At 44.7% G+C, this 288358-nt stretch overlaps 1 protein-coding gene across 1 annotated transcript; it reads right to left on the reverse strand.

The window, feature by feature from the left end:
- Nucleotides 1-40263: 40263 nt before the first annotated feature.
- Nucleotides 40264-227039, reverse strand: LOC139377191 (AT-rich interactive domain-containing protein 4B-like). The gene is made up of 24 exons (XM_071120192.1): nt 226839-227039; nt 215917-215970; nt 194343-194453; nt 187793-187858; nt 185521-185611; nt 182869-182948; nt 169384-169475; nt 159126-159279; nt 154212-154291; nt 147875-147951; nt 145148-145299; nt 133076-133148; nt 130622-130716; nt 129441-129538; nt 120313-120544; nt 113532-113752; nt 99515-99724; nt 95123-95207; nt 91571-91742; nt 83489-85609; nt 71756-71866; nt 61754-61999; nt 60636-60782; nt 40264-41135 (listed from the first exon to the last, which is right to left on the reverse strand). The coding sequence occupies exons 2-24, from the start codon at nt 215920-215922 to the stop codon at nt 40987-40989; spliced, it is 4869 nt and encodes a 1622-aa protein (XP_070976293.1). The 5' UTR covers nt 215923-215970; nt 226839-227039; the 3' UTR covers nt 40264-40986.
- Between the last annotated feature and the right edge of the window lie 61319 nt (nt 227040-288358).

The raw sequence follows: 288358 nt of genomic DNA on the forward strand, positions 1-288358 counted from the left end.
CTCCTCCTCCAATAGGCCCTGTCTATGATTTAGACCTCCTCCTCCTCCAATAGACCCTGTCTATGAATTAGACCTCCTCCTCCTCCTCCTCCAATAGACCCTGTCTATGAATTAGACCTCCTCCTCCTCCTCCTCCTCCAAAAGACCCTGTCTATGTATTAGACCTCCTCCTCCACCTCCTCCAATAGGCCCTGTCTATGAATTAGACCTCCTCCTCCTCCTCCTCCTCCAATAGACCCTGTCTATGAATTAGACCTCCTCCTCCTCCTCCTCCTCCAATAGGCCCTGTCTATGATTTAGACCTCCTCCTCCTCCAATAGACCCTGTCTATGAATTAGACCTCCTCCTCCTCCTCCTCCAATAGACCCTGTCTATGAATTAGACCTCCTCCTCCTCCTCCTCCTCCAAAAGACCCTGTCTATGTATTAGACCTCCTCCTCCACCTCCTCCAATAGGCCCTGTCTATGAATTAGACCTCCTCCTCCTCCTCCTCCTCCAATATACCCTGTCTATGTATTAGACCACCTCCTCCTCCAATAGACCCTGTCTATGTATTAGAGCTCCTCCTCCTCCAATAGACCCTGTCTATGTATTAGACCTCCTCCTCCTCCAATAGACCCTGTCTATGAATTAGACCTCCTCCTCCACCTCCTCCAATAGACCCTGTCTATGTATTAGACATCCTCCTCCTCCAATAGGCCCTGTCTATGAATTAGACCTCCTCCTCTTCCTCCTCCAATAGGCCCTGTCAATGAATTAGACCTCCTCCTCCTCCTCCAATAGGCCCTGTCAATTAATTAGACCTCCTCCTCCTCCTCCACCTCCTCCAATAGGCCCTGTCTATGTATTAGACCTCCTCCCCCTCCTCCTCCAGTAGGCCCTGTCTATGAATTAGACCTCCTCATCCTCCAATAGAACCTGTCTATGAATTAGACGTCCTCCTCCTCCAATAGGCCCTGTCTATGAATTAGACCTCCTCCTCCTCCAATAGAACCTGTCTATGAATTAGACCTCCTCCTCCTCCTCCAATAGGCCCTGTCTATGAATTAGACCTCCTCCTCCAATAGGTCCTGTCTATGAATTAGACCTCCTCCTCCTCCTCCAATAGGTCCTGTCTATGAATTAGACCTCCTCCTCCTCCAATAGACCCTGTCTATGAATTAAACCTCCTCCTCCTCCTCTTCCAATAGACCCTGTCTATGAATTAGACCTCCTCCAATAGACCCTGTCTATGATTTAGACCTCCTCCTCCTCCTCCTCCACCTTCTCCTCCAATAGGCCCTGTCTATGAATTAGACCTCCTCCTCCTCCTCCAATAGGTCCTGTCTATGAATTAGACCTCCTCCTCCTCCAATAGACCCTGTCTATGAATTAGACCACCTCCTCCTCCTCCAATAGGCCCTGTCTATGAATTAGACCTCCTCCTCCTCCAATAGGCCCCGTCTATGAATTAGACCTCCTCCTCCTCCAATAGGCCCTGTCTATGAATTAGACCTCCTCCTCCTCCAATAGGCCCTGTCTTTGAATTAGACCTCCTCCTCCTCCTCCAATAGGCCCTGTCTATGAATTAGACCTCCTCCTCCTCCAATAGACCCTGTCTATGAATTAGACCTCCTCCTCCTCCAATAGACCCTGTCTATGAATTAGACCTCCTCCAATAGACCCTGTCTATGATTTAGACCTCCTCCTCCTCCAATAGACCCTGTCTATGAATTAGACCTCGTCCTCCTCCTCCTCCAATAGGCCCTGTCTATGAATTAGACCTCCTCCTCCTCCTCTTCCAATAGACCCTGTCAATGAATTAGACCTCCTCCAATTGACCCTGTCTATGATTTAGACCTCCTCCTCCTCCTCCAATAGACCCTGTCTATGATTTAGACCTCGTCCTCCTCCTCCTCCAATAGGCCCTGTCTATGAATTAGACCTCCTCCTCCTCCAATAGACCCTGTCTATGAATTAGACCTCCTCCTCCTCCTCCAATAGGCCCTGTCTATGAATTAGACCTCCTCCTCCTCCAATAGGCCCTGTGTATGAATTAGACCTCCTCCTCCTCCTCCAATAGGCCCTGTCTATGATTTAGACCTCCTCCTCCTCCAATAGGCCCTGTCTATGAATTAGACCTCCTCCTCCTCCAATAGGCCCTGTCTATGAATTAGACCTCCTCCTCCTCCAATAGAGCCTGTCTATGAATTAGACCTCCTCCTCCTCCAATAGGCCCTGTCTATGATTTAGACCTCCTCCTCCTCCAAAAGACCCTGTCTATGAATTAGACCTCCTCCTCCTCCTCCTCCAATAGACACTGTCTATGAATTAGACCTCCTCCTCCTCCAATAGGCCCTGTCTATGAATTAGACCTTCTCCTCCTCCAATAGGCCCTGTCTATGATTTAGACCTCCTCCTCCTCCAATAGACCCTGTCTATGAATTAGACCTCCTCCTCCTCCAATAGACCCTGACTATGAATTAGACCTCCTCCAATAGACCCTGTCTATGATTTAGACCTCCTCCTCCTCCTCCAATAGACCCTGTCTATGAATTAGACCTCGTCCACCTCCTCCTCCAATAGGCCCTGTCTATGAATTAGACCTCCTCCTCCTCCTCCAATAGGCCCTTTCTATGATTTAGACCTCCTCCTCCTCCAATAGACCCTGTTTTTGAATTAGACCTCCTCCTCCTCCTCCTCCAATAGACCCTGTCTATGAATTAGACCTCCTCCTCCTCCAATAGACCCTGTCTATGAATTAGACCTCCTCCTCCTCCTCCTCCAATAGACCCTGTCTATGAATTAGACCTCCTCCTCCTCCAAAAGACCCTGTCTATGAATTAGACCTCCTCCTCCTCCTCCTCCAATAGACCCTGTCTGTGAATTAGACCTCCTCCTCCTCATCCAATAGGCCCTGCCTATGAATTAGACCTCCTCCTCCTCCTCCAATAGGCCCTGTCTATGTATTAGACCTCCTCCTCCTCCAATAGGCCCTGTCTATGAATTAGACCTCCTCCTCCTCCAATAGGCCCTGTCTATGATTTAGACCTCCTCCTCCTCCTCCAATAGACCCTGTCTATGAATTAGACCTCCTCCTCCTCCTCCTCCAATAGGCCCTGTCTATGATTTAGACCTCCTCCTCCTCCAATAGACCCTGTCTATAGTTTAGACCTCGTCCTCCTCCTAATATAGGCCCTGTCTATGTATTAGACCTCCTCCTCCTCCTCCTCCTCCTCCAAAAGACCCTGTCTATGTATTAGACCTCCTCCTCCACCTCCTCCAATAGGCCCTGTCTATGAATTAGACCTCCTCCTCCTCCTCCTCCAATAGTCCCTGTCTATGAATTAGACCTCCTCCTCCTCCTCCTCCAATAGACCCTGTCTGTGAATTAGACCTCCTCCTCCTCATCCAATAGGCCCTCCATATGAATTAGACCTCCTCCTCCTCCAATAGGCCCTGTCTATGTATTAGACCTCCTCCTCCTCCTCCAATAGGCCCTGTCTATGAATTAGACCTCCTCCTCCTCCTCCTCCTCCTCCAATATACCCTGTCTATGTATTAGACCTCCTCCTCCTCCTCCTCCTCCAATATACCCTGTCTATGTATTAGACCTCCTCCTCCTCCAATAGACCCTGTCTATGTATTAGACCTCCTCCTCCTCCAATAGACCCTGTCTATGTATTAGACCTCCTCCTCCTCCAATAGACCCTGTCTATGAATTAGACCTCCTCCTCCTCCTCTTCCAATAGACCCTGTCTATGATTTAGACCTCCTCCTCCTCCAATAGACCCTGTCTATGAATTAGACCTCCTCCTCCTCCTCTTCCAATAGACCCTGTCTATGTATTAGACCTCCTCCTCCTCCAATAGACCCTGTCTATGAATTAGACCTCCTCCTCCTCCTCTTCCAATAGACCCTGTCTATGATTTAGACCTCCTCCTCCTCCAATACACCCTGTCTATGATTTAGACCTCCTCCTCCTCCAATAGACCCTGTCTATGAATTAGACCTCCTCCTCCTCCTCTTCCAATAGACCCTGTCTATGAATTAGACCTCCTCCAATAGACCCTGTCTATGATTTAGACCTCCTCCTCCTCCAATAGACCCTGTCTATGATTTAGACCTCGTCCTCCTCCTCCTCCAATAGGCCCTGTCTATGAATTAGACCTCCTCCTCCTCCAATAGACCCTGTCTATGAATTAGACCTCCTCCTCCTCCAATAGGCCCTGTGTATGAATTAGACCTCCTCCTCCTCCTCCTCCAATAGGCCCTGTCTATGATTTAGACCTCCTCCTCCTCCAATAGGCCCTGTCTATGAATTAGACCTCCTCCTCCTCAAATAGGCCCTGTCTATGATTTAGACCTCCTCCTCCTCAAATAGGCCCTGTCTATGATTTAGACCTCCTCCTCCTCCAAAAGACCCTGTCTATGAATTAGACCTCCTCCTCCTCCTCCTCCAATAGACCCTGTCTATGAATTAGACCTTCTCCTCCTCCAATAGGCCCTGTCTATGATTTAGACCTCCTCCTCCTCCAATAGACCCTGTCTATGAATTAGACCTCCTCCTCCTCCAATAGACCCTGACTATGAATTAGACCTCCTCCAATAGACCCTGTCTATGATTTAGACCTCCTCCTCCTCCTCCAATAGACCCTGTCTATGAATTAGACCTCGTCCACCTCCTCCTCCAATAGGCCCTGTCTATGAATTAGACCTCCTCCTCCTCCTCCAATAGGCCCTTTCTATGATTTAGACCTCCTCCTCCTCCAATAGACCCTGTTTATGAATTAGACCTCCTCCTCCTCCTCCTCCAATAGACCCTGTCTATGAATTAGACCTCCTCCTCCTCCAATAGACCCTGTCTATGAATTAGACCTCCTCCTCCTCCTCCTCCTCCTCCAATAGACCCTGTCTATGAATTAGACCTCCTCCTCCTCCAATAGGCCCTGTCTATGAATTAGACCTTCTCCTCCTCCAATAGGCCCTGTCTATGATTTAGACCTCCTCCTCCTCCAATAGACCCTGTCTATGAATTAGACCTCCTCCTCCTCCAATAGACCCTGACTATGAATTAGACCTCCTCCAATAGACCCTGTCTATGAATTAGACCTCCTCCTCCTCCAATAGGCCCTGTCTATGAATTAGACCTCCTCCTCCTCCTCCAATAGGCCCTTTCTATGATTTAGACCTCCTCCTCCTCCAATAGACCCTGTTTATGAATTAGACCTCCTCCTCCTCCTCCTCCAATAGACCCTGTCTATGAATTAGACCTCTTCCTCCTCCAATAGACCCTGTCTATGAATTAGACCTCCTCCTCCAATAGACCCTGTCTATAATTTAGACCTCGTCCTCCTCCTAATATAGGCCCTGTCTATGTATTAGACCTCCTCCTCCTCCTCCTCCTCCTCTAAAAGACCCTGTCTATGTATTAGACCTACTCCTCCACCTCCTCCAATAGGCCCTGTCTATGAATTAGACCTCCTCCTCCTCCTCCTCCTCCAAACGACCCTGTCTATGAATTAGACCTCCTCCTCCTCCTCCTCCTCCTCTAATAGACCCTGTCTGTGAATTAGACCTCCTCCTCCTCATCCAAAAGGCCCTGCCTATGAATTAGACCTCCTCCTCCTCCTCCAATAGGCCCTGCCTAAGAATTAGACCTCCTCCTCCAACAGGCCCTGTCTATGAATTAGACCTCCTCCTCCTCCTCCAATAGGCCCTGTCTATGAATTAGACCTCCTCCTCATCCAATAGGCCCTGCCTATGAATTAGACCTCCTCCTCCAACAGGCCCTGTCTATGAATTAGACCTCCTCCTCCTCCTCCAATAGGCCCTGTCTATGAATTAGACCTCCTCCTCCTCCTCCAATAGACCCTGTCTATGAATTAGACCTCCTCCTCCAATAGACCCTGACTATGAATTAGACCTCCTCCTCCAATAGACCCTGTCTATGAATTAGACCTCCTCCTCCTCCTCCAATAGGCCCTGTCTATGAATTAGACCTCCTCCTCCTCCTCCAATAGACCCTGTCTATGAATTAGACCTCCTCCTCCAATAGACCCTGTCTATAATTTAGACCTCGTCCTCCTCCTCCAATTGGCCCTGTCTATGAATTAGACCTCCTCCTCCACCTCCTCCAAAAGACCCCGTCTATGTATTAGACCTCCTCCTCCACCTCCTCCAATAGGCCCTGTCTATGAATTAGACCTCCTCCTCCTCCTCCTCCAATAGACCCTGTCTGTGAATTAGACCTCCTCCTCCTCATCCAATAGGCCCTTCCTATGAATTAGACCTCCTCCTCCTCCTCCTCCAATAGGCCCTGTCTATGAATTAGACCTCCTCCTCCTCCAATAGGCCCTGTCTATGATTTAGACCTCCTCCTCCTCCTCCAATAGACCCTGTCTATGAATTAGACCTCCTCCTCCTCCAATAGACCCTGACTATGAATTAGACCTCCTCCAATAGACCCTGTCTATGATTTAGACCTCCTCCTCCTCCTCCAATAGACCCTGTCTATGAATTAGACCTCGTCCACCTCCTCCTCCAATAGGCCCTGTCTATGAATTAGACCTCGTCCACCTCCTCCTCCAATAGGCCCTGTCTATGTATTAGACCTCCTCCTCCTCCAGTAGGCCCTGTCTATGTATTAGACCTCCTCCTCCTCCAATAGGCCCTGTCTATGAATTAGACCTCCTCCTCCTCCTCCTCCTCCAATAGGCCCTGTCTATGATTTAGACCTCCTCCTCCTCCAATAGACCCTGTCTATGAATTAGACCTCCTCCTCCTCCTCCTCCAATAGACCCTGTCTATGAATTAGACCTCCTCCTCCTCCTCCTCCTCCAAAAGACCCTGTCTATGTATTAGACCTCCTCCTCCACCTCCTCCAATAGGCCCTGTCTATGAATTAGACCTCCTCCTCCTCCTCCTCCTCCAATAGACCCTGTCTATGAATTAGACCTCCTCCTCCTCCTCCTCCAATAGACCCTGTCTGTGAATTAGACCTCCTCCTCCTCATCCAATAGGCCCTGCCTATGAATTAGACCTCCTCCTCCTCCAATAGGCCCTGCCTATGAATTAGACCTCCTCCTCCAACAGGCCCTGTCTATGAATTAGACCTCCTCCTCCTCCTCCTGCAATAGGCCCTGTCTATGAATTAGACCTCCTCCTCCTCCTCCAATAGGCCCTGTCTATGAATTAGACCTCCTCCTCATCCAATAGGCCCTGCCTATGAATTAGACCTCCTCCTCCAACAGGCCCTGTCTATGAATTAGACCTCCTCCTCCTCCTCCAATAGGCCCTGTCTATGTATTAGACCTCCTCCTCCTCCTCCTCCTCCAATAGGCCCTGTCTATGTATTAGACCTCCTCCTCCTCCAATACACCCTGTTTATGTATTAGACCTCCTCCTCCTCCAATAGGCCCTGTCTATGAATTAGACCTCCTCCTCCTCCTCCTGCAATAGGCCCTGTCTATGAATTAGACCTCCTCCTCCTCCTCCAATAGGCCCTGTCTATGTATTAGACCTCCTCCTCCTCCTCCTCCTCCAATAGGCCCTGTCTATGTATTAGACCTCCTCCTCCTCCAAAAGACCCCGTCTATGTATTAGACCTCCTCCTCCTAAAATAGACCCTGTTTATGTATTAGACCTCCTCCTCCTCCAATAGGCCCTGTCTATGAATTAGACCTCCTCCTCCTCCTCCTCCAATAGACCCTGTCTATGAATTAGACCTCCTCCTCCTCCTCCTCCAATAGACCCTGTCTGTGAATTAGACCTCCCCCTCCTCATCCAATAGGCCCTGCCTATGAATTAGACCTCCTCCTCCTCCTCCTCCTCCAATAGGCCCTGCCTATGAATTAGACCTCCTCCTCCAACAGGCCCTGTCTATGAATTAGACCTCCTCCTCCTCCTCCAATAGGCCCTGTCTATGAATTAGACCTCCTCCTCCTCCAATAGGCCCTGTCTATGAATTAGACCTCCTCCTCCTCCTCCAATAGGCCCTGTCAATTAATTAGACCTCCTCCTCCTCCTCCAATAGGCCCCTAACAGCAAAATGTCTCCAACAGCAGAATGTCTCCAACAGCAGAATGTCCCCAACAGCAGAATGTCTACAACAGCAGAATGTCTCCAACAGCAGAATGTCCCCAACAGCAGAATGTCTCCAACAGCAGAATGCCTCTAACAGTAGAATGTCTCCAACAGACTCCCACTACATGAGAATTATTTTTGTTCTGTTAGTGTGTTGATAGTTGGCCATCTAAATATACCATTTATTTTCTATTCTCCCTCAGGGAGGTGGGTAGGATTAGACATAAATAATGGATGCTGGAAGGTAGAGAGAGAGAAGAGAGGGAGGAGAGGAAGGACGTGAGCTGGAAGCAGAGAGGAGAGGGTTTGAGGGGGTAGGCAGAAGAACTGAGGAAAGAGGGGTGTAAAGGAGAGGAGAGGGGATAGGGACTAGGGATGCGCCTCGTTCAATATTGAATCAATTGATCCCTCGGCGGGTGGGCGGATAAAGGATGGATCAGGTTGCCATGACAACAGTTACAGAGCTCTGCTACCCAAGACAGGAAGACAGATTGAATAAGCATGTCAGGCAGCTAGAGTGGGAATGTGTCAATCATCAAGGGATAAGGACAGTGTTGTCAGGTTTAGGGAGACTTTCTGATCAACAACAACATGTCATACCATTACATTATGACAGGATTGTATCACATTGACCTTTTTTCCTGACTGTAAATTAATACATCTGTTTATAATGTACTGAACACAACAGGGTTATATTGAGGATGTAGAAACATTAAACACAACAGGGTTATATTGAGGATGTAGAAACATTGAACACAACCGGGTTATATTGAGGATGTAGAAACATTGAACACAACAGGTTATATTGAGGATGTAGAAACATTGAACACAACAGGGTTATATTGAGGATGTAGAAACATTGAACACAACGGGGTTATATTGAGGATGTAGAAACATTGAACACAACGGGGTTATATTGAGGATGTAGAAACATTGAACACAACAGGGTTATATTGAGGATGTAGAAACATTGAACACAGCAAGGTTATATTGAGGATGTAGAAACATTGAACACAACAGGATATATTGAGGATGTAGAAACATTGAACACAACAGGGTTATATTGAGGATGTAGAAACATTGAACACAACAGGGTTATATTGAGGATGTTGAAACATTGAACACAACAGGGTTATATTGAGGATGTAGAAACATTGAACACAACGGGGTTATATTGAGGATGTAGAAACATTGAACACAGCAAGGTTATATTGAGGATGTAGAAACATTGAACACAACAGGATATATTGAGGATGTAGAAACATTGAACACAACAGGGTTATATTGAGGATGTAGAAACATTGAACACAACAGGGTTATATTGAGGATGTTGAAACATTGAGCACAACAGGGTTATATTGAGGATGTAGAAACATTGAACACAACAGGTTATATTGAGGATGTAGAAACATTGGAACACAACAGGGTTATATTGAGGATGTAGAAACATTGAACACAACAGGGTTATATTGAGGATGTAGAAACGTTGAACACAACAGGTTATATTGAGGATGTAGAAACATTGAACACAACAGGGTTATATTGAGGATGTAGAAACATTGAACACAACAGGGTTATATTGAGGATGTAGAAACATTGAACACAACAGGTTATATTGAGGATGTAGAAACATTGAACACAACAGGGTTATATTGAGGATGTAGAAACGTTGAACACAACAGGTTATATTGAGTTTGTCCCTGATCATGGATGAAGCTGACTTTAACAAGAGAATAGCCTACAGGTCTGCTGCTTCCTAGAGAAAAACTAAGACATGTACACTATGTATACATACAGTTGAAGTCGGAGGTTTACATACACCTTGGCAAAATGCATTTCAACTCAGTTTTTCACAATTCCTGACATTTAATCCTAGTAAAAATTCCCTGTCTCAGGTCAGTTAGGATCACCATTTTATTTTAAGAATGTGAAATGCCAGAATAATAGTAGAGAGAATTATTTATTTCAGCTTTTATTTCTTTCATCACATTCCCAGTGGGTCAGAAGTTTACATACACTCAATTAGTATTTGGTAGTATTTCCTTTCAATTGTTTAACTTGGGTCAAATGTTTCAGGTAGCCTTCCACAAGCTTCCCACAATAAGTCGGGTGAATTTTGGCCCATTCCTCCTGACAGAACTGGTGTAACTGAGTCAGATTTGTAGGCCACCTTGCTCGCACACACTTTTTCAGTTCTGCCCACAACATTTCTATGGGATTGAGGTCAGGGCTTTGTGATGGCCACTCCAATACCTTGATTTTGTTGTCCTTTAGCCATTTTTCTACAACTTTGGAAGTATGCTTGGGGTCATTGTCCATTTGGCAGACCCATTTGTGACCAAGCTTTAACTTCCTGACTGATGTCTTGAGATGTTGCTTCAATATATCCACATCATTTTCCATCCTCATGATGCCATCTATCTTGTGAAGTGCACCAGTCACCCCTGCAGCAAACCACCCCCACAGCATGATGCTGCCACCCCCATGCTTCACGGTTGGGATGGTGTTCTTCGGCTTGCAAACCTCCCCCTTTTCCATCCAAACATAACGATGGTCATTATGGCCAAATAGTTATATTTTTGTTTCATCAGACCAGAGGACATTTCTCTAAAAAGTACAATCTTTGTCCCCATGTGCAGTTGCAAACCGTAGTCTGGCTTTTTTATGGCGGTTTTTGAGCAGTGGCTTCTTCCTTGCTGAGCGGCCTTTCAGGTTATATCGATATAGGACTTGTTTTACTGTGGATATAGATACTTTTGTACCTGTTCCCTCCAGAATCTTCACAAGGTCCTTTGCTGTTGTTCTGGGATTGATTTGCACTTTTCGCACCAAAGTATGTTCATCTCTAGGACACAGAACGCGTCTCTTCCTGAGCGGTATGACGGCTGCGTGGTCCCATGGTGTTTATACCTGCGTACTATTGTTTGTACAGATGAGCGTGGTACCTTCAGGTGTTTGGAAATTGCTCCCAAGGATGAACCAGACTTGTGGAGATCAGCAATTTTTTTTCTGAGGTCTTGGCTGATTTCTTTTGATTTCCCATGATGTCAAGCAAAGAGGCACTGAGTTTGAAGGTAGGCCTTGAAATACATCCACAGGTACACCTCCAATTGATTCAAATTATGTCAATTAGCCTATCAGAAGCTTCTAAAGCCATGACATCATTTTCTGGAATTTTCCAAGCTGTTTAAATGCACAGTCAACTTAGTTTATGAAAACTCCTGACCCACTGGAATTGCTATACAGTGAATTATAAGTGAAATAAACTGTCTGTAAACAATCGTTGGAAAAATTACTTGTGTCATGCACAAAGTAGATGTCCTAACCGACTTGCCAAAACTATAGTTTGTTAACAAGAAATTTGCTGAGTGGTTGAAAAACTAGTTTTAATGACTCCAACCTAAGTGTCTGTAAACTTCCGACTTCAACTGTATTTCTTGCTGTGTTCTTTTCTGTGTGTTGTGTTGCCTTAGTAACGACCAGCTGTTGCCAAGTAACAGCTGAGTTCTGAAAAGAAGAGAGGAATGCGGGAGTGAGGGATTGGAGAGAGGGGACAGAGGGATGAAGAGAGGGGAGACAGGGATGGATAGAGGGGACAGAGTGATGGAGAGTGCGGACAGAGGGGTGGAGAGAGAGGAGAGAGGGATGGAGAGAGGGGACAGAGGGATGGAGAGAGGGGAGAGAGGGGACAGAGGGATGGAGAGAGGGGACAGAGGGATGGAGAGAGATGACAGAGGGATGGAGAGAGGGGAGAGAGGGGAGAGAGGGATGGAGAGAGAGCGGTGGAGAGAGGGGAGTGGGATGAGAGAGAGGGGAGAGAGGGATGGAGAGTCAGGAGAGAGGGATGGAGAGTCAGGAGAGAGGGGAGATAACTGTATGGATATAAGTTATTGCAGTATAAAAGGTTGGAAATGCTATAGGACAAACATATCCTATGCAGGTCGAAAATAAATAAGTGAGCCTCGGCTCTGAAGGCAGAAAGTCAGACAAACAACAGTAGTCCAACAACATCATGACTACTGCTGAGCGCTTTACATCGCAGATAATTCCCCTGGATGAAAAGACAATTTGAGTAACGAGTGCAGCGATCTGTGTATCTGTCTGTCTTCAGCTACAGCCCAGCTCTACAACCTATCATCAACACGAGGGGCATTTAGCCACAGCCTCTTCCTATAATAATACCCAGACCGGCTGAGAGCTACAGGAAACAGCCTCTTCCTATAATAATACCCAGACAGGCTGAGAGCTACAGGACACAGCCTCTTCCTATAATAATACCCAGACAGGCTGAGAGCTACAGGACACAGCCTCTTCCTATAATAATATCCAGACAGGCTGAGAGCTACAGGACACAGCCTCTTCCTATAATAATACCCAGACAGGCTGAGAGCTACAGGACACAGCCTCTTCCTATAATAATACCCAGACAGGCTGAGAGCTACAGGCCTCTTCTCCTTGTGTTATCTTTACTAGAGAAGGTTAAACCCACTATATATTAACATAAGGACAGTGGGGTAAAGCTCGCCGCCATTGGAGCAGTGGAAATGTGTTTCCTGGAGTGATGAATTACGCTTTTACCATCTGGCTGTCCAATGGACAAATCTGGATTTGACTTATGCCACAAGAACGCTACCTGCCCGAAAGCATAGTGCCAACTGTAAAGTTTGGTGGATGAGGAATTATGGTCTTGTACTGTTTTTCATGGTTTGGCTCCTTTGTTCCAGTGAAGGGAACTTAATACTACAGCATACAATGACATTGAAGATGAATCTGTGCTTCCACCTTTGTGGCAACAGTTTGTGGAAGGCCCTTTCCTGCTTCAGCATGACGATGCCCTCGTGCACAAGGCGAGGTCCATACAGAAATGGTTTGTCGAGATCTGTGTGGAAGAACTTGACTGGCCTGCACAGAGCCCTGACCTCAACCCGATCAAACACCTTTGGGATGAATTGGAACGCCGACCGCGAGCCAGGCGTAATCGCCCAACATCAGTGCCTGACCTCAACCCCATCAAACACCTTTGGGGTGAATTGGAACGCCGACTGAAAGCCAGGCGTAATCGCCCAACATCAGTGCCTGACCTTACTAATGCTCTTGAGGCTGAACGGAAGCAAGTCCCCGCAGCAATTTTTTTATTTTATTTGACCTTTCTTTAACTAGGTAGGCTAGTTGAGAACAAGTTCTCATTTGCAACCGCGACCTGGCCAAGATAAAAGCAAAGCAGTTCGACACAAATAACAACACAGAGTTACACATGGAATAAACAAACATACAATCAATAATACAGTGCCATAAGCCAATCCTGACCATCCCCACGGCTTCAGGTGCTTCAAGATGCAGATACAAACACATTGGCCTACATTTCAGACAATTCTGGCATGCATTGCTACTGCCATCTAGTGGCCATGCAGACTAATCTTCATGCATTGCTACTGCCATCTAGTGGCCATGCAGACTAATCTTCATGCATTGCTACTGCCATCTAGTGGCCATGCAGACTACAGAAACAAACAATGAATACAACATTTCTCACATTTAATTCCATGACCTGGAGGAAACAGGATGATTTCAGAAATGTAGGATTGAAATACAAAGGAACCTTCCACAGACATTTTAGAAAACAATCAACACAGTAAAGAGAGTCCACTCCACCTCAGTGAACATGTGTATGTACAGTGCCTTGCGAAAGTATTCGGCCCCCTTGAACTTTGCGACCTTTTGTCACATTTCAGGCTTCAAACATAAAGATATAAAACTGTATTTTTTTGAGAAGAATCAACAACAAGTGGGACACAATCATGAAGTGGAACGACATTTATTGGATATTTCAAACTTTTTTAACAAATCAAAAACTGAAAAATTGGGCGTGCAAAAACAATGTAATACATTTTAGAATGTAACAAAATGTGGAAAAAGTCAAGGAGTCTGAATACTTTCCGAATGCACCCCTTTTTAAGGCTCAATAGTGTTTCATTCATTTACAGTTGGTTGTGATATTAGAACAGAATCTGAGATGTGTTACATTAGAAGGAACACGGCTACTGCATAGTGAATTTATTTACTCAACTTTTTGCTGGACAAAAACCTTTAGAAATGCACCATCTCGTTTTCAAGAGTGTCCAAATGAAGAAATCCTAAACAAACTTAGTAACAAGACTAATATGGCAACTCCCGTTTATAAAAATAATAATCATAGTAAAAAAATATATATTCAGAAATGGCATAAAAAAGTTGCACAACTACTGAAAAACTACTGCTACAAGTACCGATAATATATACACGTACATATTTACAAATATCTTCACATTAGTTAAAAACACAAACAGTTAACATTTTCAAAAGAGCTTTCATAAATTCATGGAGTGATTTTAATGCACTCATTTCTGTAGGTATAGGATTCCAGTCAGTTGGGCCTTCGTATATGAAAGATCTCCAATGCCATGATGTACCCCTCTATTGAATGACACGGTCATTTAGGATGATTAGCTGAATAGGTAAATTATTAATTATGGAGTTTAAAAAATATATATTTTTAAGACTATCCATATAGAAGGAGGCTTTTGCATTTCTAGTTTGTGGAATGTGTTACAGTAGACTGAAGAGGGGAGAATGACAGCAAAGTGCTTCTTTTAGGGCACTGAGGCACAATCATCCGATGTCCTGGTTGATGATGACAGCAAAGTGCTTCTTTTAGGGCACTGAGGCACCATCATCCGATGTCCTGGTTGATGAGGAAGAGATCCAATGGCAGCCATCTCGACTAGGCCAGACACACACACACACAAACACACACACATACAGAAAGTATTCAGACCCCTTCCCCTTTTCCACAAATCAATTTTAGGTTTGTGGCGGTAAATAGAAGACTACGAATAATATAGATGAGAAGGGGGGGAACCTTGAGACCTTAAAGCGGGGCCTTCCAAGCAGATAACATATAAACACGTCATAAAGATAACTGTGCGATTTGACTTGGGGATTTACGTTTGGCTGCATTGACGTCTCCAGCCACTAGGAGTGGCTAGTGGTCTGGATGAGGATTTTCTTGTTTGCTTATGGCTTTATAGAGTTGGTTGAGTGCTGTCTTAGTGCCAGCATCGGTCTGTGGTGGTAAATAGACAGCTACGAATAATACAGATGAGAACTCTCTAGGTAGATAGTGTGGTCTACAGCTTATCATGACGTAGCTGCTCTGTCCTACCGATGCACGGAGAACCCAGCCAGCTCTATATTATCCATGTCGTCGTTCAGCCGCGTCTCGGTGAAACATAAGAAATTACAGTTTTTAAATGTCTCGTTGGTAGGATAGTTTTAATCGTAGATCGTTCAGTTTGTTTTCCAATGATTGCACGTTGGCCAATAATATGGAGGGTAGTGTTGGTTTACCTACTCATCGGTTTATTCTTACACCCCGCCCTCCTACCCCTTTTCTTCACGCGGATGACGGGGATTTGGGCCTTGCGTCGGACTCATTAAAGAAATAAATGTCATCCAGTTCGAGGTGAGTAATCGCTGTTCTGATATCCAGAAGCTAATTTCGGTCATAAGAGACTGTGGAAGCAACATTATGTACAAAATAAGTTACAAATAACGTCAAAGCACATTACACAATAGCACAGTTGGTTAGGAGTTGGTTAGGAGCCTGTAAAAGGGCAGCCGTCCCCTCCAGCGCCAATCCTTTCTCATCCTTCAAGAAAAAACAGACAATTATGTCCTAGAGCTGAAATAACCAAGAGCCACTGACACAGGGCTCCTAGCTTTGGATCTCTAGTTTGATCTAGCATCCTTCCTTGTTCCAGAAGCTAACGTTAGTAACCAGGAGATTTACGAGAATACACAGTTCAACACTGGACCAAACTAGAGTAGAAGCTATTCCAGAAGGGGTCAGACTGAGTTCAAGTGATCATCCTGTTTTTCAGGACCAGATATTTAGTTATAGTCTCTTAGTAGTGTTGAAAACAGGAAAAGGCCTTCACCAAATGGTTGCCATAAAGTTGGATGCACATGATCATCTAGAATGTCACTGTATGCTGTAGCATTAAGATTTCCCTTCCCTGGAACTAAGGGGCCTAGACCGAACCATGAAAAAACTGCCCCACCATTATTCCTCCTCCACCAAACTTTACAACTGGCACTATGCATTGAGGCAGGTAGCGTTCTCCTGGCATCCGCCAAACCCAGATTCATCTGTCAGACTGCCAGATGGTAAAGCGTGAATCATCACACCAGAGAAAGCTTTTCCACTGCTCCAGAGTTAAATGACAGAGAGCTTTACACCAGTCCAGCTGACGCTTGTGTGCAGCTGCTCGGCCATGGAAACTCATTTCATGAAGCCCCCGACAAACAGTTATTATGCTGACGTTGATTCCAAAGGCAGTTTTTGAACTCAATAGTGAGCGTTGCAACGGAGGACATATTATTTTTTACACGCTACAGCATTCAGCAGTCCCGTTCTGTTAGCTTGTGTGGCCTACCATTTCGTGGCTGATCCGTTGTTGCTCCTGGATGTTTCCACTTCACAATAACAGCACCTACAGTTGACTGGGGAAGCTCTAGCAGGGCAGAAATTTGACAAACTTACCTTTTGGAAAGGTGGCAGCCTAGTCACTGAGCTCTTCAGTTAGGCCATTCTACTACAAATGTTTGTCTATGGAGATTACATGGCTGTGTGTTCAATTTTTTACACCTTTCAGCAACGGGTGTGGCTGAAATAGCCGAATCCACTAAATTGAAGGGGTGTACACATACTTCTGGCAATGTAGTATATCTAACGTTAGCTGGATATCTTAGCTAGCTCAAGGGCTAAGCAGATATAGTGGCACTTCACTAAGTATTTAGCTATTTCCTAACTAACTAACAATAACATACCAAATACATTATTTAATGTATGCTTGTAATGCAGTTATCACGCTTGGTTGTTAGCCAATATTTTTAAGCAAGGCACAAAAAAACACTAGCTAACGTTAGCTACCAAACAAGTTAACTTGCAGCCTTTTTCTTGAAGTTCGGATCACATCGTTTTCTGTCGAAATAAATGCAGTATCCAATGACCATGGCTCCGGCCACACAGCCATGGTGCTGGTTTTACCACCCATCATCTCCGGGGAGCAGAGACGCACCGCTGAATAGTCCTGGCCCTGCCCTGCCCTGCCCTGCCCTGCCCTAACCTGCCCTGCCCTACCCTACCCTGCCCTAACCTAACCTAACCTGCCCTGCCCTGCCCTACCCTACCCTACCCTGCCCTGCCCTGCCCTGCCCTAACCTAACCTAACCTAACCTAACCTGCCCTGCCCTGCCCTGCCCTGCCCTAACCTAACCTAACCTGCCCTGCCCTGCCCTGCCCTGCCCTGCCCTAACCTGCCCTAACCTGCCCTACCCTGCCCTAACCTGCCCTAACCTGCCCTGCCCTGCCCTGCCCTGCCCTAACCTGCCCTGCCCTAACCTAACCTAACCTGCCCTGCCCTGCCCTGCCCTGCCCTGCCCTAACCTAACCTGCCCTGACCTGCCCTGCCCTGCCCTGCCCTAACCTGCCCTGCCCTGCCCTAACCTGCCCTAACCTGCCCTACCCTGCCCTAACCTGCCCTAACCTGCCCTAACCTGCCCTAACCTGCCCTAACCTGCCCTGCCCTAACCTGCCCTACCCTGCCCTAACCTGCCCTGCCCTAACCTGCCCTGCCCTAACCTGCCCTGCCCTAACCTGCCCTACCCTGCCCTAACCTGACCTGCCCTAACCTGCCCTGCCCTAACCTAACCTGCCCTACCCTGCCCTGACCTGCCCTGCCCTGCCCTGCCCTGCCCTGCCCTGCCCTGACCTGCCCTGCCCTAACCTGCCCTAACCTGCCCTGCCCTAACCTAACCTGCCCTACCCTGCCCTAACCTGCCCTGACCTGCCCTACCCTGCCCTGCCCTGCCCTGACCTGCCCTACCCTGCCCTAACCTGCCCTGCCCTAACCTAACCTGCCCTACCCTAACCTGCCCTAACCTGCCCTAACCTGCCCTGCCCTAACCTGCCCTGCCCTAACCTGCCCTACCCTGCCCTAACCTGCCCTAACCTGCCCTGCCCTAACCTGCCCTGCCCTAACCTAACCTGCACTACCCTGCCCTAACCTGCCCTGCCCTGCCCTGACCTGCCCTACCCTGCCCTGCCCTGCCCTGACCTGCCCTACCCTGCCCTAACCTGCCCTGCCCTAACCTAACCTGCCCTACCCTGCCCTAACCTGCCCTAACCTGCCCTACCCTGCCCTGCCCTAACCTAACCTGCCCTAACCTGCCCTAACCTGCCCTAACCTGCCCTGCCCTAACCTGCCCTGCCCTAACCTAACCTGCCCTAACCTGCCCTGCCCTAACCTGCCCTGCCCTAACCTAACCTGCCCTACCCTGCCCTAACCTGCCCTGCCCTGACCTGCCCTAACCTGCCCTACCCTGCCCTGACCTGCCCTAACCTGCCCTGCCCTAACCTAACCTGCCCTACCCTGCCCTAACCTGCCCTGCCCTAACCCGCCTTGCCCTAACCTAACCTGCACTACCCTGCCCTAACCCGCCCTGCCCTAACCTGCCCTGCCCTAACCTGCCCTAACCTGCCCTGCCCTAACCTAACCTGCCCTACCCTGCCCTAACCCGCCCTGCCCTAACCTGCCTTGCCCTAACCTAACCTAACCTGCCCTGCCCTAACCTGCCCTGCCCTAACCTAACCTGCCCTACCCTGCCCTAACCCGCCTTGCCCTAACCTAACCTGCCCTACCCTGCCCTAACCTAACCTGCCCTGCCCTAACCTAACCTAACCTGCCCTCCCCTCCCCTCCCCTCCCCTCCCCTCCCCTCCCCTAACCTAACCTAACCTGCCCTCCCCTCCCCTCCCCTAACCTGCCCTCCCCTCCCCTCCCCTCCCCTAACCTGCCCTCCCCTCCCCTCCCCTAACCTCCCCTAACCTCCCCTCCTCTCCCCTAACTTGCCCTCCCCTCCCCTAACCTAACCTGCCCTCCCCTCCCCTCCCCTAACCTCCCCTCCTCTCCCCTAACCTGCCCTTCCCTCCCCTCCCCTAACCTACCCTAACCTGCCCTACCCTAACCTAACCTAACCTAACCTGCCCTCCCCTCCCCTGCCCTCCCCTAACCTGCCCTCCCCGTCCCTCCCCTAACCTGCCCTCCCCCCAAGCCATAAGTCTCCTGAACAGGTAATTTTTTTAAAATGTATTTTTATTTCACCTTTATTTAACCAGGGAGGTTAGTTGAGAACAAGTTCCCTTTATTTAACCAGGGAGGTTAGTTGAGAACAAGTTCTCATTTACAACTGCGACCTGGCCAAGATAAAGCATAGCAGTGCGACAGAAACAACAGAGTTACGCATGGAATAAACAAAACATTGTCAATAATACAGTAGAACAAAATAAAATAAAAAGTCTGTTTACAGTGAGTGAAATGAGGTAAGATAAGGGAGTTAAGGCAATAAATAGGCCATGGTGGCGAAGTAATTACAATATAGCAAATAAACACTGGCATGGTAGATGTGCAGAAGATGAATGTGCAAGTAGAGATACAGGGGTGCAAAGGAGCAAGATAAATAAATAAATACAGTATGGGGATGAGGCGGTTGGATGGGCTATTTACAGATGGGCTATGTACAGGTTCAGTGATCTGTCGCTACCCGGACTATTTGCATTGTGTCCCCCCCAATCCCTCTTTTTACACTGCTGCTACTCTCTGTTCATCATATATGGATAGTCACTTTAACCTACATGTACATACTACCTCAATCAGCCTGACTAACCGGTGTCTGTATGTAGCCTCGCTACTTTTATAGCCTCGCTACTGTATATAACCTGTCATTTTACTGTTGTTTTATTTCTTTACCTACCTATTGTTCACGTAATACTTTTTTTTTTATTATTGGTTAGAGCCTGTAAGCATTTCACTGTTATATTCGGTGCACCTGACAAATACACTTTGATTTGATTTGAAACACAAGCATTTCGCTGCACCCGCAATAACATCTGCTAAACACATCTGCTAAACACAATAACATGTGATTTGGAGTATAACTCCCTTAATTTATTTCTTTATTATCTCAAAAAACAAATACCCTACCATCTAACACTACACTCACAAATAATAAGAAATACCCTACTCCACTATTTACATCTATTCAGGTCAACAGCCTGAAAGGATTGGACACCACCACTTAACACACCCTGTAACTCTTCTGATGTCCAATCTCACACACCCACATTTCCTCTCTGCAGCTGCCACCACAACCTATATTTTCTGTGCCTTATGTTCCATCCCTGCATCCCTGTGTTTCTGGTGGAAAGCAGACTGAACCGGATTTCCTTCTAGGATTTTACCTGTGCTTAGCTCCATTCCGTTTTATTTATCCTGAAAGACTCTCCAGTCCTTAACGATAACAAGCATACCCAGAACATGATGCAGCCACCACTATGGTTGAACATATGGAGAGTGGTACTCAGTAATGTGTTTTATTGTATTTGCCCCAAACATAACATTTTGTATTCAGGACCAAAATAAAATGCTTTGCTACATTTTCATTGCAGTATTTATTTGGTGCTTGTTGCAAACAGATTTTGAATATTTGTATTCTGTAAAGGCTTCCTTCTTTTCACTCTGTCAATTAGGTTACTATTGTTGAGTACCATGTCATGGAAATTGCAAGATTATATTATAATGCTTGTATTGCATTACAATGGTTGTTTTATTCGACAGAATAGAGTATTCTGTTAACTATTGTGTGTGTGTTCTACTGAGGAGGGTCTCTATGAGACAGTGGAGGTGACAGAGGAGATTTACGAGATTTTCTTTGGGTGATAAAACCTAAAGAGCATTCCAGAGAATGAGGTAATGTTTCTGTTCTATACCGTAGCAGGAAGAGTAGCTGCTGCTGAGCATTCCAGAGAATGAGGTAATGTTTCTGTTCTATACCGTAGCAGAAAGAGTAGCTGCTTCCTTGGCAGGAACTAATGGGGATCCATAATAAACCCCAGGAAGAGTAGCTACTGCCTTGGCAGGAACTAATGGGGATCCATAATAAACCCCAGGAAGGTAAGCTGCTGCTGAGCATTCCAGAGAATGAGGTAATGTTTCTGTTCTATACCGTAGCAGGGTGAGATGGTTCCAGTTTGGAGTCAGAGGACCAGACACTGGTCTACACAATGAAAACTGTTGACACAGCAGATGCTGTCTGCTATGTATTATAGATACCTTTCATACAAATCTTAACCTTGTGACCATTCTATATATCTGTTGTTCATCATGTAGGTTGAAAGGGGTGTATCTTGGTTATAAAAGATCTCAGTAGCCATTGTGTTGTCACTCTCAACGGTTCTTTAGAAATAGGGAATTATTGAAAGTCTTTGCAATTGCAAAGCTCTTATTATTAAAGATGTAGTTTAAGTATAACTCTGACTGGTGTGTGAAGTTTGTCTCTCTCCTCATTTGGTGAATACAGAAATGAACCACCACAACCTACAATGTTGTTGACACATCCAGTGTTCTCCTATCACAGCCATTAAACTCTGTTTTAAAGTCACCATTGACCTCATTGTAAAATCCCTGAGCAGTTTTCTTCCTCTCCGGCAACTGAGTTAGTGAGGACGCCTGTATTTTTGTTGTGACTGGATGTATTGATTCACCATTCAAAGTTTAATTAATAACTTCACCATGGTCAAGGGGATGTCCAATGTCTTCTTTAACATGTTTTACACATCTACCAATAGGGGCTCTTCTTTGTGAGGCATTGGAAAACCTCCCTGTCTTTGTGGTTGAATCGGTGCTTGAAATCCTTACTTTATTGAAGGACCTTACAGATCATTGTTTGTGTGAGGTACTGAGATGAGGTAGTCATTTAAAAAAGTATCTTAATCATTATTATTGAACACAGAATGAGTCCATGCAACTTATTATGTGACATGCTATGCAAATGTGTAGAACTAAACTTATTTAGGCTTGCCTTTCTTAGGGATAGGCCCCTTTTTCCTGCCATTTCCTGCCTGTAGCTCAGGCCCAGAAGTATAATTGATACCATTGGAAAGAAAACACTTTGAAGTTTGTAGAAAGATATGGTAGGAGAAAATCAAAAGAAAAGCAATCCAATATTTTTTTGGGAGAGGCCATCCTCTTAGAAATGCAAGAGAAAGGTCATATTGTAAATTAGCTCCCTGGGTGCAATTTCTATGGCTTCCACAGGGTGTCAGCAGTCTATGTTCAAGGTTTCAGGCTTGTAACTTCAAAAACAAATAAGAAATAACAGTTTTAGTAGAAGGACACAGTCTTGGAAATTCGTGTTTGCGCGTGCCATGAAGAAATTACGCACCTGCTAAAATTGGTTTCCTATTGAACATACTTCTTTACGAAATAAATATAATAGTTTGATTACATTTTAGGGTATCTGAGGAGTACATAGAAACGTATTTGACTTGTTGAAACAAAGTTTAAGGGTACATTTTCAGATTCCATTCTCTGCAAGTTAAACGAGTGGATTACTCAAATCGATGGCGCCAACTAAACAGACTTTTTGGGATATAAAGACAAATTTTATCTAACAAAATAACACTACCTGTTATAGTTGGGACCCTTTGGATGACAAATCTGAGGAAGATTTTAAAAAAGTAAGTGAATATTTAATTGTCATATGTGAATGTATGAAACCTGTGCCGGTGGAAAAACATTTTGATGTGGAGCAAACAATCACATGGCATGTTTTCGCTGTAAATCGCAGTTAGATTAAGACGAATTGAAGCTTTCAGCTGATATAAGACACCTAAATGTTTAAAATCCATAATATTTCAGATTATTTATTTGAATTACGCGCCCTCCAGTTTCACCGGAAGTTGACCCGCTAGTGGGACACCGATCCTTAAGGGGTTTTTAATACTTATTGACTCAAGACATTTCAGCTTTTATTTTTTTTTTTAAATTTCAAGGGAGTGTGAATGCTTTTTGAAGGCACTTCAATTACTTTGTGGGGAGTCGTTGAATTCCCGGAAATGTCAAGGAAATTTGTGATTTAGTTTATGACATTTGCATCGTTCTGGGGAGCAGAACTAATTCTACATTGGTAGAGCAGAGCCTTGTCCATGTGAATATTCAAACAGGAAAGTGAACCATTGTAACGTTCTGAGTGTAGTGGGTGAGAAGTCAGGCGCAGGAAGCAGAGAGTTCAGGGTAGTGCTACTTTAATGCACAAAACGGCGAACATAAGCCAACCCCACGAAAACACAGGGCGTATAACAAAACAAACGCCCCAAACAGGGGGACTTAAACTGTCCAGCAAAACCCACGAAATGGGAAAACACGTAACCCACAGACGTGCACACAAGTTACACAAAACAGAAGGTCACAATAATTAATCCCGCACAAAGAACCAGGCGGGCCGGCTGACTAATAAAGCCTCACTAATTATCACCAACTCAAAACAGGTGTACTCAATAAACACATAAGGAGGGGGAGGAAAGAATCAGTGGCAGCTAGTAGGTCGGCGACGACGACAGCCGAGCGCCACCCGAACGGGAAGGGGAGCCACCGTCGGTCGGAGTTGTGACAACCAATCAATTAAATTGAGGGCCGATCCCAATTTACGAATTTATGACTTTCTCACGCACTTCTCAGTCTTTGGTATGAAACTTCCTCACTAGCTCTTGTCACGAACACGTATTATTTAATTGCCCTCTTAAATTGTTTAGTTCGTTCATGTTTCCCCATATATCTAGTAATTAATTTCTCCTAAATGTATATACTGTTGTTCTTCTGCCAGTATCATGGGTATTTACTGTGCACAAGGTTAATTATGTGTCATGGAAATGTTTGGTCAAGTTGCATTGTGACACATTTAGATGTCACGTTTAAATTAGGGACAAATGGACAATGAAGTGATAATGCCCGAGAAGCCAGTGTTTGGAGGATATATTGCCACGGGTGTTGTTAAGCCCGAGACCAAGTCAAGTCGTGTCCGCGCGAGTGTTTCATTCATGGAAAGTATTCCCACTTTGAGGATAAGACAGGAATGTCTATTTTGATGTTTATTTTGACGGAATATGTAAATGTGGTATAATAAAGATGTCTGTCACATGATTTACTCTGCCATATTTGGGTAAAGAGTTCCATGGTTAATGTAAGGGAACACGCCCCTGAAATGGACAAAAATGAATGGGAAGTCCTTGGCACTGGAAAAACCATGTACAGGGTGTCCAATACCACTCAATTCGGCGTCATTTCATTCAAAGTTGATTGCAAATGCCATATGGCAAATGCCAGGTGTAACACTTTAAAAATCCAACAGGTGGCGAGTGCGCTCCACCGTGGTTTTTCATATTGCAAATGTAACACAAGTCAACATCCAAAAGTACAATTTTGAAAAAACTTATCACCCCCTTAATAAAAAAGTGCTTTCTGGACCGTTTTTCGAAATTCATTTGCAATATGATTTCATAGGAAGTCAAAAGTCAACAATAGCAAAAATGTTGAAAAAACTTTAGAGGAGCAGGCAATGTATTCCTATGGTGAGAGATGTCATTGTAATCTGTGAGATCAAAAAACCCTGATTAACTGTTAAGGGTTAATGCCACACGGTCAAGGTTAGGCTTGCACAGATCGACCTAAGGTCAAATTGTGCTTCTCACCCTAACTGTTCTTTCACTCACCCAAAAGCAAATGACATTTAGGGCCAGGCTTAATTTTGGGCCTACTTTTTTCATGGTCGCTGCACTCAGAGCGAGCTATGGTCAAGCGGGGCATCTTGTTGAACTCGGCACGGCCTAGAGAATCTGGAAATGCCATTGCAGGCTCTGTGTGTCTTTAAGCACCGCACTTTGTCACTCCATCCTTGCTGTACGTGTGTGTGTGTGTGTGTGTGTGTGTGTGTGTGTGTGTGTGTGTGTGTGTGTGTGTGTGTGTGTGAGGGATAGCTTTTCTTTGACATCTGTTGGGAGAAATGACTGACTTACAGTTCATGGGGGTTGCCTAATCACACATATGAAGTTTTGAAAAGATCTGACCTTTTTAACCCTTCGAAACAGCACCTATGACACCATTTTATGGCATTTCCGGTTTACACAAGAAGCTGAAAGTGAACACATATCCTCCTTGGGGTAGGCAATTATAGAATTTTGAGATTTAAGTCTTTACGTTAAGCAATTTTTGCAAAAGCAAACGTTAAGAACTGACTTATTTACGGAGGGTTTAGTGAGTGTGTGTTATTTCAGAAAATCACAGAAATCTCGCAGAGCTCCGAAGCACACGTTAAAAAGATTTGTACGAACACGCTGCAACTGGATCTGTAACTGTTTAAAAAAAAACACACCTATTTTTGAACATCACCAATTTGACATTGTACGATTTCTCTTAAATGACGATAGATGAATGTCTGGTTCTTTTTTTATTGACCTCGGAGGTTCCTTTACTTTGACGTGAAGCGGAAAAATTATTATCCCAGAAAAATGGCCATAACTCAAAAACCGTTGACGCCTTCTTGTTCGGGGCCAACTGCCCATTATGCCAAACCTATGCTCACCAAGTTTCGGCCTTGAAATATTTTCCGTTTAGGAGATAAGGCCAAGTCGTGATGTTTTGTACATTTGCAATATGATTCCATTCGCCCTCTTGTGGGATTTACCGGGACAGCGGAAAAATGACCAAAATTTGATTATTTTATAAAACGGAAGCCTGATTGAGGAGGCTGTCCATAGCCTGGTATACCCAACCTGCTATAGCTGGTTTGGCAGGGTAGGCCTGATTGAGGAGGCTGTTCGTAGCCTGGTATACCCAACCTGCTATAGCTGGTTTGGCAGGGTAGGCCTGATTGAGGCTTAGGATTTGATTTATATCCCAACATGTTTTGAGAGTCTGTTCATTTTGAAAATACCTTTTGTAGATGATGAAAATATTCATTGGATTTTGTCGTTCACCTGGAACCACTGTTAATAAACTGGACCGTATGTAGCACCTGCTGCTTCCTGCTAATGCCTGCTGCTTCCTGCTACTGCCTGCTACTTCCTGCCATTAAGGATGTTCCAACATCCTTCCTACCATAGGTTTTCAGACTTGCCTTATTCAGTCGTGTAATGTGCTCTGCAGGTGTGGCTACCTTGCTCACTCTGAATACATTTCTTTCAACCTCTGAAAAACATCCCACTTGCTGGCCAACAGATTTTCTTGTGGAGTTTTCATTCAATAGGGTACATTTTCAGTACACTTATCTTATTATATTCCCCCTCAAGCTGATACCACGACGGCCCTCATAGAACTTCACTGGACTTTATGCAAACTGGAAACCATATGTTATGAGGCTGCATTTATTGTACCTGGGTATTTTAACAAAGCAACTTTGAGGAAACCGCTACCGAAGTTCTACCAACACATTGACTGTAGTACATGCTCTGGAAAAACATTAGACCACTGCTACTCAGCTTTTCGAAATACCTACAAGGCCCTCCCCCGCCCTTCCTTCGGCAAATCTGATCAAGACTCCATTTTGCTCCTCCCCTCCTATAGGCAGAAACTCAAACAGGAAGTACGCGTGCTAAGGACTATTCAACACTGTTCTGACCAATCGGAGTAGCCGCTAAGAGTAGCCGCTAACCGAGTAGCCGCTAAGAATAATATAGGCGAATACAGTGACTGAGTTCATCAGGAAGTGTATAGGAGATGTTGTACCCACTGTGACTTTTAAAACTTACCGTAACCAGAAACCGTGGATAGATGGCGGCATTCACACAAAACTGAAAGCGCAAACCACCACATTTAACCTTGGCAAGATGACTGGGAATATGGCTGAATATAAACAGTGTAGTTATTCCCCTCTGCAAGGCAATCAAACAGGCAAAACATCAGTACAGAGACAAAGTGGAGTCACATTTCAAAGACTCGGCTAAACACACTGTCTCCTCTTGGCCTTAACAAGGAGTTTGACTTGAGACCGTTTGTGTATTGCAGCGTCTGTGGATCTGTTGGGGAGGTATGCAAATTGGATTGGGTCTAGGGTTTCTGGGATGATGGTGTTGATGTGAGCCATGACCAGCCTTTCAAAGCACTTCATGGCTACAGATATGAGTGCTACGGGTCAGTAGTCATTTCGGCAGGTTAGTCTTCTTGGGCCCAGGGACTATGGTGGTTTGCTATCACAATTCCAGTGGGTCAGAAGTTTACATACACTAAGTTGACTGTGCCTTTAAACAGGTTGGAAAATTCCATTGCACTTTTTGCACCAAAGTATGTTAATCTCTAGGAGACAGAACGCTTCTCCTTCCTGAGCGGTATGACGGCTGCGTGGTCCCATGGTTTTTATACTTGGGTACTATTGTTTGTACAGATGAACGTGGTACCTTCAGACGTTCGGAAATTGCTCCCAAGGATGAACCAGACTTGTGGAGGTCTACAATTTTATTCTGAGGTCTTGGCTGATTTCTTTTGATTTTCCCATGATGTCAAGCAAAGAGCCACTGAGTTTGAAGGTAGGCCTTGAAATACATCCACAGGTACACCTCCAATTGCCTCAAATTTTTGTTAGATATAAGAAGAATAACATTTTTTGTTGCACCGTATCCCTGGATCTCATTGAATGTTTTGGCCGTTTGGAAACCTTGAGTGTGGACTGTATGCGTACCAAACAACCCCGCTTCAGGCTTGGGCAGTGGCTATGGTCAAGAGGAAAGGAAGCCACTACAGGAATGTTCCCAGTAGAAACTCTAGCGTTTGTTGCAAAATGTTTTCATTTAGGAGTAAATGGCTTCTGTTGCAACATAATCAGTGTAATGAATACACCCCAGCATTCAAGGGTTTGCTTTAATTTAGTGAAGTGGATTTGCCATTTCTTTTGAGTTACTAAAATCAAACTTTTTTTTATTAAATACTGTAGTCCAAGTACACTACTACTGTACCAAGTACAGTCATCAAATCCATTAATCTTCTCAACGTTTGAGTTAACCAGCTGGACTTGAAGACATTTAGGTCATCCAGCTTTAGCAGACTGTTCTCGAAAGCATTTAAATAAGGTAGGTAAGGAAACCACATTACAGTGATTACAACTACAGCTGTGAGTGTTGACCAGATAACACACCTACAGCTGTGAGTGTTGACCAGATAACACAACTACACCTGTGAGTGTTGACCAGATAACGACTACAGCTGTGAGGGTTGACCAGATAACACACCTACAGCTGTGAGTGTTGACCAGATAACACAACTACAGCTGTGAGTGTTGACCAGATAACACACCTACAGCTGTGAGTGTTGACCAGATAACACACCTACAGCTGTGAGTGTTGACCAGATAACACAACTACAGCTGTGAGTGTTGACCAGATAACACAACTACAGCTGTGAACACAACTACAGCTGTGAGTGTTGACCAGATAACACAACTACAGCTGTGAGTGTTGACCAGATAACACAACTACAGCTGTGAGTGTTGACCAGATAACACAACTACAGCTGTGAGTGTTGACCAGATAACACACCTACAGCTGTGAGTGTTGACCAGATAACACACCTACAGCTGTGAGTGTTGACCAGATAACGACTACAGCTGTGAGTGTTGACCAGATAACACAACTACAGCTGTGAGTGTTGACCAGATAACACAACTACAGTTGTGAGTGTTGACCAGATAACACAACTACAGCTGTGAGTGTTGACCAGATAACACAACTACTGCTGTGAGTGTTGACCAGATAACACAACTACAGCTGTGAGTGTTGACCAGATAACACAACTACACCTGTGAGTGTTGACCAGATAACACAACTACAGCTGTGAGTGTTGACCAGATAACACAACTACAGCTGTGAGTGTTGACCAGATAACACAACTACAGCTGTGAGTGTTGACCAGATAACACGACTACAGCTGTGAGTGTTGACCAGATAACACAACTACACCTGTGAGTGTTGACCAGATAACACAACTACAGCTGTGAGTGTTGGCCAGATAACACAACTACACCTGTGAGTGTTGACCAGATAACGACTACAGCTGTGAGTGTTGACCAGATAACACAACTACAGCTGTGAGTGTTGGCCAGATAACACGACTACAGCTGTGAGTGTTGACCAGATAACACAACTACACCTGTGAGTGTTGACCAGATAACACAACTACAGCTGTGAGTGTTGACCAGATAACACAACTACAGCTGTGAGTGTTGACCAGATAACACAACTACAGCTGTGAGTGTTGACCAGATAACACGACTACAGCTGTGAGTGTTGACCAGATAACACAACTACACCTGTGAGTGTTGACCAGATAACACAACTACAGCTGTGAGTGTTGACCAGATAACACAACTACAGCTGTGAGTGTTGACCAGATAACACAACTACACCTGTGAGTGTTGACCAGATAACACAACTACAGCTGTGAGTGTTGACCAGATAACATGGCAGGTGTGATTTCCACCAGACCAAAGACAATACAATGAAGTTCACAAACTATGGCATTTATTTGAAACAGAGGCTTATTTTTTGCTTACATTTGTACAATAAATGAATTACAAATGAATGACCATCCTGTAATGTGCCGTATAAATAAATACAGTACTTTGTTTATGCTTTACCACATTCCCTCGCTGTCCCAGACCGTTCCATAGCGGAAAACATGGACAGGTTGGAAAACATATTTTCAGAAGCATCCCCAGAGAGCCAAATTGTTTGAAAAAACATAATCAAAAATATGTATGTTCAAAGTCTTGTGCTCATAGGGGATGCTTCTCAAAGCTAGCGGAAAAACGAAACAAAAACGAGCAAATAAGCCAAGGCAAAGAAAACAAACAAACAGTCTAGATAAAACAACAAAACTAATGAAACCAAATTAACCTAAACATCCCAAATGGTAAACTATTCCCTATATAGTGCACTTCTTTTAACCAGGTCCCATTGGGCACAACATAGGGAATAGGGTGACATTTGGGATGCCGCCCTTGTCCTCCAATGAGGACCAGAAAGAGATTTAAAGGGAAAACAAAATACATACTTTGACCCTCCTCACTATGTACACTGATGAAACTACAAGTTGAAACAGTCTGACTGCCTGTACAGAAAAGTACAGCTTTTATAGCTTGACTCAAAATACTCTTCTTCTCAATATACAAATGTATAACAAAGGCATACAATTACATACAAGTGCCAAACAAACATCCCTTCAGGGTATAATACTGTAGGGATCTATCAGGGTAGAACCCTCCTGTAAAATACCCTGATAGACTCCTCCTGTATTATATCAGGGTATACTACAGGAGGGTTGTATCAGGGTATAATACAGGAGGGTACTATCAGGGTACACTACAGGAGGGTTCTATCAGGGTATAATACAGGAGGGTTCTATCAGGGTATAATAGAGGATAGTTCTATCAGGGTATATACTACAGGAGGGTTCTATCAGGGTACAATACAGGAGGGTTCTATCAGGGTATACTACAGGAGGGTTCTATCAGGGTATACTACAGGAGGGGTCCATCAGGGTATACTACAGGAGGGTTCTATCAGGGTATACTACAGGAGGGATCTATCAGGGTATAATACAGGAGGGATCTATCAGGGTATACTACAGGAGGGATCTATCAGGGTATACTACAGGAGGGTTCTATTAGGGTATACTACAGGAGGGTTCTATCAGGGTATACTACAGTAGGGATCTATCAGGGTATACTACAGGAGGGTTCTATCAGGGTATACTACAGGAGGGATCTATCAGGGTATAATACAGGAGGGTTCTATCAGGGTATACTACAGGAGGGATCTATCAGGGTATACTACAGGAGGGTTCTATTAGGGTATAATACAGGAGGGATCTATACAAATGGCAACCTAAATATTTATTTTCCACCATAATTTGCAAATAAATGTATTAAAAATCCTACAATGTGATTTTCTGGATTTTCTTTCTCATTTTGTCTGTCGTAGTTGAAGTGTACCTATGATGAAAATTACAGGCCTCTCTCATCTTTTTAAGTGGGAGAACTTGCACAATTGGTGGCTGACTAAATACTTTTTTGCCCCACTGTATCCGATATTGGCAGAAAGCTTAAATTCTTGTTAATCTAACTGCACTGTCCAATTTTCAGTAGCTATTACAGTGAAATAATACCATGCTTGAGGAGAGTGCACCATTTTGAATATGAAAAGTTACTCATAAACAAATTAGTCACATTTGATCAGTCTTGATACAATTTTCATTTTATTTTACCCCTTTTTCTCCCTAATTTCGTGGTATCCAATTGTTAGTAGTCACTATCTTGTCTCATTGCTACAACTCCCGTACGGGCTCTGGAGAGATGGAGGTCAAGAGCGTCCTCCGAAACACAACCCAACCAAGCCGCACTGCTTCTTAACACAGCGTGCATCCAACTCGGGAAGCCAGCCGCACCAATGTGTTGGAGGAAACACCGTACACCTGGCAACCTTGGTTAGCTTGCACTGCGCCCGGCCCGCAACAGGAGTCGCTGGTGCGCGATGAGACAAGGACTCCCTTGTCCCTAACCCGGACGACGCTAGGCCAATTATGCGTCGCCCCACGGACCTCCCGGTCGCGGCCGGCTGCGACAGAGCCTGGGCGTGAACCCAGAGTCTCTGGTGGCACAGCTAGCGCTGCGATGCAGTGCCCTAGAACACTGCGCCACCTGGGAGGCCTCGATACAACATTTTGAACAGAAATTCAATGGTTCATTGGACCAATATCTAAATTGCACCTGGGCTGGAATAATACATTAAGGCCTTTCTCTTGCATTTCAAACATGGTATAAAAAAATACAAAAGAGCAATTGGTTTTTTCTTCGTATTATCTTTTACCAGATCTATTGTGTTATATTCTCCTACATTCCTTTCACATTTACACAAACTTCAAAGTGTTTCCTTTCAAATGGTACCAAGAATATGCATATCCTTAATGCAGGTCCTGAGCTACAGGCAGTTAGTTTTGGGTATGTTAATTTAGGCAAAAAAATAAAAAAAGGGGGCGGATCATTTAGATGTTTAAAACAACATGATTATCTGTTGGTGGTAGGGGTGAGAGGGTGAAGAGTAGATTAAAACATGACAATGACTGGCTTTGTCCACCTTGTGGACTGGCTGTGTCACTATGGAGAGGGGGGCTGCTCCACCTTGTGGACTGGCTGTGTCACTATGAAGAGGGGGGCTGCTCCACCTTGTGGACTGGCTGTGTCACTATGAAGAGGGGGGCTGCTCCACCTTGTGGACTGGCTGTGTCACTATGAAGAGGGGGGCTGCTCCACCTTGTGGACTGGCTGTGTCACTAAGAAGAGGGGGGCTGCTCCACCGTGTGGACTGGCTGTGTCAATATGAAGAGGGGGGCTGCTCTACCTTGTGGACTGGCTGTGTCACTATGAAGAGGGGGGCTGCTCCACCTTGTGGACTGGCTGTGTCACTAAGAAGAGGGGGGCTGCTCCACCTTGTGGACTGGCTGTGTCAATATGAAGAGGGGGGCTGCTCTACCTTGTGGACTGGCTGTGTCACTATGAAGAGGGGGGCTGCTCTACCTTGTGGACTGGCTGTGTCACTATGAAGACGGGGGCTGCTCCACCTTGTGGACTGGCTGTGTCACTATGAAGAGGGGGGCTGCTCCACCTTGTGGACTGGCTGTGTCACTAAGAAGAGGGGGGCTGCTCCACCTTGTGGACTGGCTGTGTCACTAAGAAGAGGGGGCTGCTCCACCTTGTGGACTGGCTGTGTCAATATGAAGAGGGGGGCTGCTCCACCTTGTGGACTGGCTGTGTCAATATGAAGAGGGGGGCTGCTCCAACTTGTGGACTGGCTGTGTCAATATGAAGAGGGGGGCTGCTCTACCTTGTGGACTGGCTGTGTCACTATGAAGAGGGGGGCTGCTCTACCTTGTGGACTGGCTGTGTCACTATGAAGAGGGGGGCTGCTCCACCTTGTGGACTGGCTGTGTCACTATGAAGAGGGGGGCTGCTCCACCTTGTGGACTGGCTGTGTCACTATGAAGAGGGGGGCTGCTCCACCTTGTGGACTGGCTGTGTCACTATGAAGAGGGGGGCTGCTCCACCTTGTGGACTGGCTGTGTCACTATGAAGAGGGGGGCTGCTCCACCTTGTGGACTGGCTGTGTCACTAAGAAGAGGGGGGCTGCTCCACCGTGTGGACTGGCTGTGTCAATATGAAGAGGGGGGCTGCTCTACCTTGTGGACTGGCTGTGTCACTATGAAGAGGGGGGCTGCTCCAACTTGTGGACTGGCTGTGTCACTAAGAAGAGGGGGGCTGCTCCACCTTGTGGACTGGCTGTGTCAATATGAAGAGGGGGGCTGCTCTACCTTGTGGACTGGCTGTGTCACTATGAAGAGGGGGGCTGCTCTACCTTGTGGACTGGCTGTGTCACTATGAAGAGGGGGGCTGCTCCACCTTGTGGACTGGCTGTGTCACTATGAAGAGGGGGGCTGCTCCACCTTGTGGACTGGCTGTGTCACTAAGAAGAGGGGGGCTGCTCCACCTTGTGGACTGGCTGTGTCACTAAGAAGAGGGGGGCTGCTCCACCTTGTGGACTGGCTGTGTCAATATGAAGAGGGGGGCTGCTCCACCTTGTGGACTGGCTGTGTCAATATGAAGAGGGGGGCTGCTCCAACTTGTGGACTGGCTGTGTCAATATGAAGAGGGGGGCTGCTCTACCTTGTGGACTGGCTGTGTCACTATGAAGAGGGGGGCTGCTCTACCTTGTGGACTGGCTGTGTCACTATGAAGAGGGGGGCTGCTCCACCTTGTGGACTGGCTGTGTCACTATGAAGAGGGGGGCTGCTCCACCTTGTGGACTGGCTGTGTCACTATGAAGAGGGGGGCTGCTCCACCTTGTGGACTGGCTGTGTCACTATGAAGAGGGGGGCTGCTCCACCTTGTGGACTGGCTGTGTCACTATGAAGAGGGGGGCTGCTCCACCTTGTGGACTGGCTGTGTCACTAAGAAGAGGGGGGCTGCTCCACCGTGTGGACTGGCTGTGTCAATATGAAGAGGGGGGCTGCTCTACCTTGTGGACTGGCTGTGTCACTATGAAGAGGGGGGCTGCTCCACCTTGTGGACTGGCTGTGTCACTAAGAAGAGGGGGGCTGCTCCACCTTGTGGACTGGCTGTGTCAATATGAAGAGGGGGGCTGCTCTACCTTGTGGACTGGCTGTGTCACTATGAAGAGGGGGGCTGCTCTACCTTGTGGACTGGCTGTGTCACTATGAAGAGGGGGGCTGCTCCACCTTGTGGACTGGCTGTGTCACTATGAAGAGGGGGGCTGCTCCACCTTGTGGACTGGCTGTGTCACTAAGAAGAGGGGGGCTGCTCCACCTTGTGGACTGGCTGTGTCACTAAGAAGAGGGGGGCTGGTCCACCTTGTGGACTGGCTGTGTCAATATGAAGAGGGGGGCTGCTCCACCTTGTGGACTGGCTGTGTCAATATGAAGAGGGGGGCTGCTCCAACTTGTGGACTGGCTGTGTCAATATGAAGAGGGGGGCTGCTCTACCTTGTGGACTGGCTGTGTCACTATGAAGAGGGGGGCTGCTCTACCTTGTGGACTGGCTGTGTCACTATGAAGAGGGGGGCTGCTCCACCTTGTGGACTGGCTGTGTCACTATGAAGAGGGGGGCTGCTCCACCTTGTGGACTGGCTGTGTCACTATGAAGAGGGGGGCTGCTCCACCTTGTGGACTGGCTGTGTCACTATGAAGAGGGGGGCTGCTCCACCTTGTGGACTGGCTGTGTCACTATGAAGAGGGGGGCTGCTCCACCTTGTGGACTGGCTGTGTCACTAAGAAGAGGGGGGCTGCTCCACCGTGTGGACTGGCTGTGTCAATATGAAGAGGGGGGCTGCTCTACCTTGTGGACTGGCTGTGTCACTATGAAGAGGGGGGCTGCTCCACCTTGTGGACTGGCTGTGTCACTAAGAAGAGGGGGGCTGCTCCACCTTGTGGACTGGCTGTGTCAATATGAAGAGGGGGGCTGCTCTACCTTGTGGACTGGCTGTGTCACTATGAAGAGGGGGGCTGCTCTACCTTGTGGACTGGCTGTGTCACTATGAAGAGGGGGGCTGCTCCACCTTGTGGACTGGCTGTGTCACTATGAAGAGGGGGGCTGCTCCACCTTGTGGACTGGCTGTGTCACTAAGAAGAGGGGGGCTGCTCCACCTTGTGGACTGGCTGTGTCACTAAGAAGAGGGGGGCTGCTCCACCTTGTGGACTGGCTGTGTCAATATGAAGAGGGGGGCTGCTCCACCTTGTGGACTGGCTGTGTCAATATGAAGAGGGGGGCTGCTCCAACTTGTGGACTGGCTGTGTCAATATGAAGAGGGGGGCTGCTCTACCTTGTGGACTGGCTGTGTCACTATGAAGAGGGGGGCTGCTCTACCTTGTGGACTGGCTGTGTCACTATGAAGAGGGGGGCTGCTCCACCTTGTGGACTGGCTGTGTCAATATGAAGAGGGGGGCTGCTCCACCTTGTGGACTGGCTGTGTCAATATGAAGAGGGGGGCTGCTCCACCTTGTGGACTGGCTGTGTCACTATGAAGAGGGGGGCTGCTCCACCTTGTGGACTGGCTGTGTCAATATGAAGAGGGGGGCTGCTCCACCTTGTGGACTGGCTGTGTCAATATGAAGAGGGGGGCTGCTCTACCTTGTGGACTGGCCGTGTCAATATGAAGAGGGGGGCTGCTCCACCTTGTGGACTGGCTGTGTCACTATGAAGAGGGGGGCTGCTCCACCTTGTGGACTGGCTGTGTCACTATGAAGAGGGGGGCTGCTCCACCTTGTGGACTGGCTGTGTCACTATGAAGAGGGGGGCTGCTCCACCTTGTGGACTGGCTGTGTCACTAAGAAGAGGGGGGCTGCTCCACCGTGTGGACTGGCTGTGTCAATATGAAGAGGGGGGCTGCTCTACCTTGTGGACTGGCTGTGTCACTATGAAGAGGGGGGCTGCTCCAACTTGTGGACTGGCTGTGTCACTAAGAAGAGGGGGGCTGCTCCACCTTGTGGACTGGCTGTGTCAATATGAAGAGGGGGGCTGCTCTACCTTGTGGACTGGCTGTGTCACTATGAAGAGGGGGGCTGCTCTACCTTGTGGACTGGCTGTGTCACTATGAAGAGGGGGGCTGCTCCACCTTGTGGACTGGCTGTGTCACTATGAAGAGGGGGGCTGCTCCACCTTGTGGACTGGCTGTGTCACTAAGAAGAGGGGGGCTGCTCCACCTTGTGGACTGGCTGTGTCACTAAGAAGAGGGGGGCTGCTCCACCTTGTGGACTGGCTGTGTCAATATGAAGAGGGGGGCTGCTCCACCTTGTGGACTGGCTGTGTCAATATGAAGAGGGGGGCTGCTCCAACTTGTGGACTGGCTGTGTCAATATGAAGAGGGGGGCTGCTCTACCTTGTGGACTGGCTGTGTCACTATGAAGAGGGGGGCTGCTCTACCTTGTGGACTGGCTGTGTCACTATGAAGAGGGGGGCTGCTCCACCTTGTGGACTGGCTGTGTCACTATGAAGAGGGGGGCTGCTCCACCTTGTGGACTGGCTGTGTCACTATGAAGAGGGGGGCTGCTCCACCTTGTGGACTGGCTGTGTCACTATGAAGAGGGGGGCTGCTCCACCTTGTGGACTGGCTGTGTCACTATGAAGAGGGGGGCTGCTCCACCTTGTGGACTGGCTGTGTCACTAAGAAGAGGGGGGCTGCTCCACCGTGTGGACTGGCTGTGTCAATATGAAGAGGGGGGCTGCTCTACCTTGTGGACTGGCTGTGTCACTATGAAGAGGGGGGCTGCTCCACCTTGTGGACTGGCTGTGTCACTAAGAAGAGGGGGGCTGCTCCACCTTGTGGACTGGCTGTGTCAATATGAAGAGGGGGGCTGCTCTACCTTGTGGACTGGCTGTGTCACTATGAAGAGGGGGGCTGCTCTACCTTGTGGACTGGCTGTGTCACTATGAAGAGGGGGGCTGCTCCACCTTGTGGACTGGCTGTGTCACTATGAAGAGGGGGGCTGCTCCACCTTGTGGACTGGCTGTGTCACTAAGAAGAGGGGGGCTGCTCCACCTTGTGGACTGGCTGTGTCACTAAGAAGAGGGGGGCTGGTCCACCTTGTGGACTGGCTGTGTCAATATGAAGAGGGGGGCTGCTCCACCTTGTGGACTGGCTGTGTCAATATGAAGAGGGGGGCTGCTCCAACTTGTGGACTGGCTGTGTCAATATGAAGAGGGGGGCTGCTCTACCTTGTGGACTGGCTGTGTCACTATGAAGAGGGGGGCTGCTCTACCTTGTGGACTGGCTGTGTCACTATGAAGAGGGGGGCTGCTCCACCTTGTGGACTGGCTGTGTCACTATGAAGAGGGGGGCTGCTCCACCTTGTGGACTGGCTGTGTCACTATGAAGAGGGGGGCTGCTCCACCTTGTGGACTGGCTGTGTCACTATGAAGAGGGGGGCTGCTCCACCTTGTGGACTGGCTGTGTCACTATGAAGAGGGGGGCTGCTCCACCTTGTGGACTGGCTGTGTCACTAAGAAGAGGGGGGCTGCTCCACCGTGTGGACTGGCTGTGTCAATATGAAGAGGGGGGCTGCTCTACCTTGTGGACTGGCTGTGTCACTATGAAGAGGGGGGCTGCTCCACCTTGTGGACTGGCTGTGTCACTAAGAAGAGGGGGGCTGCTCCACCTTGTGGACTGGCTGTGTCAATATGAAGAGGGGGGCTGCTCTACCTTGTGGACTGGCTGTGTCACTATGAAGAGGGGGGCTGCTCTACCTTGTGGACTGGCTGTGTCACTATGAAGAGGGGGGCTGCTCCACCTTGTGGACTGGCTGTGTCACTATGAAGAGGGGGGCTGCTCCACCTTGTGGACTGGCTGTGTCACTAAGAAGAGGGGGGCTGCTCCACCTTGTGGACTGGCTGTGTCACTAAGAAGAGGGGGGCTGCTCCACCTTGTGGACTGGCTGTGTCAATATGAAGAGGGGGGCTGCTCCACCTTGTGGACTGGCTGTGTCAATATGAAGAGGGGGGCTGCTCCAACTTGTGGACTGGCTGTGTCAATATGAAGAGGGGGGCTGCTCTACCTTGTGGACTGGCTGTGTCACTATGAAGAGGGGGGCTGCTCTACCTTGTGGACTGGCTGTGTCACTATGAAGAGGGGGGCTGCTCCACCTTGTGGACTGGCTGTGTCAATATGAAGAGGGGGGCTGCTCCACCTTGTGGACTGGCTGTGTCAATATGAAGAGGGGGGCTGCTCCACCTTGTGGACTGGCTGTGTCACTATGAAGAGGGGGGCTGCTCCACCTTGTGGACTGGCTGTGTCAATATGAAGAGGGGGGCTGCTCCACCTTGTGGACTGGCTGTGTCAATATGAAGAGGGGGGCTGCTCTACCTTGTGGACTGGCCGTGTCAATATGAAGAGGGGGGCTGCTCCACCTTGTGGACTGGCTGTGTCACTATGAAGAGGGGGGCTGCTCCACCTTGTGGACTGGCTGTGTCACTATGAAGAGGGGGGCTGCTCCACCTTGTGGACTGGCTGTGTCACTATGAAGAGGGGGGCTGCTCCACCTTGTGGACTGGCTGTGTCCATATGAACAAAAATATCAATAAAAAGTAAGTGCCTTCAGAAACTATTCACACCCCTTGACTTTGTCTTACAGCCGGAATTTAAAATGGATTTAACTGGCCTACACACAATACACCATCATGTCCAAGTGGAATTTTGAAAAGCTGAAATGTCTTGAGTTAATAAGTATTCAACCCCTTTGTCATGTCCAGCCTAAATAAGTTCAGGAGTAAAAATGTTGTTGAACATGATTTTTGAATAAATACCTCATCTCTATATCACACATAAAATTATCAGTATGATCCCACAGTCGAGCTGTGAATTTCAAACACAGAATCAAACACAAAAACCAGAGTTTTTTCCAATGCCTCTCAAAGAAGGGCACATATTGGTAGATGGGTAAAATAAAAAGCAGACATTGAACATCCCTTTGAGCATGTTGAAGTTATTAATTACACTTTGGATGGTGAATCAACACACCCAGTCACTACAATGATGCAGGCGTCATTCCTAATTCAGTTGCCGGAGAAGAAGGATACCACTCATAGATTTCACCATTCCCAGACTCACAGCTGTAATCACTCTTAGAGAATAACCCAGAAAGACTCACAGCTGTAATCACTCTTAGAGAATTACCCAGAAAGACTCACAGCTGTAATCACTCTTAGAGAATTACCCAGAAAGACTCACAGCTGTAATCACTCTTAGAGACTTACCCAGAAAGACTCACAACTGTAAATCACTGTGAAAGGTGATTATAACATGTATTGACATACTTATGTAAATGGCATGTTTCTGTATTTTATTTTCAATACATTTGATAAAAAAATCTAAATCACTTTGTCATTCTGGGGTATTGTGTGTATATGTGTGAGAACAATAATCTGTTGAATCCATTTTGAAAAGGCTGTAAGAACAAAATGTGGACTAAGTCAAGGGGTGTGATACTTTCTGAAGGTCCTGTATACATTTTTTGCACTTATAATTTAAGGCAATTTTGTTGCTCTAGATTGCAGGAAATTAAAGTTACAGGTGTTAAAAAAATGCCAAAATCCAAGTCCAAAGGAGGGCGCTGCCCCATTTCTGCTCAGCACCACCTTGTTAAAAACCCCTGGGGAGAACACTGCTTCTCTCCAAATCAACCTCTACAATCACTATGTTTAGACAAACACACATATCTGTCATGTACATAACCTCTCTCATTCATACTCTGACCTACAGTCTAATGATATAAATCTTCGGGATCAAGAGAGTGAGAGGAGGGGGACCGAGAGCGGAGGGGGACAGAGAGCGGAGGGGGACAGAGCGGAGGGGGACAGAGCGGAGGGGGACAGAGCGGAGGGGGACAGAGCGGAGGGGGACAGAGCGCGGAGGGGGACAGAGCGGAGGGATACAGAGAGCGGAGGGGGACAGAGAGCGGAGGGGGACAGAGAGCGGAGGGGGACAGAGAGCGGAGGGGGACAGAGCGGAGGGGGACAGAGCGGAGGGGGACAGAGCGGAGGGGGACAGAGAGCGGAGGGGGACAGTGCGGAGGGGGACAGAGAGCGGAGGGGGACAGAGCGGAGGGGGACAGAGAGCAGAGGGGGACAGAGAGCGGAGGGGGACAGAGAGCGGAATGGGACAGAGAGCGGAGGGGGACAGAGCGGAGGGGGACAGAGAGCAGAGGGGGACAGAGAGCGGAGGGGGACAGAGAGCGGAGGGGGACAGAGACCGGAGGGGGACAGAGAGCAGAGGGGGACAGAGAAAACAAGTGGCAAAGTTACTTTGAGTACACACAACATGCCAATGTGGCATTGACATTCTGTATAGGCTACAACAGAGGACATAATATAATTATAGCTTTTAGAAAACAACTCTTATAAATGTCTATCAATTTAAGGAAAAACACGTTTGTCGTTTTGTTGTCATTGTATTCTTCCACCCAATCATCATAAGAGTGCACTTGAGTGCAATTAGCTTGCCAAAGAAACAGCTGTGGACATAAAATGGTGCTTTTCGTCTTGTTTGTTTCTCTGTCGTCTCTTGTCCCTGCTGTAGTTACAGTGTGGAAGTTGGTGTGGAGGGGCCTGGGTGGGTTGTCAGTTCTGTTGGAAGGGTGTTGGTGTGGAGGGGCCTGGGTGGGTTGTCAGTTCTGTTGGAAGGGTGTTGGTGTGGAGGGGCCTGGGTGGGTTGTCAGTTGGGCTTGGGAGTGGTGGAGATGAGGGTGATGGTGCCTGGTTGGGGGCTGTTCTGTTGGGTCAGGGTGAATATAGGGTATAGGTGGAGGTTATGGGGGCCTGGGGAAACGTTGTGTGTCTTGGGTGGATGCTGACGGGGCCTGGGTGTTGGACCAGGGTGGTGCTGGTTAGGTGCTCAGTGCTGTGTCCTGGGCCTCAGAAGGTTGGGAGGGTGAGGGGTGTCCTGTCACCTACACTCTACAGACACCACAGAGTTCTGAGAGGAGGAAGAGGACGACACAGGAGTGTCGGCTAGCGTCAACATCACCGCTGCTGTTAGAGAGCTGGAGGACGGGGACGAGGAAGAGGAGGAGGAGGAAGATGCAGCCACTGTACCTGGGGAGAAAAAACAACATGGTGTTCAGATGGAGAGAAACAACATGGTGGTCAGATGGAGCAGGAACAACATGGTGGTCAGAAACAACATGGTGGTCAGAAACAACATGGTGGTCAGAAACAACATGGTGGTCAGAAACAACATGGTGGTCAGATGGAGCAGAAACAACATGGTGGTCAGATGGAGCAGAAACAACATGGTGGTCAGATGGAGCAGAAACAACATGGTGGTCAGATGGAGCAGAGACAACATGGTGATCAGATGGAGCAGAAACAACATGGTGGTCAGATGGAGCAGAAACAACATGGTGGTCAGAAACAACATGGTGGTCAGATGGAGCAGAAACAACATGGTGGTCAGATGGAGCAGAAACAACATGGTGGTCAGAAACAACATGGTGGTCAGAAACAACATGGTGGTCAGAAACAACATGGTGGTCAGATGGAGCAGAAACAACATGGTGGTCAGATGGAGCAGAAACAACATGGTGGTCAGAAACAACATGGTGGTCAGATGGAGACGAAACAACATGGTGGTCAGAAACAACATGGTGGTCAGATGGAGCAGAAACAACATGGTGGTCAGATGGAGCAGAAACAACATGGTGGTCAGAAACAACATGGTGGTCAGATGGAGAAGAAACAACATGATGGTCAGAAACAACATGGTGGTCAGATGGAGCAGAAACAACATGGTGGTCAGATGGAGAAGAAACAACATAGTGGTCAGATGGAGAAGAAACAACATGGTGGTCAGAAACAACATGGTGGTCAGATGGAGCAGAAACAACATGGTGGTCAGATGGAGAAGAAACAACATGGTGGTCAGAAACAACATGGTGGTCAGAAACAACATGGTGGTCAGATGGAGAAGAAACAACATGGTGGTCAGAAACAACATGGTGGTCAGAAACAACATGGTGGTCAGATGGAGCAGAAACAACATGATGGTCAGATGGAGAAGAAACAACATGGTGGTCAGAAACAACATGGTGGTCAGATGGAGCAGAAACAACATGATGGTCAGAAACAACATGGTGGTCAGATGGAGCAGAAACAACATGGTGGTCAGATGGAGAAGAAACAACATGGTGGTCAGAAGAAGCAGAAACAACATGGTGGTCAGAAGAAGCAGAAACAACATGGTGGTCAGAAACAACATGGTGGTCAGATGGAGCAGAAACAACATGATGGTCAGAAACAACATGGTGGTCAGATGGAGCAGAAACAACATGGTGGTCAGATGGAGCAGAAACAACATGGTGGTCAGATGGAGAAGAAACAACATGGTGGTCAGAAGAAGCAGAAACAACATGGTGGTCAGAAGAAGCAGAAACAACATGGTGGTCAGAAACAACATGGTGGTCAGATGGAGCAGAAACAACATGATGTTCAGAAACAACATGGTGGTCAGATGGAGCAGAAACAACATGGTGGTCAGATGGAGACGAAACAACATGGTGCTCAGATGGAGCAGAAACAACATGGTGGTCAGATGGAGCAGAAACAACAAGGTGGTAAGAAACAACAAGGTGGTCAGATGGAGCAGAAACAACATGGTGGTCAGATGGAGCAGAAACAACATGGTGGTCAGATGGAGAAGAGACAACATGGTGGTCAGATGGAGAAGAGACAACATGGTGGTCAGATGGAGAAGAAACAACATGGTGGTCAGAAACAACATGGTGATCAGATGGAGAGAAACAACATGGTGGTCAGAAACAACATGGTGGTCAGATGGAGCAGAAACAACATGGTGGTCAGATGGAGCAGAAACAACATGATGGTCAGATGGAGCAGAAACAACATGGTGGTCAGAAACAACATGGTGGTCAGATGGAGCAGAAACAACATGGTGGTCAGATGGAGCAGAAACAACATGGTGGTCAGAAACAACATGATGGTCAGATGGAGAAGAAACAACATGGTGGTCAGATGGAGCAGAAACAACATGGTGGTCAGATGGAGAAGAAACAACATGGTGGTCAGATGGAGAAGAAACAACATGGTGGTCAGAAGAAGCAGAAACAACAAGGTGGTCAGAAGAATCAGAAACAACATGGTGGTCAGATGGAGCAGAAACAACATGGTGGTCAGATGGAGAAGAAACAACATGGTGGTCAGATGGAGCAGAAACAACATGGTGGTCAGATGGAGCAGAAACAACATGGTGGTCAGATGGAGCAGAAACAACATGGTGGTCAGATGGAGCAGAAACAACATGGTGGTCAGAAACAACATGGTGGTCAGATGGAGACGAAACAACATGGTGGTCAGAAACAACATGGTGGTCAGATGGAGCAGAAACAACATGGTGGTCAGATGGAGCAGAAACAACATGGTGGTCAGAAACAACATGGTGGTCAGATGGAGAAGAAACAACATAGTGGTCAGATGGAGAAGAAACAACATGGTGGTCAGAAACAACATGGTGGTCAGAAACAACATGGTGGTCAGATGGAGCAGAAACAACATGGTGGTCAGATGGAGCAGAAACAACATGGTGGTCAGAAACAACATGGTGGTCAGATGGAGAAGAAACAACATAGTGGTCAGATGGAGAAGAAACAACATGGTGGTCAGAAACAACATGGTGGTCAGAAACAACATGGTGGTCAGATGGAGAAGAAACAACATGGTGGTCAGAAACAACATGGTGGTCAGAAACAACATGGTGGTCAGATGGAGCAGAAACAACATGATGGTCAGATGAAGAAGAAACAACATGGTGGTCAGAAACAACATGGTGGTCAGATGGAGCAGAAACAACATGATGGTCAGAAACAACATGGTGGTCAGATGGAGCAGAAACAACATGGTGGTCAGATGGAGAAGAAACAACATGGTGGTCAGAAGAAGCAGAAACAACATGGTGGTCAGACGAAGCAGAAACAACATGGTGGTCAGAAACAACATGGTGGTCAGATGGAGCAGAAACAACATGATGGTCAGAAACAACATGGTGGTCAGATGGAGCAGAAACAACATGGTGGTCAGATGGAGCAGAAACAACATGGTGGTCAGATGGAGAAGAAACAACATGGTGGTCAGAAGAAGCAGAAACAACATGGTGGTCAGAAGAAGCAGAAACAACATGGTGGTCAGAAACAACATGGTGGTCAGATGGAGCAGAAACAACATGATGGTCAGAAACAACATGGTGGTCAGATGGAGCAGAAACAACATGGTGGTCAGATGGAGACGAAACAACATGGTGGTCAGATGGAGCAGAAACAACATGGTGGTCAGATGGAGAAGAAACAACATAGTGGTCAGATGGAGAAGAAACAACATGGTGGTCAGAAACAACATGGTGGTCAGATGGAGCAGAAACAACATGGTGGTCAGATGGAGAAGAAACAACATGGTGGTCAGAAACAACATGGTGGTCAGAAACAACATGGTGGTCAGATGGAGAAGAAACAACATGGTGGTCAGAAACAACATGGTGGTCAGAAACAACATGGTGGTCAGATGGAGCAGAAACAACATGATAATCAGATGGAGAAGAAACAACATGGTGGTCAGAAACAACATGGTGGTCAGATGGAGCAGAAACAACATGATGGTCAGAAACAACATGGTGGTCAGATGGAGCAGAAACAACATGGTGGTCAGATGGAGAAGAAACAACATGGTGGTCAGAAGAAGCAGAAACAACATGGTGGTCAGAAGAAGCAGAAACAACATGGTGGTCAGAAACAACATGGTGGTCAGATGGAGCAGAAACAACATGATGGTCAGAAACAACATGGTGGTCAGATGGAGCAGAAACAACATGGTGGTCAGATGGAGCAGAAACAACATGGTGGTCAGATGGAGAAGAAACAACATGGTGGTCAGAAGAAGCAGAAACAACATGGTGGTCAGAAGAAGCAGAAACAACATGGTGGTCAGAAACAACATGGTGGTCAGATGGAGCAGAAACAACATGATGTTCAGAAACAACATGGTGGTCAGATGGAGCAGAAACAACATGGTGGTCAGATGGAGACGAAACAACATGGTGCTCAGATGGAGCAGAAACAACATGGTGGTCAGATGGAGCAGAAACAACAAGGTGGTAAGAAACAACAAGGTGGTCAGATGGAGCAGAAACAACATGGTGGTCAGATGGAGCAGAAACAACATGGTGGTCAGATGGAGAAGAGACAACATGGTGGTCAGATGGAGAAGAGACAACATGGTGGTCAGATGGAGAAGAAACAACATGGTGGTCAGAAACAACATGGTGATCAGATGGAGAGAAACAACATGGTGGTCAGAAACAACATGGTGGTCAGATGGAGCAGAAACAACATGGTGGTCAGATGGAGCAGAAACAACATGATGGTCAGATGGAGCAGAAACAACATGGTGGTCAGAAACAACATGGTGGTCAGATGGAGCAGAAACAACATGGTGGTCAGATGGAGCAGAAACAACATGGTGGTCAGAAACAACATGATGGTCAGATGGAGAAGAAACAACATGGTGGTCAGATGGAGCAGAAACAACATGGTGGTCAGATGGAGAAGAAACAACATGGTGGTCAGATGGAGAAGAAACAACATGGTGGTCAGAAGAAGCAGAAACAACAAGGTGGTCAGAAGAATCAGAAACAACATGGTGGTCAGATGGAGCAGAAACAACATGGTGGTCAGATGGAGAAGAAACAACATGGTGGTCAGATGGAGCAGAAACAACATGGTGGTCAGATGGAGCAGAAACAACATGGTGGTCAGATGGAGCAGAAACAACATGGTGGTCAGATGGAGCAGAAACAACATGGTGGTCAGAAACAACATGGTGGTCAGATGGAGACGAAACAACATGGTGGTCAGAAACAACATGGTGGTCAGATGGAGCAGAAACAACATGGTGGTCAGATGGAGCAGAAACAACATGGTGGTCAGAAACAACATGGTGGTCAGATGGAGAAGAAACAACATAGTGGTCAGATGGAGAAGAAACAACATGGTGGTCAGAAACAACATGGTGGTCAGAAACAACATGGTGGTCAGATGGAGAAGAAACAACATGGTGGTCAGAAACAACATGGTGGTCAGAAACAACATGGTGGTCAGATGGAGCAGAAACAACATGATGGTCAGATGAAGAAGAAACAACATGGTGGTCAGAAACAACATGGTGGTCAGATGGAGCAGAAACAACATGATGGTCAGAAACAACATGGTGGTCAGATGGAGCAGAAACAACATGGTGGTCAGATGGAGAAGAAACAACATGGTGGTCAGAAGAAGCAGAAACAACATGGTGGTCAGACGAAGCAGAAACAACATGGTGGTCAGAAACAACATGGTGGTCAGATGGAGCAGAAACAACATGATGGTCAGAAACAACATGGTGGTCAGATGGAGCAGAAACAACATGGTGGTCAGATGGAGCAGAAACAACATGGTGGTCAGATGGAGAAGAAACAACATGGTGGTCAGAAGAAGCAGAAACAACATGGTGGTCAGAAGAAGCAGAAACAACATGGTGGTCAGAAACAACATGGTGGTCAGATGGAGCAGAAACAACATGATGGTCAGAAACAACATGGTGGTCAGATAGAGCAGAAACAACATGGTGGTCAGATGGAGACGAAACAACATGGTGGTCAGATGGAGCAGAAACAACATGGTGGTCAGATGGAGCAGAAACAACATGGTGGTCAGATGGAGCAGAAACAACATGGTGGTCAGATGGAGAAGAGACAACATGGTGGTCAGATGGAGAAGAGACAACATGGTGGTCAGATGGAGACGAAACAACATGGTGCTCAGATGGAGCAGAAACAACATGGTGGTCAGATGGAGCAGAAACAACAAGGTGGTAAGAAACAACAAGGTGGTCAGATGGAGCAGAAACAACATGGTGGTCAGATGGAGCAGAAACAACATGGTGGTCAGATGGAGAAGAGACAACATGGTGGTCAGATGGAGAAGAGACAACATGGTGGTCAGATGGAGAAGAAACAACATGGTGGTCAGAAACAACATGGTGATCAGATGGAGAGAAACAACATGGTGGTCAGAAACAACATGGTGGTCAGATGGAGCAGAAACAACATGGTGGTCAGATGGAGCAGAAACAACATGATGGTCAGATGGAGCAGAAACAACATGGTGGTCAGAAACAACATGGTGGTCAGATGGAGCAGAAACAACATGGTGGTCAGATGGAGCAGAAACAACATGGTGGTCAGAAACAACATGATGGTCAGATGGAGAAGAAACAACATGGTGGTCAGATGGAGCAGAAACAACATGGTGGTCAGATGGAGAAGAAACAACATGGTGGTCAGATGGAGAAGAAACAACATGGTGGTCAGAAGAAGCAGAAACAACATGGTGGTCAGAAGAATCAGAAACAACATGGTGGTCAGATGGAGCAGAAACAACATGGTGGTCAGATGGAGAAGAAACAACATGGTGGTCAGATGGAGCAGAAACAACATGGTGGTCAGATGGAGCAGAAACAACATGGTGGTCAGATGGAGCAGAAACAACATGGTGGTCAGATGGAGCAGAAACAACATGGTGGTCAGAAACAACATGGTGGTCAGATGGAGACGAAACAACATGGTGGTCAGAAACAACATGGTGGTCAGATGGAGCAGAAACAACATGGTGGTCAGATGGAGCAGAAACAACATGGTGGTCAGAAACAACATGGTGGTCAGAAACAACATGGTGGTCAGATGGAGAAGAAACAACATAGTGGTCAGATGGAGAAGAAACAACATGGTGGTCAGAAACAACATGGTGGTCAGATGGAGCAGAAACAACATGGTGGTCAGATGGAGAAGAAACAACATGGTGGTCAGAAACAACATGGTGGTCAGAAACAACATGGTGGTCAGATGGAGAAGAAACAACATGGTGGTCAGAAACAACATGGTGGTCAGAAACAACATGGTGGTCAGATGGAGCAGAAACAACATGATGGTCAGATGAAGAAGAAACAACATGGTGGTCAGAAACAACATGGTGGTCAGATGGAGCAGAAACAACATGATGGTCAGAAACAACATGGTGGTCAGATGGAGCAGAAACAACATGGTGGTCAGATGGAGAAGAAACAACATGGTGGTCAGAAGAAGCAGAAACAACATGGTGGTCAGAAGAAGCAGAAACAACATGGTGGTCAGAAACAACATGGTGGTCAGATGGAGCAGAAACAACATGATGGTCAGAAACAACATGGTGGTCAGATGGAGCAGAAACAACATGGTGGTCAGATGGAGCAGAAACAACATGGTGGTCAGATGGAGAAGAAACAACATGGTGGTCAGAAGAAGCAGAAACAACATGGTGGTCAGAAGAAGCAGAAACAACATGGTGGTCAGAAACAACATGGTGGTCAGATGGAGCAGAAACAACATGATGGTCAGAAACAACATGGTGGTCAGATGGAGCAGAAACAACATGGTGGTCAGATGGAGACGAAACAACATGGTGGTCAGATGGAGAAGAGACAACATGGTGGTCAGATGGAGAAGAGACAACATGGTGGTCAGATGGAGAAGAGACAACATGGTGGTCAGATGGAGAAGAGACAACATGGTGGTCAGATGGAGAAGAAACAACATGGTGGTCAGAAACAACATGGTGATCAGATGGAGAGAAACAACATGGTGGTCAGAAACAACATGGTGGTCAGATGGAGCAGAAACAACATGGTGGTCAGATGGAGCAGAAACAACATGATGGTCAGATGGAGCAGAAACAACATGGTGGTCAGAAACAACATGGTGGTCAGATGGAGCAGAAACAACATGGTGGTCAGATGGAGCAGAAACAACATGGTGGTCAGAAACAACATGATGGTCAGATGGAGAAGAAACAACATGGTGGTCAGATGGAGCAGAAACAACATGGTGGTCAGATGGAGAAGAAACAACATGGTGGTCAGATGGAGAAGAAACAACATGGTGGTCAGATGGAGAAGAAACAACATGGTGGTCAGAAGAAGCAGAAACAACATGGTGGTCAGAAGAATCAGAAACAACATGGTGGTCAGATGGAGCAGAAACAACATGGTGGTCAGATGGAGCAGAAACAACATGATGGTCAGAAACAACATGGTGGTCAGATGGAGCAGAAACAACATGGTGGTCAGATGGAGAAGAAACAACATGGTGGTCAGATGGAGAAGAAACAACATGGTGGTCAGATGGAGAAGAAACAACATGGTGGTCAGATGGAGAAGAAACAACATGGTGGTCAGATGGAGCAGAAACAACATGGTGGTCAGATGGAGCAGAAACAACATGGTGGTCAGGTGGAGCAGAAACAACATGGTGGTCAGATGGAGCAGAAACAACATGGTGGTCAGAAACAACATGGTGGTCAGGTGGAGCAGAAACAACATGGTGGTCAGATGGAGCAGAAACAACATGGTGGTCAGATGGAGCAGAAACAACATGGTGGTCAGATGGAGCAGAAACAACATGGTGATCAGAAACAACATGGTGGTCAGAAACAACATGGTGGTCAGATGGAGCAGAAACAACATGGTGGTCAGATGGAGAAGAAACAACATGATGGTCAGATGGAGCAGAAACAACATGGTGGTCAGAAACAACATGGTGGTCAGATGGAGCAGAAACAACATGGTGGTCAGATGGAGCAGAAACAACATGGTGGTCAGAAGAATCAGAAACAACAAGGTGGTCAGATGGAGCAGAAACAACATGGTGGTCAGAAACAACATGGTGGTCAGATGGAGAAGAAACAACATGGTGGTCAGAAACAACATGGTGGTCAGATGGAGACGAAACAACATGGTGGTCAGATGGAGAAGAAACAACATGGTGGTCAGATGGAGCAGAAACAACAAGGTGGTCAGAAACAACAAGGTGGTCAGATGAAGCAGAAACAACATGGTGGTCAGATGGAGCAGAAACAACATGGTGGTCAGATGGAGCAGAAACAACAAGGTGATCAGAAACAACATGGTGGTCAGATGGAGAAGAAACAACATGGTGGTCAGAAACAACATGGTCAGATGGAGCAGAGACAACATGATGGTCAGATGGAGCAGAAACAACATGGTGGTCAGATGGAAAAGAGACAACATGGTGGTCAGATGGAAAAGAGACAACATGGTGGTCAGATGGAGAAGAGACAACATGGTGGTCAGATGGAGAAGAGACAACATGGTGGTCAGATGGAGAAGAGACAACATGGTGGTCAGATGGAGCAGAAACAACAAGGTGGTCAGAAACAACAAGGTGGTCAGATGGAGCAGAAAGAACATGATGGTCAGATGGAGCAGAAACAACATGGTGGTCAGAAACAACATGGTGGTCAGATGGAGAAGAAACAACATGGTGGTCAGAAACAACATGGTGGTCAGATGGAGCAGAAACAACATGATGGTCAGAAGAAACAGAAACAACATGGTGGTCAGAAGAAGCAGAAACAACATGGTGGTCAGAAACAACATGGTGGTCAGATGGAGCAGAAAAAACATGATGGTCAGAAACAACATGGTGGTCAGATGGAGCAGAAACAACATGGTGGTCAGATGGAGACGAAACAACATGGTGGTCAGATGGAGCAGAAACAACATGGTGGTCAGATGGAGCAGAAACAACATGGTGGTCAGGTGGAGACGAAACAACATGGTGGTCAGATGGAGCAGAAACAACAAGGTGGTCAGAAACAACATGGTGGTCAGATGGAGCAGAAACAACATGGTGGTCAGATGGAGAAGAGACAACATGGTGGTCAGATGGAGAAGAGACAACATGGTGGTGAGATGGAGAAGAGACAACATGGTGGTCAGATGGAGAAGAGACAACATGGTGGTCAGAAACAACATGGTGATCAGATGGAGAGAAACAACATGGTGGTCAGAAACAACATGGTGGTCAGATGGAGCAGAAACAACATGGTGGTCAGAAACAACATGGTGGTCAGATGGAGCAGAAACAACATGGTGGTCAGATGGAGCAGAAACAACATGGTGGTCAGAAACAACATGATGGTCAGATGGAGAAGAAACAACATGGTGGTCAGATGGAGAAGAAACAACATGGTGGCCAGATGGAGAAGAAACAACATGGTGGTCAGAAGAAGCAGAAACAACATGGTGGTCAGAAGAAGCAGAAACAACATGTTGGTCAGATGGAGAAGAAACAACATGATGGTCAGAAACAACATGGTGGTCAGATGGAGCAGAAACAACATGGTGGTCAGAAGAAGCAGAAACAACATGGTGGTCAGAAGAAGCAGAAACAACATGGTCTGTAGCTTAGAAGTCTGTAGCTTAGAAGTCTGTGGCTTAGAAGTCTGTGGCTTAGAAGTCTGTAGCTTAGAAGTCTGTATTTTAGAAGTCTGTAGCTTAGAAGTCTGTAGTTTAGAAGTCTGTAGTTTAGAAGTCTGTAGTTTAGAAGTCTGTAGCTTAGAAGTCTGTAGCTTAGAAGTCTGTAGTTTAGAAGTATGTAGCTTAGAAGTCTGTAGCTTAGAAGTCTGTAGCTTAGAAGTCTGTAGCTTAGAAGTCTGTAGCTTAGAAGTCTGTAGCTTAGAAGTCTGCAGCTTAGAAGTCTGCAGCTTAGAAGTCTGTGGTTCAGAAGTCTGTGGTTTAGAAGTCTGTAGCTTAGAAGTCTGCAGCTTAGAAGTCTGTAGCTTAGAAGTCTGTGGCTTAGAAGTCTGTGGTTTAGAAGTCTGTAGCTTAGAAGTCTGTAGCTTAGAAGTCTGTAGCTTAGAAGTCTGTAGCTTAGCAGTCTGTGGTTTAGAAGTCTGTAGCTTAGAAGTCTGTAGCTTAGAAGTCTGTAGCTTAGAAGTCTGTAGCTTAGAAGTCTGTAGCTTAGAAGTCTGTAGTTTAGCAGTCTGTAGCTTAGAAGTCTGTAGCTTAGAAGTCTGTAGCTTAGAAGTCTGTAGCTTAGAAGTATGTGGTTTAGAAATCTGTGGCTTAGAAGTCTGTAGTTTAGTAGTTTGTAGCTTAGCAGTCTGTAGCTTAGAAGTCTGTAGCTTAGAAGTCTGTAGTTTAGAAGTCTGTAGCTTAGAAGTCTGTAATTTAGAAGTCTGTGGTTTAGAAGTCTGTAGCTTAGAAGTCTGTAGCTTAGAAGTCTGTAGCTTAGAAGTATGTAGTTTAGAAGTATGTAGCTTAGAAGTCTGTAGCTTAGAAGTCTGTAGTTTAGAAGTCTGTAGCTTAGAAGTCTGTAGCTTAGAGGTCTGTAGCTTAGAGGTCTGTAGCTTAGAAGTCTGTAGCTTAGAAGTCTGTAGCTTAGAAGTCTGTGGTTTAGAAGTCTGTGGTTTAGAAGTCTGTAGCTTAGAAGTCTGTAGCTTAGAAGTCTGTAGCTTAGAAGTCTGTGGCTTAGAAGTCTGTGGCTTAGAAGTCTGTGGTTTAGAAGTCTGTAGCTTAGAAGTCTGTAGCTTAGAAGTCTGTAGCTTAGAAGTCTGTAGCTTAGAAGTCTGTGGTTTAGAAGTCTGCGGTTTAGAAGTCTGTAGCTTAGCAGTCTGTGGTTTAGAAGTCTGTAGCTTAGAAGTCTGTAGCTTAGAAGTCTGTAGCTTAGAAGTCTGTAGCTTAGAAGTCTGTAGTTTAGCAGTCTGTAGCTTAGAAGTCTGTAGCTTAGAAGTCTGTAGCTTAGAAGTCTGTGGCTTAGAAGTATGTGGTTTAGAAATCTGTGGCTTAGAAGTCTGTAGTTTAGTAGTTTGTAGCTTAGCAGTCTGTAGCTTAGCAGTCTGTAGCTTAGAAGTCTGTAGCTTAGAAGTCTGTAGCTTAGCAGTCTGTGGTTTAGCAGTCTGTAGCTTAGAAGTCTGTAGTTTAGAAGTCTGTAGCTTAGAAGTCTGTAGCTTAGAAGTCTGTAGCTTAGAAGTATGTAGTTTAGAAGTATGTAGCTTAGAAGTCTGTAGCTTAGAAGTCTGTAGTTTAGAAGTCTGTAGCTTAGAAGTCTGTAGCTTAGAGGTCTGTAGCTTAGAAGTCTGTAGCTTAGAAGTCTGTAGCTTAGAAGTCTGTAGCTTAGAAGTCTGTGGTTTAGAAGTCTGTGGTTTAGAAGTCTGTAGCTTAGAAGTCTGTAGCTTAGAAGTCTGTAGCTTAGAAGTCTGTAGCTTAGAAGTCTGTGGCTTAGAAGTCTGTGGTTTAGAAGTCTGTAGCTTAGAAGTCTGTAGCTTAGAAGTCTGTAGCTTAGAAGTCTGTAGCTTAGAAGTCTGTGGTTTAGAAGTCTGCGGTTTAGAAGTCTGTAGCTTAGCAGTCTGTGGTTTAGAAGTCTGTAGCTTAGAAGTCTGTAGTTTAGAAGTCTGTAGCTTAGAAGTCTGTAGCTTAGAAGTCTGTAGCTTAGAAGTCTGTAGCTTAGAAGTCTGTAGCTTAGCAGTCTGTAGCTTAGAAGTCTGTAGCTTAGAAGTCTGTAGCTTAGAAGTCTGTGGCTTAGAAGTATGTGGTTTAGAAATCTGTGGCTTAGAAGTCTGTAGTTTAGTAGTTTGTAGCTTAGCAGTCTGTAGCTTAGCAGTCTGTAGCTTAGAAGTCTGTAGCTTAGAAGTCTGTAGCTTAGCAGTCTGTGGTTTAGCAGTCTGTAGCTTAGAAGTCTGTAGTTTAGAAGTCTGTAGCTTAGAAGTCTGTAGCTTAGAAGTCTGTAGCTTAGAAGTCTGTAGCTTAGAAGTCTGTAGCTTAGAAGTCTGTAGCTTAGAAGTCTGTAGTTTAGCAGTCTGTAGCTTAGAAGTCTGTAGCTTAGAAGTCTGTAGCTTAGAAGTATGTGGTTTAGAAATCTGTGGCTTAGAAGTCTGTAGTTTAGTAGTTTGTAGCTTAGCAGTCTGTAGCTTAGCAGTCTGTAGCTTAGAAGTCTGTAGCTTAGAAGTCCTCGTGTCCATTCAGACCCATTCCGATCCAAGAGTGTAAAGAGAGAAAAAGCCTCCGACTGGTCGCTGCCAGCACCATCAATAAACAAGCCATATTGGCCAAATGATCCACAGTTTCGAGTCCTTAAAAACGGTCTAGAACAGATTACTAAAGCCCAATTTGTTGTGTTTCAATGTGTAGCACATTCAAAACTTCATAGTCTATTGTTTTATTGGTTTGTACTTTCCTAAAACAGTAATTGTCCACCTCACAGTTCAGCTGTAGGAGATTTGAGCACTAAATGCATCAGGACAATGCATGTATAGACCTTAAGGGCTGAGGTGTCCACTGTATGATATTAACATAATATAATAAAATATATATTAAGGAAGAGAAGCTTAGGCCCTAGAAAGACCAGAGAGATAAAGATATGCTGGCGCCATATGTGTACAGAAGGAGGCTAATTCGTTAACTTTTCTATAAAGATATCAAATCTAATTTTATTAGTCACATGCGCTGAATACAACAGGTGAAGAAGACCTTACAATGCTTTACTTACGAGCCACTAACCAACAATACTGTTTCAAAAAAACAGATAAGAATAAGAAATAAAAGTAACAAGTAATTAATGAGCAGCAGTAAAATAACAATAGCAAGACTATATACAGGGGGGTACCGGTACAGAGTCAATGTGCTGGTTAGTTGAGGTAATATGTACATGTAGGTAGAGTTAAAGTGACTATGCATATATGATAACAATAGAGAGTATCAGCGGTGTAAAAGAGGTGGAGGGGGGGTGGGAGAGCAATGCAAATAGTCTGGGTAGCCCTTTGATTAGATGTTCAGGAGTCTTATGGCTTGGGGGGTAGAAGCTGTTTAGAAGCCTCTTGGACCTAGACTTGGTGCTCCGGTACCGCTTGCCGTGCGATAGCAGAGAGAAGAGTCTATGACTAGGGTGGCTGGAGTATTTGACCATTTTGAGGGCCTTCCTCTGACACCGCCTGGTATAGAGGTCTGAGACCGAGCAGCTGCCATACCAGGCAGTGATGCAACCAGTCAGGATGATCTCGATGGTGCAGCTGTAAAACCGTTTCAGGATCTCAGGACCCATGCCAAATCTTGTCAGTCTCCTGAGGGGGAATAGGTTTTGTCGTGCCCTCTTCACGACTGTCTTGGTGTGTTTGGACCATGTTAGTTTGTTGGGGATGTGGACGCCAAGGAACTTGAAGCTCTCAACCTGCTCCACTGCAGCCCAGTCGATGAGAATGGGGGCGTGCTCGACCTCTTTTTCCTGTAGTCCACAATCATCTCCTTTGTCTTGATCACATTGAGGGAGAGGTTCTTGTCCTGGCAACACACGACCAGGTCTCTGACCTCCTGCCTATAGGCTGTGTCTTCGTTGTTGGTGTTCAGGCCTACCACTGTTGTGTTGTCAGCAAACTTAATGACGGTGTTGGAGTCGTGCCTGGCCGTGCAGTCATGAGTGAACAGGGAGTACAGGAGGGGACTAAGCATGCACCCCAGGATTCAGTTGCAAAGGGAGGTGTTTCGTCCCAGGGTCCTTAGCTTAGTGATGAGCTTTGAGGGCACTATGGTGTTAAAAGCTGAGCTTTAGTCAATGAACAGCCTTCTAACATAGGTGTTCCTTTTGTCCAGGTGAGAAAGGGCAGTGTAGAGTGCAATAGAGATTGCAGCGTCTGTGGATCTGTTGGGGTGGTATGCAAATTGGATTGGGTCTAGGGTTTCTGGGATAATGGTGTTGATGTGAGCCATGACCAGCCTTTCAAAGGTCTTACTCACATCGGCTGTGGAGAACATGATCACACAATCTTCCGGAACAGCTGGTGCTTTCTTGCATGTTTCAGTTTATTTGCCTCAAAGCGAGCATAGAAGTAGTTTAGCTCATCTAGTAGGCTTGTGTCACTGGGCAGCGCTCGGCTGTGCTTCCCTTTGTAGTCTGTAACAGTTTGTTAGCCCTGCCACATCCGACGAGCGTCAGAGCCGATGTATTACGATTTGATCTTAGTCCTGTATTGACGCTTTTCCTGTTGGATGGTTCGTCAGAGGGCATAGCGGGATTTCTTATAAGCTTCCGGGTTAGGGTCCCGCTCCTTGAAAGCGGCAGCTCTATCCTTGAGCTCAGTGTGGATGATGCCTGTAATCCATGGCTTCTGGTTGGGTTATGTACGTACGGTCACTGTGGGGACGATGACGCCAATTGGTGCATTCAACATGTCAATACCTCTCACAAAAACAAGAAGTGATTAAGTCAATCTCTCCTCCACTTTGAGCCAGGAGAGATTGACATGCATATTATTAATGAATGCACATCCAAGGGCCAGCCGTGCTGCCCTGTTGTGAGCCAATTACAATTTTCCTAACTCCCTCTTTGTGTCATCTGACCACACGACTGAACAGTAGTCGAGGTGTGACTAAACTAGGGCCTGTAGGACCTGCCTTGATGATAGTGTTGTTAAGAAGGCAGAGCAGCGCTTTATTATGGACAGACTTCTCCCCATCTTAGCCAACGTCATGACACTACTGTTGTATCAATATGTTTTGACCATGACAGTTTTACAATCCTGGGTTACGCCAAGCAGTTTAGTCACCTCCACTTGCTCTATTTGCACATTATTTAGTGCAGGATTTATTTCAGGTTTAAGGTTTAGTGAATGATTTGTATAAAAAAACTATGCTTTATTCAAATATTTAGGATTAATTTATTCCTTGCCACCCATTCTGAAACTAACTGCAGCTCTTTGTTAAGTGTTGCAGTCATTTCAGACTCTGCAGTAGCTGGTCTGGGAGACTAGGTCTATTCAACATACACTAGAGCATTATCAATCAATCTACAGTCCTCAGACAGGATACAGCATGACAGGGATTGTCTTGGTCTCCAGCTACAGTACTACAGGGATTGTCTCGGTCTCCAGCTACAGTACTACAGTACTACAGGGATTGTCTCGGTCTCCAGCTACAGTACTACAGTACTAAGGGATTGTCTCGGTCTCCAGCTACAGTACTACAGGGATGGTCTCGGTCTCCAGCTACAGTACTACAGGGATTGTCTCGGTCTCCAGCTACAGTACTACAGTACTACAGGGATTGTCTTGGTCTCCAGCTACAGTACTACAGTACTACAGTACTACAGGGATGGTCTTGGTCTCCAGCTACAGTACTACAGTACTACAGGGATTGTCTCGGTCTCCAGCTACAGTACTACAGTACTACAGGGATGGTCTTGGTCTCCAGCTACAGTACTACAGTAATACAGGGATTGTCTTGATTGTCTTGGTCTCAAGCTACGGTACTACAGGGATGGTCTTGGTCTCCAGCTACAGTACTACAGAACTACAGGGATTGTCTTGATTGTCTCGGTCTCCAGCTACAGTACTACAGGGATTGTCTTGATTGTCTCGGTCTCCAGCTACAGTACTACAAGGATTGTCTTGGTCTCCAGCTACAGTACTACAGGGATCGTCTCGGTCTCCAGCTACAGTACTACAGTACTACAGGGATTGTCTCGGTCTCCAGCTACAGTACTACAGTACTACAGGGATTGTCTCGGTCTCCAGCTACAGTACTACAGTACTACAGGGATTGTCTCGGCCTCCAGCTACAGTACTACAGTACTACAGGGATTGTCTCGGTCTCCAGCTACAGTACTACAGTACTACGGTACTACAGGGATGGTCTCGGGTCTCCAGCTACAGTACTACAGTACTACAGGGATTGTCTTGGTCTCCAGCTACAGTACTACAGTGATTGTCTTGGTCTCCAGCTACAGTACTACAGTACTACAGGGATTGTCTCGGTCTCCAGCTACAGTACTACAGGGATTGTCTCGGTCTCCAGCTACAGTACTACAGGGATTGTCTTGGTCTCCAGCTACAGTACTACAGGGATGGTCTTGGTCTCCAGCTACAGTACTACAGTACTACAGGGATGGTCTTGGTATCCAGCTACAGTACTACAGGGATTGTCTTGGTCTCCAGCTACAGTATTACAGTACTACAGGGATTGTCTTGGTCTCCAGCTACGGTACTACAGGGATGGTCTTGGTCTCCAGCTACAGTACTACAGGGATTGTCTTGATTGTCTCGGTCTCCAGCTACAGTACTACAGGGATTGTCTTGGTCTACAGCTACAGTACTACAGTACTACAGGGAAGGTCTCGGTCTCCAGCTACAGTACTACAGTACTACAGGGATTGTCTCGGTCTCCAGCTACATTACTACAGGGATTGTCTCGGTCTCGAGCTACAGTACTACAGTACTACAGGGATTGTCTCGGTCTCCAGCTACAGTACTACAGTACTACAGGGATTGTCTCGTCTCCAGCTACAGTACTACGGTACTACAGGGATTGTCTCGGTCTCCAGCTACAGTACTACAGTACTACAGTACTACAGGGATTGTCTCGGTCTCCAGCTACAGTACTACAGTACTACAGGGATGGTCTTGGTCTCCAACTACAGTACTACAGTACTACAGGGATGGTCTTGGTCTCCAACTACAGTACTACAGGGATGGTCTCGGTCTCCAGCTACAGTACTACAGTACTACAGGGATTGTCTCGGTCTCGAGCTACAGTACTACAGTACTACAGGGATTGTCTCGGTCTCCAGCTACAGTACTACAGTACTACAGGGATTGTCTCGGTCTCCAGCTACAGTACTACAGTACTACAGGGATTGTCTCGGTCTCCAGCTACAGTACTACAGTACTACAGGGATGGTCTTGGTCTCCAACTACAGTACTACAGTACTACAGGGATTGTCTCGGTCTCCAACTACAGTACTACAGGGATGGTCTCGGTCTCCAGCTACAGTACTACAGTACTACAGTACTACAGGGATGGTCTCGGTCTCCAGCTACAGTACTACAGTACTACAGTACTACAGGGATGGTCTCGGTCTCCAGCTACAGTACTACAGTACTACAGGGATTGTCTCGGTCTCCAACTACAGTACTACAGTACTACAGGGATGGTCTTGGTCTCCAACTACAGTACTACAGTACTACAGGGTTGGTCTTGGTCTCCAACTACAGTACTACAGGGATGGTCTCGGTCTCCAGCTACAGTACTACAGTACTACAGGGATTGTCTCGGTCTCGAGCTACAGTACTACAGTACTACAGGGATTGTCTCGGTCTCCAGCTACAGTACTACAGTACTACAGGGATTGTCTCGGTCTCCAGCTACAGTACTACAGTACTACAGTACTACAGGGATTGTCTCGGTCTCCAGCTACAGTACTACAGTACTACAGGGATGGTCTTAGTCTCCAACTACAGTACTACAGTACTACAGGGATTGTCTCGGACTCCAACTACAGTACTACAGGGATGGTCTCGGTCTCCAGCTACAGTACTACAGTACTACAGCACTACAGGGATGGTCTCGGTCTCCAGCTACAGTACTACAGTACTACAGTACTACAGGGATTGTCTCGGTCTCCAGCTACAGTACTACAGTACTACAGTACTACAGGGATGGTCTCGGTCTCCAGCTACAGTACTACAGTACTACAGTACTACAGGGATTGTCTCGGTCTCCAGCTACAGTACTACAGTACTACAGGGATGGTCTTGGTCTCCAACTACAGTACTACAGTACTACAGGGATGGTCTCGGTCTCCAACTACAGTACTACAGTACTACAGGGATGGTCTTGGTCTCCAGCTACAGTACTACAGTACTACAGGGATTGTCTCGGTCTCCAGCTACAGTATTACAGTACTACAGTACTACAGTACTACAGGGATGGTCTCGGTCTCCAACTACAGTACTACAGGGATGGTCTCGGTCTCCAACTACAGTACTACAGGGATGGTCTTGGTCTCCAGCTACAGTACTACAGTACTACAGTACTACAGGGATGGTCTCGGTCTCCAGCTACAGTACTACAGTACTACAGGGATTGTCTCGGTCTCCAGCTACCTCCAGCTACAGTACTACGGGGATGGTCTCGGTCTCCAGCTACAGTACTACAGTACTACAGTACTACAGGGATTGTCTCGGTCTCCAGCTACAGTACTACGGGGATGGTCTCGGTCTCCAGCTACAGTACTACAGTACTACAGGGATTGTCTCGGTCTCCAACTACAGTACTACAGTACTACGGGGATGGTCTCGGTCTCCAGCTACAGTACTACAGTACTACAGTACTACATGGATTGTCTCGGTCTCCAGCTACAGTACTACGGGGATGGTCTCGGTCTCCAGCTACAGTACTACAGTACTACAGGGATTGTCTCGGTCTCCAACTACAGTACTACAGTACTACAGGGATGGTCTTGGTCTCCAGCTACAGTACTACAGTACTACAGTACTACAGGGATGGTCTCGGTCTCCAGCTACAGTACTACAGTACTACAGTACTACAGGGATGGTCTCGGTCTCCAGCTACAGTACTACAGTACTACAGGGATGGTCTTGGTCTCCAGCTACAGTACTACAGTACTACAGGGATGGTCTCGGTCTCCAACTACAGTACTACAGTACTACAGGGATTGTCTCGGTCTCCAGCTACAGTACTACAGTACTACAGGGATGGTCTCGGTCTCCAACTACAGTACTACAGTACTACAGGGATTGTCTCGGTCTCCAGCTACAGTACTACAGTACTACAGTACTACAGGGTTAGAAACTACATTTCTTCCTCTCTCTTTTGATTGTGTTTACCATAACAGCTCTGGTAGCAAATAAACTGTCAATTATGATGACTCACTCTCTCTCTCTTTCTTCTTGATGCGTTTGCGTCGTCTGTCGATGGATGCCACCTCAGACCTGAGAGACAGGTAGTGGTTCCTGATGTCCTGCAGCTTCTCCTGGAGGAAGGAGATCCTCTCCAGACTACACATCTTCTCCAGGTCCGCTAGGGGAGGAGAGGAACAACATTGAAAGGAGAGGACTCAGTGGGATGTTTCAGAGTAGAAACATTGAACGGAGAGGACTCAGTGGGATGTCACACTGACAGGAGAGGAATCAGTGAGGTGTTTCAGAGTAGAAACATTGAAAGGAGATGTGAGGGCTCCTCCCTGCTCTGTCTACTGAGTTTTGCTGTGCTTACTTCCTGCAGGAGATTGGTGGGAAGAGTAGGAGAGGTGGGCGGAGCTGGGAGGGTAGTCAGTGCTGATGGGGCACACCTGTGAAAGCTCAGCTGTGGCAAAAAGCCACTGTTTCCCCATTCAGCAAGAGATTCCTCTCTCCGTGCATACATTTGCTTGTTTTGTTGTGGCTTTGGCAGTTGACACCTAATTTACTGACCTTCATGCCTCATCTGATTATTGTTGTGAGTTTACTTTATTTAGGGAATACATTCATATTGTTATTCCTTTACTCAGTGTGTGGTTTCCTATTGTTACAATCTTGAGCCAGGTTGTAACAGAGAGAACTCTGTGGGGTGTTTCAGATTATAAACATTGAAAGGAGAGGAATCAGTGGGTTGTTTCAGAGTAGAAAGCTAAACCAAACAGTATAAAACTAGTCTGTTCTATGTCCATTGCCCTCTGTGTGATCACAAAGGATTCTGTCTGACAAATCTACTTGTACAGTAACAGACAATCTGGTGGGACGTAGATGAGAATTCCTGTCGCTAGCATCAATCTGAGGTCTTGAGGCTCTGTGAAATACAGCCAGGGTTGGTTGAGGCTCTGTGAAAGACAGCCAGGGTTGGTTGAGGCTCTGTGAAAGACAGCCAGGGTTGGTTGAGGCTCTGTAAAAGACAGTCAGGGTTGGTTGAGGCTCTGTGAAAGACAGCCAGGGTTGGCTGAGGCTCTGTGAAAGACAGCCAGGGTTGGTTGAGGCTCTGTGAAAGACAGTCAGGGTTGGTTGAGGCACACTTACACATCTGGACGCTCCACTTGTAGACGGATGGTGTTCTGCCATTGTGCGCTCTGTGGTCAGGGTACCCATGCTGATGCTCCTTGTGGTACTTCTGGCTGGATGGAGGGGTGTGTCCCTCAACCTGTCCCTGGCTGAGACACTTGGGGGAGATGGACCCCTTCATGTCTGCTGCACCATGGGTCTTGGAGGCTGAAGACTTAGCCATACTCTCACCCACTAACTGGTCTTCACTGTCACTGCTGTGGGCTGTAGGGGGAGGGGATGGCAGGACAGGAAGGAGAAGATATTAATTAGCTACAAACTTATTTTTCATTGTAACAACTTTTACAAGTAGATAAATTCCTTCGTTGGTAATTGCTCGTGCTTGGAGAGTTGTTAGAATGAACATTTGAAGACATTCTACAGCCAGATTCACCAGCCCTAGCGGAGGGCCAGATTCACCAGCCCTAGCGGAGGGCCAGATTCACCAGCCCTAGCGGAGGGCCAGATTCACCAGCCCTAGCGGAGGGCCAGATTCACCAGCCCTAGCGGAGGGCCAGATTCACCAGCCCTAGCGGAGGGCCAGATTCACCAGCCCTAGCGGAGGGCCAGATTCACCAGCCCTTAGCGGAGGGCCAGATTCACCAGCCCTAGCGGAGGGCCAGATTCACCAGCCCTAGCGAAGGGCCAGATTCACCAACCCTAGCGGAGGACAGACACGCCCCCTCAGAGAGAGGGAGACACAGCTTAATGTGAGCGCTCACATTTTTCAACAAAAAAAAGATAGAGTTAGATCGACAGCCTTGGTTTCTCAAATGATTGCCTCGACTGGTTTACCAACTACTTCTCTGATAGAGTTCAGTGTGTCAAATCGGAGGGTCTGTTGTCCGGACCTCTGACAGTCTCTATGGGTGTGCCACAGGGTTCAATTCTCGGGCCGACTCTCTTTTCTGTATACATCAATGATGTTGCTCTTGCTGCTGGTGATTCTCTGATCCACCTCTATGCAGACGACACCATTCTGTATATCTGGCCCCTTCTTGGACACTGTGTTAACTAACCTCCAGACGGGCTTCAATGCCATACAACACTCCTTCCGTGGCCTCCAACTGCTCTTAAACGCAAGTAAAACTAAATACATGCTATTCAATCGATCACTGCCCGCACCTGCTCGCACGTCCAGCATCACTACTCTGGACGGCTCTGACTTAGAATATGTGGACAACTACAAATACCTTGGTGTCTGTTTAGACTGTAAACTCTCCTTCCAGACTCACATTACATCACCAATCCAAAATTAAATCTAGAATCGGCTTCCTAAATCGCAACAAAGCATCCTTCACTCGTGCTGCCAAACATACCCTCGTAAAACTGACCATCCTACCGATCCTCGACTTCGGTGATGTCATCTATAAAATAGCCTCCAACACTCTACTCAACAAACTGGATGCAGTCTATCAGTGCCATCCGTTTTGTCACCAAAGCCCCATACACTACCCACCATTGCGACCTGTACGCTCTCGTTGGTTGGCCCTCGCTTCATACTCGTCGCCAAACCCACTGGCTATAGGTTATCTACAAGTCTCTGCTAGGTAAAGCCCCGCCTTATCTCAACTCACTGGACACCATAGCAGCACCCACTCGTAGCACGCGCTCCAGTAGGTATATCTCACTGGTCACCCCCAAAGCCAATTCCTCCTTTGGTTGTCTTTCCTTCCAGTTCTCTGCTGCCCATGACTGGAACGAATTGCAAAAATCTCTGAAGCTGGAGACTCACATCTCCCTCACTGGCTTTAAGCAGCAGCTGTCAGAGCAGCTTACAGATCACTGCACCTGTACATAGATCGGCTGTTTACAGATGGGCTATCTACCTACCTCATCCCCATACTGGTATTTATTTATTTATTTATTTTGCTCCTTTGCACCCCAGTATCTCTACCTGCACATTCATCTTCTGCTGATCTACCATTCCAGTGTTTAATTGCTATATTGTAATTACTTCACCACCATGGCCTATTTATTGCCTTAACTCCCTTATCTTACCTCATTTGCACTCACTGTATATAGACTTTTTGTTTTCTTTTGTTCTACTGTATTATTGACTGTATGTTTTGTTTATTCCATGTGTAACTATGTGTTGTTGTATGTGTCGAATTGCTACACTTTATCTTGGCCAGGTCGCAGATGTAAATGAGAACATGTTCTCAACTGGCCTACCTGGTTAAATAAAGGTGAAATAAAATAAAGATAAACTTGGATTTTTCGGCAGGTACATATGCAGGATGCTACCCTCCACAGGATGGCCTTGACTACAGATCAAAACTCCAAACCTACAACCTAATTTTGACCAAAATGAACCAGAGAGATTACTGCTTCCAAGGTATTATTTTTCCAAGCTATACGGAGGGTGCTCTAGCCAACAAACAGCAGAGACCTGAGGACACCATTCCAACCTGAACTGAGCAAATTCAATTAGCACTAAGGTGTGAAGTAAAAAGGCCTTCGGGCCCAACAAGTGGCAGGAGTCTTTGACGCGCCCTTTGAAGCGCCCTCCTGTTTAAGACAATTCACTCCCCCCTCTCTCCCTGGTCTGTCTCCCCCTGTCTGGTACAGGTACCTCCAACACACTCACTCCTCTCTCCCTGGTCTGTCTCCCCCTGTCTGGTACAGGTACCTCCACCACACTCACCCCTCTCTCCCTGGCCTGTCTCCCCCTGTCTGGTACAGGTACCCCCACCACACTCACCCCTCTCTCCCTGGCCTGTCTGGTACAGGTACCTCCAACACACTCACCCCTCTCTCCCTGGTCTGTCTCCCCCTGTCTGGTACAGGTACCTCCACCACACTCCCCCCTCTCTCCCTGGTCTGTCTCCCCCTGTCTGGTACAGGTACCTCCACTACACTCCCCCCTCTCTCCCTGGTCTGTCTCCCCCTGTCTGGTACAGGTACCTCCACCACACTCCCCCCTCTCTCCCTGGTCTGTCTCCCCCTGTCTGGTACAGGTTCCCCCACCACACTCACCCCTCTCTCCCTGGCCTGTCTGGTACAGGTACCTCCACCACACTCCCCCCTCTCTCCCTGGTCTGTCTCCCCCTGTCTGGTACAGGTACCCCCACTACACTCACCCCTCTCTCCCTGGCCTGTCTCCCCCTGTCTGGTACAGGTACCTCCACTACACTCCCCCCTCTCTCCCTGGTCTGTCTCCCCCTGTCTGGTACAGGTACCTCCACCACACTCCCCCCTCTCTCCCTGGTCTGTCTCCCCCTGTCTGGTACAGGTTCCCCCACCACACTCACCCCTCTCTCCCTGGCCTGTCTGGTACAGGTACCTCCACCACACTCCCCCCTCTCTCCCTGGTCTGTCTCCCCCTGTCTGGTACAGGTACCCCCACTACACTCACCCCTCTCTCCCTGGCCTGTCTCCCCCTGTCTGGTACAGGTACCTCCACTACACTCCCCCCTCTCTCCCTGGTCTGTCTCCCCCTGTCTGGTACAGGTACGTCCACCACACTCACCCCTCTCTGCCTGGTCTGTCTCCCCCTGTCTGGTACAGGTACCCCCACCACACTCACCCCTCTCTCCCTGGTCTGTCTCCCCCTGTCTGGTACAGGTACCTCCAACACACTCACTCGTCTCTCCCTGGTCTGTCTCCCCCTGTCTGGTACAGGTACGTCCACCACACTCACCCCTCTCTGCCTGGTCTGTCTCCCCCTGTCTGGTACAGGTACCCCCACCACACTCACCCCTCTCTCCCTGGTCTGTCTCCCCCTGTCTGGTACAGGTACCTCCACCACACTCACCCCTCTCAGCCTGGTCTGTCTCCCCCTGTCTGGTACAGGTACCTCCACCACACTCACCCCTCTCTCCCTGGTCTGTCTCCCCTGTCTGGTACAGGTACCTCCAACACACTCACTCCTCTCTCCCTGGTCTGTCTCCCCCTGTCTGGTACAGGTACCTCCACCACACTCACCCCTCTCTCCCTGGTCTGTCTCCCCCTGTCTGGTACAGGTACCTCCAACACACTCACTCCTCTCTCCCTGGTCTGTCTCCCCCTGTCTGGTACAGGTACCTCCACTACACTCCCCCCTCTCTCCCTGGTCTGTCTCCCCCTGTCTGGTACAGGTACCTCCACCACACTTCCCCCCTCTCTCCCTGGTCTGTCTCCCCCTGTCTGGTACAGGTACCCCCACCACACTCACACCTCTCTCCCTGGCCTGTCTGGTACAGGAACCTCCAACACACTCACTCCTCTCTCCCTGGTCTGTCTCCCCCTGTCTGGTAAAGGTACCTCCACCACACTCACCCCTCTCTGCCTGGTCTGTCTCCCCCTGTCTGGTACAGGTACCCCCACCACACTCACCACTCTCTCCCTGGTCTGTCTCCCCCTGTCTGGTACAGGTACCTCCACCACACTCACCCCTCTCTGCCTGGTCTGTCTCCCCCTGTCTGGTACAGGTACCCCCACCACACTCACACCTCTCTGCCTGGTCTGTCTCCCCGTGTCTGGTACAGGTACCCCCACCACACTCACCCCTCTCTCCCTGGTCTGTCTCCCCCTGTCTGGTACAGGTACCTCCACCACACTCCCCCCTCTCTCCCTGGTCTGTCTCCCCCTGTCTGGTACAGGTAACCCCACCACACTCCCCCCCTCTCTCCCTGGTCTGTCTCCCCCTGTCTGGTACAGGTACCTCCAACACACTCACTCCTCTCTGCCTGGTCTGTCTCCCCCTGTCTGGTACAGGTACCTCCACCACACTCCCCCATCTCTCCCTGGTCTGTCTCCCCCTGTCTGGTACAGGTACCCCCACCACACTCACCCCTCTCTCCCTGGTCTGTCTCCCCCTGTCTGGTACAGGTACCCCCACCACACTCACCCCTCTCTCCCTGGTCTGTCTCCCCCTGTCTGGTACAGGTACCTCCAACACACTCACTCCTCTCTCCCTGGTCTGTCTCCCCCTGTCTGGTACAGGTAACTTCACCACACTCCCCCCCTCTCTCCCTGGTCTGTCTCTCCCTGTCTGGTACAGGTACCCCCACCACACTCACCCCTCTCTCCCTGGCCTGTCTGGTACAGGCACCTCCAACACACTCCCTCCTCTCTCCCAAGCTTTCGCTCACCTCCAGCACACAGGCACTGTTGGGGTGAGTAACTCTGAACTTAAAATGGCCCCGTTATATATAATTTTTTTTTCTTGTGCATTTTGCTATTTGCCTCATGACTACTGCATGCTTTGTTGACTATTAACTTTCTTGTTTACCCGACCGTGGGACAGTGTTTGTTCCCACACTCGGGACTCTGACTCTCTATTGGTTACACAGACTTTTGGCCTCCCATCCTATTCTAACCACCTCTCGCCGGCTTTGTATTCACGTTACCTGATGAAATTGCAGTATAATATGATCTTGTTGCCATCTGATGCACATTCAGATGTCATAAATCAGCACTGCAGAGCTCTCCCTGTCCTCTGCCGAGCCTTGATTGTATTACTGTTGATATCTGGAAATGTGCTTGTACACCCTGGCCCATCTACTGTTGCTAGCTCCAATTCTGACTTGTGCTCTTATATCTGCTTCACTGAGTTCTGCTCTCGTAAAAGTCTGGGTTTTCTGCACTTTAACACTAGAAGCGTATTACCTAAAAAGGATCAATTGAAAGTGTGGGTTCACAGCTCCAATCCAGATGTGTTGGTCATTACTGAGAAGTAAGGAAGTGTTTTGAATACCGATGTTAACCTTTCTGGTTATAACGTTTTTTTTGTCAAGACAGACCTTCCAAAGGTGGGGGATCACCTTCAGTGCTCGGGTGTCTCCACCAAGTCTGTCCCCAAACAACTTGATTATCTGGTTTTCAGCATTAAACTTTAGGGTTAGGGTTTCAAATTAACTCAGCAAAAAAAAAAAACCGTCCTCTCACCTCCAACTGCGTCTATTTTCAGTAAACTTAACATGTGTAAATATTTGTATGAACATAAAATTCAACAACTGAGTCATAAATTGAACAACTTCCACAGACATGGAATAATGTGTCCCTGAACAAAGGGAGGGAGGGAGGTGGGGGGGGTCAAAAGTAACAGTCAGTATCTGGTGTGGCCACCAGCTGCATTAAGTACTGCAGTGCATCTCCTCATGGACTGCACCAGATTTTCCAGTTCTTGCTGTGAGATGTTACCCCACTCTTCCACCAAGGCACCTGCACGTTTCTGGGGTGAATGGCCCTAGCCCTCACCCTCCGATCCAACAGGTCTCAGACGTGCTCAATGGGATTGAGATCCGGGCTCTTTGCTGGCCATGGCAGAACACTGACATTCCTGTCTTGCAGGAGATCACGCAAAGGACGAGCAGTATGGCTGGTGGCATTGTCATGCTGGAAGGTCATGTCAGGATGAGCCTGCAGGAATGGTACCACATGAGGGAGGAGGATGTCTTCCCTGTAACACACAGCGTTGAGATTGCCTGCAATGACAACAAGCTAAGTCCGATGATGCTGTGACACACCGCCCCAGACCATGACAGACCCTCCACCTTCAAATCGATCCTGCTCCAGAGTACAGGCCTCAGTGTAATGCTCATTCCTTCGACAATAAACGCGAATCCGACCATCACCCCCGGTGAACAAAAGCGCGACTCGTCAGTGAAGGGCACTTTTTTGCCAGTCCTGTCTAGTCCAGCGACGGTGGGTTTGTGCCCATAGGCAACGATGTTGCCAGTGATGTCTGGTGAGGACCTGTCTTACAACAGGCCTACAAGCCCTCAGTCCAGCCTCTCTCAGCCTATTGCAGACAGTCTGAGCACTAATGGAGGGATTGTGCATTCCTGGTGTAAGTCGGGCAGTTGTTGTTGCCATCCTGTACCTGTCCCGCAGGTGTGATGTTCGGATGTACCGATCCTGTGCATGTGATGTTACACGTGGTCTGCCACTGCGAGGACGATCAGCTGTCCGTCCCGTCTCCCTGTAGCGCTGTCTTAGGCGTCTCAAAGAAGGACATGGCAATTTATTGCCCTGGACATATCTGCAGTCTTCATGCCTCCTTGCAGCATGCTTAAGGCACGTTCACGCAAATGAGCAGGGACCCATTCTTTTGGTGTTTTTCCAGAGTCAGTAGAAAGGCCTCTTTAGTGTCCTAAGTTTTCATAACTGACCTTAATTGCCTACCGTCTGTAAGCTGTTAGTGTCTTAACGACTGTTCATTAATTGTTTATGGTTCATTGAACACGCATGGGAAACAGTGTTTAAACCCTTTACAATGAAGATCTGTGACGTTACTTGGATGTTTACTAATTATCTTTGAAAGACAGTGTCCTGAAAAAGGGATATTTATTTTTTGCTGAGTTTTGCTCTTTGTTGAATGTTGCTGGATACTATCGTCCTCAATCAGCACCGGCCTGTATCCTACCTGCCCTAAGCCCTCTCCTGGCCCCTTACACTAAGTCTGAATTTGTCCTGCTAGGTGACCTAAACTGGGACATGCTTACACCACCTGACCAAGTCCTAAAGCCACGGGACTCCCTAAATATTTCTCAGATTATTACTAATCCCACAAGGTATGACTCAACACCCAGAAAACGCTACTCTTCTCGACGTGATCCTCACAAATGATCCTGATAGGTATCAGTTCTGGTGTTTTCTGTAATGACCTTGGGGATTACTGTTTTACAGCCTGTGTTCGTAATGGCTGCTCAGTGAAACAAGTTGTCCTGATTTGTCATAGACGCTTGCTAAAAAACTTTGAGCAAGCCTTCCTTCATGAACTGGCCTCTGTACAATGGTATAGAATCAGATCCCCTCTGTCGAAGACACTTGGACCTTCTTTTTTTATATTTTCAGTGGTATTGTTAACAAACACACCCCCATAAAGAAAATGAGAATTAAACTGTTTCAGCCCCTGGTTCGACCGCGATGTGGCAGAGTTACTCCACCTCAAGAATTGCATTTGACGACAGGCTCGGCACAAGTATACTCAGGCTGACTGGCTCTCATTCAGGCAAATGAGAAATAAGTGCACTCAGGCTATCCGGATGGCCAAAGTTAGTTACTTTAAGGAGCAGTTCTCTCTCTGTGGGTCTATCTCCAAGAAGTTCTGGAAAACGGCTAAAGACCTGGAGAATAAACCCTCCTCCTCACAGCTGCCATTGTCTCTTAATGTTGATGTGGTTGTTACTGACCGGAAGCACATGGCTGAGTTCTAATCACCATTTCATTAAGTCAGGATTCCAATTTGACTCAGCCATGCCTCCTTCCAGTCCAACATTTTCTCTTCTCCCACCCATTCTAAAGCGACTATCCCCGACGCTTCTCCCTCTTTTTTTCCCCCTGCCCCGCAACAAAGTTTCTCCCTGTAGGTGGTCACTGAGTCCGAGGTGCTAAAGGAGCTCCTTAAACTTGACCCCAAAAAACATCTTGGTCAGATGGCTTAGACCCTTTAGGCTTGGCGACGATAGGGACAGCAAACTAATCTCCAACCTTTTTCTCCTCTCTAGAGAGGTTCCCATTGCTTTGAAGACAGTCACAGTTTGTTCTTTATTTAAAGGGGAGATCAAGCTGATCCTAACTGTTATAGGCCTATTTCTCTTTTGCCCTGTTTATCAAAAGTGTTGGAGAAACTTATCAACGGACTGGTTTTCTTGATGTCTATAGTGTTCTCTCTGGTATGCAATCTGGTTATGGATGTCACTGCAACCTTAGGTCCTCAATGATGTCACCATTGCCCTTGATTCTAAGCGATGTTGTGCTGCTATTTTTATTGACTTGGCCAAAGCTGTTTGTGTTAGACCATTCCATTCTTGTGGACTAGCTAAGGAGTACTGGTGTCTCTGAGGGGTCTTTGGCCTGGTTTGCTAATTACATCTCTGAGTGCAGTGTATAAAGTCAGCCACTGCTTGTCACCAAGGGAGTACCCCAAGGCTCGATCCTAGGCCCCACGCTCTTCTCAATTTACAGCAACATAGCTCAGGCAGTAGGAAGCTCTCTCATCCATTTATATGCAGATGATACAGTCTAAAACTCAGCTGGCCCCTCCCTGGATATTGTGTTAAATGCTCTACAACTTTCTTAGTGTCCAACAAGCTTTCTCTACCCTTAACCTTGTTCTGAACACCTCCAAAACAAAGGTTGTGTGGTTTGGTAGGAAGAATGCCCTTCTCCCTACAGGTGTGATTACTACCTCTGAGGGTTAAGAGCTTGAGGTAGTCACCTCATACAAGTACTTGGGAGTATGGCTAGATGGTGCACTGTCCTTCTCTCAGCACATATCAAAGCTGCAGGCTAAAGTTAAATCTAGATTTGGTTTTCTCTATCGTAATCGCTCCTCTTTCACCCCAGCTGCCAAACTAACCTTGATTCAGATGACCATCCTACCCATGCTAGATTACAGAGATATAATTTCTAGATTGGCAGGTAAGGGTGCTCTCGAGTGGATAGATGTTCTTTACCATTCTGCCATCAGATTTGCCACCAATGCTACCTACTGCAGCCCTCATCCTCCACATACAACACCCGTTCTGCTAGTCACTTCCCCAAAGCACACACATCCCTTGGTCGCTCACTTCATTCAAAGACTCAATTATGGACACTCTTACTGACAGTTGTGGCTGCTTTGCGTGATGTATCGTTGTCTCTACCTTCTTGCCCTTTGTGCTGTTGTCTGGGCCCAATAATGTTTGTACCATGTTTTGTGTTGCTACCATGCTGTGTTGCTACCATGTTGTTATGTTGTGTTGCTACCATGTTGTTATGTTGTGTTGATACCATGTTGTTGTGTTGATACCATGTTGTTATGTTGTGTTACTGGTCACTTTTTGTGGTGTTGTCTCTTGTTGTGATGTGTGTTTTGTCCTATATTTATATTGTTTTCATTTTGTAATCCCAGGCTCCTGTCCCCACAGAAGGCCTTTTGGTAAAAGTATTCCCCAATTGTAATTAACTGACTTGCCTAGCTAGAAAAAAAGGGCCAGATGCCCTAGAGGGACAGATTCCTCAGTACCTAGTGGGTGCTGTCAAAGACAGGGATATCATACTCGTCCTTACCAGTTTTCCTGTTGTTCTTCTTGGGAGGCACTGAGCTCTTTCTGTTTGGCCTGGGTTTCTTTGCTGCTCCACCTGCCTGCTGTTCCTTCTGACGCTTGTGACTGGCAGACACTGGAAGGTGAAGACAGGAAGGACACGGAGACTGAGTGAAAGTGTATAAACAAAGCCTGTCAAACATCTCCAAACTAAAATGGAAAGAGGAACAAGAGTACTCGATGTCTGCTCAGCTTTCTCTCACTTTAACTGTGAACTTTTAATCAACATTTCGATCCTTAACGTTAAGAAAAATTCAAAACAGAAAAACAATGTTTTTGTTTTTTCACATTAAAATCACAAAACATATTTTCTGTGTTGTAGCCTAACTAGATAACAGGCTATAAAGGCCTGGGGAAAGTTGTCATTTAAATAATACCAAAGGAAGAGGAACTTTAGGCTAACTGGTGAATTTGCAAGACAGATGACCAAGACATATGCGTACGGTTCTGCCTGCCCCCTCTCTCTCCCTCGTGCTGGGTCGCCTGGGGCGTATTCATTACGCCGATTTTTGTTGCAAAACTTTTCTTAAACGGAACGAAACGGGAAGTAACATGTAACTCTTTTAAACTGTTGCATTTTATTTTTACAAATACACTACATGACCAAAAGGTTGTGGGCACCTGCTTGTTGAACATCTCATTCCAAAATCATGGGCATTAATATGGAGTTGGTCCCCCCTTTTGCTGCTATTACAGCCAGGCTCGCAGTCAGCGTTCAAATTCATCCCAAGGGTGTTTGATGGGGTTGAGATCAGGGCTCTGTGCAGACCAGTCAAGTTCTTCCACATTGATCTAGACAAATCACTTCTGTATGGACCTCGCTTTGTGCACAGGGGCATTTGTGCTTTGTGCACGGGGGCATTGTCATGCTGAAACCGGAAAGGGCCTTCACCAAACTATTGCCACAAAGGTGGAAGCACAGAATCGTCTAGAATGTAATTGTATGCGGCAGCATTAAGATTTCCCTTCACTGGAACTAAGGGGCCCGAACCATGAAAAACTGCCCCACCATTATTCCTCCTCCACCAAACTTTACAGTTGCCACTATGCATTGGGGCAGGTAGCGTTCTCCTGGCATCTGACAAACCCAGATTTGTCTGTCGGACTGCCAGATAGTGAAGCGTGACTCATTTCCACTGCTCCAGAGTCCAAAGGCGGTGAGCTTTACAGCTGACGCTTGGCATTGCGCATGCTGATCTTAGGCTTGTGTGTGGCTGCTTGGCCACGGAAACCAATTTCATGAAGCTCCCGACGAACAGTTCTTGTGGCGACGTCCAGGGGCAGTTTGGAACTATGTAGTGAGTGTTGTACACACTTCAGCACTCGTCGTTCCCGTTCTGTGACCTTGTGTGGCCTACCACTTCGCAGCTGAGTGGTTGATGCTCCTACACTTTCACTTAATAACAGCACTTATAGTTGACCGGGGCAACTCTAGCAGGGCCAAGATTTGACATACTGACTTGTGGCATCCTATGATGGTGCCACATTTTAAAGACACTGGGCTCTTCAGTAAGGCCATTTTACAGCCAATGTTTGTCTATGGAGATTGCATGGCTGTGTGCTCGATTTTATACACCTGTCAGTAACGGGTGTGGCTGAAATTGCCGAATTGACTAATTTGAAGGTAGGTGTGTGTGCATCTGGAAAGTATTCAGCCCCCTGGACTTTTCCCACATTTTGTAACAGTAGCCTTATTCTAAAATGGATTAAATTTATTTAAAAAACTATCTACACACACTACCCCATAATGACAAAGCGAAAACAAATGTATTAATAATAAAATGTTCGATTGGGTTCAAGTCCAGGCTCTGGCTGGGCCACTCAAGGACACTCATAGACTTGACCCGAAGCCACTTCTTGGCTGTGTGCTTAGGGTCATCGTCCTGTTGGATGGTGAACCTTTGCCCCAGTCTGAGGTCCTGAGCGCTCTGGAGCAGATTTTCATCAAGGATCTCTCTGTACTTTGCTCCGTTCATCTTTCCCTCGATCCTGACCAGTCTCCCTGCTGCTAAAAAACATCTCCACAGCATGATGCTGTCACCACCACGCTTCACTGTAGGGATGGTGTCAGGTCTCCTCTAGATGTGATGCTTGGTATTCAGGCCAATGAGTTCAATCTTGGTTTCATCAGAGAAGAGAATCTTGTTTCTCATGGTCTGAGTCCTCTAGGTGCCTTTTGGTAAACTCCAAGCAGGCTGTAATGAGCCTTTTACTGAGGGGTTGCTTCCGTCTGGCCACTCCACGATAAAGGCTTGATTGGTGGAGTACTGCAGAGATGGTTATCCTTCTGGAAGGTTCTCCCATCTACACAGAGGAACTCTGGAGCTCTGTCTGAGCGACCATCGGGTTCTTGGTCACCTCCCTGACCAAGGCCCTTCTCCCCTGATTGCTCAGTTTGGCCGGGCAGCCAGCTCTAGGAAGAGTCTTGGTGGTTCCAAACTTCTTACATTTTTAAGAATGATGGAGACCACTATGTCCTTGGGAACCTTCAATGCTGCATATATATTTTTGGTACCCTCCCCAGATCTTTGCCTCGACACAATCCTGTCTTCGACCTCATGGCTTGGTTTATCTGTTCTGACATGCACTGTCAACTGTGGGACCTTTTTATAGACAGATGTTTGCCTTCCTAAATCATGTCCAATCAATTGAATTTACCACAGGTGGACTCCTATCAAGTTGTAGAAACATCTCAAGGAAGATCAATGGAAACAGGATGCACCTGAGCTCAATGTTTAGTCTTATAGCAAAGGGTCTGAAAACTTATGAAAAAAATGTATTGTTAATTTGCAAAGAATTTGAAAATCCTGTTATCGCTTTAATTGCAGATGGAGGATTTTATTTGTATTTAATCCATTTTAGCAACAAAATGTGGAAAAGGGAAAAGGTCTGAATATACAACACTAGTCAAATTTCACCTACTCATTACAGGTTTTTATTTCATTTTTACAGTTTTCTACTTTGTAGAATAATAGTGAAGACATCAACTATGAAATAACTATGAAATAACACATGGAATCATGTAGTATAATATGAGATTCTTCAAAATTCTATTTATTTTATTTCACCTTTATTTAACCAGGTAAGCTAGTTGAGAACAAGTTCTCATTTACAACTGCGACCTGGCCAAGATAAAGCAAAGCAGTTCGACACAAACAACAACACAGAGTTACACGTGGAATAAACAAACATACAGTAGAAAAAATCTATATACAGTGAGTGCAAATGTGGTAGGATAAGAGAGGTAAGGCAATACATAAGCCATAGTGGCGAAATAATTACAATTTAGCAATTAAACACTGGAGTGATAGATGTGCAGAATATGAGTTTGCAAGTAGAGATACTTGGGGTGCAAAGGAGCAAAATAAATAACATTATGGGGATGAGATAGTTGGATGGGATATTTACAGATGGGCTATGTACAGGGGCAGTGAGCTGCTCTGACAGCTGGTGCTTAAAGCTGGGAATCAACAGTGGTAAATAGCTCCCAACATTTTCCGGCGGCCTTGGCTCCCTTGGGAATGTTATATTAACTATTATAGTTGATGGTTATTACTGGTTTCTTAATATGTTTGAGCCAATCAGTTGTTGTGACATGGTAGGGGTGGTATACAGAAGATAGCCCTATTTGGTAAAACACCAAGTCCATATTATTGCAAGAACAGCTCAAATAAGCAAAGAGAAACAACAGTCCATCATTACTTTAAGACATGAAGGTCAGTCAATATGTACAATTTCATATCTGAGATCATATTGTGTGTGTGCAAATTGCATGGAATTGTTGTGCAATTTTAAATGTTTAAATATGAAACTATTTGTGAAAAGATTAAATGTAATTTTAGCTTCTTAAATGAGAGAACGGTTTGTCATAGAGAAACTCTGCTCACTCAGAGGCCCCACCCAAGTGAACAGACATTGGTTGTAAACTATGAAACTTAGCCCTTCTTTCACCACTATATAAACACGTTGACGAAAATGCAACTTCCTGTTCCGAGGACATGAGGACGACGACGCTAAAAGGGCTCAGATAATAAACTAACGAAATTAGTGTTCAATGTGAAGATGACGATCAACACGCCGAAAGGATGAATTTCGACTATACCAGACAGAATATAGCACGAGCTTAAAAGTATGGCAACTTGGTATAAACTTTGAACTCTTATTCACTTCAGAAGTGATACCTCCTAGCCTTTTAGTTAGCAGAAGCAGCTGCTGTAAACATGAGCTAGGAAAGCTGAAGAGTTCCATCAGCCACTCCTGGGCTACAATCACCTATCCGGACCCGTTTTACTGCCGACGCGGAGCCCCACCGGGCCTTCACGACTGGACTACCGATGTTATCTGCCCGAGGGAGTTATCCAACTGGCCCCTCCGTCGCGACGTTACCTGAACGCCCATCTGCGGCCCGCTAATCGTTAGCTGTCTTATCGGCTGCTATCTGAATAGGTCTATCGGACAATTTTTCTTGGGTCACTATAACTATATCGCCAATTGGATTGATCCCCTCTACTAGTCCCTAACTGTTTTATGGGCCTGCTGTAAGCGGTCTGTATGCAGCCAAATGATGGTCAGAGACCAAGAGCAGCACTGCCCCCTCAAGATTCTGAGCCTGCTTGGCAGGGTTGGTCCTGCAAAGCCAAAGCCCCCTAAAGGGAGAGCATACTACACATGTAAATTCTCAAAGCTGCTAATGAGAACCTTGATGACCTTGTACCTAGCCGGTGGGAATTCCGGTGGGGTGCCCGCACCCAGGCAGTGGCAGTGCTGGCAACACTAGCTGCAGTAACCCATGGGGAGGGGGTTACACTTGGACATTCAGAGAGGGGGTATATTATGTGACCCTAGTGGCACAGAATCAAAGTCGGACTGCATGGAGATGCTTGGGAATATGGTCAATACGGGTGACTGTATTGTAGGGGTTTCAGGGTAGAGGTGTACATTTGACCTCCATCATCTAGGATGTGACAATGGTAAATAAAATCTCTTAATTTTTGCCTATTTTTTTGTGTGGTCTTCTCGTGCAGCTGCAACTGCAAGTACATTTGTAAATCAAGACCTATCTTGAGTTGGGCTCTGGGGTGGTGCAATTGTTGAGTAAGTGAGCTTATGGTTGTGTGGGGGTATGGGTTGAGTGTGTGTGGGTGTATGTGTGTATCCCACAACTGTTGCGAAGAAGTAAAAGATGTTAGGGACAATAGAGGATGATCCACAGCTATATATAATACAAATCGAGGTGAGGGCGATGGAAATGCATTTGGCAGTTAATCTACTTCAATTCGGTAAATGGCACTGTGTGCTCTTTTCAAAGGATGGATCCCAGTCGGTTAAGGGTTATGGGATACAGGGGGTTGAGGGTGGTCTGCCAGGCATTGGGATGACAAACCAACTCGGGATGAGGAGGACTTTTAGCGGGTGGAATAGTAGGGACCAATTGGAGGTTTACTTAGTAGAAATGCAAAGATCAAGGTACAGCTATATAGACACTCAATCATCATGTTACTGTTTAATGGTACGTTTACAAACATATATTTTGATAAATATAATTGAAAGTTGTGTCTCATTATGATAGGTGGTGAAATAAGTATAGCCAGTTACAATTGTAATGGCCTAGCAGATAATAAGAAAAGACAGTATTTACCTGGCTCAAAGAGAAGGAATATAATACATATTGTTTACAGGAAACTCATTCAACAATTTTAGATGAAGTTTTGTGGAAAAAGAACTGGGTGATGGTTTTAAAAACCAATAATTTTGATCCAAATGTGCAAATTGTCCAAACAGATTCTCAAGGTAGATGGATTATTTTAAATATGTTATTGGATAATACAGAATTTATTGGACAATACAGAATTTCCACGTGGGTGAGGATATTGGACATTTAATCAAAGCCTACTAGATGATAAATTGTTTAGAACCAGGACAGAAGAATTTATAACTGACTTTTCCAGACATAACATAGGTACAGCAGATCCCCTTATTGTATGGGACACTTTTAAATGTGCCTTTAGAGGCAATGCAATTCAGTACTCATCTATAAAACAAAAGCAATTTAGATCAAAAGAGTCCATATTAACAAAGGAAATTGAAGGACTAACAGTACAGTTAGATAGCAATAAAAACTGTACCATAGAGGCTCAGAATAAGTTAGAGGAAAAACAAAAAGAAATGGAGGAACTTATTCAATAAAGATCCCGTGTAATATATTATAAAAATAAAGCCAACTGGATGGAATATGGGGGAAAATGCACCAAATTCTTTTTCAATCTTCAATGTATAAATGCTGCCAAAAAAAATGTATTAAAACTTGATCCCCTCTACCACACGGAACCCCACTAATCTACCGACGAAAACGCACGAGGTGGCTAAAAACAGACCTCCATCCTATGCTAGCTTGCTACCGATGGCCCGGCTAGCTGTCTGAATCGCCGTGACGCCAACCAACCTCACTACTCACTGGACCCTTATGATCACTCGGCTAAGCATGCCTCTCCTTAATGTCAATATGCCTGGTCCATTACTATTCTGGTTCGTGTTTATTGGCTTATTTCACTGTAGAGCCTCTAGCCCTGCTCACTATACCTTATCCAACCTTTCAGATCCACCACCCACGCGATGACATCACCTGGATTCAATGATGTTTCTAGAGACAATATCTCTCTCATCATCACTCAATACCTAGGTTTACCTCCACTGTATTCACATCCTACCATACCTTTGTCTGTACATTTATACCTTGAAGCTATTTTATCGCCCACAGAAACCTCCTTTTACTCTCTGTTCCGGATGTTCTAGACGACCAATTCTCATAGCTTTTAGCCGTACCCTTATCCTACTCCTCCTCTGTTCCTCTGGTGATGTGGAGGTTAATCCAGGCCCTGCAGTGCCTAGCTCCACTCCTATTCCCCAGGCGCTCTCATTTGATGACTTCTGTAACCGTAATAGCCTTGGTTTCATGCATGTTAACATTAGAAGCCTCCTCTCTAAGTTTGTTTTATTCACTGCTTTTGCACACTCTGCCAACCCGGATGTTCTAGCCGAGTCTGAATCCTGGCTTAGGAAGACCACCAAAAATTCTGAAATCGCCATCCCTAACTACAACATTTTCAGACAAGATAGAACAGCCAAAGGGGGCGGTGTTGTGATCTACTGCAAAGATAGCCTGCAGAGTTCTGTCTTAGTATCCAGGTATGTACCCAAACAATTTGAACTTCTACTTTTAAAAATCCACCTCTCTAAAAACAAGTCTCTCACCGTTGCCGCCTCCTATAGACCACCGTCTGCCCCCAGCTGTGCTTTGGATATAAATATGCACATTATCGAACAAAACATACATGTATTGTGTAACATGATGTCCTATGAGTGTCATCTGATGAAGATCGCCAAAGGTTAGTGATTAATTTTATCTATATTTCTGCTTTTTGTGACTCCTCTCTTTGGCTGGAAAATGGCTGTGTTTTTGTTTTGCTGTAAATCATTTTTGAAATCGGACATGATGGGTAGATTAACAATATGTTTATCTTTAATTTGCTCTATTGGACTTGTTAATGTGTGAAAGTTACATATTTATAAAAAGTATTTTTGAATTTTGCACGCTGCCTTTTCAGCGCAATGTTGAGGTGGGGTTCCGCTAGCGGAACGCTTGGCCTAGACAGATTTTAACCTGTTTAGTGTAGGGGGCAGTACCCAAATGAAACTGCCTATTTCTCAGGCCCAGAGTCTAGATTATGCATATAATTGGCAGATTAGGATAGAAAACACTCTAAAGTTTCCAAAACTGTCAAAAATATTGTCTGTGGGTATAACAGAACTGATATTGCAGGCGAAAACCTGAGGAAAATCCAACAAGGAAGTACCTAAGAGAAACGAATCCCCCTGTTCCATTGCATGCCTTCCCTCCATTTAAAGGGATATCAACCAGTTTCCTTTCCCTATGGCTTCCACATGGTGTGAACAGTCTTTAGACATAGTTTCAGGCTTTTATTCTGAAAAATGAGCGATAACGATTACATCGCGTCAGTGCATGGCTGGGTGCCAGCAGAGTTTTCATGCGCAACAGCTTGGAGCAGACATCTCTCTCTCTCTCCTATTGAAGAAGCTACAGTCCGGTTGGAATATTATCGATTATTTATTGTAAAAACAGGATTGATTATAAAAAACCGTTTGACATGTTTCTACAAACTTTACGGATACTATTTGGAATTTTCGTCTGCCGTTCATGACCTGCACAAGCCTGTGGATTTCTGAACAAAACGCACCAACAAAATCGAGGTTTTTGGATATAAAAATAATCTTCATCGAACTATATTGCACTTGTGATTTCATGAAAATTAAATATTTTTAGTAATTTAATTTGAATTTGGCGCTCTGCAATTCAGCGGATGTTGACGAGAATGATCCCGCTAACGGGATGGGTGCGCCAAGAAGTTAACTTCTTGACCATACTTGAGACGCAGACGTCTCAAGTATGCCCCTGGAAATGCAAATGCGCTACGCTAAATGCTAAATGTACTCGTTACAACTCAATCTTTGATCAAAATTCACAAGCAGGGTATTGAATTAAAGCTACACTCGTTGTGAACCTAGCCAGCAAGTCAGATTTTTAAAATGCTTTTCGGCGAAAGCATGAGAAGCTATTATCTGATAGCATGCACCCCCCAAAATGCCAGCTCGACACGTAAACAACAGATTTTGCGATAGCCGGCGCTACCCAAAACGCAGAAATAAAATATAAAACATTCATTACCTTTGACGAGCTTCTTTCTTGGCACTCCTATATGCCCCATAAACATCACTATTGGGTCTTTTTTTCGTTTAAATCGGTCCATATATACCCCAAATAGCTTTGTATGGGATCTGTGTCATTCAGAAAAAAACATCGTTTTTAAACGCTGCGTAATTTTTTAAAATTAAAAAAGTCGACGATAAACTTTCACAAAACACTTCGAAATCCTTTTGTAATCCAACTTTAGGTATTAGTAAACGTTTATAATCTATCAAAATGATTACAGGGCGATGTCTTTTCAATAGGTCTTCACTTGCAAAAACAATGCCATCTGATATCTCCCTCAACTGCATCCGGGTGAAGACTGGGAAAATGGAGGTCAGATAAAAGGATTTTCCAACAATTAATTCAATTGAAAATTAGGACAATGGCGCCATCGTGCGGAATTTGTATGAATTGCAGGTAGATCGCCATTAAATTCTGTTCTCTTTTAATAACTGGTGGAAGTGACTTATGGAAATTATTTTTAGCTTTCAGAGAGCAGTTTTTCTTGCGTTTTTCAATGAAACACACGATCTGTTATAGTCACAGCCGTGATTTAACCAGTTTTATAAACTTCAGAGTGTTTTCTATCCACACATACTAATCATATGCATATACTATATTCCTGGCATGAGTAGCAGGACGCTGAAAAGTTGCGCGATTTTTAACAGAATTTTCAAAAAAGGAGGGGGTAGAAGTAAGAGGTTTTAACCAACACAAAAACATCTTACGATGTTCTGCATTAGCATCGAACAGCCCCCATGATATGCAACTTTTCAGGGAAGCTAGAAACCAATATACACAGGCAGTTAGAAAAGCCAAGGCTAGCTTTTTCAAGCAGAAATTTGCTTCCTGCAACACAAACTCAAAAAAGTTCTGGGACTGTGTAAAGTCCATGGAGAATAAGAACACCTTCCCCCACATGGTGTTGCTCCTGGTCTGAACAAGGCTTTACTCTGGGAGGAGGGGGATCCTTCCCCCACATGGTGTTGCTCCTGGTCTGAACAAGGCTTTACTCTGGGAGGAAGGGGGATCCTTCCCCCACATGGTGTTGCTCCTGGTCTGAACAAGGCTTTACTCTGGGAGGAGGGGGATCCTTCCCCCACATGGTGTTGCTCCTGGGCTGAACAAGAAGCCTTTACTGATCCATATGAGACGGAAATTGGTCTTCTGTACAATGTCCCTCCGATATATATTTACACACACACATTTCCTTGGAGATGTTAGTGCAGGTCGGACATGGGATTCGAACCGGCAACCATCCAGTTGCTGGCCTGCTTCTCTAACCACTAGGCATCTCAAATTCAAATCTATACCTCAAGCCAGTTCCACTGCTGGTTTTCACTCTTCCCCTCTAATCAGGGACTAATAGACTTGGTACACCAGGTGGGTACAAATAATGACTAGGTAGAACAGTGGAGCAGTAGTAGTACATACCTCTTCACATTGATCTACATATGAGTGTGTGCTTGGCAATAGAGTTTCTGGAGAAGGGGACACCTTTCGGTAACATGACATGGGTCCATGCATTTCTTGACTTTCAAATAGCAACGTGATCGAGAATTTCCTGTTGTTGTATCCTATTTGTATCCTATTTGAGGTAGGCAAAGATGTATCACGTTGAAAAGATCACCACTGTAAACTAATTTGAAAGAAAACCAATTGCATATTTAATTTGTTTGGCCTACATGTAATGAAAGTTTAGGTTTGATTTACATGACCGTGTTTTGTGTCTGCCAGTTGGCTGTTTGTTGGTCCACCAGCAGCTTGCTAGCTAGCTGACTAAAAACGGCAAGCTAGCCTTTTTAGCTTCCCACATCTCTCCCATGTGAAATAATACGATTTATAAATAATTTGCCATGGCAAATATTCTTAGCCTACTTGCCAGTGTAACCTACAACATTATCCCAGTTTAATATGCTGCTTCAATGTATTCACTCCCATAACAGCTAAAATAGAGAAAAGGCTACCAGCTGTTTTTAACTGTGTAGCGGTAGTTATTACTACAAACAAATACCCTTTGGGGGGAATTCTAATCAGGCTAAAATGTTGTTTGGTGCTACACCACACCCAAGTCTCCGAAGTCGGAGCGTGTTAGGAGCCACCCCCAAGTCTCCGCGATGTCGGAGCGTGTTAGGAGCCACCCCCACGTCTCCGTGAGGAACGAAACGGTTTCGGAGCGTGTTAGGAGCCACCCCCACGTCTCCAAGACGAACGAAACGGTGTCGGAGCGTGTTAGGAGCCACCCCCACGTCTCCGCGAGGAACGAAACGGTGCCGGAGCGTATTAGGAGCCACCCCCACGTCTCCGTGAGGAACGAAACGGTGTCGGAGCGTGTTAGGAGCCACCCCCACGTCTCTGTGAGGAACGAAACGGTGTCGGAGCGTGTTAGGAGCCACCCCCACGTCTCCAAGAGGAACGAAACGGTGCCGGAGCGTGTTAGGAGCCACCCCCACGTCTCCGCGAGGAACGAAACGGTGCCGGAGCGTGTTAGGAACCACCCCCACGTCTCCGCGAGGAACGAAACGGTGCCGGAGCGTGTTAGGAACCACCCCCACGTCTCCGCGAGGAACGAAACGGTGCCGGAGCATGTTAGGAGCCACCCCCACGTCTCCAAGAGGAACGAAACGGTGTCGGAGCGTGTTAGGAACCACCCCCACGTCTCCGCGAGGAACGAAACGGTGTCGGAGCGTGTTAGGAGCCACCCTCACATCTCCGCGAGGAACGAAACGGTGCCGGAGCGTGTTAGGAACCACCCTCGCGTTTCCGTGAGGTGCCTTTTTTATTGTTTTCCCTTTTTGTGAGGAAAACAATGTGCTCCACTGTATATCTACAGTCTCCATAGTGTAGACCCCTGAACTAGGCAACCTGCCACCCCACCCCCTTACCTGGAGGTAAGTCCTGGTCCTGCAGCTCCCCTCCCAGACTGCTTACCTGGGGGTAAGTCCTGGTCCAGACTCTCCACCTCCACCGTACTGCTTTCTGTCTCACTGTGACCCGGAAGGGGGTTGGGGTGTCCTGGGGTCAGGGGGTTGGGGTGTCCTGGGGTCAGGGGGTTGGGGTGTCCTGGAGTCAGGGGGTTGGGGTGTCCTGGAGTCAGGGGGTTGGGGTGTCCTGGGGTCAGAGGGTTGGGGTGTCCTGGGGTCAACCCCATAGTCAGGGGGTTGGGGTGTCCTGGAGTCAGGGGGTTGGCGTGTCCTGGAGTCAGGGGGTTGGGGTGTCCTGGGGTCAGGGGGTTGGGGTGTCCTGGAGTCAGGGGGTTGGGGTGTCCTGGGGTCAGGGGGTTGGGGTGTCCTGGGGTCAGGGGGTTGGGGTATCCTGGGGTCAGGGGGTTGGGGTGTCCTGGAGTTACGGTGTTGGGGTGTCCTGGGGTCAGGGGGTTGGTGTGTCCTGGAGTCAACCCCAGAGTCAGGGGGTTGGGGTGTCCTGGTGTCAGGGGATTGGGGTGTCCTGGTGTCAGGGGATTGGGGTGTCCTGGGGTCAGGGGGTTGGGGTGTCCTGGGGTCAACCCCAGATTCAGGGGGTTGGGGTGTCCTGGAGTCCGGGGGTTGGGGTATCCTGGAGTCAGGGGGTCAGAGGAGGGGGTTTTACACAGTGCAGGGGTCCCTGTGGAGGGGGGAGGAGAGGAGGGCTGAGTCCAGTTTGAACCAGTCCCAGAGCTTTGCGCAATGGCCCCACTACTAATACCTTCCATGGAGGGGGACTCTGGGGTTGTAGGAGGGGTGTTGAGGACTGAGTTAGAGCCGCTGGGGGGGAACTCCTCCTGCTCACTCCTCCTATCCTTCTCCTTGTTCTCCTCTGAGGTCCCAGGGTCCTCCCTCTCCGGGCCTCTTCCTGCCTCGTCTCCATCCCCGTTCCGCTCCCCCTTGCTCTCCCTCTCCTCCAGGCCTGATGAGAAGGACTGGGCCGTTCCAGGGGGAGGAGGGGAGTTAGCAGCCTCTGTGTCGGAGTCAGAGAACAGCTCCTTCAGGGTCTTCTTGGGCCACTGGGCCTGAATACTGGACCACACATCCTTCTGGCCCTTGGTGCGCCCCCCACCCACCTGCCTCTCCCTCTCATCCGCTGTAGCAGCCATCTTGGCCCTCTTCTCAGGAATATCCCAGAATCCCGCAGGGCGGGCGCCACTGCCACTCCCGCCTCCTTTGTCGGTCTTGTCCTTCATGCCGTTGTACTTTTTGGAGGGGGAAGGTTTGGATTTTGGACAGGAACTGGGTTGCTCTCTCTCTCGGTCGGTCTCTGATTGGTTGGGATCAGTGGGAGGTGGTGCTCCTCCCTCATCGTCTGAGCTGCTACCAGAAGAGCCTCCTCCTGCTGGTCCGCCTCTCTCTTCCCCTGGCCCTCCTCTTCCTCCTCTCTCCTCCCCTGGCCCTCCTCCTCCTCTCTCCTCCCCTGGCCCTCCTCCTTCTCCTCCTCCTCTCTCCTCCCCTGGCCCTCCTCCTTCTCCTCCTCCTCTCTCCTCCCCTCCTCCTCCTTCTCTCTCCTCCCCTCCTCCTCTCTCCCTGGCCTTCCTGGGGTCTCTCGACAGCCAGTCAGCGTTCCTGATGCTCCGGGTGGGGAGCTTGGTTTTGGACAGGGGTCCTTTAGGGGTGCGTTCCGACCGCTCCCGGGTTGCTCCCTCTGACTTCCTCTTCCTCGAGGCAGAGCTACCCGGCCCCTCCCTCTCACCCTCAAACACTGGTTGGCTTCGCCATTTCACCGCCTCCGGGGTATCTTTGTTGATTGGTTCTTGGCCATTTCCTGCAATCAATGGGGTTTTGAGGACATCGGTAAAGGTGGCACCCTCCCAGTGGTCTAAGGCGTGAGGTGGTTCAGGCGGAACCCCCTTTCTGAGATGTTCTGGGTTACCCCCCTTTCTGAGATGTTCTGGGGTACCCCCGTTTCTGAGATGTTCTGGGGTACCCCCCTTTCTGAGATGTTCTGAGGTACCCCCCTTTCTGACATGTTCTGGGGTACACCCCTTTCTGAGACCGCAGCGCCCCCCTGGACAGTCATCTTCGTCTTCACAATCACCCTCCTCATCCTGGTGATCAATGTCATCTGTTGAACTATCTGAGGCTGAAAGGAAACAACAACATGGTTTTCATATCACATACTATACTAGCAGTCAGTCTAGGAGACTTGAAAAAGAGTTGTTTGGAATTAAATACATTCCTAATCTATTAATGGCTTAAGACTCTTTTTCATTACAAACAACTCTTTTTCATTCCAAACAACTCTTTCATTCCAAACAACTATTTTTCATTCCAAACAACTATTTTTCATTCCAAAGGCATTGGAGTCACTACACTTGAACAAGAAAAATACCCTTGCCCTCAAAGTACCCTTAAACAAGTAAGGGTTCAAATACATTTAGATGGATGGAATTTCATGAGTTTTCCATGACTTCTCAATTACTTTTAACAGAATTTCCATGACCAACAATTGGAGGCGTCTATGTATGTACTGTGCTTTCGGAAAGTATTCTGACCCCTTCACTTTTTCCAGTTTTTGTTACGTTACAGCCTTATTCTAAAATGGATTACATCGTTTTTTCCCTCATCAATCTACACACAATATCCCATAATGACGAAGCAAAAACTGTTTTTTAGAAATCAAATGTATTTAAAAAAAAATAAAAAACATCAGAAAGTATTCAAACCCTTTACTCAGTACTTTGCTAAAGCATCTTTTTGGCAGTGATTACAGCCTCATGTCTTTTTGGGTATGAAGCTACTGTTGGGGAATAATCAGAATTGGTTGGGTAACATAGATAAGATGTTCTATTTTCATGATATGCTTATGAGTTATTTCTCATAAAAATGTATTTTGTTGTACTATAGTGGTGGCCATGGGCAGTTATCTGTTCTATGTCAAGACTAAGTTGCATGGGCCGCAGAGAGGGGAGAGGTCAAGGTGTCATCATGTGTAAACATATATTTTGCTCCACTGTGTCTGTGCCAGTCACTCCCTACTTTTCCCATCGGGGAGAGGAGGATGGCAGTGTCTGGAATCATTCTATGCTCCCTCTTTTGTTGCTCCTATCTTGACCTATAGCCCCACTCTCCTCTCCGTGAGCTTGTTCAGGATTGGTTGTATTTAGAATTGGTTGTATCTAAACGACAATTTGATATATATCATAGGGTGGGGGTAATGTCTTGGTACCATTTTGTACCAAGGACGAGATAAGAGCTTTGTTTAGGAGACCAAACTGAACGATCATTTATAGCCAACTCTGTCTGACTAGGGGATATTCCTCTGAAGTAAAATCTTTCTTTGTGTAAGTTCCTAAGACCTGTGTTTTGTCATGTCGTCTTGAGAGGGGGTGGATCTTTGCTATAAAGGAACCCATTTGCCATTATGTTGAGCACTCAACTTTTCATTAGAGATACTGAACTGTTGAAAGTCAAAATGCTATTGCAAAAGCTTAATTATTATTAAAGGTGAAGATTAAGCATAACTCTGACTCGTGTGTGTGATTTGCTCTCTCATCATTTGGTAATTAAGGAAATTTCCACGACACTACAAGCTTGGCACACCTGTATTTGAAGAGTTTCTCCCATTCTTCTCTGCACATCCTCTCAAGCTCTGTCAAGTTGAATGGGGAGTGTCGCTGCCCAGCTTTTTTCAGGTCTCTCCAGAGACGTTCGATCGGGTTTAAGTCTGGGCTCTAGCTGGGTCACTCAAGGACATTCAGAGACTTGTCCTGAAGCCACTCCTGCATTGTCTTGTCTGTGTGCTTAAGGTTCTTGTCCTGTTGGAAGGTGAACCTTTGCCCCAGTCAGGTCCAGAGCGCTCTGGAGCAGGTTTCATCAAGGATCTCTCTGTACTTTGCTCCGTTCATCTTTCCATCTATCCTGAAAAGTCTTCCAGTACCTGCTGCTGAAAAAAATCCCCACAGCATGATGCTGCCACCACCATGCTTCACCGTAGGGATGCTGCCACCACCATGCTTCACCGTAGGGATGCTGCCACCACCATGCTTCACCGTAGGAATGGTCCAAGGTTTCTTCCAGATGTGACGCTTGGCCTTCAGGCCAAAGAGTTCAATCTTGGTTTCATCAGAGAAGAGAATCTTGTTTCTCATGATCTGAGAGTCATTTTTGTGCCTTTTGGCAAACTCCAAGCGGGCTGTCATGTGCCTTTTACTGAGAAGTGTCTTCCATCTGGCCACTCTACCATAAAGGCCTGATTGGTGGAGTGCTACAGAGATGGTTGTCCTTCTGGAAGGTTCTCCCATCTCCACAGAGGAACTCTGGAGCTCTGTCACAGTGATCATCAGGTTCTTGGTCACCTCCCTGACTAAGGCCCTTCTCCCCCAATTGCTCAGTTTGGCTGGGCGGCCAGCTCTAGGAAGAGTCTTGGTGGCTCCAAACTTCTTCCATTTAAGAATGATGGAGGTCACTGTGTTTACTGGGGACCTTCAATGCTGCAGAAATTTTTTGGTACCCTCCCCAGATCTGTGCCTCAACTCAATTCTGTCTCAGAGCTCTACAGACAATTCATTTGACCTCATGGCTTGATTTCTGCTCTGACATGCACTGACTACTGTGAGACCTTTTTATAGACAGGTGTGTGCCTTTCCAAATCATGTCCAATCAATTGAATTTACCACAGGTGGACTCCAATCACATTGTAGAAACATCTCAAGGATGGTCAATGGAAGCAGGATGCACCTGAGCTTCATTTTGACTCTCAAATCAAAGGGTCTGAATGTTATTTCTGTTTTTATTTTTTAATGATGTGCAAACATTTCTAAAAACCTGTTTTTGCTTCGTCATTATTGGTATTGTGTGTAGATTGAGGAAAACAATTAATTTAATATATTTTAGAGTAAAGCAGTAATGAAATAAACTGTGGAAAAAAGGAATACTTTCTGATTGAACCGTATAAAAGTGTAATGTGGAAAACTGTTCTCTAATCCCCCTGTACTCATGTCTGTCATTGAACAAAGTAGAATACCTGTTAGGCTACTGTATAAAAGTAGGGATGCACCGATATAACAAAGTAGAATACCTGTTAGGCTACTGTATAAAAGTAGGGATGCACCGATATATCGGTGAACATATCGGAATCGGACGACAGTAGCTAAAAATGCAAACATCGTTATGGGCCAACGTCTAGTTTAACGGCGACGTGCAAAGCTGACGTGTATACCTATAAAACATATATAATGTATATATCTATATAATAATATATAAAACCTATATAATATATATATCTATATAATAATATATAAAACCTATATAATGTATATATCTATATAATAATATATAAAACCTATATAATGTATATATCTATATAATAATATATAAAACCTATATAATGTATATATCTATATAATAATATATAAAACATATATAATGTATATATCAAATCAAATCTATTTATATAGCCCTTCGTACATCAGCTGATATCTCAAAGTGCTGTACAGAAACCCATCCTAAAACCCCAAACAGCAAGCAATAATATATAAAACCTATATAATGTATATATCTATATAATAATATATAAAACCTATATAATGTATATATCTATATAATAATATATAAAACCTATATAATGTATATATCTATATAATAATATATAAAACCTATATAATGTATATATCTATATAATAATATATAAAACCTATATAATGTATATATCTATATAATAATATATAAAACCTATATAATGTAGGTACATGACGTAAAATATAGCGCTACATGTGCAGCACAGCATTCGGGATTGGGATATTATTTTTGATGATATATTATATCATTTTTGCGCTAGTTGGCTGTACCTTTCCTTCATAGCTTGTTCTCCATTTTCTTTTAAAATAGGGAGCCAATTAGTTTTCAGCGCTTTTCTTTCCATGACTGATCAAACTTGCTTTCTCGTCACTCTCTTGTCCTTCCGCAGCAAAATGCCAATATTTGGCTAACGATTATGCCCCAGGAGAGTTTAACTTGATGGAGAAACTTGTTTCCCAAACCTACGATGGTGCTGCTGTAATGAAATGTATCTGCTATTTGTATTTACAGCTAAATCCCCTCCTGTTCCCTAAGAGGTGATGACCACTTCAGCTAAATCCCCTCCTGTTCCCTAAGAGGTGATGACCACTTCAGGTAAATCCCCTCCGTTTCCCTAAGAGGTGATGACCACTTCAGCCAAGTCCCCTCCTGTTCCCTAAGAGGTGATGACCACTTCAGCCAAGTCCCCTCCTGTTCCCTAAGAGGTGATGACCACTTCAGCTAAATCCCCTCCTGTTCCCTAAGAGGTGATGACCACTTCAGGTAAGTCCCCTCCTGTTCCCTAAGAGGTGATGACCACTTCAGCCAAGTCCCCCCCTGTTCCCTAAGAGGTGATGACCACTTCAGCCAAGTCCCCTCCTGTTCCCTAAGAGGTGATGACCACTTCAGGTAAATCCCCTCCGTTTCCCTAAGAGGTGATGACCACTTCAGCCAAGTCCCCTCCTGTTCCCTAAGAGGTGATGACCACTTCAGGTAAGTCCCCTCCTGTTCCCTAAGAGGTGATGACCACTTCAGCTAAATCCCCTCCTGTTCCCTAAGAGGTGATGACCACTTCAGGTAAGTCCCCTCCTGTTCCCTAAGAGGTGATGACCACTTCAGCCAAGTCCCCCCCTGTTCCCTAAGAGGTGATGACCACTTCAGCCAAGTCCCCTCCTGTTCCCTAAGAGGTGATGACCACTTCAGGTAAGTCCCCTCCTGTTCCCTAAGAGGTGATGACCACTTCAGCTAAATCCCCTCCTGTTCCCTAAGAGGTGATGACCACTTCAGGTAAGTCCCCTCCTGTTCCCTAAGAGGTGATGACCACTTCAGCCAAGTCCCCCCCTGTTCCCTAAGAGGTGATGACCACTTCAGCCAAGTCCCCTCCTGTTCCCTAAGAGGTGATGACCACTTCAGGTAAATCCCCTCCGTTTCCCTAAGAGGTGATGACCACTTCAGCCAAGTCCCCTCCTGTTCCCTAAGAGGTGATGACCACTTCAGGTAAGTCCCCTCCTGTTCCCTAAGAGGTGATGACCACTTCAGCTAAATCCCCTCCTGTTCCCTAAGAGGTGATGACCACTTCAGCCAAGTCCCCCCCTGTTCCCTAAGAGGTGATGACCACTTCAGCCAAGTCCCCTCCTGTTCCCTAAGAGGTGATGACCACTTCAGGTAAATCTCCTCCTGTTCCCTAAGAGGTGATGACCACTTCAGGTAAGTCACCTCCTGTTCCCTAAGAGGTGATGACCACTTCAGGTAAGTCCCCTCCTGTTCCCTAAGAGGTGATGACCACTTCAGCCAAGTCCCCTCCTGTTCTCTAAGAGGTTATGACCACTTCAGCTAAGTCCCCTCCTGTTCTCTAAGAGGTGATGACCACTTCAGGTAAGTCCCCTCCTGTTCCCTAAGAGGTGATGACCACTTCAGCCAAGTCCCCTCCTGTTCCCTAAGAGGTGATGACCACTTCAGCCAAGTCCCCTCCTGTTCCCTAAGAGGTGATGACCACTCCACTACCAGTGTCAACTCTCTCCTGATATGAACTGAAGCCATGTCTCATGGACCCTCTCATCCATTGGATGTTTGAGCACTGAGCAGCCCTGTCCATTTTCTGTCATTACTGTATGTGGTGTCAATCACATTACACAACAATTTGATTATAAGCCTTGCTTGGACCAACTCATTCTTAGCTCTTTTGTCTATCTCTGTCGTGTTACTGTTTCTTGTCTTCCCAGTCCTGTCCTGTCGTCAGTGGAAGAGTTCAGCTCGTCTCCAACTCCATCCATCCATGATGAGCCTGTCCTGCACTGATGCCACAACCCATCATGGACTTAAGCCTCAACTCATGCTTCATTCAATCACTGCTGCGTAGCCCTCTCATTCCCATTTCCCATAATATTGTATTATAAATGTCTTTATTAAATATTTTAGGTTAAAACAATGTCTTTGACAATTTCTCCCCACAAAAAAATGTTTCTCCATTAACCAGCCTCCAATGCTTGCAGGCCATTGAGTATAGAAGTGATTTCAAAAGAATGCATAGTCCGTTGGTTCTCACCGTCCTCCATCTTGGAGAAGACATGGAGCTCGTGGGCCAAGCCGGGACATGAGCCATAGCCAGGGCCGAGGAGTTTGGAGGAGGGGCGGGGGACACGTAGGTTGTTGGGGGACGGACTCCCCAGGTCCTGGTTCAGTCGTTCCAGGCGGTTGCGCTCTCTCTCCGCTTTGTTCTGGGAGGGCAGGAAGACCATGTTAAGGGCTCCAGAGTAATGTTCTGTATCTTGTGGTAACCTCATGTCATCTTCATAGACAGAAACACAACTGTTTCTTCAGTAAATTCATTTGAAATGGCTACAGTTAAAGTTTACATACAGTGGGGCAAAAAAGTATTTAGTCAGCCACCAATTGTGCAAGTTCTCCCACTTAAAAAGATGAGAGGCCTGTAATTTTCATCATAGGTACACTTCAACTTTGACAGACAAAATGAGGGGAAAAAAATCCAGAAAATCACATTGCAGGAATTTTTATGAATTTATTTTTTATGGTGGAAAATAAGTATTTGGTCAATAACAAAAGTTTATCTCAATACTATGTTATATACCCTTTGTTGGCAATGAAAGAGGTCAAACGTTTTCTGTAAACCTTCACAAGGTTTTCACACACTGTTGCTGGTATTTTGGCCCATTCCTCCATGCAGATCTCCTCTAGAGCAATGATGTTTTGGGGCTGTTGCTGGGCAACACGGACTTTCAACTCCCTCCAAAGATTTTCTATGGGGTTGAGATCTGGAGACTGGCTGGGCCACTCCAGGACCTTGAAATGCTTCATACGAAGCCACTCCTTCGTTGCCCGGGCGGTGTGTTTGGGATCATTGTCATGCTGAAAGACCCAGCCACGTTTCATCTTCAATGCCCTTGCTGATGGAAGGAGGTTTTCACTCAAAATCTCACGATACATGGCCCCATTCATTCTTTCCTTTACACGGATCAGTTGTCCTGGTCCCTTTGCAGAAAAACAGCCCCAAAGCATGATGTTTCCACCCCCATGCTTCACAGTAGGTATGGTGTTCTTTGGATGCAACTCCGCATTCTTTGTCCTCCAAACACGACGAGTTTAGTTTTTACCAAAAAGTTATATTTTGGTTTCATCTGACCATATGACATTCTCCCAATTTTCTTCTGGATCATCCAAATGCTCTCTAGCAAACTTCAGACGGGCCTGGACATTTACTGGCTTAAGCAGGGCGACACTTCTGGCACTGCAGGATTTGAGTCCCTGGCGGTGTAGTGTGTTACTGATGGTAGGCTTTGTTACTTTCGTCCCAGCTCTCTGCAGGTCATTCACTAACCCCCGTGTGGTTCTGGGATTTTTGCTCATCGTTCTTGTGATCATTTTGGCCCCACGGGGTGAGATTTTGCGTGGAGCCCCAGATCGAGGGAGATTATCAGTGGTCTTGTATGTCTTCCATTTCCTAATAATTGCTCCCACAGTTGATTTCTTCAAACCAAGCTGCTTACCTATTGCAGATTCAGTCTTCCCAACCTGGTGCAGGTCTACAATTTTGTTTCTGGTGTCCTTTGACAGCTCTTTGGTCTTGGCCTATAGTGGAGTTTGGAGTGTGACTGTTTGAGGTTGTGGACAGGTGTATTTTATACTGATAACAAGTTCAAACAGGTGCCATTAATATAGGTAACAAGTGGAGGACAGAGGAGCCTCTTAAATAAGAAGTTACAGGTCTGTGAGAGCCAGAAATCTTGCTTGTTTGTAGGTGACCAAATACTTATTTTCCACCATAATTTGCAAAAAAATTCATTAAAAATCCTACAATGTGATTTTCTGGATTTTTTTTCACATTTTGTCTGTCATAGTTTAAGTGTACCTATGATGGAAATTACAGGCCTCTCTCATCCTTTTAAGTGGGAGAACTTGCACAATTGGTGGCTGACTAAATACTTTTTTGCCTCACTGTATACCTAAGCCAACTACATTTAAACTCAGTTTTTCACAATTCCTGACATTTAATCCTAGTAAAAATTCCCTGTCTTAGGTCAGTTAGGATCACACTTTATTTTAAGAATGTGAAATTTCAGAATAATAGAAGAGAGAATTATTTATTTCAGCTTTTAATTCTTTCATCACATTCCCAGTGGGTCAGAAGTTTACATACACTCAATTAGTATTTGGTAGCATTGCTTTTAAATTGGTTAACTTGGATCAAACGTTTTGGGTAGCCTTCCACAAGCTTCCCACAATAAGTTGGGTGAATTTTGGCCCATTCCTCCAGACAGAGCTGGTGTAACTGAGTCAGGTTTCTAGGCCTTCTTGCTCACACACTTTTTCAGGTCTGCCCACACATTTCCTATAGGATTGAGGTCAGGGCTTTATAATGGCCACTCCAATACCTTGACATTGCTGTCCTTAAGCCATTTTGCCACAACTTTGGAAGTATGCTTGGGGTCATTGTCCATTTGGAAGACCCATTTGCAACCAAGCTTTAACTTCCTGACTGATGTCTTGAGATGTTGCTTCAATATATCCACATAATTTTCTATCCTCATGATGCTATCTATTTTGAGAAGTGCACCAGTCCCTCCTGCAGCAAAGCACCCCCAGAACATGATGCTGCCACCCCCGTGCTTCATGGTTGGGATGGTGTTCTTCGGCTTGCAAGCTTCCCCCTTTTTCTTCCAAACATAACAATGGTCATTATGGCCAAACAGTTATTTTTTTTGTTTCATCAGACCAGAGGACATTTCTCCAAAAAGTACGATCTTTGTCCCCATGTGCAGTTGCAAACTGTAGTCTTGCTTTTTTATGGCGGTTTTGGAGCAGTGGCTTCTTCCTTGCTGAGTGGCCTTTCAGGATATGTTGATACAGGACTCGTTTTACTGTGGATACAGATACTTTTGTACCTGTTTCCTCCAGCATCTTCATAAGGTCCTGTGCTGTTGTTCTGGGATTGATTTGCACTTTTAACACCAAAGTACGTTCATCTCTAGGAGACAGAACACGTCTCCTTCCTGAGCGGTATGACGGCTGCGTGGTCTCATGGTGTTTATACTTGCATACTATTGTTTGTACAGATCAACGTGGTACCTTCAGGCGTTTGGAAGTTGCTCCCAAGGATGAACCAGACCTTTGGAGGTCTACAATTTTGTTTCTGAGGTCTTGGCTGATTTATTTTGATTTTCCCATGACATCAAGCAAAGAGCCACTGAGTTTGAAGGTAGGCCTTGAAATACATCCACAGGTACACCTCCAATTGACTCGAATGATGTCAATTAGCCCATCAGAAGCTTCTAAAGCCATGACATAATTTTCTGGAATTGTCCAAGCTGTTTAAAGGCACAGTCAACTTAGTGTATGTAAACTTCTGACCCACTGGAATTGTGAAAAAATCTGTCTAAACAATTGTTGGAAAAATTACTTGTGTCATGCACAAAGTATATGTCCTTACCAACTTGCCAAAACTATAGTTTGTTAACAAGACATTTGTAGAGTGGTTGAAAAACTAGTTTTAATGACTTCAACCTAAGTGTATGTAAACTTCTGACTGCAACTGTATATGCAAAAGAGTATTACATTTTTTTTTTATTAATATTTATCCTACCTTTATTTTCTTGCGATGCTTGATCTTCTGAACATTCTTATTGGCCGGACGGACAATCTTGTCGGCTTTGACCCACTCATCATATCTAACGGGAGAGATGGACACAAAGGGTCAATCACAGGTCAAAAGTAACGTGTATATAGCTCATATCCCAAATGGCACCCTATTCCCTATATAGTGCACTACTTTTGACAAACACTCTATGGGATTCCCTATAGGCCCTGGTCAAAAGTGGTGCACTACATAGGGAGCCTAACAAGTATTATCACAGAGACATTCAGCCCTCTATCATCTGCCTGACAAACCAACACCCCACTGACCACACAGACATTCAACCCTCTATCGTCTGCCTGACAAACCAACACCTCACTGACCACACAGACATTCAATCCTCTATCGTCTGTCTGACAAACCAACACCCCACTGACCACACAGACATTCAACCCTCTATCGTCTGCCTGACAAACCAACACCCCACTGACCACACAGACATTCAACCCTCTATCGTCTGCCTGACAAACCAACACCTCACTGACCACACAGACATTCAACCCTCTATCGTCTGTCTGACAAACCAACACCCCACTGACCACACAGACATTCAACCCTCTATCGTCTGCCTGACAAACCAACACCTCACTGACCACACAGACATTCAACCCTCTATCGTCTGTCTGACAAACCAACACCCCACTGACCACACAGACATTCAACCCTCTATCGTCTGTCTGACAAACCAACACCCCACTGACCACACAGACATTCAACCCTCTATCGTCTGTCTGACAAACCAACACCCCACTGACCACACAGACATTCAACCCTCTATCGTCTGACAAACCAACACCCCACTGACCACACAGACATTCAACCCTCTATCGTCTGCCTGACAAACCAACACCCCACTGACCACACAGACATTCAACCCTCTATCGTCTGCCTGACAAACCAACACCCCACTGACCACACAGACATTCAACCCTCTATCGTCTGCCTGACAAACCAACACCTCACTGACCACACAGACATTCAACCCTCTATCGTCTGTCTGACAAACCAACACCCCACTGACCACACAGACATTCAACCCTCTATCGTCTGCCTGACAAACCAACACCTCACTGACCACACAGACATTCAATCCTCTATCGTCTGACAAACCAACACCCCACTGACCACACAGACATTCAACCCTCTATCGTCTGCCTGACAAACCAACACCCCACTGACCACACAGACATTCAACCCTCTATCGTCTGTCTGACAAACCAACACCCCACTGACCACACAGACATTCAACCCTCTATCGTCTGCCTGACAAACCAACACCTCACTGACCACACAGACATTCAACCCTCTATCGTCTGTCTGACAAACCAACACCCCACTGACCACACAGACATTCAACCCTCTATCGTCTGCCTGACAAACCAACACCTCACTGACCACACAGACATTCAATCCTCTATCGTCTGCCTGACAAACCAACACCCCACTGACCACACAGACATTCAACCCTCTATCGTCTGTCTGACAAACCAACACCCCACTGACCACACAGACATTCAACCCTCTATCGTCTGTCTGACAATCCAACACCCCACTGACCACACAGACATTCAACCCTCTATCGTCTGCCTGACAAACCAACACCCCACTGACCACACAGACATTCAACCCTCTATCGTCTGACAAACCAACACCCCACTGACCACACAGACATTCAACCCTCTATCGTCTGTCTGACAAACCAACACCCCACTGACCACACAGACATTCAACCCTCTATCGTCTGACAAACCAACACCCCACTGACCACACAGACATTCAACCCTCTATCGTCTGCCTGACAAACCAACACACCACTGACCACACAGACATTCAACCCTCTATCGTCTGTCTGACCCCCACTTTAGTCAAACAGGATCCAGATCTAACAGAAAGAGACCCAAAATGATATCATGAAATAAGGTTTTCTTAATGAAGATAAACCCACATTATATTATGGAATAACAGAAGATTAATGCAGATAAACCCACATTATATTATGGAATAACAGAAGATTAATGCAGATAAACCCACATTACATTATGGAATAACAGAACATTAATGCAGATAAACCCACATTACATTATGGAATAACAGAACATTAATGCAGATAAACCCACATTACATTATGGAATAACAGAACATTAATGAAGATAAATCCACATTATTTTATGGAAGAAGACAACATTAATGAAGATAAATCCACATTAGGATAAAATACCAACCACAGAAATGAATTCAAAAGAACCTACTTATCTTGGGTCTACAGACCGATACTACCCAGAGATACTACTTCAGTCTACAGACCGTTACTACCCAGAGATACTACTTAACGTCAGTCTACAGACTGTTACTACCCAGAGATACTACTTAACTTCAGTCTACAGACCGATACTACCCAGAGATAATACTTAACTTCAGTCTACAGACCGATACTACCCAGAGATACTACTTCAGTCTACAGATCGTTACTACCCAGAGATACTACTTAACTTCAGTCTACAGACCGTTACTACCCAGAGATACTACTTAACTTCAGTCTACAGACCGTTACTACCCAGAGATACTACTTAACTTCAGTCTACAGACCGATACTACCCAGAGATAATACTTAACTTCAGTCTACAGACCGATACTACCCAGAGATACTACTTCAGTCTACAGACCGTTACTACCCAGAGATACTACTTAACGTCAGTCTACAGACCGATACTACTCAGAGATACTACTTAACTTCAGTCTACAGAACGATACTATCCAGGGATACTACTTAACTTCAGTCTACAGACCGATACTACCCAGAGATACTACTTAACGTCAGTCTACAGAACGATACTATCCGGAGGTACTACTTAACGTCAGTCTACAGACCGATACTACCCAGAGATACTACTTAACGTCAGTCTACAGACCAATACTACTTAACGTCAGTCTACAGACCGCTACTACTCAGAGATACTACTTAACGTCAGTCTACAGACCGATACTACTTAACGTCAGTCTACAGACCGATACTACCCAGAGATACTACTTAACTTCAGTCTACAGAACGATACTATCCAGGGATACTACTTAACGTCAGTCTACAGACCGTTACTACCCAGAGATACTACTTAACGTCAGTCTACAGACCGATGCTACTTAACGTCAGTCTACAGACCGATACTACCCAGAGATACTACTTAACGTCCATCTACAGACCGATACTACCCAGAGATACTACTTAAGTACCTACAGAAAGGAATGAAAGTCTTCCAACCTCACACCAGAAGACAACGTAACGCAGAGAGAAGAGCTTCTGCTCAACCAGTTTTGGAACTCAGCCACAAAACGGCAGTAAGACAATGACATCACTACATCCGTCTCACTGTGAAAAGCTCCCATCTGCTGTGTGTGTCTCATAATCCCCTTAGGTATGCCAACTCTACTTCTATATAGTAACACTGTACTACCCTGTCTCTGGCCCAGGGGGGAGAGGTGAGTATAGCAACACTTTAATACCACATTCAAACTATAGGGCCCGCCCTGGGGCGGCAGGGTAGCCTAGTGGTTAGCGCGTTGCATAGTAACCGGAAGGAGGAGTTACTTAGTGGTAGTGGCTAGTTAAATAAAGGTCAAATAACATTTAAATTAAATAAATAAAAAAAACAAATCATATCCAGTGCGATTCCAGCAACTATGGTGGATGGGTAACCAGGCCAGCCCAGTTCATCCCAGGCTCGGTTTGGCCATATAGTAGGAACCAGGCTGGCCTTTCAGAGTGACTGAGGTATACATATAAACGTTGTATTATTCTAAGGCTCTGTGACAAGGCTTACGGCCATCCACAGTACACTGAGAAACTTTCATATGGTTACATCTGTCCTGTCGAGAGACTACTTAGACAAACAGTGGGGGGACAGGCAGACGGACCAGCAAGGGACAGAAACTTTAGAATGTCAACCGTGTTATTATCATGTTACTGATTGACCCAATTCTCGATTTCGGCCAGTAGATGGCGACAGTGTAAAAAGACATTAGTCCTGATAAAGAGGGACTGTGTTCGATTAGATGGATAATAATCAGAGTATCTACTGTATTATTACTATGAGGAACATACCCATTTAAATAGTCATCCAATCAAAGCCAAATTATCTATTTGTTTTAGAAGAGGATAGATAGGCTGTAAAATAATGGTTGTTAGGTGAAAGTTCATATTCCCCAGGGCTGTGTGTCCTGCTAGTCTTACCTGACGTTCCAGCCACACCTCTCCACTAATATATATTAAACTAGTAGTGGTCAGGTGATAAATATATTGAGGTGAAAGGTCATATTCCCCAAGGCTGTGTGTCCTGCTAATCTTACCTGACGTTCCAGCCACAGTAGTGAACCAGGTAGAGCACCTCTCCCCCCTCCACGTCAGCCTCTTTCACAGTGGCCTGGTACGTCTTCAGGCTGCGACCGCACCCATACCTCACCTGCACCTTCATCCCCGGGGGGTAACACTCAAACTCCTCCCCTTCCTCCCCCAGATCCTCATCACCACCATCGCCCTCCCGACTGCAGCTCTCATCCCTGAAACCAATGAAACACATTTCAGCTTCCTGTTCACTTCCTGGACCTAGGCTTCCCATAATGCACAACAACCACAACCCCCACACCCACTTTCACAACCTGGCAGTAGGTGGAACAACAACAATCCCCTGGCCCTTGGACTGTGTTAACCCAAAACCTCCAAGACACTACCACTAAAAAACCTACCTAGCCTCCACAACCTCCAAGACACTACTAATAAATAACCCTCCTATTCTCATCAACCACCAAGCCACTACTACTAAATTACCCCCGAAGACTCCAAGCCACTAATACTAACTAAGCCCACCAAACCACTACTACTACATAACCCCCAAGCCTCCTCAACCTCCAAGCCACTACTTCTAAAATCACCCCCTAGACTCCAAGCCATTACTACTAAATAACCCCAAGCCTCCTCAACCTCCAAGCCACTACTACTAAATAACCCCCCTAGCCTCCAAGTCACTAATACTAACTAACCCCCCCCAAGCCACTACTACTAAATAACCCTGTAGCCTCCAAGCCACTACTACTAAATAACCCACCTAGCCTCCAAGCCACTAATACTAACTAACCCCCCCAAGCCACGACTACTAAATAACCCTGTAGCCTCCGAGCCACTACTACTAAATAACCCCCCTAGTCTCCAAGCCACGACTACTAAATAACCCTGTAGCTTCCAAGCCACGACTACTAAATAACCCCCCTAGCCTCCAAGCCACTACTACTAAATTACCCCCCCCAAGCCACTACTACTAAATAACCCCCGCCAGCCTCCAAGCCACTACTACTAAATACCCCCCCTAACCTCCAAGCCACTACTACTAAATAACCCCCTAGCCTCCAAGCCACTACTACTAAATAACCCCCCTAGCCTCCAAGCCACTACTACTAAATAACCCCCATAGCCTCCAAGCCACAACTACGAAATAACCCCCATAGCCTCCAAGCCACTACTACTAAATAACACCCACAAGCCACTACTACTAAATAACCCTGTAGCCACCAAGCCACTACTACGAAATAACCGCCATAGCCCCCAAGCCACTACTAATAAATAACCCCGCCCAGCCTCCAAGCCACTACTACTAAATGACCCCCCCCCCAAGCCACTACTACTAAATAACCCCACCAGCCTCCAAGCCACTAGAACTAAATAACCCCCCTAATCTCCAAGTCACTACTACTAAATAACCCCCTAGCCTCCAAGCCACTACTACTAAATAACCCCCTAGCCTCCAAGCCACTACTACTAAATAACCCCCTAGCCTCCAAGCCACTACTACTAAATAACCCCCCTAGCCTCCAAGCCACTACTACTAAATAACCCCCTAGCCTCCAAGCCACTACTACTAAATGACCCCCCCAAGCCACGACTACTAAATAACCCCCTTAGCCTCCAAGCCACTACTACTAAATAACCCCCCCCCAGTCTCCAAGCCACTACTACTAAATAACCCTGTAGCCTCCAAGCCAATACTACTAAATATCCATGTAGCCTCCAAGCCACTACTACTAAATAACCTCCGTAGCCTCCAAGCCACTACTACTAAATAACCTCCGTAGCCTCCAAGCCACTACTACTAAATAACCCTGTAGCCTCCAAGCCATGACTACTAAATAACCCCCCTAGCCTCCAAGCCACTACTACTAAATAACCCTGTAGCCTCCAAGCCACGACTACTAAATAACCCCCCTAGCCTCCAAGCCACTACTACTAAATAACCCTGTAGCCTCCAAGCCACTACTACTAAATAACCCTGTAGCCTCCAAGCCACTACTACTAAATAACCCTGTAGCCTCCAAGCCACGACTACTAAATAACCCCCCTAGCCTCCAAGCCACTACTACTAAATAACCCTGTAGCCTCCAAGCCACTACTACTAAATAACCCTGTAGCCTCCAAGCCCATACTACTAAATAACCCCCCTAGCCTCCAAGCCACTACTACTAAATAACCCCCCCCAGTCTCCAAGCCACTACTACTAAATAACCCTGTAGCCTCCAAGCCACTACTACTAAATATCCATGTAGCCTCCAAGCCACTACTACTAAATAACCTCCGTAGCCTCCAAGCCACTACTACTAAATAACCTCCCTAGCCTCCAAGCCACTACTACTAAATAACCCTGTAGCCTCCAAGCCACCACTACTAAATAACCCTGTAGCCTCCAAGCCACTACTACTAAATAACCCTGTAGCCTCCAAACCACGACTACTAAATAACCCCCCTAGCCTCCAAGCCACTACTACTAAATAACCCTGTAGCCTCCAAGCCACTACTACTAAATAACCCTGTAGCCTACAACCCACTACTACTAAATAACCCCCCTAGCCTCCAAGCCACTACTACTAAATAACACCCCCTAGCCTCCAAGCCACTACTACTAAATGACCCCAACAAGCCAATACTACTAAAAACCCCCCTAGCCTCCAAGCCACGACTACTAAATAACCCCCCTAGCTTCCAAGCCACTACTACAAAATAACCCCCCTAGCCTCCAAGCCACTACTACTAAATAACCCTGTAGCCACAAAGCCACTACTACTAAATAACCCTGTAGCCACCAAGCCACGACTCCTAAAAAACCCTGTATCCACCAAGCCACTACTACTAAATAACCTCCCTAGACTCCAAACCACTACTACTAAATAACCCCCCTAGCTTCCAAGCCACTACTACTAAATAACCCCCCTAGCCACGACTACTAAATAACCCTGTAGCCTCCAAGCCACGACTACTAAATAACCCTGTAGCCACCAAGCCACTACTACTAAATAACCCTGTAGCCACCAAGCCACTACTACAAAAGAACCCCCCTAGCCTCCAAGCCACTACTACTAAATAACCCTGTAGCCACCAAGCCACGACTACTAAATAACCCCCCTAGCCACTACTACTAAATAACCCTGTAGCCTCCAAGCCACAACTACTACATAACCCCCCTAGCCTCCAAGCCACAACTACTAAATAACAACCCCTAGCCTCCAAGCCACTACTACTAAATAACCCCCCTAGCCTCCAAGCCACTACTACTAAATGACCCCCCCAAGCCACTACTACTAAACCCCCCCCTAAGCCTCCGCGCCACGACTACTAAATAACCCCCATAGCCTCCAAGCCACTACTACTAAATAACCCCCCTAGCCTCCAAGCCACTACTACTAAATAACCCTGTAGCCACCAAGCCACGACTACTAAATAACCCCCCTAGCTTCCAAGCCACTACTACTAAATTACCCCCCCAAGCCACTACTACTAAAAACCCCCCCTAGCCTCCAAGCCACGACTACTAAATAACCCCCCTAGCCTCTAAGCCACTACTACTAAACCCCCCCCCCCTTAGCCTCCAAGCCACTACTACAAAATAACCCCCCTAGCCTCCAAGCCACTACTACTAAATAACCCTGTAGCCTACAAGCCATGACTACTAAATAACCTCCCTAGCCTCCAAGCCACTACTACTAAATAACCCTGTAGCCACCAAGCCACGACTACAAAATAACCCCCCTAGCCTACAAGCCACTACTACTAAATAACCCTGTAGCCACCAAGCCACTACTACTAAAAAAAAACCTAGCCTCCAAGCCACTACTACTAAATAACCCTGTTATCTCCGAGCCACTACTACTAAATAACCCTGTAGCCACCAAGCCACGACTACAAAATAACCCCCCTAGCCTACAAGCCACTACTACTAAATAACCCTGTAGCCACCAAGCCACTACTACTAAAAAAAAACCTAGCCTCCAAGCCACTACTACTACATAACCCTGTAGCCACCGAGCCACGACTACTAAATAACCCCCATAGCCTCCAAGCCACTACTACTAAATAACCCTGTAGCCTCCAAGCCACTACTACTAAATAACCCTGTAGCCGCCAAGCCACCACTACTAAATAACCCTGCAGCCTCCAAGCCACCATTACTAAATAACCCTGTAGCCTCCAAGCCACTACTACTAAATAACCCTGCAGACTCCAAGCCACTACTACTAAATAACCCTGCAGCCTCCAAGCCACTACTACTAAATAACCCTGTAGCCACCAAGCCACGACTACTAAATAATCCCCCTAGCCTCCAAGCCACTACTACTAAATAACCCTGTAGCCTCCAAGCCACTACTACTAAAAAACAAAACTAGCCTCCAAGCCACTACTACTAAATAACCCTGCAGCCTCCAAGCCACCACTACTAAATAACCCCCCTAGCCTCCAAGCCACTACTACTAAATAACCCTGTAGCCGCCAAGCCACCACTACTAAATAACCCTGCAGCCTCCAAGCCACCACTACTAAATAACCCTGTAGCCTCCAAGCCACTACTACTAAATAACCCTGCAGACTCCAAGCCACTACTACTAAATAACCCTGCAGCCTCCAAGCCACTACTACTAAATAACCCTGCAGCCTCCAAGCCACTACTACTAAATACCCCCCATAGCCTCCAAGCCACTACTACTAATTAACCCTGTAGCCACCAAGCCACTACTACTAAATAACCCCCCTAGTCTCCAAGCCACTACTACTAAATAACCCTGTAGCCACCAAGCCACTACTACTAAATAACCCCCCTAGTCTCCAAGCCACTACTACTAAATACCCCCCATAGCCTCCAAGCCACTACTACTAAATAACCCTGTAGCCACCAAGCCACTACTACTAAATAACCCCCCTAGTCTCCAAGCCACTACTACTAAATAACCCCCATAGCCTCCAAGCCACTACTACTAAATAACCCCCCTAGCCTCCAAGCCACTACTACTAAATAACCCTGTAGCCACCAAGCCACGACTACTAAATAACCCCCCTAGCTTCCAAGCCACTACTACTAAATTACCCCCCCAAGCCACTACTACTAAAAACCCCCCCTAGCCTCCAAGCCACGACTACTAAATAACCCCCTAGCCTCTAAGCCACTACTACTAAACCCCCCCCCCTTAGCCTCCAAGCCACTACTACAAAATAACCCCCCTAGCCTCCAAGCCACTACTACTAAATAACCCTGTAGCCTACAAGCCATGACTACTAAATAACCTCCCTAGCCTCCAAGCCACTACTACTAAATAACCCTGTAGCCACCAAGCCACGACTACAAAATAACCCCCCTAGCCTACAAGCCACTACTACTAAATAACCCTGTAGCCACCAAGCCACTACTACTAAAAAAAAACCTAGCCTCCAAGCCACTACTACTAAATAACCCTGTTATCTCCGAGCCACTACTACTAAATAACCCTGTAGCCACCAAGCCACGACTACAAAATAACCCCCCTAGCCTACAAGCCACTACTACTAAATAACCCTGTAGCCACCAAGCCACTACTACTAAAAAAAAACCTAGCCTCCAAGCCACTACTACTACATAACCCTGTAGCCACCGAGCCACGACTACTAAATAACCCCCATAGCCTCCAAGCCACTACTACTAAATAACCCTGTAGCCTCCAAGCCACTACTACTAAATAACCCTGTAGCCGCCAAGCCACCACTACTAAATAACCCTGCAGCCTCCAAGCCACCACTACTAAATAACCCTGTAGCCTCCAAGCCACTACTACTAAATAACCCTGCAGACTCCAAGCCACTACTACTAAATAACCCTGCAGCCTCCAAGCCACTACTACTAAATAACCCTGTAGCCACCAAGCCACGACTACTAAATAATCCCCCTAGCCTCCAAGCCACTACTACTAAATAACCCTGTAGCCTCCAAGCCACTACTACTAAAAAACAAAACTAGCCTCCAAGCCACTACTACTAAATAACCCTGCAGCCTCCAAGCCACCACTACTAAATAACCCCCCTAGCCTCCAAGCCACTACTACTAAATAACCCTGTAGCCGCCAAGCCACCACTACTAAATAACCCTGCAGCCTCCAAGCCACCACTACTAAATAACCCTGTAGCCTCCAAGCCACTACTACTAAATAACCCTGCAGACTCCAAGCCACTACTACTAAATAACCCTGCAGCCTCCAAGCCACTACTACTAAATAACCCTGCAGCCTCCAAGCCACTACTACTAAATACCCCCCATAGCCTCCAAGCCACTACTACTAATTAACCCTGTAGCCACCAAGCCACTACTACTAAATAACCCCCCTAGTCTCCAAGCCACTACTACTAAATAACCCTGTAGCCACCAAGCCACTACTACTAAATAACCCCCCTAGTCTCCAAGCCACTACTACTAAATACCCCCCATAGCCTCCAAGCCACTACTACTAAATAACCCTGTAGCCACCAAGCCACTACTACTAAATAACCCCCCTAGTCTCCAAGCCACTACTACTAAATAACCCCCCTAGTCTCCAAGCCACTACTACTAAATAACCCTGTAGCCTCCTGAATTTCTTACAGAAAATTTCAGAGATCATAATGGCGACAGTATTGAGCATTAAATAAATACTACTATCCCACAAACACTTCCTCATGAAAACTATATATAATCTAGCCTTGTTCTGGTCCTCTGTGGACTTCCACGACATCTCGGCCACTGAACCCTTCATCCACACCACATAAACATCACTCATTGACCTGAGGTTTTAGTTGAGTTGTAGTAGGTAGGACAGCCACAAGGGGGTGGTATAGTACAAAGTAAGTGCTGGAGAGAGGGGAGGGGTGGTGGGAAGGGTTTCAGGACACTGAGGCAGATTATGCAGGTTGGCACAGCAATGCACAGCTAAGCGGCACAGCAATTTGAGGCTGTTGCAGAGTGCAGACACAGTAGTAACGTGAGACAGGAAGTACAAACAAGATATCCAAATCCAGGTTAGCTCACACAACCTCACCAGCCTGGTCCCAGATCTGTTGTCTCCTTCTATAGCCTGGTCCCAGATCTGTGGTCTCGTTCTATAGCCTGGTCCCAGATCTGTGGTCTCCTAATATAGCCTGGTCCCAGATCTGTGGTCTCGTTCTATAGCCTGGTCCCAGATCTGTGGTCTCGTTCTATAGCCTGGTCCCAGATCTGTGGTCTCATTCTATAGCCCTAGCTCTAGAGTCAGATGAAAGCATGGATACCATTGCTGTGTCAGTTTGCAGTTTGAATGAAGTTGCAAACCTAGCAGCAAACAAAACTACTGCCACTCTATTGCCCTGGCTGAGCTCTACTCTACTATTCTACTGCCCCTCTACCCTCTATTGCCCTGGCTGAGTTCTACTCTACTGCCCCTCTACCCACTATTGCCCTGGCTGAGCTCTACTCTACTGCCCCTCTACCCTCTATTGCCCTGGCTGAGCTCTACTCTACTGCCACTCTACTGCCCTGGCTGAGCTCTACTCTACTATTCTACTGCCCCTCTACCCTCTATTGCCCTGGCTGAGCTCTACTCTACTGCCCCTCTCCTCTATTGCCCTGGCTGAGCTCTACTCTACTGCCTCTCTACCCTCTATTGCCCTGGCTGAGCTCTACTCTACTGCCCCTCTACCCTCTATTGCCCTGGCTGAGTAATTTTCTACTGCCCCTCTATTGCCCTGGCTGAGTTCTTTTCTACTGCCCCTCTATTGCCCTGGCTGAGTTCTTTTCTACTGCCCCTCTACCCTCTATTGCCCTGGCTGAGTTATTTTCTACTGCCCCTCTACCCTCTATTGCCCTGGCTGAGTTCTTTTCTACTGCCCCTCTACCTTCTATTGCCCTGGCTGAGTTCTTTTCTACTGCCCCTCTATTGCCATGGCTAAGTTCTTTTCTACTGCCCCTCTATTGCCCTGGCTGAGTTCTTTTCTACTGCCCCTCTACCCTCTATTGCCCTGGCTGAGTTCTTTTCTACTGCCCCTCTACCCTCTATTGCCCTGGCTGAGTTCTTTTCTACTGCCCCTCTACCTTCTATTGCCCTGGCTGAGTTATTTTCTACTGCCCCTCTATTGCCCTGGCTGAGTTCTTTTCTACTGCCCCTCTACCTTCTATTGCCCTGGCTGAGTTATTTTCTACTGCCCCTCTATTGCCCTGGCTGAGTTCTTTTCTACTGCCCCTCTACCCTCTATTGCCCTGGCTGAGTTATTTTCTACTGCCCCTCTACCCTCTATTGCCCTGGCTGAGTTATTTTCTACTGCCCCTCTACCCTCTATTGCCCTGGCTGAGTTCTTTTCTACTGCCCCTCTACCCTCTATTGCCCTGGCTGAGTTATTTTCTACTGCCCCTCTATTGCCCTGGCTGAGTTCTTTTCTACTGCCCCTCTACCCTCTATTGCCCTGGCTGAGTTCTTTTCTACTGCCCCTCTACCCTCTATTGCCCTGGCTGAGTTCTATTCTACTGCCTCTCTACCCTCTATTGCCCTGGCTGAGCTCTACTCTGCCACTCTATTGCCCTGGCTGAGCTCTACTCTACTATTCTACTGCCCCTCTACCCTCTATTGCTCTGGCTGATCTCTACTCTACTACTCTACTGCCCCTCTACCCTCTATTGCCCTGGCTGAGCTCTACTCTACTATTCTACTGCCCCTCTACCCTCTATTTCCCTGGCTGAGCTCTACTCTACTGGCCCTCTACCCGCTGTGCCGTTACTGTGCCCCTCTAGTGATGTCACTGTGCCCCTCTAGTGATGTCACTGTGCCCCTCTAGTGATGTCACTGTGCCCCTCTAGTGATGTCACTGTGCCCCTCTAGTGATGTCACTGTGCCCCTCTAGTGATGTCACTGTGCCCCTCTAGTGATGTCACTGTGCTCTAGTGCCTCTACCCTTTTTGATGCTGTGCTGTATCTGGTTCTCACTCTCTGTGTCCAGGGCTGTTTAGTCAGACACATGGCTTTGGCTGCTCAGTCAGCTAGCTAGTCAGTCAGCTAGCTAGTCAGTCAGTCAGCTAGCTAGTCAGCTAGCTAGTCAGCTAGCTAGTCAGTCAGCTTGCTAGTCAGTCAGCTTGCTAGTCAGTCAGCTTGCTAGTCAGTCAGCTTGCTAGTCAGTCAGCTAGCTAGTCAGTCAGCTAGCTAGCTAGTCAGTCAGCTAGCTAGTCAGTCAGCTAGCTAGTCAGTCAGTCAGCTAGTCAGCTAGCTAGTCAGTCAGCTAGCTAGTCAGTCAATCAGCTAGCTAGTCAGCCAGTCAGCTAGCTAGTCAGTCAGTCAGCTAGCTAGTCAGTCAGTCAGCTAGCTAGTCAGTCAGCTAACTAGTCAGTCAGTCAGTCAGCTAGCTAGTCAGTCAGCTAGCTAGTCAGTCAGCTAACTAGTCAGTCAGTCAGTCAGCTAGCTAGTCAGTCAGTCAGTCAGCTAGCTAGTCAGTCAGCTATCTAGTCAGTCAGTCAACTAGCTAGTCAGTCAACTAGCTAGTCAGTCAACTAGCTAGTCAGTCAGTCAGCTAGCTAGTCAGTCAGTCAGCTAGCTAGTCAGTCAGTCAGTCAGCTAGCTAGTCAATCAGTCAGCTAGCTAGTCAGTCAGTCAGCTAGCTAGTCAGTCAGTCAGTCAGCTAGTCAATCAGTCAGCTAGCTAGTCAGTCAGCTAGCTAATCAGTCAGCTAGCTAGTCAGTCAGCTAGGTAGTCAGTCAGCTAGGTAGTCAGTCAGCTAGGTAGTCAAATCAAATCAAATTTATTTTATATAGCCCTTCGTACATCAGCTGATATCTCAAAGTGCTGTACAGAAACCCAGCCTAAAACCCCAAACCGCAAGCAATGCAGGTGTAGAAGCACGGTAGTGTAGTCAGTCAGCTAGGTAGTCAGTCAGCTAGGTAGTCAGTCAGCTAGGTAGTCAGTCAGCTAGGTAGTCAGTCAGCTGTTAGGGTTGCGTCAATTCGAATCTGGTATCAGGATAAATATGACAATGAGTCACCTGACAAAATTATTATAATATACTCTGACAGAGGTAATTCCTGCTTCTGAGCCGGGCTGTCACAGAGTAGAGAGTGGGCGTGGTTTAGACTCACCCAGCCTATCGTTGATTGTTGTCGTACGAGCTGGTACCAGCCCCCGGGCGCTCCAGTTGATAGATGTAACTGTTGCTGTGTAGAGTATCTATGCGCTCATTCCCTAGATACCGTTATCACATATCTGGTTTCTGTTATTGTTAAGTTTGAGTTCTAACAAAAAACAGTCTGTGGTTTGCTACACTACGTTCTGTATGTGTCCGTTTTTATGTTATTCTGTATTCCATCATGAGAAAGGCCCATGGCCCTGAAACTGTTAACAATGTCTCAAGTCAGCTATGTTGCATAACACATACACAAGCCAACAGCAAATAATATTCAATCACATATGATATGGTAACGGGCTATAGTGCATAACACAGAACCTCACACAGCTAGCTAGTCAGTCAGTCAGCTAGCTAGTCAGTTAGCTAGCCAGTCAGTCAGCTAGCTAGTCAGTTAGCTAGTCAGTCAGTCAGCTAGCTAGTCAGTTAGCTAGCCAGTCAGCTAGCTAGCCAGTCAGCTAGCTAGTCAGTCAGCTAGCTAGTCAGTCAGTCAGCTAGCTAGTCAGTCAGTCGGCTAGCCAGCTAGTCAGTCAGTCAGTCAGCTAGCTAGTCAGTCAGTCAGCTAGCTAGTCAGTCAGCTAGCTAGTCAGTCAGCTAGCTAGTCAGTCAGTCAGCTAGTCAGTCAGTCAGCTAGTCAGTCAGTCAGCTAGTCAGTCAGTCAGCTAGTCAGTCAGTCAGCTAGTCAGTCAGCTAGCTAGTCAGTCAGCTAGCTAGTCAATCAGTCAGTCAGCTAGTCAATCAGTCAGTCAGCTAGCTAGTCAGTCAGCTAGCTAGTCAGTCAGCTAGCTAGTCAATCAGTCAGTCAGCTAGTCAATCAATCAGTCAGCTAGTCAGTCAGTCAGCTAGCTAGTCAATCAATCAGTCAGCTAGCCAGTCAGTTAGCTAGCTAGCTAGTCAGTCAGCATTGACATTTGGTCTGAGACCTAAAATGTACTGAGTATAGTTGACTAGGCTGTGACGGGACAGACCCACCTGTGTGTGATGGACTGTTGACTAGGCTGTTGACTAGGCTGTGATGGGGACAGACTGTTGACTAGGCTGTGAAGGGACAGACTGTTGACTAGGCTGTGATGGGGACAGACTGTTGACTAGGCTGTGATGGGGACAGACTGTTGACTAGGCTGTGAAGGGACAGACTGTTGACTAGGCTGTGATGGGGACAGAATGTTGACTAGGTTGTGAAGGGACAGACTGTTGACTAGGCTGTGAAGGGACAGACGGGGCAATAGAGGGTAGAGGGGCAGTAGAATAGTAGAGTAGAGCTCAACCAGGGCAATAGAGGGTAGAGGGGCAGTAGAGTAGAGCTCAGCCAGGGCAATAGAGGGGCAGTAGAGTAGAGCTCAGCTAGGGTAATAGAGGGGCAGTAGAGTAGAGCTCAGCCAGGGCAATAGAGGGGCAGTAGAGTAGAGCTCAGCCAGGGTAATAGAGGGGCAGTAGAGCAGAGCTCAGCCAGGGTAATAGAGGGGCAGTAGAGCAGAGCTCAGCCAGGGTAATAGAGGGGCAGTAGAGCAGAGCTCAGCCAGGGTAATAGAGGGGCAGTAGAGCAGAGCTCAGCCAGGGTAATAGAGGGGCAGTAGAGTAGAGCTCAGCCAGGGTAATAGAGGGGCAGTAGAGCAGAGCTCAGCCAGGGTAATAGAGGGGCAGTAGAGTAGAGCTCAGCCAGGGTAATAGAGGGGCAGTAGAGCAGAGCTCAGCCAGGGCAATAGAGGGGCAGTAGAGCAGAGCTCAGCCAGGGTAATAGAGGGGCAGTAGAGCAGAGCTCAGCCAGGGCAATAGAGGGCAGAGAGGGAGTAGAATAGTAGAGTAGAGCTCAGTCAGGGTAATAGAGGGGCAGTAGAGCAGAGCTCGGCCAGGGCAATAGAGGGGCAGTAGAGCAGAGCTCAGCCAGGGTAATAGAGGGGCAGTAGAGTAGAGCTCAGCCAGGGCAATAGAGGGTAGAGAGGCAGTAGAATAGTAGAGTAGAGCTCAGTCAGGGTAATAGAGGGGCAGTAGAGCAGAGCTCGGCCAGGGTAATATAGGGGCAGTAGAGCAGAGCTCAGCCAGGGTCCAGGAGGGAAGCTGCCTGTCTACAGCAGGTTAACAGTGGTTAAAGACGGTCAACCACCCAATGAAGCCAGCTTGCAGACTCAGACACAACTCTTTAGCTGACAGGGATTGCCTAAGGTATTATGCCATTAACTTAAGGCTACATAAGTATCAAGGGTGAATTTTTTAATATTTGAACATTTCAATGTAAAGTGCTATTTTTTTGCATAGATACTGAGTACGGACACATTATTTGTGTGTACCACGTGTACCATTATTTGGTCAAATTAAAATCAGGTGTTCATCAGTGCTCAGTTCTAGGACCTCTCAATTATTATTGTCAATGTACTACAATCATTGGACGTTTAGTTTATGAATCCAGTACTGAATGATATGAGATGGGCCTATTATTGGAACACATTGGGCATCATTCCCCATCAGCTGAAGAGTTCCACAAATAGAGAAATCCTTACGATATCATCACTAGGGTTCCAGAAACATGCCCGAAATCCCCAGGTTTATCAAGAAATCCTGGTCGGGGGATTCTCCAACCAGGATTTACAGAAAAGTCAGGAATTTGAGGATAGTTTCCAGAATTGTGCAACGCTCAAGCGTACTGCCTGATACCCCAGCCATAGAGAGAGAACCACCTACCCAGAGATGTCCTCCTCCTTCCCATCCCCAGGGAGAGAGAACCACCTACCCAGAGATGTCCTCCTCCTTCCCATCCCCAGGGAGAGAGAACCACCTACCCAGAGATGTCCTCCTCCTTCCCAGCCCCAGGGAAAGAGAACCACCTACCCAGAGCCAGAGATGTCCTCCTCCTTCCCAGCCCCAGGGAGAGAGAACCATCTACCCAGAGATGTCCTCCTCCTTCCCAGCCCCAGGGAGAGAGAACCATCTACCCAGAGATGTCCTCCTCCTTCCCAGCCCCAGGGAGAGAGAACCACCTTCCCAGAGATGTCCTCCTCCTTGCCAGCCCCAGAGAGAGAACCACCTACCCAGAGATGTCCTCCTCCTTCCCAGCCCCAGGGAGAGAGAACCATCTACCCAGAGATGTCCTCCTCCTACCCAGCCCCAGGGGAGAGAACCACCTACCCAGAGATGCACTCCTCCTTCCCAGCCCCAGGGAGAGAGAACCACCTACCCAGAGATGCCCTCCTCCTACCCAGCCCCAGGGGAGAGAACCACCTACCCAGAGATGCCCTCCTCCTTCCCAGCCCCAGGGAGAGAGAACCACCTACCCAGAGATGCCCTCCTCCTTCCCAGCCCCAGGGAGAGAGAACCACCTACCCAGAGATGTCCTCCTCTTTCCCAGCCCCAGGGAGAGAGAACCACCTACCCAGAGATGTCCTCTTCCTTCCCAGCCCCAGGGAGAGAGAACCACCTACCCAGAGATGTCCTCCTCCTTCCCAGCCCCAGGGATAGAGAAACACCTACCCAGAGCCAGAGAGGTCCTCCTCTTTCCCAGCCCCAGGAAGAGAGAACCACCTACCCAGAGATGTCCTCCTCCTTCCCAGCCCCAGGGAGAGAGAACCACCTACCCAGAGATGTCCTCTTCCTTCCCAGCCCCAGGGAGAGAGAACCACCTACCCAGAGATGCCCTCCTCCTTCCCAGCCCCAGGGAGAGAACCACCTACCCAGATCCAGAGATGTCCTCCTCCTTCCCAGCCCCAGGGAGAAAGAACCACCCACCCAGAGATGCCCTCCTCCTTCCCAGACCCACGGAGAGAGAACCACCTACCCAGAGATGTCCTCCTCCTTCCCAGCCCCAGAGAGAGAGAACCACCTACCCAGAGATGTCCTCCTCCTTCTCAGCCCCAGGGAGAGAGACCACCTACCCAGAGATGTCCTCCTCCTTCCCAGCCCCAGGGAGAGAGAACCACCTACCCAGAGATGTCCTCCTCCTTCCCTTCCTCCTGCTCCTCATCGTAAGGTTCCAGCTTCACTCTGAGGCGAGCAAATGAAGGCCAGTCTTCATCATCAGACTCATGCTTGTGATAATCATCTTCTTCCTCATTGTCATCATCACCTTCCCTTTCAGCCATCTGCTGCACAGGCTTCAAAGGTTCTGTCTCAGGTTTGTCCTTGGTCAGCTCAGTCTTCTCCTCCTGTGGGGGGTGACATGGTGCTGTTACTACATATTCTGTTTATCAATCATCTTATTACATCATAGCCTGTTTATAAATAATCATATTACATCATATCCTGTTTAACAATCATCTTATTACATCATATCCAGTTTATAAATCATCTTATTGCATAATATCCTGTTTATCAATCATCTTATTACATCATATCCTGTTTATAAATAATCGTATTACATCATATCCTGTTTAACAATCATCTTATTACATAATATCCTGTTTATAAATCATCTTATTGCATCATATCCTGTTTAACAATCATCCCGTAACAAATGTTACACATATAAGCCCATCTGAAGTGAAAAACATACATGGTCATCTAACTAAGGTTAAAACACCATAAATGGTATGTAAAGAATGTGTTTTGGCAACTGACAATAAGGGTATGTCTGGTCTATGAACTTAATGTTTATTATTTTCATTGAATGCTCTGTCAAATGCTGTATCTTTAAATAATGTGGGCTGATTGGGAGAAAAGGGGTGTCTGTTCGCACGAGGGGGAGAGTAATGCCGCTCTTGGGGGGTCTGTGACCTAGGTTCGCCAGGTTCATTTCTGGAGAATTTCATCTGTAAAGTGTTTGTTTAGGTGGCTGGAATACGCGTAATGAATTCCCGTTCTGGCACGCCTCTTCAAACAGTGGATTATACTTCCAAACGGAGTTGAACAATTTAAAGATTTAAAGTCCTGCTAGTTAGCTAGTAAATGTTAACTTGCAGGCTCGCTAGCTAACGTTACGTATATGATCTGTGTAGTAATATTATTCAAATCAGAAAACCATTTGCATTGCTAGTTATAACCTAATGTTAGCTAGCTACCTGCAGAGTCATACTACAGCTATGGCAATGTTTGTGTTGGTAGTAGTACGAGTTGGTATTATGGTTCATTATTTAGCTAGCTAGCTGCATGTCTAAACAAAATACTCCACTTCGTCAAATAATTCCATGACCCATCAAGTTAGCCAGGTGTATTTGGAGGTGATTACCATCATCGATTATGCCTAGACAAAAGAGACCCATCCACCTAGCTAGATGTGGCTGGTGGGAGGGGGGGGGGGGGGGGGTTATGGCCATCTATAGTATTTCATGAACATGTGTACATGTCTAGACAATAGTGACCCATCCATCTAGCTAGATGTGGCTGGTGGGGGGGGGGGGTTATGGCCATCTATAGTATTTCATGAACATGTGTACATGTCTAGACAAAAGAGACCCATCCACCTAGCTAGATGTGGCTGGTGGGGGGGGGGGTATGGCCATCTATAGTATTTCATGAACATGTGTACATGTCTAGACAAAAGAGACCCATCCACCTAGCTAGATGTGGCTGGTGGGGGGGGGGGGTATGGCCATCTATAGTATTTCATGAACATGTGTACATGTCTAGACAAAAGAGACCCATCCAATGATACAAATAATGTATCTGGACACTTTCTGTTTTTGATATTGCTGCTATGTTAGTAACCATTTCACTGTACCGTTTACACCTTCTGTATCCTGTGAGTGTGACAAATAAACCTAGATGTTATTTGATATAGTGAATGTTTAGCACATGGCCTCACATGTGACTCCTTAAAGAGATGGGTGGGGCTAAAGCTTAAGAGGGTGGGAACGATGCTGAATGGGTGTAGACAAAGAAGAGCTCTTCACTAGGTACCAAAACATTCAAGTGCCGTTTTCTCAAAAGTGAGGTTACAAGTTTATTAACTTTCAAAGCATAATTACTTTCCCAATGCTCCTCAACTGTAGTGTATGACATACAGACATAACATTTTCTAGCTCTGAGTATTTACTTTTATCCAATTTAAAAAACACTATTTCAAATTTAGCGCCATAAGACCAAATCGAGGCGGTCAGTCACATATTTGGATAAAAAACAAAAAGGCACACTATCAGATGAAGCCCAAATTACTAAAGGATACATTCATTTTATGTCTTTGGACATGTGTGCATCCTATCAAAGTAAGTGCCTTATTAAGTTATCATCATAGTTTCTGTATACCGTGTTGTTGTTTCTACTTTAGTGTTTACGGACATATTCAATCTCTCCCTATCCCAGTCTACTGTCCCCCACATGCTTCAAGATGGCCACCATTGTTCCTGTTCCCAAGAAGGCAAAGATAACTGAACTAAATGACCCCGTAGCACTCACTTCTGTCATCATGAAGTGATTTGAAAGGCTAGTTAAGGATCATATCACCTCTACCTTACCTGACCCCCTAGACTCACTTCAATTTGCATACCGTCCCATTATTTTACTTTTAGGTTGTGTGTACTGTTGTGGATTGTTAGATACTACTGCACTGTTGGACATAGGAATACAAGTATTTCGCTAAACCCACAATTACATCTGCTAAATATGTGTATTTGATGTTTTAGGAGCTAGTAGCAGAGCTTCCATGTCTGTCGTGTCTTAGGAGATAGAAGCAGAGCTTTCTTGTCTGTCGTGTCTTAGGAGATAGAAGCAGAGCTTCCATGTCTGTCGTGTCATAGGAGATAGAAGCAGAGCTTCCATGTCTGTCGTGTCTTAGGAGATAGAAGCAGAGCTTCCATGTCTGTCGTGTCTTAGGAGATAGAAGCAGAGCTTCCATGTCTGTCGTGTCTTAGGAGATAGAAGCAGAGCTTCCATGTCTGTCGTGTCTTAGGAGATAGAAGCAGAGCTTCCATGTCTGTCGTGTCTTAGGAGATAGAAGCAGAGCTTCCATGTCTGTCGTGTCTTAGGAGATAGAAGCAGAGCTTCCATGTCTGTCGTGTCTTAGGAGATAGAAGCAGAGCTTCCATGTCTGTCGTGTCTTAGGAGATAGAAGCAGAGCTTCCATGAGTGTTAGTGCCATCTTACTTTGACACCCCCTCTATAGACACCCCCTCTGTGTTTTAATAAAATCAACTATACGCATTGCGTTTGTCAGATGCTTTAAGCACACTGTTTGATGAAATAAGACAAACATGAAATCAAGAAGAAAATAAAAATAAACTGTACCCCCACCAGACCTTCCACTGCGAATGCCTTTACAGATTCTGCCGTTATGCTCACAAAGCTTGCCGGTAATAGACTACACCAAGGGTCTGCACCATGTTTCTTGTCAAGTGACAATGTATCTTAACATCTACTGTTCTGGTTTTCATTTATAATAACATCTTTGCATCTCAAAATCATTTGTCATGTCATCTATTGCCACTGCCAACTATGTAAAAATAGCCTACATAAAGACAACAAATAAAAACATTGCAGTCTGCAGGTAGAAAATATCCTGATAAAAATAAATATTCTATAAATCACATTGGCTACATTTGGTCTTTCTGCAAGAAACTTAAAACATTGTATAAAATATTCTGGGCCCTAAGAGTTTCCTGCACCAGTGAGCTCCAGACAGACACAGCTGTCATACACTAAATGTTAGCTATGGAGCCAGCCAGCTACCGTCAGCTAGCTAACAATACACTTTAGCTTGAAATTAAACTTCTGTCAAAATTAGAAACGTGTCATATCTGAAAATGTAGCTAGCTATCTTACATGGTGGGTGCGTCTCCCTGTCACGGATGCCCTAAGTTTGAAGATGTATTCCGGAGACAGGTGTTTTCTCTTTACTCTAATTCTCCATCTCTTTAGCTCTAATTCTCCATCTCTTTAGCTCTAATTCTCCATCTCTTTAGCTCCATCTCTTTAGCTCTAATTCTTCATCTCTTTAGCCATCTTTACTCTAATTACACTGGTTTCAAAACTCGATCCTCCAGAAAGTGGAGATCAACACTTATGCAGCTCCACTACATTATACATGTTTTAAAAATCAGTTTTCGACAGGATTACCAACAGACTGACCAGCTCAAATAGACAGAAGCCCTCTATATGGCAGGCCAATCTGAACTCCTCTTTCGGCATGTCCAGCCCACTCATTATCTCAGGAAATCATGGCTAGTGGGAAGGTTGCTGACTTTTTCTGTGGCTTAACCAACTAGGATCATAATTTAACAAATGTATTCATATTTACAGATGGTATACACGTTTGTCATTAAGGCACATGAAAGTAATTTTTTTTATTTTTTTAAATGGCTCTCCTGTGACTTGTGACACATGCCTGGTTTCCTGAAATGGGTCACAAATTTGCTTAACAAGTCACATAATAAGTTGCTTAATGTTTAACATGATTATTGTAATGACTACCTCATCACTGAATTTCAAACAGATTCAACAACAGACACCGGGGAGGTTTTCCAATGCCTCACAAAGAAAGGCACCTATTAGTAGATGGGTAAAAAAAAAAGCAGACGTTGAACATCCCTTTGATCATGGTGAAGTTATTAATTACACTTTGGACGGAGAATCATTACACCCAGTCACTACAAAGATACAGGCGTCCTTACTAACTCAGTTTCCGGAGAGGAAGGAAACCGCTCATTAACCCAGTCCAGGGTTTCCATCCGCCTTCTAGATGATAGCGGGGTGAAATGCTGTGGCTCGAGTGGCCGAGGTCCCCACATGCTGCCACCACCATACTTCACCGCCGTAGGGATCGTGCCAGGTTTCCTCCATACGTACCACTTGGCATTCAGGCCAAAGAGTTCAATATTGGTTTCATCTGACCAGATAATCTTGATTCTCATAGTCTGAGAGTCCTTTAGGTGCTTTTTGGCAAACTCCAAGTGGGCTGTCATGTGCCTTTTACTGAGGAGTGGCTTCCGTCTGCCAACTACCATTAAGGCCTGATTGGTGGAGTGCTACAGAGATGGTTGTCCTTCTGGAAGGTTGTCCCATCTCCACAGAGGAACTCTGGAGCTCTGTCAGAGTGACCATTGGATTCTTGGTCACCTCCCTGACCAAGGCACTTCTCCCCCGATTGCTCAGTTTGGCCAGGCTGGCCAGCTTTGGGAAGAGTGTTAGTGGTTCCGAACTTCTTCCATTTAAGAATGATGGAGGTCACTGTGTTCTTGGGGACCTTCAATGCTGCAGAAATGTTTTGGTACCCTTCCCCAGATCTGTGCAAACAGAATCCTGTCTCGGTGCTCTACGGACAATTCCTTCGACCTCATGGCTTGGTTTTTGCTCTGACATGCACTGACTACTGTGAGACCTTTATATAGACAGGAGTGTGCCTTTCCAAATCATGTCCAATCAATTGAATTTACCACAGGTGGACGTCAATCAAGTTGTAGAAACATCTCAACGATGATCAATGGAAACAGGATGCACCCGAGCTCAATTTCGAGTCTCATAGCAACGGGTTTGAATATGTATGTAAATAAGGTATCCGTTTTTTATTTTAAATACATTTGGTAAACTTTCTAAAGCCCTGTTTTCGCTTTGTCATTATGGGGTATAGTGATGTCATTATGGGGTACTGTGATGTCATTATGGGGTATAGTGATGTCATTATGGGGTACTGTGATGTCATTATGGGGTATTGTGATGTCATTATGGGGTATTGTGATGTCATTATGGGGTACTGTGATGTCATCATGGGGTATTGTGATGTCAATATGGGGTACTGTGATGTCATTATGGGGTATTGTGATGTCATTATGGGGTACTGTGATGTCATTATGGGGTACTGTGATGTCATTATGGGGTACTGTGATGTCATTATGGGGTACTGTGATGTCATTATGGGGTGTAGTGATGTCATTATGGGGTGTAGTGATGTCATTATGGGGTATTGTGATGTCATTATGGGGTATTGTGATGTCATTATGGGGTACTGTGATGTCATTATGGGGTATAGTGATGTCATTATGGGGTATTGTGATGTCATTATGGGGTATAGTGTGTAGATTGATGAGGATCTTTTTTATTGAATCCATTTTAGAATAAGGCTGTAACGCAACAAAATGTAGAACAAGTCAAGGGGTCTGAATACTTTCCAAAGGCACTGTATATACACAATCCATGTCTCAATTGTCTCAAGATTTAAAAATCCTTCTTTAACCTGACTCCTCCCCTTCATCTATACTGATTGATGTTGATTTAACAAGTGACATCAACAAGGGATCATAGATTTCACCTGGATTTACCTGGTCAGTATGTCAAAAGAGCAGGTATTCCTAATGTTTTGTCCACTCAGTGTATAGCCAATATTATAAAATGTGAAAAGTCTCTATTCTTTTGAAATTTCTGTGTAACACTGTTAATTTCTGATAATAAACAAAAACTAAAATAAATGATCTATTTCACTTTGTAAACATATGTTTACTTTTTAATTTATCTTTATTTATTAAGGCAAGAAAATGTTTATAATATATTTGACCTTTATTTAACTTAGCAAGTCATTAAGAACAAATTCTTATTAACAATGACAGCTAATCCTGGCCAAACCTGGACGTCATTGGGCCAATTGTGCGATGCCCTATGGGACTCCCAATCACGGGCAGTTGTGACACAGCCTGGAATCGAACCAGGGTCTGTAGTAACACCACTAGCACTGAGATGCAGTGCCTTAGACTGCTGCGCCACTCAGGAGTTTCCCATTCCAAAAAAAAACTACCTTTGAATTGATTTGAGACAGAGAGAGTGAGAGCGTGAGAGAGACAGAGACCTTGTAGATGTCAGGCTGAGCACTGCTGGTCTCTGAGCTCGCTGAGGATTTCTCAGATACATTCTGCTTCTGTTCCTCTCCACAGCTGGAGGAGGCTACAGGGGGGACGGAAGTGGCTCCCCCTGACCATGCCTCCCCACTCTCCCCCTCCGCCTTGGGCTGCTTCAGGGGTAGGTCCATACGGAAAGTGATGACGCAGGAGGTGCAGTATTCCTCAAACCCATACAGGTACCTGAGAAAGAACCCAACACATCAACAACCACAAATAAGGTGTCAACACTGTGACTCCAATACCGTCTGGAGTTATTGGATTCCTTGATAAAGAGGAGCAAAACAATACCTTATCAAATAACTTCAATCTGCCTCTACTGCAGAAAGCCTTTGTTGAACTGAAATTGGTACTTAATGCAGGTAAAACCAAGTTACGTTCCAGATTACGTAAAATATTATCTGATGATTTATGTGGATGGTGCCCTCATTGATCCCCCACTTATAAATATCTGGACATCTGGATTGATGAAAAGCTACACTTTCAAAAAGCATATGGATGAGTGAAGAAATTAAGAATTAAAATAGTATTCTATAGTAAACATCACAAAACAAATCAATCTGTCAATATTCATTCTGATTACTGACTATGGCGATGTCCTCTATATGACGATGGCAATGTTATTTCTTTAAATTCAGCAGCCACTGTTTTGAAGCCATTGGGACAGACGATGGCGCATTGCAATTTATAATGGGTGGTAGGTTCAGTACACATAAAGCATAGTGTAACAGTAGTTGATTATAACGGGTGGTAGGTTCAGTACACATAAAGCATAGCGTAACAGTAGTTGATTATAACGGGTGGTAGGTTCAGTACACATAAAGCATAGTGTAACAGTAGTTGATTATTGGTGTTTATTATGTTTGATAGGTCATCTTTATAAAAAACAATTTGTCCTTTATTGACTTACCTGTATAACGTAATATATATATATATACATACACAGTTGAAGTCGGAAGTTTACATCAACCTTAGACAAATACATTTAAATTAAGTTTTTCAGAATTCCTGACATTTAATCCTAGTAAAAATTCCCTGTTTTAGGTCAGATAGGATCACCACTTTATTTTAAGAATGTGAAATGTCAAATAATAGTAGAGAGAATGATTTATTTAAACTTGTATTTATTTCATCACATTCCCAGTGTGTCAGAAGTTTACAGAAGTTTACATAAACTCAATTAGTATTTGGTAGCATTGCTTTAAATTGTTTAACTTGGGTCAATCGTTTCAGGTAGCCTTCCACAAGCTTCCCACAATAAGTTACATACATTTAGGTTGGAGTCATTAAAACTTGTTTTTCAACAACTCCACAAATTACATATAACAAACTATAGTTTTGGCAAGTCGGTTAGGACATCTACTTTGTGCATGACACAAGTCATTTTTCCAGCAATTGTTACAGACAGATTTTTTCACTGTATCACAATTCCAGTGGGTCAGAAGTTTAAATACACTAAGTTGACTGTGCCTTTAAACAGCTTTGAAAATTCCAGAAAATTATGTCATGGCTTTAGAAGCTTCTGATAGGCTAATTGACATCATTTGAGTCAATTGAAAGTGTACCTGTGGATGTATTTCAAGGCCTACCTTCAAACTCAGTGCCTCTTTGCTTGACATCTTGGGAAAATCTAAAGAAATCAGCTAAGACCTCAGAAAAAAAATTGTAGGCCTCCACAAGTCTGGTTCATCCTTGGGAGCAATTTCCAAACGCCTGAAGGTACTACGTTCATCTGTACAAACAATAGTACGCAAGTATAAACACCATGGGACCAGGCAGCCGTCATACCGCTCAGGAAAGAAACGCGTTCTGTCTCCTAGAGATGAACATACTTTGGTGCGAAAAATGCAAATCAATCCCAGAACAACAGCAAAAGATCTTGTGAAGATGCTGGAGGAAACAGGTACAAAAGTATCTATATTCACAGTAAAACGAGTCCGATATCGACATAACCTGAAAGGCCTCTCAGCAAGGAAGAAGCAACTGCTCCAAAACCGCAATAGAAAAGCCAGACTACAGTTTGCAACTGCACATGGGGACAAAGATCGTAGTTTTTGGAGAAATGTCCTCTGGTCTGATGAAACAAAAATAGAACTGTTTGGCCATAATGACCATTGTTATGTTTGGAGGAAAAAGGGGAGGCTTGCAAGCTGAAGAACACCATCCCAACTGTGAAGCACGGGGGTGACAGCATCATGTTGTGGGGGTGCTTTGCTGCAGGAGGGACTGGTGCACTTCACAAAATCGATGGAATCATGAGGATAGAAAATTATGTGGACATATTGAAGCAACATCTCAAGACATCAGTCAGGAAGTTAAAGCTTGGTCACAAATGGGTCTTCCAAATGGACAATGTCCCCAAGCATACTTCCAAAGTTGTGGCAAAATGGCTTAAGGACAACAAAATTAAGGTATTGGAGTGGCCATCACAAAGCCCTGACCTCAATCCCAGAGAAGATTTGTGGGTGCGAGCAAGGAGGCCTATAAAGCTGATTCAGTTACACCAGCTCTGTCAGGAGGAATGGGCCAAAATTCACCCAACTTATTGTGGGAAGCTTGTGGAAGGCTACCTGAAATGTTTGACCCAAGTTAAACCATTTAAAGCAATGCTACCAAATACTAATTGAGTGTATGTAAACTTTTGACCCACTGGAAATGTGATGAAAGAAATAAAAGCTGAAATAAATCATTCTCTCTACTATTATTCTGACATTTCACATTCTTAAAAGACAGGGAGTTTAAATGTATTTGGTGAAGGTGTATGTAAACTTCGGACTTCAACTGTACATAAGTATTCAGACCCTTTGATATGAGACTCAAAATTGAGCTCAGGTGCATCTTGTTTCCATTGTTCATCCTTGAGATGTTTCCACAACACCTGTGGTAAATTAAATTGATTGGACGTGATTTGGGAAGGCACACACCTGTCTTTTCAAGTTCCCATAGTTGACAGCTCAGACTTTGCAGTGATATCATGAACATTCTATTCAAATGGATACTTACATAGTGGCGTCTTTTGTTAACTAATACATGTAGCTAGCTAGCTTGGCAAACAACTAACGATAATCCCAACTCATGACGTTCATATACTGCATGAATCTGCAGGTGGCTAACCAACCAACCAGATTCAAATGTAAACCTCTACATGTGCAAATGTAGAGGTAAGGCCATAGAGGCGAAATAATTACAATTTAGCATTAACACTGGAGTGATAGACGCGCAGATGGTAGCCAGCAGCATACCACCCTGCATACCACTGCTGGCTTGCTTCCTGGTCAGTTCCTGGATGGGAGACCAGATGCTCCTGGAAGTGGTGTTGGAGGGCCAGTAGGAGGCACTCTTTCTTCTGGTCTAAAATGTTTTCCCAATGCCCCAGTGGTTGGGGACACTGCCCTGTGTAGGGTGACGTCTTTCGGATGGGACGTTAAACGGGTGTCCTGACTCTCTGAGGTCATTAAAGATCCCATGGCACTTATCGTAAGAGTAGGGGTGTTAACCCCGGTGTCCTGGCTAAATTCCCAATCTGGCCCTCAAACCATCACGGTCACCTAATAATCCCCAGTTTACAATTGGCTCATTCATCCCCTTCTCTCCCCTGTAACTATTCCCCAGGTTGTTGCTGCAAATGAGAACGTGTTCTCAGTCAACTTACCTGGTAAAATAACGGATAAATAAAATAACAGATGACCTGGAGCCAGTGGGTTTGGCGACGAATATGTAGCGAGGGCCAGCCAACGAGAGCGTACAGGTCGCAGTGGTAGATAGTATATGGGGCTTTGGTGACAAAACGGATGGCAATAAGAAAGACATCTAATTTGCTGAGTAGAGTGTTGGAGGCTATTTTGTAAATGACATCGCTGAAGTCGGCAGGATAGTCAGTTTACGAGGGTATGTTTGGTAGCATGAGGGAAGGAGGCTTTGTTGCGAAACAGAAAGCAGATTCTAGATTTCATTTTGGATTGGAGATGCTTAATGAGAGTCTGGAAGGAGAGTTTACAGTCTAACCAGACACCTAGATATTTGTAGTTGTCCACATATTCTAAGTCAGAACCGTCCAGAGTAGTGATGCTGGATGGGCGGGCAGGTGCGGGCAGCGATTGGTTGAAGAGCATGCGTTTAGTTTTACTAGCATTTAAAAACAGTTGGAGGTCACGGAAAGAGTGTTGTATGGCATTGAAGCTCGTTTGGAGATTTGTTAACCAGTTGCATCTCTAGGGGCACTATTTCATTTTTGGATAAAAAACGTTCCCGTTTTAAGCGCGATATTTTGTCACGAAAAGATGCTCGACTATGCATATTCTTGACAGTTTTGATTCTACAGGCGAAACCAAGATGATACGTCAAACAGGAAATGAGCAGAATTTCTGAAGCTCTGTTTTCTAATGTCTCCTTATATGGCTGTGAATGCGACAGGAATAGGCTTAGACCTTCTGCCGTTTCCCCAAGATGTCGGTAGCATTGTGACGTATTTGTAGGCATATCATTGGAAGATTGACCATAGACTACATTTTCCAAGTGTCCGCCTGGTGTCCTGCGTCGAAACTGGTGCGCAAAGCCATGTGCAAGTATTTTTCCATTTGATTGAGGGGAGAAACCATGCTTCCACGAACGATATATCATTGAAGAGATATGTGAAAAACACCTTGAGGATTGATTCTAAACAACGTTTGCCATGTTTTCAGTCGATATTATGGAGTTAATTTGGAAAAAAGTTCGCGTTTTGAGGACTGAATTTTCGTTTTTTTTTGGTAGCCAAATGTGATGTATAAAACAGAGCTATTTCTAATACACAAAGAATCTTTTTGGAAAAACTGAGCATCTGCTATCTAACTGAGAGTATCCTCATTGAAAACATCAGAAGTTCTTCAAAGGTAAATTATTTTATTTGAAGGCTTTTATGTTTTTGTTGAAATGTTGCGTGCTGGATGCTAATGCTAACGCTAAATGCTACGCTAGCTAGCTACTTTTACACAAATGATTGTTTTCCTATGGTTGAGAGGCATATTTTGAAAATCTGAGATGACAGTGTTGTTTACAAAAGGCTAAGCTTGAGAGATGGCATATTTATTTCATTTCATTTGCGATTTTCATGAATAGTTAACGTTGCGTTATGGTAATGAGCTTGAGTCTGTATTCCTGATACCGGATCCGGGATGGGGAGATCAGAGAGGTTAACAGTGTCCAAAGAAGGGCCAGAAGTATACAGAATGGTGTCGTCTGCGTAGAGGTGGATCAGAGAATCTGCAGCAGCAAGAGCGACATCATTGATATATACAGAGAAAAGAGTCGGCCCGAGAATTGAACCCTGTGGCACCCCCATAGAGACTGCCAGAGGTCTGGACAACAGGCCCTCTGATTTGACACACTGAAATCTGAGAAGTAGTTGGTGAACCAGGCGAGGCAATCATTTGAGAAACCAAGGCTATTGAGTCTGCCGATAAGAATGCAGTGATTGACAGAGTCGAAAGCCTTGGCCAGGTCGATGAAGACGGCTGCACAGTCCTGTCTTTTATCGATGGTGGTTATGATATCGTTTAGGACCTCGAGCGTGGCTAAGGTGCACCCGTGACCAGCTCAGAAACCAGATTGCACAGTGGAGAAGGTACGGTGGGATTCGAAATGGTCGGTGATCTGTTTGTTAACTTGGTTTTCGAAAATTTTAGAAAGGCAGGGTAGGATAGATATAGGTCTATAACAGTTTGGGTCTAGAGTGTCTCCCCTTTGAAGAGGGGGATGACCGCGTCAGCTTTCCAATCTTTGGGAATCTCAGACGATACGAAAGAGGTTGAACAGGCTAGTAATAGGGGTTGCAACAATTTCGGTGGATCATTTTAGAAAGAGAGGGTCCAGATTGTCTAGCCCAGCTGATTTGTAGAGATCCAGATTTTGCCGCTCCTCCAGAACATCAGCTGTCTGGATTTGGGAGAAGGAGAAATGGGGAGGCTTGGGCAAGTTGCTGCAGGGGGTGCAGAGATGTAGGCCGAGGTAGAGGTAGCCAGGTGGAAAGCATGGCCAGCCGTAGAAAAATGCTTGTTGAAATTCTCGAATATCGTAGATTTATTGCTGGTGACAGAGTTTCCTAGCCTCAGTGCAGTGGGCAGTTGGGAGGAGGTGCTCTTATTCTCCATGGACTTTACAGTGTCCCAGGACTTTTTGGAATTAGTGCTACAGGATGCAAATTTCTGTTTGAAAAAGCTAGCCTTAGCTTTCCTAACTGACTGTGTATATTGGTTCCTGACTTCCCTGAAAAGTTGCATGTGACAAATAACTTTTGATTTGCTTTGAAATATTACTACACAGACTATACATGTAAAGTTAGCGAGCTAGCTAACAGTACACTTAGCGAGCCAGCTAACGTTCACGAGCTAGCTAACAGTACACTTAGCGAGCCAGCTAACGTTCGCGAGCTAGCTAACAGTACACTTTAACTTGAAATGAAAATGACTGACTAAATTAGAAACGTGTAATATCTGAAAATGTAGCTACAGTAGACTACCTGTATACAGGTATACTCTCTGTCACGGATGCCTTCAACCTGTCTGTCAAGCGGGCTTCAACCTGTCTGTCAAGCGGGCTTCAACCTGTCTTTGTTATATACCCTTTGTTGGCAATGACAGAGGTCAAACGTTTTCTGTAAGTCTTCACAAGGTTTTCACACACTGTTGCTGGTATTTTGGCCCATTCCTCCATGCAGATCTCCTCTAGAGCAGTGATGTTTTGGGGCTGTTGCTGGGCAACATGGACTTTCAACTCCCTCCAAAGATTTTCTATGGGGTTGAGATCTGGAGCCTGGCTAGGCCACTCCAGGACCTTGAAATGCTTCTTACGAAGCCACTCCTTCGTTGCCCGGACGGTGTGTTTGGGATCATCGTCATGCTGAAAGACCTAGCCACATTTCATCTTCAATGCCCTTGCTGACGGAAGGAGGTTTTCACTCAAAATCTCAGGATACATGGCCCCATTCATTCTTTCCTTTACACGGATCAGTCATCCTGGTCCCTTTGCAGAAAAACAGCCCCAAAGCATGATGTTTCCACCCCCATGCTTCATAGTAGGTATGGTGTTCTTTGGATGCAACTCAGCATTCTTTGTCCTCCAAACACGACGAGTTGAGTTTTTACCAAAAAGTTATATTTTGGTTTCATCTGACCATATGACATTCTCCCAATCTTCTTCTGGATCATCCAAATGCTCTCTAGCAAACTTCAGATGGGCCTGGACATGTACTAGCTTAAGCAGGGGGACACGTCTGGCACTGCAGGATTTGAGTCCCTGGCGGCATAGTGTGTTACTGATGGTAGGCTTTGTTACTTTCGTCCCAGCTCTCTGCAGGTCATTCACTAGGTCCCCCCGTGTGGTTCTGGGATTTTTGCTCACCGTTCTTGTGATCATTTTGACCCCACAGGGTGAGATCTTGCGTGGAGTCCCAGATCGAGGGAGATTATCAGTGGTCTTGTTTGTCTTCCATTTCCTAATAATTGCTCCCACAGTTGATTTCTTCAAACCAAGCTGCTTACCTATTGCATATTTAGTCTTCCCAGCCTGGTGCAGGTCTACAATTTTGTTTCTGGTGTCCTATGACAGCTCTTTGGTCTTGTCCATAGTGGAGTTTGGTGTGAGACTGTTTGAGGTTGTGGACAGGTGTCTTTTACACTGATAACAAGTTCAAACAGGTGCCATTAATACAGGTAACGAGTGGAGGACAGAGGAGCCTCTTAAAGAAGAAGTTACAGGTCTGTGAGAGCCAGAAATCTTGCTTGTTTGTAGGTGACCAAATATTTATTTTCCACCATAATTTGCAAATAAATTCATAAAAAATCCTACATTGTGATTTTCTGGATTTTCTTTTCTCATTTTGTCTGTCATAGTTGAAGTGTACCTATGATGAAAATTACAGGCCTCTCTCATCTTTTTAATTGGGAGAACTTGCACAATTGGTGGCTGACTAAATACTTTTTTGCCCCACTGTATGTTATTTAATTATTCTACAATGTAGAAAATAGTACAAATAAAGAAAACCCTGGAAGGAGTGTCCAAACATTTGACCGTATGTATATCTTTTTTTCTGTCTCAGCCGCCAGTATTTTTGCTGCAGTAGTTTATGTGTCGGGGGGCTAGGGTCAGTCTGTTATATCTGGAGTACTTCCCCTGTCCTATCCGGTGTCCTGTGTGAATTTAAGTATGCTCTCTCTAATTTTCTCTTTCTTTCTCTCTCTCGGAGGACCTGAGCCCTAGGACCATGCCTCAGGACTACCTGACATGATGACTCCTTGCTGTCCCCAGTCCACCTGGCTGTGCTGCTGCTCCAGTTTCAACTGTTCTGCCTGTGATTATTATTATTTGACCATGCTGGTCATTTATGAACATTTGAACATCTTGGCCATGTTCTGTTACAATCTCCACCCGGCACAGCCAGAAGAGGACCGGCCACCCCACATAGCCTGGTTCCTCTCTCGGTTTCTTCCTAGGTTTTGGCCTTTCTAGGGAGTTTTTCCTAGCCACCGTGCTTCTACACCTGCATTGCTTGCTGTTTGGGGTTTTAGGCTGGGTTTCTGTACAGCACTTTGAGATATCAGCTGATGTACGAAGGGATATATAAATACATTTGATTTGATTTTTACTTTATTTATACACTTAAGTCAATAAAGGATTTACAAAGACAACCTGTCAAACATCAACAAACACCACAACAACAACACAATGCCTGATGTGTACTGAACCTACCATCCATAATAAAGTGCAAACCGCTATGATAAACTTTGTTCCAATGGTGGCAGCTACATTTATTATAGTCGATAACCGTCGAAAAAGGTGCAGTGCCATTATCCTCATAAGGCCAAGTATTGAAAACAGGCAATCATTTTGGAGAATTGTTTTAATTATTATTGTTAAAATCTCTTTCTCTTAGTCATTGGTGATAAAATATATACATATTTTTTGAGCATTCAATATAGCTCAGTATTTGGTATTTTACACAGTCTTTTTTATACCATCTTTGTCAAGTGTGTCAATAATTTCGGACCCCCCCCAAATATGCTCTGTAATATGAAGAGCAAAGGGCTGGTGTGGCAATACGTACTTGCGGTAAGCACATTTGACGTTGTAGCCGGCAGCAGAGTTAAGCACAGGGATTCCCAGAGCCTGGTAGACAGTCTTCCATACGGATCCACTCTCAATCTGCTCAGGACACGAGAGAACAAGGCACAGAGAAAGAGAGACATTACAGATTCCAATATGCCAATATGTCACAGTAGAACATTCACTCAGGACAAAAGGCTGGTGAACTCTACAAAATGGTAATAGAGCTGGGTGCTTATGATCAGTGGAGCTGGGTTATTATGATCAGTGGAGCTGGGTTATTATGATCAGTGGAGCTGGGTTATTATGATCAGTGGAACTGGGTTATTATGATCAGTGGAGCTGGGTGATTATGATCAGTGGAGCTGGGTTATTATGATCAGTGGAGCTGGGTTATTATGATCAGTGGAGCTGGGTGATTATGATCAGTGGAGCTGGGTGATTATGATCAGTGGAACTGGGTTATTATGATCAGTGGAACTGGGTTATTATGATCAGTGGAGCTGGGTGATTATGATCAGTGGAGCTGGGTGATTATGATCAGTGGAGCTGGGTGATTATGATCAGTGGAGCTGGGTGATTATGATCAGTGGAACTGGGTTATTATGATCAGTGGAACTGGGTTATTATGATCAGTGGAGCTGGGTTATTATGATCAGTGGAGCTGGGTGATTATGATCAGTGGAGCTGGGTGATTATGATCAGTGGAACTGGGTTATTATGATCAGTGGAACTGGGTTATTATGATCAGTGGAACTGGGTTATTATGATCAGTGGAACTGGGTGCTTATGATCAGTGGAGCTGGGTGATTATGATCAGTGGAACTGGGTGATTATGATCAGTGGAACTGGGTGAATATGATCAGTGGAGCTGGGTGATTATGATCAGTGGAGCTGGGTGATTATGATCAGTGGAACTGGATGATTATGATCAGTGGAGCTGGGTGCTTATGATCAGTGGAGCTGGGTGCTTATGATCATTGGAGCTGGGTGATTATGATCAGTGGAGCTGGGCAATTATGATCAGTGGAGCTGGGTGCTTATGATCAGTGGAGCTGGGTGCTTATGATCAGTGGAGCTGGGTGCTTATGATCAGTGGAGCTGGGTGCTTATGATCAGTGGAGCTGGGTGCTTATGATCAGTGGAGCTGGGTGATTATGATCAGTGGAGCTGGATACACACATCATGGAAGCCTCCCAGTTTCTGCACCAGTCTGTAGAGCTTGAAAAGGTCCAGGTTCCTGTAGCCCAGCACTGGTTTCTTGTTGATGGGGGTTCCTACAGGAGGATAAACAACACAATAGTTAGATGGAAACAGGTTCAGAAGTAGAACACACACATCTAGCTACTTTCAGGTGCAAGGCACATAAAGTTTTGTTCAAAACGTTTCACTCAAACTAGTGTTGTCGCTATACCAGAATTTTGACTTCGGTACCAATACCAGGTTTAGTATCACAATACTAGATGCCAAAACGATACTCAATAATAAACCAATACTCAATTCTAAAATGATACTCAATTCTAAAACGATCCTCATTTTCTTTCTTCTCGCTTGCTTCTCAAGTGGCTTATGCTGTCAGCTGCATGAGCAAGTAGTCTGGCTAGCTTACTACTGTCCCCTAAAGAAGACAAGTCCCCTGGCTAGCTTACTACTGCCCCCTAAAGAAGACAAGTCCCCTGGCTAGCTTACTACTGTCCCCTAAAGAAGACAAGTAGCCTGGCTAGCTTACTACTGCCCCCTAAAGAAGACAAGTCCCCTGGCTAGCTTACTACTGCCCCCTAAAGAAGACAAATCGCCTGGCTAGCTTACTACTGTCCCCTAAAGAAGACAAGTAGCCTGGCTAGCTTACTACTGCCCCCTAAAGAAGACAGGTTGACAGGCTAGCTTACTACTGCCCCCTAAAGAAGACAAGTAGCCTGGCTAGCTTACTACTGCCCCCTAAAGAAGACAGGTTGACAGGCTAGCTTACTACTGCCCCCTAAAGAAGACAAGTCCCCTGGCTAGCTTACTACTGCCCCCTAAAGAAGACAAATCGCCTGGCTAGCTTACTACTGTCCCCTAAAGAAGACAAGTAGTCTGGCTAGCTTACTACTGTCCTCTAAAGAAGACAAGTAGACTGGCTAGCTTACTACTGCCCCTTAAAGAAGACAAGTAGCCTGGCTAGCTTACTACTGCCCCCTAAAGAAGACAGGTTGACAGACTAACTTACTACTGCCCAATAAAGAAGACAAGTAGCCTGGCTAGCTTACTACTGACCCCTAAAAAAGACAAGTAGCCTGGCTAGCTTACTACTGCCCCCTTGATAAGACAAGTAGCCTGGCTAGCTTACTACTGCCCTCTAAAGAAGACAAGTAGCCTGGCTAGCTTACTACTGCCCCCTTGATAAGACAAGTAGCCTGGCTAGCTTACTACTGCCCCCTTGATAAGACAAGTAGCCTGGCTAGCTTACTACTGCCCTCTAAAGAAGACAGGTTGACAGGCTAGCTTACTACTGCCCCCTTGATAAGACAAGTAGCCTGGCTAGCTTACTACTGCCCCCTTGATAAGACAAGTAGCCTGGCTAGCTTACTACTGCCCCCTTGATAAGACAAGTAGCCTGGCTAGCTTACTACTGCCCCCTTGATAAGACAAGTAGCCTGGCTAGCTTACTACTGCCCCCTTGATAAGACAAGTAGCCTGGCTAGCTTACTACTGCCCCCTTGATAAGACAAGTAGCCTGGCTAGCTTACTACTGTCCTCTAAAGAAGACAAGTAGACTGGCTAGCTTACTACTGCCCCCTAAAGAAGACAAGTAGCCTGGCTAGCTTACTACTGTCCTCTAAAGAAGACAAGTAGCCTGGCTAGCTTACTACTGACCCCTAAAAAAGACAAGTAGCCTGGCTAGCTTACTACTGCCCCCTTGATAAGACAAGTAGCCTGGCTAGCTTACTACTGCCCTCTAAAGAAGACAAGTAGCCTGGCTAGCTTACTACTGCCCTCTAAAGAAGACAGGTTGACAGGCTAGCTTACTACTGCCCCCTTGATAAGACAAGTAGCCTGGCTAGCTTACTACTGCCCCCTTGATAAGACAAGTAGCCTGGCTAGCTTACTACTGCCCCCTTGATAAGACAAGTAGCCTGGCTAGCTTACTACTGCCCTCTAAAGAAGACAGGTTGACAGGCTAGCTTACTACTGCCCCCTTGATAAGACAAGTAGCCTGGCTAGCTTACTACTGCCCCCTTGATAAGACAAGTAGCCTGGCTAGCTTACTACTGCCCCCTTGATAAGACAAGTAGCCTGGCTAGCTTACTACTGCCCCCTTGATAAGACAAGTAGCCTGGCTAGCTTACTACTGCCCCCTTGATAAGACAAGTAGCCTGGCTAGCTTACTACTGCCCCCTTGAGAAGATTCAGACAAATTACTAGACTGACTCGATCCTCTCAATCCGTATATGACGTGAGACAGAAGTACTGAAAGTAACTAATTCTAATAGCTTACCATTTTTCATCTTCTAGTATCAAAAAGGTAGTGAAGTTGCATTATACCACTACAATCCATGCAACACTAGCATTCAACTGTGTGGGAGGCAGTTCTCTGTCAGTCTAGGTGGGTGGATCAAACAGGAGTTGGGATTGATCTTAAGGAGCGTGTCTCACCTCTGTCCTCCATGAACTTGTATAGCTGCTGCAAGAAGTTCTCTCTCTCCTCGGGGAAGGGCTCCACTTCCTCCTGCACACAGGAACAGGAAATTACAACACACATGACATTGACTCCTATAATAATAATAATATTCATAATTTGGGGGGGGGGGGGGGGGGGTGCTTATATTGTCCTGTTATATTGTCCTTGTGTGAAATGGAAATTTGTTTTCTGCATATCCCAACTCCCCCTGAGACACCCGCAGGGAGTAGGGTCACAGCCAGGGTCACCATATCTCAACTCCCCGAGACACCCGCAGGGAGTGAGGTCACAGCCAGAGTCACCATATCTCAACTCCCCCTGAGACACCCGCAGGGAGTAGGGTCACAGCCAGGGTCACCATATCTCAATCCCCCCTGAGACACCCGCAGGGAGTGGGGTCACAGCCAGGGTCACCATATCTCAATCCCCCCTGAGACACCCGCAGGGAGTGGGGTCACAGCCAGGGTCACCATATCCCAACTCCCCCTGAGACACCCGCAAGGAGTGGGGTCACAGCCAGGGTCACCATACAGTGCCTTGCGAAAGTATTCGGCCCCCTTGAACTTTGCGACCTTTTGCCACATTTCAGGCTTCAAACATAAATATATAAAACTGTATTTTTTTGTGAAGAATCAACAACAAGTGGGACACAATCATGAAGTGGAACGACATTTATTGGATATTTCAAACTTTTTTAACAAATCAAAAACTGAAAAATTGGGCGTGCAACATTTTTCAGCCCCCTTAAGTTAATACTTTGTAGCGCCACCTTTTGCTGCGATTACAGCTGTAAGTTGCTTGGGGTATGTCTCTATCAGTTTTGCACATCGAGAGACTGAAATTTTTTCCCATTCCTCCTTGCAAAACAGCTCGAGCTCAGTGAGGTTGGATGGAGAGCATTTGTGAACAGCAGTTTTCAGTTCTTTCCACAGATTCTCGATTGGATTCAGGTCTGGACTTTGACTTGGCCATTCTAACACCTGGATATTTTTATTTTTGAACCATTCCATTGTAGATTTTGCTTTATGTTTTGGATCATTGTCTTGTTGGAAGACAAATCTCCATCCCAGTCTCAGGTCTTTTGCAGACTCCATCAGGTTTTCTTCCAGAATGGTCCTGTATTTGGCTCCATCCATCTTCCCATCAATTTTAACCATCTTCCCTGTCCCTGCTGAAGAAAAGCAGGCCCAAACCATGATGCTGCCACCACCATGTTTGACAGTGGGGATGGTGTGTTCAGCTGTGTTGCTTTTACGCCAAACATAACGTCTTGCATTGTTGCCAAAAAGTTCAATTTTGGTTTCATCTTACCAGAGCACCTTCTTCCACATGTTTGGTGTGTCTCCCAGGTGGCTTGTGGCAAACTTTAAACAACACTTTTTATGGATATCTTTAAGAAATGGCTTTCTTCTTGCCACTCTTCCATAAAGGCCAGATTTGTGCAATATATGACTGATTGTTGTCCTATGGACAGAGTCTCCCACCTCAGCTGTAGATCTCTGCAGTTCATCCAGAGTGATCATGGGCCTCTTGGCTGCATCTCTGATCAGTCTTCTCCTTGTATGAGCTGAAAGTTTAGAGGGACGGCCAGGTCTTGGTAGATTTGCAGTGGTCTGATACTCCTTCCATTTCAATATTATCGCTTGCACAGTGCTCCTTGGGATGTTTAAAGCTTGGGAAATCTTTTTGTATCCAAATCCGGCTTTAAACTTCTTCACAACAGTATCTCGGACCTGCCTGGTGTGTTCCTTGTTCTTCATGATGCTCTCTGCGCTTTTGACGGACCTCTGAGACTATCACAGTGCAGGTGCATTCATACGGAGACTTGATTACACACAGGTGGATTGTATTTATCATCATTAGTCATTTAGGTCAACATTGGATCATTCAGAGATCCTCACTGAACTTCTGGAGAGAGTTTGCTGCACTGAAAGTAAAGGGGCTGAATAATTTTGCACGCCCAATTTTTCAGTTTTTGATTTGTTAAAAAAGTTTGAAATATCCAATAAATGTCGTTCCACTTCATGATTGTGTCCCACTTGTTGTTGATTCTTCACAAAAAAATACAGTTTTATATCTTTATGTTTGAAGCCTGAAATGTGGCAAAAGGTTGCAAAGTTCAAGGGGGCCGAATACTTTTGCAAGGCACTGTATCTGAACTACCTCTGAGAGTGGGGTCACAGCCAAGGTCACCATATCCCAACTCCCTCTGAGACACCCGTAGGGAGTGGGGTCACAGCCAGGGTCACCATATCCCAACTCCCTCTGAGAGTGGGGTCACAGCCAGGGTCACCATATCTCAATCCCCCCTGAGACACCCGCAGGGAGTGGGGTCACAGCCAGGGTCACCATATCCCAACTCCCCCTGAGACACCCGCAGGGAGTGGGGTCACAGCCAGGGTCACCATATCCCAACTCCCTCTGAGAGTGGGGTCACAGCCAAGGTCACCATATCCCAACTCCCCCTGAGACACCCGCAGGGAGTGGGGTCACAGCCAGGGTCACCATATCCCAACTCCCTCTGAGAGTGGGGTCACAGCCAAGGTCACCATATCCCAACTCCCCCTGAGACACCCGCAGGGAGTGGGGTCACAGCCAGGGTCACCATATCCCAACTCCCTCTGAGAGTGGGGTCACAGCCAAGGTCACCATATCCCAACTCCCTCTGAGAGTGGGGTCACAGCCAAGGTCACCATATCCCAACTCCCTCTGAGAGTGGGGTCACAGCCAAGGTCACCATATCCCAACTCCCCCTGAGACACCCGCAGGGAGTAGGGTCACAGCCAGGGTCACCATATCTCAATCCCCCCTGAGACACCCGCAGGGAGTGGGGTCACAGCCAGGGTCACCATATCCCAACTCCCCCTGAGACACCCGCAGGGAGTGGGGTCACAGCCAGGGTCACCATATCCCAACTCCCTCTGAGAGTGGGGTCACAGCCAAGGTCACCATATCCCAACTCCCTCTGAGTGACCCTGGCTGAGAGTGGGGTCACAGCCAAGGTCACCATATCCCAACTCCCCCTGAGACACCCGCAGGGAGTAGGGTCACAGCCAGGGTCACCGTTGTAGAGCGCCCCTGGAGCAATGAAGGTTAAGTGCCTTGCTCAAGGGCACAGCGACAGATTTTTCACCTTGTCGGCTCCGGTATTCGAACCAGCAACTTTACGTGACACGCTCTAACCTCGAGGTTACCTGCCACCCTGAAAGGGGTGTGTCACATTCATGCCCTGGACAATTAAAATTCCTTCCAATATCATGTATATACTGTGTGAAAAGAAAGGGTCCGAGAATCGTATTTCATGCCCTCTTGTGCCTTACTCAGCCATGTCTTTTTATTTATTTATTTTAATTTTACCTTTATTTAACCAGGTAGGCTAGTTGAGAACAAGTTCTCATTTACAATTGCGACCTGGCCAAGATAAAGCAAAGCAGTTCGACAGATACAACAACACAGAGTTACACATGGAGTAAAACAAACATACAGTCAATAATACAGTATAAACAAGTCTATATACAATGTGAGCAAATGAGGTGAGAAGGGAGGTAAAGGCAAAAAGGCCATGGTGGCAAGGTAAATACAATATAGCAAGTAAAACACTGGAATGGTAGTTTTGCAATGGAAGAATGTGCAAAGTAGAAATAAAAATAATGGGGTGCAAAGGAGCAAAATAAATAAATAAATTAAATACAGTTGGGAAAGAGGTAGTTGATAGGGCTAAATTATAGGTTGGCTATGTACAGGTGCAGTAATCTGTGAGCTGCTCTGACAGTTGGTGCTTAAAGCTAGTGAGGGAGATAAGTGTTTCCAGTTTCAGAGATTTTTGTAGTCTTTAAATGTCCATGTCTTTAAATGTCCATGTCTTTAAATGTCCATGTCTTTAAATGTCCATGTAGTTAAATGTCCATGTAGTTAAATGTCCATGTAGTTAAATGTCCATGTCTTTAAATGTCCATGTCGTTAAATGTCCATGTCTTTAAATGTCCATGTCTTTAAATGTCCATGTAGTTAAATGTCCATGTCTTTAAATGTCCATGTCTTTAAATGTCCATGTAGTTAAATGTCCATGTAGTTAAATGTCCATGTCTTTAAATGTCCATGTAGTTAAATGTCCATGTCTTTAAATGTCCATGTCTTTAAATGTCCATGTCTTTAAATGTCCATGTAGTTAAATGTCCATGTAGTTAAATGTCCATGTAGTTAAATGTCCATGTCTTTAAATGTCCATGTCTTTAAATGTCCATGTCTTTAAATGTCCATGTAGTTAAATGTCCATGTCTTTAAATGTCCATGTCTTTAAATGTCCATGTCTTTAAATGTCCATGTCTTTAAATGTCCATGTAGTTAAATGTCCATGTCTATAAATGTCCATGTAGTTAAATGTCCATGTCTTTAAATGCCCATGTAGTTAAATGTCCATGTCTTTAAATGTCCATGTCTTTAAATGTCCATGTAGTTAAATGTCCATGTCTTTAAATGTCCATGTCTTTAAATGTCCATGTAGTTAAATGTCCATGTCTTTAAATGTCCATGTAGTTAAATGTCCATGTCTATAAATGTCCATGTAGTTAAATGTCCATGTCTTTAAATGTCCATGTAGTTAAATGTCCATGTCTTTAAATGTCCATGTCGTTAAATGTCCATGTCTTTAAATGTCCATGTCGTTAAATGTCCATGTCTTTAAATGTCCAAGTCTTTAAATGTCCATGTAGTTAAATGTCCAAGTAGTTAAATGTCCAAGTAGTTAAATGTCCATGTAGTTAAATGTCCATGTAGTTAAATGTCCATGTCTTTAAATGTCCATGTCTTTAAATGTCCATGTAGTTAAATGTCCATGTAGTTAAATGTCCATGTCTTTAAATGTCCATGTCTTTAAATGTCCATGTCTTTAAATGTCCATGTCGTTAAATGTCCATGTCTTTAAATGTCCATGTAGTTAAATGTCCATGTAGTCAAATGTCCATGTAGTTAAATGTCCATGTAGTTAAATGTCCATGTAGTTAAATGTCCATGTCTTTAAATGTCCATGTCTTTAAATGTCCATGTAGTTAAATGTCCATGTAGTTAAATGTCCATGTCTTTAAAAGTCCATGTCGTTAAATGTCCATGTAGTTAAATGTCCATGTAGTAAATGTCCATGTCTTTAAATGTCCATGTCTTTAAATGTCCATGTAGTTAAATGTCCATGTCTTTAAATGTCCATGTAGTTAAGTGTCCATGTAGTTAAGTGTCCATGTCTTTAAATGTCCATGTCTTTAAATGTCCATGTAGTTAAATGTCCATGTAGTTAAATGTCCATGTAGTTAAATGTCCATGTAGTTAAATGTCCATGTCTTTAAATGTCCATGTCGTTAAATGTCCATGTCTTTAAATGTCCACGTCTTTAAATGTCCACGTAGTTAAATGTCCACGTCTTTAAATGTCCACGTCGTTAAATGTCCACGTCGTTAAATGTCCACGTCGTTAAATGTCCACGTCGTTAAATGTCCACGTCGTTAAATGTCCACGTCTTTAAATGTCCACGTCTTTAAATGTCCATGTAGTTAAATGTCCATGTAGTTAAATGTCCATGTCGTTAAATGTCCATGTCTTTAAATGTCCATGTCGTTAAATGTCCATGTAGCTAAATGTCCATGTAGTTAAATGTCCATGTAGTTAAATGTCCATGTAGTTAAATGTCCATGTCTTTAAATGTCCATGTCTTTAAATGTCCATGTCTTTAAATGTCCATGTCTTTAAATGTCCATGTCTTTAAATGTCCATGTCGTTAAATGTCCATGTCTTTAAATGTCCATGTAGTTAAATGTCCATGTAGTTAAATTGTCCATGTAGTTAAATGTCCATGTAGTTAAATGTCCATGTAGTTAAATGTCCATGTCTTTAAATGTCCATGTCTTTAAATGTCCATGTCTTTAAATGTCCATGTCTTTAAATGTCCATGTAGTTAAATGTCCATGTCTTTAAATGTCCACGTCGTTAAATGTCCACGTCGTTAAATGTCCACGTCGTTAAATGTCCACGTCGTTAAATGTCCACGTCTTTAAATGTCCACGTCGTTAAATGTCCACGTCTTTAAATGTCCACGTCTTTAAATGTCCACGTCTTTAAATGTCCACGTAGTTAAATGTCCACGTCGTTAAATGTCCATGTCTTTAAATGTCCATGTAGTTAAATGTCCATGTAGTTAAATGTCCATGTAGTTAAATGTCCATGTAGTTAAATGTCCATGTCTTTAAATGTCCATGTCTTTAAATGTCCATGTCTTTAAATGTCCATGTCTTTAAATGTCCATGTCTTTAAATGTCCATGTAGTTAAATATCCATGTCTTTAAATGTCCATGTCTTTAAATGTCCATGTAGTTAAATGTCCATGTCTTTAAATGTCCATGTAGTTAAATGTCCATGTAGTTAAATTGTCCATGTAGTTAAATGTCCATGTAGTTAAATGTCCATGTCTTTAAATGTCCATGTCTTTAAATGTCCATGTAGTTAAATGTCCATGTCTTTAAATGTCCATTGTCTTTAAATGTCCATGTCGTTAAATGTCCATGTCGTTAAATGTCCATGTCTTTAAATGTCCATGTCTTTAAATGTCCATGTCTTTAAATGTCCATGTCATTAAATGTCCAATTCGTTAAATGTCCATGTCGTTAAATGTCCATGTCTTTAAATGTCCATGTCATTAAATGTCCATGTCTTTAAATGTCCATGTAGTTAAATGTCCATGCAGTTAAATGTCCATGTCTTTAAATGTCCATGTCTTTAAATGTCCATGTAGTTAAATGTCCATGTAGTTAAATGTCCATGTCTTTAAAAGTCCATGTCGTTAAATGTCCATGTAGTTAAATGTCCATGTAGTAAATGTCCATGTCTTTAAATGTCCATGTCTTTAAATGTCCATGTAGTTAAATGTCCATGTCTTTAAATGTCCATGTAGTTAAGTGTCCATGTAGTTAAGTGTCCATGTCTTTAAATGTCCATGTCTTTAAATGTCCATGTAGTTAAATGTCCATGTAGTTAAATGTCCATGTAGTTAAATGTCCATGTAGTTAAATGTCCATGTCTTTAAATGTCCATGTCGTTAAATGTCCATGTCTTTAAATGTCCATGTCTTTAAATGTCCACGTAGTTAAATGTCCACGTCTTTAAATGTCCACGTCGTTAAATGTCCACGTCGTTAAATGTCCACGTCGTTAAATGTCCACGTCTTTAAATGTCCACGTCGTTAAATGTCCACGTCGTTAAATGTCCACGTCGTTAAATGTCCACGTCTTTAAATGTCCACGTCTTTAAATGTCCATGTAGTTAAATGTCCATGTAGTTAAATGTCCATGTCGTTAAATGTCCATGTCTTTAAATGTCCATGTCGTTAAATGTCCATGTAGCTAAATGTCCATGTAGTTAAATGTCCATGTAGTTAAATGTCCATGTAGTTAAATGTCCATGTCTTTAAATGTCCATGTCTTTAAATGTCCATGTCTTTAAATGTCCATGTCTTTAAATGTCCATGTCTTTAAATGTCCATGTCGTTAAATGTCCATGTCTTTAAATGTCCATGTAGTTAAATGTCCATGTAGTTAAATTGTCCATGTAGTTAAATGTCCATGTAGTTAAAAGTCCATGTCTTTAAATGTCCATGTCTTTAAATGTCCATGTCTTTAAATGTCCATGTCTTCAAATGTCCATGTAGTTAAATGTCCATGTCTTTAAATGTCCACGTCGTTAAATGTCCACGTCGTTAAATGTCCACGTCGTTAAATGTCCACGTCGTTAAATGTCCACGTCTTTAAATGTCCACGTCGTTAAATGTCCACGTCTTTAAATGTCCACGTCTTTAAATGTCCACGTCTTTAAATGTCCACGTAGTTAAATGTCCACGTCGTTAAATGTCCATGTCTTTAAATGTCCATGTAGTTAAATGTCCATGTAGTTAAATGTCCATGTAGTTAAATGTCCATGTAGTTAAATGTCCATGTCTTTAAATGTCCATGTCTTTAAATGTCCATGTCTTTAAATGTCCATGTCTTTAAATGTCCATGTAGTTAAATATCCATGTCTTTAAATGTCCATGTCTTTAAATGTCCATGTAGTTAAATGTCCATGTCTTTAAATGTCCATGTAGTTAAATGTCCATGTAGTTAAATTGTCCATGTAGTTAAATGTCCATGTAGTTAAATGTCCATGTCTTTAAATGTCCATGTCTTTAAATGTCCATGTAGTTAAATGTCCATGTCTTTAAATGTCCATTGTCTTTAAATGTCCATGTCGTTAAATGTCCATGTCGTTAAATGTCCATGTCTTTAAATGTCCATGTCTTTAAATGTCCATGTCTTTAAATGTCCATGTCATTAAATGTCCAATTCGTTAAATGTCCATGTCGTTAAATGTCCATGTCTTTAAATGTCCATGTCATTAAATGTCCATGTCTTTAAATGTCCATGTAGTTAAATGTCCATGCAGTTAAATGTCCATGTCTTTAAATGTCCATGTCTTTAAATGTCCATGTAGTTAAATGTCCATGTCTTTAAATGTCCATTGTCTTTAAATGTCCATGTCGTTAAATGTCCATGTCGTTAAATGTCCATGTCTTTAAATGTCCATGTCTTTAAATGTCCATGTCTTTAAATGTCCATGTCATTAAATGTCCAATTCGTTAAATGTCCATGTCGTTAAATGTCCATGTCTTTAAATGTCCATGTCATTAAATGTCCATGTCTTTAAATGTCCATGTAGTTAAATGTCCATGCAGTTAAATGTCCATGTCTTTAAAATGTCCATGTCTTTAAAATGTCCATGTCTTTAAAATGTCCATGTCTTCAAATGTCCATGTAGTTAAATGTCCATGAAGTTAAATGTCCATGTAGTTAAATGTCCATGTCTTTAAATGTCCATGTAGTTAAATGTCCATGTCTTTAAATGTCCATGTCTTTAAATGTCCATGTCTTTAAATGTCCATGTAGTTAATTGTCCATGTCTTTAATTGTCCATGTCTTTAAATGTCCATGTCTTTAAATGTCCATGTCTTTAAATGTCCATGTCTTTAAATGTCCATGTCTTTAAATGTCCATGTCTTTAAATGTCCATGTAGTTAAATGTCCATGTAGTTAAATGTCCATGTCTTTAAATGTCCATGTAGTTAAATTGTCCATGTCTTTAAATGTCCATGTAGTTAAATTGTCCATGTCTTTAAATGTCCATGTAGTTAAATGTCCATGTCTTTAAATGTCCATGTCTTTAAATGTCCATGTAGTTAAATTGTCCATGTCTTTAAATGTCCATGTCTTTAAATGTCCATGTCTTTAAATGTCCATGTCTTTAAATGTCCATGTCTTCAAATGTCCATGTAGTTAAATGTCCATGTAGTTAAATGTCCATGTCTTTAAATGTCCATGTCTTTAAATGTCCATGTAGTTAAATGTCCATGTCTTTAAATGTCCATGTAGTTAAATGTCCATGTCTTTAAATGTCCATGTCTTTAAATGTCCATGTAGTTAATTGTCCATGTCTTTAATTGTCCATGTCTTTAAATGTCCATGTAGTTAAATGTCCATGTCTTTAAATGTCCATGTAGTTAAATGTCCATGTCTTTAAATGTCCATGTCTTTAAATGTCCATGTAGTTAAATTGTCCATGTCTTTAAATGTCCATGTAGTTAAAATGTCCATGTCTTTAAGTGTCCATGTCTTTAAATGTCCATGTCGTTAAATGTCCATGTCGTTAAATGTCCATGTCTTTAAATGTCCATGTCTTTAAATGTCCATGTCATTAAATGTCCAATTCGTTAAATGTCCATGTCGTTAAATGTCCATGTCTTTAAATGTCCATGTCTTTAAATGTCCATGTCTTTAAATGTCCATGTCTTTAAATGTCCATGTAGTTAAATGTCCATGTAGTTAAATGTCCATGTCTTTAAATGTCCATGTAGTTAAATGTCCATGTCTTTAAATGTCCATGTCTTTAAATGTCCATGTCTTTAAATGTCCATGTCTTTAAATGTCCATGTAGTTAAATGTCCATGTCTTTAAATGTCCATGTCTTTAAATGTCCATGTAGTTAAATGTCCATGTCTTTAAATGTCCATGTCTTTAAATGTCCATGTAGTTAAATGTCCATGTCTTTAAATGTCCATGTAGTTAAATGTCCATGTCTTTAAATGTCCATGTCTTTAAATGTCCATGTCTTTAAATGTCCATGTAGTTAAATGTCCATGTAGTTAAATGTCCATGTAGTTAAATGTCCATGTAGTTAAATGTCCATGTCTTTAAATGTCCATGTCTTTAAATGTCCATGTCTTTAAATGTCCATGTCTTCAAATGTCCATGTAGTTAAATGTCCATGAAGTTAAATGTCCATGTAGTTAAATGTCCATGTCTTTAAATGTCCATGTAGTTAAATGTCCATGTCTTTAAATGTCCATGTCTTTAAATGTCCATGTAGTTAAATTGTCCATGTCTTTAAATGTCCATGTCTTTAAATGTCCATGTCTTTAAATGTCCATGTAGTTAAATTGTCCATGTCTTTAAATGTCCATGTAGTTAAATGTCCATGTAGTTAAATGTCCATGTAGTTAAATTGTCCATGTCTTTAAATGTCCATGTAGTTAATTGTCCATGTCTTTAAATGCCCATGTCTTTAAATGTCCATGTAGTTAAATGTCCATGTAGTTAAATGTCCATGTAGTTAAATGTCCATGTCTTTAAATGTCCATGTAGTTAAATGTCCATGTAGTTAAATGTCCATGTCTTTAAATGTCCATGTAGTTAAATGTCCATGTCTTTAAATGTCCATGTAGTTAAATTGTCCATGTAGTTAAATGTCCATGTAGTTAAATGTCCATGTCTTTAAATGTCCATGTAGTTAAATGTCCATGTAGTTAAATGGCCATGTTGTTTTTTTATTTATTTATTATTTTACCTTCATTTAACCAGGTGGCTAGTTGAGAACAAGTTCTCATTTACAACTGCGACCTGGCCAAGATAAAGCATAGCAGTGTGAACAGACAACAGAGTTACACATGGAGTAAACAATTAACAAGTCAATAACACAGTAGAAAAAAAAGAGAGTCTATATACATTGTGTGCAAAAGGCATGAGGAGGTAGGAGAATAATTACAATTTTGCAGATTAACACTGGAGTGATAAATGATCAGATGGTCATGTACAGGTAGAGATACTGGTGTGCAAAAGAGCAGAAAAGTAAATAAAAACAATATGGGGATGAGGTCGGTAAAATTGGGTGGGCTATTTACCGATAGACTATGTACAGCTGCAGCGATCGGTTAGCTGCTCAGATAGCAGATGTTTGAAGTTGGTGAGGGAGATAGTGTCCATGTCGTTAAACGGCCATGTTGTAAAGTGTCCATGTCGTAAAGTGTCCATGTCGTAAAGTGTCCATGTCGTTAAACGGCCATGTCGTTAAACGGCCATGTCGTAAATTGTCCACGTCGTTAAACGGCCATGTCGTAAAGTGTCCATGTCGTAAAGTGTCCATGTCGTAAAGTGTCCATGTCGTTAAACGGCCATGTCGTAAAGTGTCCATGTCGTAAAGTGTCCATGTCGTTAAACGGCCATGTCGTAAAGTGTCCATGTTGTAAAGTGTCCATGTTGTAAAATGTCCATGTTCTAAAGTGTCCATGTTCTAAAGTGTCCATGTTCTAAAGTGTCCATGTCGTAAAGTGTCCATGTCGTAAAGTGTCCATGTCGTAAAGTGTCCATGTTGTTAAACGGCCATGTTGTAAAGTGTCCATGTCGTAAAGTGTCCATGTTGTAAAGTGTCCATGTCGTTAAACGGCCATGTTGTAAAGTGTCCATGCTGTAAAGTGTCCATGTGGTAAAGTGTCCATGTTGTAAAGTGTCCATGTGGTAAAGTGTCCATGTTCTAAAGTGTCCATGTTATAAAGTGTCCATGTTGTAAAGTGTCCATGTTGTTAAATGTTAATGTATTTAAGCAGCAGAGGTCAATACAAACTGATGATTTTTGGCGACAACCTTTGTCAGCGTGAATTATTAGCCAGCAGGATAAAGACTAAATAATATGACCATGAATACCTCCTCTTCATCGCTGGCGTCTTCCTCCTGTTCTTCCTCATCATCATCATCATCACCATCTTCCTCACTGCTGGAACTCTCGTCCTTCACCTCTGTCCTCCAGGAGCTGGGCACTGCCGCCTGATGCACAAACTCCAGAGCCTCATCCAGCGCTGACACACACACACGGAAACACACACCGGACACACACACACACACGGAAACACACACACACCCACGGAAACACACACCGGACACACACACACACAAACGGAAACACACACCGGAAACACACACCGGACACACACACACACACACACACGAAAATACACACCGGACACACACACACACACACACACACACACACACCGGACACACACACACACACAAATGGAAACACACACCGGACACACACACACACACACACAGAAACACACACCGGACACACACACACACACACAAACGGAAACACACACCGGACACACACACACACACAAACGAAAACACACACCGGACACACACAAACGGAAACACACACCGGACTCACACAAACGGAAACACACACCGGACACACACAAACGGAAACACACACCGGACACACACAAACGGAAACACACACCGGACACGGACACACACAAACGGAAACACACCAGTCACACACACACACACACACACACCACATTGAGGGCCACTGACCTCCATAATACATAACACATTCAGAAAGTATTCAGACCCCTTTCCTTTTTCCACATTTTGTTATGTTACAGCTCTATTCTAAAATGGATTCAATACCTTATGTACATAAATATTCAGACCCGTTGCTATGAGACTCAAAATTGTGGTCAGGTGCATCCGGTTTCCATTGATCATCCTTGAGCTGTTTCTACAACTTGATTGGAGTCCCCCTGTGGTCAATTCAATTGATTGGACATGATTTGGAAAGGCACACACCTGTCTATAAAAAGGTCTCACAGTAGTCAGTGCATGTCAGAGCAGAAACCAAGCCATGAGGTCAAAGGAATTGTCTGTAGAGCTCCAAGACAGGATTGAGACGAGGCACAGATCTGGGGAGGGTACCAATAAATGTCTGCAGTATTGAACGTCCCCAAGAACACAGTGGCCTCCATCATTCTTAAATGGAAGAAGTTTGGAACCACCAAGACTCTTCCTAGAACTGTCCGCCCGGACAAACTGAGCAATCGGGGGAGAAGGGCTTTTGTCATGGAGGTGACCAAGAACCTGATTGTCACTCTGACAGAGCTCCAGAGTTCCTCTGTGGAGATGGGAGAACTTTCCAGGACAACCATCTCTGCAGCACTCCATTAATCAGGCCTTTATGGTAGTTGGCAGACGGAAGCCACTCCTCAGTAAAAGGCACATGACAGCCCGCTTGTAGTTTGCTAAAAAAAAGTCCCTAAATGACTCTCAGATCATGAGAAATAAGATTATCTGGTCTGATGAAATGAAGATTGAACTCTTTGGCCTGAAGGCCAAGTGTCACGCCTGGAGGAATCCAGGCACCACTCATCACCTGGCCAACACCATCCCTACAGTGAAGCATGGTGTTGGCAGCATCATGCTGTGGGGATGTTTTTCAGCAGCAGGGATGGGAGAGTAGTTAGAATCGAGATAAAGATGAACGGAGCAAAGTACAGAGAGATCCTTGATGAAAACCTGCTCCAGAGCACTAAGGACCTCAGACTGGGGTGAAGGTTCACCTTCCAACAGGACAACGACCCTAAGCACACAACCAAGACAACGCAGGAGTGGCTTCGGGTCAAGTCTCTGAATGTCCTTGAGTGGCCCAGACGTGAACCCAATCTAACATCTCTGGAGACCTGAAAATAGTTGTACAGAGACGCTCCCCATTCAACCGGACAGAGCGTGAGAGAATGTGCAGAGAAGAATGGGAGAAACTCCCCAAATACAGGTGTGCCAAGCTTGTACCGTCATACCCAAGAAGACTCAAGGTTGTAATCGCTGCCAAAGGTGCTTTAACAAAGTACTGAGTAAAGGGTCTGAATACTTATGTAAATGGCAGTTATTTTTCTTCATACATTATTATACATTTGCAAAAAAAATCTAAAAACCTGTTTTTGCTTTGTCATTATAGGGAATTGAGTGTTGATTGATGAGGGAAATAAACTATTTAATCCATTTTAAAATAAGGCTGTAATGTAACAAAATGTGGAAAAGGTTGAGGGGTCTGAATACTTTCCGAATGCACCGTAAATCCCTCACAGATTATTACCTCCATGATACATATGTCCCTCACAGATTATTACCTCCATGATACATACATATGTCCCTCACAGATTATTACCTCCATGATACATATGTCCCTCACAGATTATTACCTCCATGATACATACATATGTCCCTCACAGATTATTACCTCCATGATACATACATATGTCCCTCACAGATTATTACCTCCATGATACATACATCCCTCACAGATTATTACCTCCATGATACATATGTCCCTCACAGATTATTACCTCCATGATACATACACATGTCCCTCACAGATTATTATCTCCATGATACATATGTCCCTCACAAATTATTACCTCCATTATACATACATATGTCCCTCACAGATGATTACCTCCATGATACATCCATATGTCCCTCCATGATACATATGTCCCTCACAGATTATTACCTCCATGATACATACATATGTCCCTCACAGATTATTACCTCCATGATACATATGCACACAGAGAGACAGTGATATCTCACCTGGTTTGAGCCCTGCGTCAGCATTAGGAGGGGAGTCGGTGTCCATCACCCTCACGTCCTTTCTCAGCACTGTGTTACTGAAAGAAAGACACAACTTCAGCAACACAAACTGAAAGTGTCAAATGTAACCGTTTGCCCAGAGAACCGAGGACTCTGAACAGCTAAAAGGGGGGATGGAGAGGGGGGTTGAGAATAAGGATAATGTGGTCTGTTCTACCAGTATTGATGTGGTCTGTTCTACTAGTATTGATCTGGTCTGTTCTACTAGTATTGATCTGGTCTGTTCTACTATCATTGATCTAGTCTGTTCTACTATCATTGATCTAGTCTGTTCTACTAGTATTGATCTGGTCTGTTCTACTAGTATTGATATGGTACTGGTCTGTTCTACTAGTATTGATCTAGTCTGTTCTACTAGTATTGATCTGGTCTGTTCTACTAGTAGTATTGATCTAGTCTGTTCTACTAGTAGTATTGATCTAGTCTGTTCTACTAGTAGTATTGATCTAGTCTGTTCTACTAGTATTGATCTGGTCTGTTCTACTAGTATTGATCTGGTCTGTTCTACTAGTATTGACCTGGTCTGTTCTACTAGTATTGATCTAGTCTGTTCTACTAGTATTGATCTGGTCTGTTCTACTAGTATTGATCTGGTCTGTTCTACTATCATTGATCTGGTATGTTCTACTAGTATTGATCTAGTCTGTTCTACTAGTATTGATCTGGTACTGGTCTGTTCTACTAGTATTGATCTAGTCTGTTCTACTATCATTGATCTGGTCTGTTCTACTAGTATTGATCTGGTACTGGTCTGTTCTACTAGTATTTATCTGGTCTGTTCTACTAGTATTGATGTGGTCTGTTCTACTAGTATTAATCTGGTCTGTTCTACTAGTATTGATCTGGTCTGTTCTAATAGTAGTATATATCTGGTCTGTTCTACTATCATTGATCTGTTCTAATAGTAGTATTGATCTGGTCTGTTCGAATAGTAGTATTGATCTGGTCTGTTCTAATTGTAGTATTGATCTGGTCTGTTCTAATAGTAGTATTGATCTGGTCTGTTCTAATAGTAGTATTGATCTGGTCTGTTCTAATAGTAGTATTGATCTAGTCTGTTCTACTAGTATTGATCTAGTCTGTTCTAATAGTAGTATTGATCTGGTCTGTTCTACTAGTAGTATTGATCTGGTCTGTTCTACTAGTATTGATCTGGTCTGTTCTACTAGTAGTATTGATCTGGTCTGTTCTAATAGTAGTATTGATCTGGTCTGTTCTAATAGTAGTATTGATCTGGTCTGTTCTAATAGTAGTATTGATCTGGTCTGTTCTAATAGTAGTATTGATCTAGTCTGTTCTACTAGTATTGATCTAGTCTGTTCTAATAGTAGTATTGATCTGGTCTGTTCTACTAGTATTGATCTGGTCTGTTCTACTAGTAGTATTGATCTAGTCTGTTCTACTATCATTGATCTGGTCTGTTCTAATAGTAGTATTGATCTGTCTGTTCTACTATTATTGATCTGGTCTGTTCTACTAGTATTGATCTGGTCTGTTCTACTAGTATAGATCTGGTCTGTTCTACTATCATTGATCTAGTCTGTTCTACTAGTATTGATCTAGTCTGTTCTAATAGTAGTATTGATCTGGTCTGTTCTACTAGTAGTGTTGATCTGGTCTGTTCTACTAGTAGTGATCTGGTCTGTTCTACTAGTAGTATTGATCTGGTCTGTTCTAATAGTAGTATTGATCTGGTCTGTTCTAATAGTAGTATTGATCTGGTCTGTTCTAATAGTAGTATTGATCTGATCTGTTCTAATAGTAGTATTGATCTAGTCTGTTCTATTAGTATTGATCTAGTCTGTTCTAATAGTAGTATTGATCTGGTCTGTTCTACTAGTATTGATCTGGTCTGTTCTACTAGTAGTATTGATCTAGTCTGTTCTACTAGTATTTATCTGGTCTGTTCTACTAGTATTGATCTGGTCTGTTCTACTAGTATTGATCTGGTCTGTTCTACTAGTATTGATCTGGTCTGTTCTACTATTATTGATCTGGTCTGTTCTACTAGTATTGATCTGGTATGTTCTACTATCATTGATCTGGTCTGTTCTACTAGTATTGATCTGGTACTGGTCTGTTCTACTATTATTGATCTGGTATGTTCTACTAGTATTGATCTGGTCTGTTCTACTAGTATTGATCTGGTACTGGTCTGTTCTACTAGTATTGATCTGGTCTGTTCTACTAGTATTGATCTAGTCTGTTCTACTATCATTGATCTGGTCTGTTCTACTAGTAGTATTGATCTGGTCTGTTCTACTAGTATTGATCTGGTCTGTTCTACTAGTATTAATCTGGTCTGTTCTACTATCATTGATCTGGTCTGTTCTAATAGTAGTATTGATCTGGTCTGTTCTACTAGTATTGATCTGGTCTGTTCTACTAGTATTGATCTGGTCTGTTCTACTAGAATTGATATGGTCTGTTCTACTAGTATTGATATGGTCTGTTCTACTAGTATTGATGTGGTCTGTTCTACTAGTATTGATGTGGTCTGTTCTACTAGTATTGATGTGGTCTGTTCTACTAGTATTGATGTGGTCTGTTCTACTAGTATTGATGTGGTCTGTTCTACTAGTATTGATGTGGTCTGTTCTACTAGTATTGATCTGGTCTGTTCTACTAGTATTGATCTGGTCTGTTCTACTATCATTGATCTGGTCTGTTCTACTAGTATTGATGTGGTCTGTTCTACTAGTATTGATCTGGTCTGTTCTACTAGTATTGATCTGGTACTGGTCTGTTCTACTAGTATTGATCTGGTCTGTTCTACTATCATTGATCTGGTCTGTTCTACTAGTATTGATCTGGTCTGTTCTACTAGTATATATGTGGTCTGTTCTACTATCATTGATCTGGTCTGTTCTACTAGTATTGATCTGGTCTGTTCTACTAGTATTGATCTAGTCTGTTCTACTATCATTGATCTGGTCTGTTCTACTAGTATTGATCTGGTACTGGTCTGTTCTACTAGTATTGATGTGGTCTGTTCTACTAGTATTGATGTGGTCTGTTCTACTAGTATTGATGTGGTCTGTTCTACTAGTATTGATGTGGTCTGTTCTACTAGTATTGATCTGGTCTGTTCTACTAGTATTGATCTGGTCTGTTCTACTATCATTGATCTGGTCTGTTCTACTAGTATTGATGTGGTCTGTTCTACTAGTATTGATCTGGTCTGTTCTACTAGTATTGATCTGGTACTGGTCTGTTCTACTAGTATTGATCTGGTCTGTTCTACTATCATTGATCTGGTCTGTTCTACTAGTATTGATCTGGTCTGTTCTACTAGTATATATGTGGTCTGTTCTACTATCATTGATCTGGTCTGTTCTACTAGTATTGATCTGGTCTGTTCTACTAGTATTGATCTGGTACTGGTCTGTTCTACCAGTTTTGATCTGGTACTGGTCTGTTCTACTAGTATTGATCTAGTCTGTTCTACTAGTATTGATGTGGTCTGTTCTACTAGTATTGATCTGGTCTGTTCTACTAGTATTGATCTGGTCTGTTCTACTAGTATTGATCTGGTACGTGGCAAACTAAATCTGTCCCTAAATCTATCCCAGTTTCTATTACAGAGGCACCTGACAACCTAAATCTGTCCCAGTTCCTATTACACAGAGACACCTGCCAACCTAAATATGTCCTAATTCCTATTACACAGAGGAACCTGGCAACCCAAATCTGTCCCAGTTCCTAATACACAAACCTGGCAACCCAAATCTGTCCCAGTTCCTAATACACAGAGACACCTGCCAACCTAAATCTGTCCCAGTTCCTATTACACAGAGGAACCTGGCAACCCAAATCTGTCCCAGTTCCTATTACACAGAGGAACCTGGCAACCTAAATCTGTCCCAGTTCCTAATACACAAACCTGGCAACCCACATCTGTCCCAGTTCCTAATACACAAACCTGGCAAGCCAAATCTGTCCCAGGTCCTAATACACAAACCTAGCAGCCCAAATCTGTCCCAGTTCCTAATATATAAACCTGGCAACCCAAATCTGTCCCAGTTCCTAATATACAAACCTGGCAACCCAATCTGTCCCAGTTCCTAATATACAAACCTGGCAACCCAAATCTGTCCCAGTTCCTAATACCTAAACCTGGCAACCCAAATCTGTCCCAGTTCCTAATACACAAACCTGGCAACCCAAATCTGTGCAAGTTCCTAATACACAAACCTGGCAACCCAAATCTGTGCAAGTTCCTAATACACAAACCTGGCAACCCAAATCTGTCCCAGTTCCTAATACACAAACCTGGCAACCCAAATCTGTCCCAGTTCCTAATACTAAACCTGGCAACCCAAATCTGTCCCAGTTCCTAATACACACACCTGGCAACCCAAAGCGGTCCGAGCATCAGTTCCAGCTACGCAGCAGCAGCTGATAAGGAACCAGAGGCAGTGACCTCAATGGCCGCCCCTGATCTAGATTCTAGCTGCTACAGTCAATTACAGCATCCTTTGTTCTCTCATCCCATCAGCTGCCTGCTAGCTGCTCTGACCACAGCTGATAAGGAACCAGAGGCAGTGACCTCAATGGCTTCCCCTGATCTAGATTCTAGCTGCTACAGTCAATTACAGCATCCGATGTTCTCTCATCCCATCAGCTGCCTGCTAGCTGCTCTGACCACAGCTGATAAGGAACTAGAGGCAGTGACCTCAATGGCTTCCCCTGATCTAGATGCTAGCTGCTACAGTCAATTACAGCAGCTTCCACTTCCTTTCAGAATAATCATCTGTTCTCTCATCTCATCCTGCCGTCATCAGCACTACCCATCACCTCCCAGTCAGCCAGCTGCCTGCTAGCTGCTCTGACCACAGCTGATAAAGGCCCTCCACAGCCATTTCATGTCACAGTAAATAGTTCTTCAGCTTGGACTGGGCTGGGTCCAGGCCAATATTGTTCAGTTGTGTTGTTAGGAGAGATATATATTTAACTTAAATATTGGAATATCCACTAGAGAAGGAAGACTGAGGACGGGTTCAGTGGGCATCCTGGGATGTGTTCAGTGGGCATCCTGGGATGTGTTCAGTGGGTATGAAATGGAAAACATTCTGAAATAGAAAATTGCTGGTCACACAGACGGGTTAGCTGACACAACAAAAACAATGTGCATGTTTCAATGGGGCAGAAGTCTCTGTGTTGATGTGATTGTGGATGGCCAGATAGCTACCAACAATGACACAAAGCTGCCTTGTGAGGAATCCTAGGTGGCTCATTTCAGCTAGTTCTATCTGGTTCTTGATACCATCTCTTGTTTTTTGAGGTGTTGTGACTGATATGGCTAAAATCCACTAGCTAGCTAACCAACAACTGTAACGATATATCTGAGACCACAAGGGCTCATTGTGCACATCTATTTAGGTTTCCAATAAACATTGGAGAGTAAATATAGTTAAAGTTGTCAACAATCTAAACCAACCTGTCTGTATGATTTAAATATCATAACTAAAACCAGGTTGACCTGTTGTGGTTGTTAGACGCATTGAGTATTTATCGTCTTCTTCTTCTTCTTCAGTTTAACACTCCCTGAGTAGGCTGTCCACTGACCGCCCCCCCCCCCCCCCCCCCCCCCTCTCTCTGCCTCTGTGTGGGCTGCTTCGTGAGGTCTGTTCAAGTCACAATCACAATGCTCTTAGCCATGGGCTAAGGGAGCATTTAGTCTGGGCTAAGATAGTATTCTGAAGAGGGATAGCACCAACCTTAGCCCATGGCTAGCTGGCCCTGTTCTGGAGCAGGGTTAGCACTGAATTTCAGGGCTAGCCAATCACAGTTCAATTGTTGCCTAATTTATGTATTATACTCCGGGAAAGTGACCGTTGGTTTCAGTTAACCCTGCTAGTGTGAACACAGGCTAAGCTAGCCTGAGGCTAAAGAGAGTCCGGGGCTAATAAGAATGCAGTGTGAAAAGCTTAACCGTCTCACCAGTCAGACACCACTCTCCCTGTCAGGGAGGGCAGAGACATTTACCGGACTTTCTGTTCTGCAGAAAGACAGTGTGCAGTTTCTCAGTTTGAGCTTTTTCGCCTTTCAGATGTAATGGAATATTTCAAAGCCTAATATAATAATAATTCATGCCATTGAGCAGACACTTTGAATTCAAAGTGACCATTTCTCCATTATGACTCTGAATTGAATCCTAGCAGAAGAGACCAAGTGTGTATCTTTCTTCACTATTTCCGACAACTCTACAGGTTCATGCTACACATCAACAGAATGCAAATAAGTGTTTTATAATGCAGCACGTCAGATGACTCACAATTTGCCATCCTTGAAGGAGCGGATGAAGATGCTGTCTTTCTTTATGATGGCCTCTTCATGGCAGTCTGGGGTGATGACCTGGTGGGGAGGGGGGGGAGAGTGAGTATGACTGCTCAGACAAGGCACAGAGCAAAGTGGGTTTGGATGACAGAACAAACCCTCCAATGCACCACAGAACAACCCCTTCACTACAAACCCATCCACTACAAACCCCTCCACTACAAACCATCCACAGAACAAACCCCTCCACTACAAACCCCTCCACGACAAACCCCTCCACGACAAACCCCTCCACGACAAACCCCTCCACAGAACAAACCCCTACACTACAAACAAACCCCTCCACTACAAACAAACCCCTCCACAGAATAAACCCCTCCGCTACAAACCCCTCCGCTACAAACCCCTCCGCTACAAACCCCTCCGCTACAAACCCCTCCGCTACAAACCCCTCCGCTACAAACCCCTCCGCTACAAACCCCTCCGCTACAAACCCCTCCGCTACAAACCCCTCCGCTACAAACCCCTCCGCTACAAACCCCTCCGCTACAAACCCCTCCGCTACAAACCCCTCCGCTACAAACCCCTCCGCTACAAACCCCCTCCGCTACAAACCCCCTCCGCTACAAACCCCCTCCGCTACAAACCCCCTCCAATACAAACCCCTCCAATACAAACCCCTCCAATACAAACCCCTCCAATACAAACCCCTCCAATACAAACCCCTCCAATACAAATTCCTCCAATACAAACGCCTCCAATACAAATTCCTCCAATACAAACCCCTCCAATACAAACCCCTCCAATACAAACCCCTCCAATACAAACCCCTCCAATACAAACCCCTCCAATACAAACCCCTCCAATACAAACCCCTCCAATACAAACCCCTCCAATACAAACCCCTCCAATACAAACCCCTCCAATACAAACCGCTCCAATATGCAGGGAATATATGTAGGAAATATGGTGCCATAGGGCTCTGGTCAAGTGCACAATATAGGGAATATGTGACATAGTGACCTATGGAAAACTAAGGTGACAAAACAAGTCTGGAAAACCCTGATAACTGAATCTCACTTCAAACAGTGTGTGTTGCATTAAAACACAAACACAGTAAGCTGAGCAGTGTTGTGTCTTTACCTTGAAACAATCAACAATATGAATCCATTATTTTTAGTGGATCAGCAATTTGAGCGGCTGAAAATGACATGTAACTGATCATAAAAACATCCCCTTGGGAGAACTAAGCAGTCAGCTGACATGGCAGCAGTCAGAGGTAATACCATCCCCTTGGGAGAAGACACACTAAGCAGTCAGAGGTAATAACATCCCCTTGGGAGAAGACACACTAAGCAGTCAGAGGTAATAACATCCCCTTGGGAGAAGACACACTAAGCAGTCAGAGGTAATAACATCCCCTTGGGAGAAGACACACTAAGCAGTCAGAGGTAATAACATCCCCTTGGGAGAAGACACACTAAGCAGTCAGAGGTAATAACATCCCCTTGGGAGAAGACACACTAAGCAGTCAGAAGTAATAACATCCCCATGGTAGAAGACACACTAAGCAGTCAGAGGTAATAACATCCCCTTGGGAGAAGACACACTAAGCAGTCAGAGGTAATAACATCCAGAGCCAGAGGATTCCCAATCTGTTCAGACTAACTTCATTATTAATCTATGAGTGAGTACATTATTTATTATCCTTTATTAACTTCATTATGAACATCCATCAAATCCTTAATTCCAACAGCACCAGCCCCCCCCCCCCCCCCCCCCTTCCCTCCCTCACTGTGATGGTGAAGAAGTTGCCGTACAGGAGGAGGCACATGGTAGGGGGCACGTGGTAGGGGGCACGTGGTAGCGGGCACATGGTAGGGGGCACGTGGTAGTGGGCACGTGGTAGTGGGCACGTGGTAGTGGGCACGTGGTAGGGGGCACGTGGTAGGGGGCACGTGGTAGTGGGCATGCCGAAAGGCACCGTCTCCAACCCAAATTTTGAAAGGCCCTCCTCTTGGCAGCAGATAAATGTTTACTGTTTTAAGGCTTATTTCCAGCAACTCAGCACATGGGGCAGAGACAAAACTGTTTTAAAGCTCCTTCCCATACATTTTGCCATGGGGCAGAGACAAAACTGTTTTAAAGCTCCTTCCCATACATTTTGCCATGGGGCAGAGACAAAACTGTTTTAAAGCTCCTTCCCATACATTTTGCCATGGGGCAGAGACAAACTGTTTTAAAGCTCCTTCCCATACATTTTGCCATGGGGCAGAGACAAAACTGTTTTAAAGCTCCTTCCCATACATTTTTCCATGGGGCAGAGACAAAACTGTTTTAAAGCTCCTTCCCATACATTTTGCCATGGGGCAGAGAAACTGTTTTAAAGCTCCTTCCCATACATTTTGCCATGGGGCAGAGACAAACTGTTTTAAAGCTCCTTCCCATACATTTTGCCATGGGGCAGAGAAACTGTTTTAAAGCTCCTTCCCATACATTTTGCCATGGGGCAGAGACAAACTGTTTTAAAGCTCCTTCCCATACATTTTGCCATGGGGCAGAGAAACTGTTAAAGCTCCTTCCCATACATTTTGTTATCCGAGTGACTCAAACACAATAAAATCAATGGCAATGCATTTTTTTATTTTATTTTAGATTCTCCCTGACTGTACCATCTTTTTATTTGTGATTGTTAGTTCTGAACTATACTCTAATTTAACAATATCAATCTCCATTATGTTTTCTACATACTTTATATTATGTATACACACTAGTCAAAAGTTTGGACAAACCTACTCATTCCAGGGTTTTCTTTATTTGTACTATTTTCTACATTGTAGAATAATAGTGAAGACATCAAAAGTATGAAATAACACATATAGAATCATGTAATAACCAAAAAAGTGCAAAACAAATCAAAATAGATTTTATATTTGAGATTCTTGAAATAGCCACCCTTTGCCTAGATGGCAGCTTTGCACACTCTTGGCATCCTCTCAACCAGCTTCACCTGGATTGCTTTTCCAACAGTCTTGAAGGAGTTCCCACATATGCTGAGCACTTGTTGGCTGCTTGTCCTTCACTCTGTGGTCCAATGGGTGATTGTGGAGGCCAGGTCATCTGATGCAGCACTCCATCACTCTCCCTCTTGGTCAAATAGCCCTTACGCAGCCTGGAGGTGTGTTGGGTCATTGTCCTGTTGAAAAACAAATAATAGTCTCACTAAGTGCAAACCAGATGGGATGGCGTATCGCTGCAGAATGCTGTGGTAGCCATGCTGGTTAAGCGTGACTTGAATTCTAAATAAATCACTGACAGTGTCACCAGCAAAGCACCCCCACACCATCACACCTCCTCCTCCATGCTTCACGGTGGGAACCATCTGTTCACTTACTCTACGTCTCACAAATACATGGAGATGGATCCAAAAAATCTCAAATTGGGACTCATCAGACCAAAGGTTTCCACTGGTCTAATGTCCATTTCTCGTGTTTCTTGGCCCAAGCAAGTCTCTTCTTCTTATTGGTGTCCTTTAGTAATGGTTTCTTTGCAGCAAGTCGACCATGAAGGCCTGATTCACGCAGTCTCCTCTAAACATGTTGAGATGTGTCTCTTTCTTGAACTCTGTGAAGCATTTATTTGGGCTGCAATTTCTGAGGATGGTAACTCTAATGAACTTATCCTCTGCAGCAGAGCTACCTCTGGGTCTTCCTTTCCTGTGGCGGTCCTCATGAGATCCAGGTTCATCATAGCGCTTGATGGTTTTTGTGACTGCACTTGAAGAAACTTTAAAAATTATTGAGATTTTCCTTATTGACTGACCTTCATATCTTAAAGTAATGGACTGTAATTTCTCTTTTCTTATTTGAGCTGTTCTTGCCATAATATGGTCTTGGTCCTTTACCAAATAGAGCTATCTTCTGGACACCACCACCAAGTTGTCACAACACAACTGATTGGCGCAAACGCATTAAGGAAAGAAATTCCACAAATTAACTTTTAAGAAAGTACACCTGTTAATTGAATGCATTCCAGGTGACTACCTCATGAAGCTGGTTGACAAAATGCCAAGGGGACAAAGCTGTCATCAAGGCAAAAGGTGGCTACTTTGAAGAATCTCAAAAATAAAATACATTTTGATTTGTTTAGCACTTTTTTGGTTACTACATGATTCCATATGTGTTATTTCATAGATTTGATGTTTTCACTTTCATTCTACAATGTAGAAAATAGTAAAAATAAAGAAAAACACCTGAATGTGTGTCCAAACTTTTGACTGGTAATGTATATTTACAGTGCCTTGCGAAAGTATTCGGCCCCCTTGAACTTTGCGACCTTTTGCCACATTTCAGGCTTCAAACATAAAGATATAAAACTGTATTTTTTTTGTGAAGAATCAACAACAAGTTGCTGCACTGAAAGTAAAGGGGCTGAATAATTTTGCACGCCCAATTTTTCAGTTTTTGATTTGTTAAAAAAGTTTGAAATATCCAATAAATGTCGTTCCACTTCATGATTGTGTCCCACTTGTTGTTGATTCTTCACAAAAAAATACAGTTTTATATCTTTATGTTTGAAGCCTGAAATGTGGCAAAAGGTCGCAAAGTTCAAGGGGGCCGAATACTTTCGCAAGGCACTGTATATTTTTTGCCAGTAATGGCAACACAGACAGAGAGACAAGGTGATCTCACCAGTGCAGGGCAGGTTACCTTGCAGTGTTCTTCCTGTCGCCAGTAGAGGCAGAGCCCCCCCTCCACACCACCTTCTCTAACAAACATCACCTTCCAAAAACACACACACCAGTGCAGGGCAGGGTACCACGCTGTGGTCTTGTTCTTCCAGTCTCCAGCAGAGGCAGAACCCCCCTCAACACACACCACCTTCCCAGACAGAGACAGACAGACTGACTCACCAGGGCAGGGTACCACGCTGTTGTCTTGTTCTTCCAGTCTCCAGTAGAGGCAGAACCCCCCTCAACACACACCACCTTCCCAAACAGCTCTTCATTCTGTCTCCCGTCACTCTCCTCCTCTTCACTAGACGACGAAGATGGCTCTTCCTCCTGACTGTTAAAGGGAATCAAGAAGCTTTCAAATCCAACACACAAAAAGTGACATTTAGCTGTAGAAGACATTTAAAAAAATGAAATTGCACAGATTAACAAAACAAACAGCCCCAGTCTTAAATACATTTAAACTAATGAGTGTAGGTAGACCTGTCTCAGTCTTAAATACATTTAAACTACTGAGTGTAGGTAGATCTCTCTCAGTCTTAAATACATTTAAACTAATGAGTGTAGGTAGACCTATCTCAGTCTTAACTACACTGAACACAACAAGCAACAAGATATTACTGAGTTACAGTTCATAGAAGTAAATCAGTCAATTGAATTAAATTCATGACAGGGCAGGGGTACAGCCATGACAGGGCAGGGGTACAGCCATGACAGGGCAGGGGTACAGCCATGACAGGGCAGGGGTACAGCCATGACAGGGCAGGGGTACAGCCATGACAGGGCAGGGGTACAGCCATGACAGGGCAGGGGTACAGCCATGCCAGGGCAGGGGTACAGCCATGACTGGACAGTATATATGGCAACTACACCTGACAGTATATATGGTCATTACACCTGACAGTATATATGGCAACTACACCTGACAGTATATATGGCCACTACAGATTACAGTATATATGGTCACTACACCTGACAGTATATATGGTCACTACACCTGACAGTATATATGGTCACTACACCTGACAGTATATATGGTCACTACACCTGATAGTATATATGGCCACTACAGATTACAATATATATGGTCACTACACCTGACAGTATATATGGCCACTACAGATTACAGTATATATGGTCACTACACCTGACAGTATATATGGCCACTACAGATTACAGTATATATGGTCACTGCACCTGATAGTATATATGGCCACTACAGATTACAGTATATATGGTCACTACAGATTACAGTATATATGGTCACTACACCTGACAGTATATATGGCCACTACAGATTACAGTATATATGGCCACTACACCTGACAGTATATATGGCCACTACACCCGACAGTATATATGGTCACTACATCTGACAGTATATATGGTCACTACACTTGACAGTATATATGGTCACTACACCTGACAGTATATATGGCCACTACAGATTACAGTATATATGGCCACTACACCTGACAGTATATATGGCCACTACACCTGACAGTATATGTGGCCACTACACCTGACAGTATATATGGCCACTACAGGGCAGGGGTAGAGCCATGACAGGGCAGGGGTACAGCCATGACAGGGCAGGGGTACAGCCATGACAGGGCAGGGGTACAGCCATGACTGGACAGTATATATGGCAACTACACCTGACAGTATATATGGTCATTACACCTGACAGTATATATGGCAACTACACCTGACAGTATATATGGCCACTACAGATTACAGTATATATGGTCACTACACCTGACAGTATATATGGTCACTACACCTGACAGTATATATGGTCACTACACCTGACAGTATATATGGTCACTACACCTGATAGTATATATGGCCACTACAGATTACAATATATATGGACACTACAGATTACAGTATATAATATGGCCACTACAGATTACAGCATATATGGTCACTACACCTGACAGTATATATGGCCACTACAGATTACAGTATATATGGTCACTGCACCTGATAGTATATATGGCCACTACAGATTACAGTATATATGGTCACTACAGATTACAGTATATATGGTCACTACACCTGACAGTATATATGGCCACTACAGATTACAGTATATATGGCCACTACACCTGACAGTATATATGGCCACTACACCCGACAGTATATATGGTCACTACATCTGACAGTATATATGGTCACTACACTTGACAGTATATATGGTCACTACACCTGACAGTATATATGGCCACTACAGATTACAGTATATATGGCCACTACACCTGACAGTATATATGGCCACTACACCTGACAGTATATGTGGCCACTACACCTGACAGTATATATGGCCACTACACCTGACAGTATATGTGGCCACTACACCTGACAGTATATATGGCCACTACACCTGACAGTATATATGGTCACTGCACCTGACAGTATATATGGTCACTACACCTGACAGTATATATGGTCACTACAGATTACAGTATATATGGTCACTACACCTGACAGTATATATGGCCACTACAGATTACAGTATATATGGCCACTACACCTGACAGTATATATGGCCACTACACCCGACAGTATATATGGTCACTACATCTGACAGTATATATGGTCACTACACTTGACAGTATATATGGTCACTACACCTGACAGTATATATGGCCACTACAGATTACAGTATATATGGCCACTACACCTGACAGTATATATGGCCACTACACCTGACAGTATATATGGCCACTACACCTGACAGTATATATGGTCACTGCACCTGATAGTATATATGGCCACTACACCTGATAGTATATATGGTCACTACAGATTACAGAATATATGGCCTCTACACCTGACAGTATATATGGTCATTACACCTGACAGTATATATGGCAACTACACCTGACAGTATATATGGCCACTACAGATTACAGTATATATGGTCACTACACCTGACAGTATATATGGTCACTACACCTGACAGTATATATGGTCACTACACCTGACAGTATATATGGTCACTACACCTGACAGTATATATGGTCACTACACCTGATAGTATATATGGCCACTACAGATTACAATATATATGGACACTACAGATTACAGTATATAATATGGCCACTACAGATTACAGCATATATGGTCACTACACCTGACAGTATATATGGCCACTACAGATTACAGTATATATGGTCACTGCACCTGATAGTATATATGGCCACTACAGATTACAGTATATATGGTCACTACAGATTACAGTATATATGGTCACTACACCTGACAGTATATATGGCCACTACAGATTACAGTATATATGGCCACTACACCTGACAGTATATATGGCCACTACACCCGACAGTATATATGGTCACTACATCTGACAGTATATATGGTCACTACACTTGACAGTATATATGGTCACTACACCTGACAGTATATATGGCCACTACAGATTACAGTATATATGGCCACTACACCTGACAGTATATATGGCCACTACACCTGACAGTATATGTGGCCACTACACCTGACAGTATATATGGCCACTACACCTGACAGTATATGTGGCCACTACACCTGACAGTATATATGGCCACTACACCTGACAGTATATATGGTCACTGCACCTGATAGTATATATGGCCACTACACCTGATAGTATATATGGCCACTACACCTGACAGTATATATATGGTCACTACACCTGACAGTATATATGGCCACTACACCTGACAGTATATATGGCCACTACACCTGACAGTATACATGGTCACTACAGATTACAGTATATATGGTCACTACAGATTACAGTATATATGGTCACTACAGATTACAGTATATATGGCCTCTACACCTGACAGTATATATGGCCACTACACCTGACAGTATATATGGCCACTACACCTGACAGTATATATATGGTCACTACACCTGACAGTATATATGGCCACTACACCTGACAGTATATATGGCCACTACACCTGACAGTATACATGGTCACTACAGATTACAGTATATATGGTCACTACAGATTACAGTATATATGGTCACTACAGATTACAGTATATATGGCCTCTACACCTGACAGTATATATGTCCACTACACCTGACAGTATATATGGCCACTACACCTGATAGTATATATGGCCACTACACCTGACAGTATATATATGGTCACTACACCTGACAGTATATATGGCCACTACACCTGACAGTATATATGGCCACTACACCTGACAGTATACATGGTCACTACAGATTACAGTATATATGGTCACTACAGATTACAGTATATATGGTCACTACAGATTACAGTATATATGGTCACTACACCTGACAGTATATATGGTCATTACACCTGACAGTATATATAGTCACTACAGATTACAGTATATATGGTCACTACAGATTACAGTATATATGGTCACTACAGATTACAGTATATATGGTCACTACACCTGACCGTATATATGGCCTCTACACCTGACAGTATATATGGCCTCTACACCTGACAGTATATATGGTCACTACAGATTACAGTATATATGGCCTCTACACTTGACAGTATTTATGGTCACTACAGATTACAGTATATATGGTCACTACACCTGACAGTATATATGGTCACTACACCTGACAGTATATATGGTCACTACAGATTACAGTATATATGGCCTCTACACTTGACAGTATATATGGTCACAACAGATTACAGTATATATGGCCACTACAGATTACAGTATATATGGCCACTACACCTGACAGTATATATGGCCACTACACCTGACAGTATATATGCACAATACACCTGACAGTATATATGGTCACTACAGATTACAGTATATATGGCCACTGCACATGACAGTATATGGCCATTTTTGGCTCTTAATTGAGGTGGCAAGCTGCTGTCTACTCAGCACTCACCACAGAAGAAGCAGTCCACTCCTCGCTGACTGGTGTAGTTCCAATGGGTGTCCAGTCTTGCTGTAGCGCCAAGGCAAGATGGGCATATTGCCATGTAAAGCGCACCCTCTTCAGGACATAATATTGAAATGCAAAAATAAAAGTCCAAATTAAACCATTTTCTACACATATTTTATCCGTCCTTTTCGTGTGATTCAAATCCGATACAAATACATCCGTGAAAGGCTAATATTGGCTATAATATCGGTCAACGGATAAATCGGTCAGACTCAAGTTTTTAATATGATATCTGATGACAATCGAGTCTTAATGATCTAATCTCATTCATACACTTCCAACATATCAACAATGTTTCACTAAATATAATAACAAGCCTTACATGACACAAGCACATAGTAGCATCACCAAGTTACAGGAACCGTAATGCAAGTCAGCTACACTAGGAGTAGCTATAGTCTGAAAGGAAAGTCACAAACAGACTGGCCCCGTCAGCTACTCTAGGAGTAGCTATAGCCCTACAGGGAAGTCACAAACAGACTGGCCCCGTCAGCTACTCTAGGAGTAGTTATAGTCTGAAAGGAAAGTCACAAACAGACTGGCCCCGTCAGCTACTCTAGGAGTAGCTATAGTCTGAAAGGAAAGTCACAAACAGACTGGCCCAGTCAGCTACTCTAGGAGTAGCTATAGTCTGAAAGGAAAGTCACAAACAGACTAGCCCCGTCAGCTACTCTAGGAGTAGCTATAGCCCTACAGGGAAGTCACAAACAGACTGGCCCAGTCAGCTACTCTAGGAGTAGCTATAGTCTGAAAGGGAAGTCACAAACAGACTGGCCCAGTCAGCTACTCTAGGAGTAGCTATAGCCCTACAGGGAAGTCACAAACAGACTGGCCCAGTCAGCTACTCTAGGAGTAGCTATAGTCTGAAAGGGAAGTCACAAACAGACTGGCCCAGTCAGCTACTCTAGGAGTAGCTATAGCCCTACAGGGAAGTCACAAACAGACTGGCCCAGTCAGCTACTCTAGGAGTAGCTATAGTCTGAAAGGGAAGTCACAAACAGACTGGCCCAGTCAGCTACTCTATGAGTAGCTATAGTCTGAAACGGAAGTCACAAACAGACTGGCCCCGTCAGCTACTCTAGGAGTAGCTATAGCCCTACAGGGAAGTCACAAACAGACTGGCCCAGTCAGCTACTCTAGGAGTAGCTATAGTCTGAAAGGGAAGTCACAAACAGACTGGCCCAGTCAGCTACTCTAGGAGTAGCTATAGCCCTACAGGGAAGTCACAAACAGACTGGCCCAGTCAGCTACTCTAGGAGTAGCTATAGTCTGAAAGGGAAGTCACAAACAGACTGGCCCAGTCAGCTACTCTATGAGTAGCTATAGTCTGAAACGGAAGTCACAAACAGACTGGCCCCGTCAGCTACTCTATGAGTAGCTATAGTCTGAAAGGGAAGTCACAAACAGACTGGCCCAGTCAGCTACTCTAGGAGTAGCTATAGTCTGAAACGGAAGTCACAAACAGACTGGCCCAGTCAGCTACTCTAGGAGTAGCTATAGTCTGAAACGGAAGTCACAAACAGACTGGCCCAGTCAGCTACTCTAGGAGTAGCTATAGTCTGAAAGGAAAGTCACAAACAGACTAGCCCAGTCAGCTACTCTAGGAGTAGCTAAAGTCTGAAACGGAAGTCACAAACAGACTGGCCCAGTCAGCTACTCTAGGAGTAGCTATAGTCTGAAACGGAAGTCACAAACAGACTGGCCCAGTCAGCTACTCTAGGAGTAGCTATAGTCTGAAAGGGAAGTCACAAACAGACTGGCATTTACATATTTTCAACACCTAATTGACGTGTGGGTGGAGTTTATGTTGAACGTATAAGACCTGCAGGTCACATCCTACATAGTCCTTTATATTCCTGTCGGGATGTCAGGTAGGATGATCATTTGGCCGATATTAACTGTGGGTAGTTGTCTGTGAAGATAGACTGGGTGAGGCCCAGTCACAGGACCTGTGAGGGTGACCTCAGGTTACCAAGAGGTCAGTTAGAGTGTAGGTCATAGACTAGGGCTATGAAGTGTTGGCTGTCAGGGACGTATTATAGCAGCAGTACACAGCCACATACAGCTGAAGGTGATTCTTGGGCTTTAGTTGCACCGCCATGGTCACCATACACAACCGCCCTGGTCACCATACACAACCACCCAGGTCACCACCCTGGTCACCATACACAACCACCCTGGTCACCGCCCTGGTCACCATACACAACCACCCTGGTCACCATACACAACCGCCCTGGTCACCATACACAACCACCCTAGTCACCATACACAACCGCCCTGGTCACCATACACAACCGCCCTGGTCACCACCCTGGTCACCATACACAACCACCCTGGTCACCATACACAACCACCCTGGTCACCATACACAACCACCCTGGTCACCATACACAACCACCCTGGTCACCACCCTGGTCACCATACAGAACCGCCCTGGTCACCAGCCTGGTCACCATACACAACCACCCTGGTCACCATACACAACCACCCTGGTCACCACCCTGGTCACCATACACAACCGCCCTGGTCACCATACACAACCGCCCTGGTCACCACCAGGTTCGTTGTAGTGACAACCTGCCTTATGAGCAGTCAGGTTGTTGGTTCATTGTAGTGACAACCTGCCAGGTTGGTGGTTCATTATAGTGACAACCTGCCTTATGAGCTGTCAGGTTGTTGGTTCGTTCTAGTGACAACCTGCCTTATGAGCTGTCAGGTTGTTGGTTCGTTCTAGTGACAACCTGCCTTATGAGCTGTCAGGTTGTTGGTTCATTATAGTGACAACCTGCCTTATGAGCTGTCAGGTTGTTGGTTCGTTGTAGTGACAACCTGCCTTATGAGCTGTCAGGTTGGATAAAGCACGGCTAAATACGGCTGCTAGAATCCTGACTAGAACCAAAAAATTTGATCATATTACTCCAGTGCTAGCCTCCCTACACTGGCTTCCTGTCAAGGCAAGGGCTGATTTCAAGGTTTTACTGCTAACCTACAAAGCATTACATGGGCTTGCTCCTACCTATCTCTCTGATTTGGTCCTGCCGTACATACCTGCACGTACGCTACGGTCACAAGACGCAGGTCTCCTAATTGTCCCTAGAATTTCTAAGCAAACAGCTGGAGGTAGGGCTTTCTCCTATAGAGCTCCATTTTTATGGAATGGTCTGCCTACCCATGTAAGAGACGCAAACTCGGTCTCAACCTTTAAGTCTTTACTGAAGACTCATGTCTTCAGTGGGTCATATGATTGAGTGTAGTCTGGCCCAGGAGTGTGAAGGTGAACGGAAAGGCTCTGGAGCAACGAACCGCCCTTGCTAAACACCTGCCTTATATTATTGTCGTCATGTGTGGTAGCATCCTCCCCATATACCATAATGTCACCAAGTGAACATGTACAGCAGAGCAGACAGCCAGGATGGTGGACATGATTGTCTGGAAGAAGCAATGTGTCAGCTCAACCAGAACAGGATAAGAGCACCAGAACATCCCAATGTGTCAGCTCAACCAGAACAGGATAAGAGCACCAGAACATCCCAATGTGTCAGCTCAACCAGAACAGGATAAGAGCCCCAGAACATCCCAATGTGTCTGCTCAACCATAACAGGATAAGAGCACCAGAACATCCCAATGTGTCAGCTCAACCAGAACAGGATAAGAGCACCAGGAACATCCCAATGTGTCAGCTCAACCAGAACAGGATAAGAGCACATGAACATCCCAATGTGTCAGCTCAACCAGAACAGGATAAGAGCACCAGAACATCCCAATGTGTCAGCTCAACCCAAACAGGATAAGAGCACCAGAACATCCCAATGTGTCAGCTCAACCAGAACAGGATAAGAGCACCAGAACATCCCAATGTGTCAGCTCAACCAGAACAGGATAAGAGCACCAGAACATCCCAATGTGTCAGCTCAACCCAAACAGGATAAGAGCACCAGAACATCCCAATGTGTCAGCTCAACCAGAACAGGATAAGAGCACCAGAACATCCCAATGTGTCAGCTCAACCAGAACAGGATAAGAGCACCAGAACATCCCAATGTGTCAGCTCAACCAGAACAGGATAAGAGCACCAGAACATCCCAATGTGCATCACAAATGCAGTGAGCCAGAAGAGTCAGGCAGACATATTGGACCATACAGCACTGAACAAGAGCAAATTGAAATGCTTTGTGTTCCTAGCTCCAACAGTGCAGTAGTATCTAATCAGCTATTGAACAGCTACCAATATTCAAGTGTACATTCATCATAAAAATTCATAGTTGATATTTCAACCTATTGTACGTGTTTACAGGTCTATATTTCCTCAACACATGAAGATATCCTAATGCTGTTTGTTTATGTAGGGCAGACAATTGACTACTTGTATTTCCACATTTTAGCAATATCAGAGCTTGCAATATTGGGTTACCTGAGCTCAACAACCCCCCCCCCCCCTATATGGGAGACCTTAGAGATATGGAAAGACATGGTTGTGTTTTGTTATACCCCGGGTAGGGGTATCTAAAAAACTAAAGCCATTTTTGAGGATTAGCCACCAGCCAACCAGAAGGATTCCCAATTAACTCCAGATTCCAGCCCTAGCCGGCTCTATTCCCTGGAATGTCTACCTCCCAGGATCGGGGTATAACTATTCCGTCTGCAGGCATCTCATTCCTTCATCCAAGTATTATCCAAGTAACATTTAGCCCAGCACTGGTATTACTAAGTAGGGCTGGGAATTGCCAGGGAACCTCATGATACAGTCACCATACTTAGGTGCCGATACATACTGTGATTCTTACCATTATATATGTACTGCGATTCAATACGGCAATTTTATTGTGATTTGATGAATATGGTGTGCCTGCAGCAGAAAGAGGACAGAGAGCAGTGAAAACGAGTTCGGATCAGTCATGGAAATATAACAACATGTTGGCTCACTATTTAAAAAGAAAATGGAGAACTAGCTATAGGATGCCGAAGATACAGCCGACTAGCACTCCCTAATGCTACCTAACAACAACAAGCTATAGGATGCCGAAGATACAGCCGACTAGCGCTCCCTAATGCTACCTGACGCTACCTAACAACAACAACAAGCTATAGGATGCCAAAGATACAGCCAACTAGCGCTCAATAATGCTACCTGGCGCTACCTAACAACAACAACAAGCTATAGGATGCCGCAGATACAGCCGACTAGCGCTCCCTAATGCTACCTGACGCTACCTAACAACAACAAGCTATAGGATATCGAAGATACAGCCAACTAGCGCTCAATAATGCTACCTGGCGCTACCTAACAACAACAACAACAACAACAACAACAAGGCTATAGGATGCCGAAGATACAGCCAACTTGTGCTCAATAATGCTACCTGGCGCTACCTGACGCTACCTAACAACAACAACAAAAAGCCCTATCCTCAGCCCAGTGTGAACAGTTTACAACAGACAGGCAGGTGGGTCATGAGGCCAGATACTCACACTGGATTGGACCTGCGTCCCCGGTTCCCCTTCTTGCCGATGACAGGAGTGCCGAAGTGCTCAGGGTTGGTGAGAGGGAGGCGATCTAGTGTCTGGAACAGAGACCAACAGCAAACAGCAGGTTAGAGCTGGGGGACAGGTTAGAGAGAGCTGGGGGACAGGTTAGAGAGAGCTGGGGGACAGGTTAGAGAGAGCTGGGAGACAGGTTAGAGAGAGCTGGGGGACAGGTTAGAGAGAGCTGGGGGACAGGTTAGAGAGAGCTGGGAGACAGGTTAGAGAGAGCTGGGAGACAGGTTAGAGAGAGCTGGGAGACAGGTTAGAGAGCTGGGAGACAGGTTAGAGAGAGCTGGGGGACAGGTTAGAGAGAGCTGGGGGACAGGTTATAGAGAGCTGGGGACAGGTTAGAGAGAGCTGGGGGACAGGTTAGAGAGAGCTGGGGGACAGGTTATAGAGAGCTGGGGGACAGGGTATAGAGAGCTGGGGGACAGGTTATAGAGAGCTGGGGGACAGGTTATAGAGAGCTGGGGGACAGGTTATAGAGAGCTGGGGGACAGGTTATAGCGAGCTGGGGGACAGGTTATAGAGAGCTGGGGGACAGGTTATAGAGAGCTGGGGGACAGATTATAGAGAGCTGGGGGACAGGTTATAGAGAGCTGGGGGACAGGTTAGAGAGAGCTGGGGGACAGGTTATAGAGAGCTGGGGGACAGGTTATAGAGAGCTGGGGTACAGGTTATAGAGAGCTGGGGTACAGGTTATAGAAAGCTGGGGGACAGGTTAGAGAGAGCTGGGGGACAGGTTAGAGAGAGCTGGGGGACAGGTTAGAGAGAGCTGGGGGACAGGTTAGAGAGATCTGGGGGACAGGTTAGAGAGAGCTGGGGGACAGCTTAGAGCTGGGAGACAGGTTAGCGAGAGCTGGGGGACAGGTTAGAGATGGGGGACAGGTTAGAGAGAGCTGGGGGACAGGTTAGAGAGAGCTGGGGGACAGGTTAGAGAGAGCTGGGGGACAGGTTAGAGCTGGGGGACAGGTTAGAGCTGGGGGACAGGTTAGAGCTGGGGGACAGGTTAGAGAGAGCTGGGGGACAGGTTAGAGAGAGCTGGGGGACAGGTTAGAGAGAGCTGTGGGACAGGTTAGAGAGAGCTGGGGGACAGGTTAGAGCTGTGGGACAGGTTAGAGCTGTGGGACAGGTTAGAGCTGTGGGACAGGTTAGAGCTGGAGGACAGGTTAAGGTTGGGGGACAAGTTAGAGAGAGCTGGGGGACAGGTTAGAGAGAGCTGGGGGACAGGTTAGAGAGAGCTGGGGGGACAGGTTAGAGAGAGCTGGGGGACAGGTTAGAGAGAGCTGGGGGACAGGTTAGAGAGAGCTGGGGGACAGGTTAGAGAGAGCTGGGGGACAGGTTAGAGAGAGCTGGGGGACAGGTTAGAGAGAGCTGGGGGACAGGTTAGAGAGAGCTGGGGGACAGGTTAGAGAGAGCTGGGAGAAAGGTTAGAGAGAGCTGGGGGACAGGTTAGAGCTGGGGGACAGGTTACAGCTGGAGGACAGGTTAGATGTGGGAGAGGTTAGAGAGAGCTGTGACAAGTTAGAGCTGTGGGACAGGTTAGAGCTGTGGGACAGGTTAGAGCTGTGGGACAGGTTAGAGCTGGGGGACAGGTTAAGGTTGGGGGACAGGTTAGAGCTGGGAGACAGGTTAGAGAGAGCTGGGGGACAGGTTAGAGAGAGCTGGGAGACAGGTTAGAGAGAGCTGGGGGACAGGTTAGAGAGAGCTGGGGGACAGGTTAGAGCTGGGAGACAGGTTAGAGAGAGCTGGGGGACAGGTTAGAGCTGTGGGACAGGTTAGAGCTGGGGGACAGGTTAGAGAGAGCTGGGGGACAGGTTAGAGAGATGGGAGACAGGTTAGAGAGAGCTGGGGGACAGGTTAGAGAGAGCTGGGGGACAGGTTAGAGATAGCTGGGGGACAGGTTAGAGAGAGCTGGGGGACAGGTTAGAGAGAGCTGGGGGACAGGTTAGAGAGAGCTGGGGGGACAGGTTAGAGAGAGCTGGGGGGACAGGTTAGAGAGAGCTGGGGGGACAGGTTAGAGAGAGCTGGGGGGACAGGTTAGAGAGAGCTGGGGGACAGGTTAGAGAGAGCTGGGGGACAGGTTAGAGAGAGCTGGGGGACAGGTTAGAGAGAGCTGGGGGACAGGTTAGAGCTGTGGGACAGGTTAGAGAGAGCTGGGGGACAGGTTAGAGCTGTGGGACAGGTTAGAGCTGTGGGACAGGTTAGAGCTGTGGGACAGGTTAAGGTTGGGGGACAAGTTAGAGCTGGGAGACAGGTTAGAGAGAGCTGGGGGACAAGTTAGAGCTGTGGGACAGGTTAGAGCTGGAGGACAGGTTAGCTGTGGGAGAGGTTAAGGTTGGGGGACAGGTTAGAGCTGGGAGACAGGTTAGAGAGAGCTGGGGGACAGGTTAGAGAGAGCTGGGGGACAGGTTAGAGAGAGCTGGGGGACAGGTTAGAGAGAGCTGGGGGACAGGTTAGGGGACAGGTTAGAGAGAGCTGGGGGACAGGTTAGAAAGAGCTGGGGGACAGGTTAGAGAGAGCTGGGGGACAGGTTAGAGAGAGCTGGGGGGACAGGTTAGAGAGAGCTGGGGGGACAGGTTAGAGAGAGCTGGGGGGACAGGTTAGAGCTGTGGGGACAGGTTAGAGAGAGCTGGGGGGACAGGTTAGAGAGAGCTGGGGGGACAGGTTAGAGCTGTGGGACAGGTTAGAGAGAGCTGGGGGACAGGTTAGAGAGAGCTGGGGGACAGGTTAGAGCGAGCTGGGGGACAGGTTAGAGCTGTGGGACAGGTTAGAGCTGTGGGACAGGTTAGAGCTGTGGGACAGGTTAGAGCTGTGGGACAGGTTGGAGCTGGGGGACATGTTGGAGCTGGGGGACAGGTTAAGGTTGGGGGACAAGTTAGAGCTGGGAGACAGGTTGGAGAGAGCTGGGGGACAGGTTAGAGCTGGGGGACAGGTTAGAGAGAGCTGGGGGACAGGTTAGAGAGAGCTGGGGGATAGAGAGAGCTTGGGGACAGGTTAGTTAGAGCTGGGGGGACAGGTTAGAGCTGGGGGACAGGTTAGAGAGAGCTGGGGGACAGGTTAGAGCTGGGGGACAGGTTAGAGAGAGCTGGGGGGACAGGTTAGAGAGAGCTGGGGGGACAGGTTAGAGAGAGCTGGGGGGACAGGTTAGAGAGAGCTGGGGGGACAGGTTAGAGAGAGCTGGGGGGACAGGTTAGAGAGAGCTGGGGGGACAGGTTAGAGAGAGCTGGGGGGACAGGTTAGAGAGAGCTGGGGGGACAGGTTAGAGAGAGCTGGGGGACAGGTTAGAGAGAGCTGGGGGGACAGGTTAGAGAGAGCTGGGGGGACAGGTTAGAGAGAGCTGGGGGGACAGGTTAGAGAGAGCTGGGGGGACAGGTTAGAGAGAGCTGGGGGGACAGGTTAGAGAGAGCTGGGGGGACAGGTTAGAGAGAGCTGGGGGGACAGGTTAGAGATAGCTGGGGGACAGGTTAGAGATAGCTGGGGGACAGGTTAATTAGAGCTGGGGGACAGGTTAGAGAGAGCTGGGAGACAGGTTAGAGAGAGCTGGGGTACAGGTTAGAGAGAGCTGGGGGACAGGTTAGAGAGAGCTGGGGGACAGGTTAGAGAGAGCTGGGGGACAGGTTAGAGAGAGCTGGGAGACAGGTTAGAGAGAGCTGGGGGACAGGTTAGAGAGAGCTGGGGGACAGGTTAGAGAGAGCTGGGAGACAGGTTAGAGAGAGCTGGGGGACAGGTTAGAGAGAGCTGGGGAGAGAGAGCTGGGGGACAGGTTAGAGAGAGCTGGGAGACAGGTTAGAGAGAGCTGGGAGACAGGTTAGAGAGAGCTGGGAGACAGGTTAGAGAGAGCTGGGAGACAGGTTAGAGAGAGCTGGGAGACAGGTTAGAGAGAGCTGGGAGACAGGTTAGAGAGAGCTGGGGGAGAGAGCTGGGGGGGACAGGTTAGAGAGAGCTGGGGGACAGGTTAGAGAGAGCTGGGGGACAGGTTAGAGAGAGCTGGGGGACAGGTTAGAGAGAGCTGGGGGACAGGTTAGAGAGAGCTGGAGGGACAGGTTAGAGAGAGCTGGGGGGACAGGTTAGAGCTGTGGGACAGGTTAGAGAGAGCTGGGGGGACAGGTTAGAGAGAGCTGGGGGGACAGGTTAGAGCTGTGGGACAGGTTAGAGAGAGCTGGGGGACAGGTTAGAGAGAGCTGGGGGACAGGTTAGAGAGCTGGGGGACAGGTTAGAGCGAGCTGTGGGACAGGTTAGAGCTGTGGGACAGGTTAGAGCTGTGGGACAGGTTAGAGCTGTGGGACAAGTTAGAGCTGTGGGACAGGTTAGAGCTGTGGGACAAGTTAGAGCTGGGAGACAGGTTAGAGAGAGCTGGGGGACAAGTTAGAGCTGTGGGACAGGTTAGAGCTGGAGGACAGGTTAGCTGTGGGAGAGGTTAAGGTTGGGGGACAGGTTAGAGAGAGCTGGGGGACAGGTTAGAGAGAGCTGGGGGACAGGTTAGAGAGAGTTGGAGGACAGGTTAGAGAGAGCTGGGGGACAGGTTAGAGCTGGGGGACAGGTTAGAGAGAGCTGGGGGACAGGTTAGGGGACAGGTTAGAGAGAGCTGGGGGACAGGTTAGAAAGAGCTGGGGGACAGGTTAGAGAGAGCTGGGGGACAGGTTAGAGAGAGCTGGGGGACAGGTTAGAGAGAGCTGGGGGGACAGGTTAGAGAGAGCTGGGGGGACAGGTTAGAGCTGTGGGACAGGTTAGAGAGAGCTGGGGGGACAGGTTAGAGCTGTGGGACAGGTTAGAGAGAGCTGGGGGACAGGTTAGAGAGAGCTGGGGGACAGGTTAGAGCGAGCTGTGGGACAGGTTAGAGCTGTGGGACAGGTTAGAGCTGTGGGACAGGTTGGAGCTGGGGGACAGGTTAGAGCTGGGGGACAGGTTAGAGCTAGGGGACAGGTTAGAGAGAGCTGGGGGATAGAGAGAGCTGGGGGATAGAGAGAGCTTGGGGACAGGTTAGTTAGAGCTGGGGGGACAGGTTAGAGCTGGGGGACAGGTTAGAGAGAGCTGGGGGACAGGTTAGAGAGAGCTGGGGGACAGGTTAGAGAGAGCTGGGGGACAGGTTAGAGAGAGCTGGGGGGACAGGTTAGAGAGAGCTGGGGGGACAGGTTAGAGAGAGCTGGGGGGACAGGTTAGAGAGAGCTGGGGGACAGGTTAGAGAGAGCTGGGGGACAGGTTAGAGAGAGCTGGGGGACAGGTTAGAGAGAGCTGGGGGGACAGGTTAGAGAGAGCTGGGGGGACAGGTTAGAGAGAGCTGGGGGGACAGGTTAGAGAGAGCTGGGGGGACAGGTTAGAGAGAGCTGGGGGGACAGGTTAGAGAGAGCTGGGGGGACAGGTTAGAGATAGCTGGGGGACAGGTTAGAGATAGCTGGGGGACAGGTTAGTTAGAGCTGGGGGACAGGTTAGAGAGAGCTGGGGGGATAGGTTAGAGAGAGCTGGGGGGACAGGTTAGAGAGAGCTGGGGGACAGGTTAGAGAGAGCTGGGGGACAGGTTAGAGAGAGCTGGGGGACAGGTTAGAGAGAGCTGGGGGGACAGGTTATAGAGAGCTGGGGGGACAGGTTAGAGAGAGCTGGGGGGACAGGTTAGAGAGAGCTGGGGGGACAGGTTAGAGATAGCTGGGGGACAGGTTAGTTAGAGCTGGGGGACAGGTTAGAGAGAGCTGGGGGACAGGTTAGAGAGAGCTGGGGGACAGGTTAGAGAGCGCTGGGGGACAGGTTAGAGAGAGCTGGGGGACAGGTTAGAGAGAGCTGGGGGACAGGTTAGAGAGAGCTGGGGGACAGGTTAGAGAGAGCTGGGAGACAGGTTAGAGAGAGCTGGGAGACAGGTTAGAGAGAGCTGGGAGACAGGATAGAGAGAGCTGGGAGACAGGTTAGAGAGAGCTGGGGGACAGGTTAGAGAGAGCTGGGGGACAGGTTAGAGAGAGCTGGGGGAGAGAGCTGGGGGGGACAGGTTAGAGAGAGCTGGGGGACAGGTTAGAGAGAGCTGGGGGACAGGTTAGAGCTGGGAGACAGGTTAGAGAGAGCTGGGGGACAGGTTAGAGAGAGCTGGGGGACAGGTTAGAGAGAGCTGGGGGAGAGAGCTGGGGGACAGGTTAGAGAGAGCTGGGGGACAGGTTAGAGAGAGCTGGGGGAGAGAGCTGGGGGACAGGTTAGAGAGAGCTGGGGGACAGGTTAGAGAGAGCTGGGGGACAGGTTAGAGAGAGCTGGGGGACAGGTTAGAGCTGGGGGGACAGGTTAGAGCTGGGGGACAGGTTAGAGCTGGGGGGACAGGTTAGAGCTGGGGGACAGGTTAGAGCTGGGGGGACAGGTTAGAGCTGGGGGACAGGTTAGAGCTGGGGGACAGGTTAGAGAGAGCTGGGAGACAGGTTAGAGAGAGCTGGGAGACAGGTTAGAGCTGTGGGACAGGTTAGAGAGAGCTGGGAGACAGGTTAGAGAGAGCTGGGGGACAGGTTAGAGAGAGCTGGGGGGACAGGTTAGAGAGAGCTGGGGGGACAGGTTAGAGAGAGCTGGGGGACAGGTTAGAGCTGGGGGACAGGTTAGAGCTGGGGGACAGGTTAGAGAGAGCTGTGAGACAGGTTAGAGAGAGCTGTGGGACAGGTTAGAGAGAGCTGTGGGACACGTTAGAGAGAGCTGTGGGACACGTTAGAGAGAGCTGGGAGACAGGTTAGAGAGAGCTGGGAAACAGGTTAGAGAGAGCTGGGGGACAGGTTAGAGCTGGGGGACAGGTTTGGGAGACAGGAGAGCTGGGAGACAGGTTAGAGAGAGCTGGGAGACAGGTTAGAGAGAGCTGGGAGACAGGTTAGAGAGAGCTGGGAGACAGGTTAGAGAGAGCTGGGAGACAGGTTAGAGAGAGCTGGGAGACAGGTTAGAGAGAGCTGGGAGACAGGTTAGAGAGAGCTGGGAGACAGGTTAGAGAGAGCTGGGAGACAGGTTAGAGAGAGCTGTGAGACAGGTTAGAGAGAGCTGTGAGACAGGTTAGAGCTGTGGGACAGGTTAGAGAGAGCTGTGGGACAGGTAAGAGAGAGCTGGGAGACAGGTTAGAGAGAGCTGGGAGACAGGTTAGAGAGAGCTGGGAGACAGGTTAGAGAGAGCTGGGAGACAGGTTAGAGAGAGCTGGGAGACAGGCTAGAGAGAGCTGGGAGACAGGCTAGAGAGAGCTGGGAGACAGGTTAGAGAGAGCTGGGGGACAGGTTAGAGAGAGCTGGGGGACAGGTTAGAGAGAGCTGGGGGACAGGTTAGAGAGAGCTGGGAGACAGGTTAGAGAGAGCTGGGGGACAGGTTAGAGAGAGCTGGGGGACAGGTTAGAGAGAGCTGGGGGACAGGTTAGAGCTGGGAGACAGGTTAGAGAGAGCTGTGGGACAGGTTAGAGAGAGAGCTGTGGGACAGGTTAGAGAGAGCTGGGGGACAGGTTAGAGAGAGCTGGGGGACAGGTAGGTTAGAGCTGGGAGACAGGTTAGAGAGAGCTGGGAGACAGGTTAGAGAGAGCTGGGAGACAGGTTAGAGAGAGCTGGGAGACAGGTTAGAGAGAGCTGGGAGACAGGTTAGAGCTGGGAGACAGGTTAGAGAGAGCTGGGGGACAGGTTAGAGAGAGCTGGGGGACAGGTTAGAGAGAGCTGGGGGAGAGAGCTGGGGGACAGGTTAGAGAGAGCTGGGGGACAGGTTAGAGAGAGCTGGGGGAGAGAGCTGGGGGACAGGTTAGAGAGAGCTGGGGGACAGGTTAGAGAGAGCTGGGGGACAGGTTAGAGAGAGCTGGGGGACAGGTTAGAGCTGGGGGGACAGGTTAGAGCTGGGGGACAGGTTAGAGCTGGGGGGACAGGTTAGAGCTGGGGGACAGGTTAGAGCTGGGGGGACAGGTTAGAGCTGGGGGACAGGTTAGAGCTGGGGGACAGGTTAGAGAGAGCTGGGAGACAGGTTAGAGAGAGCTGGGAGACAGGTTAGAGCTGTGGGACAGGTTAGAGAGAGCTGGGAGACAGGTTAGAGAGAGCTGGGGGACAGGTTAGAGAGAGCTGGGGGGACAGGTTAGAGAGAGCTGGGGGGACAGGTTAGAGAGAGCTGGGGGACAGGTTAGAGCTGGGGGACAGGTTAGAGCTGGGGGACAGGTTAGAGAGAGCTGTGAGACAGGTTAGAGAGAGCTGTGGGACAGGTTAGAGAGAGCTGTGGGACACGTTAGAGAGAGCTGTGGGACACGTTAGAGAGAGCTGGGAGACAGGTTAGAGAGAGCTGGGAAACAGGTTAGAGAGAGCTGGGGGACAGGTTAGAGCTGGGGGACAGGTTAGAGAGAGCTGGGAGACAGGTTAGAGAGAGCTGGGAGACAGGTTAGAGAGAGCTGGGAGACAGGTTAGAGAGAGCTGGGAGACAGGTTAGAGAGAGCTGGGAGACAGGTTAGAGAGAGCTGGGAGACAGGTTAGAGAGAGCTGGGAGACAGGTTAGAGAGAGCTGGGAGACAGGTTAGAGAGAGCTGGGAGACAGGTTAGAGAGAGCTGGGAGACAGGTTAGAGAGAGCTGTGAGACAGGTTAGAGAGAGCTGTGAGACAGGTTAGAGCTGTGGGACAGGTTAGAGAGAGCTGTGGGACAGGTAAGAGAGAGCTGGGAGACAGGTTAGAGAGAGCTGGGAGACAGGTTAGAGAGAGCTGGGAGACAGGTTAGAGAGAGCTGGGAGACAGGTTAGAGAGAGCTGGGAGACAGGCTAGAGAGAGCTGGGAGACAGGCTAGAGAGAGCTGGGAGACAGGTTAGAGAGAGCTGGGGGACAGGTTAGAGAGAGCTGGGGGACAGGTTAGAGAGAGCTGGGGGACAGGTTAGAGAGAGCTGGGGGACAGGTTAGAGAGAGCTGGGGGACAGGTTAGAGAGAGCTGGGGGACAGGTTAGAGAGAGCTGGGGGACAGGTTAGAGCTGGGAGACAGGTTAGAGAGAGCTGTGGGACAGGTTAGAGAGAGAGCTGTGGGACAGGTTAGAGAGAGCTGGGGGACAGGTTAGAGAGAGCTGGGGGACAGGTAGGTTAGAGCTGGGAGACAGGTTAGAGAGAGCTGGGAGACAGGTTAGAGAGAGCTGGGAGACAGGTTAGAGAGAGCTGGGAGACAGGTTAGAGAGAGCTGGGAGACAGGTTAGAGAGAGCTGGAAGACAGGTTAGAGAGAGCTGGGAGACAGGCTAGAGAGAGCTGGGAGACAGGTTAGAGAGAGCTGGGAGACAGGTTAGAGAGAGCTGGGGGACAGGTTAGAGAGAGCTGGGGGACAGGTTAGAGAGAGCTGGGGGACAGGTTAGAGAGAGCTGGGAGACAGGTTAGAGAGAGCTGGGGGACAGGTTAGAGAGAGCTGGGGGACAGGTTAGAGAGAGCTGGGGGACAGGTTAGAGCTGGGAGACAGGTTAGAGAGAGCTGTGGGACAGGTTAGAGAGAGAGCTGTGGGACAGGTTAGAGAGAGCTGGGGGACAGGTTAGAGAGAGCTGGGGGACAGGTAGGTTAGAGCTGGGAGACAGGTTAGAGAGAGCTGGGAGACAGGTTAGAGAGAGCTGGGAGACAGGTTAGAGAGAGCTGGGAGACAGGTTAGAGAGAGCTGGGAGACAGGTTAGAGAGAGCTGGAAGACAGGTTAGAGAGAGATGGGAGACAGGTTAGAGAGAGATGGGAGACAGGTTAGAGAGAGATGGGAGACAGGTTAGAGAGAGCTGTGGGACAGGTTAGAGAGAGCTGTGGGACAGGTTAGAGAGAGCTGTGGGACATGTTCGAGAGAGCTGGGAGACATGTTAGAGAGAGCTGGGAGACAGGTTAGAGAGAGCTGGGGGACAGGTTAGAGAGAGCTGGGAGACAGGTTAGAGAGAGCTGGGAGACAGGTTAGAGAGAGCTGGGAGACAGGTTAGAGAGAGCTGGGAGACAGGTTAGAGAGAGCTGGGAGACAGGTTAGAGAGAGCTGGGAGACAGGTTAGAGAGAGCTGGGGGACAGGTTAGAGAGAGCTGGGGGAGAGAGCTGGGGGACAGGTTAGAGAGAGCTGGGGGACAGGTTAGAGAGAGACAGGTTAGAGAGAGCTGGGGGACAGGTTAGTTAGAGCTGGGGGACAGGTTAGTTAGAGCTGGGGGACAGGTTAGTTAGAGCTGGGGGACAGGTTAGTTAGAGCTGGGGGACAGGTTAGAGAGAGCTGGGGGACAGGTTAGAGCTGGGGGACAGGTTAGAGAGAGCTGGGAGACAGGTTAGAGAGAGCAGCTGGGGGACAGGTTATAGAGAGCTGGGGGACAGGTTAGAGAGAGCTGGGAGACAGGTTAGAGAGAGCTGGGAGACAGGTTAGAGAGAGCTGGGAGACAGGTTAGAGAGAGCTGGGAGACAGGTTAGAGAGAGCTGGGAGACAGGTTAGAGAGAGCTGGGAGACAGGTTAGAGAGAGCTGGGAGACAGGTTAGAGAGAGCTGGGAGACAGGTTAGAGAGAGCTGGGGGACAGGTTAGAGAGAGCTGGGGGACAGGTTAGAGAGAGCTGGGGGACAGGTTAGAGAGAGCTGGGGGACAGGTTAGAGAGAGCTGGGGGACAGGTTAGAGAGAGCTGGGGGACAGGTTAGAGAGAGCTGGGGGACAGGTTAGAGAGAGCTGGGGGACAGGTTAGAGAGAGCTGGGGGGACAGGTTAGAGCTGGGGGGACAGGTTAGAGCTGGGGGGACAGGTTAGAGCTGGGGGGACAGGTTAGAGCTGGGGGGACAGGTTAGAGCTGGGGGACAGGTTAGAGCTGGGGGACAGGTTAGAGAGAGCTGTGAGACAGGTTAGAGAGAGCTGTGGGACAGGTTAGAGAGAGCTGTGGGACACGTTAGAGAGAGCTGGGAGACAGGTTAGAGAGAGCTGGGAGACAGGTTAGAGAGAGCTGGGAGACAGGTTAGAGAGAGCTGGGAGACAGGTTAGAGAGAGCTGGGAGACAGGTTAGAGAGAGCTGGGAGACAGGTTAGAGAGAGCTGGGAGACAGGTTGGTTAGAGCTGGGGGACAGGTTAGAGCTGGGGGACAGGTTAGAGAGAGCTGGGAGACAGGTTAGAGAGAGCTGGGAGACAGGTTAGAGAGAGCTGGGAGACAGGTTAGAGAGAGCTGGGAGACAGGTTAGAGAGAGCTGGGAGACAGGTTAGAGAGAGCTGGGAGACAGGTTAGAGAGAGCTGGGAGACAGGTTAGAGAGAGCTGGGAGACAGGTTAGAGAGAGCTGGGAGACAGGTTAGAGAGAGCTGGGAGACAGGTTAGAGAGAGCTGTGAGACAGGTTAGAGAGAGCTGTGAGACAGGTTAGAGCTGTGGGACAGGTTAGAGAGAGCTGTGGGACAGGTAAGAGAGAGCTGGGAGACAGGTTAGAGAGAGCTGGGAGACAGGTTAGAGAGAGCTGGGAGACAGGCTAGAGAGAGCTGGGAGACAGGTTAGAGAGAGCTGGGAGACAGGTTAGAGAGAGCTGGGGGACAGGTTAGAGAGAGCTGGGAGACAGGTTAGAGAGAGCTGGGGGACAGGTTAGAGAGAGCTGGGGGACAGGTTAGAGAGAGCTGGGGGACAGGTTAGAGAGAGCTGGGGGACAGGTTAGAGAGAGCTGGGGGACAGGTTAGAGCTGGGAGACAGGTTAGAGCTGGGAGACAGGTTAGAGAGAGCTGTGGGACAGGTTAGAGAGAGAGCTGTGGGACAGGTTAGAGAGAGCTGGGGGACAGGTTAGAGAGAGCTGGGGGACAGGTTAGAGAGAGCTGGGAGACAGGTTAGAGAGAGCTGGGAGACAGGTTAGAGAGAGCTGGGAGACAGGTTAGAGAGAGCTGGGAGACAGGTTAGAGAGAGCTGGGAGACAGGTTAGAGAGAGCTGGGAGACAGGTTAGAGAGAGCTGGGAGACAGGTTAGAGAGAGCTGGAAGACAGGTTAGAGAGAGATGGGAGACAGGTTAGAGAGAGATGGGAGACAGGTTAGAGAGAGATGGGAGACAGGTTAGAGAGAGATGGGAGACAGGTTAGAGAGAGCTGTGGGACAGGTTAGAGAGAGCTGTGGGACAGGTTAGAGAGAGCTGTGGGACAGGTTAGAGAGAGCTGTGGGACATGTTCGAGAGAGCTGGGAGACAGGTTAGAGAGAGCTGGAAGACAGGTTAGAGAGAGATGGGAGACAGGTTAGAGAGAGCTGGGAGACAGGTTAGAGAGAGCTGGGAGACAGGTTAGAGAGAGCTGGGAGACAGGTTAGAGAGAGCTGGGGGACAGGTTAGAGAGAGCTGGGGGAGAGAGCTGGGGGACAGGTTAGAGAGAGCTGGGGGACAGGTTAGAGAGAGCTGGGGGACAGGTTAGAGAGAGACAGGTTAGAGAGAGCTGGGGGACAGGTTAGTTAGAGCTGGGGGACAGGTTAGTTAGAGCTGGGGGACAGGTTAGTTAGAGCTGGGGGACAGGTTAGAGAGAGCTGGGGGACAGGTTAGAGAGAGCTGGGGGACAGGTTAGAGCTGGGGGACAGGTTAGAGAGAGCTGGGAGACAGGTTAGAGAGAGCAGCTGGGGGACAGGTTATAGAGAGCTGGGGGACAGGTTAGAGAGAGCTGGGAGACAGGTTAGAGAGAGCTGGGGGACAGGTTAGAGCTGGGGGGACAGGTTAGAGCTGGGGGACAGGTTAGAGCTAGGGGACAGGTTAGAGAGAGACAGGTAAGAGAGAGCTGGGGGACAGGTTAGTTAGAGCTGGGGGACAGGTTAGTTAGAGCTGGGGGACAGGTTAGAGAGAGCTGGGGGACAGGTTAGAGAGAGCTGGGGGACAGGTTAGAGAGAGCTGGGAGACAGGTTAGAGAGAGCTGGGGGACAGGTTAGAGAGAGCTGGGAGACAGGTTAGAGAGAGCAGCTGGGGGACAGGTTAGAGAGAGCTGGGAGACAGGTTAGAGAGAGCTGGGAGACAGGTTAGAGAGAGCTGGGAGACAGGTTAGAGAGAGCTGGGAGACAGGTTAGAGAGAGCTGGGAGACAGGTTAGAGAGAGCTGGGAGACAGGTTAGAGAGAGCTGGGTACAGGTTAGAGAGAGCTGGGGGACAGGTTAGAGAGCTGGGGGAGAGAGCTGGGGGACAAGTTAGAGAGAGCTGGGGGACAGGTTAGAGAGAGCTGGGGGACAGGTTAGAGAGAGCTGGGGGACAGGTTAGAGAGAGCTGGGGGGACAGGTTAGAGAGAGCTGGGGGGACAGGTTAGAGCTGGGGGGACAGGTTAAAACTGGGGGGACAGGTTAGAGCTGGGGGACAGGTTAGAGCTGGGGGACAGGTTAGAGAGAGCTGGGGGACAGGTTAGAGAGAGCTGGGGGACAGGTTAGAGAGAGCTGGTGGACAGGTTAGAGAGAGCTGGGGGACAGGTTAGAGCTGAGAGGTTAGGTGACTGGTTCATTTATAACACTAGAATAGGGAATAGGGTGCCATTTGGGACGAAGGCCTGTAGTTAAACTGTGGTAGAGAGAGGGTCCAACTGAGACTTACCTCGCTCTCTGCAAAGTGACGTGCTCCTTTCAGGCAGAGAGAGGAACGCCTCAGTGTCTTCTCATCACCATCATCAAACACTGTGGGGAGAGCCATGAATTGAGGGAGAGAGGAGGGAGGGAGAGATAAAGAGAGAGATGAGGGAGAGGTGGAGGGAAAGAAAGAGAGAGATGAGGGAGAGAGATAAAGAGAGAGATGGAGAGAGATAAAGAGTGAGATGAGGGAGAGAGATAAAGAGTGAGATGAGGGAGAGAGATAAAGAGGGGGATGAGGGAGAGAGATAAAGAGAGAGATGAAGGAGAGAGATAAAGAGAGAGATGAGGGAGAGAGATAAAGAGAGAGATGAAGGAGAGAGATAAAGAGAGAGATGAAGGAGAGAGATAACGAGTGAGATGAAGGAGAGAGATAAAGAGAGAGATTAGGGAGTGTTGGGAAAATGATGATTAAATGACTGAACAAATCATTTTAAATGGAACTGTAACTAAGTAAACTTATACTCTGTTTTATTATATTTGATTAACAATATGAGTTCATAAGAAGGGATTGTGAGACACGGACAAGGAGTAATTAAAGTTAATGAACACCATTCCAACAAGGCAGAAACGAATGGGTTGTGGATTAAGTAAGCTGATAAGGTAGTTAACCTATAGTTGAACCGACGAAACTGAGCTCTGAGGTTTTTAGATAAGGAAGTGAGTGCATTCCTAGGTTTTCTGTTAATTAGAACTGTCAGCTAAGTGGTGATCGATAATGTTGGGGGGTCAAAAGTTAATTCAGTTATGTTGTGTGACCTGTGAGTGTGTTAGTAAGTTAGAATGAACTATTAACCTCACTTTGTCCCGGTCGAGAGGAGGGGATTCTGTTAAGCAATGAAATGACGTCATGTTATTGTGTATAAACTGTTGCTCGTGGTAAAGTGGCAGCGCGCTCCGAGCATAAATTCTGTTACCTATTATTGAAATGGCTGGTCTCCGTCTATTTTATGCAAACAAGAATCTTACAAATTCTCATAAAATAGATTAAGGGTTTGCAATTAATGAAAACACATTGGCATAATTACGTTACAGTGACAGGGAGAGATGGAGGGAGAGATAAAGAGAGATAAAGAGAGAGATGAGGGAGAGAGATAAAGAGAGAGATGGGGGAGAGAGATAAAGAGAGAGATGAGGGAGAGAGATAAAGAGAGAGATGAGGGAGAGAGATAAAGAGAGATGAGGGAGAGAGATAAAGAGAGAGATAAGGGAGAGAGATGAGGGAGAGAGATAAAGAGAGAGATGAGGGAGAGATGAGGGAGAGAGATAAAGAGAGAGATGAGGGAGAGAGATGAGGGAGAGAGATAAAGAGAGAGATGAGGGAGAGGTGAGACAGACTGCCTGGTGGGTTTTATACTGGCTGAGAACAGACTGCCTGGTGGGTTTTATACTGGCTGAGAACAGACTGCCTGGTGGGTTTTATACTGGCTGAGAACAGACTGCCTGATGGGTTTTATACTGGCTGAGAACAGATCGCCTGGTGGGTTTTATACTGGCTGAGAACAGACTGGCTGGTGTGTTTTATACTGGCTGAGAACAGACTGCCTGGTGGGTTTAATACTGGCTGAGAACAGACTGCCTGGTGGGTTTAATACTGGCTGAGAACAGACTGCCTGGTGGGTTTTATACTGGCTGAGAACAGACTGCCTGGTGGGTTTTATACTGGCTGAGAACAGACTGCCTGGTGGGTTTTATACTGGCTGAGAACAGACTGCCTCTCCCTCCCTGTGTCTGCTCGCTCCCATCTCACCGGCACAATAGAGCGCCAGCCTCTCCCTCCCTGTGTCTGCTAGCTCCCATCTCACCGGCACAATAGAGCGCCAGCCTCTCCCTCCCTGTGTCTGCTAGCTCCCATCTCACCGGCACAATAGAGCGCCAGCCTCTCCCTCCCTGTGTCTGCTAGCTCCCATCTCACCGGCACAATAGAGCGCCAGACTCTCCCTTCCTGTGTCTGCTAGCTCCCATCTCACCGGCACAATAGAGCGCCGGCCTCTCCCTCCCTGTGTCTGCTAGCTCCCATCTCACCGGCACAATAGAGCGCCAGCCTCTCCCTCCCTGTGTCTGCTAGCTCCCATCTCACCGGCACAATAGAGCGCCAGCCTCTCCCTCCCTGTGTCTGCTAGCTCCCATCTCACCGGCACAATAGAGCGCCAGCCTCTCCCTCCCTGTGTCTGTAGCTCCCATCTCACCGGCACAATAGAGCGCCAGCCTCTCCCTCCCTGTGTCTGCTAGCTCCCATCTCACCGGCACAATAGAGCGCCAGCCTCTCCCTCCCTGTGTCTGCTAGCTCCCATCTCACCGGCACAATAGAGCACCAGCCTCTCCCTTCCTCAGCACTGCTCACGTTAAAAATGTTGTTTAAAAAAAACCACAGGAATTTCCGATATATGACAAATTCATGTTACTGAAATGATTCCAAACCCCCATCCCTACTCTTGTGTGTGGTATCTGCACCACCCAATGATCTGCAGTTCCACCTCACAGCTTCATTACAAATCCCTGACAGTTTAGAAAATAGGACAGACAATATAGAGGTGGAATCGATATCACCAGAGAACTTTGTTCAGGACAAAGACAACTCTTCCATACTTACCAACAGTGTATAAAGCATGTTACTCACCAACAGTGTATATACTGCAGTCTGTCAGCTTGTTGATGGAGGCTTCCTGGTACACTCCATCAGGGTTCTTCACCTCTACTACAGCACCAACCTGACAGACCAGACATACTGCTGTTAACATTCAATACTGGCTGACTGACTGCCTGGGATGGCTGACTGAATAGCTGACTGACTGGCTAGCTGACCCCCACTCACCCTAGAGAGCGGGAAAGGAAAGCACTAGTGGGGATTAACAACTCACACCCTGTTGTAAATCAAGAGGAAAAGATGCAGGTCTCCCTCTCCAAAATTCACCAATGAATGTTCTTTGTTTCAACAGACTTTTCCTGCTGAAACTCTACCACGCTCAAAAGTGAATACTGTAACAATATTTCTAACATAGAATGTGGGGAATGGACAAAGGCAATCTATAGAACACCAATGTCATTTTGTTTATTGTTTTGTGATGTCATTAAAAATGTTATAAAGGAAATACTGTAACTTGGAAAGTATACCCACTACTTATACGAAGTTTCCATACTATGCGTTGTGCATGTAATATGAACAATGATTAAAGTATTTTTGTTAAGAGAGGGATGTGATTTGAGAAGCTATAATAGAGAATTGACTTTGCACAGTGAGTAAGTGGCGCCCCGAGGTCAGGGAGCGTGTCAGCTTGCCGGAACCGCCCCTTATGAGTAAACTGTATAAATGATGGGTTAAGAGAAAAACACATCAGACCAGAAAGATGTGAAGCTGCAGCTGCACGTTTAAAGTTGTTTGAACTTCCACAAGGTGGAGACGATCACTGGTACGGCTGATTAGCTGTCCTATGTAAAGTAGATTCGAAAGCAAATTAAAGTAGGAACCATCCTGTTACTCTGCTCAAACCGTCGTATTACGCTACTCTCATCACCCCACTGGGAACCATCAACAGGGCTGACTATCCTATCTTCAAAGAAGCATCTTCAAGCGTGAATGGAACTCTGTAGTTCTGTTCAGGACGATACGACAAGTCACAGCATACCGGACAACTACAGTCAAGGACAACAGTAGAAGGCTTGTCGGAACCATTTCGGACAATCAGAGCCTTACAAGTATGCCGTGAAAAAGGCCCAACTCCCTTTCCAAGGCTGCCCTGCCACCGAGAGACCCCGGCTAACCCAGGCATTTCACGTAAATACATGAATGATTTCTTACGCAAACCGAGCGGCGGTTCGTGTGCAAAGTATATGGTTACTGTTGGTGAGAGTAGTTTCTGAATGTACCAATGTTAAGTGTCTTGCTCTCTCCCTCTCCACTTTAACAAGTAGCCATATTGTCATTCCACTAGGGTTTTCAGCATCTTTTGGCTCGAGTCAATAATCAATGCAAACTGTGTATTTGATCCTGTTCCCGTTTCATTTGCTAGTAAATAAATAATCCAATCAATTTGTGTAGTAGTGAAGTAAGACTCTGGTTTTTGCAGATGCAAGGAGGTTACGACTGTTCAGAATGATGATGTGATATGAGGTTATGATTAATACATTAACTGTTTATAGATGTGATAGGTAAAGACCTTTTAGAGTTAAATTTGGCAGATGGTAACTCTTACATTTTTTATTTGTCCGTTATTTTACCAGGTAAGTTGACTGAGAACACATTCTCATTTGCAGCAACGACCTGGGGAATAGTTACAGGGGAGAGGAGGGGGATGAATGAGCCAGTTGTAAACTGGGGATTATTAGGTGACCGTGATGGTTGAGGGCCAGATTGGGAATTTAGCCAGGACACCGGGGTTAACACCCCTACTCTTACGATAAGTGCCATGGGATCTTTAATGACCTCAGAGAGTCAGGACACCCGCTTAACGTCCCATCCGAAAGACGGGACCCAACACAGGGTGCAATCACTGCCCAGGGGCATTGGGATATTTTTTAGACCAGAGGAAAGAGTGCCTCCTACTGGCCCTCCAACACCACTTCCAGCAGCATCTGGTCTCCCATCCAGGAACTGACCAGGACTAAACCTGCTTAGCTTCAGGCTTCAGAAGCAAGCCAGCAGGGGTATGCAGGGTGGTATGATGCTGGCAAAGAACCTTTAAAGAACCTCTCTCGTGGTGCCCCAGAACCTAATGAGTTAATTGTTACATGATTCATTTAAATCGGGTAACAATTAAGCATAGTTAGTGGATTAGATAAATAACAGTCTTCAGATTAATGTTAAAGTCAAGTCACGACAGTTTGGATCAGTTCATATGGACTTGAAAAACATTTCTAAAGGAGCTGAGATCACAGTTAAAGAGCCCTCTTACCTTCAGAGGGCCTTGGATGCTGTCATCATGGACCTCCACTGTGGTCAGGTCTGGTTTAAAGGTCACCTGAAGAGGGGAATGGAGGTTAGATGATTACTCCACATCACACGGCCTTGGAGCGACAACCTGTCAAAATATTAGCTACACACTGTCGTGTACAGTCAGTAGTGCAGTCAGATCATCATATCAAATAGTGGTAATCTTGCATTTGTGCGACAGCCTAGATGCCGCATAGCATCAAGTTGACGCAAACACACAAACGCTTCCCTTTGCTCATACACAGGATAACAGCATGAATGGTGTCTTGATGACTTATACCCAACATTCTGTCCTCTTCCTGACTCCTAGCGACTAGCATACATTGTTGCTACAACACTGGGACAAACAAATAGGTTCTTATCACGGGGTTTACAGTCAGTCAGATGGAGAAGATAACTGAAAGATATACTGGGCCTGCGTCCCAATTGACATTGTATTAATTTAGCAGACGCTCTAATCCAGAGCGATAGTTGAGGAAATGTACCCACGATGCAGTTCACTTTAAATGGAACCTTCACCGTCTCCCTATATAATGAGTAAGGGGAGGGGTTTTAGACGTAATTATGAGTAAGGGGAGGGGTTTTAGACGTAATTATGAGTAAGGGGAGGGGTTTAAGACGTAATTATGAGTAAGGGGAGGGGTTTTAGACGTAATTATGAGTGAGGGGATGTGTTTTAGACATAATTATGAGTGAGTGGGGGTGTTTAAGACATAATGATGAGGACGTGGAGGCATTAAAGACGTAATTATGAGTGAGGGGAGGAGTTTTAGACATAATTATGACTGAGGGCAGGCGTTTTAGACATAATTATGACTGAGGGGAGGCGTTTTAGACATAATTATGACTGAGGGCAGGCGTTTTAGACATAATTATGACTGAGGGGAGGCGTTTTAGACATAATTATGACTGAGGGCAGGCATTTTAGACATAATTATGACTGAGGGCAGGCGTTTTAGACATAATTATGACTGAGGGCAGGCGTTTTAGACATAATTATGACTGAGGGCAGGTGTTTTAGACATAATTATGACTGAGGGCAGGCGTTTTAGACGTAATTATGACTGAGGGGAGGCGTTTTAGACATAATTATGACTGAGGGCAGGTGTTTAAGACAAAATTATGACTGAGGGGAGGGGTTTTAGACATAATTATGACTGAGGGGAGGCGTTTTAGACATAATTATGAGTGAGGGGATGTGTTTTAGACATAATTATGAGTAAGGGGAGGCGTTTTAGACATAATGATGAGGACGTGGAGGCGTTAAAGACGTAATTATGAGTGAGGGGATGCATTTTAGACATAATTATGACTGAGGGGAGGCGTTTTAGACATAATTATGGCTGAGGGGAGGCGTTAAAGACATAATTATGAGTGAGGGCAGGCGTTTTAGACATAATTAGGAACAGTTTGGTGACGAACAATACCTTTTCCAGCGTGATGTAGCACCTTGCCATAAGGCAAAAGTGATAACTAAGTGGCTTGGGGAACAAAACATCAATATTTTGGGTCCATGGCCAGGAAACTCCCCAGACCTTAATCCCATTGAGAACTTGTGGTCAATCCTCAAGAGGCGGGTGGACAAACAAAAACCCACACATTCTGACAAACTCCAAGCATTGATTGTGCAAGAATGGGCTGCCATCAGTCAGTATGTGGCCCAGAAGTTAATTGACAGCATGCCAGGGCGGATTGCAGAGGTCTTGAAAAAGAAGGGTCAACACTGCAAATATTGACTCTTTGCATCAACTTCATGTAATTGTCAATAAAAGCCTTTGACACATATGAAATGCTTGTAATTATACTTCGGTATTCCATAGTAACATCTGACAAAAATATCTAAAGACACTGAAGCAGCAAACTTTGATGAAATTAACATGTGTCATTCTCAAACTTTTTGGCCACGACTGTACACTCTGTCTTACCCCCCTACTCTTCTACATTTGCACATTCTGTACATAGATTTTTCTTTTGTGTTATTGACTGTACGTTTGTTTATGTGTAACTCTGTTGTTTTTGTCACACTGCTTTACTTTATCTTGGCCAGGTCGCAGTTGTAAATGATCATTTGTTCTCAACTGGCCTCCCTGGTTAAATAAAGGTGAAATAAACATTTTAAAAACAGGGAAGCTTCAAACTAACTAATGCCTGTAAAATGACCGAGGTTATCACTCAACCAATCTGTGACATCCACTTGTATTGATCACATCTTCACTAATGCTGCAGAGATTTGCTCCAAAGTAATATCAGTTCCCATAGTGACCATAACATTGTGGCAATAACGAGGAAAGCCAAAGTGCCAAAAGTTGGGCCTAAAGTAACATACAAAATCTTTACTCAGGACTCTAGCTGAAGATGTAAAAAAAATGATGTTGATCTGATGTGTGAATCCAGATGGAGCACTGGAAGTATTTGTAAAAGTATTCTAGTTGTTGACAAGCATGCAGCTGTTAAATGTTAGAGCCCCCTGGATTGATAATGAATTGACAAACTGTATGGTTCATAGAAATGATGCACAAGAGGTGGCAAACAAGTCAGGCTGCTCAGTTGATTGGTTTTAATACCACACATTGAGAAATGTTCCTTGTGTTTTGCGTCAGAAAAAGGGGATGGAGGGCAGGCTGCCTTTTGAGAATTTGTAGGCGATTGAATAAACCTCCACTTCCTTCCATTCTGCTAGCAAATGTGCAAACTTTGGAGAATAAAATCGATGACCTACGCGGAAGATTAAACTACCAACGGGACATTCAAAACAGTCATATCTTATGCTTCACGGAGTCGTAGCTGAACAGCGACTCAGTCAACATAGAGCTGGCTGGTTATACGCTGTACCGGCAGGATAGAACAGTGGCGTCTGGTAGGACAGGGGCGGCGGAATAAGTATTTTTGTAAATACCAGCTGGTGCACGATATCTAAGGAAGTCTCAAGCTATTGCTCGCCTGAGGTAGAGTATCTCATGGTAAGCTGTAGACCACACTATCTGTATTTTTCGTGGCTGTTTACTCTTTATGTAGTGTTGTGGTGTCTCTCTTTATGTAGTGTTGTGGTGTCTCTCTTTATGTAGTGTTGTGGTGTCTCTCTCTTTATGTAGTGTTGTGGGGTCTCTCTCTCTATGTAGTGTTGTGGGGTCTCTCTCTCTATGTAGTGTTGTAGTGTCTCCCTTTATGTCGTGTTGTAGTCTCTCTCTTTATGTCGTGTTGTAGTCTCTCTCTTTATGTAGTGTTGTAGTGTCTCTCTCTTTATGTAGTGTTGTGGTGTCTCTCTTTATGTAGTGTTGTGGTGTCTCTCTCTTTATGTAGTGTTGTGGGGTCTCTCTCTCTATGTAGTGTTGTGGGGTCTCTCTCTCTATGTAGTGTTGTAGTGTCTCTCTTTATGTCGTGTTGTAGTCTCTCTCTTTATGTAGTGTTGTAGTGTCTCTCTCTTTATGTAGTGTTGTGGTGTCTCTCTTTATGTAGTGTTGTGGTGTCTCTCTCTTTATGTAGTGTTGTAGTGTCTCTCTTTATGTCGTGTTGTAGTCTCTCTCTTTATGTAGTGTTGTAGTGTCTCTCTCTTTATGTAGTGTTGTGGTGTCTCTCTTTATGTAGTGTTGTGGTGTCTCTCTCTTTATGTAGTGTTGTGGTGTCTCTCTTTATGTAGTGTTGTGGGGTCTCTCTCTTTATGTAGTGTTGTGGGGTCTCTCTCTTTATGTAGTGTTGTGGGGTCTCTCTCTTTATGTAGTGTTGTGGGGTCTCTCTCTTTATGTAGTGTTGTGGGGTCTCTCTCTTTATGTAGTGTTGTGGGGTCTCTCTTTATGTAGTGTTGTGGGGTCTCTCTCTTTATGTAGTGTTGTGGGGTCTCTCTCTTTATGTAGTGTTGTGGGGTCTCTCTCTTTATGTAGTGTTGTGGGGTCTCTCTCTTTATGTAGTGTTGTGGGGTCTCTCTCTTTATGTAGTGTTGTGGGGTCTCTCTCTTTATGTAGTGTTGTGGGGTCTCTCTCTTTATGTAGTGTTGTGGGGTCTCTCTCTTTATGTAGTGTTGTGGGGTCTCTCTCTTTATGTAGTGTTGTGGGGTCTCTCTCTTTATGTAGTGTTGTGGGGTCTCTCTCTTTATGTAGTGTTGTGGGGTCTCTCTCTTTATGTAGTGTTGTGGGGTCTCTCTCTTTATGTAGTGTTGTGGGGTCTCTCTCTTTATGTAGTGTTGTGGGGTCTCTCTCTTTATGTAGTGTTGTGGGGTCTCTCTCTTTATGTAGTGTTGTGGGGTCTCTCTCTTTATGTAGTGTTGTGGGGTCTCTCTCTTTATGTAGTGTTGTGGGGTCTCTCTCTTTATGTAGTGTTGTGGGGTCTCTGTCTTTATGTAGTGTTGTGGGGTCTCTCTCTTTATGTAGTGTTGTGGGGTCTCTCTCTTTATGTAGTGTTGTGGGGTCTCTCTCTTTATGTAGTGTTGTGGGGTCTCTCTCTTGATGTAGTGTTGTGGGGTCTCTCTCTTGATGTAGTGTTGTGGGGTCTCTCTCTTGATGTAGTGTTGTGGGGTCTCTCTCTTTATGTAGTGTTGTCTCTCTCTCTATGTAGTGTTGTAGTGTCTCCCTTTATGTCGTGTTGTAGTCTCTCTCTTTATGTAGTGTTGTAGTGTCTCTCTCTTTATGTAGTGTTGTAGTGTCTCTCTTTATGTAGTGTTGTAGTGTCTCTCTTTATGTAGTGTTGTGGTGTCTCTCTCTTTATGTAGTGTTGTAGTGTCTCTCTCTTTATGTAGTGTTGTAGTGTCTCTCTCTATATGTAGTGTTGTGGCGTCTCTCTCTTTATGTAGTGTTGTGGTGTCTCTCCATTTATGTAGTGTTGTGGTGTAGTGTCTCTCTCTTTATGTAGGGGGGGAGGAGAACATCTATAAACAGCTGGAGGAGGCTGAGGAGGCACCATAGGGGGGAGGAGAACATCTATAAACAGCTAGAGGAGGCACCATAGGGGGGGGGGGCATCTATAACAGCTTGAGGAGGCACCATAGGGGTTAATGAAAACATCTATAAACAGCAATTATGTCCATGAAACTTTGTTTCAATTTATATTAATTGTACAATTAAAACATAGTTACTTCAAAGATTATGATGTTTACAGAACTAGCCTGGTGCTGCAACTAGCCTGGTGCTACAACTAGCCTGGTGCTACAACTAGCCTGGTGCTACAACTAGCCTGATGCTAAAACTAGCCTGGTGCTAGAACTAGCCTGGTGCTAGAACTAGCCTGGTCCTACAACTAGCCTGATGCTACAACTAGCCTGATGCTACAACTAGCCTGATGCTACAACTAGCCTGATGCTACAACTAGCCTGGTCCTAAAACTAGCCTGGTCCTAAAACTAGCCTGGTTCTAGAACTAGCCTGGTGCTACAACTAGCCTGGTGCTACAACTAGCCTGGTGCTAGAACTAGCCTGGTGCTAGAACTAGCCTGGTGCTAGAACTAGCCTGGTCATATGATTGAGTGTAGTCTGGCCCAGGAGTGGGAAGGTGAACGGAAAGGCTCTGGAGCAACGAACCACCCTTGCTGTCTCTGCCTGGCCGGTTCCCCTCTTTCCACTAGGATTCTCTGCCTCTAATCCTATTACAGGGGCTGAGTCACTGGCTTACTGGGGCTCTCTCATGCCGTCCCTGGAGGGGGTGCGTCACCCGAGTGGGTTGATTCACTGATGTGGTCATCCTGTCTGGGTTGTGCCGTGGCGGAGGTCTTTGTGGGCTATACTCAGCCTTGTCTCAGGATGGTAAGTTGGTGGTTGAAGATATCCCTCTAGTGGTGTGGGGGCTGTGCTTTGGCAAAGTGGGTGGGTTATATCCTTCCTGTTTGGCCCTGTCCGGGGGTGTCCTCGGATGGGGCCACAGTGTCTCCTGACCCCTCCTGTCTCAGCCTCCAGTATTTATGCTGCAGTAGTTTATGTATCGGGGGGGCTAGGGTCAGTTTGTTATATCTGGAGTACTTCTCCTGTCCTATTCGGTGTCCTGTGTGAATCTAAGTGTGCGTTCTCTAATTCTCTCTTTCTTTCTCTCTCTCTGAGGACCTGAGCCCTAGGACCATGCCCCAGGACTACCTGACATGATGACTCCTTGCTGTCCCCAGTCCACCTGGCCGTGCTGCTGCTCCAGTTTCAACTGTTCTGCCTTATTATTATTTGACCATGCTGGTCATTTATGAACATTTGAACATCTTGGCCATGTTCTGTTATAATCTCCACCCGGCACAGCCAGAAAAGGACTGGCCACCCCACATAGCCTGGTTCCTCTCTAGGTTTCTTCCTAGGTTTTGGCCTTTCTAGGGAGTTTTTCCTAGCCACCGTGCTTCTACACCTGCATTGCTTGCTGTTTGGGGTTTTAGGCTGGGTTTCTGTACAGCACTTTGAGATATCAGCTGATGTACGAAGGGCTATATAAATAAATTTGATTTGGGTCCTAGAACTAGCCTGGTCCTAGAACTAGCCCGGTGCTACAACTAGCCTGGTGCTACAACTAGCCAAAATTACATCTCCTGATCATTAAGTGTTGAACAGTTACCTTGGCCTTGACCAGTCTCTTGGCAGTCTTAATCTTGGCCTCACAGAAAGCACCTCTGTACTTGGCGCTGACATCAGTGCCCACTGTCAGGTAGGGCGGCTCCTCCAGAGTCTGGACAGAGAGAAAGGGGAGGGAGGGAGGAGGGGACATTGTGAGTGGGAGGGAGGGAGGGAGGGAGGGAGGGAGGGAGGGAGGGAGGGAGGGAGGGAGGGAGGGAGGGAGGGAGGGAGGGAGGGAGGGAGGGAGGGGAGACACCGTGAGTGGAAGGGAGGGAGGGGAGACACAGTGAGTGGAAGGGAGGGAGGGGAGACACAGAGGGAGGAAAGGGAGGGGAGACACCGTGAGTGGAAGGGAGTCAATGATGACATTCAGATTAGTGGAGATGAACAAGATATTCAAATGATTCAAGTCAGGACAGAACAGTGAGAGGCGTCAGTGAGTGAATAATACCAGCGAAATGTAGGGTTATATTCATTAGTGCACAATTTAAAACATTTTGCAACGGAAAACAAGAACAAGCATTTATTGGACAAATTCATGTAGGTCCCTCTCTGCTTTGGTCCGTTCTGTTTGGTTCCTACTAGTGTATACGACCAAGGACTACAAATCAGTAAGGTCTGAGGGGAAGTGAATCCAGCCAGTACTATATTAATCCCCAGGTAGAGTGAATCCAGCCAGTACTATATTAATCCCCAGGTAGAGTGAATCCAGCCAGTACTATATTAATCCCCAGGTAGAGTGAATCCAGCCAGTACTATATTAATCCCCAGGTAGAGTGAATCCAGCCAGTACCATATTAATCCCCAGGTAGAGTGAATCCAGCCAGTACTATATTCATCCCCAGGTAGAGTGAATCCAGCCAGTACTATATTAATCCCCAGGTAGAGTGAATCCAGCCAGTACTATATTAATCCCCAGGTAGAGTGAATCCAGCCAGTACTATAGTAATCCCCAGGTAGAGTGAATCCAGCCAGTACTATAGTAATCCCCAGGTAGAGTGAATCCAGCCAGTACTATATTAATCCCCAGGTAGAGTGAATCCAGCCAGTACTATATTAATCCCCAGGTAGAGTGAATCCAGCCAGTACTATATTAATCCCCAGGTAGAGTGAATCCAGCCAGTACTATATTAATCCCCAGGTAGAGTGAATCCAGCCAGTACCATATTAATCCCCAGGTAGAGTGAATCCAGCCAGTACTATATTCATCCCCAGGTAGAGTGAATCCAGCCAGTACTATATTAATCCCATGGAGTGAACATGAATCCAGCCAGTACTATATTAATCCCCAGGTAGAGTGAATCCAGCCAGTACTATAGTAATCCCCAGGTAGAGTGAATCCAGCCAGTACTATATTAATCCCCAGGTAGAGTGAATCCAGCCAGTACTATATTAATCCCCAGGTAGAGTGAATCCAGCCAGTACTATATTAATCCCCAGGTAGAGTGAATCCAGCCAGTACTATATTAATCCCCAGGAGTGAACGTGAATCCAGCCAGTACTATATAAATCCCCAGGTAGAGTGAATCCAGCCAGTACTATATTAATCCCCAGGAGTGAACGTGAATCCAGCCAGTACTATATTAATCCCCAGGTAGAGTGAATCCAGCCAGTACTATATAAATCCCCAGGTAGAGTGAATCCAGCCAGTACTATATTAATCCCCAGGAGTGAACGTGAATCCAGCCAGTACTATATAAATCCCCAGGTAGAGTGAATCCAGCCAGTACTATATTAATCCCCAGGAGTGAACGTGAATCCAGCCAGTACTATATTAATCCCCAGGTAGAGTGAATCCAGCCAGTACTATAGTAATCCCCAGGTAGAGTGAATCCAGCCAGTACTATAGTAATCCCCAGGTAGAGTGAATCCAGCCAGTACTATATTAATCCCCAGGTAGAGTGAATCCAGCCAGTACTATATTAATCCCCAGGTAGAGTGAATCCAGCCAATACTATATTAATCCCCAGGTAGAGTGAATCCAGCCAGTACTATATTAATCCCCAGGTAGAGTGAATCCAGCCAGTACTATATTAATCCCCAGGTAGAGTGAATCCAGCCAGTACCATATTAATCCCCAGGTAGAGTGAATCCAGCCAGTACTATATTCATCCCCAGGTAGAGTGAATCCAGCCAGTACTATATTAATCCCATGGAGTGAACATGAATCCAGCCAGTACTATATTAATCCCCAGGTAGAGTGAATCCAGCCAGTACTATAGTAATCCCCAGGTAGAGTGAATCCAGCCAGTACTATATTAATCCCCAGGTAGAGTGAATCCAGCCAGTACTATATTAATCCCCAGGTAGAGTGAATCCAGCCAGTACTATATTAATCCCCAGGTAGAGTGAATCCAGCCAGTACTATATTAATCCCCAGGAGTGAACGTGAATCCAGCCAGTACTATATAAATCCCCAGGTAGAGTGAATCCAGCCAGTACTATATTAATCCCCAGGAGTGAACGTGAATCCAGCCAGTACTATATTAATCCCCAGGTAGAGTGAATCCAGCCAGTACTATATAAATCCCCAGGTAGAGTGAATCCAGCCAGTACTATATTAATCCCCAGGAGTGAACGTGAATCCAGCCAGTACTATATTAATCCCCAGGTAGAGTGAATCCAGCCAGTACTATATTAATCCCCAGGTAGAGTGAATCCAGCCAGTACTATATTAATCCCCAGGAGTGAACGTGAATCCAGCCAGTACTATATTAATCCCCAGGTAGAGTGAATCCAGCCAGTACTATATTAATCCCCAGGTAGAGTGAATCCAGCCAGTACTATATTAATCCCCAGGTAGAGTGAATCCAGCCAGTACTATATTAATCCCCAGGAGTGAACGTGAATCCAGCCAGTACTATATAAATCCCCAGGTAGAGTGAATCCAGCCAGTACTATATTAATCCCCAGGAGTGAACGTGAATCCAGCCAGTACTATATTAATCCCCAGGTAGAGTGAATCCAGCCAGTACTATATAAATCCCCAGGTAGAGTGAATCCAGCCAGTACTATATTAATCCCCAGGAGTGAACGTGAATCCAGCCAGTACTATATTAATCCCCAGGTAGAGTGAATCCAGCCAGTACTATATTAATCCCCAGGTAGAGTGAATCCAGCCAGTACTATATTAATCCCCAGGAGTGAACGTGAATCCAGCCAGTACTATATTAATCCCCAGGTAGAGTGAATCCAGCCAGTACTATATTAATCCCCAGGTAGAGTGAATCCAGCCAGTACTATATTAATCCCCAGGAGTGAACGTGAATCCAGCCAGTACTATATTAATCCCCAGGTAGAGTGAATCCAGCCAGTACTATATTAATCCCCAGGTAGAGTGAATCCAGCCAGTACTATATTAATCCCCAGGTAGAGTGAATCCAGCCAGTACTATATTAATCCCCAGGTAGAGTGAATCCAGCCAGTACTATATTAATCCCCAGGTAGAGTGAATCCAGCCAGTACTATATTAATCCCCAGGTAGAGTGAATCCAGCCAGTACTATATTCATCCCCAGGTAGAGTGAATCCAGCCAGTACCATATTAATCCCCAGGTAGAGTGAATCCAGCCAGTACTATATTCATCCCCAGGTAGAGTGAATCCAGCCAGTACTATAGTAATCCCCAGGTAGAGTGAATCCAGCCAGTACTATATTAATCCCCAGGTAGAGTGAATCCAGCCAGTACTATATTCATCCCCAAGTAGAGTGAATCCAGCCAGTACTATATTAATCCCCAGGTAGAGTGAATCCAGCCAGTACTATATTCATCCCCAGGTAGAGTGAATCCAGCCAGTACTATAGTAATCCCCAGGTAGAGTGAATCCAGCCAGTACTATATTAATCCCCAGGTAGAGTGAATCCAGCCAGTACTATATTAATCCCCAGGAGTGAACGTGAATCCAGCCAGCAGTATATTAATCCCCAGGTAGAGTGAATCCAGCCAGTACTATATTAATCCCCAGGTAGAGTGAATCCAGCCAATACTATATTAATCCCCAGGAGTGAACGTGAATCCAGCCAGTACTATTTTAATCCCCAGGTAGAGTGAATCCAGCCAATACTATATTAATCCCCAGGAGTGAACGTGAATCCAGCCAGTACTATTTTAATCCCCAGGTAGAGTGAATCCAGCCAGTACTATATTAATCCCCAGGTAGAGTGAATCCAGCCAGTACTAAATTAATCCCCAGGTAGAGTGAATCCAGCCAGTACTATATTAATCCCCAGGTAGAGTGAATCCAGCCAGTACTATATTAATCCCCAGGTAGAGTGAATCCAGCCAGTACTATATTAATCCCCAGGTAGAGTGAATCCAGCCAGTACTATATTAATCCCCAGGAGTGAGCGTGAATCCAGCCAGTACTATATTCATCCCCAAGTAGAGTGAATCCAGCCAGTACTATATTAATCCCCAGGTAGAGTGAATCCAGCCAGTACTATATTAATCCCCAGGTAGAGTGAATCCAGCCAGTACTATATTAATCCCCAGGAGTGAACGTGAATCCAGCCAGTACCATATTAATCCCCAGGTAGAGTGAATCCAGCCAGTACTATATTCATCCCCAGGTAGAGTGAATCCAGCCAGTACTATATTAATCCCATGGAGTGAACATGAATCCAGCCAGTACTATATTAATCCCCAGGTAGAGTGAATCCAGCCAGTACTATAGTAATCCCCAGGTAGAGTGAATCCAGCCAGTACTATATTAATCCCCAGGTAGAGTGAATCCAGCCAGTACTATATTAATCCCCAGGTAAAGTGAATCCAGCCAGTACTATATTAATCCCCAGGAAAAGTGAATCCAGCCAGTACTATATTAATCCCCAGGGGTGAACGTGAATCCAGCCAGTACTATATTAATCCCCAGGTAGAGTGAATCCAGCCAGTACTATATTAATCCCCAGGAGTGAACGTGAATCCAGCCAGTACTATATTAATCCAAATCAAATCAAATCAAATCAAATTTTATTTGTCACATACACATGGTTAGCAGATGTTAATGCGAGTGTAGCGAAATGCTTGTGCTTCTAGTTCCGACAATGCAGTAATAACAAGTAATCTAACTAACAATTCCAAAACTACTGTCTTGTACACAGTGTAAGGGGATAAAGAATATGTACATAAGGATATATGAATGAGTGATGGTACAGAGCAGCATAGGCAAGATACAGTAGATGGTATCGGGTACAGTATGTACAAATGAGATGAGTATGTAAACAAAGTGGCATAGTATAGTATAAAGTGGCTAGTGATACATGTATTACATAAGGATACCGTCGATGATATAGAGTACAGTATATACGTATGCGTATGAGATGAATAATGTAGGGTAAGTAACATTTATATAAGGTAGCATTGTTTAAAGTGGCTAGTGATATATTTACATCATTTCCCATCAATTCCCATTATTAAAGTGGCTGGAGTTGAGTCAGTGTCAGTGTGTTGGCAGCAGCCACTCAGTGTTAGTGGTGGCTGTTTAACAGTCTGATGGCCTTGAGATAGAAGCTGTTTTTCAGTCTCTCGGTCCCAGCTTTGATGCACCTGTACTGACCTCGCCTTCTGGATGATAGCGGGGTGAACAGGCAGTGGCTCGGGTGGTTGATGTCCTTGATGATCTTTATGGCCTTCCTGTGACATCGGGTAGTGTAGGTGTCCTGGAGGGCAGGTAGTTTGCCCCCGGTGATGCGTTGTGCAGACCTCACTACCCTCTGGAGAGCCTTACGGTTGAGGGCGGTGCAGTTGCCATACCAGGCGGTGATACAGCCCGCCAGGATGCTCTCGATTGTGCATCTGTAGAAGTTTGTGAGTGCTTTTGGTGACAAGCCGAATTTCTTCAGCCTCCTGAGGTTGAAGAGGCGCTGCTGCGCCTTCTTCACGATGCTGTCTGTGTGAGTGGACCAATTCAGTTTGTCTGTGATGTGTATGCCGAGGAACTTAAAACTTGCTACCCTCTCCACTACTGTTCCATCGATGTGGATAGGGGGGTGTTCCCTCTGCTGTTTCCTGAAGTCCACAATCCTCCTTAGTTTTGTTGACGTTGAGTGTGAGGTTGTTTTCCTGACACCACACTCCGAGGGCCCTCACCTCCTCCCTGTAGGCCGTCTCATCGTTGTTGGTAATCAAGCCTACCACTGTTGTGTCGTCCGCAAACTTGATGATTGAGTTGGAGGCGTGCGTGGCCACGCAGTCGTGGGTGAACAGGGAGTACAGGAGAGGGCTCAGAACGCAACCTTGTGGGGCCCCAGTGTTGAGGATCAGCGGGGAGGAGATGTTGTTGCCTACCCTCACCACCTGGGGGCGGCCCGTCAGGAAGTCCAGTACCCAGTTGCACAGGGCGGGGTCGAGACCCAGGGTCTCGAGCTTGATGACGAGCTTGGAGGGTACTATGGTGTTGAATGCCGAGCTGTAGTCGATGAACAGCATTCTCACATAGGTATTCCTCTTGTCCAGATGGGTTAGGGCAGTGTGCAGTGTGGTTGAGATTGCATCGTCTGTGGACCTATTTGGGCGGTAAGCAAATTGGAGTGGGTCTAGGGTGTCAGGTAGGGTGGAGGTGATATGGTCCTTGACTAGTCTCTCAAAGCACTTCATGATGACGGATGTGAGTGCTACGGGGCGGTAGTCATTTAGCTCAGTTACCTTAGCTTTCTTGGGAACAGGAACAATGGTGGCCCTCTTGAAGCATGTGGGAACAGCAGACTGGTATAGGGATTGATTGAATATGTCCGTAAACACACCGGCCAGCTGGTCTGCGCATGCTCTGAGGGCGCGGCTGGGGATGCCATCTGGGCCTGCAGCCTTGCGAGGGTTAACACGTTTAAATGTCTTACTCACCTCGGCTGCAGTGAAGGAGAGACCGCATGTTTTCGTTGCAGGCCGTGTCAGTGGCACTGTATTGTCCTCAAAGCGGGCAAAAAAGTTATTTAGTCTGCCTGGGAGCAAGACATCCTGGTCCGTGACTGGGCTGGGTTTCTTCCTGTAGTCCGTGATTGACTGTAGACCCTGCCACATGCCTCTTGTGTCTGAGCCGTTGAATTGAGATTCTACTTTGTCTCTGTACTGGCGCTTAGCTTGTTTGATAGCCTTGCGGAGGGAATAGCTGCACTGTTTGTATTCGGTCATGTTACCAGACACCTTGCCCTGATTAAAAGCAGTGGTTCGCGCTTTCAGTTTCACACGAATGCTGCCATCAATCCACGGTTTCTGGTTAGGGAATGTTTTAATCGTTGCTATGGGAACGACATCTTCAACGCACGTTCTAATGAACTCGCACACCGAATCAGCGTATTCGTCAATGTTGTTATCTGACGCAATACGAAACATCTCCCAGTCCACGTGATGGAAGCAGTCTTGGAGTGTGGAGTCAGCTTGGTCGGACCAGCGTTGGACAGACCTCAGCGTGGGAGCCTCTTGTTTTAGTTTCTGTCTGTAGGCAGGGATCAACAAAATGGAGTCGTGGTCAGCTTTTCCGAAAGGGGGGCGGGGCAGGGCCTTATATGCGTCGCGGAAGTTAGAGTAACAATGGTCCAAGGTCTTTCCTCCCCTGGTTGCGCAATCGATATGCTGATAAAATTTGGGGATTCTTGTTTTCAGATTAGCCTTGTTAAAATCCCCAGCTACAATGAATGCAGCCTCCGGATAAATTGTTTCCAGTTTGCAGAGAGTTAAATAAAGTTCGTTCAGAGCCATCGATGTGTCTGCTTGGGGGGGGATATATACGGCTGTGATTATAATCGAAGAGAATTCTCTTGGTAGATAATGCGGTCTACATTTGATTGTGAGGAATTCTAAATCAGGTGAACAGAAGGATTTGAGTTCCTGTATGTTTCTTTCATCGCACCATGTCACGTTAGTCATAAGGCATACGCCCCCGCCCCTCTTTTTACCAGAAAGATGTTTTTTCCTGTCTGCGCGATGCGTGGAGAAACCTGTTGGCTGCACCGCTTCGGATTGCGTCTCTCCAGTAAGCCACGTTTCCGTGAAGCAAAGAACGTTACAGTCTCTGATGTCCCTCTGGAATGCTAATCCCCAGGAGTGAACGTGAATCCAGCCAGTACTATATTAATCCCAGGTAGAGTGAATCCAGCCAGTACTATATTAATCCCCAGGTAGAGTGAATCCAGCCAGTACCATATTAATCCCCAGGTAGAGTGAATCCAGCCAGTACTATATTAATCCCCAGGTAGAGTGAATCCAGCCAGTACTATATTAATCCCCAGGTAGAGTGAATCCAGCCAGTACTATATTAATCCCCAGGTAGAGTGAATCCAGCCAGTACTATATTAATCCCCAGGTAGAGTGAATCCAGCCAGTACTATATTAATCCCCAGGTAGAGTGAATCCAGCCAGTACTATATTAATCCCCAGGTAGAGTGAATCCAGCCAGTACTATATTAATCCCCAGGTAGAGTGAATCCAGCCAGTACCATATTAATCCCCAGGTAGAGTGAATCTAGCCAGTACTATATTCATCCCCAGGTAGAGTGAATCCAGCCAGTACTATAGTAATCCCCAGGTAGAGTGAATCCAGCCAGTACTATATTAATCCCCAGGTAGAGTGAATCCAGCCAGTACTATATTAATCCCCAGGTAGAGTGAATCCAGCCAGTACTATATTCATCCCCAAGTAGAGTGAATCCAGCCAATACTATATTAATCCCCAGGTAGAGTGAATCCAGCCAGTACTATATTAATCCCCAGGTAGAGTGAATCCAGCCAGTACTATATTAATCCCCAGGTAGAGTGAATCCAGCCAGTACTATATTAATCCCCAGGTAGAGTGAATCCAGCCAGTACTATATTAATCCCCAGGTAGAGTGAATCCAGCCAATACTATATTAATCCCCAGGAGTGAACGTGAATCCAGCCAGTACTATTTTAATCCCCAGGTAGAGTGAATCCAGCCAATACTATATTAATCCACAGGAGTGAACGTGAATCCAGCCAGTACTATTTTAATCCCCAGGTAGAGTGAATCCAGCCAATACTATATTAATCCCCAGGAGTGAACGTGAATCCAGCCAGTACTATTTTAATCCCCAGGTAGAGTGAATCCAGCCAGTACTATATTAATCCCCAGGTAGAGTGAATCCAGCCAGTACTATATTAATCCCCAGGTAGAGTGAATCCAGCCAGTACTAAATTAATCCCCAGGTAGAGTGAATCCAGCCAGTACTATATTAATCCCCAGGTAGAGTGAATCCAGCCAGTACTATATTAATCCCCAGGTAGAGTGAATCCAGCCAGTACTATATTAATCCCCAGGAGTGAGCGTGAATCCAGCCAGTACTATATTCATCCCCAAGTAGAGTGAATCCAGCCAGTACTATATTAATCCCCAGGTAGAGTGAATCCAGCCAGTACTATATTAATCCCCAGGTAGAGTGAATCCAGCCAGTACTATATTAATCCCCAGGAGTGAACGTGAATCCAGCCAGTACCATATTAATCCCCAGGTAGAGTGAATCCAGCCAGTACTATATTCATCCCATGGAGTGAACATGAATCCAGCCAGTACTATATTAATCCCCAGGTAGAGTGAATCCAGCCAGTACTATAGTAATCCCCAGGTAGAGTGAATCCAGCCAGTACTATATTAATCCCCAGGTAGAGTGAATCCAGCCAGTACTATATTAATCCCCAGGTAGAGTGAATCCAGCCAGTACTATATTAATCCCCAGGAAAAGTGAATCCAGCCAGTACTATATTAATCCCCAGGGGTGAACGTGAATCCAGCCAGTACTATATTAATCCCCAGGAGTGAACGTGAATCCAGCCAGTACTATATTAATCCCCAGGAGTGAACGTGAATCCAGCCAGTACTATATTAATCCCCAGGTAGTGTGAATCCAGCCAGTACTATATTAATCACCAGGAGTGAACGTGAATCCAGCCAGTACTATATTAATCCCCAGGTAGAGTGAATCCAGCCAGTACTATATTAATCCCCAGGTAGAGTGAATCCAGCCAGTACCATATTAATCCCCAGGTAGAGTGAATCCAGCCAGTACTATATTAATCCCCAGGTAGAGTGAATCCAGCCAGTACTATATTAATCCTCAGGTAGAGTGAATCCAGCCAGTACTATATTAATCCCCAGGTAGAGTGAATCCAGCCAGTACTATATTAATCCCCAGGTAGAGTGAATCCAGCCAGTACCATATTAATCCCCAGGTAGAGTGAATCTAGCCAGTACTATATTCATCCCCAGGTAGAGTGAATCCAGCCAGTACTATAGTAATCCCCAGGTAGAGTGAATCCAGCCAGTACTATATTAATCCCCAGGTAGAGTGAATCCAGCCAGTACTATATTAATCCCCAGGTAGAGCGAATCCAGCCAGTACTATATTCATCCCCAAGTAGAGTGAATCCAGCCAATACTATATTAATCCCCAGGTAGAGTGAATCCAGCCAGTACTATATTAATCCCCAGGTAGAGTGAATCCAGCCAGTACTATATTAATCCCCAGGTAGAGTGAATCCAGCCAGTACTATATTAATCCCCAGGTAGAGTGAATCCAGCCAGTACTATATTAATCCCCAGGTAGAGTGAATCCAGCCAATACTATATTAATCCCCAGGTAGAGTGAATCCAGCCAGTACTATATTAATCCACAGGAGTGAACGTGAATCCAGCCAGTACTATTTTAATCCCCAGGTAGAGTGAATCCAGCCAATACTATATTAATCCCCAGGAGTGAACGTGAATCCAGCCAGTACTATTTTAATCCCCAGGTAGAGTGAATCCAGCCAGTACTATATTAATCCCCAGGTAGAGTGAATCCAGCCAGTACTATATTAATCCCAAGGTAGAGTGAATCCAGCCAGTACTATATTCATCCCCAGGTAGAGTGAATCCAGCCAGTACTATATTAATCCCCAGGTAGAGTGAATCCAGCCAGTACTATATTAATCCCCAGGAGTGAACGTGAATCCAGCCAGTACTATATTAATCCCCAGATAGAGTGAATCCAGCCAGTACTATATTAATCCCCAGGTAGAGTGAATCCAGCCAGTACTATATTCATCCCCAGGTAGAGTGAATCCAGCCAGTACTATATTAATCCCCAGGAGTGAACGTGAATCCAGCCAGGACTATATTAATCCCCAGGTAGAGTGAATCCAGCCAGTACTATATTAATCCCCAGGTAGAGTGAATCCAGCCAGTACTATATTAATCCCCAGGAGTGAACGTGAATCCAGCCAGTACTATATAAATCCCCAGGTAGAGTGAATCCAGCCAGTACTATATTAATCCCCAGGTAGAGTGAATCCAGCCAGTACTATATTAATCCCCAGGAGTGAACGTGAATCCAGCCAGTACTATAGTAATCCCCAGGTAGAGTGAATCCAGCCAGTACTATATTAATCCCCAGGTAGAGTGAATCCAGCCAGTACTATATTAATCCCATGGAGTGAACATGAATCCAGCCAGTACTATATTAATCCCCAGGTAGAGTGAATCCAGCCAGTACTATATTAATCCCCAGGTAGAGTGAATCCAGCCAGTACTATATTAATCCCCAGGTAGAGTGAATCCAGCCAGTACTAAATTAATCCCCAGGTAGAGTGAATCCAGCCAGTACTATATTAATCCCCAGGTAGAGTGAATCCAGCCAGTACTATATTAATCCCCAGGTAGAGTGAATCCAGCCAGTACTATATTAATCCCCAGGTAGAGTGAATCCAGCCAGTACTATATTAATCCCCAGGAGTGAGCGTGAATCCAGCCAGTACTATATTCATCCCCAAGTAGAGTGAATCCAGCCAGTACTATATTAATCCCCAGGTAGAGTGAATCCAGCCAGTACTATATTAATCCCCAGGTAGAGTGAATCCAGCCAGTACTATATTAATCCCCAGGAGTGAACGTGAATCCAGCCAGTACCATATTAATCCCCAGGTAGAGTGAATCCAGCCAGTACTATATTCATCCCATGGAGTGAACATGAATCCAGCCAGTACTATATTAATCCCCAGGTAGAGTGAATCCAGCCAGTACTATAGTAATCCCCAGGTAGAGTGAATCCAGCCAGTACTATATTAATCCCCAGGTAGAGTGAATCCAGCCAGTACTATATTAATCCCCAGGTAGAGTGAATCCAGCCAGTACTATATTAATCCCCAGGAAAAGTGAATCCAGCCAGTACTATATTAATCCCCAGGGGTGAACGTGAATCCAGCCAGTACTATATTAATCCCCAGGTAGAGTGAATCCAGCCAGTACTATATTAATCCCCAGGAGTGAACGTGAATCCAGCCAGTACTATATTAATCCCCAGGAGTGAACGTGAATCCAGCCAGTACTATATTAATCCCCAGGTAGTGTGAATCCAGCCAGTACTATATTAATCACCAGGAGTGAACGTGAATCCAGCCAGTACTATATTAATCCCCAGGTAGAGTGAATCCAGCCAGTACTATATTAATCCCCAGGTAGAGTGAATCCAGCCAGTACCATATTAATCCCCAGGTAGAGTGAATCCAGCCAGTACTATATTAATCCCCAGGTAGAGTGAATCCAGCCAGTACTATATTAATCCTCAGGTAGAGTGAATCCAGCCAGTACTATATTAATCCCCAGGTAGAGTGAATCCAGCCAGTACTATATTAATCCCCAGGTAGAGTGAATCCAGCCAGTACCATATTAATCCCCAGGTAGAGTGAATCTAGCCAGTACTATATTCATCCCCAGGTAGAGTGAATCCAGCCAGTACTATAGTAATCCCCAGGTAGAGTGAATCCAGCCAGTACTATATTAATCCCCAGGTAGAGTGAATCCAGCCAGTACTATATTAATCCCCAGGTAGAGCGAATCCAGCCAGTACTATATTCATCCCCAAGTAGAGTGAATCCAGCCAATACTATATTAATCCCCAGGTAGAGTGAATCCAGCCATTACTATATTAATCCCCAGGTAGAGTGAATCCAGCCAGTACTATATTAATCCCCAGGTAGAGTGAATCCAGCCAGTACTATATTAATCCCCAGGTAGAGTGAATCCAGCCAGTACTATATTAATCCCCAGGTAGAGTGAATCCAGCCAATACTATATTAATCCCCAGGTAGAGTGAATCCAGCCAGTACTATATTAATCCACAGGAGTGAACGTGAATCCAGCCAGTACTATTTTAATCCCCAGGTAGAGTGAATCCAGCCAATACTATATTAATCCCCAGGAGTGAACGTGAATCCAGCCAGTACTATTTTAATCCCCAGGTAGAGTGAATCCAGCCAGTACTATATTAATCCCCAGGTAGAGTGAATCCAGCCAGTACTATATTAATCCCAAGGTAGAGTGAATCCAGCCAGTACTATATTCATCCCCAGGTAGAGTGAATCCAGCCAGTACTATATTAATCCCCAGGTAGAGTGAATCCAGCCAGTACTATATTAATCCCCAGGAGTGAACGTGAATCCAGCCAGTACTATATTAATCCCCAGATAGAGTGAATCCAGCCAGTACTATATTAATCCCCAGGTAGAGTGAATCCAGCCAGTACTATATTCATCCCCAGGTAGAGTGAATCCAGCCAGTACTATATTAATCCCCAGGAGTGAACGTGAATCCAGCCAGGACTATATTAATCCCCAGGTAGAGTGAATCCAGCCAGTACTATATTAATCCCCAGGTAGAGTGAATCCAGCCAGTACTATATTAATCCCCAGGTAGAGTGAATCCAGCCAGTACTATATTAATCCCCAGGAGTGAACGTGAATCCAGCCAGTACTATATAAATCCCCAGGTAGAGTGAATCCAGCCAGTACTATATTAATCCCCAGGTAGAGTGAATCCAGCCAGTACTATATTAATCCCCAGGAGTGAACGTGAATCCAGCCAGTACTATAGTAATCCCCAGGTAGAGTGAATCCAGCCAGTACTATATTAATCCCCAGGTAGAGTGAATCCAGCCAGTACTATATTAATCCCATGGAGTGAACATGAATCCAGCCAGTACTATATTAATCCCCAGGTAGAGTGAATCCAGCCAGTACTATAGTAATCCCCAGGTAGAGTGAATCCAGCCAGTACTATATTAATCCCCAGGTAGAGTGAATCCAGCCAGTACTATATTAATCCCCAGGAGTGAACGTGAATCCAGCCAGTACTATATTAATCCCCAGGAGTGAAAGTGAATCCAGCCAGTACCATATTAATCCCCAGGGGTGAACGTGAATCCAGCCAGTACTATATTAATCCCCAGGTAGAGTGAATCCAGCCAGTACTATATTAATCCCCAGGTAGAGTGAATCCAGCCAGTACTATAGTAATCCCCATAAAGCCCTGGGATGTGTAGAATAAAGCTCCACCCCCCAACTGGGATGTGTAGAATAAAGCTCCATCCCCCCAACTGGGATGTGTAGAATAAAGCTCCACCCCCAACTGGGATGTGTAGAATAAAGCTCCACCCCCAACTGGGATGTGTGGAATAAAGCTAAACCCCCAACTGGGATGTGTAGAATAAAGCTCCACCCCCAACTGGGATGTGAAGAATAAAGCTCCACCCCCACTCGGGATGTGTAGATAAAGCTCCACCCCCAACTGGGATGTGTAGAATAAAGCTCCACCCCCAACTGGGATGTGTAGAATAAAGCTCCACCCCCAACTGGGATGTGTAGAATAAAGCCCCCCTAACCCTACCCCCCAACTGGGATGTGTAGAATTAAGCCCCCCCTCCAAATGGGATGTGCAGAATAAAGCTACACCCCCAACTGGGATGTGTAGAATAAAGCCTCCCCCCCCCCCACAACTGGGATGTGTCGAATAAAGCCCCCCCCCCCCTCAACTGGGATGTGTAGAATAAAGCCTCCCCCCGCCCAACTGGGATGTGTAGAATAAAGCCCCCCCCTCTCCCCCCAAACTGGGATGTGTAGAATAAAGCTCCCCCCTCTCCCCCCCAACTGGGATGTGTAGAATAAAGCTCCACCTCTCACCCCCGACTGGGTTGTGTAGAATAAAGCTCCCCCCCAACTGGGATGTGTAGAATAAAGCTCCCCCCCAACTGGGATGTGTAGAATAAAGCTCCACCCCCAACTGGGATGTGTAGAATAAAGCTCCACCCCCAACTGGGATGTGTAGAATAAAGCCCCACCCCCAACTGGGATGTGTAGAATAAAGCCCCCCCCTCTCCCCCCCAACTGGGATGTGTAGAATAAAGTTCCACCCCCAACTGGGATGTGTAGAATAAAGCTCCACCCAACTGGGATGTGTAGAATAAAGCTCCCACCCAACTGGGATGTGTAGAATAAAGCTCCACCCACCCCCAACTGGGATGTGTAGAATAAACCCCCCCCCCCCACAAATGGGATGTGTAGAATAAAGCTCCCCCCCACCCCCAACTGGGATGTGTAGAATAAAGCTCCACCCCCAAATGGGATATGCAGAATAAAGCTACACCCCCAACTGGGATGTGTAGAATAAAGCTCCCACCCAACTGGGATGTGTAGAATAAAGCTCCCCCCCAACTGGGATGTGTAGAATAAAGCCCCTCCCCCCGCCCAACTGGGATGTGTAGAATAAAGCCCCCCCCTCTCCCCCCCAATTGGGATGTGTAGAATAAAGCTCCCCCCTCTCCCCCCCAACTGGGTTGTGTAGAATAAAGCTCCCCCCCAACTGGGATGTGTAGAATAAAGCTCCCCCCCCCCGACTGGGATGTGTAGAATAAAGCTCCACCCCCAACTGGGATGTGTAGAATAAAGCTCCACCCCCAACTGGGATGTGTAGAATAAAGCCCCCCCCTCTCCCCCCCAACTGGGATGTGTAGAATAAAGTTCCACCCCCAACTGGGATGTGTAGAATAAAGCTCCACCCAACTGGGATGTGTAGAATAAAGCTCCACCCACCCCCAACTGGGATGTGTAGAATAACCCCCCCCCCCCCCACAAATGGGATGTGTAGAATAAAGCTCCCCCCCACCCCCAACTGGGATGTGTAGAATAAAGCTCCACCCCCAAATGGGATATGCAGAATAAAGCTACACCCCCAACTGGGATGTGTAGAATAAAGCTCCCACCCAACTGGGATGTGTAGAATAAAGCTCCCCCCCAACTGGGATGTGTAGAATAAAGCCCCTCCCCCCGCCCAACTGGGATGTGTAGAATAAAGCCCCCCCCCCCCCACCAACTGGGATGTGTAGAATAAAGCCCCCCCCCCTCTCCTCCCCAACTGGGATGTGTAGAATAAAGCTCCCCCCAACTGGGATGTGTAGAATAAAGCTCCCCCCCAACTGGGATGTGTAGAATAAAGCTCCACCCCCAACTGGGATGTGTAGAATAAAGCTCCACCCCCAACTGGGATGTGTAGAATAAAGCCCCCCCCTCTCCCCCCCAACTGGGATGTCTAGAATAAAAGCTCCCCCTCCCGAACTGGGATGTGTAGAATAAAAGCTCCCCCTCCCCAACTGGGATGTGTAGAATAAAGCTCCACCCCCAACTGGGATGTGTAGAATAAAACTCCACCCACCCCCAACTGGGATGTGTAGAATAAAACTCCACCCACCCCCAACTGGGATGTGTAGAATAAAACTCCACCCACCCCCAACTGGGATGTGTAGAATAAAACTCCACCCACCCCCAACTGGGATGTGTAGAATAAAACTCCACCCACCCCCAACTGGGATGTGTAGAATAAAGCCCCTCCCCCCCAACTGGGATGTGTAGAATAAAAGCTCCCCCTCCCGAACTGGGATGTATAGAATAAAGCACCCGCACCCTCCCGAACTGGGATGTGTAGAATAAAGCCCCCCCCCCCCCCCCAACTGGGATGTGTCGAATAAAGCCCCCCCCCCCCCAACTGGGATGTGTAGAATAAAGCTCCCCCCCCAACTGGGATGTGTAGAATAAAGCCCCCCCCCCGCCCAACTGGGATGTGTAGAATAAAAGCCCCCCCCCCCCCCCCCAACTGGGATGTGTAGAATAAAGCCCCCCCTCTCCTCCCCAACTGGGATGTGTAGAATAAAGCTCCCCCCAACTGGGATGTGTAGAATAAAGCTCCCCCCCAACTGGGATGTGTAGAATAAAGCTCCACCCCAACTGGGATGTGTAGAATAAAGCTCCACCCCCAACTGGGATGTGTAGAATAAAGCCCCCCCCTCTCCCCCCCAACTGGGATGTGTAGAATAAAGACCCCCCCCCCCCACCAACTGGGATGTGTAGAATAAAGCCCCCCCCTCTCCCCCCCAACTGGGATGTGTAGAATAAAGCTCCCACCAACTGGGATGTGTAGAATAAAGCTCCCCCCCAACTGGGATGTGTCGAATAAAGCCCCCCCCCCAACTGGGATGTGTCGAATAAAGCCCCCCCCCCCCCAACTGGGATGTGTAGAATAAAGCCCCCCCCCCGCCCAACTGGGATGTGTAGAATAAAGCCCCCCCCACCAACTGGGATGTGTAGAATAAAGCCCCCCCTCTCCTCCCCAACTGGGATGTGTAGAATAAAGCTCCCCCCAACTGGGATGTGTAGAATAAAGCTCCCCCCCAACTGGGATGTGTAGAATAAAGCTCCACCCCCAACTGGGATGTGTAGAATAAAGCTCCACCCCCAACTGGGATGTGTAGAATAAAGCCCCCCCCTCTCCCCCCAACTGGGATGTCTAGAATAAAAGCTCCCCCTCCCGAACTGGGATGTGTAGAATAAACCCCCCCCCCCCCCCAACTGGGATGTGTAGAATAAAGCTCCACCCCCAACTGGGATGTGTAGAATAAAGCTCCACCCCCAACTGGGATGTGTAGAATAAAGCTCCACCCCCAACTGGGATGTGTAGAATAAAACTCCACCCACCCCCAACTGGGATGTGTAGAATAAAACTCCACCCACCCCCAACTGGGATGTGTAGAATAAAGCCCCTCCCCCCCAACTGGGATGTGTAGAATAAAAGCTCCCCCTCCCGAACTGGGATGTGTAGAATAAAGCACCCGCACCCTCCCGAACTGGGATGTGTAGAATAAAAGCCCCCCCCCCCCCCCCCCAACTGGGATGTGTAGAATAAAAGCTCCCCCTCCCGAACTGGGATGTGTAGAATAAAGCTCCACCCCCAACTGGGATGTGTAGAATAAAGCTCCACCCCCAACTGGGATGTGTAGAATCAAGCTCCACCCCCAACTGGGATATGTAGAATAAAGTTCCACCCCCAACTGGGATATGTAGAATCAAACTCCACCCCCAACTGGGATATGTAGAATCAAGCCCCCCAAATGGGATCCATTGAAAAGGTTACCAGTACCACTCTGCTCTCTTGTCCAATGGGTGTTATGGGAGAGCTGATAATCGTACGAGCCAAAACAAACAGTACCCACAGTGTGTCTGATTCTTTCATCATGTATGACACATACTGTGCTGGACTGCCCCCAATCACATATCCAAATGTCAACAGACCCATCACTCAATCTCAACGAGCAAAACAGTTGTACTGACACCCATTCTTCAACTCCCTCTGCTCCTCTCACGTCAAACACCAACAATAATACATTTAGCAGACGCGTTTATCAAAAGCGACTTAGTCATGCGTGCATACATTTTACGTATGGATGGCCCCAGGAACAAGCAACTTTTGGAGAAAATCCTTTAGGTAGGCAACAGTCTGCCGGGGTGGTTACCGTAGCAACAAGAGGAGAGGTCATCACAACACAAATGTCAAGGTAAACAGAGAGGTTACAGCTTTACTCCATTGAGACAAAGTGGAGAGAAATACAGGGCAATTCCCCAAATCGTTCACACTAATAGCACAGTCTTGGTTGTGTGGAGTGTTTGAAGTAGTTGCATAGAATAACCAGCAAGCAGGGGCAAATTATTCAAATGAACAGTATAAATTCTCATACAGTGCTATGAAATTCAACTCATCCAGTGATTTACATCCATGCATCAATATAAAACATAAACATGATATAATAATGATAAAATAATGATATAATAAATGACGATAATATAATAATAATAATAATAAAATAATATATTATAATGATAAGATATAATAATAATAATGATATAATAATACAATGATATAATACATATAATAATGATATAATAATAATGATAATAATATAGATGTAATAATAAAATAATGATGTAATAATATAGATGTAATAATGATATAATAATATAGATGTAATAATGATATAATAATATAGATGTAATAATGACATAATAATAATAATAATATCATGTAATAATAATGATAATAATAATAATAATATCATGTAATAATAATGATATAATAATATAGATGTAATAATATAATAATAATGATAATAATATAGATGTAATAATGATATAATAATAATAGATGTAATAATGATATAATAATAGATGTAATAATGATATAATAATGATATAATAATGATATAATAATGATAAAGATGATAATAATAATAATAATAATAATGATAAAGATGATAATAATAATAATAATAATAATAATAATAATGATAATAATAAATGATATTATAATAATAATGTAATAAAGATATAATAATAAAGATATAATAATAATAATAAAAATATAATAAATTATATAATAATATTGCAACGAACAACTGACTGAAGACGGGATGGCATTCTTGTGGTTGAGTCCATTTGAGGTAACATGAACTCTTAATGTGATGAAACTGTTGCGCCTTGCAGAAACCATAGAATGAATAGAACAGGCTTGGAACCTCTAATCTGGCAATGTGACTGGTAAACTCGTAGGTACACTGGTAATGGCTGCCTGGTATTGTAATCAACAACTTCCATGGTAATGTTCATTCAAATTATGTTAACTGATGTGGCTCATGCAATGGAGTGTATTTTTTTTGTAATGTCAGATGAATCAACAAATCACAGCACATATTGATGGTACACTTCCTGCTTACTCTTTGTGCTTTGCTCCCATTGGTACACTATCAATGGCCACCAGTCCAACAATTATGCCATCAATGAATGGAATGGTGACGCACGTTCTATTCATTATATTTCTATGGCAGAACATGCAGCCAGGAGTGGACGTGCGGAGAAAGTGTCCACAAAAAGAAAGTACAAAAAGAGACCTTGTTGCCGTAGTCAGAACGTTGCTAGGGAAATCACCCAAGACGTGCAGGGATTGATGCTAAACATCGTAACTTTTTTTATGAATGTGCAACTTTTACAAGTTGACTCAGACAATGTTCATGTTCATAACATTATCGAAATAATGTCATTCATTTTGCAGTTTTGTATCTTGGGGTCACGGAAAAATGTTTGATGGGTGGCCCTTTGATACTATGGTTAGTCTGAACCAGTGTCAGTCTTGTCTGTAGACCGCAGCAAGTCTGTGTGAGTTGGATGCAGGTTGGAGACAGAGGGGCTCTGTGGCCCGTCAACCAGGGGCCTGGCAGGAATGTAAAGGGAAGCCTCTGTCCAGTGATAGACCACAAGTTTGTCCTGAACTCAGAACCAGACCAGGGGCCTAAGCATCCACCCTGTAGTTAATCAGCACACCTACACTTATAAAGATGGACTAACATCTGTTACTGCAGACTGAACCTCATGTTGTAGAGGCTGTATTGTAAACACAGACCTGTTACTGCAGACTGAACCTCATGTTGTAGAGGCTGTATTGTAAACACAGACCTGTTACTGCATACTGAACCTCATGTTGTAGAGGCTGTATTGTAAACACAGACCTGTTACTGCAGGCTGAACCTCATGTTGTAGAGGCTGTATTGTAAACACAGACCTGTTACTGCAGACTGAACCTCATGTTGTAGAGGCTGTATTGTAAACACAGACCTGTTACTGCAGACTGAACCTCATGTTATAGAGGCTGTATTGTAAACACAGACCTGTTACTGCAGACTGAACCTCATGTTATAGAGGCTGTATTGTAAACACAGACCTGTTACTGCAGACTGAACCTCATGTTGTAGAACCAGATTTACTTTGGAAACATGACTAAACATGACTAATTTGCAGTGTACTAGGAATTTTTCGAACAAACAGGAAACATTTACTAGGTCTGTTTCACTCTGCCAGATTGGCTTTGAAGAAGTGATTCCCCTCTAGCCTTTAAGTTCTCCCACTTAAAAATATGAGAGGGCCCGGGGTTCTGGGGAAAGGAGAGACCTGGGGTTCTGGGGAAATGAGAGGCCTGGGGTTCTGGGGAAATGAGAGGCCCGTGGTTCTGGGGAAATGAGAGGCCCGGGGTTCTGGGGAAATGAGAGGCCCAGGGTTCTGGGGAAATGAGAGGCCCGGGGTTCTGGGGAAATGAGAGGCCCGGGGTTCTGGGGAAATGAGAGGCCCGGGGTTCTGGGGAAATGAGAGGCCTGGGGTTCTGGGAAAGTGAGAGACCTGGGGTTCTGGTTAAATGAGAGGCCTGGGGTTCTGGTTAAATGAGAGGCCTGGGGTTCTGGTTAATGGGCTTGGTGACATGGGGAGGGGGTAGGGTTAGGGGGGAGGGGGTAGGGTTAAGGGGTTAGGGCATGGCGCTCCACCTCTCCAGTGAGTCTACACTATAAAACACCTATCAGTATGTCTTCAACCCCCTCGCTAGCTATGAAGGGAAGACAGATCAGCACAGGAGTAATCATATAAATAACGTGTAAAGTATGGGACTGTATTACCTTCATCACAGTCCTCTAGGCTCTTCTTGGGTGACCAGCGTAATGATTCTGTGTCTGAAAATGAAGTTTTGAAACTGTCAGTCAGGCATAATCTGAGGTCTGTTCATGACACCGTTTGCCCTAACATCCATGACATTGTATAATACACTGGGTGTAATAGCTTTCTGTGTTTGGAGAATTGTGTACTAGTGCTGAGCGATTAACCAAAATGTAGGGGTTTAAAAAAAATACAAAAATATATTGACTGACGACGGTTCAATTATTTCAATTCCATTTCCTTCAATTTTTTTCTGTGAGATCAATGCACAGTTTTTCTAGAGATGAATCAGCTCAAGCCCTGTGTAATGTATGCAACGAACGGTGGCAGCAGGTAGCCTAGTGGTTAGATTTCAATGCAGCCGTTGATATTATTGACCATAACCTTTTACGACGTCATTTCCGGTCACAACTTGCAGACTTGTTTACGTGTTGCTGTGAGTTTTGTTGCCAACCTATTTTGCTACCTGACAACTTTACGTTTTTTACTTTTTAATTACCGTTTATATTTTTGTTTTTTCCCTCAACTTTTTCACTCCAGACGCTTTATCTGGACATGGTTCGTCAGGACCTCCACCAGCCGAAGCTAAGTAGTAACATTAACATGATGCTTTATCTGGACGTGGTTCGTCAGGACCTCCACCAGCCGAAGCTAAGTAGTAACATTAACATGATGCTTTATCTGGACGTGGTTCGTCAGGACCTCCACCAGCCGAAGCTAAGTAGTAACATTAACATGATGCTTTATCTGGACGTGGTTCGTCAGGACCTCCACCAGCCGAAGCTAAGTAGTAACATTAACATGATGCTTTATCTGGACGTGGTTCGTCAGGACCTCCACCAGCCGAAGCTAAGTAGTAACATTAACATGATGCCTTCTAATTGCAGTCGCTGTACTCATAATATACAGGAGAACGAAGTCCAGCTTCACACGCAATCGTTAGGCAAGGGTAATTTGAGTGTAGGAAAGGATGAAACAGCGTCTGTGCCACCAGTAAGTACAGATAGTAGTATAAATCCCCTGGCACAGTCCCCGCAGCCGGACAACTTTCTCACGGTTTCTGGAAGGAAATGCTGTAGGAACGCTCAACCGGTGTCGCTCATTCAGCCGACAGAAACTTTCAACCGGTTTTCCCCATTAAGCAGCGAGTCGGAGTCGGAGTCAGAGGCCGAGCCTTCTCTTGTCTCTACTCCTCCCGTTACGGGGTCTGAGACGCCGAAGCTTCCCACCATTAGCTCAGACAAATTGAAAACTCAAGTCATTGGCGACTCCATTAACCGCAGTATTAGACTTAAAACGAATCATCCAGCGATCATACACTGTTTACCAGGGGGCAGGGCTACCGACGTTAAGGCTAATCTGAAGATGGTGCTGGCTAAAGCTAAAACTGCCGAGTGTAGAGAGTATAGAGATATCGTTATCCACGTCGGCACCAACGATGTTAGGATGAAACAGTCAGAGATCACCATCACCACCATCACCACATAGCTTCTGCGTGTAAATGAGCTAGAAAGATGTGTCGGCATCGAGTAATTGTCTCTAGCCCCCTCCCAGTTAGGGGGAGTGATGAGCTCTACAGCAGAGTATCACAACTCAATCGCTGGTTGAAAACGGTTTTCTGCCCCTCCCAAAAGATAGAATTTGTAGATAATTGGCCCTCTTTCTGGGACTCACCCACAAACAGGACCAAGCCTGGCCTGCTGAGGAGTGATGGACGCCATCCTAGCTGGAGGGGTGCTCTCATTTTATCTACCAACATAGACAGGGCTCTAACTCCTCTAGCTCCACAATGAAATAGGGTGCAGGCCAGGCAGCAGGCTGTTAGCCAGCCTGCCAGCATAGTGGAGTCTGCCACTAGCACAGTCAGTGTAGTCAGCTCAGCTATCACCATTGAGACCGTGTCTGTGCCTCGACCTAGGTTGGGCAAAACTAAACATGGCGGTGTTCGCCTTAGCAATCTCACTAGGATAAAGACCTCCTCCATTCCTGTCATTATTGAAAGAGATCATGATACCTCACATCTCAAAATAGGGCTACTTAATGTTAGATCCCTTACTTCAAAGGCAGTTATAGTCAATGAACTAACCACTGATCATAATCTTGATGTGATTGGCCTGACTGAAACATGGCTTAAGCCTGATGAATTTACTGTTAAATGAGGCCTCACCTCCTGGCTACACTGGTGACCATATCCCCCGTGCATCCCGCAAAGGCGGAGGTGTTGCTAACATTTACGATAGCAAATTTCAATTTACAAAAAAAAAACGAAGTTTGCGTCTTTTGAGCTTCTAGTCATGAAATCTATGCAGCCTCACTTTTTATAGGTACTGTTTACAGGCCTCCTGGGCCATATACAGCGTTCCTCATTGAGTTCCCTGAATTCCTATCGGACCTTGTAGTCATAACAGATAATATTCTAATCTTTGGTGACTTTAATATTCACATGGAAAAGTCCACAGACCCACTCCAAAAGGCTTTCGGAGCCATCATCGACTCAGTGGGTTTTGTCCAACATGTCTCTGGACCCACTCACTGTCACAGTCATAATCTGGACCTAGTTTTGTCCCATGGAATAAATGTTGTGGATCTTAATATTTTTCCTCATAATCCTGGACTATCAGACCACCATTTTATAACGTTTGCAATTGCAACAAATAATCTGCTCAGACCCCAACCAAGGAACATCAAAAGTCGTGCTATAAATTCACAAACACAAAGATTCCTTGATGTCCTTCCAGATTCCCTCTGTCTACCCAAGGATGCCAGAGGACAAAAATTAGTTAACCACCTAACTGAGGAACTCAATTTAACCTTGCGCAATACCCTAGATGCAGTTGCACCCCTAAAAACGAAAAACATTTCTCATAAGAAACTAGCTCCCTGGTACACAGAAAATACCCGAGCTCTGAAGCAAGCTTCCAGAAAATTGGAACGGAAATGGATGAAAATAATCATGGCCTCTAAACCTTCAAGCTGCATACTGGACCCTATTCCAACTAAACTACTGAAAGAGCTGCTTCCTGTGCTTGGCCCTCCTATGTTGAACATGATAAACGGCTCTCTATCCACCAGATGTGTACCAAACTCACTAAAAGTGGCAGTAATAAAGCCTCTCTTGAAAAAGCCAAACTTTGGCCCAGAAAATATAAAAAACTAAACTATCGGCCTATATCAAATCTTCCATTCCTCTCAAAAATGTTAGAAAAGGCTGTTGCGCAGCAACTCACTGCCTTCCTGAAGACAAACAATGTATACGAAATGCTTCAGTCTAGTTTTAGACCCCATCATAGCACTGAGACTGCACTTGTGAAGGTGGTAAATTACCTTTTAATGGCATCAGACCGAGGCTCTGCATCTGTCCTCGTGCTCCTAGACCTTAGTGCTGCTTTTGATACCATCGATCACCACATTCTTTTGGAGAGATTGGAAACCCAAATTGGTCTACACGGACAAGTTCTGGCCTGGTTTAGATCTTATCTGTCGGAAAGATATCAGTTTGTCTCTGTGAATGGTTTGTCCTCTGACAAATCAACTGTAAATTTCGGTGTTCCTCAAGGTTCCGTTTTAGGACCACTATTGTTTTCACTATATATTTTACCTCTTGGGGATGTCATTCGAAAACATAATGTTAACTTTCACTGCTATGCGGATAACACACAGCTGTACATTTCAATGAAACATGGTGAAGCCCCAAAATTGCCCTCGCTAGAAGCATGTGTTTCAGACGTAAGGAAGTGGATGGCTGAAAACTTTCTACTTTTAAACTCGGACAAAACAGAGATGCTTGTTCTAGGTCCCAAGAAACAAAGAGATCTTCTATTGAATCTGACAATTAATCTTAATGGTTGTACAGTCGTCTCAAATAAAACTGTGAAGGACCTCGGCATTACTCTGGACCCTGATCTCTCTTTTGAAGAACATATCAAGAACATTTCAAGGACAGTTTTTTTCCATCTACGTAACATTGCAAAAATCAGAAACTTTCTGTCCAAAAATGATGCAGAAAAATTAATCCATGCTTTTGTCATTTCTAAGTTAGACTACTGCAATGCTCTACTTTCCGGCTACCCGGATAAAGCACTAAATAAACTTCAGTTAGTGCTAAATACAGCTGCTAGAATCCTGACTAGAACCAAGAAATTTGATCATATTACTCCAGGGCTAGCCTCCCTACACTGGCTTCCTGTCAAAGCAAGGGCTGTTTTCAAGGTTTTTCTGCTAACCTACAAAGCATTACATGGGCTTGCTCCTACCTATCTCTCTGATTTGGTCCTGCCGTACATACCTACACATACGCTACGGTCACAAGACGCAGGCCTCCTAATTGTCCCTAGAATTTCTAAACAAACAGCTGGAGGCAGGGCTTTCTCCTATAGAGCTCAATTTTTATGGAACGGTCTGCCTACCCATGTCGGAGACGCAAACTCAGTCTCAACCTTTAAGTCTTTACTGAAGACTCATCTCTTCAGTGGGTCATATGATTGAGTGTAGTCTGGCCCAGGAGTGGGAAGGTGAACGGAAAGGCTCTGGAGCAACGAACCGCCCTTGCTGTCTCTGCCTGGCCGGTTCCCCTCTTTCCACTGGGATTCTCTGCCTCTCCCCTATTACAGGGGCTGAGTCACTGGCTTACTGGGGCTCTCTCATACCGTCCCTGGGAGGGGTGCGTCACCTGAGTGGGTTGAGTCACTGATGTGATTGTCCTGTCTGGGTTGGCGCCCCCCCCTTGGGTTGTGCCGTGGCGGAAATCTTTGTGGGCTATACTCATTCTTGTCTCAGGATGGTAAGTTGGTGGTTGAAGATATCCCTCTAGTGGTGTGGGGGCTGTGCTTTGGCAAAGTGGGTGGGGTTATATCCTTCCTGTTTGGCCCTGTCCGGGGGTGTCCTCGGATGGGGCCAGTGTCTCCTGACCCCTCCTGTCTCAGCCTCCAGTATTTATGCTGCAGTAGTTTGTGTCGGGGGGCTAGGGTCAGTTTGTTATATCTGGAGTACTTCTCCTGTCCTATTCGGTGTCCTGTGTGAATTTAAGTGTGCTCTCTCTAATTCTCTCTTTCTCTCTCTGAGGACCTGAGCCCTAGAACCATGCCTCAGGACTACCTGACATGACTACTCCTTGCTGTCCCCAGTCCACCTGACCGTGCTGCTGCTCCAGTTTCAACTGTTCTGCCTGTGATTATTATTATTGGACCATGCTGGTCATTTATGAACATTTGAACATCTTGGCCATGTTCTGTTATAATCTCCACCCGGCACAGCCAGAAGAGGACTGGCCACCCCACATAGCCTGGTTCCTCTCTAGGTTTCTTCCTAGGTTTTGGCCTTTCTAGGGAGTTTTTCCTAGCCACCGTGCTTCTACACCTGCATTGCTTGCTGTTTGGGGTTTTAGGCTGGGTTTCTGTACAGCACTTTGAGATATCAGCTGATGTACGAAGGGCTATATAAAAACATTTGATTTGTTAGATAGTTGGGCCAGTAACCGAAAGGTTTCTGGACCGAATCCCCGAGCTGACAGGGTAAAAGTCTGTCGTTCTGCCCCTGAAAAAGACAGTTTACCCACTGTTCGCCGGTAGGCCATCATTGTAAATAAGAAGTTGTTCTTAACTGACTTGACTAGTTAAATAAAGGTTACATTTAAAATAAAATAAAATGTAGTAGGGAGTTGTAGTTCCAAACAGGCCAATATTCTACAAAGTTAATTAGCACATTTTCTGCGCTAAACTACTATGTCCATAATCCATTTTGCACCTACTTATCCAGTCCACTGCACTGTGGGGCAGACACGGAGACAGGGGGATAGAGAGCAGTTGCTTCTCAACCTGAAAATACATGATCCAAGTGATTGATAGTTGGTATTCAGCAGTCAAATGAATGCTTTATTTACTTTGAACTACTAAAACAAGGATTTTGTCAGACAGCAAAGGCAGCAGGTACAGTTGAAGTCGGAAGTTTACATAAACAAGTTTTAATAACTCCAACCTAAGTGTTTCAACCACTCCACAAATTTCTTGTTAACTTCACTGGGGTAGGGGGCAGCATTCGGAATTTCGGATGAAAAGCGTGCCCAAATTAAACTGCCTGCTACTCAGGCCCAGAAGCTACGATATGCATATAATTGGTAGATGAAGTTTCTGAAGTTTCTAAAACTGTTAAAATAATATCTGTGAGTATAACGGAACTGATATGGCAAGCGAAAACCTGAGGAAAATCCATCCAGGATGTACTATTATTTTGTATGTCTGTTTTTTTATTGAAATCTGGGATGTTGAGAGCCTGCTTTGTGCCTTTGGATTACTGAACTAAACGCACCAACAAAACTGAGGTTTTCGGACATAAAGAGGGACATTGTCAAACAAAACAAACATGTATTGCGTAACATGGAAGTCCTGGGAGTGCCACCAGATGAAAACCAAAGGTAAGTGATTCATTTTAACGCCATTTCTGACTTTTGTGACACCACTCCTTGGTTGGAAAATGGCTGTATGGTTTTCTGTGGCTAGGCGCTGACTTAACATAATCGCATGGTGTGCTTTCGCTGTAAAGCCTTTTTGAAATCTGACATTTTGGATCGGATTAACAAGAAGTTTACCTTTAACATGGGGTATAATACTTGTATGTTTGAGAAAATGTAATTATGGGATTTCTGTTGTTTTGAATTTGGTGCCCTGCAATTTCACTGGCTGTTGTCGAGGTGGGACGCTACCGTCCCACTTGTACCAGAGAGGTTAACAGTATAGTTTGGGAAAGTTGGTTAGGACATCTACTTTGTGCATGACAAGTAATTTTTCCAACAACGGTTTACAGACAGATTATTTCACTGTATCACAATTCCAGTGGGTCAGAAGTTTACATACACTAACTTGACTGTGCCTTTTAACAGCTTGGAAAATTCCAGAAAATGAAGTCATGGCTTTAGAAGCTTCTGATTGGCTAATTGACATCATTTGAGTCAATTGGAGGTGTACCTGTAGATGTATTTCAAGGCCTACCTTCAAACTCAGTGCCTCTTTGCTTGATATCATGGGAACTATATCGACATAAGCTGAAAGGCCGCTCAGCAAGGAAGAAGCCACTGCTCCAAAACCGGCATCAAAAAGCCAGACTACGGGTTGTAACTGCACATGGGGACAAAGATCGTACTTTTTGGAGAAATGTCCTCTGGTCTGATGAAACAAAAATAGAACTGTTTGGCAATAATGACCATTGTTATGTTTGGAGGGAAAAGGGGGAGGCTTGCAAGCCGAAGAACACCATCCCAACCGTGAAGCACGGGGGTGGCAGCATCATGTTGTGGGGGTGCTTTTCTGCAGGAGGGACTGGTGCATTTCACAAAATAGATGGCAATGGAAATTATGTGGATATATTGAAGCAACATCTCAAGACATCAGTCAGGAAGTTAAAGCTTGGTCGCAAATGGGTCTTCCAAATGGACAATGACCCCAAGCATACTTCCAAAGTTGTGGCAAAATGTCTCAACAAAGTCAAGGTATTGGAGTGGCCATCACAAAGCCCTGACCTCAATCCTATAGACAATGTGTGGGCAGAACTGACAAAGCATATGCGAGCAAGGAGGCCTACAAACCTGACTCAGTTACACCAGCGCTGTCAGGGTGAATGGGCCAAAATACACCCAACTTATCGTGGGAAGCTTATGGAAGACTACCTGAAACAAGTTAAAGTTAAACAATTTAAAGGCAATGCTACCAAATACACACAATTAGTATGTAAACTTCTGACCCACTGGGAATGTGATAAAAGAAATAAAAGCTGAAATAAATAATTATCTGCTATTATTCTGACATTTCACATTCTTAAAATAAAGTGTTGATCCTAACTGACCTAAAACAGGGCATTTTTACTAGGATGTCATGTCAGGAATTGTGAAAAACTGAGTTAAAATGTATTTGGCTTAGGTATATGTAAACCTCAGACTTCAACTGTATATAGCGACGACATGTTGACTATAGAGACTTGGAATAAAATGTCATCAAATAAAATACATGTAATATACTCAACGGAAATGTGTTAAGTAATGTAATATGAATAACTGATGGTTAAGTAATAAATTAGTCATGGGCAGTCTACCATCATGGGACATTCATTAATTGTTTTATTCTGTTGTTACAGCATTTAATGTCTAAAATAATAATAGAAGCCAAAATCAAAAAACGTGTTTTATTATTTTATAATAATCTAAACAGAAACCGAACCAACCTCAAAAAGCACTAGTAGCTCAGCACTATTGTGTACACTAGCCTGAGTGTCAGTCTGTGCCATCATGCTAAATCCTTGACTTATTGTCACGCCAAACATTGTTTGCATGTTGGCACAAGCAGACTGGCACTCAGGCTAGTGTACAAAATGCTCATGAACACACAGTGACAGTCATCATATAATTAAAAAAAAGATGATATATATATATATATATATATATATATATATATATATATATATATATATATATATATATATATATATTAGTCATAATGGTCTTAATATATTAATTTCCACAATAGCAGTTCAGCGTAGCCTCATATTTTTTGGGCTGAAGTGGGTCAAGTTGGTAATGATTTTACAAGTAGAACGACACGGTCGGGAGGAGAAGCTTCATTTCCAAAAGTTCCCAGCGGTCAAATCCATTCATTTTTAAGACAGTGTTGTCACCAACGCTGTGTTTTATTCATTAGGTATGTCGTGGAATTATTACACATTACAATGTCAAAGCATTTGGAAAAAAAATGAAAAAAGAGACAATGACATTTGCATGACAATGAATCGTTACTCGAAATTCCATAAGCATTTTACAACCCTAAATCACACAATACTACCTACACACCAAGCAATCAGAGAGGTCTGATCGAGTCACAGGAGAGTCATGATATCAGGGAACAGGGCGTTTTAGGTCTTGACGTTACTCAACCGGACAACGTTGGCACCGTTACTTTTCATTCTTGTTGTGAACGTAGTAAACTGATCGTTCCAATTACAACACGTTAGAGACGTGGATGTAAAGACCATGTATCCTCCCACAGTCTAGTCTGGGGCTTTTCTATGGAGACAGACAGCCGAGAACAAACAGTAACACCACACTAACCTACCGTTCGATAACATTAACACCCAGCAGTCCCGGTCGTTGAACAAAAGTTACAAATGAACCACGGATCGGAGAAATGCCCCAAACTGAAAACCATGCGGTGAGGGTTAAGTACAGTTGCTTGATATCTAGGGGACTGGGAGTCTGCAATGTCTCTTCTCCTGTCTGCACAGCGTTGGATGACGCCATTTCAGTCGCTGCCAGCCCAGTCTGCCACACAGCAAAAACACTTTTAACAGTCGAGAAAACAGGCAACACAAAACGTGCACAAATCATCACATTCGGAAATGTGTATAAAAAAAAACATCGGAATTCACGTGCGCTTCTCTAAAATCATCTCTTCAATGTGACATTGTTGTTGGACATCGGGAACAAAGTGCTAGGGTACTAGACATCATTATTCGAGTGGGTGACTCGACCGTACCCAGCTCTCTCCACCGAGGATCCGTAGCCAAATAGTGCGATAAAACTAAGCTCGACAACACTAACCAAGAACTGACACGAATCATTCCACTTCAATGACAGCAAAGCACGATAAAGTCATTGAAAGTAACAGTGCTGCGGGACTATTGAAAACAGATTTATTCACTCAAGTCTGCGCGAGCGGTGATCTGTTGTTGTACAAATCTGCTGTGGCGGTCGAGGACATCGGTGTGTGCCTCTCTGACAAAGAAACAAATGTGACAACAAGGTCAAGCCCAATAAAGTAGTTTCAAACACTGAATTATAAACAAATAATACTCTCCGAGGATAAAGTCACTGTTTAGGAGGCTCGATAGATCCCTTTCTCTTGGAATCATCTCGATGGCTACAATGTCACCCAAAACAACACCGCAGGTCCAATCCTTTCCCCCAGCTCGAGGTTAAGCAGCAAGCTGTCTCAACATGTCAATGCACGTCCAATATGTCCCTGGTCCCTGCAACTTGCCGCACACTGCAGCTCGGATGGGTTAGCGAAGAAAACGGATCCGCGATAACCTTCTTTGGGTTGTCATTTCTGTTCTGCTCACTTCGTTTTTGGCCATTTTTGACAGAGGCGAGGGCAGGCAGGGGAAGTGTCGACCCGGAATTATCAGGCAACAAAAAACGACGAAATCCCTTCGACGAGGAGGAACATGTACATAACAATGTGTCGAGCTGCGACTACAGGGACTTGATTCAGTTGCAACATTGTTTCTGCGCTAAAATCAAGGCAACAAAATAAATATAGCCTAGTTCAGATTCCCAGCCGGCTGGTTGTGAAACTCCAGATACCGATTGGAAGTCGATGCAAGAGGTAATTTATAAATGGAAAAATACTTCCATCACCATGTAGCCAGTCTTACATAAGGACCAGCTCGGACCTGGCAGCATGTCCTCCCAGTTAACGAGCTACCAAGCAAACACAACAAAGTGGTCGTAGTGTTTTCAAGCCCAAAACAACAGTCGGTTGTTAGTCCGGTAGAAAGTGATCCTTTCACTACGATTGTCAAACATGTCGACAACAGCGCGGGTTACAATGAATAACGTTAACAAGCCGCATTGTTCAGCATGAAATAAAGTAAGAGATGCTGAAACGAGGTTTACCATAACTGTTACGCTATTCATAAAATAAAAACGGATACACAGAGGAAATGGTTAGGTTAACCGTGTGTGCATTTAAGAGTTACGATAACATTTTCACGATTGATGTTTCAATTACTCTCGCTTCATGTTGATCACAGTTGAATCCGTTGTTTTTTTATTCTTTCAGACATCGACATTCAATGTAGTTAAATGTTTCATGTCCTAAAGCATGCAAAAGCACAATCCCTTTACCTATGAAGTCAATTTGATGAGGTCTTCTTTCGACGAAGGAAATGTCCAGAGGAATCCATTTAAAATAATGTAATTTCCCAGGTTGTATGCGTTGGTCCGCTGGCCCCTGCTCTGGTTGATGTTGGGATATGAATTCGTCCGAGTCGTACACGGTATCCGAAGCTAGAGAGCGCTTTCTCTGTGATGCTCTCCCCCCGCTTCTGAAAAGGACTGGCGGATTCCTCAACCCGCCCACGGCCTTCAATATGTTCCCTCATTGGACAACACATTATGGTTGCCGCCCTTTAGCTTGTATGATTGGCTGGTTTTTTTTTTCTCCGATACAACGATTCCAGTATCCTTTAATAACGGCGTGTGTAGGTGGGAGATGTAGTCATTACAGGAGTTATTTACACCTGAATAGGCTGGGGAGATACGAGACAAGAAACGATGCAAAACACGACAGCTCCCACAATTCCTTCCGAGGAGCACTCGAAAGAGGTTGTTGAGTGCCCCACCTACTCCTGCGGGTTCTCTGTTAAGGAGACAGAGACTTTATAGAGTCGTCACTAGATACAACAGCCACACATGGAGAAACCCAACCTATTTCTACAATTTATCTTATTTTAATCTGATTTCTAACCTAACCACACGGCTAGCAGTATGCTTAATCATAACCTTACATTAAGTCCAGAAAGCGAATTGTTGTTTTTTAGCGCCTGTTTTACTTTGTGGCTGTGGTAACTAACTAGTGAATACCGTATTGCCACCAATCACCATATTTTAAAAAGGTAGAAAAATCTTACCAATCACACCATTTATATGGTGAACGTGGTATCCCACCTTTTAATGGGGTGATTAGTGGCTAATCGGGTTCACCAGGTAACAGTAGTAGAGGGTTGGCAGAGATTTTTTTGGACCAAATCATCTTGGCTTCACATGCTAATGTTACTTGACTCAGTGTATCGCTGTCATGGTGTAGTTTGGAGAACTATGATAATATTTGATGGTACAGTTTACTTGGAGTCAATACGTGAGTTCATACTGAATGTTTTTTGGATGTTGAAAAAAATGTTCTGGGAAAAGCTTGTTAAATTGTCTTGCTAAGAAAAGGGGCTGAAGTGAGGGAAGTTCACAGATACTGACTGACAAGGTGGATGGAGCGATTTATTTACTGCCTGTACAAAATCACACTTTGTTATGACTGACTAGACAACAAAAGACTCGCAAATAAGCTAATGCTTTTTTTTTAAGTGTTGTGTTTCATGGCTGTTTAGTGACTTGTGCTGTTGGCATGTCAGTTGGAGCTGACTATATAAGCAGCACAATCATATTTGCATGCGTATTGAAGAATATTATTGGTTGCATATCTATTGTTGATTGTTTTGCCATCTGCAGTTAGATTCTCAACAACTGACAACATGATAATGACGCAGTTTGTGATTGTTAAACATAAAATTAGAATGAACAGTATATTATTATAGCTAGCCATCTATGGTATTTCTACTGCAATGAAGGCATGTGATTCTCTGCCATCTAGTTGACGTGTTGGTGGTATACTATCTCATATCTGTTGGGAACAACTTCTTGACAACCGACTAATGTTAAAAGTGCATTGCATTTTACCTCAAACCTGCACACAATATTCATATTACACTTGACTTTAAGTACAGTATGTGAAATTACCAGAAATTACCAGCAAGGTAAATTGGCCACCAGGGTAGCCTAGTGGTTAGAGCGTTGGACTAGTAAAAATAAGAATTTGTTCTTAACTGAATTGCCTAGTAAAATAAAAATGTAAAATATATATATGAATGAATGAAGAGCCTTTGGTAGTCTGCCTTGGGTTGTAGCTTTGACAGAACCATTGGAGATTACCATAGCTAGTTTTGATAAGAGCTGCAGGAGCCTCAATTTTGAATCTCCAAAGACAGTAAACATTCTTGGAAATCCACTACTTAAAAAGCATTGTGCGTGTGCAATGTGGTGCCTGCCTAGTGCCTTATTTGACGTTACTGGGGAATTGTCTCTTGGAACTCCCATTTGGCTTCCGTGTTTCCTAGCATGTTTGAAATGATGTGTATGATGTACACCATTCTGTCCTGTTTTATGAGGACTTGTGGTCTCTGTTGGTATTATAATGTATTCTGGCATTTGTGCCTTGAGGAATCCATGTGAAGAATTGGATTGGTGGACCTTGAATGATCATACAAGCACCAGGCACATGCTGGTAAATTAAATAAGAAGTCTGAATGACTGGTCAAATTCATTCATCCACCTGTGACCTGCCAGGCACAACAATGGTTGGAGTCAAACTGTCAGTGCAGACTTAAAGCATCTTCTATCAGGTGGCTAACAAAACTTAACCAGTATCTCTGGATAGGTAGCTAACTAAACTTAACCCGTATCTCTGACTAGCTAGGTAGCTAACTAAACTTAACCAATATCTCTGACTAGCTACCTAACTAAACATAGTTAGCATCTCTGCCTACTAACTTAACGTAGCCAGTATCTACCAAGGTAAAGTTGGTTTTACATTCAACAGACGTTTGCCAGATTCAACAGACGTTTGCCATTTAAAAAGGTAAAAATCAATAACTAATTCACTGTTTGTCACAGACACGTCAAACTAGGTATGATTTATTCTATAAATATCTAGCATACTTTTACAACCTTTTTTTAGGTCAAATTCCAGTGTTGATTTGATAGCGGGCATGTAGTCCGTATAGAGGGTGTGTGGTCAAAGTTCTAACCAGTCTGTTATAACCTTTTAGAAGGGGCCTGGCAGAAAATATAGCATTTTTAGTCATATTAGATTAGATTACAGGAAAAAACTACGGGATGAAGGGGTCAGGCCTGACCTAACAAAGAAGACAGGGGGATGGATCAAGAGGACCAATATGTTGACTTTGTTGTCCTTAAGCCATTTTGCCACAACTTTGGAAGTATGCTTGGGGTCATTGTCCATTTGGAAGACTCATTTGCAACCTAGCTTTAACTTCCTGACTGATGTCTTGAGATTTTGCTTCAAAATATCCACATAATTTCCCTCTCTCATGATGCCATCTCTTTTGTGAAGTGCACCAGTCCCTCCTACAGCAAAGCACCCCCACAACATGATGCTGCCACCCCCGTGCTTCTCTCTCTCTCTCTCTCTCTCTCTATATATATATATATATTAATAAATATATAAAACTTGCAGCAGAACTATCAAGGTTCTTATTAGCTATTTCGATTCTTAGCTGAGACGAGCACCTTAACAACATGCATCTGCTCATTTCCCTAATCACCCCATTCACTCTGTCCAATTTGAAATATAGTTCAGTAGTGGAGACCAGAGTCTATCAAACTTGGGCTGTCTCTTCATAAGTCCGCTTTTCAAGAGGGAGAAATTCAACAATCTGGTCAATCCACATTTTAAATGTAGGAGAGGTATTAGAGGCCCACAATAGAATAATACATTTCATAGCAAAGTATGTAACAGTCATAAGCTAATTGTCTCTGTCAGAATCAAGAACAAAGTCTTGCTGGGCATTAAGAAGATCGATCCACGGGGTCATATCAAACTGTACATCTAGTATTTCCTGTGCAGCAGTATGTACAGATCTCTCTACAGCTCCAAAATACATGCATATTGTTTCCACTTTGAGGTACATATTTTACAGTTAGGAGACATATTTGTTTTCATTCTATGGAGTCTCATTGGAGTGTAATAACATTTGTACAAAAATGTGCAATTAGATTCTTTCATTTTTACATTAGTAGAGGAAGAGTATACCCTGTTGCAAACCTCCGCCCATAACTCATCACTGGTAGTCAGACCAAGGTCCTTTTCCAGATTATTTTCAAAGGAGTAAAGGAGGAAAGAAAGGAGTCTATAAATATAAGATATTTAGCCTTTAATGGAGTGTGCTGTGACAAGAAGGGTTTCAACTTCATTCAACTGAGTTCTAAACCTCCCCTTGGAAGTAAATGAGGAAATGACAAGTCTAATTTGAAGATATATATTTTTTAAATGGGATCTTGGCACATTGAATTCACTGCAGAGCTCTTGAAATGAATTCAGTATAGTGGTTTTCTGATGAAATAGGTCTGAAAAGGTCCTGATTCCTAGAGTATGCCAAAGATTAAAGTGATTTGCACTTTTCACGTCAAAGTACGTTCATCTCTAGGAGACGGAACATGTCTCCTTCCTGAGCGGTATGACGGCTGCGTGGTCCCATGGTGTTTATACTTGTGTGCTATTGTTTGTACAGATGAACGTGGTACCTTCAGGCGTTTGGAAATTGCTCCCAAGGATGAACCAGACTTGATGAGGTCTACAAAAACCACCATTGTCCCTGTGCCCAAGAACACAAAGGCAACCTGTCTAAATTACTACAGACCACTAGCACTCACGCCCGTAGCCATGAAGTGCTTTGAAAGGCTGGTAATGGCTCACATCAACACCATTATCCTAGAAACCCTAGACCCACTCTAATTTGCATACCGCCCAAACAGATCCACAGATGATGCAATCTCTATAGCACTCCACACTGCCCTTTCCCACCTGGACAAAAGGAACACTTATGTGAGAATGCTATTCATTGACCACAGCTCAGCGTTCAACACCATAGTACCCTCAAAGCTCATCACTAAGCTAAGGATCCTGGGACTAAACACTTCCCTCTGCAACTGGATCCTGGACTTCCTGACGGGCTGCCCCCAGGTGGTGAGGGAAGGTAGCAACACATCTGCTACGCTGATCCTCAACACTGGAGCTCCCCAGGGGTGCGTGCTCAGTCCCCTCCTGTACTCCCTGTTGACCCACGACTGCATGGGCAAGCACAACTCCAACACCATCATTAAGTTTGCAGACGACACAACCGTGGTAGGCCTGATCACCAACAACGATGAGACAGCCTATAGGGAGGAGGTCAGAGACCTGGCCAGGTGGTGCCAGAATAACAACCTATCCCTCAACGTAACCAAGACTAAGGAGATGATTGTGGACTACAGGAAAAGAAGGACCGAGCACACCCCCATTCTCATCGATGGGGCTGTAGTGGAGCAGGTTGAGAGCTTCAAGTTCCTTGGTGTCCACATCAACAACAAACTAGAATGGTCCAAACACACCAAGAAAGTCGTGAAGAGGGCACGACAAAGCCTATTCCCCTTCAGGAAACTAAAAAGATTTGGCATGGTCCTGAGATCCTCAAAAGGTTCTACAGCTGCAACATGTAGAGAGCATGGTTGCATCACTGCCTGGTACAGCAATTGCTCGGCCTCTGACCGCAAGGCTCTACAGAGGGTAGTGAGTTCGGTCCAGTACATCACTGGGGCTAAGCTGCCTGCCATCCAGGACCTCTACACCAGGCGGTGTCAGAGGAAGGCCCTGAAAATTTTCAAAGACCCGGTACCGGAGTGCCAAGTCTAGGGAAAAAAGGCTTCTCAACAGTTTTTACTCCCAATCCGTAAGACTCCTGAACAGGTAATCAAATGGCTACCCAGACTATTTGCATTGTGTACCCTCCACTCTTTTACACTGCTGCTACTCTCTGTTTATCATATATGCATAGTCACTTTACTATACATTTATGTACATACTACCTCAATTGGCCTGACCTACCAGTGTTCCGGCACATTGGCTAGCCGGGTTATCTGCATTGTGATCCACCACCTGCCAACCCCTCCTTTATGCTACTGCTACTCTCTGTTCATTATATATGCATAGTCACTTTAATCATATCTACATGCACATACTACCTCAATCAGCCTGACCTAACCGGTGTCTGTATATAGCCTCACTACCGTTATTTTCAACTGTCTTTTTACTGTTTTATTTCTTTATCTACCGATTGTTCCCCTAATACTTTTTTTTTGCGCTATTGGTTAGAGCCTGTAAGTAAGCATTTAACTGTAAGGTCTACTACACCTGTTGTATTCGGCCCATTTCACGGCGCACGTGACAAAAACTTTGATTTGATTTTCTGAGGTCTTGGCTGATTTCTTTTGATTTTCCCAAGATGTCAAGCAAAGAGGCACTGAGTTTGAAGGTAGGCCTTGAAATACATCCACAGGTACACCTCCAATTGACTCATGATGTCATTTAGCCTATCAAAAGCTTCAACAGCCATGACATCATTTTCTGGACTTTTCCAAGCTGTTTAAAGGCACAGTCAACTTGATGTATGAAAAACTTCTGACCCACTGGATTTGTGATACAGTGAATTATAAGTGAAGTAATCTGTCTGTAAACAATTGTTGGAAAAATTACTTGTGTCATGCACAAAGTAGATGTAGACTTCCCAAAACTACAGTTTGTTAAAACCTCTTGGCGCACCGATCCCTTTAGCGGGATCATTTTTGCCAACATCCGGTGAATTGTAGATTAAATTACTAAAAATATTAAATTTTCATGAAATCCCAAGTGCAATGTACCAAAGCACAGTTTAGCTTGTTGTTAATCCACCTGGCGTGTCAGATTTCAAAAAGGCTTTACGGTGAAAGCAAACCATACGATTATGTGAGGACAGCTCTCAGCAGACAAAACATTACAAACAGCTAGAAGCAAAGTAGATTGGTCACGAAAGTCAGAAAAGCAATAAAATTAATCGCTTACCTTTGATAATCTTCGTATGTTTGCACTCACAAGACTCCCAGTTACACAATAAATGTTCATTTTGTTCGATAAAGATTATTTTTATATCCAAAAACCTCCATTTAGTTGACGTGTTTTGTTTAGTAATCCACAGGCTCGTGCGGTCATGACGGGCAGATGAAAATTCCAAATAGTATCCGTAAAGTTTGTAGAAACATGTCAAATGTTTTTTTAAATCAATCCTCAGGTTGTTTTTACAATAAATAATTGATCATATTTCAACACCTAGTTATCCACTGACGCGATGTGATCATTCTCGCTAATTTTTCAGAATAAAAGCCTGAAACTATGTCTAAAGACTGTTCACACCTTGTGGAAGCCATAGGGAAAGGAATCTGGTTGTTATCCCTTTAAATCCCTTTAAATGGAAGATAGGCTTGCAATGGAAAAGAGAGGGTTCAGAAAAACAGCACTTGCTGGATGAATTTTCCTCAGGTTTTTGCCTGCAATATCAGTTCTGTTATACTCACAGACAATATTTTGACAGTTTTGGAAACTGAGTGTTTAGAGTGTTTTCTATCCTAATCTGCCAATTATATGCATATCCTAGCTTCTGGGCCTGAGAAATAGGCAGTTTACTTTGGGCACGTTTTTCATCCAAACATCAAAATACTGCCCCCTAGCCTCCAGGATTTATTAACAAGACATTTGTGGAGTGGTTGAAAATTAGTTTTAATGACTCCAACCTAAGTGTTTGTAAACTTCTGACTTCAACTGTAGGTATTACCATACCCCTTTCAATTCACATTCCTTGCAAAAATAACTATTTGCAAACATTTTAGAATGTCCAGAAAGACAGTGGTCTTAGAAGGGTTTTCATACTTTTAAAATAAACATTTTTATGTGGATGAAATAATTCTGCTAGTTTTTTAATGTCCTAGTTTCATATTTTTTTCTTTACCTCCAACTCTATATATCCAAGTGCGCCTATTAGAACCCTGGGGATCAGATTTACCATGATACCCATTGATCAAAAGTATAACAGACAGACACAGCTCAAACGGACACTGCTCACGATAATAAATTGCACCTACATACACTAAGTCCAGTGGTCTTGGCTTGCTAGACACTAAAGCATGCAGAGAAGTATTCAGGTATTCTGTTACTGTTTGAACTTTAGAGTGTAAAATGGCTGTCTGTGATAGTGTATTTTTATAAGATGATTGGCTCACACTGTTTAGCACTAAAATACAATTCCAAGGTTGCAGTTGGTGAGCGTTTAATCTTAAAAGCTTGACATTTTTTCTTTTTTTACGACCCAAAAAACCACGCCTCGCTCTGGAGAACCCTTTGCTACAGGGTGTGGGAAGGGGGCAAAGCGCAGACAGTGAGAGTTGTGGTATGCAACTGTGAGGGACAGATTTAGTCTTTGAAGCATGGGTTCCTGAAAGCATCTTTAAATGTTTCAACAATGCATAAAAATGTGGTCCTCTTTTCTCAGTCTTCAATGCGAAGCATGACTGCTCAATGTGTGGTTTGCATCCTCCAGAGAGCTGATCATCTGACCAACTGGGTTTGTCTGAATATAACTAGGCTATTCAAAACATTTAGAAGTATAACACTTTGTCTTGACTTTTTAATAAAGGTTACCCTTGTGTCATTGCTCTAAAGTTCTATTATCATGACTGTTTTTATTCTACTATGAGAGATACTAGATACATACTATGACAGCAATTCACTCTAATAGGTACACGAGTATCTGGCACAAGTGATGATTAAACTGATTCGTATTTCAAAGACTGCCATTGTTGTAATGTTTGACATTACATTGATGTGTGCTACTTTTTTTTATCAACACATGTTTTTGCAAATGTATGTCTTTATTATTATATGATTTATGTTTCCTGAATACTCAATGATGATTAACACCACAGTTATGTGTGCTTCTGTCAGGGTTGTGAGCAAAAGGCATGTCATTTAAAGTAAATTTAGCAATTGAACAAAAATCCAACTCCATGAGCGTTTTAGAATGGAAACTCAAGATAGCTAACGTTAGGTGGAAACTATCGGAGGATAGGATTTAGTGTGAATTGAGGTGACGTAAATGTTCTCTGGCTAGTTAAATACAAAAGTGATGGTTTCCAGTGTAAATGTAGGCTCGCGAGTTCCAAGGCTTGAAGAGGACGACAACAAGAACAGATTAACTTTGTCTGGCATGCTATTGTCTGGTTAGCAACATGTCATATAAATGTGAGAGAAGGGGTACTATGCAGTGTAAGTTAATTTACTTTGAGAATACAGGCTGTTTTTCAGTCCCTCACAAGGCAGTATTCAGCTGGTGGGAGTGGTGTGCATTTTTTAAACGTTGTCAGCTCATGTTCAGTGCACTGCATAGATCACAGATTTACTGATTTTGATTGGAAAATTCTTGACAAGTGAGGTCGCTCTCACTTTCAGATCAGTCGTCAGTGCACTGAAGCCTTGAAGCTACACTACCGTTCAAAAGTTTGGTGTCACTTAGAAATGTCCTCTCGTACAACGCTGTGTACTACTGCCTTCCCAGAACAGCGCAAACTGGCTCTAACCAGAATAGAAAACAACAGCAGATCTTCAATGTTTTTTCCATTAACAAAAGAAAAATGAGTCTGGGCAGCAGCACCTACTGGAGAGTTGATTTGTCTACAGCTGCCCTTCAGCACCCCCTACTGGAGAGTTGATTTGTCTACAGCTGCCCTTCAGCACCCCCTACTGGAGAGTTGTTCTGTCTACAGCTGCCCTTCAGCACCCCCTACTGGAGAGTTGATCTGTCTACAGCTGCCCTTCAGCAACTCCTACTGGAGAGTTGATCTGTCTACAGCTGCCCTTCAGCAACTCCTACTGGAGAGTTGATCTGTCTATAGGTACCATTTGGTCTCCCATCCAGGGTTTAACCTAGCCCAGCCCTAGCTTAGTTATGATGTTTATCACTGACTCTTACCAATGTTCTACGGTGAGAATGATTTGAGAAATCTCCACTTAAAAACAAAACATATTCACTGTTGTTATTGAAGTCATTACAAAGGGTAGGCTTAACAGAGCAAATTAAATGTGGTCATACTTTTTTCACTCATACACACCTGTTTATCCCATGTGTAACTCTGTGTTGTAAATGAGAACTTGGTCTCAACTAGCTTACCTGATTAAATGAAGGTAAAATAAAATGTAAATAAACACGATGCATTCGGAAAGTATTCAGACCCCTTGACTTTTTCCACATTTTGTTACATTACAACCTTGTTCTAAAATGGATTAAATAAAAACTGTAATGTAGCCATGTTATTACCTGGTCCTCCCTGTCTGTAATGTAGCCATGTTATTACCTGGTCCTCCCTGTCTGTAATGTAGCCATGTTATTACCTGGTCCTCCCTGTCTGTAATGTAGCCATGTTATTACCTGGTCCTCCCTGTCTGTAATGTAGCCATGTTATTACCTGGTCCTCCCTGTCTGTAACGTAGCCATGTTATTACCTGGTCCTCCCTGTCTGTAATGTAGCCATGTTATTACCTGGTCCTCCCTGTCTGTAATGTAGCCATGTTATTACCTGGTCCTCCCTGTCTGTAATGTAGCCATGTTATTACCTGGTCCTCCCTGTCTGTAATGTAGCCATGTTATTACATGGTCCTCCCTGTGCTGTAACGTAGCCATGTTATTACCTGGTCCTCCCTGTCTGTAATGTAGCCATGTTATTACCTGGTCCTCCCTGTCTGTAACGTAGCCATGTTATTACCTGGTCCTCCCTGTCTGTAATGTAGCCATGTTATTACCTGGTCCTCCCTGTCTGTAACGTAGCCATGTTATTACCTGGTCCTCCCTGTCTGTAATGTAGCCATGTTATTACCTGGTCCTCCCTGTCTGTAATGTAGCTATGTTATTACCTGGTCCTCCCTGTCTGTAATGTAGCCATGTTATTACCTGGTCCTCCCTGTACTGTAATGTAGCCATGTTATTACCTGGTCCTCCCTGTCTGTAATGTAGCCATGTTATTACCTGGTCCTCCCTGTCTGTCCTGTAGCCATGTTGTTTTTAGTCATTATTGTTAATCACTCTATATAGATAGCATTCTGTAGACGTAAACGGTTACACCAATAAGATCGGATTAAATCCTGCCAGACTCTTCTGTAAAATAAACCTTTTTGTTTGTTTTTGGGAACAGCAACAGCTTGATATTATAGTCACTGATTTTGAATAGATTTTTCGCTTGTTGTTTCAGCTCTTTGTTTTGAACTAAAGCTAGGATCGTCTGCTGGTTTTGATCATTCTAGGGCTATATCCCAAATGACACCCAATTCCCTATATAGTGCACCCTATGGGCCCTAGTCAAATGTAATGCACTAAATAGGGGGCCATTTGGGATACAGCGATTTCACCTGACTGTCGGCTTATGTTATCTCTCACCTCACTGTTCATATGGATGTTGTTTAGAAGATGGTGATGCCTGACAGACGTGTTGTGTCTCTATAATGGCACCCTGTTCCCTATGGGCCCTGGTAAAAAGTAGTGCACTAAATAGAGGGTCATGTGGGACAGAGGATTGTTTCCTGTTGAATTATTATATATATATATTATTTTTTTTACTTCCTGTCCTGCAGCTTCATTGATTGGTGGAAAAAGTGAGTGATGGAAGGGGACACCGAAGCAGACAGGGCAGCCCTGGAGGGCATCCTCCTGGAGCCCTGTAAGTACCTGCTGCAATTGCCATGTAAACACACACACACACACACACACACACACACACCTACAGTACCCACATGCCGGAGACAGCAGGGGACATTGGCTGTGTGTTTTTCATTCAACTCACATTTACCAGGGCGGCAGGGTAGCCTAGTGGTTAGAGTGTTAGAGTGTAGGACTAGTAACCGGAATGTTGCAAGTTCAAATCCCTGAGCTGACAAGGTGAAAATATGTCGTTCTGCCCCTGAACAGGCAGTTAACCCACTGTTCCTAGGCCTTCATTGAAAATAAGAATTTGTTCTTAACTGACTTGCCTAGTTAAATAAAAAAATACTGTATGAAATCTGTCGACAGGCTCGTTCAGCTGGGATTGATACCTGTTAGTTTACCTTTACGACGTTTTGTTAAGTTATTATTCTAAAATGGAATGAAAAAAATGTTTTTCCCTCATCAATCTCAATATAATACCCCATAATGACAAATCAAAAACTGTTTTTAAAATAAAATATTCAGACCCTTTACTCAGTACTTTGTTAAAAAGCACCTTTTGGCAGTGATTACATTCTAAAGTGTAAGGTTATACTGGGCTCTAACCATCATTCTAATGGGTTAGGTTATACTGGGCTCTCACCACCATCATTCTAATTGGTTAGGTTATACTGGTCTCTCACCACCATCATTCTAATGGGTTAGGTTATACTGGTCTCTAACCATCATTATAATGAGTTAGGTTATACTGGGCTCTAACCATCATTCTAATAGGTTAGGTTATACTGGTCTCTCACCACCATCATTCTAATGGGTTAGGTTATATTGGTCTCACCACAATCATTCTAATGGGTTAGGTTATACTGGGCTCTAACCATCATTCTAATGGGTTAGGTTATACTGGGCTCTCACCACCATCATTCTAATTGGTTAGGTTATACTGGTCTCTCACCACCATCATTCTAATGGGTTAGGTTATACTGGTCTCTAACCATCATTATAATGAGTTAGGTTATACTGGGCTCTAACCATCATTCTAATAGGTTAGGTTATACTGGTCTCTCACCACCATCATTCTAATGGCTTAGGTTATACTGGGGTCTCACCACCATCATTCTAATGGGTTAGGTTATACTGGTCTCTCACCACCATCATTCTAATGGCTTAGGTTATACTGGGGTCTCACCACCATCATTCTAATGGGTTAGGTTATACTGGGCTCTCACCACCATCATTCTAATGGATTATGTTATATTGGGCTCTAACCATCATCATTCTAATTGGTTAGGTTATACTGCGCTCTCACCTCCATCATTCTAATGGGTTAGGTTATACTGGTCTCTAACCATCATTCTAATGGGTTAGGTTGTACTGGTCTCTCACCATCAGCATTCTAATGGGTTAGGTTATATTGGTCTCTCACCACCATCAATCTATAGCGTAGGTTATACTGGTCTCTCACCACCATCATTCTAATGGGTTAGGGTATACTGGTCTCTCACCACCATCATTTTAATGGGTTAGGTTATACTGGTCTCTCACCACCATCATTCTAATGGGTTAGGTTATACTGGTCTCTCACCACCATCATTCTAATGGGTTAGGTTATAATGGGCTCTCCCCACCATCATTCTAATGGGTTAGGTTATACTGGTCTCTCACCACCATCATTCTAATGGGTTAGGTTATACTGGTCTCTCACCACCATCATTCTAATGGGTTAGGTTATACTGATCTCGCACCACTATCATTCTAAAGTGTAAGGTTATACTGGGCTCTAACCATCATTCTAATGGGTTAGGTTATACTGGTCTCTAACCATCATTCTAATGAGTTAGGTTATACTGGGCTCTAACCATCATTCTAATGGGTTAGGTTATACTGGGCACTCACCACCATCATTCTAATGGATTAGGTTATACTGGGCTCTAACCATCATCATTCTAATTGGTTAGGTTATACTGCGCTCTCACCTCCATCTTAGGTTATACTGGTCTCTAACCATCATTCTAATGGGTTAGGTTATACTGGTCTCTCTCCACCATCATTCTAATGGGTTAGGTTATACTGGTCTCTCACCACCATCATTCTAATGGGTTTGGATATACTGCGCTCTCACCTCCATCATTCTAATGGGTTAGGTTATACTGGTCTCTAACCATCATTCTAATGGGTTAGGTTATACTGGTCTCTCACCACCATCATTCTAATGGGTTAGGTTATACTGGTCTCTCACCACCATCATTCTAATGGGTTAGGTTATACTGGGGTCTCAACACCATCATTCTAATGGGTTAGGTTATACTGGGCTCTAACCATCATCATTCTAATGGGTTAGGTTATATTGGGCTCTCACCACCATCATTCTAATGGATTAGGTTATACTGGGCTCTAACCATCATCATTCTAATTGGTTAGGTTATACTGCGCTCTCACCTCCATCATTCTAATGGGTTAGGTTATACTGGTCTCTCACCACCATCATTCTAATGGGTTAGGTTATACTGGTCTCTCACCACCATCATTCTAATGGGTTAGGTTATATTGGTCTCTCACCACCATCAATCTAATGGCGTAGGTTATACTGTTCTCTCACCACCATCATTCTAATGGGTTAGGTTATATTGGTCTCACCACCATCATTCTAATGGGTTAGGTTATACTGGTCTCTCACCACCATCATTCTAATGGGTTAGGTTATACTGGGCTCTCACCACCATCATTCTAATGGGTCAGGTTATACTGGTCTCTCACCACCATCATTCTAATTGGTTAGGTTATACTGGTCTCTAACCATCATTCTAATGAGTTAGGTTATACTGGTCTCTCACCATCAGCATTCTAATGGGTTAGGTTATACTGGGCTCTCACCACCATCATTCTAATAGATTAGGTTATACTGTGCTCTCACCTCCATCATTCTAATGGGTTAGGTTATACTGGTCTCTAACCATCATTCTAATGAGTTAGGTTATACTGGTCTCTCACCATCAGCATTCTAATGGGTTAGGTTATACTGGGCTCTCACCACCATCATTCTAATGGATTAGGTTATACTGTGCTCTCACCTCCATCATTCTAATGGGTTAGGTTATATTGGTCTCACCACCATCATTCTAATGGGTTAGGTTATACTGGTCTCTCACCACCAGCATTCTAATGGGTTAGGTTATACTGGGGTCTCACCACCATCATTCTAATGGGTTAGGTTATACTGGGCTCTCACCACCATCATTCTAATGGGTTAGGTTATACTGGGGTCTCACCACCATCATTCTAATGGGTTAGGTTATACTGGGCTCTAACCATCATCATTCTAATTGGTTAGGTTATACTGCACTCTCACCTCCATCATTCTAATGGGTTAGGTTATATTGGTCTCTAACCATCATTCTAATAGGTTAGGTTATACTGGTCTCTCACCACTATCATTCTAATGGTTAGGTTATACTGGTCTCTAACCATCATTATAATGAGTTAGGTTATACTGGGCTCTAACCTCCATCATTCTAATGGTTAGGTTATATTGGTCTCACCACAATCATTCTAATGGGTTAGGTTATACTGGTCTCTCACCACTATCATTCTAATGGTTAGGTTATACTGGTCTCTAACCATCATTATAATGAGTTAGGTTATACTGGTCTATCACCACCATCATTCTAATGGTTAGGTTATATTGGTCTCACCACAATCATTCTAATGGGTTAGGTTATACTGGTCTCTCACCACCAGCATTCTAATGGTTTAGGTTATACTGGGGTCTCACCACCATCATTCTAATGAGTTAGGTTATACTGGGCTCTAACCATCATTCTAATAGGTTAGGTTATACTGGTCTCCTACCACCATCATTCTAATGGCTTAGGTTATACTGGGGTCTCACCACCATCATTCTAATGGGTTAGGTTATACTGGTCTCTAACCATCATTCTAATGGGTTAGGTTGTACTGGTCTCTCACCACCATCATTCTAATGGGTTAGGTTATATTGGTCTCTCACCACCATCAATCTAATGGCGTAGGTTATACTAGTCTCTCACCACCATCATTCTAATGGGTTAGGTTATATTGGTCTCACCACCATCATTCTAATGGGTTAGGTTATACTGGTCTCTCACCAACATCATTCTAATGGGTTAGGTTATACTGGGCTCTCACCACCATCATTCTAATGGGTCAGGTTATACTGGTCTCTCACCACCATCATTCTAATGGGTCAGGTTATACTGGTCTCTCACCACCATCATTCTAATGGGTTAGGTTATACTGGGCTCTCACCACCATCATTCTAATGGGTTAGGTTATAATGGGCTCTCACCACCATCATTCTAATGGGTTAGGTTATACTGGTCTCTCACCACCAGCAGTCTAATGGTTTAGGTTATACCTGGGTCTCTCCACCATCATTCTAATGGGTTAGGTTATACTGGGCTCTCACCACCATCATTATAATGGATTAGGTTATACTGGGCTCTAACCATCATCATTCTAATTGGTTAGGTTATACTGTGCTCTCACCTCCATCATTCTAATGGGTTAGGTTATATTGGTCTCACCACCATCATTCTAATGGGTTAGGTTATACTGGTCTCTCACCACCAGCATTCTAATGGGTTAGGTTATACTGGGGTCTCACCACCATCATTCTAATGGGTTAGGTTATACTGGGCTCTCACCACCATCATTCTAATGGGTTAGGTTATACTGGGGTCTCACCACCATCATTCTAATGGGTTAGGTTATACTGGGTTCTCACCACCATCATTCTAATGGATTAGGTTAAACTGGGCTCTAACCATCATCATTCTAATTGGTTAGGTTATACTGCGCTCTCACCATCAGCATTCTAATGGGTTAGGTTATATTGGTCTCTCACCACCATCATTCTAATGGGTTAGGTTATACTGGTCTCTCACCACCATCATTCTAATGGGTTAGGTTATACTGGGCTCTCACCACCATCATTCTAATGGGTCAGGTTATACTGGTCTCTCACCACCATCATTCTAATTGGTTAGGTTATACTGGTCTCTAACCATCATTCTAATGAGTTAGGTTATACTGGTCTCTCACCATCAGCATTCTAATGGGTTAGGTTATACTGGGCTCTCACCACCATCATTCTAATAGATTAGGTTATACTGTGCTCTCACCTCCATCATTCTAATGGGTTAGGTTATACTGGTCTCTAACCATCATTCTAATGAGTTAGGTTATACTGGTCTCTCACCATCAGCATTCTAATGGGTTAGGTTATACTGGTCTCTCACCACCATCATTCTAATGGGTTAGGTTATACTGGTCTCTCACCACCATCATTCTAATGGGTTAGGTTATAATGGGCTCTCCCCACCATCATTCTAATGGGTTAGGTTATACTGGTCTCTCACCAACATCATTCTAATGGGTTAGGTTATACTGGTCTCTCACCACCATCATTTTAATGGGTTAGGTTATACTGGTCTCTCACCACCATCATTCTAATGGGTTAGGTTATACTGGTCTCTCACCACCATCATTCTAATGGGTTAGGTTATAATGGGCTCTCCCCACCATCATTCTAATGGGTTAGGTTATACTGGTCTCTCACCACCATCATTCTAATGGGTTAGGTTATACTGGTCTCTCACCACCATCATTCTAATGGGTTAGGTTATACTGATCTCGCACCACTATCATTCTAAAGTGTAAGGTTATACTGGGCTCTAACCATCATTCTAATCGGTTAGGTTATACTGGTCTCTAACCATCATTCTAATGAGTTAGGTTATACTGGGCTCTAACCATCATTCTAATGGGTTAGGTTATACTGGGCACTCACCACCATCATTCTAATGGATTAGGTTATACTGGGCTCTAACCATCATCATTCTAATTGGTTAGGTTATACTGCGCTCTCACCTCCATCTTAGGTTATACTGGTCTCTAACCATCATTCTAATGGGTTAGGTTATACTGGTCTCTCTCCACCATCATTCTAATGGGTTAGGTTATACTGGTCTCTCACCACCATCATTCTAATGGGTTTGGATATACTGCGCTCTCACCTCCATCATTCTAATGGGTTAGGTTATACTGGTCTCTAACCATCATTCTAATGGGTTAGGTTATACTGGTCTCTCACCACCATCATTCTAATGGGTTAGGTTATACTGGTCTCTCACCACCATCATTCTAATGGGTTAGGTTATACTGGGGTCTCAACACCATCATTCTAATGGGTTAGGTTATACTGGGCTCTAACCATCATCATTCTAATGGGTTAGGTTATACTGGGCTCTCACCACCATCATTCTAATGGATTAGGTTATACTGGTCTCTCACCACCATCATTCTAATGGGTTAGGTTATACTGGGCTCTCACCACCATCATTCTAATGGGTCAGGTTATACTGGTGTCTCACCCCCATCATTCTAATTGGTTAGGTTATACTGGTCTCTAACCATCATTCTAATGAGTTAGGTTATACTGGTCTCTCACCATCAGCATTCTAATGGGTTAGGTTATACTGGGCTCTCACCACCATCATTCTAATAGATTATGTTATACTGTGCTCTCACCTCCATCATTCTAATGGGTTAGGTTATACTGGTCTCTAACCATCATTCTAATGAGTTAGGTTATACTGGTCTCTCACCATCAGCATTCTAATGGGTTAGGTTATACTGGGCTCTCACCACCATCATTCTAATGGATTAGGTTATACTGTGCTCTCACCTCCATCATTCTAATGGGTTAGGTTATATTGGTCTCACCACCATCATTCTAATGGGTTAGGTTATACTGGTCTCTCACCACCAGCATTCTAATGGGTTAGGTTATATTGGTCTCTAACCATCATTCTAATAGGTTAGGTTATACTGGTCTCTCACCACTATCATTCTAATGGGTTAGCTTATATTGGTCTCTTACCACCATCATTCTAATGGTTAGGTTATACTGGTCTCTAACCATCATTATAATGAGTTAGGTTATACTGGGCTCTAACCATCATTCTAATAGGTTAGGTTATACTGGTCTCTCACCACCATCATTCTAATGGTTAGGTTATATTGGTCTCACCACAATCATTCTAATGGGTTAGGTTATACTGGTCTCTCACCACCAGCATTCTAATGGTTTAGGTTATACTGGGGTCTCACCACCATCATTCTAATGAGTTAGGTTATACTGGGCTCTAACCATCATTCTAATAGGTTAGGTTATACTGGTCTCCTACCACCATCATTCTAATGGCTTAGGTTATACTGGGGTCTCACCACCATCATTCTAATGGGTTAGGTTATACTGGTCTCTAACCATCATTCTAATGGGTTAGGTTATATTGGTCTCTCACCACCATCAATCTAATGGCGTAGGTTATACTAGTCTCTCACCACCATCATTCTAATGGGTTAGGTTATATTGGTCTCACCACCATCATTCTAATGGGTTAGGTTATACTGGTCTCTCACCAACATCATTCTAATGGGTTAGGTTATACTGGGCTCTCACCACCATCATTCTAATGGGTCAGGTTATACTGGTCTCTCACCACCATCATTCTAATGGGTCAGGTTATACTGGTCTCTCACCACCATCATTCTAATTGGTTAGGCTATACTGGGCTCTAACCATCATTCTAATGGGTTAGGTTATACTGGGCTCTCACCACCATCATTCTAATGGGTTAGGTTATAATGGGCTCTCACCACCATCATTCTAATGGGTTAGGTTATACTGGTCTCTCACCACCAGCAGTCTAATGGTTTAGGTTATACCTGGGTCTCTCCACCATCATTCTAATGGGTTAGGTTATACTGGGCTCTCACCACCATCATTATAATGGATTAGGTTATACTGGGCTCTAACCATCATCATTCTAATTGGTTAGGTTATACTGTGCTCTCACCTCCATCATTCTAATGGGTTAGGTTATATTGGTCTCACCACCATCATTCTAATGGGTTAGGTTATACTGGTCTCTCACCACCAGCATTCTAATGGGTTAGGTTATACTGGGGTCTCACCACCATCATTCTAATGGGTTAGGTTATACTGGGCTCTCACCACCATCATTCTAATGGGTTAGGTTATACTGGGGTCTCACCACCATCATTCTAATGGGTTAGGTTATACTGGGTTCTCACCACCATCATTCTAATGGATTAGGTTATACTGGGCTCTAACCATCATCATTCTAATTGGTTAGGTTATACTGCGCTCTCACCATCAGCATTCTAATGGGTTAGGTTATATTGGTCTCTCACCACCATCATTCTAATGGGTTAGGTTATACTGGTCTCTCACCACCATCATTCTAATGGGTTAGGTTATACTGGGCTCTCACCACCATCATTCTAATGGGTCAGGTTATACTGGTCTCTCACCACCATCATTCTAATTGGTTAGGTTATACTGGTCTCTAACCATCATTCTAATGAGTTAGGTTATACTGGTCTCTCACCATCAGCATTCTAATGGGTTAGGTTATACTGGGCTCTCACCACCATCATTCTAATAGATTAGGTTATACTGTGCTCTCACCTCCATCATTCTAATGGGTTAGGTTATACTGGTCTCTAACCATCATTCTAATGAGTTAGGTTATACTGGTCTCTCACCATCAGCATTCTAATGGGTTAGGTTATACTGGGCTCTCACCACCATCATTCTAATGGATTAGGTTATACTGTGCTCTCACCTCCATCATTCTAATGGGTTAGGTTATATTGGTCTCACCACCATCATTCTAATGGGTTAGGTTATACTGGTCTCTCACCACCAGCATTCTAATGGGTTAGGTTATACTGGGGTCTCACCACCATCATTCTAATGGGTTAGGTTATACTGGGCTCTCACCACCATCATTCTAATGGGTTAGGTTATACTGGGGTCTCACCACCATCATTCTAATGGGTTAGGTTATACTGGGCTCTAACCATCATCATTCTAATTGGTTAGGTTATACTGCGCTCTCACCTCCATCATTCTAATGGTTTAGGTTATATTGGTCTCTAACCATCATTCTAATAGGTTAGGTTATACTGGTCTCTTACCACCATCATTCTAATGGTTAGGTTATATTGGTCTCACCACAATCATTCTAATGGGTTAGGTTATACTGGTCTCTCACCACCAGCATTCTAATGGTTTAGGTTATACTGGGGTCTCACCACCATCATTCTAATGAGTTAGGTTATACTGGGCTCTAACCATCATTCTAATAGGTTAGGTTATACTGGTCTCCTACCACCATCATTCTAATGGCTTAGGTTATACTGGGGTCTCACCACCATCATTCTAATGGGTTAGGTTATACTGGTCTCTAACCATCATTCTAATGGGTTAGGTTGTACTGGTCTCTCACCACCATCATTCTAATGGGTTAGGTTATACTGGTCTCTCACCACCATCATTCTAATGGGTTAGGTTATACTGGTCTCTCACCACCATCATTCTAATGGGTTAGGTTATATTGGTCTCTCACCACCATCAATCTAATGGCGTAGGTTATACTAGTCTCTCACCACCATCATTCTAATGGGTTAGGTTATATTGGTCTCACCACCATCATTCTAATGGGTTAGGTTATACTGGTCTCTCACCAACATCATTCTAATGGGTTAGGTTATACTGGGCTCTCACCACCATCATTCTAATGGGTCAGGTTATACTGGTCTCTCACCACCATCATTCTAATTGGTTAGGTTATACTGGTCTCTAACCATCATTCTAATGAGTTAGATTATACTGGTCTCTCACCATCAGCATTCTAATGGGTTAGGTTATACTGGGCTCTCACCACCATCATTCTAATAGATTAGGTTATACTGTGCTCTCACCTCCATCATTCTAATGGGTTAGGTTATACTGGTCTCTAACCATCATTCTAATGAGTTAGGTTATACTGGTCTCTCACCATCAGCATTCTAATGGGTTAGGTTATACTGGGCTCTCACCACCATCATTCTAATGGATTAGGTTATATTGGTCTCACCACCATCATTCTAATGGGTTAGGTTATACTGGTCTCTCACCACCAGCATTCTAATGGGTTAGGTTATACTGGGGTCTCACCATCATCATTCTAATTGGTTAGGTTATACTGCGCTCTCACCTCCATCATTCTAATGGGTTAGGTTATATTGGTCTCTAACCATCATTCTAATAGGTTAGGTTATACTGGTCTCTCACCACCATCATTCTAATGGGTTAGCTTATATTGGTCTCTTACCACCATCATTCTAATGGGTTAGGTTATATTGGTCTCTCACCACCATCAATCTAATGGCGTAGGTTATACTAGTCTCTCACCACCATCATTCTAATGGGTTAGGTTATATTGGTCTCACCACCATCATTCTAATGGGTTAGGTTATACTGGTCTCTCACCAACATCATTCTAATGGGTTAGGTTATACTGGGCTCTCACCACCATCATTCTAATGGGTCAGGTTATACTGGTCTCTCACCACCATCATTCTAATTGGTTAGGTTATACTGGTCTCTAACCATCATTCTAATGAGTTAGGTTATACTGGTCTCTCACCATCAGCATTCTAATGGGTTAGGTTATACTGGGCTCTCACCACCATCATTCTAATAGATTAGGTTATACTGTGCTCTCACCTCCATCATTCTAATGGGTTAGGTTATACTGGTCTCTAACCATCATTCTAATGAGTTAGGTTATACTGGTCTCTCACCATCAGCATTCTAATGGGTTAGGTTATACTGGGCTCTCACCACCATCATTCTAATGGATTAGGTTATACTGTGCTCTCACCTCCATCATTCTAATGGGTTAGGTTATATTGGTCTCACCACCATCATTCTAATGGGTTAGGTTATACTGGTCTCTCACCACCAGCATTCTAATGGGTTAGGTTATACTGGGGTCTCACCATCATCATTCTAATTGGTTAGGTTATACTGCGCTCTCACCTCCATCATTCTAATGGGTTAGGTTATATTGGTCTCTAACCATCATTCTAATAGGTTAGGTTATACTGGTCTCTCACCACCATCATTCTAATGGGTTAGCTTATATTGGTCTCTTACCACCATCATTCTAATGGGTTAGGTTATATTGGTCTCTCACGTCCAACAATCTAATGGCTTAGGTTATACTGGTCTCTCACCACCATCATTCTAATGGTTAGGTTATATTGGTCTCACAACAATCATTCTAATGGGTTAGGTTATACTGGTCTCTCACCACCAGCATTCTAATGGTTTAGGTTATACTGGGGTCTCACCACCATCATTCTAATGGGTTAGGTTATACTGGGCTCTCACCACCATCATTCTAATGGATTAGGTTATACTGGGCTCTAACCATCATCATTCTAATTGGTTAGGTTATACTGTGCTCTCACCTCGATCATTCTAATGGGTTAGGTTATACTGGTCTCTAACCATCATTCTAATGGGTTAGGTTATACTGGTCTCTCACCACCATCATTCTCACCACCATCATTCTAATGGGTTAGGTTATACTGGTCTCTCAACACCATCATTCTAATGGGTTAGGTTATACTGGTCTCTCACCACCATCATTATAATGGGTTAGGTTATACTGGTCTGTCACCACCATCATTCCAATGGGTTAGGTTATACTGGTCTCTCACCACCATCATTCTAATGGGTTAGGTTATATTGGTCTCTCACCACCATCATTCTAATTGGGTAGATTATACTGGTCTCTAACCATCATTCTAATGGGTTAGGTTATACTGGTCTCTAACCATCATTCTAATGGGTTAAGTTATTCTGGTCTCTCACCACCATCATTCTAATGGGTTAGGTTATACTGGTCTCTCACCACCATGATTCTAATGGGTTATGTTATACTGGTCTCTCACCACCATCATTCTAATGGGTTAGGTTATACTGGGCTCTCACCACCATCATTCTAATGGATTAGGTTATACTGGGCTCTAACCATCATCATTCTAATTGGTTAGGTTATACTGTGCTCTCACCTCCATCATTCTAATGGGTTAGGTTATATTGGTCTCACCACCATCATTCTAATGGGTTAGGTTATACTGGGCTCTCACCACCATCATTCTAATGGGTTAGGTTATACTGGGCTCTCACCACCATCATTCTAATGGATTAGGTTATACTGGGCTCTAACCATCATTCTAATTGGTTAGGTTATACTGCCCTCTCACCACCATCATTCTAATGGGTTAGGTTATACTGGTATCTTACCACGATCATTCTAATGGGTTAGGTTATACTGGGGTCTCACCACCATCATTCTAATGAGTTAGGTTATACTGGGCTCTAACCATCATTATAATAGGTTAGGTTATACTGGTCTCCTACCACCATCATTCTAATGGCTTAGGTTATACTGGGGTCTCACCACCATCATTCTAATGGGTTAGGTTATACTGGTCTCTAACCATCATTCTAATGGGTTAGGTTGTACTGGTCTCTCACCACCATCATTCTAATGGGTTAGGTTATATTGGTCTCTCACCACCATCAATCTAATGGCGTAGGTTATACTGGTCTCTCACCACCATCATTCTAATGGGTTAGGTTATACTGGGCTCTCACCACCATCATTCTAATGGGTCAGGTTATACTGGTCTCTCAGCACCATCATTCTAATTGGTTAGGTTATACTGGTCTCTAACCATCATTCTAATGAGTTAGGTTATACTGGTCTCTCACCATCAGCATTCTAATGGGTTAGGTTATACTGGGCTCTCACCACCATCATTCTAATGGATTAGGTTATACTGTGCTCTCACCTCCATCATTCTAATGGGTTAGGTTATATTGGTCTCACCACCATCATTCTAATGGGTTAGGTTATACTGGTCTCTCACCACCAGCATTCTAATGGGTTAGGTTATACTGGGGTCTCACCATCATCATTCTAATTGGTTAGGTTATACTGCGCTCTCACCTCCATCATTCTAATGGGTTAGGTTATATTGGTCTCTAACCATCATTCTAATAGGTTAGGTTATACTGGTCTCTCACCACCATCATTCTAATGGGTTAGCTTATATTGGTCTCTCACGTCCAACAATCTAATGGCTTAGGTTATACTGGTCTCTCACCACCATCATTCTAATGGTTAGGTTATACTGTGCTCTCACCTCGATCATTCTAATGGGTTAGGTTATACTGGTCTCTAACCATCATTCTAATGGGTTAGGTTATACTGGTCTCTCACCACCATCATTCTAATGGGTTAGGTTATACTGGTCTCTCACCACCAGCATTCTAATGGTTTAGGTTATACTGGGGTCTCACCACCATCATTCTAATGGGTTAGGTTATACTGGGCTCTCACCACCATCATTCTAATGGATTAGGTTATACTGTGCTCTCACCTCGATCATTCTAATGGGTTAGGTTATACTGGTCTCTAACCATCATTCTAATGGATTAGGTTATACTGGTCTGTCACCACCATCATTCCAATGGGTTAGGTTATACTGGTCTCTCACCACCATCATTCTAATGGGTTAGGTTATACTGGGCTCTAACCATCATCATTCTAATTGGTTAGGTTATACTGTGCTCTCACCTCGATCATTCTAATGGGTTAGGTTATACTGGGCTCTCACCACCATCATTCTAATGGATTAGGTTATACTGGGCTCTAACCATCATCATTCTAATTGGTTAGGTTATACTGTGCTCTCACCTCGATCATTCTAATGGGTTAGGTTATACTGGTCTCTAACCATCATTCTAATGGGTTAGGTTATACTGGTCTCTCACCACCATCATTCTAATGGGTTAGGTTATACTGGTCTCTCACCAACATCATTCTAATTGGTTAGGTTATACTGCGCTCTCACCATCAGCATTCTAATGGGTTAGGTTATATTGGTCTCTCACCACCATCAATCTAATGGCGTAGGTTATACTGTTCTCTCACCACCATCATTCTAATGGGTTAGGTTATATTGGTCTCACCACCATCATTCTAATGGGTTAGGTTATACTGGTCTCTCACCACCATCATTCTAATGGGTTAGGTTATACTGGGCTCTCACCACCATCATTCTAATGGGTCAGGTTATACTGGTCTCTCACCACCATCATTCTAATTGGTTAGGTTATACTGGTCTCTAACCATCATTCTAATGAGTTAGGTTATACTGGTCTCTCACCATCAGCATTCTAATGGGTTAGGTTATACTGGGCTCTCACCACCATCATTCTAATAGATTAGGTTATACTGTGCCCTCACCTCCATCATTCTAATGGGTTAGGTTATACTGGTCTCTAACCATCATTCTAATGAGTTAGGTTATACTGGTCTCTCACCATCAGCATTCTAATGGGTTAGGTTATACTGGGCTCTCACCACCATCATTCTAATGGATTAGGTTATACTGTGCTCTCACCTCCATCATTCTAATGGGTTAGGTTATATTGGTCTCACCACCATCATTCTAATGGGTTAGGTTATACTGGTCTCTCACCACCAGCATTCTAATGGGTTAGGTTATACTGGGGTCTCACCACCATCATTCTAATGGGTTAGGTTATACTGGGCTCTCACCACCATCATTCTAATGGGTTAGGTTATACTGGGGTCTCACCACCATCATTCTAATGGGTTAGGTTATACTGGGCTCTAACCATCATCATTCTAATTGGTTAGGTTATACTGCGCTCTCACCTCCATCATTCTAATGGGTTAGGTTATGTTGGTCTCTAACCATCATTCTAATAGGTTAGGTTATACTGGTCTCTCACCACTATCATTCTAATGGGTTAGCTTATATTGGTCTCTTACCACCATCATTCTAATGGTTAGGTTATACTGGTCTCTAACCATCATTATAATGAGTTAGGTTATACTGGGCTCTAACCATCATTCTAATAGGTTAGGTTATACTGGTCTCTCACCACCATCATTCTAATGGTTAGGTTATATTGGTCTCACCACAATCATTCTAATGGGTTAGGTTATACTGGTCTCTCACCACCAGCATTCTAATGGTTTAGGTTATACTGGGGTCTCACCACCATCATTCTAATGAGTTAGGTTATACTGGGCTCTAACCATCATTCTAATAGGTTAGGTTATACTGGTCTCCTACCACCATCATTCTAATGGCTTAGGTTATACTGGGGTCTCACCACCATCATTCTAATGGGTTAGGTTATACTGGTCTCTAACCATCATTCTAATGGGTTAGGTTGTACTGGTCTCTCACCACCATCATTCTAATGGGTTAGGTTATACTGGTCTCTCACCACCATCATTCTAATGGGTTAGGTTATACTGGTCTCTCACCACCATCATTCTAATGGGTTAGGTTATATTGGTCTCTCACCACCATCAATCTAATGGTGTAGGTTATACTAGTCTCTCACCACCATCATTCTAATGGGTTAGGTTATATTGGTCTCACCACCATCATTCTAATGGGTTAGGTTATACTGGTCTCTCACCAACATCATTCTAATGGGTTAGGTTATACTGGGCTCTCACCACCATCATTCTAATGGGTCAGGTTATACTGGTCTCTCACCACCATCATTCTAATTGGTTAGGTTATACTGGTCTCTAACCATCATTCTAATGAGTTAGGTTATACTGGTCTCTCACCATCAGCATTCTAATGGGTTAGGTTATACTGGGCTCTCACCACCATCATTCTAATAGATTAGGTTATACTGTGCTCTCACCTCCATCATTCTAATGGGTTAGGTTATACTGGTCTCTAACCATCATTCTAATGAGTTAGTTTATACTGGTCTCTCACCATCAGCATTCTAATGGGTTAGGTTATACTGGGCTCTCACCACCATCATTCTAATGGATTAGGTTATACTGTGCTCTCACCTCCATCATTCTAATGGGTTAGGTTATATTGGTCTCACCACCATCATTCTAATGGGTTAGGTTATACTGGTCTCTCACCACCAGCATTCTAATGGGTTAGGTTATACTGGGGTCTCACCATCATCATTCTAATTGGTTAGGTTATACTGCGCTCTCACCTCCATCATTCTAATGGGTTAGGTTATATTGGTCTCTAACCATCATTCTAATAGGTTAGGTTATACTGGTCTCTCACCACCATCATTCTAATGGGTTAGCTTATATTGGTCTCTTACCACCATCATTCTAATGGGTTAGGTTATATTGGTCTCTCACGTCCAACAATCTAATGGCTTAGGTTATACTGGGCTCTAACCATCATCATTCTAATGGATTAGGTTATACTGGGCTCTAACCATCATCATTCTAATGATTTAGGTTATACTGGGGTCTCACCACCATCATTCTAATGGGTTAGGTTATACTGGGCTCTCACCACCATCATTCTAATGGATTAGGTTATACTGGGCTCTAACCATCATCATTCTAATTTGTTAGGTTATACTGTGCTCTCACCTCGATCATTCTAATGGGTTAGGTTATACTGGTCTCTAACCATCATTCTAATGGGTTAGGTTATACTGGTCTCTCACCACCATCATTCTAATGGGTTAGGTTATACTGGTCTCTCACCACCATCATTCTAATGGGTTAGGTTATACTGGTCTCTCACCACCATGATTCTAATGGGTTATGTTATACTGGTCTCTCACCACCATCATTCTAATGGGTTAGGTTATACTGGGCTCTCACCACCATCATTCTAATGGATTAGGTTATACTGGGCTCTAACCATCATCATTCTAATTGGTTAAGTTATACTGTGCTCTCACCTCCATCATTCTAATGGGTTAGGTTATATTGGTCTCACCACCATCATTCTAATGGGTTAGGTTATACTGGGCTCTCACCACCATCATTGTAATGGGTTAGGTTATACTGGGCTCTCACCACCATCATTCTAATGGATTAGGTTATACTGGGCTCTAACCATCATCATTCTAATTGGTTAGGTTATACTGCGCTCTCACCTCCATCATTCTAATGGGTTAGGTTATATTGGTCTCTAACCATCATTCTAATAGGTTAGGTTACACTGGACTCTCACCACCATCATTCTAATGGGTTAGGTTATACTGGTATCTTACCACGATCATTCTAATGGGTTAGGTTATATTGGTCTCTCACGTCCAACAATCTAATGGCTTAGGTTATACTGGTCTCTCACCACCATCATTCTAATGGTTAGGTTATATTGGTCTCACCACAATCATTCTAATGGGTTAGAATATACTGGTCTCTCACCACCAGCATTCTAATGTTTTAGGTTATACTGGGGTCTCACCACCATCATTCTAATGAGTTAGGTTATACTGGGCTCTAACCATCATTCTAATAGGTTAGGTTATACTGGTCTCCTACCACCATCATTCTAATGGCTTAGGTTATACTGGGGTCTCACCACCATCATTCTAATGGGTTAGGTTATACTGGTCTCTAACCATCATTCTAATGGGTTAGGTTGTACTGGTCTCTCACCACCATCATTCTAATGGGTTAGGTTATATTGGTCTCTCACCACCATCAATCTAATGGCGTAGGTTATACTGGTCTCTCACCACCATCATTCTAATGGGTTAGGTTATACTGGGCTCTCACCACCATCATTCTAATGGGTCAGGTTATACTGGTCTCTCAGGACCATCATTCTAATTGGTTAGGTTATACTGGTCTCTAACCATCATTCTAATGAGTTAGGTTATACTGGTCTCTCACCATCAGCATTCTAATGGGTTAGGTTATACTGGGCTCTCACCACCATCATTCTAATGGATTAGGTTATACTGTGCTCTCACCTCCATCATTCTAATGGGTTAGGTTATATTGGTCTCACCACCATCATTCTAATGGGTTAGGTTTTACTGGTCTCTCACCACCAGCATTCTAATGGGTTAGGTTATACTGGGGTCTCACCATCATCATTCTAATTGGTTAGGTTATACTGCGCTCTCACCTCCATCATTCTAATGGGTTAGGTTATACTGGGGTCTCACCACCATCATTCTAATGGGTTAGGTTATACTGGGCTCTAACCATCATCATTCTAATTGGTTAGGTTATACTGCGCTCTCACCTCCATCATTCTAATGGGTTAGGTTATATTGGTCTCTAACCATCATTCTAATAGGTTAGGTTATACTGGTCTCTCACCACTATCATTCTAATGGGTTAGCTTATATTGGTCTCTTACCACCATCATTCTAATGGTTAGGTTATACTGGTCTCTAACCATCATTATAATGAGTTAGGTTATACTGGGCTCTAACCATCATTCTAATAGGTTAGGTTATACTGGTCTCTCACCACCATCATTCTAATGGTTAGGTTATATTGGTCTCACCACAATCATTCTAATGGGTTAGGTTATACTGGTCTCTCACCACCAGCATTCTAATGGTTTAGGTTATACTGGGGTCTCACCACCATCATTCTAATGAGTTAGGTTATACTGGGCTCTAACCATCATTCTAATAGGTTAGGTTATACTGGTCTCCTACCACCATCATTCTAATGGCTTAGGTTATACTGGGGTCTCACCACCATCATTCTAATGGTTTAGGTTATACTGGTCTCTAACCATCATTCTAATGGGTTAGGTTGTACTGGTCTCTCACCACCATCATTCTAATGGGTTAGGTTATACTGGTCTCTCACCACCATCATTCTAATGGGTTAGGTTATACTGGTCTCTCACCACCATCATTCTAATGGGTTAGGTTATATTGGTCTCTCACCACCATCAATCTAATGGCGTAGGTTATACTAGTCTCTCACCACCATCATTCTAATGGGTTAGGTTATATTGGTCTCACCACCATCATTCTAATGGGTTAGGTTATACTGGTCTCTCACCAACATCATTCTAATGGGTTAGGTTATACTGGGCTCTCACCACCATCATTCTAATGGGTCAGGTTATACTGGTCTCTCACCACCATCATTCTAATTGTTTAGGTTATACTGGTCTCTAACCATCATTCTAATGAGTTAGGTTATACTGGTCTCTCACCATCAGCATTCTAATGGGTTAGGTTATACTGGGCTCTCACCACCATCATTCTAATAGATTAGGTTATACTGTGCTCTCACCTCCATCATTCTAATGGGTTAGGTTATACTGGTCTCTCACCATCAGCATTCTAATGGGTTAGGTTATACTGGTCTCTCACCACCATCATTCTAATGGGTTAGGTTATACTGGTCTCTCACCACCATGATTCTAATGGGTTATGTTATACTGGTCTCTCACCACCATCATTCTAATGGGTTAGGTTATACTGGGCTCTCACCACCATCATTCTAATGGATTAGGTTATACTGGGCTCTAACCATCATCATTCTAATTGGTTAGGTTATACTGTGCTCTCACCTCCATCATTCTAATGGGTTAGGTTATATTGGTCTCACCACCATCATTCTAATGGGTTAGGTTATACTGGGCTCTCACCACCATCATTCTAATGGGTTAGGTTATACTGGGCTCTCACCACCATCATTCTAATGGATCAGGTTATACTGGGCTCTAACCATCATCATTCTAATTGGTTAGGTTATACTGCGCTCTCACCTCCATCATTCTAATGGGTTAGGTTATATTGGTCTCTAACCATCATTCTAATAGGTTAGGTTACACTGGTCTCTCACCACCATCATTCTAATGGGTTAGGTTATACTGGTATCTTACCACGATCATTCTAATGGGTTAGGTTATATTGGTCTCTCATGTCCAACAATCTAATGGCTTAGGTTATACTGGTCTCTCACCACCATCATTCTAATGGTTAGGTTATATTGGTCTCACCACAATCATTCTAATGGCTTAGGTTATACTGGTCTCTCACCACCAGCATTCTAATGGTTTAGGTTATACTGGGGTCTCACCACCATCATTCTAATGAGTTAGGTTATACTGGGCTCTAACCATCATTCTAATAGGTTAGGTTATACTGGTCTCCTACCACCATCATTCTAATGGCTTAGGTTATACTGGGGTCTCACCACCATCATTCTAATGGGTTAGGTTATACTGGTCTCTAACCATCATTCTAATGGGTTAGGTTGTACTGGTCTCTCACCACCATCATTCTAATGGGTTAGGTTATATTGGTCTCTCACCACCATCAATCTAATGGCGTAGGTTATACTGGTCTCTCAACACCATCATTCTAATGGGTTAGGTTATACTGGGCTCTCACCACCATCATTCTAATGGGTCAGGTTATACTGGTCTCTCAGCACCATCATTCTAATTGGTTAGGTTATACTGGTCTCTAACCATCATTCTAATGAGTTAGGTTATACTGGTCTCTCACCATCAGCATTCTAATGGGTTAGGTTATACTGGGCTCTCACCACCATCATTCTAATGGATTAGGTTATACTGTGCTCTCACCTCCATCATTCTAATGGGTTAGGTTATATTGGTCTCACCACCATCATTCTAATGGGTTAGGTTATACTGGTCTCTCACCACCAGCATTCTAATGGGTTAGGTTATACTGGGGTCTCACCATCATAATTCTAATTGGTTAGGTTATACTGCGCTCTCACCTCCATCATTCTAATGGGTTAGGTTATATTGGTCTCACCACAATCATTCTAATGGCTTAGGTTATACTGGTCTCTCACCACCAGCATTCTAATGGTTTAGGTTATACTGGGGTCTCACCACCATCATTCTAATGAGTTAGGTTATACTGGGCTCTAACCATCATTCTAATAGGTTAGGTTATACTGGTCTCCTACCACCATCATTCTAATGGCTTAGGTTATACTGGGGTCTCACCACCATCATTCTAATGGGTTAGGTTATACTGGTCTCTAACCATCATTCTAATGGGTTAGGTTGTACTGGTCTCTCACCACCATCATTCTAATGGGTTAGGTTATATTGGTCTCTCACCACCATCAATCTAATGGCGTAGGTTATACTGGTCTCTCAACACCATCATTCTAATGGGTTAGGTTATACTGGGCTCTCACCACCATCATTCTAATGGGTCAGGTTATACTGGTCTCTCAGCACCATCATTCTAATTGGTTAGGTTATACTGGTCTCTAACCATCATTCTAATGAGTTAGGTTATACTGGTCTCTCACCATCAGCATTCTAATGGGTTAGGTTATACTGGGCTCTCACCACCATCATTCTAATGGATTAGGTTATACTGTGCTCTCACCTCCATCATTCTAATGGGTTAGGTTATATTGGTCTCACCACCATCATTCTAATGGGTTAGGTTATACTGGTCTCTCACCACCAGCATTCTAATGGGTTAGGTTATACTGGGGTCTCACCATCATAATTCTAATTGGTTAGGTTATACTGCGCTCTCACCTCCATCATTCTAATGGGTTAGGTTATATTGGTCTCTAACCATCATTCTAATAGGTTAGGTTATACTGGTCTCTCACCACCATCATTCTAATGGGTTAGCTTATATTGGTCTCTCACGTCCAACAATCTAATGGCTTAGGTTATACTGGTCTCTCACCACCATCATTCCAATGGTTAGGTTATATTGGTCTCACAACAATCATTCTAATGGGTTAGGTTATACTGGTCTCTCACCACCAGCATTCTAATGGTTTAGGTTATACTGGGGTCTCACCACCATCATTCTAATGGGTTAGGTTATACTGGGCTCTCACCACCATCATTCTAATGGATTAGGTTATACTGGGCTCTAACCATCATCATTCTAATTGGTTAGGTTATACTGTGCTCTCACCTCGATCATTCTAATGGGTTAGGTTATACTGGTCTCTAACCATCATTCTAATGGGTTAGGTTATACTGGTCTCTCACCACCATCATTCTAATGGGTTAGGTTATACTGGTCTCTCACCAACATCATTCTAATGGGTTAGGTTATACTGGTCTCTCAACACCATCATTCTAATGGGTTAGGTTATACTGGTCTCTCACCACCATCATTATAATGGGTTAGGTTATACTGGGCTCTCACCACCATCATTCTAATGGGTTAGGTTATACTGGTCTGTCACCACCATCATTCCAATGGGTTAGGTTATACTGGTCTCTCACCACCATCATTCTAATGGGTTAGGTTATACTGGGCTCTAACCATCATCATTCTTATGGGTTAGGTTATACTGGTCTCTAACCATCATTCTAATGAGTTAGGTTATACTGGTCTCTCACCATCAGCATTCTAATGGGTTAGGTTATACTGGGCTCTCACCACCATCATTCTAATAGATTATGTTATACTGTGCTCTCACCTCCATCATTCTAATGGGTTAGGTTATACTGGTCTCTAACCATCATTCTAATGAGTTAGGTTATACTGGTCTCTCACCATCAGCATTCTAATGGGTTAGGTTATACTGGGCTCTCACCACCATCATTCTAATGGATTAGGTTATACTGTGCTCTCACCTCCATCATTCTAATGGGTTAGGTTATATTGGTCTCACCACCATCATTCTAATGGGTTAGGTTATACTGGTCTCTCACCACCAGCATTCTAATGGGTTAGGTTATATTGGTCTCTAACCATCATTCTAATAGGTTAGGTTATACTGGTCTCTCACCACTATCATTCTAATGGGTTAGCTTATATTGGTCTCTTACCACCATCATTCTAATGGTTAGGTTATACTGGTCTCTAACCATCATTATAATGAGTTAGGTTATACTGGGCTCTAACCATCATTCTAATAGGTTAGGTTATACTGGTCTCTCACCACCATCATTCTAATGGTTAGGTTATATTGGTCTCACCACAATCATTCTAATGGGTTAGGTTATACTGGTCTCTCACCACCAGCATTCTAATGGTTTAGGTTATACTGGGGTCTCACCACCATCATTCTAATGAGTTAGGTTATACTGGGCTCTAACCATCATTCTAATAGGTTAGGTTATACTGGTCTCCTACCACCATCATTCTAATGGCTTAGGTTATACTGGGGTCTCACCACCATCATTCTAATGGGTTAGGTTATACTGGTCTCTAACCATCATTCTAATGGGTTAGGTTATATTGGTCTCTCACCACCATCAATCTAATGGCGTAGGTTATACTAGTCTCTCACCACCATCATTCTAATGGGTTAGGTTATATTGGTCTCACCACCATCATTCTAATGGGTTAGGTTATACTGGTCTCTCACCAACATCATTCTAATGGGTTAGGTTATACTGGGCTCTCACCACCATCATTCTAATGGGTCAGGTTATACTGGTCTCTCACCACCATCATTCTAATGGGTCAGGTTATACTGGTCTCTCACCACCATCATTCTAATTGGTTAGGCTATACTGGGCTCTAACCATCATTCTAATGGGTTAGGTTATACTGGGCTCTCACCACCATCATTCTAATGGGTTAGGTTATAATGGGCTCTCACCACCATCATTCTAATGGGTTAGGTTATACTGGTCTCTCACCACCAGCAGTCTAATGGTTTAGGTTATACCTGGGTCTCTCCACCATCATTCTAATGGGTTAGGTTATACTGGGCTCTCACCACCATCATTATAATGGATTAGGTTATACTGGGCTCTAACCATCATCATTCTAATTGGTTAGGTTATACTGTGCTCTCACCTCCATCATTCTAATGGGTTAGGTTATATTGGTCTCACCACCATCATTCTAATGGGTTAGGTTATACTGGTCTCTCACCACCAGCATTCTAATGGGTTAGGTTATACTGGGGTCTCACCACCATCATTCTAATGGGTTAGGTTATACTGGGCTCTCACCACCATCATTCTAATGGGTTAGGTTATACTGGGGTCTCACCACCATCATTCTAATGGGTTAGGTTATACTGGGTTCTCACCACCATCATTCTAATGGATTAGGTTATACTGGGCTCTAACCATCATCATTCTAATTGGTTAGGTTATACTGCGCTCTCACCATCAGCATTCTAATGGGTTAGGTTATATTGGTCTCTCACCACCATCATTCTAATGGGTTAGGTTATACTGGTCTCTCACCACCATCATTCTAATGGGTTAGGTTATACTGGGCTCTCACCACCATCATTCTAATGGGTCAGGTTATACTGGTCTCTCACCACCATCATTCTAATTGGTTAGGTTATACTGGTCTCTAACCATCATTCTAATGAGTTAGGTTATACTGGTCTCTCACCATCAGCATTCTAATGGGTTAGGTTATACTGGGCTCTCACCACCATCATTCTAATAGATTAGGTTATACTGTGCTCTCACCTCCATCATTCTAATGGGTTAGGTTATACTGGTCTCTAACCATCATTCTAATGAGTTAGGTTATACTGGTCTCTCACCATCAGCATTCTAATGGGTTAGGTTATACTGGGCTCTCACCACCATCATTCTAATGGATTAGGTTATACTGTGCTCTCACCTCCATCATTCTAATGGGTTAGGTTATATTGGTCTCACCACCATCATTCTAATGGGTTAGGTTATACTGGTCTCTCACCACCAGCATTCTAATGGGTTAGGTTATACTGGGGTCTCACCACCATCATTCTAATGGGTTAGGTTATACTGGGCTCTCACCACCATCATTCTAATGGGTTAGGTTATACTGGGGTCTCACCACCATCATTCTAATGGGTTAGGTTATACTGGGCTCTAACCATCATCATTCTAATTGGTTAGGTTATACTGCGCTCTCACCTCCATCATTCTAATGGGTTAGGTTATATTGGTCTCTAACCATCATTCTAATAGGTTAGGTTATACTGGTCTCTTACCACCATCATTCTAATGGTTAGGTTATATTGGTCTCACCACAATCATTCTAATGGGTTAGGTTATACTGGTCTCTCACCACCAGCATTCTAATGGTTTAGGTTATACTGGGGTCTCACCACCATCATTCTAATGAGTTAGGTTATACTGGGCTCTAACCATCATTCTAATAGGTTAGGTTATACTGGTCTCCTACCACCATCATTCTAATGGCTTAGGTTATACTGGGGTCTCACCACCATCATTCTAATGGGTTAGGTTATACTGGTCTCTAACCATCATTCTAATGGGTTAGGTTGTACTGGTCTCTCACCACCATCATTCTAATGGGTTAGGTTATACTGGTCTCTCACCACCATCATTCTAATGGGTTAGGTTATACTGGTCTCTCACCACCATCATTCTAATGGGTTAGGTTATATTGGTCTCTCACCACCATCAATCTAATGGCGTAGGTTATACTAGTCTCTCACCACCATCATTCTAATGGGTTAGGTTATATTGGTCTCACCACCATCATTCTAATGGGTTAGGTTATACTGGTCTCTCACCAACATCATTCTAATGGGTTAGGTTATACTGGGCTCTCACCACCATCATTCTAATGGGTCAGGTTATACTGGTCTCTCACCACCATCATTCTAATTGGTTAGGTTATACTGGTCTCTAACCATCATTCTAATGAGTTAGGTTATACTGGTCTCTCACCATCAGCATTCTAATGGGTTAGGTTATACTGGGCTCTCACCACCATCATTCTAATAGATTAGGTTATACTGTGCTCTCACCTCCATCATTCTAATGGGTTAGGTTATACTGGTCTCTAACCATCATTCTAATGAGTTAGGTTATACTGGTCTCTCACCATCAGCATTCTAATGGGTTAGGTTATACTGGGCTCTCACCACCATCATTCTAATGGATTAGGTTATACTGTGCTCTCACCTCCATCATTCTAATGGGTTAGGTTATATTGGTCTCACCACCATCATTCTAATGGGTTAGGTTATACTGGTCTCTCACCACCAGCATTCTAATGGGTTAGGTTATACTGGGGTCTCACCATCATCATTCTAATTGGTTAGGTTATACTGCGCTCTCACCTCCATCATTCTAATGGGTTAGGTTATATTGGTCTCTAACCATCATTCTAATAGGTTAGGTTATACTGGTCTCTCACCACCATCATTCTAATGGGTTAGCTTATATTGGTCTCTTACCACCATCATTCTAATGGGTTAGGTTATATTGGTCTCTCACCACCATCAATCTAATGGCGTAGGTTATACTAGTCTCTCACCACCATCATTCTAATGGGTTAGGTTATATTGGTCTCACCACCATCATTCTAATGGGTTAGGTTATACTGGTCTCTCACCAACATCATTCTAATGGGTTAGGTTATACTGGGCTCTCACCACCATCATTCTAATGGGTCAGGTTATACTGGTCTCTCACCACCATCATTCTAATTGGTTAGGTTATACTGGTCTCTAACCATCATTCTAATGAGTTAGGTTATACTGGTCTCTCACCATCAGCATTCTAATGGGTTAGGTTATACTGGGCTCTCACCACCATCATTCTAATAGATTAGGTTATACTGTGCTCTCACCTCCATCATTCTAATGGGTTAGGTTATACTGGTCTCTAACCATCATTCTAATGAGTTAGGTTATACTGGTCTCTCACCATCAGCATTCTAATGGGTTAGGTTATACTGGGCTCTCACCACCATCATTCTAATGGATTAGGTTATACTGTGCTCTCACCTCCATCATTCTAATGGGTTAGGTTATATTGGTCTCACCACCATCATTCTAATGGGTTAGGTTATACTGGTCTCTCACCACCAGCATTCTAATGGGTTAGGTTATACTGGGGTCTCACCATCATCATTCTAATTGGTTAGGTTATACTGCGCTCTCACCTCCATCATTCTAATGGGTTAGGTTATATTGGTCTCTAACCATCATTCTAATAGGTTAGGTTATACTGGTCTCTCACCACCATCATTCTAATGGGTTAGCTTATATTGGTCTCTTACCACCATCATTCTAATGGGTTAGGTTATATTGGTCTCTCACGTCCAACAATCTAATGGCTTAGGTTATACTGGTCTCTCACCACCATCATTCTAATGGTTAGGTTATATTGGTCTCACAACAATCATTCTAATGGGTTAGGTTATACTGGTCTCTCACCACCAGCATTCTAATGGTTTAGGTTATACTGGGGTCTCACCACCATCATTCTAATGGGTTAGGTTATACTGGGCTCTCACCACCATCATTCTAATGGATTAGGTTATACTGGGCTCTAACCATCATCATTCTAATTGGTTAGGTTATACTGTGCTCTCACCTCGATCATTCTAATGGGTTAGGTTATACTGGTCTCTAACCATCATTCTAATGGGTTAGGTTATACTGGTCTCTCACCACCATCATTCTAATGGGTTAGGTTATACTGGTCTCTCACCAACATCATTCTAATGGGTTAGGTTATACTGGTCTCTCAACACCATCATTCTAATGGGTTAGGTTATACTGGTCTCTCACCACCATCATTATAATGGGTTAGGTTATACTGGTCTGTCACCACCATCATTCCAATGGGTTAGGTTATACTGGTCTCTCACCACCATCATTCTAATGGGTTAGGTTATATTGGTCTCTCACCACCATCATTCTAATTGGGTAGATTATACTGGTCTCTAACCATCATTCTAATGGGTTAGGTTATACTGGTCTCTAACCATCATTCTAATGGGTTAAGTTATTCTGGTCTCTCACCACCATCATTCTAATGGGTTAGGTTATACTGGTCTCTCACCACCATGATTCTAATGGGTTATGTTATACTGGTCTCTCACCACCATCATTCTAATGGGTTAGGTTATACTGGGCTCTCACCACCATCATTCTAATGGATTAGGTTATACTGGGCTCTAACCATCATCATTCTAATTGGTTAGGTTATACTGTGCTCTCACCTCCATCATTCTAATGGGTTAGGTTATATTGGTCTCACCACCATCATTCTAATGGGTTAGGTTATACTGGGCTCTCACCACCATCATTCTAATGGGTTAGGTTATACTGGGCTCTCACCACCATCATTCTAATGGATTAGGTTATACTGGGCTCTAACCATCATTCTAATTGGTTAGGTTATACTGCCCTCTCACCACCATCATTCTAATGGGTTAGGTTATACTGGTATCTTACCACGATCATTCTAATGGGTTAGGTTATACTGGGGTCTCACCACCATCATTCTAATGAGTTAGGTTATACTGGGCTCTAACCATCATTATAATAGGTTAGGTTATACTGGTCTCCTACCACCATCATTCTAATGGCTTAGGTTATACTGGGGTCTCACCACCATCATTCTAATGGGTTAGGTTATACTGGTCTCTAACCATCATTCTAATGGGTTAGGTTGTACTGGTCTCTCACCACCATCATTCTAATGGGTTAGGTTATATTGGTCTCTCACCACCATCAATCTAATGGCGTAGGTTATACTGGTCTCTCACCACCATCATTCTAATGGGTTAGGTTATACTGGGCTCTCACCACCATCATTCTAATGGGTCAGGTTATACTGGTCTCTCAGCACCATCATTCTAATTGGTTAGGTTATACTGGTCTCTAACCATCATTCTAATGAGTTAGGTTATACTGGTCTCTCACCATCAGCATTCTAATGGGTTAGGTTATACTGGGCTCTCACCACCATCATTCTAATGGATTAGGTTATACTGTGCTCTCACCTCCATCATTCTAATGGGTTAGGTTATATTGGTCTCACCACCATCATTCTAATGGGTTAGGTTATACTGGTCTCTCACCACCAGCATTCTAATGGGTTAGGTTATACTGGGGTCTCACCATCATCATTCTAATTGGTTAGGTTATACTGCGCTCTCACCTCCATCATTCTAATGGGTTAGGTTATATTGGTCTCTAACCATCATTCTAATAGGTTAGGTTATACTGGTCTCTCACCACCATCATTCTAATGGGTTAGCTTATATTGGTCTCTCACGTCCAACAATCTAATGGCTTAGGTTATACTGGTCTCTCACCACCATCATTCTAATGGTTAGGTTATACTGTGCTCTCACCTCGATCATTCTAATGGGTTAGGTTATACTGGTCTCTAACCATCATTCTAATGGGTTAGGTTATACTGGTCTCTCACCACCATCATTCTAATGGGTTAGGTTATACTGGTCTCTCACCACCAGCATTCTAATGGTTTAGGTTATACTGGGGTCTCACCACCATCATTCTAATGGGTTAGGTTATACTGGGCTCTCACCACCATCATTCTAATGGATTAGGTTATACTGTGCTCTCACCTCGATCATTCTAATGGGTTAGGTTATACTGGTCTCTAACCATCATTCTAATGGATTAGGTTATACTGGTCTGTCACCACCATCATTCCAATGGGTTAGGTTATACTGGTCTCTCACCACCATCATTCTAATGGGTTAGGTTATACTGGGCTCTAACCATCATCATTCTAATTGGTTAGGTTATACTGTGCTCTCACCTCGATCATTCTAATGGGTTAGGTTATACTGGGCTCTCACCACCATCATTCTAATGGATTAGGTTATACTGGGCTCTAACCATCATCATTCTAATTGGTTAGGTTATACTGTGCTCTCACCTCGATCATTCTAATGGGTTAGGTTATACTGGTCTCTAACCATCATTCTAATGGGTTAGGTTATACTGCGCTCTCACCATCAGCATTCTAATGGGTTAGGTTATATTGGTCTCTCACCACCATCAATCTAATGGCGTAGGTTATACTGTTCTCTCACCACCATCATTCTAATGGGTTAGGTTATATTGGTCTCACCACCATCATTCTAATGGGTTAGGTTATACTGGTCTCTCACCACCATCATTCTAATGGGTTAGGTTATACTGGGCTCTCACCACCATCATTCTAATGGGTCAGGTTATACTGGTCTCTCACCACCATCATTCTAATTGGTTAGGTTATACTGGTCTCTAACCATCATTCTAATGAGTTAGGTTATACTGGTCTCTCACCATCAGCATTCTAATGGGTTAGGTTATACTGGGCTCTCACCACCATCATTCTAATAGATTAGGTTATACTGTGCCCTCACCTCCATCATTCTAATGGGTTAGGTTATACTGGTCTCTAACCATCATTCTAATGAGTTAGGTTATACTGGTCTCTCACCATCAGCATTCTAATGGGTTAGGTTATACTGGGCTCTCACCACCATCATTCTAATGGATTAGGTTATACTGTGCTCTCACCTCCATCATTCTAATGGGTTAGGTTATATTGGTCTCACCACCATCATTCTAATGGGTTAGGTTATACTGGTCTCTCACCATCAGCATTCTAATGGGTTAGGTTATACTGGGCTCTCACCACCATCATTCTAATAGATTAGGTTATACTGTGCTCTCACCTCCATCATTCTAATGGGTTAGGTTATACTGGTCTCTAACCATCATTCTAATGAGTTAGGTTATACTGGTCTCTCACCATCAGCATTCTAATGGGTTAGGTTATACTGGGCTCTCACCACCATCATTCTAATGGATTAGGTTATACTGTGCTCTCACCTCCATCATTCTAATGGGTTAGGTTATATTGGTCTCACCACCATCATTCTAATGGGTTAGGTTATACTGGTCTCTCACCACCAGCATTCTAATGGGTTAGGTTATACTGGGGTCTCACCATCATCATTCTAATTGGTTAGGTTATACTGCGCTCTCACCTCCATCATTCTAATGGGTTAGGTTATATTGGTCTCTAACCATCATTCTAATAGGTTAGGTTATACTGGTCTCTCACCACCATCATTCTAATGGGTTAGCTTATATTGGTCTCTTACCACCATCATTCTAATGGGTTAGGTTATATTGGTCTCTCACCACCATCAATCTAATGGCGTAGGTTATACTAGTCTCTCACCACCATCATTCTAATGGGTTAGGTTATATTGGTCTCACCACCATCATTCTAATGGGTTAGGTTATACTGGTCTCTCACCAACATCATTCTAATGGGTTAGGTTATACTGGGCTCTCACCACCATCATTCTAATGGGTCAGGTTATACTGGTCTCTCACCACCATCATTCTAATTGGTTAGGTTATACTGGTCTCTAACCATCATTCTAATGAGTTAGGTTATACTGGTCTCTCACCATCAGCATTCTAATGGGTTAGGTTATACTGGGCTCTCACCACCATCATTCTAATAGATTAGGTTATACTGTGCTCTCACCTCCATCATTCTAATGGGTTAGGTTATACTGGTCTCTAACCATCATTCTAATGAGTTAGGTTATACTGGTCTCTCACCATCAGCATTCTAATGGGTTAGGTTATACTGGGCTCTCACCACCATCATTCTAATGGATTAGGTTATACTGTGCTCTCACCTCCATCATTCTAATGGGTTAGGTTATATTGGTCTCACCACCATCATTCTAATGGGTTAGGTTATACTGGTCTCTCACCACCAGCATTCTAATGGGTTAGGTTATACTGGGGTCTCACCATCATCATTCTAATTGGTTAGGTTATACTGCGCTCTCACCTCCATCATTCTAATGGGTTAGGTTATATTGGTCTCTAACCATCATTCTAATAGGTTAGGTTATACTGGTCTCTCACCACCATCATTCTAATGGGTTAGCTTATATTGGTCTCTTACCACCATCATTCTAATGGGTTAGGTTATATTGGTCTCTCACGTCCAACAATCTAATGGCTTAGGTTATACTGGTCTCTCACCACCATCATTCTAATGGTTAGGTTATATTGGTCTCACAACAATCATTCTAATGGGTTAGGTTATACTGGTCTCTCACCACCAGCATTCTAATGGTTTAGGTTATACTGGGGTCTCACCACCATCATTCTAATGGGTTAGGTTATACTGGGCTCTCACCACCATCATTCTAATGGATTAGGTTATACTGGGCTCTAACCATCATCATTCTAATTGGTTAGGTTATACTGTGCTCTCACCTCGATCATTCTAATGGGTTAGGTTATACTGGTCTCTAACCATCATTCTAATGGGTTAGGTTATACTGGTCTCTCACCACCATCATTCTAATGGGTTAGGTTATACTGGTCTCTCACCAACATCATTCTAATGGGTTAGGTTATACTGGTCTCTCAACACCATCATTCTAATGGGTTAGGTTATACTGGTCTCTCACCACCATCATTATAATGGGTTAGGTTATACTGGTCTGTCACCACCATCATTCCAATGGGTTAGGTTATACTGGTCTCTCACCACCATCATTCTAATGGGTTAGGTTATATTGGTCTCTCACCACCATCATTCTAATTGGGTAGATTATACTGGTCTCTAACCATCATTCTAATGGGTTAGGTTATACTGGTCTCTAACCATCATTCTAATGGGTTAAGTTATTCTGGTCTCTCACCACCATCATTCTAATGGGTTAGGTTATACTGGTCTCTCACCACCATGATTCTAATGGGTTATGTTATACTGGTCTCTCACCACCATCATTCTAATGGGTTAGGTTATACTGGGCTCTCACCACCATCATTCTAATGGATTAGGTTATACTGGGCTCTAACCATCATCATTCTAATTGGTTAGGTTATACTGTGCTCTCACCTCCATCATTCTAATGGGTTAGGTTATATTGGTCTCACCACCATCATTCTAATGGGTTAGGTTATACTGGGCTCTCACCACCATCATTCTAATGGGTTAGGTTATACTGGGCTCTCACCACCATCATTCTAATGGATTAGGTTATACTGGGCTCTAACCATCATTCTAATTGGTTAGGTTATACTGCCCTCTCACCACCATCATTCTAATGGGTTAGGTTATACTGGTATCTTACCACGATCATTCTAATGGGTTAGGTTATACTGGGGTCTCACCACCATCATTCTAATGAGTTAGGTTATACTGGGCTCTAACCATCATTATAATAGGTTAGGTTATACTGGTCTCCTACCACCATCATTCTAATGGCTTAGGTTATACTGGGGTCTCACCACCATCATTCTAATGGGTTAGGTTATACTGGTCTCTAACCATCATTCTAATGGGTTAGGTTGTACTGGTCTCTCACCACCATCATTCTAATGGGTTAGGTTATATTGGTCTCTCACCACCATCAATCTAATGGCGTAGGTTATACTGGTCTCTCACCACCATCATTCTAATGGGTTAGGTTATACTGGGCTCTCACCACCATCATTCTAATGGGTCAGGTTATACTGGTCTCTCAGCACCATCATTCTAATTGGTTAGGTTATACTGGTCTCTAACCATCATTCTAATGAGTTAGGTTATACTGGTCTCTCACCATCAGCATTCTAATGGGTTAGGTTATACTGGGCTCTCACCACCATCATTCTAATGGATTAGGTTATACTGTGCTCTCACCTCCATCATTCTAATGGGTTAGGTTATATTGGTCTCACCACCATCATTCTAATGGGTTAGGTTATACTGGTCTCTCACCACCAGCATTCTAATGGGTTAGGTTATACTGGGGTCTCACCATCATCATTCTAATTGGTTAGGTTATACTGCGCTCTCACCTCCATCATTCTAATGGGTTAGGTTATATTGGTCTCTAACCATCATTCTAATAGGTTAGGTTATACTGGTCTCTCACCACCATCATTCTAATGGGTTAGCTTATATTGGTCTCTCACGTCCAACAATCTAATGGCTTAGGTTATACTGGTCTCTCACCACCATCATTCTAATGGTTAGGTTATACTGTGCTCTCACCTCGATCATTCTAATGGGTTAGGTTATACTGGTCTCTAACCATCATTCTAATGGGTTAGGTTATACTGGTCTCTCACCACCATCATTCTAATGGGTTAGGTTATACTGGTCTCTCACCACCAGCATTCTAATGGTTTAGGTTATACTGGGGTCTCACCACCATCATTCTAATGGGTTAGGTTATACTGGGCTCTCACCACCATCATTCTAATGGATTAGGTTATACTGTGCTCTCACCTCGATCATTCTAATGGGTTAGGTTATACTGGTCTCTAACCATCATTCTAATGGATTAGGTTATACTGGTCTGTCACCACCATCATTCCAATGGGTTAGGTTATACTGGTCTCTCACCACCATCATTCTAATGGGTTAGGTTATACTGGGCTCTAACCATCATCATTCTAATTGGTTAGGTTATACTGTGCTCTCACCTCGATCATTCTAATGGGTTAGGTTATACTGGGCTCTCACCACCATCATTCTAATGGATTAGGTTATACTGGGCTCTAACCATCATCATTCTAATTGGTTAGGTTATACTGTGCTCTCACCTCGATCATTCTAATGGGTTAGGTTATACTGGTCTCTAACCATCATTCTAATGGGTTAGGTTATACTGGTCTCTCACCACCATCATTCTAATGGGTTAGGTTATACTGGTCTCTCACCAACATCATTCTAATTGGTTAGGTTATACTGCGCTCTCACCATCAGCATTCTAATGGGTTAGGTTATATTGGTCTCTCACCACCATCAATCTAATGGCGTAGGTTATACTGTTCTCTCACCACCATCATTCTAATGGGTTAGGTTATATTGGTCTCACCACCATCATTCTAATGGGTTAGGTTATACTGGTCTCTCACCACCATCATTCTAATGGGTTAGGTTATACTGGGCTCTCACCACCATCATTCTAATGGGTCAGGTTATACTGGTCTCTCACCACCATCATTCTAATTGGTTAGGTTATACTGGTCTCTAACCATCATTCTAATGAGTTAGGTTATACTGGTCTCTCACCATCAGCATTCTAATGGGTTAGGTTATACTGGGCTCTCACCACCATCATTCTAATAGATTAGGTTATACTGTGCCCTCACCTCCATCATTCTAATGGGTTAGGTTATACTGGTCTCTAACCATCATTCTAATGAGTTAGGTTATACTGGTCTCTCACCATCAGCATTCTAATGGGTTAGGTTATACTGGGCTCTCACCACCATCATTCTAATGGATTAGGTTATACTGTGCTCTCACCTCCATCATTCTAATGGGTTAGGTTATATTGGTCTCACCACCATCATTCTAATGGGTTAGGTTATACTGGTCTCTCACCACCAGCATTCTAATGGGTTAGGTTATACTGGGGTCTCACCACCATCATTCTAATGGGTTAGGTTATACTGGGCTCTCACCACCATCATTCTAATGGGTTAGGTTATACTGGGGTCTCACCACCATCATTCTAATGGGTTAGGTTATACTGGGCTCTAACCATCATCATTCTAATTGGTTAGGTTATACTGCGCTCTCACCTCCATCATTCTAATGGGTTAGGTTATGTTGGTCTCTAACCATCATTCTAATAGGTTAGGTTATACTGGTCTCTCACCACTATCATTCTAATGGGTTAGCTTATATTGGTCTCTTACCACCATCATTCTAATGGTTAGGTTATACTGGTCTCTAACCATCATTATAATGAGTTAGGTTATACTGGGCTCTAACCATCATTCTAATAGGTTAGGTTATACTGGTCTCTCACCACCATCATTCTAATGGTTAGGTTATATTGGTCTCACCACAATCATTCTAATGGGTTAGGTTATACTGGTCTCTCACCACCAGCATTCTAATGGTTTAGGTTATACTGGGGTCTCACCACCATCATTCTAATGAGTTAGGTTATACTGGGCTCTAACCATCATTCTAATAGGTTAGGTTATACTGGTCTCCTACCACCATCATTCTAATGGCTTAGGTTATACTGGGGTCTCACCACCATCATTCTAATGGGTTAGGTTATACTGGTCTCTAACCATCATTCTAATGGGTTAGGTTGTACTGGTCTCTCACCACCATCATTCTAATGGGTTAGGTTATACTGGTCTCTCACCACCATCATTCTAATGGGTTAGGTTATACTGGTCTCTCACCACCATCATTCTAATGGGTTAGGTTATATTGGTCTCTCACCACCATCAATCTAATGGTGTAGGTTATACTAGTCTCTCACCACCATCATTCTAATGGGTTAGGTTATATTGGTCTCACCACCATCATTCTAATGGGTTAGGTTATACTGGTCTCTCACCAACATCATTCTAATGGGTTAGGTTATACTGGGCTCTCACCACCATCATTCTAATGGGTCAGGTTATACTGGTCTCTCACCACCATCATTCTAATTGGTTAGGTTATACTGGTCTCTAACCATCATTCTAATGAGTTAGGTTATACTGGTCTCTCACCATCAGCATTCTAATGGGTTAGGTTATACTGGGCTCTCACCACCATCATTCTAATAGATTAGGTTATACTGTGCTCTCACCTCCATCATTCTAATGGGTTAGGTTATACTGGTCTCTAACCATCATTCTAATGAGTTAGTTTATACTGGTCTCTCACCATCAGCATTCTAATGGGTTAGGTTATACTGGGCTCTCACCACCATCATTCTAATGGATTAGGTTATACTGTGCTCTCACCTCCATCATTCTAATGGGTTAGGTTATATTGGTCTCACCACCATCATTCTAATGGGTTAGGTTATACTGGTCTCTCACCACCATCATTCTAATGGGTTAGGTTATACTGTGCTCTCACCTCCATCATTCTAATGGGTTAGGTTATATTGGTCTCACCACCATCATTCTAATTGGTTAGGTTATACTGCGCTCTCACCTCCATCATTCTAATGGGTTAGGTTATATTGGTCTCTAACCATCATTCTAATAGGTTAGGTTATACTGGTCTCTCACCACCATCATTCTAATGGGTTAGCTTATATTGGTCTCTTACCACCATCATTCTAATGGGTTAGGTTATATTGGTCTCTCACGTCCAACAATCTAATGGCTTAGGTTATACTGGGCTCTAACCATCATCATTCTAATGGATTAGGTTATACTGGGCTCTAACCATCATCATTCTAATGATTTAGGTTATACTGGGGTCTCACCACCATCATTCTAATGGGTTAGGTTATACTGGGCTCTCACCACCATCATTCTAATGGATTAGGTTATACTGGGCTCTAACCATCATCATTCTAATTTGTTAGGTTATACTGTGCTCTCACCTCGATCATTCTAATGGGTTAGGTTATACTGGTCTCTAACCATCATTCTAATGGGTTAGGTTATACTGGTCTCTCACCACCATCATTCTAATGGGTTAGGTTATACTGGTCTCTCACCACCATCATTCTAATGGGTTAGGTTATACTGGTCTCTCACCACCATGATTCTAATGGGTTATGTTATACTGGTCTCTCACCACCATCATTCTAATGGGTTAGGTTATACTGGGCTCTCACCACCATCATTCTAATGGATTAGGTTATACTGGGCTCTAACCATCATCATTCTAATTGGTTAAGTTATACTGTGCTCTCACCTCCATCATTCTAATGGGTTAGGTTATATTGGTCTCACCACCATCATTCTAATGGGTTAGGTTATACTGGGCTCTCACCACCATCATTGTAATGGGTTAGGTTATACTGGGCTCTCACCACCATCATTCTAATGGATTAGGTTATACTGGGCTCTAACCATCATCATTCTAATTGGTTAGGTTATACTGCGCTCTCACCTCCATCATTCTAATGGGTTAGGTTATATTGGTCTCTAACCATCATTCTAATAGGTTAGGTTACACTGGACTCTCACCACCATCATTCTAATGGGTTAGGTTATACTGGTATCTTACCACGATCATTCTAATGGGTTAGGTTATATTGGTCTCTCACGTCCAACAATCTAATGGCTTAGGTTATACTGGTCTCTCACCACCATCATTCTAATGGTTAGGTTATATTGGTCTCACCACAATCATTCTAATGGGTTAGAATATACTGGTCTCTCACCACCAGCATTCTAATGGTTTAGGTTATACTGGGGTCTCACCACCATCATTCTAATGAGTTAGGTTATACTGGGCTCTAACCATCATTCTAATAGGTTAGGTTATACTGGTCTCCTACCACCATCATTCTAATGGCTTAGGTTATACTGGGGTCTCACCACCATCATTCTAATGGGTTAGGTTATACTGGTCTCTAACCATCATTCTAATGGGTTAGGTTGTACTGGTCTCTCACCACCATCATTCTAATGGGTTAGGTTATACTGGTCTCTCACCACCATCATTCTAATGGGTTAGGTTATACTGGTCTCTCACCACCATCATTCTAATGGGTTAGGTTATATTGGTCTCTCACCACCATCAATCTAATGGCGTAGGTTATACTAGTCTCTCACCACCATCATTCTAATGGGTTAGGTTATATTGGTCTCACCACCATCATTCTAATGGGTTAGGTTATACTGGTCTCTCACCAACATCATTCTAATGGGTTAGGTTATACTGGGCTCTCACCACCATCATTCTAATGGGTCAGGTTATACTGGTCTCTCACCACCATCATTCTAATTGGTTAGGTTATACTGGTCTCTAACCATCATTCTAATGAGTTAGGTTATACTGGTCTCTCACCATCAGCATTCTAATGGGTTAGGTTATACTGGTCTCTCACCACCATCATTCTAATTGGTTAGGTTATACTGGTCTCTAACCATCATTCTAATGAGTTAGGTTATACTGGTCTCTCACCATCAGCATTCTAATGGGTTAGGTTATACTGGGCTCTCACCACCATCATTCTAATAGATTAGGTTATACTGTGCTCTCACCTCCATCATTCTAATGGGTTAGGTTATACTGGTCTCTAACCATCATTCTAATGAGTTAGTTTATACTGGTCTCTCACCATCAGCATTCTAATGGGTTAGGTTATACTGGGCTCTCACCACCATCATTCTAATGGATTAGGTTATACTGTGCTCTCACCTCCATCATTCTAATGGGTTAGGTTATATTGGTCTCACCACCATCATTCTAATGGGTTAGGTTATACTGGTCTCTCACCACCAGCATTCTAATGGGTTAGGTTATACTGGGGTCTCACCATCATCATTCTAATTGGTTAGGTTATACTGCGCTCTCACCTCCATCATTCTAATGGGTTAGGTTATATTGGTCTCTAACCATCATTCTAATAGGTTAGGTTATACTGGTCTCTCACCACCATCATTCTAATGGGTTAGCTTATATTGGTCTCTTACCACCATCATTCTAATGGGTTAGGTTATATTGGTCTCTCACGTCCAACAATCTAATGGCTTAGGTTATACTGGGCTCTAACCATCATCATTCTAATGGATTAGGTTATACTGGGCTCTAACCATCATCATTCTAATGATTTAGGTTATACTGGGGTCTCACCACCATCATTCTAATGGGTTAGGTTATACTGGGCTCTCACCACCATCATTCTAATGGATTAGGTTATACTGGGCTCTAACCATCATCATTCTAATTTGTTAGGTTATACTGTGCTCTCACCTCGATCATTCTAATGGGTTAGGTTATACTGGTCTCTAACCATCATTCTAATGGGTTAGGTTATACTGGTCTCTCACCACCATCATTCTAATGGGTTAGGTTATACTGGTCTCTCACCACCATCATTCTAATGGGTTAGGTTATACTGGTCTCTCACCACCATGATTCTAATGGGTTATGTTATACTGGTCTCTCACCACCATCATTCTAATGGGTTAGGTTATACTGGGCTCTCACCACCATCATTCTAATGGATTAGGTTATACTGGGCTCTAACCATCATCATTCTAATTGGTTAAGTTATACTGTGCTCTCACCTCCATCATTCTAATGGGTTAGGTTATATTGGTCTCACCACCATCATTCTAATGGGTTAGGTTATACTGGGCTCTCACCACCATCATTGTAATGGGTTAGGTTATACTGGGCTCTCACCACCATCATTCTAATGGATTAGGTTATACTGGGCTCTAACCATCATCATTCTAATTGGTTAGGTTATACTGCGCTCTCACCTCCATCATTCTAATGGGTTAGGTTATATTGGTCTCTAACCATCATTCTAATAGGTTAGGTTACACTGGACTCTCACCACCATCATTCTAATGGGTTAGGTTATACTGGTATCTTACCACGATCATTCTAATGGGTTAGGTTATATTGGTCTCTCACGTCCAACAATCTAATGGCTTAGGTTATACTGGTCTCTCACCACCATCATTCTAATGGTTAGGTTATATTGGTCTCACCACAATCATTCTAATGGGTTAGAATATACTGGTCTCTCACCACCAGCATTCTAATGGTTTAGGTTATACTGGGGTCTCACCACCATCATTCTAATGAGTTAGGTTATACTGGGCTCTAACCATCATTCTAATAGGTTAGGTTATACTGGTCTCCTACCACCATCATTCTAATGGCTTAGGTTATACTGGGGTCTCACCACCATCATTCTAATGGGTTAGGTTATACTGGTCTCTAACCATCATTCTAATGGGTTAGGTTGTACTGGTCTCTCACCACCATCATTCTAATGGGTTAGGTTATACTGGTCTCTCACCACCATCATTCTAATGGGTTAGGCTATACTGGTCTCTCACCACCATCATTCTAATGGGTTAGGTTATATTGGTCTCTCACCACCATCAATCTAATGGCGTAGGTTATACTAGTCTCTCACCACCATCATTCTAATGGGTTAGGTTATATTGGTCTCACCACCATCATTCTAATGGGTTAGGTTATACTGGTCTCTCACCAACATCATTCTAATGGGTTAGGTTATACTGGGCTCTCACCACCATCATTCTAATGGGTCAGGTTATACTGGTCTCTCACCACCATCATTCTAATTGGTTAGGTTATACTGGTCTCTAACCATCATTCTAATGAGTTAGGTTATACTGGTCTCTCACCATCAGCATTCTAATGGGTTAGGTTATACTGGGCTCTCACCACCATCATTCTAATAGATTAGGTTATACTGTGCTCTCACCTCCATCATTCTAATGGGTTAGGTTATACTGGTCTCTAACCATCATTCTAATGAGTTAGTTTATACTGGTCTCTCACCATCAGCATTCTAATGGGTTAGGTTATACTGGGCTCTCACCACCATCATTCTAATGGATTAGGTTATACTGTGCTCTCACCTCCATCATTCTAATGGGTTAGGTTATATTGGTCTCACCACCATCATTCTAATGGGTTAGGTTATACTGGTCTCTCACCACCAGCATTCTAATGGGTTAGGTTATACTGGGGTCTCACCATCATCATTCTAATTGGTTAGGTTATACTGCGCTCTCACCTCCATCATTCTAATGGGTTAGGTTATATTGGTCTCTAACCATCATTCTAATAGGTTAGGTTATACTGGTCTCTCACCACCATCATTCTAATGGGTTAGCTTATATTGGTCTCTTACCACCATCATTCTAATGGGTTAGGTTATATTGGTCTCTCACGTCCAACAATCTAATGGCTTAGGTTATACTGGGCTCTAACCATCATCATTCTAATGGATTAGGTTATACTGGGCTCTAACCATCATCATTCTAATGATTTAGGTTATACTGGGGTCTCACCACCATCATTCTAATGGGTTAGGTTATACTGGGCTCTCACCACCATCATTCTAATGGATTAGGTTATACTGGGCTCTAACCATCATCATTCTAATTTGTTAGGTTATACTGTGCTCTCACCTCGATCATTCTAATGGGTTAGGTTATACTGGTCTCTAACCATCATTCTAATGGGTTAGGTTATACTGGTCTCTCACCACCATCATTCTAATGGGTTAGGTTATACTGGTCTCTCACCACCATCATTCTAATGGGTTAGGTTATACTGGTCTCTCACCACCATGATTCTAATGGGTTATGTTATACTGGTCTCTCACCACCATCATTCTAATGGGTTAGGTTATACTGGGCTCTCACCACCATCATTCTAATGGATTAGGTTATACTGGGCTCTAACCATCATCATTCTAATTGGTTAAGTTATACTGTGCTCTCACCTCCATCATTCTAATGGGTTAGGTTATATTGGTCTCACCACCATCATTCTAATGGGTTAGGTTATACTGGGCTCTCACCACCATCATTGTAATGGGTTAGGTTATACTGGGCTCTCACCACCATCATTCTAATGGATTAGGTTATACTGGGCTCTAACCATCATCATTCTAATTGGTTAGGTTATACTGCGCTCTCACCTCCATCATTCTAATGGGTTAGGTTATATTGGTCTCTAACCATCATTCTAATAGGTTAGGTTACACTGGACTCTCACCACCATCATTCTAATGGGTTAGGTTATACTGGTATCTTACCACGATCATTCTAATGGGTTAGGTTATATTGGTCTCTCACGTCCAACAATCTAATGGCTTAGGTTATACTGGTCTCTCACCACCATCATTCTAATGGTTAGGTTATATTGGTCTCACCACAATCATTCTAATGGGTTAGAATATACTGGTCTCTCACCACCAGCATTCTAATGGTTTAGGTTATACTGGGGTCTCACCACCATCATTCTAATGAGTTAGGTTATACTGGGCTCTAACCATCATTCTAATAGGTTAGGTTATACTGGTCTCCTACCACCATCATTCTAATGGCTTAGGTTATACTGGGGTCTCACCACCATCATTCTAATGGGTTAGGTTATACTGGTCTCTAACCATCATTCTAATGGGTTAGGTTGTACTGGTCTCTCACCACCATCATTCTAATGGGTTAGGTTATATTGGTCTCTCACCACCATCAATCTAATGGCGTAGGTTATACTGGTCTCTCACCACCATCATTCTAATGGGTTAGGTTATACTGGGCTCTCACCACCATCATTCTAATGGGTCAGGTTATACTGGTCTCTCAGGACCATCATTCTAATTGGTTAGGTTATACTGGTCTCTAACCATCATTCTAATGAGTTAGGTTATACTGGTCTCTCACCATCAGCATTCTAATGGGTTAGGTTATACTGGGCTCTCACCACCATCATTCTAATGGATTAGGTTATACTGTGCTCTCACCTCCATCATTCTAATGGGTTAGGTTATATTGTTCTCACCACCATCATTCTAATGGGTTAGGTTTTACTGGTCTCTCACCACCAGCATTCTAATGGGTTAGGTTATACTGGGGTCTCACCATCATCATTCTAATTGGTTAGGTTATACTGCGCTCTCACCTCCATCATTCTAATGGGTTAGGTTATACTGGGGTCTCACCACCATCATTCTAATGGGTTAGGTTATACTGGGCTCTAACCATCATCATTCTAATTGGTTAGGTTATACTGCGCTCTCACCTCCATCATTCTAATGGGTTAGGTTATATTGGTCTCTAACCATCATTCTAATAGGTTAGGTTATACTGGTCTCTCACCACTATCATTCTAATGGGTTAGCTTATATTGGTCTCTTACCACCATCATTCTAATGGTTAGGTTATACTGGTCTCTAACCATCATTATAATGAGTTAGGTTATACTGGGCTCTAACCATCATTCTAATAGGTTAGGTTATACTGGTCTCTCACCACCATCATTCTAATGGTTAGGTTATATTGGTCTCACCACAATCATTCTAATGGGTTAGGTTATACTGGTCTCTCACCACCAGCATTCTAATGGTTTAGGTTATACTGGGGTCTCACCACCATCATTCTAATGAGTTAGGTTATACTGGGCTCTAACCATCATTCTAATAGGTTAGGTTATACTGGTCTCCTACCACCATCATTCTAATGGCTTAGGTTATACTGGGGTCTCACCACCATCATTCTAATGGTTTAGGTTATACTGGTCTCTAACCATCATTCTAATGGGTTAGGTTGTACTGGTCTCTCACCACCATCATTCTAATGGGTTAGGTTATACTGGTCTCTCACCACCATCATTCTAATGGGTTAGGTTATACTGGTCTCTCACCACCATCATTCTAATGGGTTAGGTTATATTGGTCTCTCACCACCATCAATCTAATGGCGTAGGTTATACTAGTCTCTCACCACCATCATTCTAATGGGTTAGGTTATATTGGTCTCACCACCATCATTCTAATGGGTTAGGTTATACTGGTCTCTCACCAACATCATTCTAATGGGTTAGGTTATACTGGGCTCTCACCACCATCATTCTAATGGGTCAGGTTATACTGGTCTCTCACCACCATCATTCTAATTGTTTAGGTTATACTGGTCTCTAACCATCATTCTAATGAGTTAGGTTATACTGGTCTCTCACCATCAGCATTCTAATGGGTTAGGTTATACTGGGCTCTCACCACCATCATTCTAATAGATTAGGTTATACTGTGCTCTCACCTCCATCATTCTAATGGGTTAGGTTATACTGGTCTCTCACCATCAGCATTCTAATGGGTTAGGTTATACTGGTCTCTCACCACCATCATTCTAATGGGTTAGGTTATACTGGTCTCTCACCACCATGATTCTAATGGGTTATGTTATACTGGTCTCTCACCACCATCATTCTAATGGGTTAGGTTATACTGGGCTCTCACCACCATCATTCTAATGGATTAGGTTATACTGGGCTCTAACCATCATCATTCTAATTGGTTAGGTTATACTGTGCTCTCACCTCCATCATTCTAATGGGTTAGGTTATATTGGTCTCACCACCATCATTCTAATGGGTTAGGTTATACTGGGCTCTCACCACCATCATTCTAATGGGTTAGGTTATACTGCGCTCTCACCTCCATCATTCTAATGGGTTAGGTTATATTGGTCTCTAACCATCATTCTAATAGGTTAGGTTACACTGGTCTCTCACCACCATCATTCTAATGGGTTAGGTTATACTGGTATCTTACCACGATCATTCTAATGGGTTAGGTTATATTGGTCTCTCATGTCCAACAATCTAATGGCTTAGGTTATACTGGTCTCTCACCACCATCATTCTAATGGTTAGGTTATATTGGTCTCACCACAATCATTCTAATGGCTTAGGTTATACTGGTCTCTCACCACCAGCATTCTAATGGTTTAGGTTATACTGGGGTCTCACCACCATCATTCTAATGAGTTAGGTTATACTGGGCTCTAACCATCATTCTAATAGGTTAGGTTATACTGGTCTCCTACCACCATCATTCTAATGGCTTAGGTTATACTGGGGTCTCACCACCATCATTCTAATGGGTTAGGTTATACTGGTCTCTAACCATCATTCTAATGGGTTAGGTTGTACTGGTCTCTCACCACCATCATTCTAATGGGTTAGGTTATATTGGTCTCTCACCACCATCAATCTAATGGCGTAGGTTATACTGGTCTCTCAACACCATCATTCTAATGGGTTAGGTTATACTGGGCTCTCACCACCATCATTCTAATGGGTCAGGTTATACTGGTCTCTCAGCACCATCATTCTAATTGGTTAGGTTATACTGGTCTCTAACCATTATTCTAATGAGTTAGGTTATACTGGTCTCTCACCATCAGCATTCTAATGGGTTAGGTTATACTGGGCTCTCACCACCATCATTCTAATGGATTAGGTTATACTGTGCTCTCACCTCCATCATTCTAATGGGTTAGGTTATATTGGTCTCACCACCATCATTCTAATGGGTTAGGTTATACTGGTCTCTCACCACCAGCATTCTAATGGGTTAGGTTATACTGGGGTCTCACCATCATAATTCTAATTGGTTAGGTTATACTGCGCTCTCACCTCCATCATTCTAATGGGTTAGGTTATATTGGTCTCTAACCATCATTCTAATAGGTTAGGTTATACTGGTCTCTCACCACCATCATTCTAATGGGTTAGCTTATATTGGTCTCTCACGTCCAACAATCTAATGGCTTAGGTTATACTGGTCTCTCACCACCATCATTCTAATGGTTAGGTTATATTGGTCTCACAACAATCATTCTAATGGGTTAGGTTATACTGGTCTCTCACCACCAGCATTCTAATGGTTTAGGTTATACTGGGGTCTCACCACCATCATTCTAATGGGTTAGGTTATACTGGGCTCTCACCACCATCATTCTAATGGATTAGGTTATACTGGGCTCTAACCATCATCATTCTAATTGGTTAGGTTATACTGTGCTCTCACCTCGATCATTCTAATGGGTTAGGTTATACTGGTCTCTAACCATCATTCTAATGGGTTAGGTTATACTGGTCTCTCACCACCATCATTCTAATGGGTTAGGTTATACTGGTCTCTCACCAACATCATTCTAATGGGTTAGGTTATACTGGTCTCTCAACACCATCATTCTAATGGGTTAGGTTATACTGGTCTCTCACCACCATCATTATAATGGGTTAGGTTATACTGGGCTCTCACCACCATCATTCTAATGGGTTAGGTTATACTGGTCTGTCACCACCATCATTCCAATGGGTTAGGTTATACTGGTCTCTCACCACCATCATTCTAATGGGTTAGGTTATACTGGGCTCTAACCATCATCATTCTTATGGGTTAGGTTATACTGGTCTCTAACCAACATTCTAATGGGTTAGGTTATACTGGTCTCTCACCACCATCATTCTAATGGGTTAGGTTATACTGGTCTCTCACCACCATCATTCTAATTGGGTAGATTATACTGGTCTCTAACCATCATTCTAATGGGTTAGGTTATACTGGTCTCTAACCATCATTCAAATGGGTTAAGTTATTCTGGTCTCTCACCACCATCATTCTAATGGGTTAGGTTATACTGGTCTCTCACCACCATGATTCTAAAGGGTTATGTTATACTGGTCTCTCACCACCATCACTCTAATGGGTTAGGTTATACTGGTCTCTCACCATCAGCATTCTAATGGGTTAGGTTATACTGGGCTCTCACCACCATCATTCTAATGGATTAGGTTATACTGTGCTCTCACCTCCATCATTCTAATGGGTTAGGTTATATTGGTCTCACCACCATCATTCTAATGGGTTAGGTTATACTGGTCTCTCACCACCAGCATTCTAATGGGTTAGGTTATACTGGGGTCTCACCATCATCATTCTAATTGGTTAGGTTATACTGCGCTCTCACCTCCATCATTCTAATGGGTTAGGTTATATTGGTCTCTAACCATCATTCTAATAGGTTAGGTTATACTGGTCTCTCACCACCATCATTCTAATGGGTTAGCTTATATTGGTCTCTCACGTCCAACAATCTAATGGCTTAGGTTATACTGGTCTCTCACCACCATCATTCTAATGGTTAGGTTATATTGGTCTCACAACAATCATTCTAAAGGGTTAGGTTATACTGGTCTCTCACCACCAGCATTCTAATGGTTTAGGTTATACTGGGGTCTCACCACCATCATTCTAATGGGTTAGGTTATACTGGGCTCTCACCACCATCATTCTAATGGATTAGGTTATACTGGGCTCTAACCATCATCATTCTAATTGGTTAGGTTATACTGTGCTCTCACCTCGATCATTCTAATGGGTTAGGTTATACTGGTCTCTAACCATCATTCTAATGGGTTAGGTTATACTGGTCTCTCACCACCATCATTCTAATGGGTTAGGTTATACTGGTCTCTCACCAACATCATTCTAATGGGTTAGGTTATACTGGTCTCTCAACACCATCATTCTAATGGGTTAGGTTATACTGGTCTCTCACCACCATCATTATAATGGGTTAGGTTATACTGGGCTCTCACCACCATCATTCTAATGGGTTAGGTTATACTGGTCTGTCACCACCATCATTCCAATGGGTTAGGTTATACTGGTCTCTCACCACCATCATTCTAAAGGGTTAGGTTATACTGGGCTCTAACCATCATCATTCTTATGGGTTAGGTTATACTGGTCTCTAACCAACATTCTAATGGGTTAGGTTATACTGGTCTCTCACCACCATCATTCTAATGGGTTAGGTTATACTGGTCTCTCACCACCATCATTCTAATTGGGTAGATTATACTGGTCTCTAACCATCATTCTAATGGGTTAGGTTATACTGGTCTCTAACCATCATTCAAATGGGTTAAGTTATTCTGGTCTCTCACCACCATCATTCTAATGGGTTAGGTTATACTGGTCTCTCACCACCATGATTCTAAAGGGTTATGTTATACTGGTCTCTCACCACCATCATTCTAATGGGTTAGGTTATACTGGGCTCTAACCATCATCATTCTAATTGGTTAGGTTATACTGTGCTCTCACCTCCATCATTCTAATGGGTTAGGTTATATTGGTCTCTCACCACCATCATTCTAATGGGTTAGGTTATACTGGGCTCTCACCACCATCATTCTAATGGATTAGGTTATATTGGGCTCTAACCATCATCATTCTAATTCGTTAGGTTATACTGTGCTCTCACCTCCATCATTCTAATGGGTTAGGTTATATTGGTCTCTCACCACCATCATTCTAATGGGTTAGGTTATACTGGGCTCTCACCACCATCATTCTAATGGGTTAGGTTATACTGGGCTCTCACCACCATCATTCTAATGGATTAGGTTATATTGGGCTCTAACCATCATCATTCTAATTCGTTAGGTTATACTGTGCTCTCACCTCCATCATTCTAATGGGTTAGGTTATATTGGTCTCTCACCACCATCATTCTAATGGGTTAGGTTATACTGGGCTCTCACCACCATCATTCTAATGGGTTAGGTTATACTGGGCTCTCACCACCATCATTCTAATGGATTAGGTTATACTGGGCTCTAACCATCATCATTCTAATTGGTTAGGTTATACTGCGCTCTCACCTCCATCATTCTAATGGGTTAGGTTATATTGGTCTCTAACCATCATTCTAATAGGTTAGGTTACACTGGACTCTCACCACCATCATTCTAATGGGTTAGGTTATACTGGTATCTTACCACGATCATTCTAATGGGTTAGGTTATATTGGTCTCTCACGTCCAACAATCTAATGGCTTAGGTTATACTGGTCTCTCACCACCATCATTCTAATGGGTTAGGTTATACTGGGCTCTCACCAACATCATTCTAATGGGTTAGGTTATACTGGGCTCTCACCACCATCATTGTAATGGATTAGGTTATATTGGGCTCTAACCATCATCATTCTAATTCGTTAGGTTATACTGTGCTCTCACCTCCATCATTCTAATGGGTTAGGTTATATTGGTCTCTCACCACCATCATTCTAATGGGTTAGGTTATACTGGGCTCTCACCACCATCATTCTAATGGGTTAGGTTATACTGGGCTCTCACCACCATCATTCTAATGGATTAGGTTATACTGGGCTCTAACCATCATCATTCTAATTGGTTAGGTTATACTGCACTCTCACCTCCATCATTCTAATGGGTTAGGTTATATTGGTCTCTAACCATCATTCTAATAGGTTAGGTTACACTGGACTCTCACCACCATCATTCTAATGGGTTAGGTTATACTGGTATCTTACCACGATCATTCTAATGGGTTAGGTTATATTGGTCTCTCACGTCCAACAATCTAATGGCTTAGGTTATACTGTCATGTACTGTCATGTTGTGTCTTGTCTCTGTCCTTTCCCTTCACCCTGTCTCCCTCTGCTGGTCGTTGTTAGGTTACCTTTTCTCCCCCGCTTTCCCCCAGCTGTTCCTTGTCTCCTCTTGACTACCTCGTCACCCCTTCTCCCACCTGTTCCCCTTTTCCCTCTGATTAGTCCCCTATATCTCTCTCTGTTTTTGTTCCTGTCCTTGTCGGATTCTTGTTTGTTGTGTTTCATGCCTGAACCAGACTGTCGTCATGTTTGCTGTAACCTTGTCTTGTCCTGTCGGAATCTGCCGGTCCGTCTGAGCCTACCTATGTTTGGTAATTAAAGAAGCTCTGTTTAAGTTAATTCGCTTTTGGGTCCTCATTCACGCACCGTAACATATACTGGTCTCTCACCACCATCATTCTAATGGTTAGGTTATATTGGTCTCACCACAATCATTCTAATGGGTTAGGTTATACTGGTCTCTCACCACCAGCATTCTAATGGTTTAGGTTATACTGGGGTCTCACCACCATCATTCTAATGAGTTAGGTTATACTGGGCTCTAACCATCATTCTAATAGGTTAGGTTATACTGGTCTCCTACCACCATCATTCTAATGGCTTAGGTTATACTGGGGTCTCACCACCATCATTCTAATGGGTTAGGTTATACTGGTCTCTAACCATCATTCTAATGGGTTAGGTTGTACTGGTCTCTCAGCACCATCATTCTAATTGGTTAGGTTATACTGGTCTCTAACCATCATTCTAATGAGTTAGGTTATACTGGTCTCTCACCATCAGCATTCTAATGGGTTAGGTTATACTGGGCTCTCACCACCATCATTCTAATGGATTAGGTTATACTGTGCTCTCACCTCCATCATTCTAATGGGTTAGGTTATATTGGTCTCACCACCATCATTCTAATGGGTTAGGTTATACTGGTCTCTCACCACCATCATTCTAATGGATTAGGTTATACTGTGCTCTCACCTCCATCATTCTAATGGGTTAGGTTATATTGGTCTCACCACCATCATTCTAATGGGTTAGGTTATACTGGTCTCTCACCACCAGCATTCTAATGGGTTAGGTTATACTGGGGTCTCACCATCATCATTCTAATTGGTTAGGTTATACTGCGCTCTCACCTCCA

The sequence above is a fragment of the Oncorhynchus clarkii genome, chromosome 20, assembly GCF_045791955.1.
Source record: "Oncorhynchus clarkii lewisi isolate Uvic-CL-2024 chromosome 20, UVic_Ocla_1.0, whole genome shotgun sequence".
In the NCBI taxonomy this organism is placed as follows: domain Eukaryota; kingdom Metazoa; phylum Chordata; class Actinopteri; order Salmoniformes; family Salmonidae; genus Oncorhynchus; species Oncorhynchus clarkii.

Bases quoted from the DNA above. Each gene is read 5' to 3' on its own strand.
- LOC139377191 (XM_071120192.1), bottom strand. The intron at 147,952-154,211 runs GTGAGTCATCTG...TCTTTCTTTCAG, and splicing joins TCCTTCAAGGATGGCAAATT to TAACACAGTGCTGAGAAAGG. The intron at 95,208-99,514 runs GTAAGATTAGCA...CTCTCCCGTTAG, and splicing joins TACTGTGGCTGGAACGTCAG to ATATGATGAGTGGGTCAAAG.